Here is a 288,358-nt window from a genome sequence, read left to right on the forward strand (position 1 = left end):
ACTAAAGTATTAAAGTTTTACAAATTTTACGAACAAAAGTATATATTTGTTCATTTGAAAGATATCTATAAAGATGTAAACAGATGTAAAACGTGCATGTGATAGTAAACAAAGTCACGGAGTTCAAATGACAGCCCAAATAAAAGTACATATGCTGTGATAATATGAAAGCCTAATATTTTGTAAGAAATCATCAAGGGAACTGGCGTGGAGAAGGCGTTTGTCATAATAACGCTTACCTTTGGAAAAAAAACATATGCGCATGTCATTTTAGATAGCTGTTTCATGTATTGAACCGATTCCTATGCACTAATATTGTATACATAAATATATAAACATCGGTGTTGTACATAACCCTATCCCCTAATTGTTAAATATAGGATTACTTATAAACAAATAAACAAGACGAGGTAAAATGAATTGTGCTTTAATGAAAATGTATCACGAAAAATGGGTGTTATAGTTAAAGCTCTGGCCATCTATTGAAAGCCTATCAGTCAATAAATTTATGCATGATACAAATAACTCAAACTTTTCATTCAACTATCGGTCCTTGCAATATACGATATCTTCGGAAATATTTTTGTCAATGGAAAATTTATTAAAGTCAAACTTTCGACTTGCAAAAATGAAATCTCAGAATGGAGACTTTTGACATAAATTTCGACATTTAAGAAAAAGGTGAACACCTTCTTTTTATTTCAAAAAAACATTTGACCTTGACAAAACGTACTTTCGTACTAAAACTTCTTTTAAAAATAATCAGAATTTGCCCTTGTGCGTATCAAAAGTGAGACGTGTAAATGGAATGGATTGGATCTGACATGCTGTAATATTTCAAATTTTGAATACAGTCAAACAATATCCAAATAATTATTACGTAAGTTTTGTTTCGATTTTGTATGCTTTTACCCTTTTGTAAGAAGGTTTATTATTTTTATAATTTCATTCAATGCTGAACGTTCAAAACGTGTTATTTGTAATTATTTCCTCATTATCTATAATTGATATCAGAGAGTTAAAAAGCAAAAAGTCCATTACCTGATGATATAACGCTTGGGGATATGAAAAATATTTGATATAAGAGTACTCGCATTTCATCTATAACCTTGACAGTACACACAAAATAAATACCAGTAGTTACAACATCTTTTGTTTTTACAGAAAAAGAAAACACACTTTCTTGATCATTATAATAACATAATTATTAACATATGTTCTGATGAAATATACAAACAGGAAATATTCAAAATTACAACAAGATGAACAACTGTCGACAATTTAGAGAAATGGCAACTAGTATCTTTACTTTTTATGTTTTGATTGTATGTATGGTTAAAACCTCTTAACATACGAACTCTTCTGCCGAAAATTGTACAAACTTAACGATGCGGAGAACGGTAAAGATACAAAAGCTGCAATATAAAGGGAATATTACCATCCAATCAAAATAACCAACAGTTATGACATATTCGTAAAATTTGTAAAAACATTTCCAAACTTTCGTGTATTGTTATGATCTATTCGGCTCCCGATCATGTTGAAAAAAGGAAATTATTGAGGAAAACTTTTTTGAACTCGACATTTTACCAGCAAGAAACTATCTGAGCTATCTTTCTCCTCGGAGAAGTCTACAATTTTTCACAAAAACACACAATTGAGTTTTCCAAGCCATTATACAGGGTAAATATATAGATTCCTATCGGAATTTGAAAGGAGTGTTTGGATTTACATGGATTTCCGCAAACTGTTCAAATGCTGAATTCGCTGCCAAAAAAGACTACGATGTACTTCGTTCATTCAATTCAAAAGGGATATATAATGTGCGATAAGGTCAATCCAAATTTATATTTAATACAACGCGACGCCAATGAGAAGTGGAAGGTAAACAACGATATGTTTGCATTATCCCTATACTTCGTGTTTAGGTCTGGTAATATTCATATCTCGAGATCTGATTCCGTTTTTATACACCACTGCATTAATGTCGCCATTTTGTTTTATAGAAGATATTTATCTGTTTGGAATACTTCCCTTAAAGATTCCAGCTTCATTCACCACGGCATCACTCAGAATGTCTCATATACTTTCCAAAACACAGCAGACTGTTTTGGGAAGTAGAGAAAAGAATATGGTTTGGTAGTGGGTATGCCAAATCCTGAAGATAGTCATGCAACAGTCAAAATCTGGAACTCTTTGATAAATACAATACATTAAAAAGAACTTTAACATTCTATCTTGTGTTGGTTGTGATAATTCAATGAATATGAATCAATTAAGACATTTATTATGACGTCTATAACCTCTACTCAGATAGGATGAGAGTTGCCTTTGTGTTTTTGTCTTTCCCTTTTCTGGTTGAAAAAAAACTTTTTTTGTGTTTAAAATTGCATGTTCACTTTTCCTCATGGGATACGACAACATTTTGTTCCACTATAAATGTATTCAAACTGTCGAGACTAACAAAAAAAAAAAAGATTCTTAACGATGTTGATGCATTTGTAGTTTTTATCTGTTATTTTCGATCTAAAACAATGTAAATATCTATTTTTTCAAATACATTGTATTCAAGAGTTAAGTTCTTCCAATAATTTGATATATACGTAAAAGTCCAACATGTATGTTCGATTGTTTCGGCTCCTCCACACCACAAACTATACTTGTTTCTATCAGTCACTTTAATTTGAAGAAAATAGTACCAGGATTATAATTTAGTACGCCAGTCGCGCGTTTCGTCTACATCAGACTCATCAGGGACGCTCGTATCGAAATAAGTACATAGATGATGAGCATTACGAAGTTCATTCGTGCCTATTTCCAGTTTTTATTGCAGAAATTAGGTCTTGGTGTGTAAGGAAATTAGTTTTGACATTTCATATATTTTGTAGTTGTAATAATAATCGTACACTCTTTGTTTGGTCACACTCGTTACCATATTCTAGCTTGGTAAAAGAACGATAATGCCTTTCTTTGTAGTGAGTGCTCGCTTACGTGTTTTTTTCAATCATAAAGAAGGGACTTTTCATTTCCTGACGTGTTGTTATTAATCACACATTTCTCTTAAATCATTTATTTACTTCAACAGTACAAAAATACATTACTTCTTTACAGTATGCAAAACATGAAAAATATAATCAGGGAAACCAAATGCCGACAAGTCCATTAGACATAGTACAACAACAACATTGCAGCATGCGTACCAATTGGCATATACAGACCATTTGTCTTAAACTAAAGCCATATTCAAATTTATAATTTATAATATAATTGTTTGTTTTAAATATTAACTACTTTCCAATATCATCCAAAATTTTAACTTTACGATTATTATCTGGATCTGTAATACCCGCAAATAACTCACATTTATCTTTATACTTTGAGAAACATTTAAATGTTCTTCGATGATTGAGGGAAACATGTTCATTGATTCCATAGTGAATAACTCCGTGAATCTTTGCAGGTAAAATACCAAAAAGATAAAAGTCATCCAACCAGAATAGTGGCGATGTTAATGCCGCTTTGTATAACAATGGAACTTAGTCGATTGAAATGAACACAACAAACCCACTAAATGATGTGAATGGATAAAACTTAAATCCTTTGAAATCATTTCTGTGTACATACCATTTATCGTTTATTCCACGTTGTATGAAATTTGAATTTGCGTTGATTCTATTACAAATAATGTACTTTCGCCTTTCTTTTATAAATTTTAATCTTCCAAATATTCTATGAAAATTTATAAATACGTCATTGTCTATTGTGTGCTACAAACTCGGCGTTTCTGCAATGATCTGTAATCCATTTCAGACCCATGACTCCTTTATTGGTCAAATCATGGTAGGTGTCCATAAAATATCCTGAACAATATCTTGATGTACTTTATATCTTTATTACCAAAGTCTATATAAACTATAGGTATACAATAATTCAACATCAACAATACATATAATACATACATAAACACAGACTATGTGACAGCAGAAGGTGTTGTAGAATAAACAAATATTATTTTAACATTTCGGATCTAAGCTTAAAAGATCTAAATATAAATTTACCTAAACTACACAATTCTTTTACATTATTAGTACTCATCAGTGTAATAAATTTGTACATCGACGGTTTTTTCCAATACAATGGCTTAATATAAATTGTTCTAAAACCTTGAAAACGTGGACATTTGAGGATGAAATGAAACTCATCCTCTATATCATTTTTACAAAAAGTACATATTCTATTATTTCTTGCTATACCATAAAATCTTCCATTTTCCATAGCTAAGTTGTGGCTACTTAATCTTATTTTTGTTATACATTTTTTGTAAACATTTGGAATTGGTTTGCATAAATAAAATTGCAGACAAAAATTATCTAACATATATTAATAATTAGAACATTTTGGAGACATGTACTATTGTTTTTCTGTTTGTCTTTTTCATTTTTAGCCATGGCGTTGTCAGTTTGTTTTAGATTTACGAGTTTGACTGTCCCTTTGGTGTCTTTCGTCCCTCTTTTACAACTGAGCATCAAGTTCTTGTTTTAAACAATCGTACAAACGTTGCTTTATGACAGCAAAATATACATCAGGTAAGTCACAAATAAGGTTTTGGCTATACCTTACATCACCTAAACCAATAAGAAGAAGTTCGTTCTTTATAAAATACAGCCAGTTACACTTATTATTTGGACATCTCTCTAATTCACAATATAAGTAGTTATAACAATTTTTCAATATACAGTTTGAAGTATTTAGCAATTTAAACCAATATATGAAAATCTTACATTTTCTTGCGAAAATAAGAGGCAATCTACCTAGTTCTTGATATATCATTACATTGTTAGTAGACAACTTAACACCAAGTATATTTTTACAATAGTTCATGTGGACTCTCTCTATTGCAGGGGCTTTATGTGCACCCCACATTTCGCTTGCATAACTCAATAAGGAATTTATATAGGTATCAAACAGTGATAACAAAGTTACATAGTTTAAACACATACTTTTCACATTTCTTCTTAAAGCAAACATTGCTTTTCTACCTTGTTCTGACAATTTCTGTTGTAACATATTATATTTGCCATTAAAATTTAAAACTACACCAAGGTAAGTAAAATTATCAACAACTTCAATTTCCTTATCATCATAATACCATTTCTCATCAACAGGAACACTTCCACCTAAAGTTTCCTAAATACAACAATTTTAGTTTTTTCAATATTAACACTCAAAGACCATTTTGATGTATACTCATATAATGTATCAAGCATATTTTGTAACCCCAAAACAGATTCTGAGAAAATAACCATATCATCAGCATATATAAGTAAAAATAAATTCAATTCTTTCATCTCATATGGTATGGCATTACTATTTATGAAAGCCATTTCACAATCGTTAACATATAATGAAAAAAGTATGGGAGATAACACCTCTCACTGAATCAAGCCCAATTCATTGGTAAAGTATTCAGAATTAAAACCATCAACACATACACAAGTAGACACATTAGTATACATAGATTTAATTACAGTTAAAAGTTTACCTTGAATACCAATTTGTGATAATTAATACCATAGCATCAGCCTTTGAACAGTATCGAATGCTTTTGTATAATCAACAAAACAACAATAAAGACGTTTGTTTGCTGATAGGGACTTACAGAAATTAGGGCAACAATTGCATCTACAGTTTCATAATCTGGGCGAAAGCCGAACTGGGCGTCAGTAATGACATCAAAAGAATCGGACCAATTCATCAAACGTTGATTTAATACGGAAGTGAATAATTTTGCGAAATTACTTACAAGACTTATAGCTCTGTAGTTATTTGGATAGTCTTCGTTTCGTTTCTTGAAAATAGGCACAAGTATATCAATGGCCCAGCTAGTAGGAAATATACCGGACTGTAAAATACCATTGAAAACCTTGACTAATGTTGGCATAAACACATCTTTATACTCTATAAAATATTCATTAAATATACCGTCTACCCCATGTTTTTTTTTATTGCGCTTTAAATTGCGAATGGCTTTTAAAATCTCTTCCTCTGTAATCACTTCATCAAGTTCAGGATATTAACAATCACCATCAGTGTTATTAAATAAATCTTCGTCACATATATTGTCTATATTAACAGACGACAATTGTTTAAAGTGTTCAAAGAAAGATTGTAACGATACATTATTTTTCTTTTCGGTCCTTTTCCTAAATTAAGAATAAAACAGTTTTGGGTTACTTTATTTCAAAAAGTCCATTACATTACCTACTATACGTTGGTATTCTCGCTTAAGACGACGTTCCATAACTTTATATTCCCTCTTTGCACAAGTTAAGTTTGTATGGTTTACAATTGATTTTGAACGATTGAAAACATGTAGTTCCTTGCATCGTGTGTTGAACCAAGGTTTGTCGAAATAATTATCTGGTTTATACGGCTTATTGTTAACATACGGCATCGTTTTAAAGAAAGGCGACATAATGTCCCCTATCATACATGTAAAATTGCTCAGCGATTTATCAAAAGAATTTTGATTTTCAAAGTTTTTACGATTCTGTGAACGAATAATATTGTCCATATTGATACGAATACACTCAATACACTGTTCTTTAAATTGATTTTTTCATTTGTATTTAACACGACGTTCTGTATCTTTCATGGCATCTGAGCATTTGCCTGGGTTTCGCATGGTGTTAAATAAATTCAGTTCTAAATGTAAAAATGCACGGTCCGAATAAGTTGTAAAGTTTGACACAATTAACTGGTTTATATTCGGGAAATAAAACGAAGGTACAATGAAGTAATCCAGAACGCTCATACCAATAGGGCCACAATATGTAAAGTCATTTGAAAATCCGTTTTTGTGCCTACCATTCACTTATCCTGAGGATTTACACATACTAATTATTTTAGATCCATAACTGTTTTCGGGAGAACAATATTGGCTAAATATTCAAAAGCGCCTCAAATTTGGTTCTTTACAGTAAAATGAATATCATCCTTTTCCACAAAATCGACTAACGTCCCAGTTCGACCATTCAAATCCCAAAGAATAAAAACGTGACCAAGTTCAGAGTATAACTCAATGCTATTTTCTAACTCATTGTATAAATCACAATCATATAACTTATAGTATTTAGATTTAACAGGGGGAATATAAATACAAGCAATGTATACAGATATGTCTTTGGTTAATATACCCTGCTTAATATTCAACCATACAATAGAGTCTAAAATACAAGTTTCAATATCAATAACATAACAGCAGAAAACATTTTTTAATCAAAATAACAATACCTCCTCCCTGAATGGATTTAGCTTTCAATCGAGGGAATACATGACAATTATAATCAGGTAAATGAAATGAAAAATCTTTTTCAAACCAACATTCTGTAAGAAAAACAAGATCATATGTACATAAAAAATTTACAAATGCTTTATCATCAAGTTTTGTTTGTAAACCACCATTAATATTCCACGATATAAATCTTAAACTATCAGTACAAATGTTAGATAAAACACTAGTTGGAAGTCTTTCAACGCTATCCTAGTCTTCCTTCTCAGCCATACTGCTATCGGGGCCTGGGTCATTGTCGTTACTACCAACTGTGCTCTTTGTCTTCGAATTCCCCGAACTAGCACCACTCGGAAATGCCACGGTTGTCTCCTTTATGCATTGCTTGTGTTTTAAAGGGTCGAAAACATCATTATCAATGTAAAGCTTGTCCTTGATCAACACCGCCTTGACATTTTGACTTCGGGCTTCTTTTAAAATTGGAATAAACCTTTTCCGTTAAACAAGAATATCTGATTGGTTCTGCTCACTCAGACTGAACGGAGTTCCCTTTAATTCATAAGCTGAACGGCGCACGTTTTCCCGGTCTTTCAAACTTTCAAACGATGCAATTATGGGACGTGGTTTGAATTTGCTGTTGATGCGTGTAACATAAACAAATTCAATTTCACTTTTTATGTTAATTTCAGAACGGATAAATCCTTTTAATAGACTGTCTGTGTTTTCACCCGGTTGGTCAACGGCTCCGCAGAACACCAAGTTTTGTTTCAGAGATTCACATTGCAAATCTGTCACGGTTGATTCCAGTTCTTCGTTTTACCACCAGCGGCAATAGATACCCACATGGCATCCTTCTCTACACATAACTCGTCATGTTTTATTTTATGAGAAACGCATATACCTTGTACTTCAGTCATCTGTAAAGTTAGGGTTTCAATTCCGGTTTCAGTTTTTTTAACTCGAATATACAAGTTCTCCATATTTTTCACAAAATCTTTCCAATTTATCGATTTTTTTGTCCATATTTTCTAAATTACTAAGCCGTCTATCGATTGTTGTGATGTATTGCATAATATGACAAAGAACATTGTTATCAGCCACTGGAGGTGGCAGCCAAGTAAATGATGGATATGATCCAGAATGAGCTGGAGGGGGGGGGGGGGCAGGAAAAGGGAGCGGGTACGGGTACTGAAGCGGTGTACTGGTTTGCGTATTGTAGGCATGCTTCTGATTATCAGGTGTTTTATCGGACGACAAGCCCTCGTTAATAGAATGAACACTGATGTAGTTTTTCAAAAGTTTTTTCGACCCCTTTTTATAATGTTGTTGTTTAGAGAATCAAATGATGAGTCTGTATTATTTGACAAATCTTTTATTTTACGCTTTGCATTTGCATTAAACTTATTTCTAGTCATGTTGATAGATAAAGCTTGGAAACAATAAGTTCAATAGAAATACTGATATTGGTAACAAGTCGGCAACATTGTTGACACTGGTATAATAATGTAAACAAACGATTGTAGACTTCCGGGTTTGGGTGTACTCGAATATTTCGAACGGCGTGATCTATTACAAACTAACCTTTGCTAAACGTGATGTAACGATTGTTTTTATACAAATTTTCAATATATAGTATCGTCCTTATAGAATAAACATCTTCTACGGGTCTCGTCGTGTAAACTTAGTTATAAACAACAATAAAACAGTTTTTTGTCTCACCATAATACTACACACGACCTTCACTAACCCTGTCACATGACCACTCATTCTATGAAAATTTATAAATACGTCATTGTCTATTTTTGCTACAAACTCGGCGTTTCTGCAATGATCTGTAATCCATTTCAGACCCATGACTCCTTTCTTGGTCAAATCATGGTAGGTGTCCATAAAATATCCTGAACAATATCTTGATGTACTAAGCTTTCGATTTCAACCATAGTTTGAAGTGTTGAATTAATTTTCAGTGCAAGTAAGAAAACGACACGGATAAAATTTGGACTGTAATAAGATAAGTTAAATGTTTCCCGCATATTGCGCCTTCTTTCAAAATGGTTGAGAGATGTATAAACCATCACAATACATGCTATCTTTGGAACACGTCGACACATGTCTTCATTGTTTATCTTGTACGGTTGTGATATTACTATCGGGTATTACGTTTTTATAAAGATTTTACGTGTATAAGCCAGTTGTATGTCATTGGATATGTTGATGGTTCGTTTTGTCAATGTCAATAGTGTGTTGTCTTTTATAAATTCATTGAAGCTTTGGTGTGCTCGTGTATTCATCAATGTCAGTAGAAAACCAGATATACACCCCATATAAATACCAAGCATTAACGTTTTATGCTTTGATTCTTTTAACATCAATATGGAACTAGGTACTACAGTAATCAGTAGTTTCGACTACCCAGTAAATGAGATCTATTTACATATGTAGATCTGAAGAAAAAAAGTTATAGTTATATTTTGACAAAAGTTTTCAATTAAACAAACACGTATCACTGAACTGCATAGATCATGTTTCGCATAACGAATGACATCATCTTTATTGTCCAATGGAATAATCGTAAACCCGTTCTGACTAATATGTTTCAAACTACATGTTAATAAATATCTGCAAGAAAAATATCTTCAAAAGTGTTTTAGTCAATTTTTAAAGACGAATAAGTACATTAAAGGTCAATTAAATTGACATCTTCTCCCCTTTTTAAAAGTAACTGTTGTACTCAAATTGTTTGTTTGGAACAGTTTAATAAACAAAATCTGAAACTTTTGTCGGTTTCATGTAAAAATTGTCTATGTATACTTACTAAATCGAAATAATAGCGACATTTAGCTTTGTTAATATATATATATATAACCGTAAGTTTTAAACTCCACAAGAGTACACCAACTATCTCTTCAAGAATGACGAAACAAGTACAAGATGTTAGATCGTATCGTTCATTAAATCCCGATAACCTGGTATATGGGTTACATATGTTACAATACTTCAGACTTACGGTTACAATACTTCAGACAACATTTATGACTATTGAAATATAGTGGGTTACAGTTAAGTAGTTTGCGTGTTAAGTATATTAACATCAGTACAAATAAAGTAATTACTTAATTACTACAACATGTTGAGTTATAAAAATAAGTGACAAGAAAGTGGACATTGTAATAAAGTCATTAGTAATTTCTTAGGCGAAATCAGCTTTATCAGATATTCATTATGTCCAAAATGTTTTTTCAAGAAAACAAATGTGTGTTATATCATCACCGAAAACCTCAAGAAATCAAATACATAATCCTACCCTACCGCTTAAAGTTGATCTAGAGGACAAGTTATAGATAGTTTTCAAGTCTGCCATAAAGGAAAAGTCACTCTATTCAGATCAAGTTTTCTGACACCGAGCTTTACCTTGGATTTAAAAAAGTTAGACATAGTACATGTCCGCAGGGTTAATTGTTCTAAGCGGGTATATCATCCTGACTACGAGCCTAGTTGAACCTCGTTTATACAGGCACAAATAATAGATATTGATATATTCGGCTGTTTGATACATATCGATAACTATCAATAATAGACATGTACAAATAATAGAAAATGTATACATTACAAAATATTTATAAAAGGTAATGATTCTGCATTTGAGATACATTGATTTCGTTTTTGATAACGATAGCCTACCTAGTATATAGGATGCGACTATTTCCCTGAAACATAATATAAAACCAGAAAAATTGTAATAGTTGCAGACCATACACGCGTGCAGTTTTGTTATGCACGATTACTCACCTGTTAAAAATTGCCTGACTATACAAATTTTTAACGTTCTCTTTCTCGATATCCGTAAATATATTCAGGTACCAAAATTTCCCTTCATATAGGCAAGATGCAATTTCCAAATGTTTGTTCTTATAGAGAAAAAATAGCAAATTGTTTGAAATAAAGAAACCTAGTTGTGTGTTTATTAAGAACAGTTTTTCTCCCTCGATGTGTATGGTACCTCTTATAGAATTATAACACTTTTATGTCCTTATTTAGAAAATGTGTAATTAGCTTATCATTATTTGAGCTTTTATTAATGCAAATAAACCGTACCCAATATGTATGAATTTAAAATAAAACTAGTTTCTGAAAGTTAGAAATTTTACCATTTTGATCAAACCCATTGTTATATTTAAGATGTAAAACTGCTCTATAGTTGGGTAGGAAACAAAAACATCCTTTTAAAATATTAATGATTAGCAAAAATTAATTTTAATTTAATAGCCAAATAATGTATTATTTTTTATAACATTGATTGTGTGCATATTTATATGTAATTATATTTTTTTCATTTTGGATACACTACATGTACTTAGAGAAGGTAAGTAAAATGTATGCACAGTTATAAATTAAAGCCTTAAGTCCGTTTATATGTTGAACTGTTATACCACAGTCCCGGTGAGGGGAGGGTTTGGATCCCGCTTACATGTTAAACCCTGCCACATTCTGTATATATGTGGCTGTCCCAAGGCAGGAGCCTGTTATTCAATGATTGTCGTTTGTTTATGCGTTTTGAATGTGTTTTTCGTTAATTTTGTGTACGTCAATTAAGCCGTTAGTTTTCATTGTCATTTCGGGGCCTTTTGTATCTGACTATGTGGGAAAGGCTTTGCTGATCATGGAAGTCCGTACGGTGACCTATAGTTGTGTTACTTGGTCTTTTTTTCACTCTAGAATTTGACTTTGTTCGTTTATGTAAAATTCATTGTAGGATGATTTTTTTACGCCTGGCAACACATCTTACATTCTTAGATGTATATATTAAAAATTTAATTTCAGAAATGTTTGTAAAAAGAACACAGGTTCGTATCTAAATGACACGCTGCGCCAAATCTTGAACATGCTTGTTGACCATGTAACAGCCCACAAGAAGTTCCCGTTTCCGGGCATTTGTTTTCCTTGAGCTTAACCTCTTAAATGTCCCTTGCTTAGCACAGAAACAGAACATGTTAATTTACAGTTTTTGGTTTGACTTGGATGGTGGTCAAATCAACAGCATATGCTTTTCTGGATCTACGCGTCTAGTAAGTTTATATATATCCAACAGGAACACTGAATATGACATGAATATCAATTATATGGTCATTTTTATAAATTTTCTGTTTACAAAACTTTGAATTTTTCGAAAAACTAAGGACTTTCTTACCCAAGGAGAAGATTACCTTAGCCGTATTTGGTAAAACTTTTTATTTGTTTGGCTTTTTAACTATTTTGATCTGAGCGTCACTGATGAGTCTTATGTAGACGAAACGCGCGTCTGGCGTATAAAATCATAATCCTGGTACTTTTGATAACTAAGTGCAACAAAACCAAACCCCAACATACATGTAAAAAGAGAATATTTGATCACAACAGTCATATTCCTGATTAAGTACAAGTTTTTTTTGGAATACACAAAGGGTTGAACTTGGGTTCGTTACTAGTCAAAACTCCAATACTTGAAAAATTCCAACACTTTAACAACCGTGAATAATGACACTTATAGAAGGAAAATGTGCAAATATATCAGTTAGTTCATGTTGTATATATTTTTATAATAAACAAGGTTGTAAATGATATCGGATATGTTCTTAACGTCTTAACTACAATCCCCTTCCTTTCAATTTGACCTACCGAATTAGACTATTTACCGGATTTGTAATCACATAAGCAACACGACTGGTGCCGCATGTGGAGCAGGATCTCCTTACCCTTCCGGAGCACCTGAGATCGCCCCTAGTTTTTGGTGGGGTTCGTGTTGTTTATTCTTTAGTTTTCTATGTTGTGTCATGTGTACTATTGTTTTTCTGTTTGTCTTTTTCATTTTTATCCATGGCGTTGTCAGTTTGTTTTAGATTAACGAGTTTGACTGTCCCTTTGGTATCTTTCGTCCCTCTTTTGTAACAGAGTACCAATGATTATATACATCTAGGTCCTTATATAATAGCCAATTTTACAACTTTTGAAAGTTTCAATGGAAATAATACTCTCTGTTTTCATTGATCTAACCTTAATTAAAAGTTGGTCTTTTTAAAATGCGTGTATAAACTTAGTATAGTCTGTCAACAATGCACAATTTGACATTAACAAATACCCCTCAAGAACATGATATATCTGTTTAAAACGTCATCATTTCGTCATTTATCATTTGACGTCGTAATTGATTTGTCGGTATGATAGCGCTATGAAATTTAAGGAAAACATTTAGAGGATTGTTGTCCCTTTTCCTATATGTAAATGTAAAGTACGGTATTGCATATAAAGTTGTTAAATGTCTGTAGGAATAAGGCATTTCTTTTCTAATATCCAGTGTGTTAAATTCAGTTTAGGGCTTCGTTTATACCCTGTGTTGAGTTTTTCACAAACAGAACAATGAAGAGATTGCAACATCTCCTGTTGTGACCACGAGCTTGACAAGAACTTATTTTTTACTTTCAAATAACTTGTGTACAAACTTTCATCACTTCCCACGTGCTTTAAATGTAACGCTAGTTCTTTAGGCGATGGAAAATCTATGGAGGAGATAAATGTACCTTTTGGTAAAATGTTTCGTATATTCGGAGCTCCACGGTACACTGGGAGTATGCCAAAACCGTCCTGATAGAACCGGAATGCCTTTTCAGTAACATAGTCTTCACATAGAGTATTTTCAAATGCCAAGTAAAATTTATATACTTTACTCAAATCTTTTAGACAGGCGTCATCGTTCCAGTAAAAAGGGAAAGAACCACACTTTTTACCGCACAATCCAAATACGTCAACATCTATATATTTTTTCATCTCTTGAATGTACTCGTTCCTGTTTGATACAGCAGTACAATGGCTAACTACCCAAGCAACATTTTTCGACTTTTGAAGGAATATCCTTGTGTAGTTTTTCTTTGTTTGTATTTCTGTTCTTGCCAGTTCCCCGTATGGAAAAGATATATCAGCATCTGGTCTATAGCTGAATACCCAATCAAATTTATTTACCCATTCTTTTTTCAAAAAGTTTTTGTTTGTATATGTTTCAGATTCAATAGAGATGAATACCCATTTCTGATTGGATGACTTATTTGGAACCTTACCATCAAGGCTAGTATGATAAAATAACACAGCATCGCTATTACCAAGTGAAGTTTCATCCGATGCTATACCAATCTTGCAATTCCTGAACGCACAATTCCTAAACTTGAATGTAAGCAAATCTTTTGGTGTGTCGTTAGGGCGCTTAATCCATGTAATTGAATATACTTTCGTGTATATATTTTGATCTGAATTACCTGTTGACTTTGTTTTTACCCTCTGTCTCGGAGAAGAAATTGTATACGTTTCATGAGATATGTTAACGAGATAAGAAGAAATGAGCAGAATACACGTTGATATCAATGCAAGTTCATAAAACATAGTTGAAGACGGACAAAAGTGCATCTTGTTGGACCAGTCACCTGAAATACATCATAGATTCAACGTCTTAGATATTCGTTATACGAGAAATGCAATTAATGTTTATACAATGAAATAACATTAACACAGATAAATTCATGACAAAATTGTGTTTTGGTGACTGTGATGTATTTTTAGATCTTTATTTACTGAACATTCTTGTTGCTACAATTAGCTCTATCTATAATAAACTTGGCAAAATAATTACAGTGGAAAATATTTTTCTGAAAATTTACAAAAAATTTAAAAATTTATGAAAATTGTAAAATATTTTACTATAAAGGGCATTTACATCTTTAAGGGACAACTGACCATTTTGTTTATGTAAACTTGTTTGTAGATCTGACTTTGCTGAACATTATTGGTGTTTACAGTTTATATCTATCTATAATAATATTCAAGATAATAACCAAATTCTGCAAAATTTCCTTAACATTAGTAATTCAGGGGCAGCAACCAAACAACAGATTGTCCGATTTGTCTCAAAATTTAAGGGCAGATATATCTTCACATGATGAACAGTTTTACCCCGCCAGATTTGCTCTAAATGCTTCGGTTTCAGAGATATAAGCCAAAATCTACGGGTCACCCCTATATTCTGTTTTTAGCCATGGCGGCAATCTTGGTTGGTTTGCCTGCTCAAGTCACACATTGTTTAAACTAGGCACCCACATGAAACTAAAGTTTGGTTAAATTTGGCCCTGTAGTTTTAGTGGAGAAGAGTTTTGTTAAAGAATACTATTTTTTTTTAAAAAGGGTTAAACATTTACTATAAAGGGCAATAACTCCTTAAGAGGTCAACTGGCAATTTTTGTCATTGTGACTTATTTGTAGATCTTACTTTGCTGCACATTATTGCTGTTCACAGTTTATCTCTTTTTATAAAAATATTCAAGATAATAACCAAAATCTGAAAAAAATTCCTTCAAATGACTTATTTCGGGGCAGCAACCCAATTACGGGTTGTTTGATTTGTTTGAAAATTTCAGGCAGATAGATCTTGACCTAATAGACAATTTAATCCCCATGTCAGATTTGCTATTAATGTTTTAGTTTCAGAGTTATAAGCTTTCTTCAAAGTAAGAGAGGATTTAAACTAAAGCCTAATGTAACTGTTTCGTAGTTGAACAGTAAAATACTGCCTAGAAAATATCCTTCAGAAAAGGGATACGTTTTATACCAAAAATATTGACAGAAAATTCTGTGAAAAAATATGCTTTAAATAATAAGTGAAAGTGACACAATTTTGAATTTCAAAATCATTATTATTGCAGAATTTAACTATTAGATTGGCTTGCACAGTAGCCCTTTGTCTTATTTCTCATTATATAGATTATGAAAGTAAACTTTTTGAAAAAAAAATGAGCTTCTTCTTTTCAGGTTACTGTATCAGCTGCTGTATTGTATATATATTTTACCTAAATAACTGGATATCAATCTCAGAAATAAAATGATGGGACAAACCATGACCATTTTACTTTAATAATGTTCAATGATGATTAAATTTGACAAGAACTTGCCAAATCAATTCAATTTTGTGAGAACACATCTTTTGACTTAATAAGCTAGTTTTTGCTCTCATCATTGTAGCTTACTTGGCAAAGAGATAATAATATCAGCAAGATTTTAACTTATGAAATATAAATATAATTAACTGACCTTCATTTCCTTTTTTAGCATGTTTTTTTTAAATGCATTTTCTGACTATTGCTATATTTGTTGTGCACTTGTCCGTCTATTACCAAACAATTATTTGTTAGATTTGTAACCGATTAATTAAAAATGATATTTCAATTTAAACGTAAAAAATTATATTTTTGCACCAAAAGGAGATAAATTGGAGCTTTTTCAAAGATATCAACATTTTTAAAGTCATCTGTGGCCAAACCAAATCGATTTGTCTGGGTGATTCTTGTACAATAGTATAACATTGTATAAAAAAAAATAAAAGAGGAAGGTCTGGTAAGGACCAGTTTTGGCCTCAAATTTTAAGTTTATCTGACGAGATATGTTGACGCTTTTTAAACATTTAAGTGTCTAGTTCAATTGATTTAATTATTTTATGTGAAAGATTTGAACTGATTTTGTCATTAAAAGGCTCATATCATACATGTAGCTTAAATATGGAAAATCTATCATTTTTGTCAAAAATGAAAGTGGCCGCATCCGTGTTCATCCTAAACCTTTATATACTAGTATGTTATGTATTATCATCAAATACAACTTACATTTCAATATTATGAATGAACACAAATACGGCCACTTTCATTTAAGACGAAAACCGTCAAAAATTTAACTAAAATGCTAAAATTGTGAAGATTTCAGTAATTTAGCCTGACTTTATGATGCTAGAACCCGATATATGTGCATTGTATTGTCAAAAACAGCCCATATTTATGTAGCAGAACCATTCGTCTTTCCAATAGATAACTAGAAGTTAACATTTAAACAATTTTGTAAAACTGCTATATTTTGGGGCCAAATAAGGGTCTTACATGACCTTCTCCTTTGTAATGAAAAAACCAAAAATATTTAAATATTTCACAATCTTCTAATTCTGTACTTCCTTGCCAAACTTTTAATAAATATTTTCACTGATTATGTCGCATATCAGATATCTACCTTATACAATTCCAGGAGATGTTTTGTTTTCTCTCTCTAATTTTAATCATAAAAGGAGACTTGAGTCTAAGTAATACATTTAAGACTGTGTATTTGGATTTTAAGGGAAGATAGACCCAAGTCAGGAGCCTCTGGCCTTTGTTAGTCTTGTATTATTTTAATTTTAGTTTCTTGTGTACAATTTGGAAATTAGTATGGCGTTCATTATCACTGAACTAGTATATATTTGTTAAGGGGCCAGCTGAAGGACGCCTCCGGGTGCGGGAATTTCTCGCTACATTGAAGACCTGTTGGTGACCTTCTGCTGTTGTTTTTTTTATTTGGTCGGGTTGTTGTCTCTTTGACACATTCCTCATTTCCATTCTCAATTTTGGCATGTTACTTGGAAGTATGTGGGCTACATCCTTTAAAGTTCAAGCTGCAGCAGTTGCCTGTATGTTTTATGCGTCAGTTGAACCCTGATCAAAACATTTTCATTCTATCGAGTACTTTATCACTATATCAGGTTCACATTTTAACTTATTTAGCAATACATGTGCACACTTATGGTTATATAACATCACAGTACCAAAATTGGACTCAGTAACTAAATTGCACCTATTCAATAAAAAAAATACTGCGGAAAACTTATCTAGTTATCTAATTATCATACCAGCATCTTTTTCTTTAAAAAATAATATTTGAAGCAAGGAATAATGTCAAATGGTTCGAAATATTAGAAGAAATAAAACAAAACACCTGTTTATATTCCAGTTTTAATGATTTGATATTAACAAGGAAATAATGTATTGAATTTGGGTACTAACCTCATTACAGATCATGGATTGTTTGGAGGTCAGTTCAAACCCATTTGTCTATGACTCTACTTACATGGACTCAAAATAAAACTGGTGTAACTATATTGTAAACAAGGATAGTCTACAAAATAAGCACAGAATGGACTTTTGTCTGGTTCATAAACATAACAAAAGTTGGTGAACAAACTGACAATATAGGTACAATTTGAGTACGCTCATGTTAGCAACTTCACAACTACAAATTTATTTTCATAACCCTAAAAAAAAGTACAAACCTAAAGGCAATAAAATGATTTGCTACACACAGCCTGATGTATATTTAGCATATTAAAAACACGAAATGTTTTATGTCAGTTGGAATCAAGCATATTTTAATTTTGAACTCTTCAAACTTCAATATTGACTAATTTGAAAACAGGTATCAGGTGAACCCAAACATTTCTATTCAGCAACAGCCTCTAACTATATACATGTATATCCTTAATTTCATATGATAGTCCTACAAAAATATTGAAAATGTGTACATTTAATTTTTTTCTAGCTTCTGTCACGTGAAAGCGGTACTTTTTTGGTCACTATCTATGTGTTGCGTCTAAATAAGAATTGTAACACTTTGTACGTGACTTACCAGGTTAAACAAATACTTCTCAAGAAACAGAAAAAGACAACTTGGAACATCATCAGCCATGTCAGTATATCATATGTATGAATAAAAACTCAGATCAGAATAGAATGGACAATATGTTAGATATATGTCCTTTTGAATAGTAAGGAAAGTTATCAATAATTCTGCAGATAATGCAAATTATTTTTAAGTCAAAAATGTTTTGTTAATTTTCTAATAAAAATTTCACACAATTAGTGAAACATTCAAAAAGGCTAAACTATTTTTGATTACTGAAAGTTTCAAAACAAGTGTTTAATCTACCAAATACCTCATGTGAAATTTTGGGAATTAAAGGGAAAGGAATTTCTTCTGCAGCGCACTGGTGCATGTCAATTGTAAAGTTACTTACCAAATATATTTTGTTATCATGATGAGCATCGAAGGAAAAATGAAAAATAATTAAAACACCCTTTTCTGTGTGCACCTCCTGCCAAATCAGTATTTTTGCAATATATATATAATATATATATACTAGAGGAGTAATAATCAATGCAAATATGGTAATTTTTTGAAGAAAAACCCAAAGTTTTGTAAAAAAAACACCCCCCCCCCCCCCCAAAAAAAAAAAAAAATGTTGTACTATAACCAAAAATCCATTATAAACTTTCTTTTTAGTATCGAACCTTTTAGTACAACTTCATAGATACAGTATCCATTCACTAAAGATTTTGTCTGGAAACCAAATGTGTCTTCTTGAAAAAAACTACGACATGATTAAGCATTAGTCGACAGCAAATTTTTGATACGCTTGTATTTCCCATTTCCATTCTCAATTGTATATTGCTGTCATATAATAAAAACTTTAAAATTAAGCTTACAAAATAAATATATGCAAGAAATGACACTGAATTAGTACATGACATTGATAAATATAGAACCCACAAACTGAAGAGGATCATGATCAGGAATAAGAATGTTTTTTTGTTCGATTTTTTTTCACCGAAGCTCTTCAGCGCTATGAATTTAAATTATTTAGTCAAAATTTACCACTAGTATTAAGGTTCATGCTAACGAATTGGCAAATACGGCCAAATTTTCACCCCAAAAACTACTGTGTATAAACTTACATGTGCGGTTTGGGAAGTTTTAAATGTTTTTCAATATTATATAAAAGTTAAATTTATTTTGCATATCTGAAAGATAAAATCGTTTTGAACTTATTATTTTATTTTATACAAAACTATATGTTAATGTAGCCTAGGACTTTTGTCCTGAACATGCATGAAATATTTGCCACTGAATGTGAAGTAACCAACAACCAATCAATATATACGACTTTTTTTTTTGGTATACAGCTGGCATTTAAGGTATCGCCTGCCTCATATTAGTGATAAAACCTCTTTCCAACTATAGATAGTAAATCTAACTTGTTTCAATAATGAACTCTATAAATGGCTAGCTACTATTTTTATTTGTGTTTGAATGAACAGTTAATTAACTATTTTAAAGTCAACTTTACTCATGACTTTTTTCTCAATCTATGGTTATAATAAAATTTAAGCCTAAAAATAGAAACAAATTAGACTTACCTAAATGGCACTGATGAAAATTTATTCACATATGATTTTACAAATTTACTATATGAATATTAAGTTTAAATCAGAGAAAAAAATATTCGTTATTGGAAAATACTGTTTATAATTGTCATTAACTTCTAGATTAATATCTTGAAAAAAATCTTTGAAAAGACGAAATAATTATAGATAATAATATATATACACCATTTGGTAGAAAATTCAATATAGATTGTAAGGGATAACTAGTTTTAGTGAGATAGATACCTGCAAATTGACAATTTATTGCAGCTGGGACATACATGTCATACATGAGTAATACAGTCTAAAGGACGCAGGATGTCAATTCCTTCATTGATTTTTTAAAATATCAAAGACTGTTAGATAATTTCTTTGTCATCTTATAGTTCGTTTCTGTGTGTGTGTTGCATTGTCGTTCGTTTTTTTGTTAACTTTAGTGATTCTGTTGTTTCGTTGTTTTCCTCTTAAAGTTGATGTGTATAAAGAAAATGAATTTCGATTTCCTGTTTTTACAAAACTAAACTTTTCGAATAACTAAGGTTTTTCTTATCTCAGGAATAGACTACCTTAGCCGTATTTGGCACAACTGTTTGAATTTTTGGTCCTCATTGCTTGTCAACTTTGTACTTGTTTGGCTTTTTATACCTTTTTAGATCTGAGCTTCACTGATGAGTATTAGATAGACGAAACGGTCCGTCTGGCGTATCAAATGATAATCCTTGTACCTTTGATAACTATTATGAAGATTTTCATCGCCTCCATTCGACCTCTTATGATAAACTAGTATTGTCTGAATATCATTTACATTTTCAAAAAATAGTAAATGTATTTATTTACCTGTATTAATAAAACCGTTTTTTTTTCCAAAGTGATTATTTTCGAAGGGTTAAAAATTTCCAGTGGTGTCTTGCCATGGCTTTGTTTGGACTTGTTTGTTTGCTTTTTGGTCTTGAATGTTTGTCCCTAATATTTTATCAACTATGCATTTGCTTTCAGATATCGCAGATCAAATATATTCGTTCATAGTGTGTTAATTTACGTTTTTTGATTGAGTTAAGCCTGCCAATTGATATTTTATCGTGTGTTTTTCTAAGTTGTGATGCTATGCTATTGTTTCAGAAAAAGGGAGAAGGCTTGGTACCATTTAAACGTTTAAACCCGCTGCAAATGTTTGCACCTGTCCTAAGTCAGCTCAACAACTTTACGACGAACAAATATTTTCTGCAAGATTAACCTATAATTTTGTATTCCTAAAAAGAGAGCATGTGTTTTTTCTCCTTTTATATTGAAGATACAAATGTATCTGTCAATTTTTACCTTCATGTTCAATGTACGAAAATACAATATATGTTTTGTCAATATATATATGAAACAGGCATTTTCTAAATTTCGGCATTTTGTAAAATGACTGATTTTTCAGACATTTTATGAAATGCCTAACCTTGACAGGCATTATACAAAATGACTAAAAATACCTAGTCATTTTTTAAAATGACCGAAGTTTTGAAGCATGAATTTTTGAATATGTCATGTATTTTTTAGACGTGATCAATTTGATTATAATCCATATGGGTTATTTCTGTCGGGGATTGACCCGGATAAAGGACAAAAGTTTCAACTGCTGCTTGCATTTGAAATGAAGACATTTTGTATAGGGACAGATCATTCAACCTGCAGAACAGACATAAACAAAAAAATGTACAGTTCATAACATGAAGAAAGTATTGCATTTTACTCACTTATGACAATATTAAATATTCCAATTCAGAATAATGAGAATTTAAATTTTACACACCCACATCGAAACATATTCCCTTCTACAAAAGAGGGTCGAAAGATACCAAAGGGACAGTCAAACTCATAAATCTAAAACAAACTGACAACGCCATGGCTAAAAATAAAAAAAAAGACAAACAGAAAAACAATAGTACACATGACACAACATAGAAAACTAAAGAATAAACAACACGAACAAGATGTGTTTTGTCGTACAAAGCGGTGTTTTGATGAGATGCAAAGATATGATTGGTAGTGTCATCGAATACATTTTTAATCAAGATAGCCTTTTGAAAATTGTGGCTAGGTTTAATTTTTTTTTTTTAATGTTTTAAATTGACTATAAAAGGCAATAACTTCATAAGGGGTCAACTGACAATTGCTTATTGCGAAACACAATGCTGTCGAATGTTTAGTGTTTTGTCAGTAAAGGTAATGAAAGAGATAAATGTGCGATGATTCTGGTTTCTCTAAATAATGATGTTTATTTGTATTTACAAAAGTTCAGGACAAATGGTGTGTAACAGTTCTGTCATCCAAACATTTTGGGAAATGATAAATAATTGTCGAGTTTTTATGCCGCGTTTTTATGCCCCATTATTATGCCCCGTTTATGGGCATTTTTTTCTGGTCTGTGCTTCCGTTCGTCCGTCCTTATGTTCGTCCGTCCGTTTGTTCGTCCGTCTATTCGTCCGTTCGTCTGTCCCGCTTCAGGTTAAAGTTTTGCTCGAGGTAGTTTTTGATAACGTTTAAGTCCAATCAACATGACACTTGGTACCCATGTTCCTTATGATATGATCTTTCTTATTTCAATGCCAAATTAGAGATTTCCCCTCATTTTAACGGACCACTGAACATAGAAAATGTTAGTATAAAAAAAGAAGATGTGGTATGATTGTCAATGAGACAACTATCCACAAAAGACCAAGATGACACAAACATGAACAACTATAGGTCACCGTACGGCCTTCAACAATTGTATTTACCTTTATTAAAAAATATTTTCATTTCGTTAATTCATATAATGTTTTGATAAATTTTATCCCATTGATGAAATAACTGACCGAACATAGGTCGAAGGAAAAAGAATACCGAAAGAATGAATGTGACTACATCTTTATGCACAAAAAAATAGAAAAGGACGATATATATGTAGGGACCATATTCCAGTCGAACCCCATCCCGTACAAATTCCAATATTTCTGATTGTGTATGGGTTTGTGGTATCAGTCCATTCCATGAGTTTCTTTCCCGATTCGTCTCCTACTATAATACGTACATTGCTCCATTTAATGGTAAATGTTCTAAATTCATTTGAATTGAACACTCGTCCACGATGCACTGCCAATTGACTAGCACCCTGTTTCCTGTCACGGATGACCGACTGTGTGTTACCCCAACCACCCAATACTATCTCATAAAGAGGATCGCTTGGATTATTTGAAGACATCAAAGCAACGTGTGCATCGTTGTTGGCTTTTACTGTAAACCTAATACTTTGTCGAACTGGATTTCCCATAACAATGCCATTGTCTGTCAGGGGTATGTATTCATAAAGGTTCGGGGTTTTTATAATTGGTACCTGACAATCTGTAAATATAACATGGCAATTTAAATTTATCAAAGTAGAAGTTATGGATAGTATGCGTAGTTTTGAATTAGAAGAACTAGAAATTATTAAATAAATTTGCATAATTTAAAGTATACAGTGACAAAACGAAATTTCTTCAGCATGACAATCAATGTTATAACTCAATGTATAGAAATATCATAAATATTTTTTACTTTATTACATATTTAAAGTAAATAATCTATATTTTTTACAGTATAATGTCAGCATTAAATTTATGTGAATTCCTTATGTTTCAAAAATGGTGTTAAGCGGTCTAATACGAAAAATTTATCACATGCAACAATTTTATCACTTGGCTTTACGTATTGTTATCTATTTGCATGGCATTCCTCCGATATTCGACAAATTTCACAAAAAACACTTGAATAGTACGATTTCAGTGTAAAATATTAAAACTAAAAAAGGGTGAAAACAATTATTATGATACAATAATAACGTTATTCCGATTGGCTTACTGCACATCACGTGTTATTCCTCAAGCAATTATATCACCCAATTAAACTTCTCAATCATGATAACACGAGGTCCCACAATAAAGTCCACAGGAGATTTAAATACAAAAAATATAAAATTCGTGTTTTCATTATCCTAGCTCTAAAAAATTTAATTATAAGTATTGAATGCTTCTTTTTATAACTTCATATGCTAGTAAAAGCGTTGACCCTGCACATATTTTTATTATGAAGCGCTTCCGCGCTTCATACAAAATGTACCTCGGTCAACGATTTTACACTCCAATGAAGTTATAAAAAGAAGCATTCAATTCTTAATATAAGATCAATGTCAGAAAAATATCAACTTTTTTGTATGAGACTGAGTAACTGAGTGAGGGTGTGGTTTTACGAAGCCCTTTGGTAGTTCTGTGCCGATAACAAAAACAAATATATTTTATGGCATTGACCTATTATTGGTTTTATACTGCAACTTACATGAATACATTAATAATAATTCAAATTGTAACACAAATTTCAAATTTATTTTCACCCCTTAATGAACCCCTGATTGTGGAAACAATGTTCCATGATGAAATTGGCATTGCACAAAATAAAGCTGAGTAATTATATTAAGAATTAAAACAACTACAATGTAATTGCAATACAAAAAGTATCATGTAAAATACAAAACAATTAAAAAAATAATGATACAATAAAAACAATTTCAAAAGTTTCCAGCTTAATTTAGAAAGTTACTTTACAAAACATTAATGTTAACTTCTCCAAACAGTGTTTTTTTATGTTTTGTTCATTTTTTTTTACCTTCAAAATAAAAAAAAAATGTATCATGCTGCTCTGTTTGTATTCTGTTGCGTGCGGCATATGCTCAAAAGATTTCATATCGGATGTACTACAGTTGACGTCCGTAGACTTTTCACTTTTTAAATTTCTACGTGAGAACCACTAAAGGCTCAACACATTAAACTGTTATTTTTCTCCATTGTTGAAGCATTCGGAAAATGATCAGAACATATCATTGTTCGTATCAAATGTATAATTAGCCATCGTGACTTCGGATCTTGGCCTAATATTGAACCATGGGCTGATAATACATCTGATATGAAAATGCCATGTAATAATCTGATTTTATCGCCAAATCAATTGTACAGTACAATAGTTTTATTCGATTTAAATTTATTATAGTAACAAGGTTAAATGTCAGTCAATATGATATAAACGCATCATATTTCAATACTTTTATAAACCTTTGTGCATCTCAATAACTGCAACTAACAAATGTAACCTTGCGACGCCGAGTTAAATACTTGTTATTTTAGCCCTTGCTCTGGCAAAATAATCACGAATATAATGCCTACCCATGTTAAAACTACAATAAAGTATAGCTGGCATCAATTATTTCTTAAATATCATGAAAAGAGAATATAAATGTCTCAGAATTGACATGGATGAGGTATTGAAAAAGCAAGGTCATATAACACTTTTCTTGATTACATAACAACTTCTACTTAAAGTACGTGATCTAACATCGATATGGACTTCAATTAGATACGTTGTGTAATCAAACAGAAAAAAATAATGAAGAAAAAAGTTTCCAATAACATAAGAGGATACAATAATTCTAATATCAGCAAAATATATATTAATACGTATTTCCCTATATTTTATAAGTTATAAATTTTAAATATATGTAATGTTTTCATGTCTTTCAAATTCATATGGCATTACATCATTATATAAGATGTGGTATGATTGCTAATGAAACATCTTTCCACAAGAGACCAAAAGGCATTCATTACGTTTTGAAATATCGATATACAAAATAGCGATCATATATTTCTATATTAATTACCTATTTGTGCAAACTGATGGAATCTAATATAATCACTATTTTGAACATTTTTAGATTAAACAAATATTTCATATTTATGAAAACATAGTATTGTCACATTAAAAAGCCATGTAATCGTGTTTTATTTTGAAATTATTAATTAGGTGCTCGATATACACTTCGCCATGAAACATTAACATTAGCAGATGCTCAAAAAAATCCAATGCATATTTTTCATTGTATGCTTTTTTTAAAATCTGCATAACAACCTTTGGCTTTTACTAATCTGAAATACGTCAAGTATAAAGTCAGATCATTTTATTTATATTATATTGTATATTTATTATCTTTTCAATGTGTTTAAAGAAATGGTGCAGATCAAAATTTCAATGATGCATATATTGCAATGTGTTGTACCTTCTAAACCAAAAAACGTTTGTCAGCCAATGAATTGTACCTACCGAAACAAATAATTTTCGAAACAAATAACGTTTGTCGGCTAATGTAAATTACCTTCTGAAACACATAACTTTTGTCGGCCAATGTATTGTACCAACAGAAACAAATAACTTTTGTCTGCCAATGTATTGTACATACCGAAACAAATAACTTTTGTCGGCCAATGTATTGTACCTTCTGAAACAAATAACTTTTGTCGGCCAATGTTTTGTACCTACTGAAACAAATAACTTTTTTCGGCCAATGTATTGTACCTACTGAAACAAATAACTTTTGTCGGCCAATGTATTGTACCTACTGAAACAAATAACTTATGTCAACAAATGCATTGTACATACTGAAACAAATAACTTTTGTCGGCAAATGTATTGTACCTACCGAAACAAATAACTTTTGTCGGCCAATGTATTGTACCTTCCGAAACAAATAACTTTTGTCGGCCAATGTATTGTACCTTCCGACACAAATAACTTTTGTCGGCCAATGTTTTGTACGTACTGAAACAAATAGCGTTTGTCAGCCAATGTATAGTACCTACTGAAACACATAGCGTTTGTCAGCCAATTTATTATACCTTCTGAATCATGCTTGAAACTAAATCGACAGTTTACACTCAATAAAAAAGAGTAAAGACACTACTAGTGTAGTTGTGGAATAAAACGAAATATTAAGTATAATTAGCAATCTAGGTAAGTGTTTAACTACAGTAAATACCCACGTGATTCCCGAGCAGTCGGTCCTGACTTCTTTCGTTTTAATCATTTAAATATTTTATTTTATCTTATCACACTGAATATGATTGTGGGAGACACAATTATAACATATATCCATATATTGTTAAACAAGACAAATGAAAAAAAAAATGAGTATAATAAATTGTAGATGAAACAATAATATTCAAATAGTAATAAAGGCAGAAAAAAGAGTGAAACATTTTGCTACTAAAAGCGAAGCCAGCGCCGCGTTCTATATTGTATCTGCTACGTAGTGCTACGAACATTTTGACTATTGAACTTGTAGCTATAGACTAGCTGCTACATAGATATTGATAGCAGCTACGTAGCTGCTACGATATTAAACTCAACCCAGGATAAAAAAAAGTCAAACAGATATCGGTACCTTATTTTGTATGTATGTACTTATTACTTCTCATGTATATGTTGAAAGAATTAAAAAAAAAACAATATTAAGTAATAACTATATCCTGAATGTTCATTTCTACTACTTCATTACCAATTATTTCACTCTTCGGTTGCTCTTTTGAAAATGCCAGTCGTCTTTCCAAATGTATTGTTTTGCTACTAAAAGCCAGACCAGGATAAAAAGTCATATATACAGATTTCGGTACCTTGGTCTATGGGCGTGAACCGAATGTATATACATTTTACTACACATGTATGACATGAATCGGTTGAAATAAAATAATAATAATAATAAGTTTAAACTATATCCTGAATGTTCATGTCTTCTACCTCATTGCCAATGATTTCACTTTTGGTTTAACTTTTGAAACTGTCAGTCTCCCTTCTGAGTGCATTGTTTTGATAAAAACAACAATGTTGATAATATCCATCATAGAAGAAATGAAGAAAAATGAAAAGGCCATCAGTGCCATAAAAAATCCTGATGATAAATTATCTTCGTCTGGATAAAAGGCTTTTGGTTCATATATAGAAAGTTGGATCAAGCATAGAACGGTAATGTGTTGAATATTTGTTCATTGCAAATGTCAAACAAAATCCTGCAAGATAAAATTCGAGACAAATAACATTGACATAATCTTAGTTTTTCTAAAAGTATAAACTATAGTTAACCTTTAATTCTGAATAACTTTTTTGTTTTGGGTTTAGGTTGCATGTTTTAGTTTTCTATATTATGTTTTTGAATTTTCGTCTATCTTCTGTGTTTTACCATGACATTGTCACTTTGTTTTTTGACTTCTTGATATCTTTCGTCTTTTTTATTAAACCTTTGTTTACAGTTTATTAGTGGTTTTCGTATGTTTAATTTTACGATATCCCTACTTGCCAAAGTACTTGTGATCACCCACGATTTTGTTAGGTTTGGTTGCATTTTTTAGTTTTCTATATTATGTGTTGTTTACTTTTGTCATTGCACTATCGACTTAGGTGTTTACATGTCTTCTTGATATTTTTCGCCTCTCTTTTTGTAATCTTTGTTGAAAATTCGATATTGTTTTTCGTATAAATCTTTTTTTCATTGAATTGTCCCAAAATTATGTCATTGATGTAAAACACCGGAGTTAAATTTTGGGATAGAATTAATATAATAAGAAAACTAACAGAACAATAACTGGGTTCTAAATATATAAAATTGATAAGAAGACAAGAAATATCCTATCAAGATAATCGACCATTCTATATAAACAGTTTTGCAATATGTTACCTGCAATAGTTGCCAAAAGAGAAGAGATTATCCAGCAGAATATGACAAACATATCTTTTTTCTTCAAAACGGACATTAAAACCGCCCCTACAAGGACAGCAAATGAACCTGTCCCAGTTCCAATAGATGTCAAAACCATTGTTCGAGGCAGTCGACGCCATTCATCTAAATATAAACGGAAAAGCACAAACAGTCAATACGATATCTCATAATAATTTGACATCGCAATATAATGTAGTAAGACTGTATCAATTAGTTTTGGAAAAAAAAATAAAAATCATGGGATTTTCAATTTAATTAAACATTACTGCTATATTATTCCTAATAATATATTTCCATGTAGATTTTATCATCATTTCTATGAATGTTAAAAGAAATGTTCTGTACCTACCCCGAAAATTGATCAACCGGTAAGCTTAGTTTAAACATATTTATTTATAGTGGATTGGGAAACAAGTTTTCCAACTTATATTAATCCCTTTCCACTTTGCGGGTGCGAGTGCTGCCTTGTAGCGGCATTAGCCTACTCTTTTTCGAAATCTACAAGGGTGTCTTTAACGTGCAAGAGATGTGGCTCTCTCTTAACACGGGCCAGCCATTTATCGTTCCCGTCCGACGGACTATCATCGTTTCCTCAAGACCATACTCGCAAATGGTGTCAAGGGAGAGCCGAAAATTGAGTTCCTGAAATTTCATCCCAAACGGGAATCGAACCAGGAACCTTTGTGTTAGTAGTCCGATGCACTAACCACTACACCACGGCTCTCATAAGCTTGAGAGTAGACTGTATCCCCATTTCCTTTATAAGCATCGTATCTACCCCAGAGTGTTTGATAAGCATATAATTTGTACGTTTTACCGCCTGTCCCATAGTCTGTACCGCTGTCATACAAATTCCACTTTACTGATTTAGAATATGACCCACCAGACAATATAATCGCCAGTAATAGAAACAAGATTGAAACCAACATTAAAACATTTGCAAAAATTAAAATTTTTAGTATCCTTTTAAATTTCTTAAAATTTGTACAACACATCTTCAGTCTATTCTGAGTCAGAAAAAGTAAAGTTCTGTTGGACTAATACACTAACACTATAATTTGTGTAATCCCCGTAAATCCCTTTATTTTGTGAATGACGCTTGATTTGTTATATTAAAAACAAAATGAATTTAATAAGACACGATATATTTTATATTTTTGTGAAACGTGCATCACATAGCTCCAAAGCGGTGGAAAATTATTGTTTGTTATTATATATGACAAACTGTCAAAAAATATGAGCAAACAATAAATTACTTTAAGCAGTTGATGTAATATGATTGGTAAACATAATTTTGAAGTGTTTAGTTTCATACCTTGGTTTCCTGGCGATGAAAGTATACTTTTCAAATCTATTCTTCTTCTTTTATTTTTAACGATACAAATTTATAAATAGAACTATATGGATTTAAGTCAAATCTGATGGATTATGGACCTACACGTTGCTTTACACTTGAACGGATATTTTTTCGCGACGTCAAACTTTAACATATTTGAATAATTGCGCAATGTTGGACCGATTTTTTTTTACCATAAACTTGAATACAAGTACATGGACTCTTTTTTTTAAGACATTATAATTGTGAAATTATGTAAACCTATGTGTATAAACAAATCATAGATGCATTTATTATTAATGTAATATATAACTATACAGAAGATTACCGATTTTTTCGAACAACAAAAAAATGTTAAAAAATATTTGCAATGAATTCTTTCATTTAATTGGACTTATGTAGAGAATATATGACAAATGCCTTTACAACAATCCGGTTAAGTTTATACTTTAAACAAAAATGGAATATCTTACCAAAGGATATTATATTTCCTAAATCGATTTTTTTAATAAATGTATAAAAACACTTTCTTTTCTAGCTAACGAAAATAGTGTTCTCCATTATCATGCAAATTTCAAAGAGAATAAAAAGATAGGCCCTCAATTAATGGCTGTCGTCTTTTTTCTAATACACACTTCGTTTTGAGTTGAGTCACATTTATTTCGCAGGGGTTTAACATAAAATTTTACTCTTTTTTCAATGACTGGAATTTATCTAGAAAAATCCTATTTTACTTTCCTTGTTTTGTTAATATAGTATAAGATGGTAAGACTACTAATCTTCATGTTTAGAACTAAAAAAAACACAGTTGATCAATACAGATTTGCGCCTAGTCAGGAGCTTCTGGCCTTTGGTAGTCTTGTATTTTTTTTATTTTAGTTTCTTGTGTACAATTAAGAGTTTAGTATGGCGTTCATTATCACCGAACTAGTATATATATTTGTTTAGGTGCCAGCTGAAGGATGCCTCCAGGTGCGGGAATTCTCGCTGCATTGAATACCTGTTGGTGACCTTCTGCTGTTGTCTGCTCTATGGTCGGGTTGTTGTCTTTTTGATACATTCCCCATTTCCATTCTCAATTTAAAAAAACTTAATATGAAGAAAATTTTCAAAATTATCCTGAATGCTCTTCCATTTTGTACACAATTAGGTTTTTTTAACTATTTTTATTCGAGCGTCGCTCATGAGTTTTATGGAAAACGAAATGTTCGACTGGCAAAAAAACCCATTAAACTTAATATCTATGTTTAGTTTATATACATAGAAAGAAAAAAAGAGTGTTTTGTAATTTAGCATTCTTAACAACTTACATGTACAATAAAAAAAAACACACTGAGATTATGTTGTCGCATTTAACATACAAAAACAGTCCGAAGATGACCGTTTCTTTCGAAATCTATTTAATATTCTTTGACAGATTTTATCATTTTGATAAATTGAAGGATGTCATACATGTATAACACCTGTAGATTTCTAATAGAAAAATGTGGCCGCATTTTAATTTTCTAAAATAATTATATTGCAATGCGAGTCATTTATCGTCGGGTGTGTGATGAGATAGACATGTCAAAATTACTTTTTGAGATATTTTCATTTATATTGTGTGAGGTATCGAATAAATATACATTTGTCAAAGCTTCCGATGCATATTTTATTCCTGCACGTTAATTTAGTTAGTTACTGCTACTTGTTAAGGCGGAACATATTAATAATATTTATTAAAATATGAAAACATAAAAATGTATTTGTGAGTATGTTTTGGTTCCTTTTTTTTAATAAATAAAAGATATATTTATAAACGATTATAAAAAGTATCAATATATATCAATTATAGCGGAGGAAACATAGATATACTACACGGAGCTATGTATTAACATTTTAATATATGTCACTTTCGAGCATTCCTTTATATGGTGTAATTTATTATTGAACTTATTTGTCTGCAGTTGCCTAAGTAGCAATTTATTGATATATGCGCTTTCCTGTCTTTTGCCATGCATCTTTTTTGAAAATACACGCATGATATACATTTACAGTAACAAGATTGATTTATATAAAACTAGAAAAACATCATCATAAAACTAAGTGTTATATCTCTTTAAAATTTAAAAAAAATTAACTAGATCGATGTCTTTTCTTATGGATCCTTCCTCACCGAGTGTATCACCAGCCAAGTAGTCAGTTTTTTTCGCGTTGAATTGAATAATCATTTATATGATTATAATTTTAGATTAACTGTCTACGGACACTTTGAATTTCTTTTAAAAATAAGGATGGTTTACTCTAGAAACTATGAAGGTTTTACTATGTTTTGAAAGAAATCTTATCCTATAATTGAAAGTTCATATGCGATACAATTTTTTCAAAGGTCAAAATATAGGGCTGTGCGGCATATCATCAACATGTATATGCCCTGAACTTTTCAGAGTTTAAACTAACACAAATGTTCTTAACTGCCCCTACCTCGAATGAAGGGTTACCACATATTTTAATGTAAAGTATATGCACATGTATATATACTGGTAACATTCCCAATTTATGTCTCTCTGAGATGGAACACAGAGAGCATAACTGGGAACCAGTATGTTAACACAATTATTTTTCTAGGAATATTCTAAATCTCCCAAAAAAGAGGCGTGGTTTGAGAAACAGCTGTGTTTACAAAGTGCAACCTATAGATGAACACACATTTATTCCAATAGAAAACTCTTAAATCAATTTTTCTTACATTAAGACTCATTAATCAGAGGGTTGGGATCCCGCTAACATGTTTAACCCCGCCACATTATTTATGTATGTGCCTGTCCCAAGTCAGGAGCCTGTAATTTAGTGGTTGTCGTTTGTTAATGTGTTACATATTTGTTTTTCGTTCATTTTTTTACATAAATAAGGCCGTCAGTTTTCTCGTTTGAATTGTTTTACATTGTCTTATCGGGGCCTTTTATAGCTGACTATGCGGTATGGGCTTTGCTCATTGTTGAAGGCCGTACGGTGACCTTTAGTTGTTAATATTCGTGTCAATTTGGTCTTTTGTGGATAGTTGTCTCATTGGCAATCATACCACATCTTCTTTTTATATCATTTATCAGAATTACAGCCTTAAAGAAATCCATGTGTATACTCTTAGTCTCTTTTAATGAACATCTTTTACCCCCTCCCCTGTTTCAAATTTCAAAAGACTTTGAAAAAAAGACCTTAATAATTGCCAGATTACCCTATTTGCATATTTTCTGATATAAAATGCCTAGAACCTTTTAAAAACTGTTTTGGTAACATATTGAAAGCATAACAGAATACTATAAATGTTATGTCATTTATAGTATATTTGCAATATTGTATGTATGCAGATACCAATCTGAGATATAAATTCACTTAAAATGTTATAGAGATGACTGCTTGCTTCCGATTTTTGCATAACTTCCAAGCATAGTTATTGTTTTCTATTTCAAGAACTTAACAATTATAAACTTATAACATTTACAAGTTCAATTTTTTTATGACCCAGGGGTAAGCAATTTTCTATGTTTTTTTACCCAGGGCCTCACATTATTCTGCTGTTTCTAGCAATTTTGAACATTTAGTATATATTCAGGATAGAATACACTATTGTAAGGTCTGTTGAGATATTTTTGTATGTCTAGCTTGTATTTTTTATGCCGTGGTGACAAAAAACAGATTTATGTGGTACGGCTTACTTTTGTGTTATTAAAAGGAAACACACCCCATAAATGATATTCAGGAAGGATCGATGAGTTTCAATGACTGCGAAGAGTAAACATAAGCACGTACATATTTGCAAATATTATGAAGTAATTTTATATTCAGGATTTTAAGTAAGATATGCATACTATAAACTCTGAATTTATGCCGGGTCATCATACTTAAGGCCTAGGATTCTATCAATCTTCATGAAACATTTATAAAACTTTACATTTGAGTTAATTTCCTTCAAATCTGTGAGATGAAGCAAATTTGGTTAAATTCTGAATGTTCTCTCGTTTCACCCTATATACTGTCTTTGCCTAATTTCCATCAATATTTAACATGTTGAATGTAACAACATATCAATAATCTGAATACCAGAATCTATGACAAACGAGATTTCATTATAGAATTTATAAATAATTGGGTAATGTGACCGCCGGTTGTCTGCGATTTTTTTTAGATGGCGTTTAAAGTAACTTAAAAACGAAATTCTGATATATTTTACCGAGGACATACATTGTTTATTGCCGACTGAATGCAATTGAAGACACGTTTTAGTATATTTTATATTAAATTGAAGAATTTTTAGTAAAATCGTTGAACTTGAATTCAACTGACAGCCAATGCCCTTTCGGGAGCGTCTCGTACTTTTTTTTTAAAATTTATCGAAAGTACAAAGAATGATGAGAAAAAAATACATATATGTATTTAGTCCCTGATTCCAAAATGATGCAACGTGGTCTTGCATTATTCATTACAGGTGGTGAAGTTGGGTATTGTTTATCTTTCTTTTATGTTCCTCGTTAATTATCGTCGTGCAATTATCTATCTTTCTTAATTATCGGTGCAGGTGAGTTTTGTTTGATATGCATTTCGGACACACAGGATTTTTTTTTTTTTTAACGGGTGTTTTTACAGTGTTTTTACATTTGATTATTTTATAAATACCTTAGAGAAATAACGGATTCAGAGGAAACCAATGCAATTTTTGATATAAATGTTATTTCCAAGAAGCGTAATTCTTTCAATAGTATTTGGTCGGCACTGATTTTCGAAACATTCTGAGACGTTGATGATATAAATCTGTAACATACATTTGATAAAATCTGGCAAAATTTAAACGCGTGAGAGCGCTTACAATACAATTTTCCATATACTTGATAATTCCAATGATGAAATTTAAAACTGTTGACTGTCGCTATTTTCCAATACATTTTTATTTAAAACCTATTCCATTGGTTTTTACAATAGACCGGAATTGTACATAGGAAAACGCTAACAACGCAATTTTTCATTCAAATAAATAATGTTTCCAAGGGTCATAACTCTCTTCAACATTGTTGATTCCTGCTGAATAATGTTTCCAAGGGTCATAACTCTCTTCAACATTGTTGATTCCTGCTGCTTTTTTTTTTTTTTATCTTATCCGATAGTATAGGTTCCATAACAATCAAACACAAATTATGTATACATTTGTATAAGAGTGCTTGCTGGGAGAACTGTTAGCACAAGTGCCCTAATGATGCCATTTCTCATAACATTGATATTTTAAAGGCACATATATACCATCTGATTGGCATTAATTTTCAGAATTGTTCAACACAACGATCATATAAACATTTACTATCAATTTCATAAACATCTGGCAATGATTGTATACGTGAGAATGGACAGATGGACACATGCATTTTCGGTATGTCTATGTCCCCTGCAAAAGAGGGATGAAAGATACCAAAGGGACAGTCAAACTCATAAATCTAAACCAATATGACAACGCCATGACTTAAAATGAAAAAAAGACAAACAGACAAACACTAGTACACATGACACACCATAGAAAACTAACGAATAAACAACACAAACCCCACCAAAAACTAGGGGTGATCTCAGGTGCTCCGGACGGGTAAGCAGATCCTGGTCCACATGTTGCACCCGTCAACTCTTCATGCAGTATCAACACGACAAAAGATAAATGTGAAGGTGAGTAATGTGAGTTATTTTTTTTTATTACTGAATAATATAATAAAAAAAATGGAGATCGGAAATGGGGAATGAGTCAAAGTTACAACACAGCAAGGATCTAGTTCCATGAAAATGGACGTCACACCAAACCAAAAATATATATATAAATGAACTAAAATTAAAAAAATGTATATAAGATTTTCAAAGGCCAGAGGTTCCTGACTTAAGACAATCGCAAAAATGCGTAAGTTAAACATGTTTTGTGATAAATCAACCTTCCCTTATACATCTATAATAAATAAATACATATCAATACGCACAGTAATAGATATTAAAAATATATGATGTCTGAATGTGTCAAGAAAGCAACTGAGCAAAATGGCATAAAATCCTCCAACATTTTTTTTATTTGACCAAACCGGGTTATGCATTTTGAAATCTATGACCAAACCGGGTGGTAAGCACTGCCGAAACCGGCCAGTTCCATTCCGACATGACCCATTTCCTTCGTTCCATACACAGAAACACAAGTATTGTGATGCTCATAATGACTTACATTACTCAATTTGTCATTTGACATGCATTTTTACTTATTTCTTCGTTAGTAAAGAACTGTTGTAGAAAAACGTGTATATCACAATAGAAAATAGTTGTACATGTATATATATTCTTCGATATCATAAAAAAGATAAGAAAATAAGGAGAAACCTAGCTTTATATTGTCTATTAATGTTCCGTCATTGTGCCGGATGTTAGATACCATCGGGTCCGAACCAATTTTGCCGGTGTGGTTTAGACACAGTGGATTAGGGTCTAAATCATATGCTATTATATTATATTTAGTAGAATCTGTCAAGAATGTACTTAATCTTTAATTAATATAATGTACCTTAGTGTTATGATTTAAAGTAAGAAGAAAGTGCTATGTTTAAGAATGTACGTTAAATTGAGTTAGTGTATTGTTTTTTTATACATCTGTTTGAGTCATCAAGCTATCACGTTCAAAATGTGTCTTGTCTTGTGTTATGTTATAAGAATGTACTTATTGCTATGCAATAAGGATGTACTTAGTGCTATGCTATAAGAATGTACTTAATGCTATGCTATAAGAATGTACTTAGTGCTATGCTATAAGAATGTACTTAGTGCTATGCTATAAGAATGTATCTTCCAAAATCTTTAACGAAATAAGTAACAATACAATTTCTCATACATAAGATTGAGAAAGGATACAACATATGTGTCTGTATGGCTTAGGGTGAGCTTTCACAAACATCTGCCTGAGATCCCAAGCTTGTCTCAAATGCATCTGAATGAGTAAGGGTACAGCTTTGCAAACATATCAGAATATGGTTCCAGTCTAATCTACAGTTTATTGAGTAATTGTACAGCCTCTCATTCATCTGATTATGGTCTAAATGCTATGTTATCATAAGGTTTCTAATGGTATCTAACAAGAACGTACGTTTTATTGAGCAGGTTACAGTTTTTTATTCATCTAATTAGGTACTAAAGCTATAAAGTTCAGAATGTTTTTTATGTTATGTTATAAGAATGTACTTAGTGCTATGCTTTAAGAATATACTTAGTGATATGCTATAAGAATGTAGTAAATCCTCTGCTATAAGAATATACTTAGTTCTATGCTATAAGAATGTACTTGGTGCTATTTTATAAGAATGTATCTTGCAAAATCTTTAAGCATTAAGTAACAGTACACCTTCTCATACATAAGATTGAGAAAGGATACACCATATGTGTCAGTATGGCTTAGGGTGAAGCTTTCTTAAACATCTGCTTGGGATCCCAAGCTGGTATCAAATGCATTTGTATGAGTAAGGGCACAGCTTTGTATATCAAAATATGGTTCAAGTATAATGCACAGTTTATTTAGTAATTATACAATTCCTCATTCAACTGATTGAGGTCCAAATCCTATGTTATCATATTGTATTGTATTGTCAGTAGTATCTGACAAGATTGTACTTAATCTTATACTAATATAATGTACCTAGTGTTTTATTTTAAAGTCCGAACAAAGTGTTATGCTATAAGAATGTACGTTATATTGAGTTAGTGTATAGTGTTTTTTATACATCTGATTGAGTCCTCAAGCTATCACGTTCAAAACGTGTCTTGTGTTGTGTTATGTTATAAGAATGTACTTAGTGCTATGCCATAAGAATGTACTTTGTGCTATGCTATAAGAATGTACTTAGTGCTATGCTATATATAATAATGTACTTAGTGCTATGCTATAAGAATGTACTCAGTGCTATGCTATAAGAATGTACTTAGTGCTATGCTATAAGAATGTACTTAGTGCTATGCTATAAGAATATACTTAGTGCTATGCTATAAGAATGTACTTAGTGCTATGCTATAAGAATGTACTCAGTGCTATGCTATAAGAATGTACTTAGTGCTATGCTATAAGAATGTATCTTCCAAAATCTTTAACGAAATAAGTAACAATACAATTTCTCATACATAAGATTGAGAAAGGATACAACATATGTGTCTGTATGGCTTAGGGTGAGCTTTCACAAACATCTGCCTGAGATCCCAAGCTTGTCTCAAATGCATCTGAATGAGTAAGGGCACAGCTTTGCAAACATATCAGAATATGGTTCCAGTCTAATCTACATTTTATTGAGTAATTGTACAGCCTCTCATTCATCTGATTATGGTCTAAATGCTATGTTATCATAAGGTTTCTAATGGTATCTAACAAGAACGTACGTTTTATTGAGCAGATTACAGTTTTTTATTCATCTAATTAGGTACTAAAGCTATAAAGTTCAGAATGTTTTTTATGTTATGTTATAAGAATGTACTTAGTGCTATGCTTTAAGGATATACTTAGTGATATGCTATAAGAATGTAGTAAGTCCTCTGCTATAAGAATATACTTAGTTCTATGCTATAAGAATGTACTTGGTGCTATTTTATAAGAATGTATCTTGCAAAATATTTAAGCATTAAGTAACAGTACACCTACTCATACATAAGATTGAGAAAGGATACACCATATGTGTCAGTATGGCTTATTAGGGTGAAGCTTTCTTAAACATCTGCTTGGGATCCCAAGCTTGTATCAAATGCATTTGTATGAGTAAGGGCACAGCTTTGTATATCAAAATATGGTTCAAGTATAATGCACAGTTTATTTAGTAATTATACAATTCCTCATTCAACTGATTGAGGTCCAAATCCTATGTTATCATATTGTATTGTATTGTCAGTAGTATCTGACAAGATTGTACTTAATCTTATATTAATATAATGTACCTAGTGTTTTATTTTAAAGTCCGAACAAAGTGTTATGCTATAAGAATGTACGTTATATTGAGTAAGTGTATAGTGTTTTTTATACATCTGATTGAGTCCTCAAGCTATCACGTTCAAAACGTGTCTTGTGTTGTGTTATGTTATAAGAATGTACTTAGTGCTATGCTATAAGAATGTACTTAGTGCTATGCTATAAGAATGTACTTAGTGCTATGCTATAAGAATGTATCTTCCAAAATCTTTAACGAAATAAGTAACAATACAATTTCTCATACATAAGATTGAGAAAGGATACAACATATGTGTCTGTATGGCTTAGGGTGAGCTTTCACAAACATCTGCCTGAGATCCCAAGCTTGTCTCAAATGCATCTGAATGAGTAAGGGCACAGCTTTGCAAACATATCAGAATATGGTTCCAGTCTAATCTACAGTTTATTGAGTAATTGTACAGCTTCTCATTCATCTGATTATGGTCTAAATGCTATGTTATCATAAGGTTTCTAATGGTATCTAACAAGAACGTACGTTTTATTGAGCAGGTTACAGTTTTTTATTCATCTAATTAGGTACTAAAGCTATAAAGTTCAGAATGTTTTTTATGTTATGTTATAATAGTTATCAAAAGTACCAGGATTATAATTTTATACGCCAGACGCGCGTTTCGTCTACATAAGACTCATCAGTGACGCTCCGATCAAAATAGTTAAAAAGCCAAACAAATACAAAGTTGAAGAGCATTGAGGACCCAAAATTCCAAAAAGTTGTGCCAAATACGGCTAAGGTAATCTACTCCTGGGGTAAGAAAATCCTTAGTTTTTCGAAAAATTCAAAGTTTTGTAAACAGAAAATTTATATAAGAATGTACTTAGTGCTATGCTATAAGAATGTATCTTCCAAAATCTTTAACGAAATAAGTAACAATACAACTTCTCATACATAAGATTGAGAAAGGCTACAACATATGTGTCTGTATGGCTTAGGGTGAGCTTTCACAAACATCTGCCTGAGATCCCAAGCTTGTCTCAAATGCATCTGAATGAGTAAGGGCACAGCTTTGCAAACATATCAGAATATGGTTCCAGTCTAATCTACAGTTTATTGAGTAATTGTACAGCCTCTCATTCATCTGATTATGGTCTAAATGCTATGTTATCATAATGTTTCTAATGGTATCTAACAAGAACGTACGTTTTATTGAGCAGGTTATAGTTTTTTATTCATCTTATTAGGTACTAAAGCTATAAAGTTCAGAATGTTTTTTATGTTATGTTATAAGAATGTACTTAGTGCTATGCTTTAAGAATATACTTAGTGATATGCTATAAGAATGTAGTAAGTCCTCTGCTATAAGAATATACTTAGTTCTATGCTATAAGAATGTACTTGGTGCTATTTTATAAGAATGTATCTTGCAAAATCTTTAAAGCATTAAGTAACAGTACACCTTCTCATACATAAGATTGAGAAAGGATACACCATATGTGTCAGTATGGCTTAGGGTGAAGCTTTCTTAAACATCTGCTTGGGATCCCAAGCTTGTATCAAAAGCATCTGTTTGAGTAAGGGCACAGCTTTGTATATCAAAATATGGTTCAAGTATAATGCACAGTTTATTTAGTAATTATACAATTCCTCATTCATCTGATTGAGGTCCAAATCCTATGTTATCATATTGTATTGTATTGTCAGTAGTATCTGACAAGATTGTACTTAATTTTATTTTAATATGATGTACCTAGTGTTTTATTTTAAAGTCCGAACAAAGTGTTATGCTATAAAAATGTACGTTATATTGAGTAAGTGTATAGTGTTTTTATACATCTGATTGAGTCCTCGAGCTATCACGTTCAAAATGTGTCTTGTGTTGTGTTATGTTATAAGAATGTACTTAGTGCTATGCTGAAAGACTGTACTTAGTGCTATGATATAAGAATGTACTTAGTGCTATGCTATAAAAATGTACTTAGTGCTATGATATAAGAATGTACTTAGTGCTATGCTATAAGAATGTACTTAGTGCTATGCTATAAGAATGTACTTAGTGCTATGCTATAAGAATGTATCTTCCAAAATCTTTAAAGAAATAAGTAACAATACAACTTCTCATACATAAGATTGAGAAAGGCTACAACATATGTGTCTGTATGGCTTAGGGTGAGCTTTCACAAACATCTGCCTGAGATCCCAAGCTTGTCTCAAATGCATCTGAATGAGTAAGGGCACAGCTTTGCAAACATATCAGAATATGGTTCCAGTCTAATCTACATTTTATTGAGTAATTGTACAGCCTCTCATTCATCTGATTATGGTCTAAATGCTATGTTATCATAAGGTTTCTAATGGTATCTAACAAGAACGTACGTTTTATTGAGCAGATTACAGTTTTTTATTCATCTAATTAGGTACTAAAGCTATAAAGTTCAGAATGTTTTTTATGTTATGTTATAAGAATGTACTTAGTGCTATGCTTTAAGGATATACTTAGTGATATGCTATAAGAATGTAGTAAGTCCTCTGCTATAAGAATATACTTAGTTCTATGCTATAAGAATGTACTTGGTGCTATTTTATAAGAATGTATCTTGCAAAATATTTAAGCATTAAGTAACAGTACACCTACTCATACATAAGATTGAGAAAGGATACACCATATGTGTCAGTATGGCTTATTAGGGTGAAGCTTTCTTAAACATCTGCTTGGGATCCCAAGCTTGTATCAAATGCATTTGTATGAGTAAGGGCACAGCTTTGTATATCAAAATATGGTTCAAGTATAATGCACAGTTTATTTAGTAATTATACAATTCCTCATTCAACTGATTGAGGTCCAAATCCTATGTTATCATATTGTATTGTATTGTCAGTAGTATCTGACAAGATTGTACTTAATCTTATATTAATATAATGTACCTAGTGTTTTATTTTAAAGTCCGAACAAAGTGTTATGCTATAAGAATGTACGTTATATTGAGTAAGTGTATAGTGTTTTTTATACATCTGATTGAGTCCTCAAGCTATCACGTTCAAAACGTGTCTTGTGTTGTGTTATGTTATAAGAATGTACTTAGTGCTATGCTATAAGAATGTACTTAGTGCTATGCTATAAGAATGTACTTAGTGCTATGCTATAAGAATGTACTTAGTGCTATGCTATAAGAATGTACTTAGTGCTATGCTATAAGAATGTACTCAGTGCTATGCTATAAGAATGTACTTAGTGCTATGCTATAAGAATGTACTTAGTGCTATGCTATAAGAATGTATCTTCCAAAATCTTTAACGAAATAAGTAACAATACAATTTCTCATACATAAGATTGAGAAAGGATACAACATATGTGTCTGTATGGCTTAGGGTGAGCTTTCACAAACATCTGCCTGAGATCCCAAGCTTGTCTCAAATGCATCTGAATGAGTAAGGGCACAGCTTTGCAAACATATCAGAATATGGTTCCAGTCTAATCTACAGTTTATTGAGTAATTGTACAGCTTCTCATTCATCTGATTATGGTCTAAATGCTATGTTATCATAAGGTTTCTAATGGTATCTAACAAGAACGTACGTTTTATTGAGCAGGTTACAGTTTTTTATTCATCTAATTAGGTACTAAAGCTATAAAGTTCAGAATGTTTTTTATGTTATGTTATAATAGTTATCAAAAGTACCAGGATTATAATTTTATACGCCAGACGCGCGTTTCGTCTACATAAGACTCATCAGTGACGCTCCGATCAAAATAGTTAAAAAGCCAAACAAATACAAAGTTGAAGAGCATTGAGGACCCAAAATTCCAAAAAGTTGTGCCAAATACGGCTAAGGTAATCTACTCCTGGGGTAAGAAAATCCTAAGTTTTTCGAAAAATTCAAAGTTTTGTAAACAGAAAATTTATATAAGAATGTACTTAGTGCTATGCTATAAGAATGTATCTTCCAAAATCTTTAACGAAATAAGTAACAATACAACTTCTCATACATAAGATTGAGAAAGGCTACAACATATGTGTCTGTATGGCTTAGGGTGAGCTTTCACAAACATCTGCCTGAGATCCCAAGCTTGTCTCAAATGCATCTGAATGAGTAAGGGCACAGCTTTGCAAACATATCAGAATATGGTTCCAGTCTAATCTACAGTTTATTGAGTAATTGTACAGCCTCTCATTCATCTGATTATGGTCTAAATGCTATGTTATCATAATGTTTCTAATGGTATCTAACAAGAACGTAAGTTTTATTGAGCAGGTTATAGTTTTTTATTCATCTTATTAGGTACTAAAGCTATAAAGTTCAGAATGTTTTTTATGTTATGTTATAAGAATGTACTTAGTGCTATGCTTTAAGAATATACTTAGTGATATGCTATAAGAATGTAGTAAGTCCTCTGCTATAAGAATATACTTAGTTCTATGCTATAAGAATGTACTTGGTGCTATTTTATAAGAATGTATCTTGCAAAATCTTTAAAGCATTAAGTAACAGTACACCTTCTCATACATAAGATTGAGAAAGGATACACCATATGTGTCAGTATGGCTTAGGGTGAAGCTTTCTTAAACATCTGCTTGGGATCCCAAGCTTGTATCAAAAGCATCTGTTTGAGTAAGGGCACAGCTTTGTATATCAAAATATGGTTCAAGTATAATGCACAGTTTATTTAGTAATTATACAATTCCTCATTCATCTGATTGAGGTCCAAATCCTATGTTATCATATTGTATTGTATTGTCAGTAGTATCTGACAAGATTGTACTTAATTTTATTTTAATATAATGTACCTAGTGTTTTATTTTAAAGTCCGAACAAAGTGTTATGCTATAAAAATGTACGTTATATTGAGTAAGTGTATAGTGTTTTTATACATCTGATTGAGTCCTCGAGCTATCACGTTCAAAATGTGTCTTGTGTTGTGTTATGTTATAAGAATGTACTTAGTGCTATGCTGAAAGACTGTACTTAGTGCTATGATATAAGAATGTACTTAGTGCTATGCTATAAAAATGTACTTAGTGCTATGATATAAGAATGTACTTAGTGCTATGCTATAAGAATGTACTTAGTGCTATGCTATAAGAATGTACTTAGTGCTATGCTATAAGAATGTATCTTCCAAAATCTTTAAAGAAATAAGTAACAATACAACTTCTCATACATAAGATTGAGAAAGGCTACAACATATGTGTCTGTATGGCTTAGGGTGAGCTTTCACAAACATCTGCCTGAGATCCCAAGCTTGTCTCAAATGCATCTGAATGAGTAAGGGCACAGCTTTGCAAACATATCAGAATATGGTTCCAGTCTAATCTACAGTTTATTGAGTAATTGTACAGCCTCTCATTCATCTGATTATGGTCTAAATGCTATGTTATCATAAGGTTTCTAGTGGTATCTAACAAGAACGTACGTTTTAATGAGCATGTTACAGTTTTTTATTCATCAAATTAGGTACTTAAGCTATAAAGTTCAGAACGTGTCTTATATTATGTTATAAGAACGTGCTTAATTCTATGCTATAAGAATGTACTTAGTGCTATGCTATAAGAATATACTAAGTGATTTGCTAAAAGAATATACTTATTTCTATGCTATAAGAAGGTATCTTGCAAAATCTTTAGAGCAATAAGTAAACATACACCTTCTCATACACAAAATTGAGATTAATACACCATATATGTCAGTATAGCTTAGGTTGACGCTTTCTTAAACATCTACTTCAGATCTTAAGCTTGTATTAAATGCATCTGAATGAGTAAGGGCACAGCTTTGTATATCAAAATATGGTTCAAGTAAAATGAACAGTTTATTCAGTAATTTAACAATTCCTCATTCATCTGATTATGGTATAAATCATATGTTTATATATTGTATTCAGTAGTATCTGACAAGAATGAACTTAATCTTATGTTAATAAAATGTACCTAGTGTTATGTTTTAAAGTACGAACAAAGTGTAATGCTATAAGAATGTACGTTATATTGAGTAAGTGTATAGTTTTTTATACATCTGATTGAGTCCTCAAGCTATCACGTTCAAAATGTGTCTTGTCTTGTGTTATGTTATAAGAATGTATTTAGTGCTATGCTTTAAGAATGTTCTTAGTGCTATGCTTTAAGAAGGTTCTTAGTGCTATGCTATATGAATGTACTAAGTGCTTTTCTATAAGAATGTATCTTGCAATATCTTCAACGAAATCAGTAAGAATAGAACTAATCATACACAAGATTGAGAAAGGATACATATGTGTCTGCATGGCTTAGGGTGAAACTTTCTTAAACATCTGCTTAAGATCCAAAGCTTGTCTCAATTGCATCTGAATGAATAAGGGCACAGCTTAGCATATCAGAATGTGGTTCAAGTCTAATCTACAGTTTATTGAGTAAAAGTACAGATTTTCATTCATCTGATTAAGTTTTATATACAATGTTATTATATTGTATCTTGTGTTATCTAACGAAATGTACTAAATGTTATATTAATATAATACACATAGTGTTATGTGTTACGAAAGTATTTAGTGCTTCGCTAAAAGAATGTACATAATGTTGTGCTACAGAAGGAATACAGTTTTTCATACATGATTTGAGATCCCAAGATCACCTTAAATGCATCAGACTAAGTAAGGGCATAATTTTGTATATTAGAACATGGTTCCAGTTATATCTGTAAAATTTATTGAGTAAGTTCACAGTGTCTCAGACATAAGATTGAAAAAGGAGACATCATATGTGTCAGTATGGCTTAGGGTTAAGCTTCTCTAACATCTACTTGAAATCCTAAGCTTGTCTCAAATGCATTTGATTCAGTAAGGGCACAGCTTTGTATATCAGAACATGGTTCCAGTATTATCTGCATTTTTTTTAGTTAGGGCACTGCTTTGTATATCAGAACATGTTTCCAACATAATCTGCATTTTATTGAGTAAGGGCACTGCTTTGTATATCAGAACATGGTTCCAGTATTATCAGCATTTTATTGATTAAATTAACGGTACCAATTTTCTTGCACCAGATGCGCATTTCGACAATACATGTCTCTTCAGTGATGCTCGTGGCCAAAATATTTGAAATCCAAAGCTGATATAAAAGATGAAGAGCTAAAATCCTAAAGGTCCAAAAAGTATAGCCAAATCCGTGAAAGGAATCAGAGCTTTGCATGAGGGAGATATATTCCTTAGTTATTGAGTTAGGGCACTGCTTTGTATATCAGAACATGGTTCCAGTATTATCTGCATTTATTGAGTAAGTGCACAGCTTCTCATATGACTTAATAAATTTTGAATACTATGCTTTTAGAATGTATCTAATGGTATTTAATAAGAATGTACTTTGCGATAAGAATGTACAAATAACTGTGCTATAAGAATAGTACAGCTTCTTATACACATGAGTTGCCAAGCTGTCGCATATTCATCTGATTGAGTAAAGGTGAAGCTTTCTAAAACATCTGCTTGAGATTCAAAGCTTTTCTCAAATGCATTTAAATGAGTAAAGGCACATCTATGCTGCGTATGCATATCATTATATGGTTCCAGTCTAGTCTTAGTTTATTGAGTATTTATACAGCTTATCATTCATCTGGTGTATTGTATACTATAAACCCACTTATTTTCGCGGATACGTGATTTCGCGTTTTACCCTTTCTTGACTATTTCGCGGCTATTGAATTTCGCGATTTTCTGATTCACTTGATGAAGTTTAATAAGGAAAGATCCAAGGTTTACATGTTCGCGTTATTTTTCTGCTCGCAAATTTCGCGAAAATAAATCGCTCGCGAATATAAGTTGGTTTACAGTAAACTAATTGTTGTTGTAAATCAGCTCATTTCTGTGTTTGTAATTATAGACATGTTGAGACACAACACGACTTAACATTTCCCCTCCACAACTTTAATAAAGGCGTTATTGGCTTATAGTTAGATGGTAACGACCTATCTCACTTTGAAAAGAAAACTGTTACGATAATTGTGTAGTCTTTAAGGTGGTACCCAACACTTTCACTAAAATTAATTTGGCTCGTTTAATTTTGATAAAATTTGGACAACGTATTTACTTTGACCCTTTAACAAACAAATATAAAAATTTCAAAAATTTTGAACCAACCGTTTTGTCAGAAAAATTACACTGGTTATATAGCAGTTTGACAAATACCAATTTTGATCTTTGAGAAGCGTATTGTTCCCTTTAAAACACAAGGTAATTAAAACGTTTAGCTGACTTTACAGAGTTATCTCCCTGTAGTGTTAGGTACCACCTTAAACTAATGTAAAACTGACAGGGAATAATTATTTATCATTTTGAACGGACTTTTTATTTTTCGGGACTCATTTTCAGCATTTTATATCGTATGACGTCTCGATCTGATACCGTATTAGGCCGACCTAACATTTTATTTATGTCACCTATTTCAAATCAATAGATCGAAACGGTGTCTAAAAAATTCTTAGAAAGATTTCTATCTGTGTAGATTCAGTCGATTGAGACTTGATCAGAGCAAAATGAACTTTCAGACTGAAATCTTGTTTCTAGTGCTAAATGACCGTTACAGACTGAAATCTTTTTTCTAGTGCTTAAAAACCGTTTTAGACTAAAATCTTGTTTCTAGTGCTAAATGACCGTTGCAGACTGAAATCTTGTTTCTAGTGCTAAATGACCGTTTCAGACTGAAATCTTGTTTCTAGTGCTAAATGACCGTTACAGACTGAAATCTTGTTTCTAGTGGTAAATGACCGTTACAGACTGAAATCTTGTTACTAGTGCTTAATTACCGTTTCAGACTGAAATCTTGTTTCTAGTGGTAAATTACCGTTTCAGATTTTAACCTTGTTTTTTTGTGCTAAATTACCGTTTCAGACTAAAATCTGTTCACTATTGCTAATTTTCCGTTTCAGATTGAAATCGTGTTACTAGACTAATGATAAATTACCGTTTCAGATAGAAATATTGTTACGATTGCTAAATGACCGTTTCAGACTGAAATCGTTTTACTAGTGCTAAATTTCCGTTTCAGACTGAAATATTTTTCCTAGTGCCAAATGACCGTTACAGACTGAAATTTTGTTACTAGTGATAAATGACCGTTCCAGACTGAATCTTATTACTTGTGCTGAATCATTTAAACAATACTGGTTGTTGTTTCAGCTTCAGAAATTGATCAATGTTGAAACCTTCCTCCTCTAGGGAAGAAATCAGACTTTTTTCAACATATTACATTTCTCGTCGTCTCCTTGCCCTTCTCTTGCTATGCTTTCATTGTGAACAATACTTATTAGTGGCAAGTTTACTACTTGGCCAATATCACTACGCCTACAATAGTGGAGGCGTGCTATTACAGGCGGGCTATAGTGTAGACGTGCTATTATAGGCGGGCTATAGTGTAGACGTGCTATTATAGGTGTGCTATAGTGGATGCATGCTATTATACGCCTGCAATAGTGGAGGCGTGCTATTATAGGCGTAGCACGATGAGCAGAGTAGTTACGATTTAGATTGATTAAGTACATATTTTCGAATAGATTAAAGTCAAGTAATATATAAGACTCGTAACCGTGATAGTACACTGAACCATAATGGACATGCTGAGGTTCGATGGTTTGAGGCTTACCCGGTCAACATAATTGTTAAATGTCTAAGTTGTGTATTACCAAACAGCGAGGTATAAAGAGCCACACAATTGACTATTGTTAAACCATTGAAACAGAAAGCCAACGGTATAATGTACATAAAACAGAAACATTTATAAACCACACTAACACACAACAATCACTGAACAACATGTTCCTGACTTATGCATGACAGATGCAGACAAATATTCCTGGTTTAAACGTTTTAATATGTACCAACCTTCACCCTAGCCTGAAACAATAGTGTAACGTCACAAAAAAGAGTGACGCAATTTAAAATATCACTAATTGAAATGGCTTAACTTAATCGAAAGACATATCAACACAAACAAGTGAACATACAATGAACGAATAAAATTACATACCATTCAGCAACCAAGCAACTCGTAGTCTTGTGGTCTATTGTCATTATCGTTCATTCTGTTTATTGTAGTTCCTCTCAAAACAGTATTGTTTTTCCAAGTTCTACAAATAACAAAATATAATACAAATGTTATGCGTTTAAAATCAAGTGTCGATCATTTAATGTTTTACATGATTCTCTAACACTTTGTAGTAGTGATAGAATTTTAAATCATACAAGAATCCCGTAAATACTGAGACTCAATCATTTCTGGTACCTACCCTACACCGAATGCAACAAGAGTGCACACGCTGAAATGTCTCGCCTTCTTTACTAATCATAGGTATTATGTTGATAGACCAAATATAAAGCTTTATTACAACTGTCACATAAACTCAACATTAACCAAGAAAACATAACATTGATCAATGAACCATGAAAATGAGGTCAAGGTCAGATGAACCATGCCAGGCTGACATGTACAGCTAACAATTCTTAAATACAACAAATATAGTTGACTTATTGCTTATAAATTTAGAAAAACAGACCAAAACACAACACTTAACACTAAGGAATAAGCCGTGAAAAACGAGGTCAAGGTCAAATAACACCTGCGTAACAGACATATAGATCATAAAATATTTCCATACACCAAATATAGTTGACTTAATGCATAAAGTATTAGAAAAATAGACCAAAACTCAAAAACTTAACTTTGACCACTGAACCATGAAAATGAGGTCAAGGTCAGATGATATCTGTCTGCTAGACATGTACACCTTACAATCATTCCATACACCAAATATAGTTGACCTGTTGCATATAGTATAAGAAAAACAGACCAAAACACAAAAACTTAACTATAACCACTGAACCATGAAAATGAGGTCAAGGTCAGATAACACCTGCCAGTTGTACATGTACACCTTACATTCCTTCCATACACCGAATATACTAGACCTATTGCTTATAGTATCTGAGATATGGACTTGACCACCAAAACTGTACCTTGTTCACTGATCCATGAATTGAGGTCGAGGTCAAGTGAAAACTGTCTGACGGGCATGAGGACCTTGCAAGGTACGCACATACCAAATATTGTTATCCAATTACTTATAATAAGAGAGAATTCAACATGACAAAAAATCTTAACTATTTTTTCAAGTAGTCACTGAACCATGAAAATGAGGCCAAGGACATTAAACATGTGACTGACGGAAAGTTCGTATCATGAGGCATCTATATACAAAGTATGAATCATCCAGGTCTTCTACCTCCTAAAATATAAAGCTTTTAAGAAGTTAGCTAACGCCGCCGCCGCCGTAGCCGCCGGATCACTATCCCTATGTCGAGCTTTCTGCAACAGGCTCGACAAAAACTAACTTCATCGTTATAATAAACAACACTACATCCCTCTTGAAGTTTTAAACTTTCCCCAACCCTCTTTTGGTTTTTACGAAGAAGTAAAACCAGATTTCAAAAATATCATTCAAATTTATCATGTGAACCTTCCGCTATGACGATCCACGAAATGATTATGAAATGAGGTCGCAGTCAGATTTATCTTGCTAAAGGTACAAATGTACAAGTGACAGTTGACGATTCAGGATTTCCAAAAAGGGTGTGTGTCTTATGAATACCTTATAATCAGTCCGTATACCAATAATATTGTTTCAATTGCTCATTTGAAGTACTCAAGAAACACACCATTCCGTATGTATATGCCTGTCCCAAGTCAGGAGCCTATAATTCAGTGGTTGTCGTTTTTTATGTTGCATATTTGTTTTCATTCATTTTTTGCACATAGATAAGGCTGTTAGTTTTCTCGTTTGATTTATTTTACTTTTGCGTTTTAAAGTAGACTATGCATTATTGGCTTTGCACATTAACGAGGGACGTACGGCTACCTATATTTGTTACCTTTTTGTGTCATTTTGGTCTATTGTGGAGAGTTGTCTCATTTACAATCATACCATATCTTCATTTCTTATATATAAAAATTGCAAAATATTAAAATTGTCAATGAAGCATAAAAATTTACGGACAAACAAATGAGGCCCAAGTCATAGACACCCTACTAAATAGACATGTACACCTTACAATCAGTTCATACATCTAACATATTCTAAGTATTGCTTAAAGCACCTAGTTAACTGACAATACATTGAAACTAATCACTGTCCAATAAACCAAGAGCGTGAGGTCAAGGTCATATGAATAAATCAGACAATTATATACAAAAGAGGGACAAAACATGCCAGAGGGACGGTCAAACTCAGAAATCGACAATAAACTGACAACGCCATGGCTAAAAATGAAAGAAGACAAACAGACAAACAATAGTACACATGACACAACATATGAAACTGAAGAATAAGCAACACGAACCCCGCCAACAACTTTATACAATTTTTACCCTACACTCATTCATGACACCAAATATAATGGCTTTATTAAGCATAATAACTTATAAATAGACTAGAAACCAAAAACTTAACATTGTTTAAAATAACAAGAAAATTAGGGCAAGGTGAAAGAACACTGTCAGTCAGACATGTACACCTTACAATCATTCCATCCATCAAAATAATTTTCTTATTGCTTATAATATCTGGTATATGAGCTTGACTACAAAAACTAGTTGATCCATGGTATGAGACTAAGGTCAGATTAACCTTGTTTGCCCTTGTATTTCAGGTGGGTAGGTAGGCTCTCAGCGCCGCTATAGTGCCGTGACTGTATTATGGTGTCGCCGTTTTCGAGTCGCAAATACAGCAGAATATAAGGCAAGAAGAAAAAAAAGAAGAAAATATAAAGATTAAAAAATATTGGTAACACAAAATAAACATTAATAAATGAATGACCCTCTATCCAGACCATTATGATAAAAAAGATCCATCAATACAAAACACATAATCATCATGCATAATGAAAACTAAGAACGTTTGAAATTCCTACCATATTCAATGTAACTAAGTACCCTTCCTCTCCGACCATTATCTACATAACGAAGTTGGTGACATATACTTTTTTTTTTTCTGTTGATATGTTCAATATCTAATTGAATTCTAAATTTCAAAAAATTCTATGGATTTACTGATCTTGACCGTAAGTTCAAAAATGAAAATGCTACTCAAATCGGACAAAAAGTATGGCAAAAAAATAGCCGAAAGTGATCAGGATATGGCACAATTATGGCAGCGTATCGCCGCGATGCGGTATGTAGGGTTTAGCGTATATTTTCGGAGGAGGTGTACTTATAGACCAAGAGTAACAGCAAGTAAGCGTACAGATTCTGGAATCTGTAGTTTCCTGTCCAACAGAGGGTTGAAAATAAGAACAACGAATTTCAACTTTCAGTTTTCTCATATGACATGCATGAAAAGTCTTCTATACTATATGTATAAATAATTCATCAAACATCTTTTCATTTCATATTAGTGTTTATCCGGCTCAGCCTGTTGGGTTTTTACAAAGCAGAGTCAAAATTCATATGTTCTAGTTCTGAATATGCATAAACTTGCCACTGGACGTAAATGTGTGAAAAGCTATTTAAAATCGTTATTTATTTCACATGTGAAGACAGAAATGACCCAAGTGTCGCCTGATACGGTATAAATTTGGATTGTGGTCAAATTTTTGACATAATATAGGTTTCTGACACAAAATAGGTGTGTTCAAAGGTATTAAAAATTTATTGTGCAATACTGTGCAATTGCAAATTGGAGATTTCTTCTCGAGATATTTCGAAAAATTTGCAGGGAAAAAAAATATGAAACCCCCCCCCCCCCCCCCCCCGGAGTAATTACCCAAAAAATAATCACAGCCTTCCATTTGTGGTATGGAACCTTCTATTACAATTTTAGATAGATCCACACACTTAAACATAAGTTATTGTAAAATATTAGATTTAGTAAAATGCTTGTTTTTTTGGCACCTTAGCCCTGAACGTTTGGAGCAATTACCCTCAAACTCAATTTCAGCCTCACATTATTGATATAGAACCTTGTGGTACAATTTTAGAGAAATTCATTACTTCTCAATGTTATATTAGATTGATGAAAATCAAAAGGGAATTTACATCAAAAGATATAAACAATTTATCAAAGTTGTATGAGCGTGACAGCGTTATTGAGTTATAATTGTCCGACAACTGAAAAATTGCCCCCTTTTTTAATGAATAAAACCCTATAAATCTGAAACGTAAAAATTAAAATTCATAAAAATCGAAAGGGAGCTCACGTCAATTGGTGTAAACAATTCCTCAAATTTTATAGCAATTGGTGAAAGCACTTTTAGTTAATGTCCGACATGTTGACGACGGGCCGATGGATAGAGGTATACAATAATACGTCCCGTAACCGGATGTATAAAAGTTATATTCATAATATAAATATATAGTATATAACACATATACATTTGGCTTTACAAGTGTCCAACAAGAGAAATATTTAACACACACACACATGTATTTATGTAGAGTTTAATATATACATGTCTCACAGAGTACTGCTAAACTGTGACAAACATATAAATGGTCCGTCTGATGAAAGAATATTCAACTAATTGTTTTGTGCTGATGTTCATGTAATAGTTGCTACTGAAAGTATTGCAAAAATCAAGAAAACAATGGTGAAAAAATAGTTATAAAAGTTCAGATGTAGGTTCGAGTCAGTCAATGTGATCACTATCGACAGTGATATAGGGAGATTGTCGGATCCCGATCATATAAAAAAGAAGATGTGGTATGATTGCCTATGAGACAACTGTTCACAAGAGACCGAAATGACACAGACATTAACAACTACAGGTCACCGTACAGCCGTCAACAATGATCACAGCCCATACCGCAAAGTCCGCTATAAAGGGCCCCGATAAGACAATGTAAAACAATTTAAACGAGAAAAAAAATAACGGCCTAATTTATATAAAAAAAAATGAACGAAAAACAAATCTGTAACACCTAAACAAACGACAACAACTGAATTATATGCTCCTGACTTGGGACAGGTACATAAATAATGTGGCGGGATAAAACATGTAAGCGAGATCTTAACACTCCCCTACCCTGAAACAGTGGTATAACAGTACAACATAAGAACAAACTATAAAAATCATTTGAAAAAGGCTTAACTCATCAGATGGACAAAAATACAAGTAGACGTGGCCGGGTACTTATAAATTCCGACACAAAAAGACACAAAGAACAGACCTGAGAGTATATACAGTTATCTGACAGCTAGTTCAAAGCCACTAACAACTAAGAAAAAAAATCATGCATCTAAGACTTTTAACTATCAATCCGTAAACATCCAACACCCAATGGATTTAGAAAAAGACGTCATATAAACAGCCAGAGAAAAAACATGACCTTGTGTAATGCTAAGTTACAGGTATCGACATATTGTAGATCCATGAATATGTATGTATATAACATACTAGTAATATTTAGTTAGCTTTTAATTTACTGATAACATGACTGAAAATGACAACCATGCTACTTTACAAATATCAAGATATTTTGTATTGTAAAATTGAATTGACTTTAATTGACCTATTATGATAAAGATTGAATTGACACGTGTTTCATCAATATAAACTATTGATCTTTTCTATATAACAACCCTAGAAGGTCTTTCGTTTATTCATTCTATTGTCTTACATTAACCCGCTCTACAATTTCATCAGTCTATACATGTACTTTTAAAATTTAAATACCGATGAAAAAATAAATCAAAGATTAACATGAGAAACTTGAGTATTCAAAACTAGTTTTTCCGGGCAGTCTGGTGACATTAAATATTGCGTCTTTCAAACTTTCGAAGTCACATATCCTAGTAAAAGAGCGCATAATGTCTACAATCAAAATCATAACATCGTCGAAAATTCAATGATAGTCTTTCTCAAATCCAAGATTCAAGAGAATGAGAAAAGATTCAAAAGGTCGTGTTTTTTTTTTTTATTTTTTTTTTTTTTTTTTTTTTTTTTTTGTTATCTATATAGCATAAGTGGACGACCATTTGATATTCGGGGGGGGGGGGGGGGGGGTAGGGGCAGGTGGCTTTTGAAAATAAATAACTTCGCCTTGATAATCACAAAAATAAATGGTTTGTTCTGTGGAAGTTAAAAAATGAATTACCTGACTTGCAATGTAAAGAAAATAAATAACTCAGCAGGTATAATTGAAAGTATGAGATGGCACCAGATTCTTCATAAATTCGTCTTCTTTTTTCCCAAAAAAAAATGGGAAACACTTCCCAAATTTTTTAATAACAAAAGTATAAATATTATTTAAATATACTTGAAATATCTGAAAATTGGTTTAATTTAACTTGAGGTATTTCGTCTCAGTAAACCTTATCTCACTTTTATTCTAACAGGGCCGTAACTACATGTAAGAAATTTCGAAAACCAAACGCTTGTCTCCATATCAAATTGTGTTCACGGCCTTGTAAGAAGAAAGTTCTGTTTTCCCTCTTGAACTTGATCATGAGTTTAAAAAAACAGCAGCCACAGACTCAACTAAGTGAATTCCATTTTTGCTTTATTATGCACTTTGGTCTTTGATGTAGTCACTAGAAACTTCAGTCTTACATTGAATTTATACATTTTGCTTTGAGACCAAAATATTGTCCAAAAATTTCTAAAACAAAACTTCATTTTCAGATTATGAAAGGGTCTTTGGAACACCTAGAAAGCATGATTTTGCATCATTTGTTCTATAGCTTCTAGTATGCTTACCAATACATTTAAAAGTGCCTAGTTATAACTAAACTTTAATACTATGTATGCATGTAATACATGTATATGCAGTTGGGAATTTAAAACATTCATTTCTGCAGAGGGGGATGGTTAATTTAATTAAATGGTACATAATGACTTGACTATACTATAAGTAAGTAAGTAAGTAAGTAAATTTTTTATTATAGTGACATGTGTAATCACATTTCAGTAAAGTACAATATATTATATACACAATAAAATACACCCGACCCATTGGGTCTATAAGTCACTTTCAAAAATTAAACGTAATTCTTTATCACGGATTTCAAACAAAGTAATGAAAATTAAAATTAAGCTTAATTCAAAATAATTAATTAATAGTGAAAAATAGTGAAGAATTCAAACTTATATAAAAGAAAAGAAAAATAAGTTGTCAGAAGATCGATTTAGTAAATTTCCAGTTGAATGCATAATAAATTAATATTTACAAAAATGTATAATAAAGAAACTGAAAATATTCATATTGACCATGAAGTAACCTTTTTATAATCATCAATAAATTAAAGTTTTTGATAAATAACTAAGCTTGTCCGAATACAACTTGACGTCGTTTCCTAATTGCGTCCACCAGATATTTAGCAGTTTTTCGTGGAAAGTTGATCAAGATATGATAAAGTTTTTCGTCATTGCTCATTTGCAAGAAGTTGACATCTGAAATAATGTCTTTGAAATGTTCATTTCTGAGTTCAGTATAAAGCGAACAGTCAAGAATAAAATGTGATTCATCTTCAATATTGTTTTCGGTACAGAATTTACAGATGCGTTCCTCTCGTTGTTCGCCAATGTACCTTCCAGTCTCTATTCTTAGTGGTAGAATTCCACACCGTAATTGTGCTACGCACGATCGTTGTGATTTGCTGAGATTCAGTTTAATGTATGATTCTTGTTCAACCATTGTTTTCAGTTTAATGTACGTTCTAAGCTTGGAAACTTTAATAATGTCCCTTTTCCACATAGATAGATAGAAGTCTTGTAATCGTAAGTCCAATAACGACATATCGATGATTTCCTTACGTTCAAAATGGCTGACTAAATCAAGCTTAATAAGAATGTCTTTAAAATCAAAGCACCAATTGTTTCGGCATCGCTCATAATCAAATTCGAAAGCAAGTTTTGTAATCCGCTGATCGTCGAACGATATAAGTCTATTCCAAAGACGTGCCATGTTAATGTAATGTCGGTAGTGACAAGGTAGCCATCCGATATCACCATAAATCGCCAACAAGGGTGCAAAGCGATGTACTCCTAAGAAATAACGTATTGCTCTATTTTGAATATTCTCCAAAGCTTGGAACTTACGGCATCCCCAAATTCCTGATCCATAGTCTAATATAGGCACTACACAGGCATAAAACAGTTTTTCGTATGATTTAACTCCGAACTCTTTAAACTGGTGAATACTTGATATTATTTTCCCCAATGCTCGTCCTGATCCCTTTGATAATGCTTCAGTATGCGTTGAGAAGTTTCCATTATAAGAAAACACGACTCCTAAATACTTGTATTCGTTAACATTTTCGAGTTTATTTCGACCAACGCTGAATTCAAAGTTTGTAGGTTTAGCTCTAGATTTTCTAAAATGGACGCATTTCGATTTACTTGTGTTTATTAAAACTCTCCATCGTTTGCACCAGTCCTGAAGTTTGTCTAACATTTGTTGTAAGTCCTTTTCATCTTTCGCCAAAAGCGCAATATCGTCAGCGTAAAGCAAAATAGAGAGATAGCTGTCTTTTAATCCAATTCCAAGATTCATATCGTTTAACTCCATCACTAGGTCATTAACAAATATCGAAAACAATGTCGGCGATAAATTGTCCCCTTGTTTTACACCCGTTTCGCAACAGAACCAGTCGGTAAGTTTACCGTTTAATCTCACACATGATTCGGAACTCTGGTAAAAGTTTTTTATAGAGTTGTATACCTTTCCATTGATGTTATATCGTAGTAGTTTGTACAGCATCATCTCCCTGTCAATGAAATCAAAGCATTTTTTCAGGTCGATAAAAGCAACGAATAAGTTCTCATTATTTCGGATGGCACTATTGAGGGTGAAAATATGGTCTTCACATGAACGATTCCGCCTAAAGCCGTTTTGTTCGTCCGCTAACAAGTCATTATCTTCTAAATAATTCGTGATTCTTCTATTAATAAGTGCACTGTAAAGTTTACTTATACAAGGCAACAAGCTTATTCCTCTATAGTTCATAGGGTCTCTCGAATCAGTGTTACGATCTTTCAGAATTGGACAAATAATAGATTTCCTCCATATAGATGGTATAATACTTGTGTCGAAAATAAACTGAAACAGATGATGTAGAGTTTCTATAATCAAAGGGAATTTCAAGACAATGTTAGGAATTTGGTCGTATCCACATGCGGAACGGTTTCGTGAGTGCATTACAATCTCTGTTATTTCCTCTATAGTTATGTTGTTATTTATCTGATCATTTTGCGAGTATAATGGGTCTTCCATGTTTTGTTCAAGTAACTGTTTGTGTATTATAGCCTGGTCATAATGTTCTTTATTGAATTCGTCACTATTGCTTCCATTGTAGAGATTCTGGAAATCTAAACGCCATTTCTTAAGGACATCGGATTCCGTTCTGACTGGATTTCCGTTTTCGTTGATTATTTCCATCGGTATTGTGGTATCTTTTGTCGGACCTAGTTTTTTAATTTTCTCCCAGAACTCACTTGGATTTTTTGTTGACATTGTTTCTATATCTACAGCTTTTAATCGTCTGTATTCGCGTTCTGTTTTTCTCAAAGTTTTGTCGAATTTATCCCTTGCTTGTATAAATTCTTGTCGAATAGCCGTTTTTCTGTGTCGATTCCCTGTACACGCAAGAAAATCCTTTTCACGCATGCGCATATCATTCCATAAGTCTTTAAGAGTGTCATTCCAGTAGGGTTTCGTATGCCTATAACGTCTGTTGGATTTATTAGAACTTGTTTTAGGAATTTTTTCATCCATCTCTGCGATAATTAAGTTGCTTAAATCGTCATATATTTTGTCAACGTTTTCTTGAGTTTCTCTACTATGCTCAATTTGACCGATAAGATTCAGTAAAGTTTGTCGCATTAAATCGCTTGACATAAAATCTAACGGAATCCTGTCTAGTCTGTGTCTGGAGCGAGTATTTGATTGGTTTGATGATTCAGTATTGTTGACAAGATTACAATGCGTAATTTTAAATTCGCAGGTGATTACTGAATGGTCCGGTAGCTTTGATTTATCGCCAATTAACCCTTGTAAGTTGTTATTGTCAACAATGTCTTGAGTTGTTAGCACTTTGAAATTTCGGAAGTCATTGAAGGAATCTTGTGGTACACATATGTAGTCTACAACGGCTTTTCCCTTGCGTGATATCGAAGTGAAATTGTCGTTCAATGCAAATCGTCCATTCAAAACACAGAACTTTGCTTCATTTAAAAACTCAACGAATTCATGTCCATGCTGGTTGATACTTTTATCTAAAATATCTCGTTTCGGTACATTGTCTGTTAAGCATAATGTTTCTGATAGAGCACCAATTCTCGAGTTAAAATCCCCAAGTAGTAAGATATTATCACAGTCAGAGTATGTGTAAATTTGTGTTAATAGGTGAGCAAAAAAACTTTGTGCATCTCTTCCTCGAGATGAGTTTTCGGGTGGTAGATAACAAACAAAGATGATAAATTTGGTATCAGAAGAGAGGTTTGTAAATTTAATTCCAAAAGCTCCATCAAATGACTTGTCTATTTCCGAAACCTTGAAGTATTTAAAAATCCAATTCTTAATCAGGATTCCAACTCCACCAGATGCTTTAGGCGCCTTTCGATGAATGTTCGTTCTGTTGTGACCTAACCATGTGTATCCTGATATAGATAGTTCGTCCTGTCCTGCTAAATGAGTTTCACTTATACAAATTAAATCGCATTTAGTAGAATTTAAAATGTTTCTTCTTAATTCACAGTTTCGTAGTGTCCATCCAGTTATATTTAAGTGACCAATTTTGATAAACTCGATGGGCCGGGTTTCCTCCTATGCGTGTACACCTGGAAGAATATCGTTCGGTTCGTCTACTTGTTGCTGATTATTTCGTGATTTTATACGACCTGAAGCGTCAACTCGCAGAGCGCGACCGCCTGGGATATTTCGTAAAACGGCTCTTGCGTTAACTTCTATCAATCGCTCGATTCTTGATTTGCTGCTTTTAATATAGACATTTTTATACGTGTCTGTTTGTTTTAATTTCATTTTATTTCTCAGCACTTTTACTTTTTCATCTAAATTTCTGAAACTTATCTTGACAATAGCTGGTCTATCACTAAACCTCGACGGGAGGCGAGCTGCTGCTGTAACATTTACATTATCTGAAACGTCTTCACCTAGGGCCAGTATCAAGTCATTGGCTTTCTCTACTATATTTTCATCATCTGAAAACGGCAAACCGCTTGCTGTAATTGTGATATCGGGATTGTCTAGAGGGTTTTGTGTTTGGTAAAGTGAGTGGGATAATAACGGTACACTGTTTTTTGATGATGTGTCTTGCTCGAGGCTATCTAGTCGAGTTTGTATAGACTGAACTGTGGTTAATAATTGATCTGTTCTATTGGTTTCACGATTTATATCCATCGATATTTCATCTCTCAATGCTCTAACTTTGTTATCAACATTTGCCATTAAATCCGTTCTTAATTTATCTAATTTTGATTCGAACATACGTTTCATACTGTCTTGGCTTGTTTTTAATTCCTTTATAGAGTTTATAATAGAGTCAAGTTTATTTGATACATCAGGATCGGGATTTTTTTTGGTACTTTTAGATGCCATGTCTTTCTGTTTTTTATCACTCTTTTTATCAGTGTCTTGCTTAGAATCAACGAAAACAGAACTATCTAGCTCGTCTGAATCATATAACACAGAGTTAGTTTGGTTTAAAATGTCACTCACCGATTGAAGATCGTCTGTTTTGAAGTGTTTCGCTTTGTTTACAGAATCTCTAGAGGGGTTATTTTTGGATTCACTGCCACTGCTACTTTCCTTTTTACGCTTGGATTTTGTCGTTAAGACATTATACACTATATGTATTATTTATAATAAACAAATCATTTAACAATTGTATGTTTTCGAATATCAAAATTATAGTTGTGAAAATGAATAATCAGTCCCTTTGCTTTAATGAAAAATCTTGCTTCTGAATCAATAGTGCAAAAAATGAATAATCTATCCTCATAATTTACAAAAACAAATAACCGATCAAAAAAAAATCCTCCTGCACCCCCCCCCCCCCCTTTTCCAGAATATCAAATAATGGTCGTCGCCTTTAGTGAAAATAATCTGGGGGAAAAAAAATAAACATTTACCTTGTTTGTGTGGTTGTTCGAACATTTTCCTATTTGACATCAATCTGTTCCCTTCTAAAAACATGGCTGGCTTGTGTGGCTATTCAACAACACTGAGGATCGTAATACATCAAACCAATGAAAACCCATTGAACAAGACACACCCTCGACACTAAAACTACTCACAACATTTGACCACATACTTTTTGATCAATTTACTTTTAATCAATTTGAGAAAAAGTAGCCTACGGACATAATATATCATAAAGAACGAAAACACTCGTTATATTTCTAATTAATTAAGAAGGACTTCAACTATTTATTTATAATAGATATATGTTTAACAATATACATGTATAAATCAATTGAAGTTTCAAATACGAACTAACCGGCGAAATAAATTTTAGCTAGATTTCAATACGGCACTCGGAATTTAATACATGTATAACTTATTGTTATTCATTTCCTGACGCGAACTACTTCAGGATTCCATACATGTCAACTTACAAGTGGACATATTCAGACTTACGTCCGACAACGATATACCATAGTCCTGGCCCTACACCAAATCATAGGGGGTTTGGGGTTAGGAAGCCAAGGACTTTCCTATTTAAACTAAATATATCGTTTATGCATCGACTTCTTACGTGTCCTACTCCCTTCGTTACCTAGTTGCTGACCCCAATGACTTGTATCAAAATCATAATGACAATACGTATAGTTAAGTTCTAGCTCAGGTAATGTGTACGAAATATTTGCAACTGGACAACTAACAAATAAAATGATTAATAAATCACGTAATCCACCTCTGTGTGTGATAAATAGCAAGGTATCTGTAAGTTAAGAAAGCATTGTCGTAATCTTGTTATAGTTTCCTTCAAACTTGTCAAGTGTTCGGCCTGTATCTAACATATTTTTTTCCGCCTTGGTAAAAACAACCAGTTTCAGACGTTGTAGTTTGTAGAAGCATTATAAGCTTTTCTCACCTTCAATATGCATGAACTATTTGTCATTGGACATTTTGGAAAAATGCCATAAAATAAATAACAATTTATTATGAAATATCAATATGAATCATAAATTTAGATACACGATCATGTGGAGACTAGATAGGAAAGTCTACATTTTTAAAATTTTAATCTTTTCCCCGCGCAATTTGTCTTATATACATGAGATCTTTTTTTTTGATTTTGCCAATTATATCCTATCTTTTATAATTTAGAAACCCCGCTATTGTCTATTCTTTTTTCTATTCATTGTTACTTTATCATAATAATATTCATTTTAACGTGATTCAGGCAGCAGATTGAAAGTGAAACATGAAATATAAAAAGGTTTTTTTTCCATTGGTATCGAATAATCACAATTATCTGATAAACAAAACAAAATAGTTTACATCATTACAAAGGCTAGAACTCATTCAATTGACAAAATGTCAGCGTATCAAATGTTAATAGTTATCAAAGGTACCAGAATTATAATGTAATGCACTAGACGCGCGTTTCGTCTACATAAGACTCATTGATGTGACGCTCATATCAAAATAGTTATAAAGTTAAACACATACAAAGTTAAAGATCATTGAGGATAAAAAATAGCAAATATAAAGAAAAAAATGTCAGAGAACTTACTGAAAAAAGGAAGTAAACATACCAAACTGCAAGGGAAATAAAGAACGGAAAATATAATATGAAAAAATCAAAAGCTCAATTATATCTAACGAATGGAAAAAATGTCACATTCCTGACTTGGCATTAATTTCTGTACAAAATGATAGTTTTATAGCCAGCTTACTGGTCAGGAATAGGAAATCTTGGCCGTAATTGTATATGAAGTTTATAAATTTGTGGAAAAAAAGCAAGGGCACTTGGTCCCGGGTTCTATCTTAATTGTATCATTTGGCTTCAAGCTCCACATTATGGACCCGAGCTACTTTCCGTTATATTTTAGGATTTCGTAATACCAATGGTTACATGTATATTCTGTACATCGTTTCTCGTTTTTATATAGATTACTAGTAAAAACCCGTGATTGTGCAGTGTTATTGCCGATTGATTGTGTTAATTTGAATGAATATTTTGGATGTAGTGAAATGGATTGTTCTGAAAGAATTAAGTGTGTATATTCTCCAGGGTGTTTTAATGATTATACAATGCGCAATTTGAAATGTCTTGTCAATCCCGGAATATCAAATCTCTAAATCTGGAACTTGCTCTGAACTATTTCTATTTTTATTTGATCAGATTGTTCCATACTGTGTATGACAAAAAAGGTTATCTAATAACCCTGCAACCTACCCTACAGATCAAATGTGATAGTGCACAAACAGTTTAGATGTAAAAAAGAAAAGTATGTTGTATAAGATAGAATGGGTAGTGCGGAGTTGCAGATGTCATAAATAAGCACTGCCATAGACATCCAAGTGAGAAAAAAAAAGAAACCGTGGTGCACAACAACAAACACTACAGAGAGACAGTACATTAAATTTGTGTTAGAAATTTCACTTCAATACATAATCCTGCTAACATGTTTAACCCCGCCACATTATGTTTATATGTGCCTGTCCCAAGTCAGGAGCCTGCAATTCAGTGGTTGTCTTTTGTTGCTGTGTTATAATATATACATATTTGGTTTTCGTTCATTTTTTGTACGTGAATTAGGCCGTCAATTTTCTCGTTTGAATTGTTTTACATGTCATTTTGGGACCTTTAATAGCTTACAATGCGGTATGGGCTTTGCTTACTGTTGAAGGCCGTACGGTGACCTATTATTGTTAATTTGTGTGTAATTTGGTCTGTTGTGAAGAGTTGTCTCGTTGGCAAATACACCACATCTTCTTTATATATATATATATATATAAGAGTTGTTTAAACCTACAAATGGTACAGACGGACGGACGGATATGTAAAATATTATATATGGCCGGTTCGCTGGTGGAGGTATAAAAAGATGGCAAATATATGTTACATTATTTAAACAAAGAATAGTCTGAAGTTTAATTTAAAACTTCCTTGTACACTATATTTTGTGTTGTGTATTTCTCATTGACGAAGGAATCTTTGTTAGGAAGTATTGTTAATGAACGAAAAGAGCGGACTCTAGATAGGGCTACATATAATTGTCCATGTGAGAAAACTGGCTCTGTGAGGTCTAAACCAATATGATCTAATGTTTGTCCCTGAGACTTATTAATTGTAATTCCAAAGGCTGGTCTAATAGGAAATTGTCGGCGTTTTAGGTCAAAGGGAAGTCCAGGATCTGATGGAATGATTGTAATCCTTGGTAAAAATACAGTATTGCCAGAATGTTGTCCAGTTAGAATTTTAGCCTCTATAATTCTGGTGCCTAAGTTAAGCACACATAGTCGTGTTCCATTAAGTAATCCCTCTGTAGGATTTAAATTGCGCAAAAGTATTATGGGCGCTTTTTTCTTTAAGTACAATTTGTGTGGAGGTGTTCCAGACGGTGTTAACGAATTCAGAAATTCAGTTGGATAATGACCTTGCTGGTCTTCATCTGCAACTGCATCAGCACTGAGATAAATTTTGGTGTTTGATGGTGTAGCAGGAAATTGATCCATGACTAAGGTGTTAATTTTGTCCACATTTTCATTTTTGGTAGTTAATATTGCTCTTCCCAAATAACTATTATCAGGATCTACCCTTTTCAAATTTGGATATACACTATCTATCAATTTTTAGAGTCCATTATTATTTGGCTCAATACATATATATCTTGGTAACTCAATGGTAGATTGTCCATCATCCAAAATTTGCTGTGTTCCATTGCCTATACGAAGAAGAAATTTTTCAAATGCTTCATCAGAAAATGAATTATTTGTGCGAACACGCATATTGATAGTTAAATGCAATGTTTGTATATTCTGCCATAAGAATGACCTCTTTAGGTTACTTTCGACAATGTCGGCTTGCCTCCCATGCCTTATAACCGGAAGAATCTGTCTAAAGTCACCGCCTAACATAACAATTTTGCCTCCAAATGGATCATTACATTCCATTATATCACAGAAAGTTCTGTGAACACACTCAATAACATGTTTATGGACCATTGGAGCCTCGTCCCAAATAATAATTGATGCGGTACGGATTGATTCTGCTAATATACTTTGCTTGCTTATATTACATGTACTTGTTTCTAGTATTGGGATAGGTATTTTAAATGTGGAATGAGCTGTCCTCCCTCCACTCAATAACTCGGCTGCAATGCCAGATGATGCCACAGCCAGGGCAACCCTATGTTCCGATCGGACACGTGCTAATAAAGTATTGTATAAAAAGGTCTTCCCTGATCCTCCAGGGCCATCAACAAAGAATATTTTTTGTTTAGTTTCAGCCTGGATAGCATCCAGGATTTCTTGAAAAACTTTACGTTGATCTGTGTTAAGCATCAACACATTCATGTCAGCTATTTGTTTTTGCTCAGCAGGGCAGAAGTTTGGTTCATATGTCATATCTGAAGGATTTTCCTCGGTTGGATGTGGCATTCCTGGGAAATCAAACAATGATTTTCCATGAATACGGAGTTGACTTTCTAAAACTGTAAGTAGTCGATTAGTTACAGAATCTTCATTGTTGTTCGCGCAGATATTTGTCATTTTATATTTAATATCGTCAGACATAGGACCTTTGAAATTCTCCCAAAGTACTATGTGATTTGAAGGCTCACAGAAAATTAAAATTGTAACAAAAAGTGACCTTATGTGTGCAGGAGATGCAGATAAAGTTGCTTCTTGTAGACATTCAATCCATTCTTGGTCGTCTTGTAAAAAGCCTCGTTTGAGTGCTGCCTCTTTGAAAGAGTCACAAATAGTGCCATCATCTAAACTTCGCAGATCTTCAAACGATTTACACCCTGGTATGTGGTGTAAGAGAAGTCTTAGGTAAAAGCGTTCACCTTCAGATGGATTTGCTTGGTATACCCTACCAATCATATTTCCTGCTTTTCGAGGCTTCCATGTGGATGTACATGGGTCCCAAGTATATTGTTCTGGGAAATGATGGTACAACACTGATCTTGCATTTGGGTCCTCTGCGTTTATTTTAAACCATGCAGTAAGTGTAGTGTTTTTTGCATGTTCTAAGGTGTGCACTGCATTTCCGACCTTATAAACAACATTTTCTTGGTGTGGAAGATGAACGGCTAAACGTTGAATAGCTGGTGACCTGTCATGTAATTCGTAATGAAATATACGCCAGCTTGCTTCAGATGCAGATATGTACCTAGCATCTACAAAGTTTGTTATTTCATTGATAATATTTTTGGAATCATTTTTTGTACAGACTTGTTCAGTTCCTGCCATGACTCTATCAGGTCCCTTGTACACATATTTGTACAAATATTTTACTGCTGTAATACTTGTACATATTTCAACGTTAATGTGAGCTACAAATTTTGCTAATAGGTATGGATTATATGGTACTACCCATCGATTGTCTACAATTGCTCCATTTTTTTCAATTGTTGTTCCATTATCCCTGCGTCTATAGTTAGGATAACCGTCAGTGGTTTCGAATGTTTTTTCATAAAACTGTTTTGGAAATTGTTTAGTACATTTTCCATTCTCAATACATGGTGAATGCTTGTTCGCTTCTCCACATGGTCCATGTATCATATGGGACACAACTAATTTGTGCAAGTCTGGTAACAATTTTGGATCAGGAATTTCAGCTGATACATATTCATCATATGCATCTGGTGTGAATGGTTTGCTGTCATGATGTAATATTATAAGAATGTGGGAATGGGGTAATCCACGTTTTTGAAATTCAACTATATATACATGTGCCAATGTTTTTCCAAATATTTGTTGCTGGACAATATCATTAAGTAGGTTCTTTAACTTAAGATGGAAAACACGTGCTGTGAGATCTGGACGGTCTGCAGGTGTTTGATTACCCAAGAGAGCATTTTTAATTTCAGGCCAGTTAGGATTGCATGTGAAAGTTATGAAGAGATCTGGTTTTCCAAACTTCCTTACAATAGACATAGCGTCTTGGTAAAGCTGATGCATACAACGTGGACTGCCAGTAAATGAAGATGGCAGAATAATTTTTTTTCCAACAGTTGCACCGTCAACATCACCTGAGTTTATAGCATCACTGAGACCTTGGTAAAGTTCAGATCTTAATTCATGTTGATGATAAAGGCAATACTAGATAACTCTTTTACTAGATAACATTTTTGTTCGCTTTGGGATTCCGTATATCGTCAGATTATCGGAATTCCAATGGGGACTAACTGTGCACCACTTATTGCGGACCTCTTTTTGTATTGTTACGAGTTACAATTTATGACAAAAATAAGCAAAGACCCATCAAAACAGCATCTGATAAACAAATTTAATAATACTTTTAGATATTTGGATGATATTTTGGCTCTCAATAATGACGACTTCAGTATGTATATTAATGAAATTTATCCTGGTGAACTTACTTTAAATAAAGCTAATACTAGCAATGACCACTGCCCTTTCCTCGATCTTGATATCTATATCACTAACGGAAAGCTGAATACTAAAATTTATGATAAAAGGGATGATTTTTCATTTCCTATCGTTAATTATCCGTTTTTAGATGGTGACGTTCCCTTGTCACCATCTTACGGTGTTTATATATCTCAACTTGTACGATTCGCTCGTGTATGTAACAATGTTTTAGATTTTAACGAGAGAAATTTATGTATTACTGAAAAATTATTACACCAGGGTTTTCGATATCACAAACTAGTCAAAACATTTACTAAATTTTATCATCGGTATAAAGACATCATTCGTAAATATAGCTCAACATGCAGATTTTTTATACGTTCAGGTATTTCACATCCAATTTTTTATGGAAATATTCTTTATAAAGCACAAAGGTGTCAGTATTCACCTCATAAACTTACAAAACCTTTGAATAGACTTATTAAGAAGGGATATAATTACGATACTGTTGTCAAGTCATTAAAGATTGCATATTTTGGAGTTAATATTGAGTCACTGATAAGGTCTTTGCGTCGGAACTAAACACATTTATTCTAAAAACAGTTGTTGGCATGACACGGGTTATGTTCTTCTCATATATGTTATGATGGTATGATACTAAACCCCTTACGGGAAGGATTGTGCCTGATGTTCATATGATGAAATCATAATCTTTCAGTCAGTTTAATTGAAGTCTGGAGCTGGCATGTCAGTTAACTGCTAGTAGTCTGTTGTTATTTATGTATTATTGTCATTTTATTTATTTTCTTTGGTTACATCTTCTGACATCAGACTCGGACTTCTCTTGGACTGAATTTTAATGTGCGTATTGTTATGCTTTTACTTTTCTACACTGGTTAGAGGTATAGGGGGAGGGTTGAGATCTCACAAACATGTTTAACCCCGCCGCATTTTTGCGCCTGTCCCAAGTCAGGAGCCTCTAGCCTTTGTTAGTCTTGTATTTTTTAAATTTTAGTTTCTTGTGTACAATTTGGAAATTAGTATGGCGTTCATTATCACTGAACTAGTATATATTTGTTTAGGGGCCAGCTGAAGGACGCCTCCGGGTGCGGGAATTTCTCGCTACATTGAAGACCTGTTGGTGACCTTCTGCTGTTGTGTTTTTTTATTTTGGTCGGGTTGTTGTCTCTTTGACACATTCCCCATTTCCATTCTCAATTTTATTTAATAGTTAAGTCTTTCTTGCTCAATTTTAGCAAACTGATCAACTATGTATTGATGAAATAGCCTTCCACTTTTCAATATAATATTAAAATCTGATCTTTGCATTAAGCGGTAAGAATAGAACTCCATTGCCGAAACTTTCCTTTTATTGTCATTGTGTTTGATATCAATATGCCAACCATCTTCACCGAAAGGAAACAATAGTACATAATGTAGAGAGTCATATTTTGAGTGTGTTTCATTGATATGAATTATGTTATGCCCTTCAGGGTGATTAGTGGATCTACAGTATAAAACAATATCACGTTTCGAAGGTTCCGTAGTGTTAGTTCCAGGGAGTATAACTGAAATTTCAGAAGAAGTTGGCAAATTGTAGCGTCTTGAGTCCTTTGTGGTATCAGACGTTAAAATTAATTGAAAATTTTCATTTGTTTTCATTACATCAGCGGCATGCTTAAAGGTATGAACAAATGGGTTGCATTCATGCATCACTGTTTGAAGATCAGTAAGGATATCTTTATCTAAGTCACTATTCCAAAGCAATCTGTTTGCTAACTCATTATCAGTGTCATAAATATAAATCTGAGCAAACTTTGGAGCTTTTCCTGGTTCTGGAAACAACTGACCAATTCTGTGGTATACTGAGCCACTAATGCGGAATGTGTAAGGACCTCTTGATTTAAGTATGTCTTCTTTTACACCCAAAGAAGAAAAAGCCAAGCTGGAATTAAATGCTCGTATATTTTGTCTAAAGTACTTGGCTCGAGTTGTATTTTCAGTTAGAAGTGTTTTTAGTGTTTCAGGTGGTGTGAGTAAAGCTGGAATAGTTACTTTTCCCTGAGAACAGCAAGTAGAAAATTTTGCATTCAAATTAAGAGAACCTTTGTGTATTTCATGTTTCCACATATGAGCTGAGCAGTGACTACAAACATTATCCATTTTGCCAATGTCATCGATTGATGGCAAAGTTAGTTTTCCACAGTATAGGTCATTTAAAGATACTGATGCTATTGATTTTTTTCTCTTTTTAGATGCAGGTTGTGTAGTCGTTGTTTGGGCTGAACGTTTATTACTCATTTTTTTCAGCATGACCTGATGAGCTGCTGACTTAGGTTTTCTTGGCATTTTTCTAAAAAAAAAATGTAATAAAATAACATGTCAAAAAAATTATGTTTAGTGAAGAATTTTTAAAAAAGAAATTCATAAACTATTAGGGCTGTACAATGTCGTTCTAAGCATGTCTAAGTTTGTCAGAGTCCTGCAAAGAGACTTAAATAATATAAAGAAATGGAACAGTAGGTAATGACAGGTAATCCTGTCCCCGTTCCCAATCTAACAATATGATTTGGTGTTGATATTACAAAAGAACGAATAGTAAGATACAGTTATTTGTGGTGTTGATGTTTACTAATAAAAAGTAATGTATTAAGTACAGAAATATTTGTTTTGCTATATAATACTGATCAGTAATGAGAACCTAAACTTAAACTTTACCAAAACTGGTGAAACATGGAAAAAATAAAAGTTGAACAATTGTTGTGTGAGTGTTCATTACTTTCCAAGATGAGGTAGTATTGGTATATGATGTACAGCATCCTTGGTATTAAATAACCATAAAATGACATTGACTCGTAGAAGAGTAAATGAAGGTCAAGGTGATCCAGTTGTTCATTAGGACTGTATTACTCTTTGAGATGTATTCAATTATGGAATATGTTTGACATGTGGATAGTATCCGAGATATAGACCTAAGCCAAAATCATTCAAGCATAAAATGTAAATGAAGGTTGCCAAATTTATGATTGGACCTGCATTAATCGATGAAATTTATCAATTAGGTATATTGATAAAGTTTTATTGATATACATGTATGAAGTATAGTTGTAGCTTAAACCTTAACTGAAAAACTGGACTAAAGTTACATAAAGTTTGAAATTTGAGTTGAGGTGACCTATTTGTTGTTTGTCTGATGAGTCTTATGTAGACGAAACGTGCGTCTGGCGTATAAAATTATAATCCTGGTACTTTTGATAACTATTGTATACTCAGTCATTACTCTGTAAGATGCCCTTACTGATGACGTTTTATTGATATATGATGTATAGTATTGTAGATATTGATCTGAACCTAAAACTAAAGCAAAATGACTCAAGGATGAAATGTAGGTCAAGATGACCCAATTGTTATGTAGATATCTTTATGACTTTTGTAAAATGTTTACAAAATCTGTCATTTTATATTTTTTCTTAAAGTGAAACACTAACAGTTGACTAAAAGTAAATTGCAAAAACTGTTTATTCATCATTTTAAAAAGTATAAATAGTATATACCTTTCTTCATTTAGGTATTGTGTTATTTTGAAACACACAAAAATAAACAAAACAAAAACAGAATTGTATTATAAACATATAAAGAATACCTTTCTTAATTTAAGTATATTTTTTTTAAACACTCACACACACTAAAATGTCAAAGTATCAGAGAAGAGTCAATAACAATATGAAAATCATAATGTCATATATGAATATCATATTAATTCATTTTAATCGTGTTGTTCATTTATCTCAGGCTTTCTCTTTTTCCTTATCAGTTTCATCCATTCTTATCTCTAAGTCTGAAAAATTGAGCTCATCTACTTGTAATTTAAGTGCATCACATTGCTCTGTTTTTAACTTAAGTTCTTCAGTTAACTTGTCATTTTTACCTTTGCATTCATGCAATGTGGAAATCAGTTTAGAGGCTTCTGCTTTGCAGTTGCTGGTTAAATCTATAATCTTATTCAGATCTGATCTGATAATGCGCTGAATTTCTATGCTTTCCTCTCTTAGCTCTGCAGTTTTGTTTGTTGTCACCCACGCATCTATTGCAATTGCACTTTTGGTTGTGTTGTGCTTAAATTTGTTCATTAACAAAAGTATTTTTTGGAGCTGGCAATGTAATGGCAGATGGATATCAGTATGGTGTTGATTATCTATAAAATTGAAAAGAAATAAAAAATTTGATGTAAATAATTACATTGTTGATATATATATATTCAAGAGTCTATCCTAAATTGAGGTAAATTATATGGCCTTCAAATTATATACCATTTATATTCCGAACATCACTGAAGAGACATTAACTGTAGAAATTCGGATATGGTGTACAAATTTTTGCACCTCATGTTTGCGGTATACCATCTTTTCTGCAGGTTTATTGTTTTCTGTTTGGTAATTAAGTAATAATAAGATCCATGTTGTAACACCTAGTGTCATCGATGACAGTCAGCAGGGTTTAAGAACATCAGTTGTTCGACCTGCTGATCAAATGCGTTTTGTTAAAATATAAATTTTCACTTTTTTGATCTTTTGGAAAATGTTGTTTGTGCTGTATTTAGACCCCTCTATCAAGAAATTTGTTTAGCATGCACTCGTATAAAAATTGTGGTTTTTATCCAACGTAATCAGAGGTTTGAACATTGTTTTCACTTGGTTGCATTGATGATATTTATATATTTATGTTATTTTAATTCAGGTTATAACAGTCATTGACAGTTTATAATTAGCATAATATTAAACCTACAGGAACATTGTTTGTTAATGAATGAAGGTTGCATGAACTATCATGTTGATGTCACATGTTAAGATAGAAACAATGAGTACTTTGCTCACCTGTTACAAAGTTTATAAATGTAAGCAGTGGGAGTAAATAATTTTCATACATTTGTAGTAATTATCCTTGTTTCTGGTAAAGCTTGTGCAATCAGAGATGTTTAGAAATCAAATGTATCGTTATGTAGACTTTAATTTACATGCACCAACCCAAATATCATTGCCTATGTTATATGTGTTATCAAACTGCTGTATGCACAAACTTGAGCAAATTTTGACATGTTTGTGAACTCTGGAAAAGCAAGTTATTCCCATTTGTGAGAAAAGTTGTAGCAAGAAATTGTGTGTGCTATTTTAATGACAACATTGACAAAGTTTGCTGTTGTTAATTTGTAACTTTTTCAAGATCATGATGATTTTAAAGAAATAAATGATACCTATTGAATATTCTGGTGTGTCCAGGAAATCATCATGGTGAGTTGCCATGTCAGATCTAATAAATCTGTATAATAAAATAAAATTCTGGTATTGAAATGTTTTCATAAATGACATGAATAACAGCATAAACAGTGTTGATGCAACTGAAATATAGGAAACATAACATTTTTGCAACTTGTAGTTAGATTTTGCTAGATGCATATACATGTTATATGAAAAGAAGATGTGGTATGATTGCTAATGAGACAACTATCCACAAAAGAGCAAAATGACACAGACATAAACAACTATAGGTAGCCGTGCTGCCTTCAACAATGAGCAAAGCCCATGCCCCATAGTCAGCTATAAAAGGGCCTGATAAGACAATGTAAAACAATTAAAAAAAGAAAAATAACGGCCTTATTTATGTAAAAAAATTATCAGATTGAAGATAAAAAAATATTTTGGAGAACTGGCTGTAAACACAGACATGCATGTGGAGGTACTGAATGAATATTTAAACAGGATGTGAAGATAGATATGCTCGCATGTGATATTATGTATAGTACACATGCATAGTTGAGATAAATGTATTTACAACAAAATGAATTCTCTACTAAGAAATCAGCAATCTGCAAGATTTTTAGTCCATGAAGTGTGACTGAGGGGTGTTGCAGAGGGGATTAGGGATTTATAGATATACATCCATATCAAATGTTTATGGCCATGTACAAATGTATGAACAGTTCTTGTAAAAATTACGCACATTTAATTAGAAAACTGTGTGTGTAATATTTTCTAAGTGGCTGAAGCAAGTTCTTCTGAAAATCACCTAAATGACCTACATCATGTACATTTAATTAGAAAATTTAGTAATATTTTCAAAGTCACTGGAGCATGACCATGATGACTGAGGGAGTGCACTGATTTTTTTTATGTTAATCTATTGAAATGTACACCTGCATACCAATTATATAAATGATCTAAGTTGAACAGGGAGCTTATTCACAAAGCATCTGTTTGCTTAAGGACCCGTTAATATCTCTCTGAAATTTAAACCAATGAAAATATCTGAAGCATTAATAAAATGAAATTTGCATACCAATGGGTTTGTTAATAGTGCACCTGTTGGCATAACGTTTACGGAATGGCTTTGTGAATAAGGTCCCAGTTCTTTTTGAACTGTTTCTCATTGCTATGCTATGATTGATAGAACTTCCGATTCCTGTGGGTGATTAATTTGCATACCAACAGGTTTCTTAATAGTGCACCTGTTAGCATAACGATTACGGAATGGACATAGTCGTTAACAGGTCTGTTAGTTAACGGATGCTTTATTTCAGATAAATTTAGTATAGATTTGTTATCCTTTAGGATTTTCCATTCAGCTCAAACGGTAGCGTGTGTTGGTTATAAGTGCAACCCTTATGCCGGGATACCCAAAATCGCCCAGTGTCAGTGTACCCACATTGCCCACCCCTTTTTATGTTGTTACTGTCAAGACAGTTACCCTAGGCTAGCAGTGCAAGTGTACCCACATCGCCCACCTTTTTATTTTGTTACTGTGAATGCAGTGTACTCAAATAGTTTTTTTCAGAGCGTAGAGAAGCGAGAAGGTCTATAATAGACGTATTTACAAATTTGTCCGCCATTACATAACATCACACAGGTTCCCGTAAACTTTGACTTCATAATTCAAAACATATGACGTCACAACTAAAAAGTGATTGTTGCTTGACGTCAAAAGGTTATTTGGAGGTGATGTAAGGTCATTTGGAGGCAAGATACAGCTAAATACCAAAAGTGTAAATACGTTTATTTGATAGTCGACTTTATTATTTACAGAAAACTTCCGATTCCTGTGGGTTAACGTTGTGCACTGAAGTAAGCGAGAAGGTCTATAGTTTGATAGTCGACTTTATTATTTACAGAAAACTTCTGATTCCTGTGGGTTAACGTTGTGCACTGAAGTAAGCGAGAAGGTCTATAATTTGATAGTCGACTTTATTATTTACAGAAAACTGTTCAACTTATACATGCAATATGAACGGAAGCTATATGATACATATATATACTATTGGTATCGGTGTTATTATTCTGTTCAACTGAGTTCGACTTAAAATAGTTTTTTCAAAATGTTCAACTTACACATGCGATATGACCGGAAGCTATATGATTATTACTTGTCCTGACTTTATGTTGATTAAGAATCTTTTTAGAATTTTTTTTGATATATTTTATAAGTTATCTAAACTAGTAAACTAATTCGTCTCAACTCGTCTTTATCAATGATTAAACATATTAATACCGATGAAATAAACGCTATGTTCAACCTCCATGCTGTGTAGTATTTCTATTTATATTTGATGAGTTTAGCCTTTTCTACTGATTGGTATAGATCATTCTTATGGGATACTGATACACCACTGTCCCGGGTTAAAAAGAGAGTTAGGACCCCGCTAACATGTATTTTTGTCCATCTGATGAGTCAAGCCTTTTTCAGCTGATTTTTATTGTTCGTTCATATGTGGTACTGATACACCACTGTCCTGTGTTAGAGGGAGGGTTAGGACCCGCTAACCTGAGCATCCCCGCCACATTACATGTATTTTTGTGTCTTTCCCAAGTCATGAGCCTATAAATCAGTGGTTGTCGATCGTCTGTTGATTTGTAACTTATTTGGTTTTCGTTTATGTTTTGTAAAAAAATTAGGCCAGTAGTGTTTCGTTTGAAATGTTTTACATTTTTCATTTCACAGCCTTTTATAGCTGACTATGCGGCGTGGGATTTGTTTAGTGTTTAACGTTGTACGGTGACCTATAGTTGTTAAGTTCTGTGTCAACTGATATCTCGTGGAGAGTTGTCTCATTGGCAATCATTATCAGTATATTAAAAGCTAACTAAATATTACTTGTATGTTATATACATATACATATTCAGGGTACTACAATCTGCCGATACCTGTAACTTGACATTGCACAAGGTAATGTTTTCTCTGGCTATGACGTCTTTAAACACTAAATCCATTGGATGTTGGATGTGTATGGATTGATAGTTTAGTCTTAGATGCATGATATTTTTATTAGTTGTTAGGGGATTTGAACTATCTGTCACATAACTGCGAGTACTCTCAGATCTGTTCATTGTGTCTTTTTGTGTCGGGATGTATAGGTACCCGGCCACGTCCACTTGTATTTTTGTTCATCTGATGAGTTAAGCCTTTTTCCACTGATTTTTATAGTTCGTTCTTATGCTGTACTGTTATACCACTGTCCCAGGTTAGGGAAGGATTGAGATCCCGCTAACTTGTTTAACCCCGCAACATTATTTATGTATGTGCGTGTCCCAAGTCAGGAGCATGTAATTCAGTGGTTGTTGTTTGTTTATGTGTTACATATTTGTTTTTCGTTCATTTTTTTTACATAAATAAGGCCGTTAGTTTTCTCATTTGAATTGTTTTACATTGTCTTATCGGGGCCTTTTATAGCTGACTATGCGGTATGGGCTTTGCTCATTGTTGAAGGTCGTACGGTGACCTATAGTTTTTTGTCTGTGTCATTTTTATCTTTTGTGGATAGTTGTCTCATTTGCGATCATACCACATCTTCTTTTTTAAATCAGTATTTCAAAAACTCTAAATTTTGTTAACATGTAATTTATAAAACATATCAATTATAACTCATGTCAACACAGAAATGCTTAGTACTGGGCTTGTAATAATACCCTCGGGGAAATAAATCTTCACCTGCAGTGGCATCGACTCAGTGGTTGTAAATAAACTCATCATAGATACCAGGATAGAAATTGTTTAGATACGCCAGAAGCGTATCGTCTACAAAGACTCATTAGTGACGCTCGAATAAAAAATAATAAAAACGCCAAATAAAGTACGAAGTTAGAGAGCATTGAGGACCAAATGTTTTGTTAAATACAGCTAAGGTTATCTTTTCCTCAGGTAGAAAAAGCCATAGTGTTTAAGACAGTGGCATAAGATTCCATTATATTGACAACGATGTGAGAACAAAACAAACAGAACAAATACGTTGAAATATATAAAAAAAAAAAAGGGTACACATTTAATGTGAATACACTGTCTATAATTTGATCGATTTTCATGGACATTGAAAGACCAGGGGGTCTCACCCTCATTTAAGCGGTCTCAGGTAGGTTTTCACTATATATTTTGATGATCCAAACAGCAACAAACAACAACCCCTGAATAAGGGCTCCTGGTTTGGGACATATACATACATAATGTGACATACATTATTTTGTTGGCACCAAACCTTCCCTTAATTTCAGACTGTGGTGTAACAGTACAGCATAAGAATAAACTATAAAATCAGTTGAAAAGGGTCCAACTTATCAGATCGATACATCGCAGAAAAAAAGTTTAGCAAAAACCGAGACCAGACGTTGCAGGTTATTCATCTGAAACTAGTTCAATCTTTCTACATACTTGTCACTTCGGTATTATTCCCTTTTAACTTATGCATTAATCTCTTTTTGAAGTAAGGTGCTTGCATCCTGGATACGATATAACTTTTAAATAACAAATATCGATGACTCTTTGATAATAGGTTATTCATAAAAAAAAAAGCACCGTGAATATTGACTGTACTTTAGTCAACGTTGGGTCGTTTATTATACTCTTATCAGAGAAAAGTGACCTAAAGGATTAAAATTCTACTAATATCACAAACAAAAGTAGTTATTTGTCCATTTGAAAGATATCTATAAAGATATAAACAGATGTAAAACGTGCATGTTAAATAAAGTACCCGAAGTTCAAATGACGGCACAAATGAAAGTACACATGCTGTTATATATGACCACTACTGCTACATAGAAATTATTGTCTTACTAATTATGTTTGAGTACCGACTCTTTAAGGCATATTAAGGATGTTGATCGCGAACAGTACACATATCTATATCTTTTACTGACAGGTGTTTTATGGACATTCGATAACATTTTAGTTATAATCATTATTTGTTTCAATAAAAAATTATTATTGTTTTCTCTTTTCTTTTTTTTTAAGTGGCTAAAAGTGGTTAAATATATAAAATCCGATCATATCCGCGATAATGTATGATTTGTGTAATATATAATTTGTACTTTATTTTGTTTTTTTATACGTTCTTGGTTCGAGTGTCCCCAATAAATCTTTTGAAGACAAAGCACGCATTTGGTGTATATTATTTTAATCATGGTTTCTTTTATAGTTTTTTATAAGGCTTCTGACTTTGGACAGGCACATACAGCATGTGGATTAGTTAAAAATGTTTGAAATGCTCCAACTTGGGGCAGTGGTTTAACAACATAAGAACAAACAAATAAATATACTTAACTAATCAGATCGATACAAATCAGAAAAAAACCCACATCAAACAAAAGAACAGACCAAACATGGCAGGGTATTATATTCATAAGAATTAGACAAAGTAAGACCTGAGAGCCCATTTAGATATTACTGCTTTGAATAACTGGGACAAGTGGGTAATGGAGGTCACATGTTATAAATTGCAGTGAGCGAAGCCTTATAAAAGACTGGACTTATTCCTGTTGAGCTAGTGCTTTTCCATACAACATGTTGAGCTCTACAGCTTTCGAAAGACAAAGTGGCTCTGTTCTGCGATGCTACTGGGATGTATTTTGTTTCTTGTTTGAAAGACGAACAAAGAAGAGCTTGTGAAATGACTGAAGATTATTTGACCTAATTCATGTAGACATTGTCTTTTTGTCCCTTTTTTTACGGTGTGAACATGTCAGTCCCTTTGCTACATGTATGCCCGTATTGTAGTGACATTTTATATTTCAGAGGTTTGGTTTACTTAAATTGTTGAAATTAATATTTCGTAAATGGTGTATCATATATGTAATGGGTATACATGTAGGTCCCAATAAGTTAGATAGGATCTAGTATGTAAACTTGTCAATCCATCAAACAAACTTATTCTGGAAATTGAATAATCAAACATCGTAGTAAAATCGGTCCGTGTATTTTTTCGTCCATTCGTTTTGAAATGACAAAATCAAAAAACAAAAAATAAAAATGTTTTCGTTTTTCGTTTTTGATTTTACAAACAAAAATCGAAAAACGAAAGTGACCAAGATATTTTAATATTGACTATTTGTCATTGTACAAGGTCAGGATAATATAAGACCGTTGATGACGTCGTTTCACCAAATCAATTGCATGTGCACTGTTTGATGTTTTGTCTAGGAAAATATTTTTATGTACTAAATGGAAAATGTTTTTAATTAGCGTTGATTAACTGAGAATGCATTAATCATTGTACCGTAGGATTTTCTCAGGTTTTGTACGAGTATAGTGCCGATCTGATTAGTAAACATTTTCTAGCTGATGAGGTATGTTCATTGTTGAAGGATGTACATTATCCTATGGTTGTTACATTCTCTTCCGTGGGTCTCGGGTGGCAAAGTTGTTCCATTGGCAATCATATCAAATTTTCTAATCTACTACTAAATATGTACATAATTTAGCTTTCGTGTTATTTTTCTCTTGTTTTGTCCGTCAATTATTTATACTGGGAAGTATACAGTAGGTGAGATATTAAGTAAATCGTATAAATTGCAATGGAATTTTAATCAAATGACTTTAAAGTTGTCAGTTTAGCACGGTCGCATGGCTGTCTCCTTTTGTTGGTAATATTTTTCTAGAAGCCTGAAATAAAAATATGTTGGAAACTGTAGCGACTGTTTAATTAAAAATAGGAGGTACAACATATATATACCGACACAAGAATCCCGGTATGAGACATCTAGAAGCAAAATATCACTTTTGGCTTAAGATATGGCTAATGGTAACGTATTAGAAAAGAGCGTTCAAAATGAACTTACAAATGTATATATGAGTAGTTGCAGTAAAGCCAAAACGTTTGAGCCCTAAATAGTATGAAATAAAAAAAAATAGCTAATTAGTGTTGTGAACATCAAAGGGATGTTTTTTTTTATACATGTATATGTATATAGTTCTTTGATTTAAGAACATTTGTTTCCCAAAAATCTATGTTTTGTATCTGTTGACATCAAACAACTTAAGTTATAATGATCACGTTGACATTTTTGCTATCACGTTTTTGCTAAATCCACACTCATTCTTAGATATTATTATTATAGCTTTTCTTTTTTCATTCATCGATTTTAGTTTCGTTTTGATTAATTTAAATCATAAAAGTTTATCTCCTCTATTCAATTTACAAATTTACATTTTGAAGTTTCACCATTGTCTCATTTATTCTAATAAGATAAGTGTATTATTTGTTGGACTTTATAAAAGATTTTAAACACTTCTTTTCTCCATTATATAAGACAGTAACGCTACTTACAAAAGTTACTTTCACAAACATAATCTGTCTTATAATCACAGCTTTGATCCTGCCACTGACTATCTGTAGGATGAAACATAACACAGTTACGTTTATATCCATCTGAAGAGGCAGATTTTGGAAGGCCACTATAAAAATGTGTATAAGACGGTTTTGATTGATCGTATGTCCATCTGAAATCACCTTCATGAACATCAGTTAAACCAATCCAGAGCCAATAACCTAAAAAGAAAAACATATATAAGCAGGCAGTTCCATTCCTCATTCCTATAACTTTTTAAATACTGGTAGCAATCTGACATTAAGCCAAATTATAATTGATTCAATTTCTCTTTATCAAAAGAGTAGCCAATTAAATGTTGTAGGAAATTTTGAAAGCAATTCATTTCTGTTAATTTAATTGTATGTTTTACATTTTAGTAGTATTGCATTGATTTACAACTTATTGCTTATATAACCCCGTCACACTACACCACAATTGCGCCACGCTCACCATGATCTAAATAAATTTAGATCGTGGTGAGGTCGCGGTATGAGCGGCATGAAAATACAAATTTTCAATTGACAATTTTAGTTTTGTTGACTTATTTGTAAACGTTACTTTGCTGAACTTTTTTGCTGTTTATAGTTTTTCTATCTAATATAATAACCGAAAACTGCAAATTTTCCTTAAATACCACAAAAAACAGGGGCAGCAACCTAACAACGGGTTATTTTATTTGTCAAAAATGTGGAGGGCAGATAGACCTTATTAACATGTTTATCTAGTCAGATTTCCACTAAATACTTTGGTATTAGGAATATAAGCCACAATCTACATTTTACCCATATGTTTTATTTTTAGACATGACGGTCATCTTGATTGATGGGCGGGCTCATCGAATATATTTTTTAAACAAATTACCATAATGATAATTTAAGTCAAGGTTGGCTTAATTTAACCCAGGTGTTTCAGGAGAAAAGATTTTTGTAAAAATTACGGACGATGACGATGTTTGTCTGACCGACCGGTCTTGTAAATCAGACTTCCGCTTCCGTTATGGCGGTGAATATTTTTTTTTACTGAGAAACAAAATTACCAATGGCTAAGAAGAACACATCTTAATGATATTATATGAAGTATAAGCAATGTCCAACAAACTTTTTTATAGTGTGGCAAAAGGGGTGAGACCCGGTATTTACACATTATGGAGCAAATGTGAACTCAATGTGCACAAATTTCCCCACGCTGTTTTCAAAGGATTTCACACGATAGACCAAGCAGTGGCATTCCTTATTGCCGGTAATGCATTTCAGAATTGTCATATTATCCCCGTCTTTGACGATACAGAGACAACAAAATATCCCATAGATTATGAACACGAATGTAAAAACCCACCATGCTCTGTTGACACAATTGATGTCTCAATTATCAATGAAAATGAGGACAATGATGAAAATAATAGTGATACATGCAGTACTAAAAATACTACACCCCAAGACCAAATAGCGAAAGATAATCTCACTGATAGCACAATTCACACACAAGATATATTTATACAATCAGAGGATACTGTCCCTAAAGAATTAAAATCACAAAGTGAGTCCCTCGAAATCAATAAAATAGCATGCACAGTCGTGACACAGTTGTGCAATGAAAATCAAAACGCTTTTATGATACAATGCTGTAAATGCCAACTGTGGACTCACTACAAGTGTACTCGCCTACCAGTTTATCAAATATATCTATTAACTAGTACCTCAAGGCGGTATAATTGTGAAACATGTACAACTGTCCCACCATCTTTTTTAGAAAAATGTAAAGGCTCATGCGTACAAATACAGGGCTAGGGAGATGATAAAGAAATAAACAGGCATTCAGACATTACAGAAAATGATAGAACACTTGAAATACTAGACAGAATAGAAAACAGTGTGGTGAACGCTATTACAAAAACACCTGAAAAGAATCAAGATGATATGATTATCCAACTAAAATTAGATTTATAAAATGAGAGAAATCACAAGGAGCATATGAGTGAAATCTCCAAGAAATTTGAAGAAGTTAAAGGCACAATTTCCACCGCCTCAAGTGAAATAAAATATGAAATTAAGAGCATAAAGAAAGAGGGGTATGACAAAGTGTCAACAAAACCAATAAACCAGATAAGAGACTTTACAGAAAAACTCAACAAGAATGTAAACGAAAATATATCAAAAACTCTGCAAAATAAAATAGATCCCATTGCAGAAACTTTGCAGAAAATTAATGAAAACTCTATTACTGCTACGAAGGCCTTGGAAGCTACAGGCATAAAATTATCTGACAACACGCGCACAACATGGAAATAACAAAAACACTTGAGAACATAGCTAAAACACTCAATTCGGATAAACAGTATCCAAGTGCAAATAGTTCAAACAATCCAGTGAAAAGGAAATCTACTCATTCTGAAGGAAGCTTTCCAAATATCGAAGTTTCAAACAGATTTTCGCCAATCGCAGATGTAGATGAAAGAGGACAAACAGGAAACTCTCAATTTCAATATGAAAGTTCTTATGTACCCGAAACAAAGAAAGCACTCATTTTAGGCAATTCTCATGTTCGATATATAAGATTAGACAATTTTCTACAAGGATGTACAGTTCATAAATATACAAGTTACTCTATGTCAGAAATGGAAGAAAAATTACATGAATTGGACACAGATTATGATTGTATATTTTTTCATGTATATACAAATGATATTAGAGCTGAAACTCCAGATGTTTTCATTCAAAAACTTGAAATATTTTGTCAAAGGCTTAAAGATCATTGTTCTTTTACTAAATTAATTATCTCTCTTCCTTTTTTGTCAGTGAAGGATTCAGACCTGAATCAAAAGATAATTCAGAGTAATATTTTAATTCAAAACAAATTTTTGAAGAGTTCTGAAGTACTTATTTGTGAAAATTCTGTTTTTTCTAGTAGAGATCAAGCAATTAGAAGATTTTTTATATCTGATGGACTTCATTTGTCCAAACAGGGAACCAGTTTGTTTGTAACAAACATGAAATTCTGGCTCAGAAAAGCTTTGAATATTAAGATTGAAAAGAGTAAGCATTCTTACAGAAATTTGAATGTACAAAACCATTATGATAGTTCTCAAAATCACTATGCAGGGTCAAGGTCAAATGGTAGATATATGTATGACACACATGATAGACATAATAATAGGGAATTCACACATGACAGATACAATAGAGAATTTACTAATGCAGGACATAATGCATACTGGTAATCAATATTCAAGCTACATGTATAATGGGTCTGGGTAGAACAATCATGAATAGAACAAAAAGGTGCATTTTCGAATAGATTCAACTGTTCAAAACTTAACTTTTAAACAACAAAGCAGATAATGTAAGTATCAATATATGTTTATTCATGAATTACAGAATACTAATTCTTGAAACACAATTATTTACCATTTGAAATCAATAAAACCTCTGTTGTTAGGCTTAACATACTAGTAGCTATTTAAGTTAATCTTTTTTTTTCATAATATCCCTCAACACAAAACATTAATAGTTTCTTATCATCCAGCTTTGTTTGATGGTATAGTCCACTTTTTGACCATTCAGCACAGAACTTTGACATTATTGTGGTTTCAATATTTTTTTGTATTTAAAAGAACTTCAAATCATTGACTGATTGACGAAAATAATAACCGATCCAACTTTTGTCTTTGAATTTATTCTTGTCTTGTTTCTATGTTTTCTCCATTTATTCTAGGTGGTGAATTTCAATCCTTCTGAAAAAGAACCAATAAAATCTAAAGTAATGTATTATACAAAATTGTTTGCATACATGTAGCAATAATATGATTTTCAATAAAAATAGCTATGCAGTATGGATTTTACTGATTGTGAAAGGTTGTCCAGTGTCATCAGTTGCTAACGGCCTACATCCTTTGGTCTCTGATGGAGGGTTGTCAAATTAAGAAATAATTCTTGGGGGCTTGAATATATCGTTATTTTACCACGGGTTGGCCCTTTATGACAAATATTTTACCCTGAGCGATAGTGAGGGGTAAAATATCGGCATAAAGGGACAACCCGTGGTAAAATCTAGATATATTCAAGCCCCCCATGAATTATTTCGATTCTAATAGGACAAATACGGCAATTTTTTTGGATCGACGCGCTCTAGGTGGAGGCCATTATTTGCCGTTCCCATAAATTTACGCACTTTTAGATTGGCGTAAAAGAACGGAGAAAACAGAAAAAGTGACATGCTCAAACTATTCACAAAACTTACTTAGATAAATTTGGATAAATTTTAATGATAACTTACTTATATGTCTTCTATGTATATAAAAAAAATGGGCTTATACCACATTTTACCATCGTTTGTTAACGTTTACTTGTTGTGATGATTTTTGGTATCAAAAGCGTGTATTTTCCCGTAAAATGCTTAAATTATAACGTCATCATTCTATGACGTCGGGTACTTCATTCATAAAAAAAAAAAAAATTTCGTGGGAGTACGATCGGAACAGCCAATGCAATATATTCATATTTTACCACGGGTGTGTACTCAAAGCGTTTGAAGGACGTCATGTTAGAATTAGCAATATACCACATCTTCCTATTCTAATACCATATAACAATCAATTAATTTGTGATTCTTTATAACATTTGGGTATTTTCCCAAGTTATATACATAATATACATGATATATATATACTGTAAATTCAGAATTAATGCGAGTTTTTTTTTATTGCGAAAAATGCAACGGAGTTGTAAACGCAATAATTTAAACTCGCATTATGAAATATTTTATATACATTAAACAGGATTTTTCTCAAAATCGTAAAATTTAAAATCGCATTAAGTCTAAAATGCCAGAATCGCAATAATAAATGCACCCAATAATTTATGAATTTACAGTATAAAGATCAATGTTAAAACTTTAGACAACTATAATAACATTCCATTTTTCACAAGAATTTGCAATATATTATACAAAATGCAGACAACAGAAACAATATTTTTTTAAGCTTTTGAAGTTCTGACAGATTTCAATTTGTGTTTTATTTCAATGAAAAAATACCTTGAACTCTTTGAACATATTGGAAATTATAGCATTGATACAAAAAAATTATGTATGTTTCATCCTTATTTTTTGTGTCGTTGGCTTGCTGTCTCATTTTAATATACATTTATACATACATCAATTAAATCTTCTTCTTTATTAAAAGTAACTAGAGGCTCTAAAGAGCCTGTGTCGCTCACCTTGGTCTATGTTAATATTAAACATTGTACACAGATGGATTCATGACAAAATTGTGTTTTGGTGATGGTGATGTGTTTGTAGATCTTACTTTACTAAACATTTTTGCTGCTTACAATTATCTCTATCTATAACAGTAGTTTCTGTGGAAAATGTTAGTGAAAATCTACAAATTTTGTGAAAATTATTAAAAATTGACTTTGAAGGGCAATAACTCCTGAGGGGGGTCAATTGACTATTTTGGTCATGTTGACTTATTTTTAGTTCTTACTTTGCTGTACATTATTGCTGTTTACAGTTTATCCCTATCTATAATAATATTCAAGATAAAAACAAAAAAAACAGCAAAATTTCCTCAAAATTACCATTTAGGGGCAGCAACCTAACAACCGATGATCCAATTCATCTGAAAATTCAAGGGCAGATAGAGCTTGACCTGATCAACAATTTTACTTCGTGTCAGATTTACTCTTAATGCTTTGGTTTTTGAGTTATAAGCCAAAAACTGCATTTTACCCCTATGTTCTATTTCTAGACGTGGCGGCCATCTTGGTTTTTTGGCTGGGTCATCGGACACAATTTTTAAACTAGATACCCCAATGATGATTGTGGCCAAGTTTCAATTAATTTGGCCGCGTAGTTTCAGAGGAGAAGATTTTTCTAAAAGATTACTAAGATTTACGAAAAATGGTTAAAAATTGACTATAAAGGGCAATAACTCCTAAAGTGGTCAACTGACCATTTTGGTCACGTTGACTTATTTGTAGCTCTTACTTTGCTGAACATTATTGCTGTTTACAGTTTATCTCTGTCTGAAATAATATTCAAGATTATAACCAAAAACAACAAAATTTCCTTAAAATTACCAATTCAGGGGCAGCAACCTAACAACGGAATGTCAGATTCATCTGAAAATTTCAGGGCAGATAGATCTTAACCTGTTTAACAATTTTACCCCATGTCAGATTTGCTCTAAATGCTTTGGTTTTTGAGTATAATAATATTCAAGATAAAAACAAAAAAAACAGCAAAATTTCCTCAAAATTACCAATTCAGGGGCAGCAACCTAACAACCGATGATCCAATTCATCTGAAAATTCCAGGGCAGATAGAGCTTGACCTGATCAACAATTTTACTTCGTGTCAGATTTACTCTTAATGCTTTGGTTTTTGGGTTATAAGCCAAAAACTGCATTTTACCCCTATGTTCTATTTTTAGACGTGGCGGGCATCTTGGTTGGTTGGCCGGGTCATCGGACACAATTTTTAAACTAGATACCCCAATGATGATTGTGGCCATGTTTCAATTAATTTGGCCGCGTAGTTTCAGAGGAGAAGATTTTTCTAAAAGATTACTAAGATTTACGAAAAATGGTTAAAAATTGACTATAAAGGGCAATAACTCCTAAAGTGGTCAACTGACCATTTTGGTCACGTTGACTTATTTGTAGATCTTACTTTGCTGAACATTATTGCTGTTTACAGTTTATCTCTGTCTGAAATAATATTCAAGATAATAACCAAAAACAACAAAATTTCCTTAAAATTACCAATTCAGGGGCAGCAACCTAACAACGGAATGTCAGATTCATCTGAAAATTTCAGGGCAGATAGATCTTAACCTGTTAAACAATTTTACCCCATGTCAGATTTGCTCTAAATGCTTTGGTTTTTGAGTTATAAGCCAAAAACTGCATTTTACCCCTATGTTCTATTTTTAGCCATGGCGGCCATCTTGGTTGGTTGGCGGGGTCACCGGACACAATTTTTAAACTAGATACCCCAATGATGATTATGGCCAAGTTTGGTTAAATTTGGCCCAGTAGTTTCAGAGGAGAAGATTTTTGTAAAAGTTAACGCCGGACGCAGGACGACGACGACGACGGACGACGACGACGGACGACGGACGCCAAGTGATGAGAAAAGCTCACTTGGCCCTTCGGGCCAGGTGAGCTAAAAATGGGATATTTTTGATTTTGATATCCCAAATCATTATAGTTCTATCAAATAACTTATTACCAAAAACAACAATGTGTTTGATATTAATTTTAAGACATGTACATTTGTATAAATGTTCCAGACCATATCAGTATTTGGATCTTACGTTTACGGTCCAGAACTTACAGTCCCACCATATGTGTACAGTCAGACCATTTAAGTATACTTGTACTGTCTGTTACCAGCTCGACCAAACCTGTGTTTTTATTTTAACTGCAATTAATCTATTTGTATTAATCTATTAAAGATTTCAGTTATGTTGATCTGTACTGTACATTTGTTTCAAATAAACTTGACCAACTTCTTAAAATTGGGCAGACTGTATGCGTACAGTCCAAATACTTGTATGTTTTGGAACATAAACATGATTAGCAAGCATTTGGCAGGATGTCATGCTAAAATCTCATTAATATAAGTACTAAATTTTTAGTATATACATGTAAATCCACAAGTTACTTACTGAAATTCATGGCGAACACTCACCAAAATCTTAAAGAGGATACAATTTAGAGGAAAGACTGGACAGATGAATGCACTAACACTATCAAAACAGAGCATAAAACTTACCTAAAAACAAGATGTTTTACATTTATCCAGGAGCAGGATAATTGAAAAGTTGTTTTTTTCTTTCTCTGCCGTCCATCATATAACATTTGAATTCATTCATGCAAAATATGAAAATCTGCAAAGTTAAGACCTTGAACCTCAGCTCATCCACATTTTGAATTTTGAACTGCATACTTGTCCTTTTCATCTTGCTGCCAACCTAAACATAAAAAATGATAAAAACATAATTCTAGATTGACTTTGTTTTTATTTTTGTTGGTACAAACAATTTTCTCAACTTTAAAACGAAAACATCATCACCAAAAAGGAGGTCATACTAACCTCCGATCGAAATATTTAAACAAACAGATATTATTACTTGATTGAAGATCTTGTCGTAAATTAATGGCATAGATACTCTTATTTTTGAAAACTTGATGTCTACTGCATACTTATATTCCTTTGTACGAGAGTATGCATATTTAGATGGACTCCATGGACTTTAATGTTAAATAAGCATGATTAATTTAACAGTTTTTCAGCTCTATGTGTACATTTTGAGAGAATCTTGCAATACTGTATATTCTGATATTCAGAACTTATTGTGAGGTTTTTATTAATACAACTGAAAGCTGTATCTTATTTTCATTTCTGATACATATTTATGAGCTGAAGACCAGTGCCGAAATTTTCTCACTGCATTGAAGACCCATAGGTGACCTTCAACTGTTGTCTACTCTTTGATTGGGTTGTTGTCTCTTTGTCAAATTCCCAGTTTCCACTTCGCATTTTATAACATGTATGCTGATTTTTCTTAAATTACAATATTTAATCATGCAATTTGTCCATTATTGAAAATACGGTAAGCAAAAATAAATGCACAAAAAATTTAACATTGTTATATAATGATATATGTATTAAAAGGCTTTTTTTTAAATTCAAAACAGTTGCCTACACTCCCAACATGACTGTTAATTTCCTTGTTTGATTTCATATTTTTAAAGCCTTTATAGCTAGCTAGATGGTATGCCGGGCGGATCCCGCCATTTTAAAAAGCAGGGGTTCCCAACCCAAGACAAAGGGGATGGTCCTATATTCATTTGATTTATTTTATTGTCTCATAGTCATATTAGAATATATATGGTTTGAGGATGGGGATCAGGGATCTGGAATTTTTTTAACCTAACCACTGGGGATCTCAACCATTTTAAAGTTTCTCAAACATGTGGGGATGGGGGTGACCCCAATTGACTCTTCCTATATTTCATTTGATTTGTTTTATTGTTCTATACAAGAATATATATGTATGGTTTAGGGTTGGGGATCTTGACCGTTTACAAGTTTTCAAACTAGAGGGGGTGGACTTCCCTTTTATTTTATTTCATTAATTTTATTGTCCCCGACAAAAATATATATGGTTTAGGGGTGGGGATCTGGATCGTTCACAAGATAATAGCACATTCTCAAATTGAACAGGGTGGGGTAACCCCAAAGACCTCCTTTTTATTTCTTTTCATTTGTTTTATAGTCCCATTCAAGAATATATATGGTTTAGGGGTGGGGATCTGGACCGTTTACAAGATAATAGCATATTCTCAAATTGAAGGGGGTGTGGATTACCTCCCCTGGACTCACCCTCCCTTCTTCCTTCCCCCAAAATACCTTTTAAAAGGTCCCAATGCACATATAGTTTACATTATTTTCCCTTGATTTACACTTTAGAATGTACACTATACAGTGTAATTTTTTTTTTAAAAGATAATACAACTGAAGACCACAGTGGTGGATCCAGAATTTTTCATAAGTGGGGGCCCACCGACTGCCTAAGAAAGGCCTGCACCTGCAATGCCTCAGTCATTCCATATATAATCAACCATTTTTTTTCCCAAAAAGGGGGCCCTGAACTCCTGATCCCCCCTTTTTTCCCCTCATTTCAATCACCCTGATATAAATTTTGTTTTATCACTTACAATAGGAATGGTTTGAATTGCCCAATAATTCTTATATACCCTTAATATCAACATATTACATTTTTGATAAATGAAAGGTAGAAATGGATTGGATAGTGGGAAGCTGTGTTCAAAGTGCTGGGTTTTTATGACCCTCGTTGTTTGCGGACTAACTATTTAGGCCAGTGGTGGATTATAGTGTGCGTGCATTAATCTGCTATACCTTCTTAATCAATATATTCAAATACTGACGGCAAGTGTTGTAATGTATCAATGTCTTATTTGAAATTCCGTACGTGCTATTTACACGTGGGATCGAGAGTGCAGGGGAAGGAAACTTGTCAATTATGTTTATTTCTAAGCCGTAAAATTAACCTTTGGTAATCCTCAAATTGGTGCAAGAGGCTTTACGGGCTGACTACTTATACATGTCTTAATCTCAAAATAACTCGGCAGCGTCAAATAACAGTGCATGTAAGGCTCGTCTCGGAGGGGGGTGTCTTTTTTTCTGTCTTCTTTTTTTAGTTATATTTTTAATAGCTTACACTTTTTTCCATTATTCTCTTTCTTTCACTATTCTTTATTCCTTTTTTTCTTTGTCCTTTGTTCTCTATTCTGTTAATTCACACCCATACCCTCTTATGTGGACTTACGGTAGTTTATTTTTTAGTTCTGGCAGAGATATTAGATTCAATATATATGTCTCTGGTTCTGGTATTATCAAGTCAATTTCTTTTTCATGCAGTGTCATGAAATATAATGATTTTATGCATATCAGCCAAGATTGTGCGTAACATTTTAATAAACAATTCAACACATACACGTTATTTGAATTTTATTAAAATCGATGAAGAACATGAATTTGGCAGCTAGTGCCCCTTAAACTGGGAAAGTTCAATTAAAAAAATCTGATCTACTAGCATTCAACACCAAATTACTAGTCTTACTTGTTGTATATCGATAAATGTGATTGTGTATTGTCAATACCTCAACATCGAGAATGCGTCATGTGAGGTGTTGGTCGCTATGTTTGATACGGGGTCACCGGTTGCGGATTCGAGACAGAGAAAAAAATCCAGGTAAAAAGTGTAGAATTTTGTTTTTGAAAATTTGAGTTGTAAATTTTTCTAAAAAAGTACTTAATTCCGTTCATCTAGTTGTAAATTTTCCAAAAAAAGTACTTATTTCCGTTTATCTATAATGGGTATAAACAAAAACTGAACAAGAAAAGTATTAGTAAACAGACAGAAAGTCGTTTAATTAATTATTTTACAATTGTTTAAATATATGTGAGAATTTAGGCGAATTTTCTTTAATTACAGATAAATGTATTTTAAGTTCAGGAAATGATTTATTCTTCGGGTACGCAACCGCTCAGGACCTCCTGAGTGCACTCAGGACATACAAAGTGCACTCAGGACCCATTACCGACATCGTATCTGCACACATGATGGATGTTTATATTCGTTATACGCGTCAGTTAAATTTTGGTAGAATTTGAAAATCGTAGGGGCGGATCCAGCCATTTTAAAAAGGGGGGGCTAACCCAGGACAAAAGGGGGGTTTAACTACATGTCCCCATTCAAATTCATTGATCGGCAAAAAAAAGGGGTGTTCCAACCCCCCGGACTCCCCCCCCCCCTCTTGATCCCCGCCTGAATCGAACTTAGATAGATATGTTAAAGGGGCACTAGCTACGATATATATAAAAAAATAAAGTATGATTTTTTTTAGATCAATCATTAATTAAATTTGAATAATGAAATAATAATTTGCTTTTAGCAATCAATTTCCTTTAATTTTGTTGAAATAAGCGATTAAACACAATTTTTGACTGATTCACTTGCAAGTGAAAACGTCATCATCATTCTAACCGGTATTCATGTGAACTTCAAGTTAACCCCTAGCTAGAGATTGACAACGCATGCATTGTACGTGTACTGGTTATTTAAAGAAAAATAATGTCAACAATGAAAGTGAAACTACGGTAAATCATTTGATTACTAATTCGATGCACATAAAATCATTCTTATATGGTTAAAAAACAATGAGAAACATCTATTTTCAATCTATAGAATAAAATCAAACAGACCTATAAAAATGCAATTGCACGTGTTGGTTTAATCTATTCGTATCTTTATTTTTGTTTACATCTCTTATATGGTCATCTGAGGTCAAATCGATAGTTAATTAGATGGCGTCTGGACTAAAATACACACGAAACGAACCTATATATTATCGACCCCATGCTCTGTAAACTGTTTATTTTAGACTTTTGATAGTTTGGATAAATGTTTTACATTGTTATAAACCAAATATGAGAATTTGAGTCAAATCGGTTACCATGAATTTGACAGCTAGTGCCCCTTTAATTCTTATAAAATAATAAGGGCACGTGTCACTAATTACACAACTACTGTGACGTACTGAGCCATGAATTATCCAATCAACAAAATTGATTGGATTATATTTATTGTTTTTTTAGGAATTGTATCGTTAGTTCAGTTTTACCTTCAACATGAATTTGTATATAGAAAAAATAAAATATATCTCATTCGATGTACTTTTTTAGTTTATTTTTCATGATGACGGGTAAATTAATTTGTTGTGTTTTGCAGTTCACGAATAAAGAAAATTATTTTATAGTTTCGTTTTTTTCTGTAACAAGTTTGATTTTTGTTTTTCAGTGAGATTCTTTTCTCTCTCTCTCTCTCTCTCTCTCTCTCTCTCTCTCTCTCTCTCTCTCTCTCATTTTTTTTAAATTAAGTTTAGAATCTTACTACAAACTTATTAACATATTGTTTAGAAATAATTATACCCAAAATATCATAATTTTCAAAAAACGGAGACAAGTTCATTTTCAGAATTTATTTTCACATTGAAATTCATTTCAGGCTTGTGAAACTGGACAAAACGACTTTAATTACAGAAAAAACCCTTAATAAATGCGGATTTCTTAAAACATTCGTACAACTCAAAAATAAAATTCCTGGACAAGTTCGATAAAAATGAGAAATAACATCTAACTACATGTATATGAGTTTGATTGTTTGAAAAGTACGGCTTTTACAGTTAAGAACGGATTCCATATCCGAAACTTTAATTTATATAAATTCTTTTAAAGTATGAACATTTATTTCCCTTTTCAAAATCGTACAAAGAATTAATTACTGCATGGTCCAGGACAGGATTATAAAATTAAGAATAAAACTTAAAAATTTATGGAACGAAATTTTAATAAAATACGAAAATCTTAAAACATCGTGATATTCATTTAAAACGTCACAATATTACTTCCCGCATGGTCACACTGTACTAACAACACAATCTATAAACAACAATAAAGATAATCAAATCAACTTTGTTGATTGGATAATTCATGGCTCAGTAGTTGTGTAATCAGTGACACGTGCCCTCATTATTTTATAAGAATTAACATATCTATATAAGTTCGATTTCAAATTCTACCAAATTTAACTCTAAAATAAGAAGCGTATAACGAATATATGCATCAATCCTGTGTGCGATGACTATTAAGGGTCCTGAGTGACTGTGCACTTCGTTTATATGTCATGAGTGCAATCAGGAGGTCCTTCAAGCGGTATTTAGGCGTACCGTTATTCTTCTGGCGGCTTCATTTTTTGTTATATCAATAACTTATACACAAGGAGACATTTTTTTTTGACAGCATGAACCCAAGTTAATGAGCAAACACAAATTTAGAAAGAAAATCGTTTACAATTAAAATTTATAAAAGGAAAAAAGGGGGGATAATAAACAAATTTTATTTACGCTCACATACTTCTAAAAAAGATTTGCATATGTAAGCTCTCTATAGATAATGTTAAATTATTTCAGGAGTTTTGAAAAAAGAATATATACAGTTTAATTTCGACTAAAATAGTGATTCTTTTTATAGATTTGGTACCTCAGTCTCGACGCAACATTTCTTTTTGAATTGTTAGATGGCAACCTCTTTTAATATGAGATTATTGTATATGTTCTTAATGTAATTATGGTGATATTGGCGATAAGATTCATTATATTATAACAAGGCCTTGTACAAATCCTTGATTATAGAATGTTTGGCAATATAAAAAGACGAAAGTAGACAAACCCTAATTAAGCAGGGTTTCACAAGTTGATCTCCAAGCGGCCCACATTGTACATCGAATAAGATCTATATTTGTCAACGTTTTCAAAAGGAAATAACTTGAATTGAAAATTTACCAACTGTGAAAATTTGTTATTTCTAAACGTCTTTAATTATTATTTCGGAAAGAAAAAAATATTTAGCATATTCATATATTTTCATATTTTTTTCCAACCTTTTTTTTTTGCAAAGTTTACTTTTATATGTTTTTAACCATCACCAGCGACATATTCTCTGCAATCACCAATTAGTCCTAATTATTAAAGATCAATGAACCAAATTCAAATGATGATTGGTATATCCATGGAAGTAATATTTATCTAAATATTACTTCCATGGTATATCGTATTGAATATGACCGTCGGTCATCCGTGACGTATCCCAAATAACGGCGCATGCCGATAGATAGATAGTTTATTATTAGCGTCTCGCAATTTAAATTTCATCAAGGGGACTTAATTAATCCAGTTACTATACAAATCTGGAAAAAACGGTGTACATGTACTTTTTAATATTTTTAAAACAAATTACGAAAACGTTTAGTGTAAAAATCACCGAATATAGTATGACCAGGTTGTTGGTCACCTCTGTCATGTTCATTAGTTTCGGGGGAAACTAGCGGTAGTTTAGATAAAGTCCAAGTCGCTGGAAAGTTTACATATTTATTTCACATCCATATATTTCAAATATCAAAACATAACTGAATAACAACATAAAAACAAATATAAAATACAAATACAAAAGACCGATTGACATACGGAAAAGGAACCAATCAAATATCTTTTTATTAAATAATATTAATTCGCGTTTTGCCGAAAGCGGGGATAAAGGATTAAAAACATGCTTCGTATAAGTTTGTCAAGAATGGCTTTCGGCAGTTATCACTTAGTGTCAAATTATCTATATTCTTTGTTACAAAACCTTTTATCTTAAAGACGGATATAAATCTTTGATAATAAATCTAACTGAAAGGATTATAGTTAAGTGTAAAATACAAGTAACTTTTGAATAGCGTAAAATACAATGAACTAATAAATTATTAAAACGCATTGACGACTCGGAATAATTGATCAAAAGCAAATATTATAAAAATATACAAAATCCTAAATGTGAACTTTGAACGAACAATTGTCGGGTCATATTACCCCGTCGCTCCTTATCTGATACTCCCGTATCAGCATGTGTAAATTATGAACGAATGATATTTCAAAATGCATACAGGAAAAATGAAAAAGAGCAACATTGTATTTACATTATTTACAAGCGCGCTATTACGAACATTTGTCGTCAAAAATTTTCTCTCTCAAAATATCTTAAAACTACATGTAATTAAATATAAGTGTGTCTAAATACCAACACGAATAAATCACGAATCAATATGTATAAAACGAAGTTTGTAATATTTGTCACCACGCAAATAACAAATGAACACTGTGTCTCTTTCTTTCATAAATTCGATACTTGAATCTATATGGGAATCTATAATAAATATAAACATTGTCATTGTATTAAAAGTCATTGTTTTGTCAAATAAATCTGTTTTCATCACCAACTCTATTTCCATCTGGAATGAACACTAAGAATATCACGCAGATTCTCTTCAATCTGAACTTTGTTACTACATATTTTAAGTTTCAGGAACATTTGTCCGAACTAGTTCTGTAGCACTATATATATTTATGTACACATTTTTGTACTAATACATTGAATACTTCTATGTGAATGTAACCATTTATCAAAATGTCGCTTATACCTGATATCTCTTTTCAATAAAAACGCAAAGTGTAGATCATTTCGATACTTGAAAAGGCATTGTATGAAATATTGCAATACTGATTGTAAAGCTAAAAATATATATTTGCAGTGAATAAAATCTCAACATATTTCTCTTAAAATATTATAATAACTTGGGTACGGATATAAAATGTTGGTAAAAAAAATAGGGGGGGGGGGGTCAAACTGTTGAACTTCAAATTGAGAAAAATAGAAAATAGGATATATAAAACTCAAGTGTAAAATTCTTTCTGATTGTAAACATGCTGTGTATTTTAAAACTAAACAGGTTCTGCTGGAAATTTTAAGACACTATTTTGTCTGAATAAAGATCTGAAGTACCATTTTTATACTTTGAAATATGCAAATGAACTTGTGTTGTGATGTTGTTTGGAAAAAAAATGTAAGTTTTGAAATAATATAAAAGTTTAACAATAGTTTCTATAAATGCAAAAAGCAGTTAAAATGATTTTTCAAGGTTTGATCGTTTCAGCATAGGATCGTCACTCCTATATTGAAACTCCTTTGAACACGAATTGGGTGACGAGTCCAAGTCATGATCGAAAGGGGTCGAAATAAATGCCAAAAGTTTGGTACGACTGTACCTATTATACCATTGTTAGAACATGAAAATAACACCAATTTTGTGACAAAATTGCAGTTACTTGATGTATGAATTGTCACCGATGTTTGTCTGATAATACGACCATTAACTGGTCCAAATTTACGACAAACATACTATGACAACCCAATATAAATTTAAATGTTGTTATACTATAAACAATACCGTTTGAAGGTAAAAAATATGAAAATCTGAAGTACTTGATTATGTAAATCTATCAAATTGTGATGTAAGAAAAACACGGGATTGTACATTGTATGTAAGTTAACTTTTGCTATTTATGATTTGAAAAAATAATTTGTAATTACAATGTGTGATTCTACAGATGAATAAAAAGGGTGTGTGTCAATTCTATCTCTTTGTTTTACGTGCTTTTATACGTTTAGTCTGATCAATACGAACTTTAAATTCGTGTCTTAATTCTGGAGGAATATTTTCTTCCGGTTCCCATGTATTATCTCTGTGACTAAACCCTAACCATTTTATTTTGTAATGCATGTTTTTGTTTATACGTTTTGCGTCAACTATCCGTTCTACTTGGTACAGATCTGGATCATCGTTAGTTCGGATTTCATCGGTATTTCGTTGTACTTGGTTCTCTGGGTGTGTATCAGTTTGAACAATTTCGTCGGCATCTTGAACATTTTCCTCTTCATCTTCATCGTCCGACATTTCGTCGTCAGTTGTAACATCTACATTGTTTGTAGGCCTGTCTTGTGGATCGTGATATTGTTTTAACCTGTTTGCATTAACGGGTCCTTTGATTGGTACGTCGTCTGAACAGCGCCGTAGTTTGTACGTATTCTTTCCGGTTACCTCAGTTATGTAATATGGACCTTGCCATTTGTTACAAAGTTTTCTAGAATATCCAACTGGCGTAGTCTTTGTATCCATCCAAACTTTATCTCTTATTTTAAAAGTTGCCTCTCTCGCATTTTTATCATGCTGCGCTTTGTATTTCTTTTGTGCTTCAAGTGAATTTTCTTTAGCTATCTCTCTGGCTAATAAGACATTGCTATGTAGTCCATCAATGAACAGTCTTGCGTCTGGTCCAACATTTGTGGGTGTTGTCAAAACTGTATCAATCGGCGTTCTGCATTCTCTACTAAACACCATGTAATACGGGGTATACTGTGTAGATTCTGTACATACGCTTGTGTTCATCGCATGAGCAATACTGGACAATTTATCTGGCCAATCTAATTGGTTTGCGGCGATGTATGTACGAAGTTTCTCTGCTATTGTTTTATTGTTCCTCTCGCAAGTACTATTTGTTTGAGGTCTGTAGCTACTAGTTCTCATCTTTTTGATCTCGAATATATTGCAAACCTCTTTAAATATATTAGACATGAAGTTTTGACCTTTATCTGTAAGAATGGCATCTGGCGCGGAATAACGGCATATCCACTGGTTGTAAAATATGTGTGCTACATCTTTTGCACCTGTATTCTTCATTGGAAAGATTTCTACATATTTCGAGAACGAGTCTACGACAAGTAAGACATGTGAATATCCATCTGGACTCTTTCTAAATGGTCCTAAAATATCCATATGAACCCTTCTGAATACGTCTAGAATTGGAAGTGGCTGTAAAGGTGTCGGGCGTTTGTGCGCATCCGGCTTAGCTCTTTGACACTGTATACACGTCTGTACGTATTGTTGAATGTCACTGTACATGCCAGGCCAATAGTACTTATATCTTATGGTATGATAAGTTCTTTCAATGCCACCGTGTCCACCAAGTAAACTGTCATGGTATGATATCAGGATATCGTCTCGTAGAGTTGAGGGTACTGCTAACCGTTTGACTATTCTATCCGCCCTGTGACCTTTTCCTTTCGGATAGTATAAGTGATATAATACGTCATCGTCTATGATATAATCTTGGGATTCAATAACAGTTTTTCTCGCTTGTCTGGTTTTGTCTGGAAGTTCTTTATCTAATATGTACTTGATGACATCTTTGAAATTTTCATCTGTTCGTTGATCATTTACGACTTTTTCCTTTGAACTTGTTGTTATTTCGCAAATGGACGCATAGGGGTCTAACTCGATGAAAGAGGCTTCTGTCTGTGTTGACGATTCGACTGTAGCTGTTGTAATAGTAGCTATTTCGGTATCATATGGTCTTCTACTTAACGCATCAGCATTACCATTAGCCGTTCCCTTTTTGTAAATTATTTCATAATCGTAGCTTTGTAGAAACATAGCCCATCTTGCAAGTCGGCCTGTGATTTTCTCCTTCGTAAGTTTCTGAGTGTGTAGTAGTGCTTCATGATCTGTAAATATTGTGAATTTCCGGCTAGCCAAATAAACATGATATTGTTTAACTCCTTCAACCAAAGCTAAATATTCAAGATCCCTGATACAGTAATTCTTTTCGGCTCCTCGTAATGATCGTCCACCATAAGCAATGACTTGTTCTCTGCCTTTATGATCTTTTTGTCCAAGAATGTAACCAATAGCGATCTGTGAAGCGTCCGTGTAGAGTATAAAATCTTTTGAAAAGTCTGGAAACGCGAGTATTGGAGATGAGATTAAAAGTTTCTTTATCTCTTCGAATGACTGTTGGCAGCTCTTGTCCCAAATAAATTTAGCTCCTTTCACAAGCTGTCTGTGTAACGGGTTAGCAATTTCAGAAAAACCTTTTACGAACTTCCTGTAGTAATTTGCCAGTCCTAAAAATGCTCTGACATCTGTTGTATTTTGGGGGACAGGAAATGTCTTAACTGCGTCTGTCTTGGTTGTGTCAACAGCTATTCCATCTTTGGACAAAACATGGCCTAAAAACTTTACTTCTTTAGCAGCGAAAGTACATTTTGTAGGTTTAAGTTTTAGATTGGTTTCCCGTAGTTTTTGAAATAGAGTCGTTAGGTGTTGCAGATGCTCTTCAAATGTTCTTGAAAAAACGAGTACATCATCCATGTAGACTAGTGCACTTTTCCAGTTTATACCACGTAAGGCTTCGGACATGACTAATTGAAAAGTGTGCGGACTGTTAGAAAGGCCGAATGGTAGTCGGTTGAATTCGAAGACTCCTTCGTGACATGTGAATGCGGTTTTATGTTTCGTTGCCGGATCAAGCTTTATTTGATGAAATCCATTAAACATATCGACGGTACTATAGTATTTCGCCTTCGCCTCGCCTAACATATCAACAATATCGTCCATTTGTACAATCGGGTGCACCTTTTTAGTTGTTAAAGAATTCAGGAGACGAAAATCAACGCAAAACCTATACTGGGGTGTGCTGGGTGTTGACGATGCTGACTTTGGACTCTTCTTTTGGACTAAACAAATGGGACTGGCCCATTCACTTTGTGACGGTTCTATAATATTGTACTTTAACATCTCTTCGACATGTTTGCTGGCTTCTCCTTTGACGACTGGTGATTGCCTGTAGAACCTTTGTCTTACAGGTTGCGCATCGCCTGTTTCGATACGGTGGGGATGGAGATCTGTACAACCAAGTTCGGATAGATTTATTGCAAAAACGTCCCTATTTATACCTAACATAACCATTAGTTTTTGTTTTTGTTCTTTTGTTAAATCAGAGTCAGAAAAATTGAAATTTAAACTTTTAGCTATTTCGATGTACTTTGCTTCATTATTTTTATTGTATGTACCCTTATCTATTGAATTTATTTCTACTGTGTCATCGGTGATTTCACTTGAAATCGAGTTCTCTATAATGTCACTGAACTTGCCTATTTTTGTATGTTTTGATAACCGTACTTTTGAATTTGTAGGATTAAGGACTTGTAAAAATGTTTTATTGTTTCTTATTTGTACAAGACATGTGGCACCTACAATATTCTGTTTACCAACCAAGGCTGGGTTCGGTTCAATAATACCTAATTTAGATTTTATACTTTTGTCAACAGTTTGAACGGGGATAATGACTTCGGACCTACTTGGAATTACTTCATCGTTAACTAAAGAAATAAAGCATATACTATTGTCATTATTATCACCATTAGTAAGGGGAACTTCAGTAATACCAGACTGAAGAACAAGGGTTTTGTCATCAAAATTAAGCCTAGCTTTTTGTTTGTCTAAGAAATCTAAACCAAGAATAATTGAATGTGTAAAATTTTCAAAAATATGAAAAATCCTAAATGTGAACTTTGAACGAACAATTGTCGGGTCATAATAGCATCAACGTTTTGGAATCCTAATGCAAAAGACAGTCGATTCAAACTGAAATAACTTCTTTAAAGATGGTTTGATTTTTTTAAAGACACATGTATTATATGTCCATGTATTATATATGTCTCAATACATGTATTATATGTCTATGATTTTATCAAAACAAAAATTACAAAATTATAAAATAAGTCATCAATCGAATGTATACCCTGAACTATTATTTACAAGTATACATGTCCTAAGTTGCTTAATGTCCTGTGTGCAACCAGGAGATCCTGAACGGTTTTTAGACGTACCATTATTTTATATGCATATATTTAAAGTTGTTCTTAATTATATGCATACTAGGTATCAGTGGCGGATCTAGGGGGAGGGTAACGGGGGTTGGAACCACCCTTTTTTTTAACAGTCAATGCATTTGAGGGGGGACATATGGTTGGAACAACCCTTCACCCTTTTGTCCTGGTTTGGGATCCCCCTTTTTTAAATGAATGGATCCTCCACAGAGGTATGTTTATATATATGTGTGTATCAGTCCAAATGACTTCCCAATTAGCAGAGACGGATTTCGGTTTTTTCCAGCCTCCCCCCCCCCCCCCCCCCAAATCTTGGGAAACAAATGGTAGATTATATACGGAATCACGGATGCATGACTGGACGTGACCCCTCTAAGGCAGTCAATGAGTCCCCACTTATGAAAATTTCTGGCTCAACCATTGCTTAGTTCTAGTTATCTTAGGTCCTAGTGTGAAATAAAGCCAATGGGTCTTTTTAAACACATCTTAATTCATACATGTATTCGTTTTCTCACGGATTTGTTCATGCAATATTGAAATTATGTTTACTCAATGCGTAATTACTAAAGTTTATATTTGCTACTTTTCTTCTTAATTTCATATAAATTATTTTTTAATTTTTTTTCGTCGAAAATTTAGTGGTGTTGAAATAGGGGATGGGCAGTCACACAGATACCTATTATCACATTTAACACAAGAAATGTTGTATAATGTCATCAATCTGTATTACACGTAGACAGGATGTTCTCTAGAAAACTATACGTTATACACACCCGAGAATACATGCACGCACTGTCGTAATGGAAAATTACTGTATGTTATAGTTACCTGTAATCAGCTTTGCAACACCATGTCATAACAGTTCAAAAAGATTTTCTTCAAATCAAAATGGAATATTCATTTTTTCTTTAAAATTTAAAACTTTAAAAAGTAGACTTTGACAAAATTATGAAATAGAAAGAATTGAACAATTTAAAATCGTATTTTAACAAAGATTTAGATATAATTTTACAACGATCCTTAAAAAATAACCAAACAAACGTTGAATCAAACTATATGAAACTACGCAGTTTTATATCAAAATACTGACACACACCAGTTTGCCATCTCAGTATGCAAGGCAAGGGTGCTTGGTGTGGTGCTGGAACTTGATGAACATGTAACATTAAGTTACAGTTCTGTTAGGATTTGACTGCCTTTTTACAAAGACTTTCTATGCTAATCGATGTTCCAGTATATTTCATACTTATATTTATTTGTGAGGCCCTCGTCATCATTTATATTCACTAAAAGCATAGTCGCCTAAAGATTTAATAAATATAGCGAAAAAATTGCGAAAATTGGGGGAAATAATATATTTTTAGTAGCATCAGAGACATATATTATATGTCTCTGGTAGCATTATTATTTTAAAATCTTAAGAGGTTCCCCGGCTGTTACTTGCAAATTAAACTCTAAAAGTGTATAACGATCTGTAACGAATATATACATTCATCATGTGTGCAGATACGACGACTTTATAGGGTCTGTCATAAGTGCACTTTGTATGCCCTGCATGTGTGCACTCAGGAGATCCTCCTGAGCGGTGTTTAGACGTACCGGGAAAATCTTATCTGATTCAGGATCAATTCATCGGTTACACTCCCCTGTCACCAGTGATCCTTTTTGCTGACATTCTGAAAAAGTATTGTGTAGTCCCTGTGTAAGTGTTGACTCTCAATTTGCACATGTGATTTTTTAACATTCCCCGGACTTCTGCAAAAACAATTATTCAGTTCACTGATTAAGATGGAAGGTAAACGAACAGAAAGTCGCAGGACATTCCTACAAAAAGTCAGACACATGTCATTTCATGTCAGACTCAGACATACATGACATAAAGTAACAAAGTTGATAGGACAAAAAGTCACAAACAATTTTTTTACAATTGTTTGAATGTAAATGAAAAAAGATTTTGAAATATTTTCTTTTTATTACATATATATTCATTTTTAATTGAAGGAAATTGTTCATAATATAAAAAAGAAGATGTGGTATGAGTGCCAATGAGACAACTGTCCACAAGAGACCAAAATGACACAGACATTAACAACTATAGGTCTTTACGGCCTTCAACAATGAGCCAATATAAAAAAGATGTGGTATGATTGCCAATGAGACAACTGTCCACAAGAGACCAAAATGACACAGACATTAACAACTATAGGTCTTTACGGCCTTCAACAATGAGCCAATATAAAAAAGATGTGGTATGATTGCCAACGAGACAACTGTCCACAAGAGACCAAAATGACACAGACATTAACAACCATAGGTCACCATACAGCCTTCAACAATGAGCAAAGCAGAGGTAAAACCCATACCCCATAGTCAGCTGTAAAAGGCAATCATACCATATCTTTTTTTTTTATATTTACATGTCAAAAAATGCGTGCAAATGTAATCAAAAGCTGCACACATTGTACATGTTGAAGGTAATGATTTTTGTGTGCAAATGTAATGGTAATGTGCACAAACCTAATGCACTGATTTATTTGTTTTTAATAAATTTTAATTACAAAGTTGCTACATCATGTTCATGTATAAAACTTCAAGAAAAATACAAAAAGAGTGTTTTCTTGTTCAAAGAAAAATAATCTCAAAACTAAATTGTGACTTTTTGTCCTGTGACAGTGTGTGACTTTCTGTCCTACATTCAGATTGAATAGGGGAGTTTGGTTGACCCCGTCTCCTTCTATCTGAGACTACTATCTCAGTGATGAGCTTTATCACTGTTTATGTTTCATGTACAAATGTATTGTGCTTGTCATGTATGTATGTCGGATAAAAGCTCTACAGAGCTTATGTTGTATTGTTATATGTATAACCGACAATAAATTAATAGCCCCTAACAAGTAAGAATTAGGTTACTTCTTTTTGTTTTGACATCTTGCAAGGGTTTTTATACCCCCATATTAAAATTATACCCCCACTTTAAAAAAGGGGGTATACTGTTTTACCCCTGTCTGTCCATCCATCCTTGCGTCAGTCAGTCCGTCCAATGAATATTTTTTGTCCCATTTTCCTCAGGAACTACAATAGAAGGATTTCTGAAATTTGGTTTCAGGGTTAAATAAGTCAGCTAAACCGTGTGATGCATTTTCAGTTTCATCACTCCACAACTTCCTGTTTTCTGAACACTTGTATGATTTTACACATGATAGCCAAGTTGAAAGTTGAAAACTAACAACCTAATTTATCTACAAAAAAAATGAAAAACAGATATGTTTCACATAAACAAACGACAATCACTGAATTATAGGATCCTGATTTGGAACAGGCACATCCATAACAAATTGGCAGGGTATAAGGAACTTTGAAAATGTTTAGTTTTTGTGGTTTGGTATTTTTTCCGGATACTGTAAGCAATAAGGCCCCTTTACTTAGTGAATGAAATAATTGTAAGATACACATATCTGTCTGCCATATTTTATATGAACTTGGCCTCATTTTCATAGTTCATTGGTCAATGAAACACTGCATTGTTTTGTCAGTTTATCATATGTTTAAAGTAACAGGTAGATTATATTTGGTAGATATGAAACAATTGTAAGGTGTGCATGTCTGAATGGCAGATTCATATATAAACCATGACCGCATTTTATTGTTCTTTGGTCAATGATAAGTTTTCTTGGTTTTGTCATTTTATCAGTTTTTCTAAGAATAGGTCTACTTGTTCTTGTATGGAATGACTACAAGGTATCATATAAAAAAATGTCTGCCTGCCAATGTTAATTTTACTGTGACCTCTGATTCATAGAATAATGATAATATTCATGATATTGAACAGCAAGAATGATGAGTAAGTTGATGTTATATACAAATAAGGCAAAATTTTCAGTTGCCTACTAATTATGTAATAGTAGTTATTTTTGTCATTAAATGATGTTTACTCTTTTATGTGTAGGGCAAGAACATTAAAGATAAAGGGGAAACTATAAACAGAAGAAATTATCAACAAAATAAGATTTACAGAGGTCAACAAAGCCTAAATGGTAAGTCCACTGTTATAAAAGTTTTTGTCCTTGAATAATGATTAAATATTTATTAAAATAAGATGTGGTATGATGAATGAGAAAACTATCCATCAGAGTTCAATTAAGTGGATGTAAGCATTGTTATTACTTATTAGAGGCCAGTGATGACCTGTAACATGTGTAAGTAATGAGAAAACCCATCCCCTATACATGTTATAGTAATCTATAAAAGACAACACTAACCAAATTTGAAACAGAGCATCAATTCAAACGTCAAATATACTAGACTAATTTATAAAAACAAAAAATTAGGAAATATAAAAATGACGGATATGAACCAACATCAACCACTGAACAATGTACAAGCTCCTGATATTGGACAGGTATAATATGGCTGGGTTGATATAAAAAAAAAACCAAACACTTAGCAGTCTGATTTCCAATGAGACATTTCTCCAATAGACATGATAGAGATCAAATGACTTTTAAGGAGGCTCTTGGGTATAACAATTTCAGAAAAATATTTAATATTTTTTTTTCATAACTCATTTTATATTATAAATTTATCATATGGTACACCAAATCATTCAAATCATTCAAAACAATCAATTCGGTTTGGCCCCAGATGACTTTTAAAATGTATATATCATTGAAAAAGCTCCAAATTATCTCCCTTTGGTGCAAAAAGGCCATTGTAATGTAATATCTTTTTTAACTCATCGGTGGCCTTTATTTTTATGCCCCACCTACGATAGTAGAGCGGCATTATGTTTTCTGGTCTGTGCGTCCATTCTTCCGTCTGTCTGTCCGTTTGTTCGTCCGTCCGTCCGTTCGTCAGTCTGTCCCGCTTTAGGTTAAAGTTTTTGGTCAAGGTAGTTTTTGATGAAGTTGAAGTCCAATCAACTTGAAACTTAGTACACATGTTCCTTATGATATGATCTTTCTAATTTTTAAACCAAATTAAAATTTTGACCCCAATTTCACAGTCGACTGAACATAGAAAATGAAAGTGCATGTTTCAGGTTAAAGTTTTTGGTCAAGGTAGTTTTTGATGAAGTTGAAGTCCAATCAGCTTGAAACTTAGTACACATGTTCCTTATGATATTATCTTTCTAATTTTAATGCCTTATTATATTTTTTATCCAATTTCATGGTCCATTGAACATGGAAAATGATAGTGTGAGTAGGGCATTTGTGTACTTTGGACGAATTCTTGTTTATTATAATTTTTAAATAAGCTGTACTTTAACTAAACTATTATAAAAGTTAAGCGATTTCTGTAATTTAGTACTTGAATATTCAAAAGAAAGTTCATCATAATAATCATAAACATGATAGAATAGCCATTTTATTTATTTCTTCACCGATAATTTTTGAGTTTGTGTATTTGTAGGTCAGACATCTCGATTTTCATAGTCATCATTCACAGATCAATACTGAACGGAAAACTTAAAGCTGATATTTTTCTCTATAGTGCGACTTTTTTATTAATTTGAAATGGAATGTGTTTTTTCCTACATTTATTTGAAAGAGGAAATTTCAACATGAGGACTATAAACACAAAGGAGTCATATCATCACGATCATTGATGCACAAGAACTTGATCATAGAAATACAACAATGTAATTATCAATTGAAAGATGGAACGAATGAACAAAATATTAGAATGTTGTTGTCCAAATAAACTTGCTTTGTCTTCTTATTTGAATCTCCATTCAATAAAAATGTACAGAGGAAGATCTTTGAAGAACAGATTGAAAAAAATGTTTTGTCTAAGAATTGCAGGAATATTCTAGTGAATGAAATTATTTATTGACTTCACTCTTATATAGAGGAGCGTCTCTTTGCAACCACATCAAATGAAGGTATGGAGTCTCTACTACATGTAACAGTCTTTAAAAATTGTATCGTAAAAAAAATCACAGTGTGTTGTTTTTCGGTAGCCAAGTATCCAGCATTGATTTTTTTTTTATTATTCTAGAAACTCAAAAACAAGGCTTTATAACAATGTCAGTCTACATTGAGAACGACGTGTCGGCTGAAACGAGGAACTTTTAAAGTACTATTAGCTTAGCCTAGCTTTTTAAATAATCAACATTCAAGTGTTGAAAGTGGAGAAACATTGTATTCAGAGAAATAACAACATAAATTTTACCCTATTAGTGTTGGACAGTGTTTGTTTAATTTGCACTTTTCAAAAAATTGTACAGAATTTATCTTTTGTTTCTAATAAAGACTGAAGTACTTGGTATGAGTCAAATTTTGTCCTGTTCAGTGCTATAGAATTTTCACATTTGATTTCATTGCATCCACACTGGAAGTTATAACCTATCAAATTGACCTCTTTTGCTAACCTGTGTACAAGCTTTAGTAACCATTGTAAGTTTCCAAAATATTCAATAGAAACCCCAAATAAAAAAAATAATGGTGCTTTGAAACACTCAAGATATATGTTTATGAACCAGACATGTTTTACTGTAATGAAATTTGGGATTAATAACCTACAACTGTCAAATTCAAGGGAATATTTTGTCCACCTATTTTCAACCACATGTGACGTATTATGAATTGGTGGTATCAACCTAATAATATTACACGAGTTAAAGTGGTGCAGCCCGTGTTTCTAATGATTTAAAGGGGACGATCATTTGATATCCGGGGTAAAAAGGGGGAGGTGAAATTAAATAACTCAGCCTTGATAATCACAAAAATGAATGGTTTGTTCTGTGGGAAATTGAACAAAATAACCTGACTTATGAGATGGCATTCATCTTTTTTCAAAATAAATTTTGGGTACCACTTTGATGCCTCATGTAAAAAAATTGCAGAAAATGTCAATACCAAAAGCTTGTCTGTCTGAATTCATTTCAAATTGTTCTCATAGCGATTGCCTTGCAAAAAGCAATTTCTGTTCTTCTTTGGTAGTTATCCCTGTTTTTTCGGGATCTACATTTTGTATGTTTCTTATATTCTTTTTACTTTTCAGTAGGTTTTTTCTTATTGGTTGTCGTCTTGCATGTCTTGTGTTTTATTTGTTTCTGTGTTTGTCCCTTCTGTATTCTCTTAGTATTTAATTCCTTTTTTTATTTAGTAATTTTGTTTTAAACTTGATTATAAGTTTTAATTCATTAAGTAATTTTTCAACTTATTTTACAACTTAAATACTTTAAATTAGTGAATTATCATTGAAATGTGTTACTTACACAGTCATATCACTGATAATATGCCTCTCTTAACTTAATTTGAAGTAAAAAAAAACCACATAATTTACACACACAAAAAAAAAAGCCAGCAGCCACATACGTGTTATCCTGCATCTTATAGTCTTTTAATTTTGTACCTGAAAACTTAAGTGTTGCACTGAATGTATACATTTTGCTTTGAGACCAAAATATTGTCAAATTCACCAAAAACAGACTTGCGTTTTCATACTTAGAAAGGGCATCGAAAACGCCGAGAAAGCTCGATTTTGTATCATTTGTTCGATAGCTTCTTGTGGGCCTTCAGCGGCTTCAAAATTTTTCGTTAATTCACTCTACGGAAAAACGTTCGGCAATACTTTAAAAAAAAAGCTAGTCGCAGCCCAACTTTTACCTGTGTGTATGGAATACATGTATATGCAGTTTAGAATTCAGAGGATGATGATTAATTCTGATTTAATGGTACATAATGACGACTATACATGTATCATTTTATTATATTTAACAATAAAAAAATGAATATAAAAATTATATGTTTTCACTTATCATTTATATATAGTTGTGAAAATATATTATGATCAGCTGTCCCTTGTTTCAATGAAAAGGAAAAATCATGCTTCAAAAGTGCAGCAAATAATCTGTCCTCTAAGTATACAAAAATAGATAACCTAGCCAAAATTAATCTTCCTGCCCCCCTTCCCGAATATTGAATGGTCGTCCACTTCTCATTCAAAGATTTGCAAGCAGTTGTGCTCTCTGTATGTGAAGGCATCGGGCAATAGGAAATTCGAAATAAACCAAGAAAATTTGCCGAGAAAAGATTTTTCTATAGTGTGCACAATTTTTTTCTAAATCGGTTGGGAAGAAAAAACAAAGAACATAATTTTTTTCATCGTTCCGAAGCGTATTAGGGACATAGAAAAAAAAAATTGGCAGTGAACTTTTTTTTCAAAGTCGATATTTTCACATTTCAAATCTCGAAATGTTGACTCTTCAAATTTCGAAATTTCAACTATTTTTAACTCAAAATTTAAACTTTTTTAAAAATCGAAAAAAAAAACGTCTTTGAACTCAACATTTCATCTTTTAAAATCTCGAATTTTTTATTTCATAGTACTTTGACTTTTGAAATCTCGAAATTTTAACTTTTCTAAATATTTTTAAACTTTGAATGTTAGTATTCAAACACAGTTATTACAATCTTAGAAGGATTAGACATGGCCACAAATTTTTAAAGCGTCATCTGCACATTTTGGCAATTTATATTCAGAAATCGGTTTTGTCCTTCAATTAAGATATGTATGCATTAGCATTTAATATTGAAGAGTTTCATTCGGAAAGAACATGCATGTCAGATCTGAGGACATTTAGCATCATATGTTTTATAGTTGGTTTTATAGGCCTGATTGTTTTCCCCACTAGCAAGTCACTGACTTTGCGTTGTTTTTAAACAATGGTAAATCAATTGTCCAATATGCCATGCATATTCAGCACGACCTAATGCTCAGTTTTCCAGTTTTGGAATTTTGAAATTGTTGTTCTTTTTTTCTAGAACATTGGTTAAACTCTTCAAGTTGGCATTCTTATGACACAACTATTAACCCTTGTCTTTATATATATTAGACTGTTGAATAAAAGTATGGCGTAATATAGGTGTGTCGGAATAACGGTTTTGTCTTGATACACATATCTGAAGTCCACACTTGAAACAGCGCTATTAGTCTTGTATTATTTTGATTTTAGTGTCTTGTGTACAATTTGAAATTAGTATGGCGTTCATTATCACTGAACTATATAGTATATATTTGTTTAGGGGCCAGCTGAAGGACGCCTCCGGGTGTGGGAATTTCTCGTTACATTGAAGACCTGTTGGTGACCTTCTGCTGTTGTTTTTTCTGTGGTCGGGTTGTTGTCTCATTGATACATTCCCCATTTCCATTCTCAATTTTATTTGTACGTGAAACATATTTAGATCTAAAATGGTTTAGATTATGAAAACTTATTTATCAAGTATATGATGTATATGGATATCCGCTTGCTGTTATAAATGACTGTGAATGGGATAATCGCAAACGTATAAATACTGAGGGAAAGTCAAATTTCGTTTTAAAAACAGTCGATATTTCAAAGATAAAATTACAAGATTGAAAAAGTTAAAGTTTCCAGTAAAAGTAAAAATTTTAAGATTTGAAATGTCAAAATTTCGACTCTCAAAAAAAAGTTCACTGTTAATTTTATTTCTATTATGTCCCTTATACGCTTCCGTGTGAATATGCTTGAAATAAAAGTCAAATATTTGTAACCGTGGGACAAACCCGTAACAATCATGACAACAGTCAATAAAACATCATTCACAGTAGTATTGTGCAGTGGTTTTGCAGTTGGACAATTCAGAATGTATGATATTTGTCAAATCAATTTATTGGTGTCTCAGTCAAATTGTTATGAATTAAGCAGAACTTACCGATTTGTTGATGTCTTCGTATAAAAATGCTGTTTGAGGATTGTATGCACACTATCACAATTTTTAGCAATTAAAATGAAACTAGATAAATAATAATAAAATTGATACCCATTAAAGTGAAACCTCTATGTCATATCAATGGTTTGCAGAAATTTGATATGCAGGAAACCTGTACACACATGTTAGTTATTATTCGTAAACATTACAATAAACAAACCAATATAATCGTACAATGGGAGCTATTCTGCAGAAGGAAATCTGTCATGTACAACAATTTAAAAGATATCAGGGTGTCTGTCCGTTTTGTAATTTTGTTCTTCTTTATATCAACCCAAGGAGGTTACAAATGTTTCTCAAGTAACCTCCTTGATCAACCCAATATAAAAAGGTAGCTCTTCCTGAAATATTTTTATATATTCCCTTTTATATATCTGATAGATAAATAGCTATGAAAATATTTTCGACAGAAGATGATTTAATCAAATTAAGATAATTTTTGTTGTTAAAATGTCTCCCTATACTATGCCGTCGTTTCATGAAACATAACAAAATTATTAAAAAGCGGAGAGGACCAGATGTGGTTCATAGACTAATTCGGGATATTGGTTCTTAGACTAAGTTTGCGTTTGTCATAAGTTCTGACTACGATCGATGTTTCCGAGGTTTTTTTTCGCATTATGTATATATCGTGACGCAGACTGTTTTCTACTGATCGTTTTCGTGTGCAGTGCTGAGTTCATGCGACTCTTTTCACATAAAAATCTGATGTAAAATCTGATTGTAATTTATACTGAAATGTGTATGACTTAAAATAATTTTTACTCTCAGACTACATTTTAGGATTTTTTGGTGGGATCACTGCTGGTCGCATGATGATATAGGGTTGTGGATTAAAAGTCGAGCGCTTGGTATGTAAATTCGAGCGCAGGAAATTTATATTTACAGCGCTAGACTTTTAATTTACAGCGCTAGACTTTAATTATATATTCAGAGCAAGACTATACACCTACACTGCCAGACTTTATATCAATAGAGCTGGACTTTACATTTTTATCACGAGACTTAATTATAAGATATGCAGCGCTTAACCTTAAATATACATGTATATGGCGCTATAGTCAAACTAACATCTCTTTTTTTGAATGAAATTACACTAATTGTGTTCCGTTCTTTAAAAAAAAAACATACCGGTAGACAACATGCATCATTGGTGTAACTATGAAGGGTAATATAGTGATTCAAAAACGTTTTTGTTCTAGAATATAAAGAATAAGGCCATTTTTTATTTTTTTTACTTTTATTTAATAAGCGACAAATTAAATTTTGAATTGTTCCTTTGTTCATACTTCATAAAAGAGCATCTTTTAAGAAAAACAAAAAAAAAGATAGAATTATGGTCCAAGAACACAGTTATCGTCCTTTGGTTTTCGTACGAATATAGTCCCTAGTGTAAACAGTGTATAACTTGCATGTTTTATTAAATACACTTTCCCAATTTATTTCTTGATATCAAATGCACGAAATATTAAGTAGGGGGATGTAAATACATGTTAAAAAAAAATTGGGTGCTGAATCTTTATGTTAAGTAGTGATTTGGTCCAGTTCAAAAAGGTCAAATTTTATCACGTCTGAAGCTGTCAAACTGAATTTTACACCCCCTTAACACAGAATTGTCAATATTTTGAGTTAGAGCTGGAAGAAGTTTCTATAATTTTGATATTATTTGTCTCAATAGTAGTACACTACACTGTAAAAATCTTTTTAAGAAAGAGCAGGTTCGTTTTTTTCAATTTGAATTTATTGTCTAAAAGAAATGCACTACGAAATAACGGTATTCTTGGCCTTATGAATTAATTTCACGTACCTAAACATAGATGATGGTTTCCCAACTATCATATTGCACTTGAAATAAAGAATACAAAAGATAAATTAAATTCTACCTAGTGTTAAGTTACATCAATCAATTGACAATTAGGGTCGATGAATAACAAAACTGAACGACAAAAGAGCAGATTTCAGCTTTCAATTTTTGAACTTTCCATTTCTACGTAGCAAGATTTCCTCAACAATTTCATAAATAGTTTAATTACATCTCCCAGTTGATACGATATCATAAAGCTTGTATTTCTCGTCATGATGTACTTGCTAAAGGATTGCTGCTTACAAGGAAGCTATTAGACCAAAAGTTAAAACTTGTGAAGTTGAAATAACTTTTTTGAAAACTTAATGAACGCCATCACTAATTTGATCGATTGCTATTGAAATCTGTTTCGTAAATGGCGATTGGTATATTCAAATTGTCGTCACTAAAATCTCGTCTCTTTTCCTCAAATGTGACTTAATAAATCAGATATATTGTATTTAAGTGAACAATACGTCAGGTGACACATATGAAGCAAGAAGCACATCAGAACACCTCTGAATATTTCTTGGGTTTGGGTTGCTCAGTCTTTCACTTTTATACACTGTGTTTCTTTGAAATGTTGTTTTTCTTTTTTTTTACATGGCAATGTCAGTCAGTTTTTGATTTGATAGTTTGAATATTCCTTTGGTTTCTTCTCCTTATTATACGAGTTTACATTGTACACTGATATATCATTTCAAAAACTATTTCACTACTGTATATAACAGATTTAGGTTCTTTTTAATTTAACCAAATTATAGATTATAGGTTAGTTTATGGAATTATGGATTGATTCATGAACGTGTTTATCGTCACTGATTCTAGGTGGAAAACGCCACTTTCAGCTTTCTTAATTGACTTTAACGTTGTGGTCATTTTGATTGGGAATATAGACAAAGCACATTCAATTTAGCAAAAAAAATGCAAGACAAGAATACAAAAATTATAAATCATGGATCAATAACACAATAGCGGGATGTATAAGGACAGAGCCATGTCATATGTACCAAAGAAACAGAAAAAAGTCATATACATGTAGACAAATCACATAAGCAGAAATGAAAGATAAGAATACAAAAAAATTAAAATAATAACACAATGACGGGATGCATAAGTACAGAGTCACGTCAAATATATATCACCAATAACAGACTGAACAGTAACAGTGATTCTTATAAAGAAAAATCAATAAAAGAAATTCACCATAACACGTTATTGAGATGATAAACAACGTCAGTACGCAGAATCTATACTTCAAATTCATCGTCTATTTTCTGTGAAGTTGATATGAAATATTTATCAACAAGGTCTGAACGAGTCTACCCATTGCTAACTGTTTCTTTGGGATTGATATGAAAGGAATAGGGCCGGTAAGCACCGATTTTGGCCTCAAATTTTAGGTCATCTAACGAAAGATTTTGACCACTTTTAAAACACTTAAAAGTGTCTATTTCATTTGAATCAATTATTTTGTTTGAACGATTTTAAATGATTTAGTCAATTAAAACGATCCGATTCAAGCTCAAATATGAAAATTATACCAAATATGCCAAAAATGTCACTTTTCAAATGTTTTTTGTCAAAAATGAAAGTGGCCGCACCCGTGATCATCCTCAACCTTTATATATGTTATGTATTATCATAAAATCCAACTTATATTCCAATATTAAGGATGAACACGAATGCGGGCACTTTGTTTTACACTAAAACCGTCTAAAATTGATCTAAAATGCTAGAATTTAGCACGACTTTAATAATGGTGCTTATACCCGATATATGTGCATTGTATTGTCAGCCCAAAACCAGCCAATATATATGTAGCAGAAGCATTATACTGTCGAATAAATGACTAAACGTTTACATTTTAACAATTTTGTAAAACTCACTATTTTTATATCTTGCGCCCGTACCATTTTGAAAAGTTTAATTATAGAGCATTTTGATCTCAATGTGGACCAATTTGATAACTGACCAAAAAAGACTAATTTTTGAGGAGTTGTGTGCCCTCCCAATGTTAATTTCTATGGGAAATTGAAAATGCTAATTTTGAGTTTTCCCCAAGTTAGACAATACGTGACTTTGTTTTGTGTATAGTTGGGGCTTGATGCTATAGATTACAGCTGAAACATTTTCTGTTGCAATAAGTTTGGGGTTAAACCTTAGTTTGACTGGACTATTTTTAGGCCCTTAGTTCCTAATCGTCTGTGAGCAAACTACCCAACCTTCAATTTGTTGTTTCAAACCTTGGGTCAAAATATCATAATATCCATTCACTAAAACTAAAGTTATTGTCCGGAATATAAGTCAAGACGACGTGATACCGCCATAAATAAAGATTGTGATTGTATAGATTTGTATTTATTATATGGGAATATCTGTTTTACAGGATTTGTGTGACCTTGACCTAATTTGTATGATTCATAAGTTAATTCGAGTGTCTTGTATAACCTGACGCACCTGCACATTGAGCGAATGATATCCTTTACGATTTACAAATTCTTCTTCGTGTTCCTGTGGTTTCTTTAGTTTGACGTACGTCCCATAAATGCATAATAACACTTTAGGAAATCCTACAAAAAATATACGCAAACTGTATGAAAGAGTTATGTATAGCATGTTTAGCTATTATATATATGTAACTCAGAGATTTAAGCGTGTGTGATAAGCAATGATCTCAATACACACACCTGTTTTGTTAGTCTTGTAATATTTTTAATTTAAATTTCTTGGGTATAATTTGTGGTCTAGCCTAGTATGATGACCATTATCACTGAACTAGTATCATATATTTTTTTCGGGGCCAGCTGAAACACGTCTTCGAGTGCTGGAATTTCTCGCTGCATTGAAGACCTGTTAATGACCTTCTGCTGTTGTATGTTCTATGCTCGGGTTCTTGTCTCTTTGACACCTTCTCCTTAATGGGGTCTCCGGGATCGGGTGTATTCAAGCTCTGGATTCTGGATTGATCCTCTTTCTCGATCAGGGATATTTTTTTTCATTCGGGACCTCGGGATTTTGGGACCAGGACCCCTCCCTCCAGTTTTCTATGTTTCATAAATGTGAACTGTTGGTTGTGTTTTCGATCTAAGTCATTACATTTGTCGGTGATTGTTGTCGAGCCTCCGACTTTCGTCGCAGAAAGCTCTACATATAGGGTCTGTATGCAATAGGTCTATTTTATTTGGTGTATGGAGGTGATTGTACGGTGTGCATGTCTAGCTGGCAGGTGTATTCTGACCTTGACCTCATTTTCATGGTTCAGTGGCCAAAGTTTTTTTAGTCTTTTGTTTTGTCTGTTATCATGTATATACATGTACTTGTTACATGGAAATATTTTATGATTTATATGTCAGTTGTGCTGTTTTTATTTGACCTTGACCTTATTTTCACGGTTCAATGCTCAGCGTTTTGTTTTTGTATTTTGGTCTCTTAAACCATACGCAATAGCTAGGTCAACTTTAAATATTGTATGGAATTCGAAGAATTTTTAGCTGTACATGTATGCCTGGCATGGTTCATGAGGGTTTGGATGGGGTTAAATGATTAGAGAATAATGCCCTTAAAGAATGAAAATTAGGGAATAATGTGCAAAAAAAAATAAAAAAATAGAGAATGTGTGGTCTAAAAATATAATGAAATTTGAAAGATTAATAAAAGAAAACGTTAATAATTAACTGGTAACAGAATTTTCCCTTCATAAAATTTAAAGAAAATTAACAAAATTGTCATTGTAAAAATATGATAAAAGTGAAAAAAAATTGGCAAAACTTTTTTTGTTTCGTGATAACAGACTATAGGTTTCATTCAATGTGAACTTGGTTTCCGATACTTCTACTCGGAATGTTAATTCAGTGTTTGATCCAGAGGGGGGCGTAGAGGAAATGATTAATCAGACTAGACTTCGTGAACATGGTGAACTTTACCATTTCCCGTGTACTACTATTTAATTTTTATACGACAATTCTTGACTTATAAAGATCTTTTAAGATGGAATTGACTGATTATTAAAGTCATGTGATTCGATATGGTGGAGTTGACCAGCAGTGCGTCCAATAAAACGTCTCTCAGTCATTTTGAAATTCAAATTACAGTAACACATTGCGTAGGCTGAGGATGACAATCGTGACATCTTCAAAGCCACACAGGATTTAGCAAGAACATATTGACTTCTATTTCACAATTCCACCAAACAGAAAGTAATGCTCTATAGACTATTACACTCTCATGAAAAAAAGTTCCACAGCAATAGTATCTAAATACAGAAACCTGTTTAACCCCAAACTGATATATATGGAATACTTTTTTCAAGACCAGACTGCAACCTGCCTGCTGGTTGTGGCCTTTATGTCTTCATTTGTTGGCTGGCATTCATAAGTTCGTTGTCATTTCAGACTCATTCTTAGCCTTTGATTGATTTGGAACCCTTTACTTCCCGTTATGTTGTTGGGTGAAACATATCAACCAAAAATTTGGATACAAATTGTTTGTTTGTCTTTTTTAACTCGTGTCGGTCGTATTTCAAATTCAATCGAATAGCCCAGCGTATATCTTGTTAATAACAAGTGAGGTTATTCTAACTTAACTTACAAGAAACGTGCAAGAATTTTCCATGCCTATATGTTTTATTGACAAATCAAACATTAAATGTATCAATACATAGCTCTTGGATCAAAATTATCATTTAATGATAGAAATGAATAGCATCTAAAATGTCCAACCCTTACACCTTACCAACAACTCCAAAATATGCATGCCCCACGCCAGGAACCGTTTAAAAAGTGCATATTTCACTTATTTTATGTTTTTAGTCCTAAAAAGGGACCAAAACATTTGTTCGCCTCGCTGCGGTCGCCTATCTTTACAAACTACAGCCCCTCTTTCAAAAAACCTGAATTGGCCCCTGTTTATATCTGACTATGCGGTTGGTATTTGCTCATTGTTGAATGCCGTACAGTGACCTATAGTTGTTAATTTCTGTGTCATTTGGTCTCTTTGAAGAGTTGTCTCATTTGCAATTACACATGCCACATCTTCTTATATGTAGTCAAAATCACTGAAAAGAACTGATGAGAACTTGTTACTTCAAGGAACTGGCACTTTAATCATGCAGAACAATACACATCAACACGTCATTATTGATAAACAAATGAAAGCCTTGCTGTTGTTTGGAAATCACAGTTCTCATTCATTTAAAAGAATGTTTTTACTTTTTTTTTTAAAGATTAAAGAAAAGTTGGGAAAACAATAGAGAATAATGCGTAAAAATCACTTTTAAAGAATAGACTTATTTTTTGAAGATTAGAGAAAAAAGGGGTGAAAATTTTTAAAATGTTTACAGAATATCAGAACCCCCCCAATTCAGACCCTCGTTCATCTGACCTGTACCTTATTTTGATCGTTCATTAGTCAATTTTCAGTTTTCTTGATTACTGTTAAGTTTATTTGGCAGTTGTAATATAGCTTCATGTTTAGGACTAAAAACATAATATTAAGAATAATTAAAGAGGCGAGATATTTCAGCGTGTGATTTCTTGTTTAAATTAGGTGATATAAGTTAAACTATCCCTTTTGGTATATTTCGTCTTTCTTGCGTGTTAAGGGCCCTAATACAATCATTATCATTTTGGGGGAGATTGTGATCTCGCCAACTTGTTACCCTTCCCTTTTACCTACACACCCACACACACTGTATATTTATGACTAATTCCGTGGTTTTACAATAATTTGTCGATAGTTTTGTCGTTTAAATGCAAATTTGGGCCTTTTGTTGTTTAATATGCGGTATGTGATTTTTTTCATGGTTCGTAGTACAATGACCTGCAGTTGTTAATGGGGTTTGGGGGGGCGGGGGGGGGGGGGGGGGTGTGAGACAAATTAAAGCCGCTTACTGTTTTCAACCCACTTTGTTAACTGTTATCAGCATTTTTTGCATTTTTGTTAACCGTTTGCCAAAATCGAGGTGAGATTAACATGTTTATGTATTTGTCAATAGTTTTCTCATTGGTCCTCAGTGTCGCATCACATTTCCCTCTATTATATTAGTCTGATGTCTGTATTTTTTGTTTTAATTTCATATAAAAGAAAGTAATTATACCAGTAATTAAAACAATTGTATCTTTCACGATTGTATAAAAGTACGAGAAGAAAGCTGTATACTGAAACTAATTATCAATATTGCCATAAATATTGGTGTAAAAGAAACATTTATTTTGTTGTTTAAAAAAGGACATTTTTTTTTGCAAATATGTAATGTTAATTGGCGATAATGCAGAAGTCGTTATTAACAAATACGCATTTTGTTTCGTGCATTTTTAAGTCTTGCACATGAAAGATATTGACAGTGTAGACACCAACTGCGTATTACATTTTCGTAAAGAAAAGAAATTAGCTTAGATTTTGTTTTTTCGTCTTCAGGACTACAACTATCAGAGAATAAATAAAGTCAAAAGATTTCCATGCATCGTCTTTACAACATCTTCATTAATTTCACAGTCACCAGTTTGTCTAGACATGCATGAAATTCAAACCATTTCAGGACTGCCATGGGTTCTACGTGGTCATGTCTTCCCTTCATTACAGGACCGTGTCATAATCGGCTGACTTATAATTAAATAAACATAGTCTGCGGCGGAAGCACGAAATGAGACCGCAAAATAACATGTACTCTATGGAACTCGGTAAAAAAGCAATAAATTGATGTGTGTCTCGCCTTTGTGAAAAACATTGTGAAAAACGAGACAAAGATGGTCGAGGCGTCATCATTTGTTAAGGTTTCTTCCTTTAGTTAGTCAGTTAACAGAGACTGCTTGTGATAATCAATGATACTCATGGAATTATTGTTAACTTGCTTTAGTCCTGAGCATGCATGGCATATTTGCCAATGGACGTTAAGCAACCTACAATCAATGATTAAGTCAACCAAGGAACATTACATCTATGTTCAATTTATAGATATAATTTATAAGAATAGAGAGCATATAAATCAATTATATATGATCAAACTTAAATGAATTAGTATTCTTTTATCCATCGTTTTGTTTGAGTTTATCAATGCTTACCGTGGCTCAGTTCAGTTTTCTGTGTAAGATTATCACATAAAATAATTATTTAACGTAATGACGTATGCATGGTACTGTCATCACTGATAATGATTCAGATGTTCTTTCGAGTGAAAAATAGTTAAACGAGTAAATAAAGGCGAATAGACACGAGAAGAAACGTAAAAGAGGCGAACAAGTATATAAGGACGAATAGACATTAGGGCGAACGGACCTATTTCTTCAAGTTTCAAGTTTTTATTTCTCAAGACCCTTAACCAGGGTATGTGAACAAATACAATTGAATACAATTTAACACAATATAACAAAATAGGTTGATTAAATGAACAAGTTAACATATATACATGATATACATTTCCAAATATATGGAAGACGAACATATTATATAAACAGTAACTTCAATCATTTTACTAAAGAAAGTATGATTTTACAAAATTTTGCAGCTTTGAATATTACATTATAATTGTCTGAGTTAAACAAAGCATGAAATTTATCAACATTTGGATTTGTAGTGAATTCTTTTGGCAATAACATTTTCCTCTCGTTTTTGAAATAAGAACATTGGAATAAATAATGAAATTCATCACCTAATGAGTTACAGTCACAAATATCACAAATTCTATCATCTCTTGCTATTCCCCAAAACCTGCCCTTTTCAACTGGCAGTTTATTATTAACACATCTAAAATTACATAAAGATTTCCTTAAATCTGTAGGAAGTTCTATTAAATATTTTTCAAAACAATGCTTTCTTTTAAAAATTCTATAATTGAGACATTTAGGTGATTCATACACAGTAGCACACCATTTCTGCTTAAATTGGTCACATAACCTTTGCTTTACAATCTTAGCTAGGTTGACAGATTTAGACACATTTTGAGTTAACCAATATTCAGAACAACCACATTCATTTAGAGTATTTTCAACACAACGTATCCATTCTGAATGGTACATATTTATGTTATGCATGGTGTATAACAATCTATACAAAATAGATGAAATCTTATCTTGCTTACTACACATGAATCTTTTCCATAGACCAATCATCCTACTTTTAATAAATACATCAATAGGATATCTACCTAGTTCTCCATATACAATGTATAATACAATTTGGAGTTGACTTCTTAACATTTAAAATAATCTTATAAAATTGTAAGAATAAAGATTCAACAGTATTATTGTTACTATAACCCCACACTTCACACCCATATAACAATATAGGTGCTACCATTGTGTCAAACATTTGTAATTGCAAATCAATAGGCAATCCTAGACTTCTACATTTTCTTAACATACTGTACATGGCTTTTCTACCTTGTTCTAACAATTTATTCTGGTTATTTTTAAAGGAACCGTTATACATAAATATAATACCTAAATAAGCAAAATCATCAACAATATTCAAAACCTCCCCATTCAGTGTAAATACAGGTTTATCAGGGGATTTACGTTTCCTAAATACAACAACTTTTGTTTTTGTAGCATTAATTTCAAGTTTCCAAGTCTTACAATATAAATACATGGAGTTAAGTGCAGCTTGTAACTCAGCCTTAGATTCAGCAAGTATAACAGTGTCATCAGCATATAATAATAGATACAATCTTAAATAGACAGAAATTTCATCAGTATCAAGAGCAGTATGAACAGCATTACAAACATCTGACAACCCATCATATGCATTAGATACAAACTGGACTAAATCATTAAGAAACAGCGAAAAAAGCACAGGCGATAGGTTTTCTCCCTGTCTAACACCAACATTACTTTGAAAATAATCTGACATTTGACTACCCTGTCGTACACAAGATTTAGCATTTTCATACATAGCATGTACAATATTAAACATTTTACCATCAATACAGTTTTGCAGTAACTTATTCCATAAAGCTGTTCTATTAATGGAGTCAAAAGCCTTGCGATAATCAATAAAGGCACAATATAGTGGTTTATTCTTGTGTAAGTACAAATCAATTAAACATTTAAGATTGAATATATGATCATAAGTTCCATAATTCTTTCTAAAACCTGCCTGTTCTTCACAGAGAACATTCATATTTTCAAGATAAACATTAAGTCTGTTATTTAGTACAGCTGTAAAAAGTTTACCATAACAACTAAGTATTGTAATCCCCCTGTAATTGTCAGGGTTAGTGACATCACCTTTGTTTTTATAAATTGGACATATAACACCAATCGACCATAAGTCTGGCACAATACCAGCTTCAAAAATAATATTAAACAGCTTCACAAATATAGGAAGCATTTTATGGCTTGAATACTTTAAAAATTCATTCAAAATTAAATCTGTACCACATGATTTGTTATTTTTCAAATTCTTAATTGCATTTTCAACCTCTTTTTCGGTGATAACAGCATTTACATTAATATTCAGATTAGTAACAGTATTTCTATCAACATCTACAAAATCACAATCATTGTCCTCTTGTGCATTGCTTAACTTCTTAAAATGCTCAAAAAAACATTCATTCGACACTTTTTCAAGTACCTTATTTTTACCATTACAATTTCCTGACCTATTTAACAATGTCCAGTAAGACTTTGGATCATTCCGACTAAGATTTCGGAGTTTCTTGACAAAGTTTCGTCTATACTCATTATATTGACAATTCAATACCTTTTTATAATTTTTACTACATCTGACTAAGTTATTCATGCTATCAACAGTTTTGACACGCCAATTATAACATTTGGCTTTGTGATAATCACTCCTTTTTCTTTTACAATATGCCTTAAACCATGGTTTATTAACCTTACACTTAGGTTTTTTTTCTACATTTCTTCTCACTAACATTTATTTCTTTTAACATATTACTATCAGTAGCAGCATGAATAATAATATCATTACATTCAACAACAAAGTCATTAATCATATCTTTGGTAACATATGTAACATCAAGTGAATCAAGTCGCTCATACAAGTCATTGATATTATCAGCATTTAAAGCATCATTAAACAGTTGACAGTTATTATTATCCCATTTAGGTTTGACAATATCGTTTTTATCAAAATTTTCAATGTCACATGTAACAATTGGATTACATAGTAATTCAATGTGTAAAGCATTATGCACATCACTTATCATATGATCAAAAGGTAAAATGTGAAAATCAGAAACAAAGGAAAACAAATTAGGTGACAAAATACAATAATCAACAGTAGAACAATTTTTACATGTCAAGGCTCCTTTTTCCTTATCTGTACCTAATCTACCATTTGCTATAAGAATTTCAAAATTTTTACATAATTGTAATAGTCTATTACCATAATTATTAACATTTTTGTCAAAGTTATAGCGAGAAGTTTTTACATCAAAATTTTCCAAGTTTACAACATCAACAATGTCTTCTAACTGGACAGAATTACACACGTAACCGTCCAGCAGAGTAAAGTCAGACTTAATGCCCGTACGAGCATTGAAATCTCCCAGCAGGCAAACGTTGTAGTCTTTCTCAGCAGTATGGCGGATTAAATCGGCTTCTATTACATCGAAAATGTCAATTTTACTATAGTTACTATTTTCTGGTGGTGTATACACAGAACCGAAAAGTACATTCTTATATAACACATCATTTACAGCTAACCATAATACATTTTCACATGAACTATGCAGCACTTTAACATTTTCATATATATTTTCCCTCACAAATACAATAATCCCCCCAGATTTACATTTTGCATTTGAACGATTCAAAGGAGGCAATGCCTTAAAATTTTCAATTTCAATATCATCATACTGATCCAATTTTGATTCACAAAAGCACAATACATCATAATTTGCACACAATTCCTCTAGATCAGGTGCTTTTAATTTGGATTTGATACCGCACACATTCAAAGACAAGATTTTAATAACACTATTAATATCGGATTTTACATTATTATAGAAAGACACACTTGCATTTTCCACACTGTTTCCATCATTAATACAAGGAATACCATCCCTTCCTTCATCACAAACACTAGAATTGACTGATATTTGAATAATTTCACTACATTTTTGGGCTTTAGCTATAGGCCTTCCATGCCTGTACTAATCAAGATCTCCCATTCCAAACAGACTGTAGTCAACATGGTCTACTCCAATTTTGAAGAGGTCATCGGGTGATTCAATAACAAACTTAGAATTGTTTTTCGTCAGGCAATGAATCTTTCCGTCACGAGTAAATACAGATTTCACCGTTTCAATCTTCTTAACAAACTGGAACAACTTGAATCTCATTGAAGTTAGATCTTCATTTATAAATATCGATTAATAAACAGGGTTATCCTTCAAGAGTTTTTTGTTAGTGAACATATTTACTTTTAAGTCACGACTGGACCGTAACATAATTATACCTGGTTTACTGCTGGGCCCTTGCCCTTTAGAGCCTATGCGATGACAAATTACAATGTCAAAGTCTTTAACAGTTACTTTCATGGCTTTACATAAGTCTTTGATAATGTCAATTAAATTCTCACCTTCATTTTCATGTATGCCGAAAATTCTGATATTCTCTCGTCGACTGTACTGATTTTGGTCATCAATCGCATAACGATTAAGTCGCACAGATGCTGTTAGTTTATCAATTTTCACATTTTGCGCTTCAGAGGTCATGTTGACCATCCTCGACGATATTACACTTACGGCCGGCAAAAGAAGTTTAATAACTTTAACTGCGGTAATGTCCGACTCGTTTAAACCTTGGTTTCCTTCAGTGGTTGCGCGGAGCAAATTCAGCAAGTCCATTGTAGGGTCACCAGCTTCCATTTTATCACTAAGGTCAGAACAGGCCTCTGTAAAATTGTTACAAACTTCGTTGAACGATTTCTTCTTTGGCGGCATTTTTTTTATTTTCGTTTCAAAATTTTACGATGATAATCCTGAATTAAAGTCACTTTCCAACTAATAAGTATTGTCTTAGAACTTCATTAATCATGATTTCAATGATTCATCTTAACATATGATGGCGATGATAATCGATTTAACATGACAATATTTTCGTCTGCCATTGCCTTTCATCAACCGGAAGCATCTTCGCAAACCCCTTATAAGTTTTATCTCCCCTTGTTGACAGAACGTTTAATATCCGGCAACCTGAAAGATACATACTGTGCAAACCCCTTATAAGTTTTATCTCCCCTTGTTGACAGAACGTTTAATATCCGGCAACCTGAAAGATACATACTGTTACATGTCAATAAACCTTGCTGTTTTTTTTTGTTTTTTGAAATATGATGCATACCTGCTATATTGGAAAACACAGCTTTTGTGTGCATAGCAGTAAGACCTGTGGGAAATTTTATGAATTGTTTGTTCAAAGCAAAAATAGACCGGCACACCAGCCTCACTGCTCTTCCGATGATCCGAACGCTCACACCCATTAAATCTCAAACTTCCCTAAAGAAGCAGCCTGTTGCAAGGTATCTCAGGCAAGTTAACACTTGTAACATTGAGTTCAATGCTTGGTTTCTTCTTGATTTCAAAAGAGAATTGTAAACCAGTCCGGTAATGAAGATGATGGAATCTGGCCGAAATCTATAACGAGAAAAGACCTCCTCTGCTGACATTGATTCTAATGGGTTGGATCTGTCGGCAAAAAATCGCGGACGAGCAACCCGACGTCTCCTCTGGCGTCTCCTTATCGCTCGATGTCCTGCAGCCGGCATTTTTATCTTGAGCACGAGATTCGAGACAGGTGCTTGCCATTCTCAATTTTTTTTAGTATACTCAACAGTCTGGAGCACGAATCTCGTACTCCAAATTTTTATGACCGCATGAAATTTGGAGTACAAAATTTTCGAGCACGAATTTGAATTTGGAGAACATATTTTGTACTCCCGAGTACTGAGCAAAGTTTTATGACCGCAAGGCCTGGCCTTTGTTAGTTCTGTCTGATTTTTAAAAGTTTCTTTTATATTGATCGGAGTTAAGGTTCATGTTCATTATATGACTGAACTAGTACATATTTTTATCAAAAAGGTCAGCTGAAGCACGCCTTTATTGCGTGATTTTTTGCAGTCTTGAAGACATATTGCTGGCATTTGACTAGTAAGTGCTCTTTGGTCAGGTTGTTGTCTCTTTGCCACATTCCCAATTTCCATTTTCGATTTAATAAATGATTCCGAAGAAAAATGTGCTTTCCAGTTTTCGAGATCTATAAGGTTACCATGTTCGAAGCTTTGTTAAAGGAATGATTATTATTGTCATGCTCCACTATGCTAATTTTTACATGTGTAGGTATAGTAGTTGTAGATATATTTATACCGAGCAAAAGCGAGATGTTTAATATCAACAAACAATATGGTTTAGCATGAGCAAATGAACATATATCATTACATAGAAGAATTATATCTATGCTGAACTCATTTGGATTTCAAACGTACGGCTAATATTGTAATATAAGAAAGAGATGATTTCAGCTTTCCAATTGTGAAATTTTCATTTCTTAGTAGCAATATTGTAGCACACCTGCATACGAAGTATATATCTCCCAATTGATACAATATTCCTGTGCTTGTATTTCTTATCATGATTTCTTTCATGGTTGCTTCTCACAAGAAAGCTATTAAAAAGCTTATAAAAAGAGTTCCAAATGCTGTATTGAAATCATATCTTGCTGCAGTGATGGGATATATATTTTCATAGCTATTATATTATAGCCGGACTTGTGATTTTTATTCTCCTTTTTCAAAAATTTGCAGAAAGTTTTTATGACTTTATTCCCAATAGGAAATTCAAAAGAAATCAAGAAAATTGAACTTCGTGATCAATTTTGGCCATCATTTGCAGAGACCAGATATTTCATTATTAACACATATTGATTAAAACCTTTGCCGAAGTCTTCCAGAGATACAAATATTTGATTTGCAAGTTTGATTATATTGATAGAAAACATATTTCAAGCAGAATTTCACACTCTAGTAATGTTCGTAACCGAAACCGTGACTGTTAATGTCGTCTTATTGGAAACTGGATTGTTCTGATTTATATTTTTGTATTAGTTATTATTGACTTAGATTTAGCTGTGAGTATTTGCGAATGCTATGAGAACTATGCTTGGTGTCTATTTTTATTGCTATTGATTATAGATGTTATATCACCTGCCACATAAAGACTGGTTTTTTTTTGTGTTATACCACATCATCTTTTTTATATTGAAGTTACTATGTCAAAATGAAAACATGTTGATAAAAGTTGAAGATATAAAATCTGTATCGGTATATAAGACAACCTGAATATTTTTGTAAATTTTGTCTCGAATACAAAGTTTTAAGAAGATATGCATAAATGAATAAATATGTACACGTATATCTGAATGCATAAAATACTATAGAATTGTTTTGAAATACTATGCATATTCATTCATATACAGTACCAGTTGAAAAAACACCATATCCGAAGTCACTTATTTTTCGGTTTATGCATACCTGCAAATAAGACACTAATCCTTTTCTTGCTAGTACCAACATACTTGTGATTGAGTGTTTTTCAAAGGGGATTAACACAAACTCTTGAAATCGAGTTGTTTTTGGAAGAAAAAAACGAATCACCATACACATGTTGCGTAAATCAGTAATACAAAAATGCTTGTTTTAAATAAAATAACACACAAGACCGGTACACACCAGACTAGTTCCAGTGAAATGTGAATCGTAATAGGTTCTGATTAACAACATAACTTTTTAAACATAAGAAGATAAAAGTGCGACACAATTTTCAAGTTTGTTCAACATGTTCAATTGATCAAACTATTGACAAGAACGGTAGTTGTAAATGTTTCTGTCATTTTGGTCTTTTGTGGATAGTTTTCTCATTGGCAATCATACCACATCTTCTTTATTATATTAGTAATATAAAATATCAATATCGTGAAGTCGGTGACTGACAAATCCGAAAAGTGACTAAACATTACATCTCATGATTAACAACATATGGACCTGTAAAATAACATGACCACATTATTTTCACTTCAGAAGAAAAAAGGTGCGACACAATTTTCAAGTTTGTTCAACATGTTCAATTAATCAAAGTTTAATTATTGACAAACGTAGGTCCGGCTCTGACGGACCCAATATGTGACAAAAATAAACACAACTCGTCACTTTCGTGCTGCTGACCGAACGTGAATTCATTTTACTCAGTAGTAGTAGAGAAATGTGTGACTGACAAAACATTGTTAATTCAGCATGATGAAAGTTCAAAGTAACTATAAACAGGAAGTGAGCGTCAGACGGATCCAAATAGAACTCACACATGTATTTGTTTTGTACATTGTAAGTCCTAACCGTCAAACTGATTACTTAACATAGAAGTGAAAAGTAGAAAACAGGCATCCGATGGATAAAAAAAGTCCCTCGCTTTACAAATAGTCACTGCCAATCTGCTTAAATTAAATAAAGTAATTCAATGATTTAATAGTAGGTTAGAAAATTTTGAAGGAAATATTTGTCGTACAAACAAACGAACGAATCGACAAAAGGCTATGAAATATATCGGAGGTAGAAAAAAACATGAATATATACTGTTGCAGAAGAATTTTATTTTAACAAATTTGTACAAGCATCTAATTATCTTCGATATAGAATGATCCTTAAATTAAAGTTCTTTAACAGTAGTTGCCATTGTCGTGTCATACCGGTTCTTCTTATTAGGAATCAGAAACTACAAAAAGTAAATAAACACATGTAGAATCAGGGTTAATGCACCATAAAGATGTCGTGCAGTTTCGATCTAAACTACAAAAAATGTAGTTTTTTCAACCGTAAGAATAAACTGTGATCGAGGTGTTCTGTGATAGAACTGTCCAATATACCTGTTTTAAAAATGTGTCCTTGGATATAACTATTAGCATCACATCTAGGGTATAAAAAAATTAAAGAAACCTGATCTTGATTTTTAACAAAAGCAGTTAATAGACCACTTTCGAGTTCATCCGTCACCGGCAAAAACTCGTCAATTATGCACGCCTTTATGACGTCATTTACCAGATAGAGGGGCTCGCCTGTATCCCTGCACTATTTACGTTCATCAAGCGTCTTAGTGATCGTCTTTGTGCAGGATAAACTAGAAATAATGGTTGCTCTGTAGGTACTTACTGACATTTCCCTAATGACAGCAGTGTTGATTGTCAATTTTGAGAATTCAATTTGCCGAATAATTCGTACAATATAGAATTTTAGTTTTCCAACCACTCGCTCAACATTGGAAGGAAGTGACGACGCCCCTAAACGCACAAATGACGATGATAAAGGCGCGTATAATTGACGAGTTTTTTCCGGTGACGGATGAACTCGAAAGTGGTCTATTGGATTTTCCGTGTGTAAGTCTTAATATTGAATAATAAAGATGATAAATGTTCAGTTCTGGTATTTCACCGTGGACAAAAATACACGTCGAGGAGCACTTATATCACGGATTAAAATTCGTAATAACCTTTTGTCTAATATGGCACTTTTAATATGGTAATTTTCATAAATTTGCTGTTTTAAAACTTTAAAATTTTCGAAATACTAAGGGTTTTCTTACACCGGAAGAAGATTTCTTTAGCGGTAATTGGCACAACTTTTTCGGTCCTCAATGCTCTTCAACTTTGTATTTGTTTGGCCTTTTAACTGTTTTGATATGAGCGTCACTGGTGAGACTTATGTAGATGAAACGCACGTCTGGCGTATTAGATTATAATCCTGGTACCTTTGATAACTATTTTAAACAACAAATTTTACTCCAAGTACAGGCGAACCTGTTTACCTGAAAAGTTTTAAGCCATTGCAGGAACTATATAAAATTTCACTTATATTTTATATTTCAGAAAACTACAAGTCTTTCAGCATTTTGCTGTTCATCTATTTTAAAATACAACACTTATGGATTTTATGATAATGAATGATAAGAGTGTAGTATGTTTACTTGTCTAATACCGTTCTTTGTTAATGCAGATGGGACTTGAGAAAAATTACACAAAATATACCTCTAGAATAAATGTAGAACACAGAAAATTTGTACAATTCAAAGTATTATATTTAAAATAAATAGTTTTGATACCAATTTAGAAACTATTAAATCTGAGTTCAACCTGCGTGGCAAAATACACTTAAACTCAATTTTGATAAATATCAGAAAACAATATTTAACTTTTACCTTTTTAAATGGTATATACCTTTTTAACAAAAAAATTCACTTCGATATTTCATATAATGATTCGATACATTTTATCTTTTTGGTGAAATAACTGAACGACCATAGGTCGAATGAAAATAAACCCTGAAAGAATGAGTCTTACTACATTTGTATGAACAAAAAAATAAAAGGACTATATATATAGGTACCTTGACATGGGAATGACCATATTCCAGTCGAACCCCATCCCGTACAAATTCCAATATTTCTGATTGTGTATGGGTTTGTGGTATCAGTCCATTCCATGAGTTTCTTTCCCGATTCGTCTTCTACTCTAATACGTGCATTGCTCCATTTAATGGTAAATGTTCTAAATTCATTTGAATTGAGCACTTGTCCTCGATACACTGCCAATTGCCTACCCTGTTTCCTGTCACGGATTACCGACTGTGTGTTACCCCAACCACCTAATACTATCTCATAAAGAGGATCGTTTGGATTGTTTGAAGACATCAAAGCAACGTGTGCATCGTTGTTGGCTTTTACTTTAAACCTAATACTTTGTCGAACTGGATTTCCCATAGCAATGTCATTGTCTGTCAGGGGTATGTATCTATAAAGGTTCGGGGTTTTTATTATTGGTACCTGACAATCTGTAAACATAAAATGGCTATATAAATTTATCAAAGTAGAAGTTATGGATAGCATGCGTAGTTTTGAATGAGAAGAACTAGAAATTATTAAATATATTTGCATAATTTAAAGTATACAGTGTCAAAACAGTTTTAATAATTATTTTCTGAAAAACGTACCAAATGAAATTTCTTCAGCATGCCAATCAATGTTATAACTCAAGGTATAGAAATATCATAACTATTCTTTACTTTATCATATACTTAAAGTAGATAACATATAATTTTACAGTATGATGTTAACAATAAATGTATGTGAATTCCATATGTTTCCAAAATGGTGTTAAGCGGTCTAATATGAAAATTTGATTACATGGTACAACGTTTATCACTTGACTTTACGTATTGTAATCTATTCACATGGTATTCCGCCGATATTCGGCAAATTCCGAAAAATACCCTTGAATAGCACGTTTTCAGTATAAAATATTGCAACTAAAGAAGGGTGCAAAACAATTATTACGATACAATAATTACTTTAGATGTATATTTTGATTGGCTATCTGCACATCACGTGTTATTTCTTAAGCAATTGTATCACCCAATAAAACTTCTCATTCATAATAAAAAGAGGTCTCACAATAAAGTGCATAGGAGAATTTAATAAAATAAATATAAAATTCGTGTTTTCATTATCCTAGCTATAACAAAATGTAATTATAAGTATTGAATACTTCTTTTTGTATCTTCATAGGGTTGTAAAAGCGTTGACCGCGTGCATATTTTTATAATGAAGCGCTTCCGCTCTTTATACAAAATCTACTTCGGTCAACGCTTTTACACCCCAATGAAGTTACAAAAAGAAGCATTCAATTCTTAAATATAATAAACAATATAAGATCAATGTAAAAAAATATCAACTTTTTTGTAAGAGGCTGAGAAACTGAGGAAGTGTGAGGTTTTATCGAGCCCTTCCGAATTTTAGTGTCAAATACAAAAACAAATATATTTTTGATAGCATTGACTTATTATTGGTTTTATACTGCATATTAAATTAATAGATCAATAATTATTTAAATTGTAACTTAAATATCAAATTTATTTTCATTCCTTAATGAACCCCTGATTGTGGAAACAATGCCCCATGATGAAATTAGCATTGCACACAATAAAGCTGAGTAATTATTATTAGAAATAAAACAAAAAATTGCAATACAAAACGTATTATGTAAAATACAAAACAATTTAAAAAAAAAATGATACAATAAAAACAATTTAAAAAGTTTCCAGCTTAATTTAGAAAGTTACTTTACAAAACATTAATGTTAACTTCTCCAAACAGTGTTCTTTATGTTTTTTTAATTTTTTTTATCTTCAAATAAAAAATGTATCGTGCTGCTCTGTTTGTATTCTGTTGCGTGCGGCATATGCTAAAAAGATTTCATATCGGATGTACTACAATTGAAGTCCGTAGACTTTTCACTTTTTAAATTTCTATGTGAGAACCACTAAAGGCTCAACACATTAAACTGTTATTTTTCTCCATTGTTGAAAAATGCGAAATATGATCAGAAAATGTCATTGTTCGTATCAAATGTATAATTCTAGTATGACGTCCTTATTACGCTTTGTTAACAAAGCCGTGTTCTAATGATCACAAAAAAAAAAAGTTTGACACATGCGCACGAACTTACTGTTTATATTAACGTTATTTCCATTTAAGCAGCTAACATAAACTTTTATTATATATTTTTATCAAACAACATATATTTGCCCTGCTTATAGTTATGAAACTTATCAAATATGAAATGTAATATACAGACTCCTCGAGGAGGACGCGAGAACAGCCAAACATTATTACGGTATTTTCGTATGCTTTGATCTATAAATATATTGTATTTGTCATATTACAATCGAAATAATCCTTCATGTCATGCTCTATGCTCATTTTAACATGGGTAGGCATTATATTTGACCACATTTTACACCTCGCTTACGCTCAGTGTAATATATCGACAAATATAATGGTCCGAGACCGTCCCTTGAATATAGTCCCTAGTGTTAACAGTGGGTTACTTGCCAATAATTTTAATACCCCTTCCAAATTTATTTCTCCATGTTTAATGCCTCAAATTGTAAGTAGGGGGTGAAATTACACTGTAAAAAAATTTGGGTCCAGAATTTTACAAGAAAGTAGTGATTTGGTCCAGCTGAAAAAGGTTAAAAATTAGCACTTCGGAAGCTGTCAAAAGATTTCAAGACACCCTAAACATAAAATTGTCCATATTTTGAGTTAGATGCGATGAAGTTTTCTATAATTTTGATATAATTTGTCCCAAAAGTAGTACAACACACTGTAAAAATTTCATTGAGAAAGCGCAGGTGGGATTTTTTTAATTTTCATTTATGTTCTAAAAGAAATGCACTACGAATTAATTGTGTTCTCGGACCTAAGAGGTGAAGTCTGTAAATATAGAATCTGTACTTTGGCAACTTCCCTTAATGATTTGGTGGTGTCCATTTGTCAAATAGCATGAAACTAAAGGATTTAAACTTTTATTTTATAGAATTTCTGCAAAAGTGACCAATTCTGGCATTTTATGGTCAAAATAGGCATTTTAAGGCTTTTTCAATATTGATGCATATATGGCATCCTGACTTTCTATCAGACAGGTTTTCATGTGTCAATACTTGTGTTTCTATGCCTTTATCTAGTTCTTTTACTTGTTTATGAACTCAGAATCTACAGAAAAGAAGATTATCTCAGACAATATGTACAAAATGTGTTGTATAAATGACCCTTGTCTAACGCCCTGTTTGCATGAAGTCAAAAGTGGGGTTCTTGGTACATAAAATTTGAAGTCCACAATAAAGACCTCACTAAATTTGTATCAAAAGCACTTTACAATGTTTATTATACCTGTTCCATCTCACATAATATCTTTCTTTTCTTCTGTAGGATAGCAAGTGGTTTAAATATAAGCCTGTTGAGACTAAAATTGGATTCAAGTTTTTCATTAAAAAGGCGAAAATCTTTGTATCAGACCATACTGTATGTAAGAAAAGTGAATTGCAAGAGCCTTTTTGTGCTCAGATTTGTTTTATCATGTCAAATGAGTGTAGAAATGATAAAAAAGACACAATTTTTTATTTCTTATAGCCTCAATAAGCATTTTTTTATGTAAATATGTGACACTGCCTAAATTGACCCTTATTTTTTTCCAGTCTTACTTGGCTTAAGACCCTTTTAAACTAATATGATATGTAGTTTGTGACTTTTCTTTCCATTTAAAGTACATTCAATACATATGTAAGGATTACTTATAACCAAAAAGCTTCACAAATTTAAAATTGCTGGAAAATATTACATCTTTATGTAAGGCCCCCTTTCATTGAAAAACCTCAATTTTTATGTCAAACTACATATCATATTGTTTTTTGTCCATGGATTTATGAGTTTTGAACAGCGGTATACTACTGTTGCCTTTATTTAGGCCCAGGCTGATATAAATTTGACTTTTGAATAATTATGCTAAGTCTGATAAATCAAATGAGTACTCTATTGCTTTAAGTACATATTAAATGATATATTAGGGCATTTAAAAAGTATTTTTTTGCAATATTTTAATTTTCAAAGCCCAAAATGTTGATAGTTGAAATTATCCAATTTTAACGTAAAAAATTAACACGCAAAGATGAGAATAGAATTCAACATATTGTCTATAACATATATTCTATGGTTATGAAAATTTGCAAGCAGTGTTATAATTTATTAGGCTTTGGTCATACCAAGTTTTTTTTAGGATTTGTCAACTCTTTCTATCTTATTAGGTCCGAGACCACAATTGTCGTCCCTTGATTTTCGTTGTTCACGAATATAGTCCCTAGTGTAAACAGTGGGTAACTTGCCAATAATTTTTATACCCCTTCCAAATTTATTTCTCCATGTTTAATGCCTCATTGTAAGTAGGGGGGTGAAATTACACTGTAAAAAAATTTGGGTCCAGAATTTTACAAGAAAGTAGTGATTTGGTCCAGCTGAAAAAGGTTAAAAATTAGCACTTCGGAAGCTGTCAAAAGATTTCAAGACACCCTAAACACAAAATTGTCCATATTTTGAGTTAGAGACGATGAAGTTTTCTATAATTTTGATATAATTTGTCCCAAAAGTAGAACGACACACTGTAAAAATTTCATTGAGAAAGTGCAGGTGGGATTTTTTTAATTTTCATTTTTGTGTTCTAAAAGAAATGCACTACGAATTAATTGTGTTCTCGGACCTAAGAGGTGAAGTCTGTAAATAAAGAATCTGTACTTTGGCAACTTCCCTTAATGATTTGGTGGTGTCAATTTGTCAAATAGCATGAAACTAAAGGATTTAAACTTTTATTTTATAGAATTTCTGCAAAAGTGACCAATTCTGGCATTTTATGGTCAAAATAGGCATTTTAAGGCTTTTTCAATATTGATGCATATATGGCATCCTGACTTTCTATCAGACAGGTTTTCATGTGTCAATACTTGTGTTTCTATGCCTTTATCTAGTTCTTTTACTTGTTTATGAACTCAGAATCTACAGAAAAGAAGATTATCTCAGACAATATGTACAAAATGTGTTGTATAAATGACCCTTGTCTAACGCCCTGTTTGCATGAAGTCAAAAGTGGGGATCTTGGTACATATAATTTGAAGTCCACAATAAAGACCTCACTAAATTTGTATCAAAAGCACTTTACAATGTCTATTATACCTGTTCCATCTCACATAATATCTTTCTTTTCTTCTGTAGGATAGCAAGTGGTTTAAATATAAGTCTGTTGAGACTAAAATTGCACTCAAGTTTTTCATTAAAAAGGCGAAAATCTTTGTATCAGACCACACTGTATGTAAGAAAAGTGAATTGCAAGAGCCTTTTTGTGCTCAGATTTGTTTTATCATGTCAAATAAGTGTAGAAATGATAAAAAAAAAAGACACAATTTTTTATTTCTTATAGCCTCAATATGCATTTTTTTTATGTAAATATGTGGCACTGCCTAAATTGACCCTTATTTTTTTCCAGTCTTACTTGGCTTAAGACCCTTTTAAACTAATATGATATGTAGTTTGTGACTTTTCTTTCCATTTAAAGTACATTCAATACATATGTAAGGATTAATTATAACCAAAAAGCTTCACAAATTTAAAATTGCTGGAAAATATTACATCTTTATGTAAGGCCCCCTTTCATTGAAAAACCTCAATTTTTAGGCCCAGGCTGATATAAATTTGACTTTTGAATAATTATGCTAAGTCTGATAAATCAAATGAGTACTCTATTGCTTTTAGTACATATTAAATGATATATTAGGGCATTTAAAAAGTATTTTTTTGCAATATTTTAATTTTCAAAGCCCAAAATGTTGATAGTTGAAATTATCCAATTTAAACGTCAAAAATTAACACGCAAAGATGAGTATAGAATTCAACATATTGTCTATAACATATATTCTATGGTTATGAAAATTTGCAAGCAGTGTTATAATTTATTAAGCTTTGGTCATACCAAGTTTTTTTAGGATTTGTCAACTCTTTCTATCTTATTAGGTCCGAGACCACAATTGTCGTCCCTTGATTTTCGTTGTTCACGAATATAGTCCCTAACTAGTGTTAACAGTTGGTTACTTGCCAATAATTTTTATACCCCTTCCAAATTTATTTCTCCATGTTTAATGCCTCAAATTGTAAGTAGGGGGGTGAAATTACACTGTAAAAAAATTTGGGTCCAGAATTTTACAAGAAAGTAGTGATTTGGTCCAGCTGAAAAAGGTTAAAAATTAGCACTTCGGAAGCTGTCAAAAGATTTCAAGACACCCTAAACACAAAATTGTCCATATTTTGAGTTAGAGGCGATGAAGTTTTCTATAATTTTGATATAATTTGTCCCAAAAGTAGTACAACACACTGTAAAAATTTCATTTAGAAAGCGCAGGTGGGATTTTTTTAATTTCCATTTATGTTCTTAAAGAAATGCACTACGAATTAATTGTGTTCTCGGACCTAATGCCTACCCATGTTAAAATAAGCATAGAGCATGACATGAAGGAATTATTTCTTGATTAGCCATGGTCCCTTCGGCTCTTGGCCTAATATTGAACCTTAGGCTGGTAATACATCTGATATGAAAATGCTATGTAATAATCTGATTTAATCTCTAATTCAATTGTACAGTACAATAGTTTTATTCGATTTAAATTTATTATAGTACTTTGATTTCCGTTTTAAGAAGACGAAAAATAGTGGCTGACTTACAGAAATATGACAATGAATACATACACAACGAATACATACACAATGACAATGGCACAATTTTTATCTATCTAAAATATGAAACAAAAGAATGTACATGTACCTTGACATGGGAATGACCATATTCCAATCGAACCCCATCCCGTACAAATTCCAATATTTCTGATTGTGTATGGGTTTGTTGTATCAGTCCATTCCATTAGTTTCTTTCCCGATTCGTCTTCTACTCTAATACGTGCATTGCTCCATTTAATGGTAAATGTTCTAAATTCATTTGCATTGAGCACTTGTCCAGGATATACTGCCAATTGCCTAGCACCCTGTTTCCTGTCACGGATGACCGAATGTGTGTTACCCCAACCACCCAATACTATCTCATAAAGAGGATCGTTTGGATTATTTGAAGACATCAAAGCAATGTGTGCATCGTTGTTGGCTTTTACTTTAAAACTAATACTTTGTCGAACTGGATTTCCCATAGCAATGCCATTGTCTGTCAGTGGTATGTATTTATAAAGGTTCGGGGTTTTTATTATTGGTACCTGACAATCTGTTAATATAAAATGACAATATAAATTTATCAAAGTAGAAGTTAAGGATAGCATGGGTAGTTTTGATAAGCTGAACTATAAATTATTAAATATATTTGCCTAATTTAATGTATACAGTGACAGAACAGTTTTAATAATTATTTTCTGTAAAAACGTACCAAACGAAATTTCATCAGCATGCCAAACAATGTTATAACTCAATGTATAGAAATATCATAACTGTTTTTTACTTTATCATATACTTAAAGTAAATAACATAATTTAATTTTTACAGTATGCTGTTCTGTTTTTCTTCTGGTGCGTGCGGCATATGCTCGAAAGATTTCATATCGGATGTACTATAATTGAAGTCCGTAGACTTTCACTTTTTTAATTTCTACGTGAGAACAACTAAAGGCTCAATATATTAAACTGTTATTTTTCTCCATTGTTGAAGCATACGAAAAATTATCAGAACATGTCATTTTTCGTATCAGATGTATAATAAGCCCTCTTGCTTTTAACTTTTGGCCTAATATTGAACCTTGTGCTGATAATACATCTAATATGAAGAAGCCATGAAATAATCTGATTTTATCGCCAATTCAATTGTACCGTACAATAGTTTAATTCGATTTAAATTTATAATAGTACTTTGATTTCCGTTTCACGAAGAAGAAAAAAATGACTGACTTACAGACACAAGACAATGAATACATACGCAATGACAATAACACAATTTTTCTCTATCTGAAATATAAAACAAAAGTATGTACCTTGACATGGAAATGACCATATTCCAGTGGAACCCCATCCCGTACAAATTCCAATATTTCTGATTGTGTATGGGTTTGTTGTATCAGTCCATTCCATGAGTTTCTTTCCCGATTCGTCTTCTACTCTTATACGTGCATTGCTCCATTTTATAGTAAATGTTCTAAACTCATTTGAATCGAGCACTCTTCCACGATACACTGCCAATTGACTAGCACCCTGTTTCCTGTCACGGATGACCGACTGTGTGTTACCCCAACCGCCCAATACTATCTCATAAAGAGGATCGTTTGGATTATTTGAAGACATCAAAGCAACGTGTGCATCGTTGTTGGCTTTTACTTTAAACCTAATACTTTGTCGAACTGGATTTCCAATAGCAATGCCATTGTCTGTCAGTGGTATGTATTTATAAAGGTTCGGGGTCTTTATAATTGGTCCCTGGTAATCTGTAAATATGAAATAAAAGGTTATTAAGATAGGAGTTGTTGATCGTATGAGAAGTTTTGAATTTGATGAATAATTTTGTATGTTCCAATATTCCCTTAGAATTCATTAAAGAATTTATAAATATGTGTAACCTTCTTTAAATGAATGATAAGAAATCACCCATCATTGGAATTCCTTATGATGACACTATCGTAATTCGTTTATATAAATATTGCTGTTATCTTCTGGTTTTATTGACTTGTTTTTCCTTTTTGTAGTTTTTTTTTCGTCATGTTGTCCATATGTCTTTTCTTCTCCTCTTCGGTGTGTAACTGTACCAAGTTTTAACTATTTTACAAGCTATGCTGTGCTTTGTTGTATCATACTTTAAGTAAAATGTGGTTTATTTAAAAAAAAAATTGGTATGGGAAATGTGTTATTAATCTCCTTTCAGCATATACTTTTAGTAAAGTATTGTAAACCCGTCTATACATGGTTTACCCATTAATAATTCCTATAAAACAAATTTGTTTAACAAACCTCGGAAAACATTTTTCTCAAAATCTTTCTTAGAGATGTTGGTAGGAAAGAGACCAAGCACAGCACCGAACAGACCGAGCAGAGAGATCAGCAATAGTATACTCATTATGCCCTGGAATATTATAAATCAATAAAAAGCACATGAAACATGTAAAAAGACTGTCTTTATTATTTTGTTTTCTAGAAATTACAAACATACGACGTTATTAAGGTGAAAATTAAGTGTCCCAGTGCTCACAATGCATTGTTTTAATACAAATATATAATTATAATATACAAAAGGACATGAATTATTCGAAATTGATTAACTCATCCAAAACGTTGTTGATATAACATTTAATGTAAATTCACAAAAATATAGACAGGACGAATGGACGGAAGAATTTACAATGCAATGATTATTATACATTAACTTGAAAACTGGCGAAACAATAGTGACATTGCAACACTGTTAAGAATATGAAGATTTATTTACTCTCCAAAATTATCAGACTAAAACAATACAATAGTAATATTTTTGAAATAACGATTTCAATAATAGGCAATATAGGAAAGGTATACTGACATAAGTAGTCTCTAAACACATTAGCTCCATGGAGCTTTCGTTAGTAGAAGCCATATTAACTATGTGTATCAGTGAGAAAAATGTAAAAGCATAAAAATATAGTATATACCAATACACATAATTAACAGCGCCTGGTGATGTTTGATAGGCTATCAAACATCACCAGGCGCTGTTAATTATGTGTATTGGTATATACTATATTTTAACGATTTCAATAATAGTCTGGCCATTTTGTTAAATAAACTATAGATAAAAAGACAAAGATTTTCTGAAACAATGTAGAACGGTATATGCTGAAAATTAAAATATTTAGAAATGTTAAATAAACAAGAGGCTCTCAAGAGCCTGAATCGCTCACCTTAATTATTTTGGTTAAATCTCTCATCAATGGTTATTTTGGCTTTTCAATTTATTTAAATGTTCTTTGAATCATCCTATTTTCTTCAAAAGCAAAAAAAAAAACATTTTCTCCTATGTTCTATTTTAGCCATAGGAGCTATGTTTCTTGACATACAAGGAAATAAAATATAAAATTTATACTAGATACTCTGAAACTCATTTAGCCTAAGATTGGCTGAAATTGATACAGCAGTTTCAAAGGAGAAGATTTTTAAAAGTAAGTCAACATGATGAACAAATTGTGAAAAAAGTCTTTAAAGGGCAATAACTCCTTAAGGGGTCAATTGACAATTTTGGTCAAATTGACTTATTTGTAGATCTTACTTTGCTTAACATTTTTGCTATTAACAGTTTATCTGTTTCTATAATAATATTCAAGATAATAACCAACCAGATGCTCCGCAGAGCGTAGCTTCATACGACCGCAGAGGTTGAACCCTGAACGGTTGGGGCAAGTATGGACACAGCATTCAAGCTGGATTCAGCTCTAAATTTGGATTGTGATTAAATAGTTGACACAGCATAGGTTTCTGACACAGAATGAATGTGTTCTAATGAACTTAATTATTTTGTTTTCTCTTAGAGCAATTCACTATGCTGTTGAATATTAATCCTCTCAAAAAAATGTTTGAAGAAATTTTCTTTTTTAAATGAGAAAAATTGAACCCAATTTTTTAATCACATCCCCCTTTCCCTTATTTCAAAACTAATCTCAATTAAAATATTCTAATGGAGTTTGCAACAATAACTACTCATTTAAATACATCATAAAATATTTTAAAAGATGTAAAAAAACAGCTTGTTATCACTGAATAGTAAAGATTATTTAAATTTATCAGTGGGTAGTAAAAAGTGAATATACATTGTATATTGTATATAACAAAGATTTAAGTTGATTCTGGACAAAGAAAGATAACTCTTATTTAAAAAAAATTGCTATTTCACAATATTGTGCAATTAGATATTTCTTGCCATTGCGCAATACTGTGCAATTGAAAAGACTTGCTATTGCACAAGACTTAATATAATAATTTTAGATCCTGATTTGGACTAACTTGAAAACTGGGCCCATAATCAAAAATCTAAGTACATGTTTAGATTCAACATATCAAAGAGGCCCAAGAATTCAATTTTTGTTAAAATCAAACTTAGTTTAATTTTGGACCCTTTGGACTTTAATGTAGACCAATTTGAAAACAGAACCAAACATGAAGAATCTACATACACAGTTATATTTGGCATATCAAAAAACCCCATTTATTCAATTGTTGATGAAATCAAACAAAGTTTAATTTTGGACCCCGATTTGGACCAACTTGAAAACTGGGCCAAAAATCAAGAATCTAAGTAAATTTTTAGATTCAACATATCAAAGAACCAAACCGATTCATTTTTTGTCAAAATCAAACTAAGTTTAATTTTGGACCCTTTGGACCTTAATGTAGACCAATTTGAAAACGGGACCAAAAGTTAAGAATCTACATACACAGTTAGATTCGGCATATCAAAGAACCCCAATTATTCAATTTTGATGAAATCAAACAAAGTTAAATTTTGGACCTTTGGGCCCCTTTTTCCTAAACTGTTGGGACCAAAACTCCCAAAATCAATACCAATCTTCCTTTTATGTTCATAAACCTTGTGTTTTAATTTCATAGATTTCTATTTACTTATACTAACGTTATGGTGCGAAAACCAAGAAAAATGCTTATTTGGGTCCCTTTTTGGCCCCTAATTCCTGAACAATTGGGACCTAAACTCCCAAAATCAATACCAACCTTCCTTTTGTGGTTATAAACATTGTGTTTAAATTTCATTGATTTCCATTTACTTATACTAAAGTTATTGTGCGAAAAACCAAGAATAATGCTTATTTGGGCCCTTTTTTGGTCCCTAATTCCTAAACTGTTGAAACCAAAACTTCCAAAATCAATCCCAACCTTTCTTTTGTGGTCATAAACCTTGTGTCAAAATGTCATAGATTTCTATTAACTTAAACTAAAGTTATAGTGCGAAAACCAAGAAAATGCTTATTTGGGCCCTTTTTGGCCCTCAATTCCTAAAATGTTGGGACCAAAACTCCCAAAATCAATACCAACCTTCCTTTTCTGGTCATAAACCTTGTGTTAAAATTTCATAGATTTCTATTCACTTTTACTAAAGTTAGAGTGCGAAAACTAAAAGTATTCGGACGACGACGACGCAGACGACGACGCCAACGTGATAGCAATATACGACGAAATTTTTTTCAAAATTTGCGGTCGTATAAAAACTGCAAAATTTCTTAAAAATCAGCAATTCAGGCGCATTATACCTGAAAAAACAGTTACCTAATAAGGCAAAAAATTTCAGGACAGGTAGACCTTGACCTAATAAATACTTTAACTTCTTGACTGTCTTATTTGCTCTAAATGCTGGAGTTTTTGAGATATAAGCCAAAAACTGCATTTACCCTGTGTTCTAATTTTAGCCATGACGGCCATGTTTTTTGACGAAATAGAAAATAAAACACAAACTTTATTCTATACACCCCACTGATCATTCATTTGAAGTTTGGTTGAATTTGGTTGAGTAGTTTTAGAGTAGAAGATTTTTTAAAGTTAGCAAATATGATGAACAAATTGTCAAAAAATGTCGTTAAAGGACAATAACCCCTTAAGGAGGCTCGCGGGTATAAAATTTTAAGAAAAAATCAAACATTTATTTTTCATTAAAAATCTTATTAATTACCTTTAGTAGTTACTTTATCATATGGTACAAAAATCGTTCCAAAAAATCAATACATGTTGGCCCCAGGTGACTTTTAAAATGTAGATATCATGGAAAAAGATCCAAATTATCTCCCTTTGGTGCAAAAATGCCATTTTTTAGCATAAAAATTGAAATATCTTTTTTAATTCATCGGTGACCTATATTTTTTATTGTTGTTTTCTAATAAGCTGTACATAAACTAAATAATTGTAAAATTTAAGCGATTTCTGTAATTTAGATATTTTTTTATTTCGATAATACCGCTATTTCTCCTATTAGTTCAACAGAAATAATGGACATTAACAAAAATGTGTGCTTCTTTCGAAGGCATATTGTGAGCTTAAATGACCGGTGACCCCATTTTTTTATTTCATTTTTCTATTAGGTATAGGATAAAGGTCATTTAGAGAAAAAATATGACAAAATCCTATATTAAATAAAAAAAATGATTTAGACCCGCGAGCCCCCTTAAGGGGTCAATTGACAATTTTGGTCATATTAACTTATTTGTAGATCTTACTTTGCTGATCATTTTTGCTGTTTACAGTTTATCTTTATCTATAATATAGTATTCAAGATAATGACCAAAAACTGCAAAATTTTCTTAAAATTACCAATTAAGTGGCAGCAACCAAACAATGGGTTGTTTGATTCATCTGAAAATTATAGGGCTGATAGATCTTCACCTAATGAACATTTTTACTCCTTGTCAGATTTGCTCTAAATGCTTTCGTTTTTGAGATATAAGCCAAAAACTGCATTTGACCCCTATGTTCTATTTTTAGCAATGGCGACCTAGTTTGTTGATAGATCAAAACTTTGAATACAATTTATAAACTGGATACCCTAAGGAACATTCAGTTAAATTTTGGAAGTATTTGGCCTAGTAGTTTCAGAGGAGAAGAGACTTGAAATAGTTTAAGACGACAGACGAAGGACGATGACGGACGCCAAGTGATGGCATAAGCTCACTTGGCCCTTCAGGCCAGGTGAGCTTAAAGTCCTGGCTAACTTTGCCCCAGGCACTAAAAAAATAACAATTTATTGTTAAATCAGCTGCAAAATGAATAATAATTACAATATTTGAATAATAATAGAAAGTTATCCCCCTCACCTCACTCAGTTGCGAAAATTAATGGTTTTGAAGTTCCTCCAAACAAACTTCAAACATCAGGCAATGTTTTAACATAATAATTAGCTTTCCAAAACAGAATTTTGAAAAATAAGAAAAAAGGGGGCCAAAAACAGGCCTTATCGTACCTTGTCCTTTATCATTGAACTTTTACATTTACATATAGCATTGTAATCTTCTATCCTATTCTAGGTGCAAGCATTTTGCAAATGAAAGCATCTGGTTTCCATGGTTTTGTCTTTTTGTTATAATATCAATTCATATTCATCATAATTGTCATTTCAATGTAGTATACTTATATGGTGAACATGGTGATATATATCATCTTTTCAGAAAATGGTGTTTTATTAACTATCTTTGAAGTGCAGATCAAGAAGGTTTGAAAAGGTGGGGGGATCAACCTATTTGTTTTTCTTTTATTAAGAGAATTAAAAACATGAAAATACTGGGCTCTAAGCTCTTGCTTTAAATTTGACTTTCATGTTAATCTTTGTTAGAAAATTTTAGCCTCCATCAATATTTTACACTGTCTAGAGAGTTTTTTTTTATCAGGATACCAATGCTTAGAAATTGAACTTAAACTCACCCATTTCAGTCTTTGATGAACTTGTGCAGGTTCTATTTGTTTTCCTTTTTCAGGGCATTTGTCTTTCTTGTGTCCATTCTTCTTACAATAAAAACCTAAAATTATATTTTCTTTTTAATAGAATAACAATAATCACAGCATTAACAAGTATTGGAAACCTATAAACAGTGATAGTGCTTCTTAGAGTTCTTTTGTGCAAAATCTAATTAAAATTAAATCTTTTTGTTGTTCCTGTTCTGTTATTTCCATCATCAGGTTGTGCAACACATCAGAACAGTGGCTTTCTATATTTTTAGCTGCATTATACATGGAACTTATTGCCAAATGATATCAATGTGTCGACAGTTATCTCCCCTTTCTGTTTAAATAATTTCTTATGAAACTCACACATCAAACGATTAAATAAGAAAACAAAATGTAAATATGGATTTTATTCTTACACTGCATTGAATCTCTATCCTTTTCTCTTTCCATTTATGTAAACTCTTTTGATTAAATCATTTCATCTTCTGTTAGAGATCAATCTGCAATGGGAAATGTCCTTTCAAACAACTCACAAGCAATAAAAGAACAGCGTTCCTGCATCCTCCATGTTGCATATATATCATGTATACTATCTTCAAGTTCAACAACTCCAAAATAATTTTTGTTACCCATCTTTTAAACTTGTTGATAAATATCTTATAACAGGGGGTTATACATAATATAATTAGAGTCCCAGTTTACAAGAAATGTAGATATATGTCCTGATTAGATTGCAAAACATGTTTAAGCCCACCATATGTTTGGCCCTGTCCCAAGTCAGGAGCCTCTGGCCTTTGTTAGTCATGTATTATTTTAATTTTAGATTCTTGTGTACAATTTGGAGTTTAGTATGGCATTCATTATCACTGAACTAGTATATATTTGTTTAGGGGCCAGCTGAAGGACGTCTCCTGGTGCGGGAATTTCTCGCTACATTAAAGACCTGTTGGTGACCTTCTGCTGTTGTTTTTGTATGGTCAGGGGGTGTCTCTTTGACACATTCCCCATTTTCATTCTCAATTTTACTCTATTCAGACTCTGAGCTGATCAATCTTGGCTCTTACTCTAAATGCAGTTTAAAAATTGGAAGTAAATAGGTACAGATAAAGAAGTACACTTCTAAGACATACTGAATATGAGGTTGTCTGCATGTTGATATTGTAAAATATCAGCTAAGAAACACAATATAAAGCTTTTTATTGAATGAGCGCAGCAAATGAGATAAAAAGCCTTCATATTGTGTCAAGCAGCTTATATTTGACAATATCAAAATGCTGATAACCTGATACATTGTAAAAGACAACTTTCGAGTTCGATATCTGTCAAAATCTCTGGTTTTGGTGAATGTCATTTGTGCATTTAGGGGCGTCATCACTTCCATTCCAATGTTGAGTGAGGGGTTGGAATATTGTATGAATTATTCGGCAAATTGAATTCTCAAAATGGACAATCAATACTGCTGTCATGAGGGAATATACAACTTTCGAGTTCGATGCATTTCCGTCAAAAACTCTGGTTTTAGTGAACGTCATTTGTGCGTTTAGGGGCATTGTCACTTCCATTCCAATGTTGAATGAGTGGTTGGAAAACTATAATTCTATCTTGTACGAATTATTCGGCAAATTGAATTCTTAAAATTGACAATCAGCATTGCTGTCATTAGGGAATTGTCAGTAAGTGCCTACAGAACAACCATTACTTCTAGTTTATCCTGCACCATGACGATTACTAAGACGCTTGATGAACGTAAATAGTGCAGGAATCTATCTGGTAAATGACGTCATAAAGGCGCGTATAATTGAATTTAATTACCTGTAACTCTAATAAACAAACTGTCATACCTGGTCCGAGACCACCATTGTCGTTCGTTGTTCACAAATATAGTCCCTAGTGTTGACAGTGGGTTACTTGCCATTAATTTTTATACCCCTTCCAAATTTATTTCTCCATGTTCACTGCCTCAAATTACAAGAAGGGGGATGAAATTACACTGTAAAAAAATTTGGGTCCAGAATTTTAAAGGAAAGTAGTGATTTGGTCCAGCTGAAAAAGGTTGAAAATGAGCACTTCGGAAGCTGTCAAAAGATTTCAAGACGCCCTAAACATAAAATTGTCCATATTTTGAGTTAGAGACGATGAAGTTTTCTATAAATTTGATATAATTTGTCCCAAAAGTAGTACAACACACTGTAAAAGTTTCTTTGAGAAAGCGCAGGTGGGATTTTTTTTATTTTCATTTATGTTCTAAAAGAAATGCACTACGAATTAATTGTGTTCTCGGACCTAAGAGGTGAAATCTGTAAATATAGAATTTGTACTCTGGCAACTTCCCTAAATGATTTGATGGTGTCAACTTGTCAAATAGCATGAAACTAAAGGATTTAAACTTTTATTTTATAGAATTTCTGCAAAAATGACCAATTTTGGCATTTTATGGTCAAAATAGGCATTTTATAACTTTTTCAATATTGATGCATAAATGGCATCCTGACTTTCTATCTGACAGGTTTTTATGGGTCAATATTTGTGTTTCTATGCCTTTACCTGCTTCTTTTACTTATTTATGAACTCTGAATCTACAGAAAAGAAGTTTATCTCAGATAAAATGTGCAAAATGTGTTGTATAAATGACCCTTGTCTTAAACGCCTTGTTTGGATGAAGGCAATAGTGGGGAGCTTGGTATATAAAATTTGATGTCCATATTACAGACCTCACTAAATTTGTATCAAATGCACTTTACAATGTCTATTGTACCTGTTCCATTTCACATAATAAATTTCTTTTCTTCTGTAGGATAGCAAGTGGTTTAAATATAAGCCTGTTGAGAATAAATTGCATGCAAGTTTTTCCCTAAAAAGGCAAAAATCTTTGTTTCAGCCCATACTGCTTGTAAGAAAAGTTAATTGCAAGAGTCTTTTTGTGCTCAGATTTGTTGTATCATGTCACATTAGTATAGAAATGATAAAAAAGACACAAATTTTTATTTCTTATAGCCTCAATATGCATTTTTTAATGTAAATATGTAGCACAGCCTTAATTGACCCTAAATTTTTTCCAGTCTTACTTGGCCTAAGACCCTTTTAAACTAATATGATATGTTATTTGTAACTTTTCTTTCCATTTAAAGTACTTTAAATACATATGTAAGGATTATTTATAACTAAAAAGCTTCACAAATTAAAAATTGCTGGAAAATATTACATCTTCATGTAAGGCTCCCCTTCATTGAAAAACCTGAATTTTTAGACACAGGCTCATATAAATTTGACTTTTGAATAATTATGCCAAGTCTGATAAATCAAATGAGTACTCTATTGCTTTTAGTACATGATAAGTTATATGTTAAGGCATTTAAAAAGTATTTTTTTGCAATATTTTAATTTTAAAAGCCCCAAATGTTGATAGTTGAAATTTTTCAATTTTAACGTCAAAATTTTACATGCAAAGATGAGTATAGAACTTAACTTAATGTCTATAATGTACATCCTATTGTCATGAAACTTTGTAAGCAGTGTTATAATACATTAAGCTTTGTTCATACCAAGTTTTTTTAAGATTTGTCAACTCTTTCTACCCTATTAGGTCCGAGACCACCATTGTCGTCCCTTGATTTTCGTTGTTCACAAATATCAATGAATATAGTCCCTAGTGTTGACAGTGGGTTACTTGCCATTAATTTTTATACCCCTTCCAAATTTATTTCTCCATGTTCACTGCCTCAAATTGCAAGAAGGGGGATGAAATTACACTGTAAAAAAATTTGGGTCCAGAATTTTAAAGGAAAGTAGTGATTTGGTCCAGCTGAAAAAGGTTGAAAATGAGCACTTCGGAAGCTGTCAAAAGATTTCAAGACGCCCTAAACATAAAATTGTCCATATTTTGAGTAAGAGACGATGAAGTTTTCTATAAATTTGATATAATTTGTCCCAAAAGTAGTACAACACACTGTAACAGTTTCTTTGAGAAAGCGCAGGTGGGATTTTTTTTATTTTCATTTATGTTCTAAAAGAAATGCACTACGAATTAATTGTGTTCTCGGACCACCAGAGAAAAATATTTTTTAACTCTAGACGTATTTTCCAACAATTCTATTAAGCAAAATTACATTCTACGGTGCAATTATTGAGAAAATCAAAGTCAAAGTTGAACAATTTATAACAGATTTTCCCACAGATCTCAGCAAAACCTAGAGAAGGATATTATCGGAAACTGGTGAGAAATGTTTTACTTTTGCACTTTTTTAACATTTTTTCAGCATGTCCTCCATTTTGAAATTAATCACAAGGCCCATCAACCATTTAAGTTTCTTATTGCATTTACGGAATAAAAAATATTCATTTAGAAAGCTCGTACATTGTAAAGCAGACATTGGTCTATTTTCACCTGCTTATCAGCTAATTGTGACCAGATCATGGCAGATGATAGTCCAAATAATTATGACGTCTTGAAAGGCTATTATAATTTTTTTCTTTGACGCCTTACATCAACATGATCAACGTCGAAGTAAGACGTCAAAGAAAAAAATTATAATAGCCTTTCAAGACGTCATAATTATTTGGACTAGGCAGATGATAGATTAGTTACTGGTGGTTTGATGTGTTTATGGGTTACTGTTTACACTAGTAATTTTTGGGGCCTTTTACAGCTTGCTTTCTGGTGTGAGTTAAGGCTCAATGTTGAAGACGTACAATTCAACAATTAATAAACAGATCTAATTCCTGTAAATAGGTAAAATTTTGGATTTTCTTTTCATAGTTTGTTCAACTGTTCAACTATCATGGCATTATGATGATGCATGTCATGTTTGGGAATCTGAACTTGAGAATTTTTCTAATTTTCATTTCATTAGTGATAATTTACAAACTAGGAATGATACAGAAGGTCCATGATAGATTTAAAATTCCTAATTTAGATTTAAAATTCCTTACCTCAAGCTTCTCTAACAAAGTCAAATCGGATACCAGTCCGTCCCCGTTTCGAGTTTAAGTATACAATTGCTAAAAGAAAGAACATTTTGGTACACAAAAATATTAAATGAAAAATAAAGAAATCACAATAAATTTGCACACATTAGATTGACTATTGATTTACAAAATTTCAGAAAAATCTTCGTTCTATATCAAAATTGATAAATAATATTCTAGCCATTTTAATTAGGTTCATAATAGTTAAAGGGATCAAACTCCAGTTACTATAAAATACAAAGCGAAAGTACAAACTGAAAGTAGAATTTCTCAGCAGCACTCAACCTCAGGGAGATATAATATGAACCAGAGACATATTCCCAATAAACACTATAGTTGTATTATATGTCTGATTGAATTCAATCTCTTTTTTACATTTAGAATTTTATCCAATTTGCTCACTAGCTGACAGATGCATTGAAATTTTTTTGTTTAGACCATGCAGTTTTAACTTGGCAGATTTCTACACTGGTGAATACCATAGAACCATATACCTGTCAACCTCTGAAAATGAAAAGTCAGGTTATGACCTGCATTGAGAAAAAAATCTCAGGTCATAACGCATACGACATTTTGCGGGCTCAATTGAAGAACAAAAATATGTTTACATATAATTTATATAGTCAATATGTATACGAAACAGTTAGAACATGTATACAAGTTTATTTCAGACTATTGTTATATTCCATAGTAGCAGACTTGGCATTCTTGGTATCAGGTCCGTTCGCGCCCAGTATAGTTTTTTGATTTTTACAATTTTCAAATACCACTTTGTTATTTTCAACTGAAAGGGCCCTCTACTATTTGGGTGGTTTTAGTTTTTCCACAGGAATAACCTGAAGCTATTTCACTGTCAGAGAACATTAATTTACACAATTTTGTGAAATGGTCAGTTACTGCAAAGGAAAGGTTGTGCTCAGCCACAAAGTACGAAAATAAAGTTTCTGCATTAGTCACTTTATCAGTCAAAACACTTTTGGTCTTTGTGAAGAAAGATGCCACGCCCTTAGATTCTGCCTGAGATTTTTTCCAACTTTGAATGAGTCATTGTTTTAGAATGTCTGACAAGATCATTTCTTGCCCCTGCGCTAAATTGATATGTGAATTACAAAGTGTGCAAAAAGCATCATTCTGGCTCCTTTCACTTGGTTTAACCCATTTAAATTTCGATTCCCAACATTTACTGTATGAACATGAATACTTTTTCCTTTTACTTGGTGTGGAACAAGCTGGTCCAGACAGGGACCGCTTTCTTTCCGACATAATTTTGAAATGACAAACTATTTTTTTAATTTAATTAACTGAATAATACTCACTAAAAAACTAATTTTACCTTGAAAATATCGTTACGTAGCTCAGGTAAACAGTCCTACATTTTGACTTTTGGTTGGGTTACACTAAAGACCTGAAAGTGGACCTGAAAAGACCTGAAAGTATACGACTAAAATTATTCAAATTGCAACAACTTTTTTATTATTGGATGGAATTTCTTCAAGTTGGAATTTTATTAATTGTCAATATCCACATTTCATTAAAATTTATTTTTTTTAAATTAAAAACAAAATTTTGATGCCAAAACAAAAGTTGGACCTGAAGGGAGAAATGAAAAGACTTGAAGGGACCTGATAATATATGTTCGGACTAATTCTAACTTCAATAGCTTTTTAATATTGAATGGTTATCTTTCAACTTTAGATTTTGTGAAACTAAAAATTCAGTATAATGATAAAATAAAAAAAAAAGATATGAAAAATATCTTTGAAAACTCGGACCTGAACGGAAAATTAAATAACATAAATTTGCTTGAAAAGACTGTGGTCAAATTTATTCAAAATCTTTAACTGTTTTCAATCAATCTCCTTCAAGTATGAATTTTGTTATAGGAAAGGTATAATTAATCATTAAAATGATAAAGAATTTTATCGAAAATATAATGGTTGAGCTACAAAATTCGGACCTTGTCGGGGAAATAAAAGACATGAATAACAGGATCATAGGGGTAGATGTATTTAAACTCGCACAGCATTGTCTTTTCTATTTGTTTTAATTTTAGACAAATGTCCATTGAAGAGAAAGAATGACTTTATATTTATACAGGAACATATTTGAATACAAAATACCTTGTTGATGATGAAGACCAAACCTAAACAGAAAAAGAAGATTGCCCGGTGAAATTATTCAAACTAATTCAACTTGCTTATACTGCATTAATATATATATCTTAAACTGTTTTATTTATAAAATAAAAATAATAGTATTGCTACCCCATGAACCAAATATGTAATTTAAAGACATGTGTTCGTCCATTGGAATTTTTAATTACATAACGTGTGCCAGTTGTAATTTACAACTTGTATTGATATTAGATGATAATTGGAATATTAATCTAAATAAACATTTCACTTTAATCTTTTAATTGGATTATCGTTAAAATTAAATATTTTTATCACAATTTAAGTTGCTTTTGACTCTTCTTGAATGAAAATGCAAATGTTTTATAAGCTATGTCGAATTAACTATATATACACAGGTTCATTCAGGACTTTATTTTTCATTCAGCAGGTCCGACATTTGTCACAAAGTGCAGGTTCCAGACTTGGGACACACACACAACGATTGTGATGGGGTTATCATAGTTTAAAGACACCAAATCTTTTTCTTAATTATTTATTTCTATGGTATATCATGTCTCTTTGACTTATGAGTTTTGACATGTGAGTTTTGATTATTCTTTGGTATCTCCCGTCTTTTTTGTGTCAGTTTTGCGTATCATATTAGTATCTTCCGTCAATAAAAATTAGAAAGAAGGGTGACCGAAAGAAAGTGTGATCCAAATGAGACAGTTTTCCAAAAGAGAACAAATGACACCGAACATGAATTGTTAACAACCATATTTTTCGTTTCTGTTTATTATTTTCTTTTAAAAAAAAATAGCGGAATTTTAGGCACATTTAGATTTTTGAATTTACGTTCAGGTCCGAGTTTTGACACCCAAACGATATTTTTCATGTATTTTTTTGAAAGATATCCACTGTATATTAAAAAAGTTATTGAAGTTAGAATTATTCCGACCATTGAAATCATGATACTTGGTTATAGGAACATATTATGATAAAGTGTTCATTTGCTATAGTGATTAGTTATGATGATAACTCACGACAAACTGTCAATTTGGTGCAGATTATATAATCATGTGACAATGTGATGATCTGATCTTGAAATTATGTTGCTATTATGGTAAGAAACTGTACATTTTTGTATTATTGCTATTCTCTAAACAGTAATGTGAATAATTTACACTTTACACTGCGTATTGTTCTCTGTTTAGTTTATTCAATGGGACCTTTAAATAAGATTGAAACAACAGCAGGGGTCCAGTTAATTGGAATTATTGATTAGAAAATATTAATATCACGGAATTTACCGAAGATGTAATTTCGTTTCCAGCACGTTCATCCACAGGCACTTGTCTCAGAAAAAAAAATTGCCATATACCTTATTATAACGTGTTATAATAAGGTATATAGGAAAAAAAAATTCTGAGACAAGTGCCTGTGCGTTCATCGCTTCATTGATTTCTTGTCAAGTTGTGTAAATAAACAAACCCGACGATACTGATAATGATTAGAAGAAGACAAAAATTACAAGGTGAGTAATATGTGCAAAGAAGCCTACACCAAGAATCACGGTATTGTAATTGGCAAGGGTTTTAGTGCATTATAGGATACTATAGTGTCAGCTGTTGCAAAGTATAAAATTTAGCGTTTTACAAATTATGTACAGCTCTATATTTGACAATGACCCCCAAGCTTAAGGCAATCATTTATACGATCCTTTGAACCCAAAAAACTTGTAACACAGCGAACTCCCAAAAAGATGTTTGCATGTTGGGTTAGACAGTTTGATGATCTTAGATGTACTCAAACATGATGATTTATTCTTTGGAGTTGTCAGGAGGCTGATTTAGAAGGGGGCCAGGGGGCATGCCATACTTTTTGGGAAATTTGGTGGGCCTGCACTTATGAAAATTTCTGGATCCGCCACTGGTTGTTGGACCATAATAGTCCCAGTATGGACACAGTGGTGATCAGGAGTCATTATAAAAAAGAAGATGTGGTATGATTGCCAATGAGACAACTGTCTACAAGAGACCAAAATGACACAGACATTAACAACTATAGGTCACCGTACGGCCTTCAACTATCATCAAAGCCTATACAACATAGTCAGCTATAAAAGGCCCTGATATGACATGTAAAATAATTCAAACCAGAAAACCAACAGCCTTACATGTATTTATATGAAAAAAATGAACGAAAAACAAATATGTAACACATTAACAAACAACAATCACTGAATTATAGGCTCCTGACTTTGGACAGACACATACATAAATAATGTGGCGAGGTAAAACATGTTAGCGGGATTCTGATCCTCCCCCTAATCTTGGACAGTGGTACATGTACATGTATAACAGTACATCATAAGAGCGAACTATAAAAATCAGTCAAAAAAGGCTTAACTCGTCAGATTGACCATTGATATATCAATAGCATTGAAAATTTCATTTGATATGTCTGATTTCAATTTATTCACATCATCAGATCTTGCACTTGGTATATTTTTTCATGATGCACATTACTATTTGGTTGATTATGTAGGGAATCACTGAAGCATGACTGGAGAAGTCGCCCAACTCCCCCACCCCCACTTATTGTCCCAGCTGACCTGAGAATCTGTCCCTCTATAACCATTAACGTCATACAACAATTACTTTTCCATTGTGGCATCATATATTTTGTATTATTGCGAAACCTATCATAGTTTTCCACATATTCACCTGCAAGTTACCTGTCCATTTAAACTTTTGTAAGTTCTATTGTCCCATCTAACACATACAACAGGTATTGTTCTCTGTTTAGTTTATTCAATGGGACCTTTAAATTTCTTGCAAGAGAAATCTATCAGTCACTGATTAATTTACCTGAACAAAAAATTGAACTGTCAATGAGGGAAATACATGTACAAATAAGTAATTATAAAACTGCATGTGATGTTGTATTTATTCAATCAATAACACATACATTTTCAATTTGTTTGATATAAACACTGATTTAAAAATTAAAAGTTGATTTCTGATCAAATTTCAACAGTTTACCTATTAAAATTTGCTATTTGTTAGTCTGTTCACAAATAAAAACTTAAAATGATAATGTTTACATAAAGGTCTTCATAAATGTATTCTTTATAACTGAAAAACCATGAAAAACATGCAGCTTCTTTGAAACATAATTGCATGCAGTACTTAAAAAATCAGAAATAAACTTTTTATAATTAAATCAGTGCTTATATTGAACAGATCGAATATATATTATTGATATTGAATAAAAACTGTATCACATGCAGTTTATGTGAGTTTATACATGTATTTCAATCAACAAAGAAGATATTTTTTTGGTCAGGCAAATTAATCAATGAGTGATAGATTTCTCCTAGAAGAAATTTAAATGTCCAAGTGAATAAACTAAACAGAGAACAATAGCTATTGTATTGATTCAATGGGACAGGTAAACTTGCAAAAGTTTAAATACCTTGGTAAAGAGCAGACGACTCTGTGGAAAACTTTCACTTGGTTTGCTATAAAACATCAAATTTTTACATGGAATATTTGTGATGTACATGTTCAGTACTAGCTTGTAATGGCGGACATACACATATATACATATTGTAGCAATAAGGTATATTCAAAGCAAAATAATTAATATTAAATCAACTCAATGGATAGAAGCATACTGGTAAGTCTTTTTTTTTTCACACAGCATCTGCATAGAGTGATGAGATGTAAATCAGGAGATCAATCACTGGTTTTAGAAGTCAAGAATTTTTATATTTTACTCATTTGGGTAGATACATGTCAGTCAGGGGTACTACTTATACAAATGTATTTTATTTACTTGAAGAAGATAAAAAAAATATACACATATAAGTAAATTTGTAGGATACTTATACAAGTGAATTTTATTTACTTGTATAGGTAAAAAAAAATGGCTCAGTTATGTCCCTTAGGCATTCAGAATTTTTTACTTGTATAAGTAAAAAAATCATCCTTTCTTCTTTTCTTGAATTCTTAAGATTTCTTTGCTCTAATAGAATTTTAAATTGTGTACCCTTTACAGATGCCTTTAATAATCATTTAAGTGTAATTTCATGGACAATGAAAGTCCCATTTGTTTGTTATCTTTTTAACACTGCTCATTTACAAGCCCCAAAGGAGCAATTTTTGAAGGCCTTGCGCAAATATACAAGATCTTTGCTCAATCAGTTTCTTTGATGAATTAATGAGATGAAACATTGATCTTTAATGAAAAAATTTGAGCAAACCTGGGAAAAATTTTTAAAGGCATGATTTTACATCTCAAAACTTGAGGATTTTTGTTGGATTCAGTGGCGTAGCTGGGCCATTTTTACGTGTATGCCCGAACCTTGGCGAGGGATATGAGGGGTGCCAACCGCTCAATGTTAAAGCACCTGCTTGAAGTGGGTTCGAGAGGGAAAGCTATCGAGAATGAGATACCGTAATGATTCTTATCAGTAAAAATTCATTGATAGCAACATACTTTTGAATCTAAATGGTTCATTTGTTTTTGTTAAATTTTGTTATATGTTAACTTATTCATCGTGTTAAACTGGAAGCTAGTCCAATGGTCATTGGTTTTAGAGAAAACGTCCAAACCAATATTACTTTTAAATAAGTTTAAAGGGTGCCGTGAGTGAGCATACAATCGCCAAAGCACCTTTTAATGGACACGAAAACAAATTCTAAGAGATGCAATATAAAAAAAATTGAAACACCTAGGATTTCTTCCCGCAAAAAGTGAATCAATTTATCATTCCTTTAAAGGGATTTAAAAAAAATCTAAAATTTTCTTTTGATATTTTTTTCTTGATCTGGAATATTTCACTACAATCTATGGAGGTTTATAAATTGAACATGTAAAACAATTAATTGCGTAAAGAAGAGTCCGGCTATCTGTCTATCAGAAAAGAACAGAAAAATGAACGAAAACAAAAGCTTTCAAAATTTTAGCTTTAGACATTAGTCAAAGAAAAAGCTTCTTCCGCATTTTCATAAAATTCGATGAAGGTTCGACAAGTAGTTCATGTAATTGAGAAATAACAAAATGTAAGCCCAAACTGCGACCACTTATTAATTGCAGAAAGAAAAACATTTTGTCCTTAAAATGCGGGAAAATTAAAGGTATAATTGCATTATTATATTGCTCTGAATATACTCTTTTGATCATAAACTGTTTCTGTTCAACTTTCGTAAAATTTCACGTAGAGTCATTCAAAAGACTTTATCCACATTCGGTACCTAAATATTGACATTGCTTTGTCTCGCTTTTGAGACATAAATGACAGGCTCGACAAAACTACAAACAGCATATCGAATCTGAGCAGATAGTAAATTGCTTTAAAATATAAGAAAAGTACATAGAATTCATAGTAGATTCAGACTTTTACAAAATTTCGAACAAATATATGAAATGATCTGTTTGAGTAAATTTTGTCCCTTCTTATTCAAAATTACAATCCATTGAAAAAAGAAGCACAAGGTCGATGTGTTTTTGACCAGTTTTTCATATTCTATGTCGATTATTTTTTTTCATTTTCAAAATTCAAGTGTATGCCCGGGTGTTTTGACGTAAACGTAGCTACGCGCATGGGATTGTAAGAAAAAAATTACTTATACAAGTAAATGTTTCAGAAAATTAAGGGGAGATTATTCAAACATTATTTATTTACTTATATGTGTATATTTTTTTTCACTTCTTTAAGTAAATAAAATTCACTTGTACAAGTAGTACCCCTGACTGCATGTAACACAACATTTATCTTGTCATAATACCTGTGCCCTCAGTGTTCTTCATGAAAACTATCACACTGATTTTAAATCATCATAAGAAAGCACAGTGTATAAGCAAATATTACAGAAGGCAGAGTCTTTTATAGGCTGACTTCAATAGTCTGTATATTATCTGAAAAAGCTTAGTTCTTGTCAACTTCCTTATTTTTTCAAACATTTTAATAGATGCCTCCCAAATTTGGTGTATTTCTATGAGATTTTTTCAAAGTCATTTTTCATTTATTTTTCAACCCGGCCCAGAAATATGTGTAATATAGCTGATTTAGAGAAAGGCCACCTGGGTCACCTCTAACAAAGGCTATATTTATTGTCAATGCAAACATTTTAACCTGTTCAACACTAAATGCTGTCAAGCTTAGGGCCCCTGGCCATGGTTCTTTTTTTCATAAATCATCTTACATGTTCATCTGCTTTGAATTTGTTTGCTTATTTGTTCTATGGTCTATCTATATACCACATTTTCATGGTCCCACAAAAATGTTTAAAATATATACATTTTACTTTTTTCTAGATTCTCATGTGATAGCCGTACCTTTTTGGTCACTATTTATGAGTTGCGTTTAAATATGAATTGTAACACTTTACAGTGACTGAACAGGTAAAACAAATACTTCTCAAGAAACAGAAAAAAGAAGACTACTTGGAACAGCACCAGATTACATGTATGTATGAATAAAAACTCAGATCAGAATACCATGACGGGTATTATATGTCCTTGTGAATAAGCAAGGACAGATTTTAATAATACATGTACATGTAGGGCCCATTTTTTAATATACTAGATTTTTCATTCATTATCTGTGTAAATTTTAACATTATTTGTCATAAATTAAATTGTTATCTAACTGTACTCAAACTTTCAGTGGTGGATCCAGAAATTTTCATAATCAGATCCCACTGACTGCCTAAGAAGGGGCCAACTCCAGTCATGCCTCAGTGATTCCCTATAAAAACATCAAAAATTTTCCTACAAAAGGGGTGGCCCAGGCCCCCAGAAAAACCCTCTAACTCAACCTTTGACTTTAATTTAATATGACAAGTGTTTCATTCACCAAAATACTGATGCGTTTCTGTGATAAATATCATGCACAATTTTATAAATGAGAGGGGATTAAAAAAGATCAACATGTGGTGTACCTGCACATGACAACTGTCCAATTTTTTTTTATCACAACCAATCAACTAATATTGCTGAAACTGACATTACCAGAGAGTACCGGTACACATCAAATGAAAAATCACAAATACCTGATACATAGTATCAGATATTACAGAATAAAATATGTTTTAAATTTATTACAAAAAAATGTGTTCTCAATCTTGAAGATAGACATTACTGGATCTCAAATACATGTAAGTACCAAAGACAACTGTCTATCCAAGTCACAATTTATAAAAGTAAACTATTAAAGGTTGTAGTTTGGTCTTCAACGCAAAGCTTGGTTCACACCAAACAACAATTTTATATAGTCCATATCAATCATGACAATGGCGTTTGGGGTTAAACATGTTTTCGTAGGTAAATAATATTGCCATTTTTCATGAGAGTGTTATAGTCTATAGAGTATATTACTTCCTGTTTGGTGGAATAGTGAAATGGAAATCAATATGTTCTTGCTCAATCCTATGTTGCTTTGAAGGTGTCATGATTGTCATCCTCAGCTTAAGCAATGTGTTACTGTAATTTGAATTTCAAAATTACTGAATTACTGAGCGACGTTTTTCAAAGCACTGGTCAACTCCACCATAGCGAATCACATGACTTTGACAATCAGTAAATTATGATTAAAAAAATCTTTTTAAGTAAAGAATTTGTTGAATAAAAATTAAATAATAGAGTACACAGGAAATGGCGAAGTTCACATAGTCTAGTATGGTTCATCATTTTAAAAGAAAAACAAGCAAAAGCGGGGATGGGGCGTACGCCTCCCTCTGGATCTGCCACTGCCTTCTGTTGTTGTCCATTTTGTCAAGTAGTAATCCTCAAAAGAACATTTACGTTATATGCTATTTTTATCAAGTAGATTATAGACATATAATACATTTTATTATAATATCATTCCCCATTTCCATTTTCACTTTTATAAAGTCTCCTTCCATTATAACACAGGTCCACCAATAATACAACAAAAATGACATATTAGTTCAAAAAGGCGCTATGTTTTCATATTGCTTGAAGTGCAATATTCCAATAAAAATAAACTACTCACAAACCACTGATCTCAATATAATCAGCTAAAATACGGCAAGCTTTTTAATAAAGCTATTACTTGTAATATTATATATTGTATTTGTTAATTTTAGAAAGATGACATTTTGATGACGTCGCTCACTTTGCTTTTTTAGTAAACAGTCCACCTGTTGATAAATACTGTGAACGTTTTGTGTATATCTAAATATGTTTACCTATGTTGAAAGTCGTGCATAGTATTAAATCATAAAAATACAAATTGTTTAGTCTCTAGGAAATCTTGTAAGATTACCGTTGCTATTTTTTTCTAAATAGGTGCAATTTGGGTACTCGGTGCAATTTGTGTACCCTTACGTTAAGTACTTTTAAATACCTAAAAATTGTACAAGTTGTCCTCTTTTAAGGTAAATTTATGATTTTAAATAAGATGAAGTGAAATTTTTTAGACATTTACCCCAAAATTGAGACAGATCTGCAGTTTTTCACTATGATCCATCATTTATTTTTATATCATTTTTTGTCGCGTTTCAACATCAACTGCTAACCTTCATAAAATCTTTACTACTTAACCAATTTTAAAAACTAAGGTACCATTTTCATCGTAACAGCTAGAAGAACACATAAAATATAATAAAAATTAAGGCAGAAGGGGGAAAATTTCACCTTAAGGTAGCACTCCACAGTTAGATGTGTAGTATCGCATTTTGGCCCCTGTGAATTTTTCAAATATGAGAGCTAGTGTGCAATAAAATTCATTTTTGGATAGCTGAGTATTAAAATAGCCTTTGTATTGGGTTTATATGAACATCAAGGTTATGTTATGTATGTAATATAGACACTTTTCTGTGTGACAGTCCGTATTTGCATGTCCCTACCATACATTGGTCCGGCAATTATTGTTATGTTTTTTTCCTACTTTTTATCGCACGATCTTTGTGATTGGATTTTACGAAAAAATGAGGCGAAAGACACCCATTTTTTATTTGATCATTAGGAAGATTTAAGGAAACAGTTTCTGAAAAGGTATCACTCAAAGGCATTGAAATTCTAGTTTGATCCAAATTTTGGGGGGAAATGTGACATGTTCACCCCCCTTTTTGCAATATTTTACGGGAAATAAATACAAAGGATTTATCGACCAACATCACAATAAATCATAGCTTATAAAGTGACAAGATAGGAAAACGGTAACCTATAATAATAATAATAATAATAATAATAATAATAATAATAATAACTAGAATTGCCATTGCAAGCAATAGCGGATGTCACCCTTCCCCCATTGCCACTAAGCGGCAGCCATTTGAAAACAATTTAACAGTGAATGCAGATCAACGCATTGCGATATATCTTTCTGTAAATTATCAGGACATTCAGAGCATTATAGAAGATTTCACATTTTTGCTGTTTCCATGGCAACGGCAGCCATTTTGAAAATTCCAACTTCAAAAGTCTGATGCAGACTTGACAGTTAACAAATATATTAAGTTTCATCAATTTTGGAGCATTTTGAAATTTTTGACATTTTGGCTGGTTACTATGGTAACAGATACCATTCCAAATATCTAATGGCAGATACCACATTGGTATATGGGAAGGAACATACTATCAAAGTTTCAATGGATTTGACCTACCATTTTATGAAACTAAATGCCACTTTAAGGTTTTTGAAGCATTTTGACCATTTTTGACTTGTTTCCATGGTAACGGCAGACATTTTCAAAATTCCAACGCCGAATTCCACATCTACCAATGTTGCTCATCGTTACTGTGGAGTTTTATTAAATTTGGAGCATTTTGATAATTTGGAAATTTTTGGTGTAGTTTCCATGGCAACATGATAGTTCCAATGATTGCCAAAATCATCCAAAACCAGTATATGCCCGCCACCTACATTGTATCAAAATATTATGATTGTAAGTTAAAGCAACTCCAAATAATTCCTTAAAACCAAAATCTGGAATTTTTCACAATTGTTCCGTTTCCATGGTAACGGCAGCCATTTTTCATGGTCTTAGACCCTACTGCAACCCGAAATTTGGTGTTCCTCAATATAGTTAACTATCATTAAGATTGGTTCCATTGGCTCCGAGAAAACTGCCGGACAAAATAGGGGGAAGTATAATAATAATAATACAGAAAAAGAAACAGAGGAAAAGCAATATGTCACCCGACATTGTCGATCGGGTGACATAATAATAATAATAATAATAATAAGAGTAACTCATTTGGATTACACCAATTTTCCATAAGGCTCTCTTAATACAATAATAATTACATTAAAAATAAACAATTCATCAACAATAATGATATATAAAAAGTATATACAATTTAAAATACATTAAACAATTATGATATAGCATTACAGTACACATATGATGTTAAAGTTAAAAGTACATAGATTTGTATTTATGTTTAAATTCAGATTCTGTATTTGATTTCTTTATTGAATTATGAAGAGCATTCCACACTTTTGGTCCAGAGTACGAGAAACTAGACTTATACAACTGTGTATTTGGTTTTGGAAGAATAAAATTATCAGAGGATGAAAATCTTGTATTATATTTTTGATTTTCAGAAGCTGATACAATAAGACTGGACATATAGGTTAAAATAAACAATTAATTTCCCCATAGGCGACAATGGTAGCCTTTTTCGAGATACAGACTTTAGAAAGTTGATTTTCTTAACGAAACCTTGCTAGAATCAAAGAAAAGTTATTAGGACAGTATTTTTTGGTCCAAAAAATATAGGTTCGCGTTGCTTTTCTTAGCGTATTTTGTACTTATCTCCCATGCCTATCAATTTTACCCTTAAAAATACGTGTCTTGTCGTAGCGTTGAAAAGTCATCTCAGTGCCTTTAGGGCTACGGAATAATTTTTATTTTGCCTTTTGTATAAAGCAGAGTGCACGAAGTCTCTAATAATAAAAAATAACGGGCGCACATATCGACCAATCAGGATTCGCCATACTCTTAATTCTGAATACCATGTTATGCTCATAAAATGGCTGCGCCCATAAAATCTAATGGTGTATTGTTACCTATATTCTGGAGCTAAGCCATGTTTTGTCTTATACATGTTTTGTCCTATGGAACGCCGTAACTGCCTTCTGGTACTTCATTCTTTATCATGATGAGGGTTTTCTCTATTATGGTGAGCTTTTTCTCTATTATGATGAACTTTTTCTTTATTATGATGAGCTTTAAATTTTCTCTATTATGATGAGCTTTTTCCCTATTATGATGAGCTTTTTCTCTATTATGATGAGCTTTTTCTTTATTATGATGCGTTTTTTCTTTATTATGATGAGCTTTTTCTTTATTATGATGAGCTTTTTCCCTATTATGATGAGCTTTTCTTTATTATTATGAGCTTTTTCTCTATCATGATGAGGTTTTTCACTGTATAACCTGACTCAAGGACTTACTGAGGAACATCTATCAAATAGACAGCAGAATCCTGGACAACGACAAAGAATACGGAAGGTAACGGAAAGGAAAGAAAAAGACTACTCGAAGGGACTGCACAAGTTATATGTTCATAGACACGAATGTTAATAATGGAATTATGACTATCTTAAAATTGTTTGTGAATTATGATAAAAAATATTTTTGTAAAAACATAAATGTATTAAAAGTTGTATTTTTATTTTCTAATTACAAGGTTTTGTCTTTCTTTAACTTATGAAACGACCATTTGAAACACGGAGGAAGGAGAGCATGTTTTTTTTTCGGAAATAAATAATTTGATTCTACACTTGAATAAAATAAAAATCTGGCATTTAAGGGAAGAAAACAAGCTAAAAGGGAATGTTTAACATAAACTATAATGCCAAACTATATGGAAAATGTTGCATCACGTAAAAAAAAAAAGAAGAGATTTTGTTTAAGCTAAAAGATCGATCCCTTTGAGGCGGACAATTTAACTGGCAAAAAGGGGGCATGGATTTTTCGTAGAAAAACAAGACAAAAATATTTGAAAGAGAAATTTTTGCGATAAAATATAATTTGTTGCTTCGTCTTTCAAACATAAATAATTTTGACACAAGAAAAAACACCCTTTTTTATACGACCGCAAATTTTGAAAAAATTTTCGTCGTATATTGCTATCACGTTGGCGTCGTCGTCGTCGTCGTCCGAATACTTTTAGTTTTCGCACTCTAACTTTAGTAAAAGTGAATAGAAATCTATGAAATTTTAACACAAGGTTTATGACCATAAAAGGAAGGCTGGTATTGATTTTGGGAGTTTTGGTCCCAACATTTTAGGAATTAGGGGCCAAAAAGGGCCCAAATAAGCATTTTCTTGGTTTTCGCACTATAACTTTAGTTTAAGTTAATAGAAATCTATGAAATTTTGACACAAGGTTTATAACCACAAAATAAAGGTTGGGATTGATTTTGGGAGTTTTATTTTCAACAGTTTAGGAATTAGGGGCCAAAAAAAGGGCCAAAATAAGCATTATTCTTGGTTTTCGCACAATAACTTTAGTTAAAGTAAATAGAAATCAATGAAATTTAAACACAATGTTTATGACCACAAAAGGAAGGTTGGTATTGATTTTGGGAGTTTAGGTCCCAACAGTTTAGGAATTAGGGGCCAAAAAGGGACCCAAATAAGCATTTTTCTTGGTTTTCGCACCATAGCGTTAGTATAAGTAAATAGAAATCTATGAAATTTAAACACAAGGTTTATGACTATAAAAGGAAGGTTGGTATTGATTTTGGAAGTTTTGGTCCCAACAGTTAAGGACAAAGGGGCCCAAAGGGTCCAAAATTAAACTTTGTTTGATTTCATCAAAATTGAATAATTGGGGTTCTTTAATATGCCGAATCTAACTGTGTATGTAGATTCTTAATTTTTGGTCCCGTTTTCAAATTGGTCTACATTAAGGTCCAAAGGGTCCAAAATTAAACTTAGTTTGATTTTAACAAAAATTGAAACCTTGGGGTTCTTTGATATGCTGAATCTAAAAATGTACTTAGATTTTTGATTATTGGCCCAGTTTTCAAGTTGGCCTAAATCGGGGTCCAAAATTAAACATTGTTTGATTTCATCAAAAATTGAATAATTGGGGTTCTTTGATATGCCAAATCTAACTGTGTATGTAGATTCTTAATTTTTGGTCCAGTTTTAAAATTGGTCTAAATTAAAGTGCAAAGGGTCCAAAATTACACTAAGTTTGATTTTAACAAAAATTAAATTCTTGGGCCTCTTTGATCTGCTGAATCTAAACATGTACTTAGATTTTTGATTATGGGCCCAGTTTTCAAGTTGGTCCAAATCAGGATCTAAAGTTATTATATTAAGTATTGTGCAATAGCAAGTCTTTTCAATTGCACAGTATTGTGCAATGGCAAGAAATATCTAATTTCACAATATTGTGAAATAGCAAATTTTTTTTTAATTAAGAGTTATCTTTCTTTGTCCAGTATAGTAAGCAAGAAATATCTGCAAGAATTTTTTTTAATTGGAGTTATCTTTCTTTGTCCAGAATCAACTTAAATCTTTGTTATATACAATATACAATGTATATTCACTTTTTACTACCAACTGATAAATTTAAATAATCTTTACCATTCAGTGATAACAAGCAGTTTTTTTACATCATGTATTTAAATGAGTAGTAATTGTTGCAAACTCCATTAGAATATTTTAATTGAAATTAGTTTTGGAATAAGGGAAAGGGGGATGTGAATAAAAAATTGGGTTAAATTTTTCTCATTTGAAATTTCATAAAAAAAAAGAAATTTCTTCAAACATTTTTTTGAGAGGATTAATATTCAACAGCATAGTGAATTGCTCTAAGAGAAAACAAAAATTTTAAGTTCATTTGAATACATTCATTCTGTGTCAGAAACCTATGCTGTGTCAACTATTTAATCACAATCCAAATTTAGAGCGGAATCCAGCTTGAATGTTGTGTCCATACTTGCCCCAACCGTTCAGGGTTCAACACCTGCGGTCGTATAAAGCTACGCCCTGCGGAGCATCTGGTTATAAGTTAAATTGTTCATCTCTTTCGAACTCAAAAGGATGAAGAAGTACACAATCTAAAACGAAGAAAGTACAAAAACAAACAAATGCAGTTTTCGAACTATCAGACATCGGTTTGCATGTTTAAATCGTCAACAAGTCAGCTCTATCTATCCGTCTTCTTGTCTGAAAAATGCCTCTCCGCAGAAAAAAATAATTCCATTGACGTTGATGACGTTGTATAATAATTACGTCTATGACGTTCTGTCGGAAAAACAACAGCATCTACATCAAATGTAATGCTGGAAGCATATAAAATAAAACACACATCATACGTACTATAAACAGTCGGAAAGCTGACCCCGGTTTGACCCCATTTCTTAAAGCAACAATGGACGTCATGTGATTACCATATATGGGCATTTTTTTACCCAAAAAAGGGAAGCCCGTTTTTTTTTTAATTTGTAGCTGTTACAATGAATTAAAACTAATTTGCTTTTAAGTGAACATTCTTGAGTATATAAGGAATATTTTCATAAACTCAATTATGGATTTAACTCATTTTTTTCTTTCATAATATGTCTTCAAAGTGTAGGTGTTGACCAAAAAATGTGGTCAAAAAAAATTTAAATCGTAATTTTCTTTTTTAACTTCTCGGGAAGCTATGCTGAATTTAAATTAATATGTTATGTTACATAACTTTGACTATGATATGCCAAATTTGTGCCAGTTGATATGCACAGATACGCAAATGTGCCAGTTAGAAGTGTCGATATTTCTGACGAAGCGGGGCCGACGGTAATTCACGAGTTACGTCCCTTTGTTTGACACTATCATGAAAAACTATTGTTATATCAAACACCATATGCTGTTATTTACAAGTGGATATTATTAAAAATTAATCTCTTATATACATTTTGATACTATAAACATGTGCCAAAATTAGAGAAACACATTTTATCACTTTTCAGTCTTTAGTCCCAGTGAAATAGGCCCTAGATGTGTCCCTATATGCCTTAATAGAGTTAATAATTTAATATTCATTTAATATTCCAAGAGTTAATTTAATATTCATGTTTTGGTAGGTATTTTTACTGCTGCAACCAAATTATTTTAACACAGAAATAAATGTCTACTCAATTTATACAAGGGGTAGTCTAAATATTCATGAATAATGGATCAAGCCAGTATGAAGATGATAAAAAAACAGGAGTTTTAAACTTAAAAGAGATCATAATGAAAGTATTCTGAATGTAAAATCTCCATTGTTTTAAATAAAAGTAAAATTAGTTTGCAATCCTTGTATGAACAAACTAAATATAACAATAAATGTTGTCTCATTGATTTCATGCAAGATATAGTTTTAATGAATAAATGTGGTGCTAAGGGGAAATTCATTTGATATTCTGGGGGGGGGGACAGGAGGATTTGTTTTTGATCGGTTATTTATTTTTGTAAACTGAGAGGACAGATTATTTATTTTCTGCACTATTGAAGCAAGATTTTTCATTTTCATTAAAGCAAGGGACTGATTATTCATTTTCACAACTATATTCATGATATTCGAAAACATACAATTTTTTAAATATTTGTTAATTATGAATAATACATGTAAAGTCAAGTCATAATGTACCATGTAATCAGAAAAGATCATTATCCCCTGCAGAAATTTTAAGATTCAAGATTTCATTCATAACCTCAGACACATACTTGTGTACAAGGGGACAGTATAATATACAAACATTTTAAGATAATACATAGCGATACAGGACAAACAAAACACAAATACATAGTAATAATTATATTATAAAAGACAATTGGTATAATTACTATTAGATTAAGTATTTTTTAATTTTCTTCACGAAATAATAAATCATTTATATTCCCAAGCAATATACATGTATTGCATTCATACATAGTATTAAAGTTAATTTAGTTTGGTTTTAGCCTCTTTGAAAAGTATTGTGAAAGATATTTTGCCGAGCGGAGCGAGGCAAACATTTTTTTGAAGGGTTTTGGAACCGCTAAAGGCCCAAGAAGCTATAGACCTGCTGAGTTATTTATTTTCAATACAATGCAAGTCAGGTTATTTATTTTCAAACTACCACAGAACAAACCATTTATTTTTGTGATTATCAAGGCTGAGTTATTTATTTTCAAAATAATCCAGTCAGATATTCACAGCTGATCTCGCCATTACTTTTTCAAACAAACATACTAAATATATGTGTACATTGACTGTGTTTAGATGCAAGGTGACATCAAGGTGTAAGAACGAAAAACTACAATGTCAAAAAATGTCTTTATTTTGGAATTTAGTTAAAACGGGGTTTCCCAAGGGGTGATAGAACGTTATACTTGATGCTTTTTTTTTAATTTTGAAATACGTGTTATTAATTTTTTGTATAGTACATATAGTCTTTGTTATTAAATCTATGAAAAAAAAGAAGAAAATAATTTTAAACGACGATCAACGGCATTACGGGATCGTTAAAAGACGGCCAATTTGACATGTATGAAATTTTTTTTCCTGTTGATAATATAATCCATGCTTAACAAATCGAAATAAATATATTTCAGACCCTCAGGGCAGATAGATCTTGACCTCATCAACAATTTAACCCCATGTCAGATTTGCTCTAAATGTTTTGGTTTTTGAGTTATAAGCCAGAAACTGCATTTTACCCCTATGTTCTATTTTTAGCCATGGCGGCCATCTTGGTTGGTTGGCCGGGTCACGTCACACATTTTTTAAACTAGATACCCCAAGGATGATTGTGGCCAAGTTTGGTAGAATTTGGCCAAGTAGTTTCAGAGGAGAAGATTTTTGTAAAAGTTTACTGACGACGGAAGCAGGACGACGGACGCAGGACGACAGACGACGGACGCCAAGTGATGAGAAAAGCTCACTTTACCTTTCAGGTCAGGTGAGCTAAAAAGAACCTGCCTTCCTGCATGGTCAGTTTACAAAGGGTAGACCCGGGGGAGGGAAAACAGACATTCTTTTAAATGTGGCCTGATAAAATTAATGACAAAACCAAGAAAACTTATCATTGACCAAAGAACAATAAAATGCGGTCAGGCCACCCTTAAAAAATTGTTTGTTTGGCATTGCCGACTCACACCATCAGCAGTTGGGTAGGTAGGTAGGGATTATTTTTTTTTATTACATTTAAAAACTATATATTGCAAGCATAATCATTTAGACTCTAGATTACAGCCAAAAGCAGTGCAGCATTTTGCAGTTGTGTGTACAAACTGATAGTTTCTTTGATAGGGGTTAATGTCACATTCTACAGCATATGGGTAATTTCATGTCAGACGTTCAGTGTTTTGGAGGAGTAAACCAAAGTACCCAGCAAACAGATCTGTGGTAGGGAACTGACATTAACCATAAAACATGTTAGACATGACAATTAAATCTTAATTGTGGGACTGTCTATTGAACAGAGGCTTAATGTCACATCTTGAATTTGCCTTCAGTTTGGTAAACTTGTCATATTTTAATCAGTTCAACCACTACAGCTCCCTGTACAAATAGATAATTTAAGCTTTGATTCATTGTTTGCTTGTTTGATGGGATTTAAAATTAACTTTCTACACCATATGGGCAAGTTCATGACAATCAGTTTATTAGTGGATGAAAGCATAGTGCAGAGGAACCTTATCATAAATTTCTTAACAATCTAACCTTAATTTTGTGGTTTCAAACTTATACCTATATGTAGAGGTGATAGACGATCATTGAAACATGTAAGTTTTGTCGAACTAGAAAACAATCAAAGCCTCTGCAGCCCCTGATCAGCTTTTGAAGATAGCAAAATATTACAAATTTAGAAGGTTGGCACAAGAACAGACATGAATGCCAGACAATATTTATAAATATGTTGCTGTCAGATATCTTTTCTGTTTTAAGAATTATCTTATTCAAGTTAAGAAAAGAGGGGTTGGGTTTAAAGTTTGTGATACACACAAGAGGCTAGTCTTTAAAATATGTATGTTTTATACCAGGCTAACCTCTACAGGTACAAAACTACTATAAACCTGTAAATCTGGGACCATACATGTATTGGACTTTTAGCTTTGGTGCTTTCATGCAGCACAGTCACCTGAAGATTTCATAATTAGAGCAAAAATGGGGGAAATAGAATATTTTTAGTAGTATTTTTTTAATATTATTATACGCCCGGAACGGGACGTATTATGGTATACCGTTGTCCGTCCGTCCGTCCGTCCGTCGTCCACACTTCGGACAATTACTTAAAAACGCCTTAACCAAATTCCATGAAACTTTAGTGAATTGTTTATATCTATTGAAGTAAGCTCCCTTTCGTTTTTTTTTAATTTCAGATTTTAAGTTTTGGATTTATGGGGCTTTATTCATAAAAAAAGGGGGAATTTTCAACACTTCGGACAATAACTCAAAAAGGCTTTCACCAATGTCCATGAAACTTTGGTGAATTGTTTATATCTATTGATGTAAGCTCCCTTTCAATTTTTATAAATTTCAGATTTTAAGTTTTGGATTTATGGGGCTTTATTCATAAAAAAAAGGGGGATTTTTAACACTTCGGACAATTACTTAAAAAGGCTTTCACCAATGTCCATGAAACTTTGGTGAATTGTTTATATCTATTGATGTAAGCTCCCTTTCAATTTTTATAAATTTCAGATTTTAAGTTTGGGATTTATGGGGCTCTATTCATAAAAAAGGGTGATTTTTAACACTTCGGACAATAACTCAATAAGGCTTTCACCAATGTCCATGAAACTTTGGTGAATTGTTTATATCTATTAATGTAAGCTCCCTTTCAATATTTATAAATTTCAGATTTTACATTTCCGTGTTATGAATTTTTATGCTTAAAAAAGGGGGGATTTTTCCAATTTTGGGACAATAACTAACACTTTCACAAAATTTTATGTATGGATGAAAAATTAAGAAAACAAACTTAGTTAAAATTGAGGTAGCCTTTTAAATAGTGCCAATTTTTTTTGTGCATTTTTATTTATTATTGGGGGGGGGGGGTATTTGACAGGGCGCACACTAATTCTAGTTGATCATATAAGACAAGTTAAAAGAGCAACGGGCGTATCATGCGCCTAAGCGCAGCCCTTTATTTATTATACTCTCCATTAAAGGTTAAAGCTACAGATGTTTGTTCGGTGACATCCCATTAGTCCGACAACCATAATTCCGACAGCCTATTACTCCGACAGCCCACTATTCCGACAGCCCATTACTCCGACAGCCCATTATTCCGACAACCCATTACTCCGACAGCCCATTATTCCGACAATGCGTTTTTCTTATGATATGTGTGGTACTCCGTCTTGATTACAATCTTCTTTCCATGTGGGATATTTGTCTCAGTATATTGGAGTTAATACACATGCTAATGGCAACTGCTCAGTATTTACCCTAGTCCCATATTCGTTCTTTACCTATCTTAATATTTAGTTGTTTGTGTGTCCACTAACAGTCTGTGCTGTTCTAGTTCGTCATTTTTTTCGCATGCGTGTCTCGATCTACCTTCTTTATAAAAAAGACGATGTGGTATGATTGCCAATGACACAACCATCCACAAGAGACCAACATGACACAGACATTAACAACTATAGGTCACCGTACGGACTTCAACAATGAGCAAAGCCCATACCGCATAGTCAACTATAAAAGGCCCCGATATGACAATGTAAAACAATTCAAACGAGAAAACTTACGGTCTAATTTGTATAAAAAAATGAACGAAAAACAAATATGTAACACATAAACAAACACCACTGAATTACAGGCTCCTGACTTGGGAAAGGCACATACATAAATAATGTGGCGGGGTTAAACATGTTAGCGGGATTCAAACCCTTCCCCTAACATTGGACAGTGGTATAACAGTTCAACATGAGAACGAACTATAAAAATCTGCTGAACTCATCAGATGGACAAAAATACAAGTGAATGTGGCCGGGAACTTGTACATCCCGACAACAAAAAGACACTAGGAACATTCCTGAGAGTATTCGCAGTTATCTGAAAGCACTGTAGTTCAAAGCCACTTACAACTAATTTAAAAAAAATCATGCATCTAAGAATTAACTAGATTTTCGGTGATGTTTCTCCCACTATTAACTACATAAATAAATATCACTGCATGAAATGATACGTTTACAAAATTTATTCATATATTAAATTTCTAGTTTTGAATTTAAGGTCTGATTTATGAAGAATTATTTTAGTAGTTTATTAAAGTTTCATAATTTTGTTAAATTTCTTATTTTCTCAAGTTTAATTTCGATTTATGGGTTATTAAATTTGTTATTTATTTGAAAAATAATACCAGTTTAAATTTGTTATTTAAAAGGTTTAAATCTAGTTTATCACCGTTAAAGTTTTCGTTTAAACATACGTTTATTTTTTAACAAACTACTAATATAAGACAATTTAACCGAAATTTAATTTGGAGTAAATAACAAGTTTAAACTAATAAACTTTCGTTCGGTAAATTTGTAATTTAATGCCAGTTTTCATAACGTGTTTAAGTATCTTGTTTTATTTCAATGATTACTTCTTTTTCTCAAGGGTCAACAAATTAAGGCTTCAATACTGTCAGATGAATACATGTTGTACAAAATAAAATGGAGAGTTAGTAAGAAAAAAAAAGACAAAAGTTACAATCGGGCTTATTATAATTGTCCAAAAAGAAAAAAAATCTTTCGTTGCAAAAATATCAACAACTTACGTAAATAATTATTCAAATTTTGAAAATCCCCAAATCTTTAGAGATTGTCAACCATGTATATGTCTTCGTTAGATTTCCATGGACATTCTGGTTATCTTTCTATCTTTCTCAATAACAGAAAATACAAAACACAACAAATAACAAGAGCTCTATAAATAATGGCTAAATTTCATCGTTTGTTTTTATTGTTTTATAAGGAATAACTAAGAAATAAATAGTTTAAACAACATGTATTTATCGAAGTTCATAAACACAAATAGAAGACAGTTGGAAGGCAAACGCCTGAATCTGACAGCTAGAGGTCAATTTGTCGACAAAAAAAGAACCCGTATGTAAAATGTTTACGCCCACAAACAGCGCCACCTATAATTTTTTCTACGGCATCTTTGAGAACGATGTCGCATTCTGTAGTAAATTAAAACATTAAATTAACTAAAACATATAAAAGTAAGTGTAAAACACAAATTGAAAGATATATTTGCAGATGACTGTTTATGCATGATACGCTGGCAATGTGCGCAATGTCCTTTAATCCAAGACTGAAAATTAGTTTGTTTCCTACGTCAAAATGGCGGATTTCAATGTTTACATTTTTTCACCTATTTATAATCTGACAGAATCTCGTATCCAATCATTTATTAGCAATTTTATTATTGATCTTTGAAGATCATCCAATTGCATTTGCCGTTAGAAAGTGGCTACACGTTACCAGCCGTCGTTACAAAGTAGCCATGTGTTTTGTGGGGATACCTTGGGAATGTTGTGTATTCAAAAGTTACGGTAAAAATCAATGTTATCTTCCTTATATTTCCATGCATACACAATTTATAACAGCAAATACATTCTTAACAGACCCCATAAGGTAAACGGACATATTTAACTGTCTGCTTGAGCAAAAATTCGTGTAAATAAGCCTGAAGGATCGTTTTGAATTCAAGCACAGCAGACAAACACGTGGTAGATTGTTTATGTTTGACAGTTTGTTTACTTGAATTGCACGTTGATGTTACTATATTCTTACCAATAACCTTTATGGTGTTATACTTTCAATAGTTATATAATAAATCTTACCCAAGAAAAACGTCTAGGTAGGTGCAGGGACTTCTTTTACTTGGTACTTAACTAATGAGGGTGTAATGATTTTTTTGCATTTGATATATTTCATGGACATGTACATTTTGTGTACACAAAGAACAATAAAAGTAAATGAACGTACATGGGTTTAATTCCCACCCTAGGTATACATTTTGACTCTCATGACAGGTTGGAACAAATAGAGCAGATAGCATTTGACACTAATGTAATGCTAAAATGCTAATTGATGGGGTCAAATCATCAACATATTTTTTTCTAGTATACAGCAGCTCCTCTAAGGGTTAGTAAGTGTACTTTACTAAAAGTCCAGTGGCTAAGTCCTGTCTTTTTTGCCTCTGATATTTACTAATTTATATTATAATTTCTAATATTCTCTTGTGCATGTAGTAAGGCAAAAGCTATTGTTACTCTTATTTTCCTCATTTGCCTTAAAACAATGGAATGTATTGATTGTTGATGTATGTCAAGTGACTTGTAATTTAACTGTCACTGCTAACAGAGACTTGGACTCTGGGTGATAAGTTTCCAGGCTGTTATGTCATTGGCAACTATACCATAAATGTCAGTTCCCCCTTTATAAGTTTTTAAGAAAAGAATTTAATGATAAAAAAATTGAAAAGTTAAGCACAAGTGACAAATCTAATTGGCTTTTTATTCAAGAAAACCTAGAGGCATTGAAAAGTGACTGTGTTGCAATTTAAAATAAATGTTTTGAACTCAGAAAGTTATCAATATATATATAGAGAGTACAGATAATGTTTTAATTGGGCATTTGGGAATGTTTGCCTGTTAATTGAAGATATAATTATTATATGCCTTTTCAAATATATGTGTGGCTCTGAACTAGCTGTGGTTTAAAATCTAAGAATTTAGTTGGTTATCTCCATATTTATCTGATTTATTTCAACATCATTGATCCATTATATATGCACATATATAAATCATTGTAATACATGTACATTACTTTGCTCTTCATATGCCCTTTAATTGGAATAAAATATCTTGTCTTATACCACATTTCTTTATTTTAGTACTGACAGGTTAACTTTTAAAAGCATTTGTAAAGTAAGTGAGTTGATGACAAGCTTAGTCAATGATTGTAAATCCAGATAATGTCATGAGTTTTTGTTTTTATAAAAGTAAATAATGTGATTAAACTGGTTATCTCAATTAAAAGAACTGATATTCTGCTTTGATTCTATGAGATTATTTCTGATATCAGAATAATAAATTTCTTAAAGAACTTTGTCCTTTTTCAAAAAAGTTCTGAACATACTGTATTTAAGTGAAGACAGTTTTGTTTTTGTTTAAGACTACTATAATATGGGAGGTGACCACAATCTCTATGTTATACATTGAAGTAGTCTCAGGTTTTTGTAGTCCAATTGACTATGCATTTTAGAGCAGGTAAATGTGAATTTGGATTAAATTTGAAGTTGATTCAGTATATCTAATGACATAATACCACTATTTTATTTCAACAAAGCATTTTCAAATTTTATTTACTGGTCAGCTGATGTTATTATCCAATCAATAATTGATTATCAAGGACTTAACAGTTGGTTGCAGGACTTTTGAATTCAAATATAAGAAAGAAGAAAAAATATAAAGCAAAACTTCAAATATTACATATAACAGGATTTATGACAACTGCAGGATATATCAAATTACAATACAGCTTTTGTTCAGTGATCTTTGTGTTGATTGTTATGTTTTAAATCCCTTTCTGGTTCTTTGAATGTTCAGATTTTTTCTCTTGATTAAGGCAAGCAACAGAACTTGTACAACTTATGTAGTTTCTTATCTCAGGGTGAATCCAGAAAATTTTAAACATAAGTGGTGGTATTCTCAACCAAGGATAAAAAGGAGGGTTCCAACTATATGCATGATCCCATTCAAATGCATTAATCTTCCATAAAAAGAGGAGGTTCCAATCATCAGACTCCCTGAGATCTGCAACTGTATCTTAAAGCAGCTATAATAAAACAAAAATTGTACATGTACTTCTGGCTACTTCAGATTGATTTTATTTTCAATCTATGGTAATGGTCACAATTTTGAAGACTTTATATTTCCTTTTTTTCCATATTTTTGTTTGTTTAAATGTTATCTTCTGCTTCTGCCTCTATTGTTACACAGGTTCTTCTGACAAATGACTGATAAACCCATCTTGTATCCTTCTATATACTAAAAGGGTGTTTGAGAATATATATACATTAAATTCAAGTTTCAGAGAGTCAGTCTGATATAAAATGTTGGTAATTGTCTTCTTTAGAAGTGTTCAAAAACCTGTAAGAACTTGAAAAAAATGTCATATTCAACATTTCCGTGACTATTTTAATGTTACAACAGTAGGGGAACATGGAATATTGAAAGGTATTCAAGAACTCGTCGAAATAGATCTGCAATCATTAATTTTACTCATATTTACTGTTGTGAACTTGCAATTTCCTACGATGCGCGTACCGAGTTATCTCCCTTTGATCTCCGCTTCGCCACGAATAATCTGACAGAATTGCGTATCCGGGGTTTTTGTGATCTGATATTGTAATTTTAGGAGCAAAAAATGGTTTTACTTCATATTTTATACCTCTCAACACGTTACCAAACCTATTTAAGGATTTATTAAGGATTTTCCGTGGACCTACGCAAATTTTCAGAAAAAAAGTTTCACTTCGCTCGTGAATTTATAACATTTTAACAATACTTTTTTATTATAATTATATAAAATAAGAAAGCTTATTCAATCTAGAATTGAACACTTTGGTTTTTATTAATTTACGAGTACAAATAAGACGATACGAGTCCGAAAACCACGAGGCATGCACGTTTACAAAAAAATCGTAAACTCTGACCTTTTATCACGTGACCAATGTCTTGAACTTAGAAGCCATTAAATCGTTTGCCGTTCAACTGAGATATTTTTAGAAACAAGCAGTTTTGGTTATCTCCCTTATTATAGACTAAATATATTTTGCATTTTGACATTCTTCTTCCATTCGATAATAGTTATTATAATCATATGTATACATACGAATATACAGTGCACTTTGTCAGATATTTCTTAAAGATCGTATTACTTTTTTAATAGTATTTATAATGGGATGTAACTCATTTTGTCATCAGTCATAACTGTATCAGAGGAAAATATTTATTTTTAAAATAAGTTATCTCCCATTACATTTGAAAAACGTAAATATTAAGATAACATTTTATAAAAAAAATCCTTTTCTTCTTTTTTTTATATTCAACACTGTTTTACGGATGGATGGGTAATCCTTAAAAAAAAGTGCCGCATACTAGTATAAAAGGGCCCAATAAGAAAAAGTAAGAGCTGTTTTAGCGCAAATTTCAAAATATTCACGAAGTAAACAGTTTTTTTTTCTTTTTTCCAACTTCAAGTTGTCGTAATTTGCTACTGACTCTTTCGCAAATAATGTTACCCGTTTGTACAACATAATTCGCTTTTCCGTAAGTGGGAGTTACGCGGGCGCATTTTATTTGTGCGCATTTTGTGATTACATTGGCGCGAACTAGTTTTTTCAGAAACACTGTGACAGGTAAATTAAGATAATTCATATTTAAAATGACTGTAGTAATATTGAACTTGAACATGTTCAAAACTTGAATTATATATTTTTTTCCTAATTCTGTATTTATTTGTTTATTTAAAGAAAACGAAAAGACTTAAAAGCAGACCGCAATAAGGACCTCAAGTTGGATGTATTATTCATTTTATCTAATTTTTTTTATCGTAAACACAATCTTACGTTTTGGGCAGGTTACATGTGCCTTCCTCTTTCTCTTATTTCCTATGAGTTAAAAAACGATGAACATTTAAAAAAAAATGTGCATTATGACGACCTGATTTGAAAAAAATCAGTGAATATCACTTCTAATCTCCCGATAGAACTGTAAAAATAATCTGTCCTAGGACAGTTCTAGATAGAACTGACCAAATCAGTTCTAGCAGGTAGAATTATCTGGATCAGTCTTAGGATTGAAACGTTCAAACCTATATATAATATATATATATATATATGCATATATAAACCAGTCTAAATTAAATATATTATTCTTTAGACTTATTTATATTTAAGACAAAGAGTTCTTAAAATTGTTCTATGGACAGAACTGACTAAATCAAATCTAGCAAAATCAGTTCTAATCGTAGAACTGTTCTAGTCGTAGAACTATTTAAAACTGTTCTAGGATAGAACTGTCAAGAGCAGTTCTAGGTAGAACTATCTAAATCAGTGATTATAGGTTCGAACTGTTCTAGCTAGATATAGAACTGTCTAAAAGGTGTCAGGATGACAGTTCTACATAATATCCTAGAACAGTTCTTCTGACAGCTTCTGACAGTTTTGGTGAAATGTTTGAAGTTATCTCCACTGCAGATGTCTACTGAAGCCAATAATCAATGGCCCGATTCCTTACCTTATATGAAATTCACAGGTTAAACGTTTAAAAAAGAAAGAGCCATTTTTGCCCCTCCCCCTCTCCCCCCAAAATTCCTTAAGAATAGAAAAAAAATCTGAAAAAAATGTATACTCCGTATACTAGTATATGCGCAATGCAAGGCGGTGTTGTCATAGAAGTTAGAAATACAGCGGGGGGGAAGTTAAAACCGAGGAAGTCACGAATCAGATCTACTCTAACATAGTAATTAGGTTGATTATGTAGGCACTTATATATATATCGACCTTATAGATCTACCAATATATTTCCAATGACGTCACATAATCTGTATATATCTGTGTGCACCTTATCTACTTTTGTCCCTATTTGATCAGGTGACAAACAATCCACTTTATATCCCAGTTGTAGGTTCGAGAATGCATTCTAGTAAAGTAACTTTATAAATTTAGGTTAAAGTTAAAGATATCAATATACTAATAAATTCAGCAATTTTAAGGAAACCATTAATGAAATCCCCCTTTTTTTTCCTCCTAACTCCTAATTAAACGGTTTAAGCAATAACCAACAGAGTCAATCCAATGTGGTATGCAAATTTGTAGTACTATTTCATAAAATTATAGTCAATACACTCAGTATACACAAGTTATTGTCCGGATACCAGAAAAAAACTTGTTTCCACTCCCTCTTTTTTGCCCTAATTCCAACATTGAACCTTTATCACAAAAGTCAATCACAACCTTTCTTGTATGGTATGGAAACTTGTGGTACAAATTCAGAGAGGTTCATTCACTTATATTTTCGAACTAGTCCTAGACATTGCTCATATCAATCTTTGATTTATGCTTCATAAATATCTGTCATTTTTTTGTACATGCGTATAAAAGAGCGCTTACAATGCAACATTCCCATAAAACTATTATTTCTGAAGTCTAACACATTTTAAAAACTAGATGTGTCAAAGCGACACAATTGGCCCCTTCTCAAAAAAGTTGAAAAATCAGCAATTTCAATGTGGACATTATGGACACATGTGGACATGTTCCGGACCATATGAGTATTTGGACCGTCATGACCATATGCGTATACTCATATGGTCCGACCATACGCGTATGGTCCGACCGTACGTATGAGTATAATACTCGTTTGGTTATTAACGGGCCGGACCATAGGAGAATTTGGACCATACAGGTATTTTTTTTGTAAATCACACAATAAAAGTTTCAATAATACAAAAACTTTATCTAAAAAACAATGTATTATTTTTTATAATTCAAATACTACGTAAAAAAGAATATTTATGCCATAGTAAGTTTTCATCGCTAATTACATTCTTGCATGTAGGCTTGGGGTGACATTTACTTCCACATTGATATTTATGTATTGCAAGTAGTGAGACTTTAATAAAATATTGAATCTGAATCTTGATAATAATTCTTGATTCCGTTAGCAAATATACAGCTCATAGGATTAAATACATAGTACACAAATTATACAGTTTACATAAACATTTCACAGCATTAATATATAGTGGAGTTTGGCATACCATTTACATTTGTAATAAAGGTACAAAACAAAAATCAAGTGTTACGAATTTTCTCTGCCTCGTACAGATATTTACCCAGATTATTTAATTAATTAATATTTCTTACAGATAGTAATTGAACTAATTTGAAGGTAGATGGGTTTCTGTAATAATATATCTTTATACTATAATATGAAGATAAGATTAACTATATGATAGCGTCTTTTTAAAGAACGGTCATACCATATGAAGAGTTAAGAAGTATTTAAAGTAACCTGCAACACATTGTTAATTACCCCGACCATAAGCGTACGGTTGGACCATACGCGTATGGTCGGACCATATGCGGATATACCCATATGGTCATGACCATACGCGTATGGTCCAAATACTCATATGGTCTGGAACAGACACAAACATAATAGTAGTCCTACATATAAAAAAATCAGCTCAAAATTTAGAGACATATAGAAAAAAAGTCTGTATAACTGATTTCTAACAATTTCCAAAGTTGTAAAACCTTCATTTTGGCAAAAATAAGCGGAGCAAAACAATTTAAACAGGATCTGTAACTCATTGTGGTTAACTTACATACCAAGAATCAGCCCAATAAAGCATTGACAGCATTTAGAAAAAAAGTCGATATAAGTGAGATTTTCAAAAAATTATCAAATTCCTAAGCCCGAAATTAAACTAAGCAAAAATTAGCCGAATTGAACAAAACTTATTTTTGATCATGGGTAACTCGAGCTCGCATACCAAAAATCAGCCCAATATCTGAAAGCGTGTACAAAAAAGTAGTGTTGTCAAATCGTACACTTTTGCCTAACCGGTTACTCGGATAATTGTTCGACCGATTACCCGGTTAACCGGTAATTTAAGTTGGTGTTTGAAAGCCTTATCAAAAGAACCCTACACATAGATATAAGATGTGGTATGAGTGTCAATTTGACAACCTTTCATCCAAGTCGTAAATACGCTTTTAGAATTGAAGTTTTTCCTTTAGCATTATAAGGCTTGTCTGTGAGGATTCCTTGCGAAGTTTGACTTTTGATAATCAAATACACCGTATCGTCTATGGCGTTATTACCAACTTCAGATTAAAAAATACAAAAAAAAATCTTAATCTCGTAGAATTGAATATATATCATTTGTCTGAAACCGATTATTCTTTCATTTCTCTTGTTGTCTCCGAAAATAATGGGGTGTGTTTCAATTTGAAATGATTAATTATAAAACAAGAAGATGTGGTATGCTTGCCAATGAGACAATTTCTCACAAGAGACCAAAATGACACAGAAATTAACAACAATAGGTCATTGTACATGCTGTACAACCTGTTTCTTCACTGTGTTTGCTTTTTTCTTTAAGCATGTTATTCGTACTTTCACGTATACATTGAGTGCATTCACATTGGTTAACATTTCCCATTTTTTTAATTTAAAGTAAGACTAACCCTTGCACTACGGAGGTTGCACATTTAAATGTGAGGTTTACACAATGTTAGATCGAAAACGAAATAATGAAGTAATTGGTAGACAATGGTAAAATAAAATCTCATTACTGATTTAAAGTTACTGTTACACAAACACGTTTACTAATTAAACTGAAAGATCCTGCCCCGAACTCTAATTAATTGTATGTGTTTAGGATTAACAATATCAATCAATAAATATACTGGACAATTATTGATCTGTCAAACTAATTACCACGACGACAATTTTTAAATAAAACATAACTAATTACTGATTTAATTTTCAACACAAATTTATATTAAATCCATCGAAATCGAAAAAAGTCCGGTTAACCGGTTAAGCTAGCGTTTTTGGTATTCGGTATTCGGTCGATCGACCGATTAACCGGTTAACCGTTGACAACACTACAAAAAAGGTATGTATAATTGTGCTTTTCAACAAATATCGAAGTCCAAAGACCGTAATTTCGGTAACAATTAGTAGAGCGGAACCAAACTTAAACTCGATCTGTAACTCATCATGGTTTACTCACATATATACAAAAAGCAGTCAAATGTCTGAAGACGTTTAGAAAAAAAAATCCGTTAAATAGTTTGTTGCGGAATTACGGAATTACGGAATTACGGACAAGGGCAAAACTATATGGCACCGACATCCTCGTACGAACCTTTGTTGATGATGTATCTCTGATATACATGTAAGTTTGATAAACATTTGGAAAGAATTATACATATGAGAGGACTTTTAAACTGGGTGGCCGGACATATACACGGACACAACCGGACTCCTGGTAATTTTGTGTTGCCCATAATGCGGGATTCACACAGCTGAACATTGCTCCCGTTTGAGACCAGACACCGTTAGGACACGAAAGGTAAACAAAGTCGGCCTACTATCCGCAATGTCCTTTAATGTCCTATTATTGCCCGATCACTGTAGTATACATTCGTAACATATTCCTACGGCTTAAAGAGGTCCAAGTGAGGTGACTTTTAGTAGCAATTGGGCTAACTCGATTTTGTCTAGTAGGATTTCAATCGTGATTATGTCGTGACAGATTCTGCTGTAACAGTTACGTATATCGGAGTTGGATAGCACTACCCGCCCTCTTTGGTCGCAACACTTTCTCTCCTAGTACCACTCATCTGAGTTATATTTAAATTAATTTTGTTGCAGAAATTTACAGTCAACGCATTTTGACTGCTCAAATAGAATGAGTGCAGTATGAAAGCCAATAACAAACTAGTAAAAAATCTAAGACAATGTGTGACATTCTGGTCCTCCTTGTGTCTTTGTCATATTGTCTTATTTTAAAAACTAATTACATTATGTGTTTTGTTGGAAACTAGAAATTTATTTTTCATTTAAAGAATGTTTTCGAGAAGAAAAATATTAAGATATTATTGATAAAAGTAAAAGAAATGTGAGAAGAAAAATAGTCGGACCGATGGGCTGTCGGACTAATGGCGTGTAACCGTTTGTTCTGTCATGCCTTGGTGAAAAGCTTCTATCCCATGAAATGAAGATGCAATGAAAAGCTTCTATCCCATGAAGTGAAGATGGAAAGCAGACACCAACAAAAGTGTCACTGTCTGCTTTACCAAAGACGACATTTGAGTTCTCTACAAGGCCTTTCAAATTAAAATTCAGAACATCAATCCATGTTCCATGTAAAGATTAGGTGGAAATCTTATGTTTTAATAAAACACTCCTCTCCCTTGAATGGAGCATTAGGAGATGCTATCACTGCCCGTCTTTTTGACATTTTTGGCAGACTTTTTTTAATCTATGTCATTCAAGCGCTTGCTCTGAGTACAGTGTATAACAAGCACAAATGAAGCACTTTAAAGATCATGAATTGAAATAAGTAAAGCCTGGAAACAAACTCCGCGGATATGATCAAAATTCCGGAAAGGCTTTATATCAAATCCCTAATCTGTATGACGTCCTTTTAAACCTCCTTATATCTTTATGAGGTCATGTTACATAATAAAGACATCTACTTGAATAATAATAAAGTGTATATGATAAGGATTTTTCAATATCACACACCATATCAACCCTCAACCAATACAATTCCTCGAGCAAAGCTCTTGGGATTATATTGGTGTCTCGGGTTGATACGGATGCGATATTGAAAAAGCCATATGATATTCTCTATATATATAATTTATATATAATTATACAAGGGAATTTTAGCTTCTTTGACCTACTTTATCTTTTTATTCGGATACTTAGCTTGCTATTATCTTCTCCGAGTTTAACAGGAACATAAGAATGATCTAGAATAGAACCCAGATTGAACCAAGAAGTTAGGTTGATATAACCAAACAACCCGGATGTTGAACAAGTTACCAAGGTTTAGAACCAGAGTGCCCGGATAGAACCTTATTCCATTCGGAATTCTCATGACTTTTTATACCTTCAACATATTTATATATAATTATATATAATTTATATATAATTATATATAATTTATATATAATATATTTAATTTATATATAATATATATAATTTATATTTAATATATATAATTTATATATAATATATATAATTATATATAACTTATATATAATGCATAATATATATAATCAATTATAATTTGTTCGTGTGCAGTTCGACTCTATTCACATAAAAATCTTACGTAAACTTTGATTGTAATTTATAGTGAAATTTGTATGATTTACAACACTAGTGGTCTTATGATGAGATAGGGTTGTTGATTTAAAGTCAAGGGATGTAAATTCGAGCGCTGGAGATTTAAAATTTATAGCGTTGGACTTTGCTTTTGCAGCGCTGGACACACTTCTATTCACCTACACGGCTGTACTTGATATCGACAGCGATTTACTTTACATTTGTAACCGGATTTTTGTGACAAAAATGTCGGTTATTGATTTTGGGATATACGGCGGTGGTTGGGCGGTCGGGCGGCCAGGCCGGCGACAGCCAATAGTTGTCCGTGCATTAACTCATGAACAATTCAACCAAGGCTTTTAAAATTTAAATATATTGTTATTGACAAAAAAGGAGGTCAAGTGCAATAATGACAATTTGGACTTTTACCGTTCAGCAGTTAGGTTCTTTAAAGATTGAAAAACAGTCCTATCCGTGTATTTACTCATGAACTGTTCTACCAAAGCTTTTGAAATTTTAACATGTTGCTTTTACCAATGTTATTTCAACTGATCGGGCGGAGCTAGGTTTTAATTTGCATAAGGACAGTCTATTGGAAGATGTGTGTGATAAGGATGATTGCCGTTATAATTATTACTAATTTCTAATCACCTATCAGTGTCATCAAAGAAATTTACAAAAGAATTACTGGACACTTTATTGATGAGTTTATCCTTATACACCTATCTATAGATGGCCTGGTTTATTATGAGCGAACCGGTAAAACTCCGCCCAGTCAAGTGAAATAAATCGAGTAATATTGATGACAAAATTGAGGTCAAGTTCAATAATGACGATGTACCGTTCAGGAGTTATGGTATTTGAAAGATTGAAAATGGCGTTTCCATCGTGAGCGTGCATTAACTCATGAGCTTTTCAACCAACTTTTTTAAAATTTTAAGATGTTGTAACTGATGACAAAATTAAGATCAATTTCAATCAAAGCGATTTTCACTTATTCTGTTAAGGAGTTATGGTTCTTGAAAGATTGAAAAATTGTGTTTTCAGTCATGTTGTTGCATTTACTTATGAACCATTCAACCAATTTCAATATGTTGTTACTGATGACAAAATGGTGGTCAAAGGAGTGGTAAGGGCCGATTTTGGCCTCAATTTTCAATTTCATCTGACGAAATATTTTAGACACTTTTTAAACACTTAAGTGTCTCTTTCAATTGATAAAATTAGATTTTGTGAAAGATTTTAACTGATTAAGTCATTAAAAACGCTCTGATTCAAGCTTAAATATGAAAAATCTATCAAATTTGCCAAAAATCGTCACTTTTCAGATGGTTTTTGTCAAAAATGAAAGTGGCCGCATCCGTGTTCATCCTCAACCTTTATATATATTATGTATTATAATCAAATACAACTTACATTTCAATATTATGAATGAACACGAATGCGGCCACTTTCATTTTGGACAGAAACCGTCTAAAATTTAACTAAAATGCTAAAATTGGATTTCAGTAATTTAGCATGACTTTGTGATGCTAGTATCCGGTATATGTGCATTGTATTGTCAAAAACAGCCCATATTTGTGTAGCAGAATCATTCTACTTTCCAATAAAGAGCTTAACGATTGCATTTTCATAACTTGGTAAAACTGCTATATTTTGAGGCCAAAAAGAGGTCTTACTGAACCTACTCCTTTGATATTGACGATTTTCACTTTCACCGTTCATCAGTTATGGTTCTTGAGATATTGAAAATACCAGGACACAAATAAATGTTAATAAATCTGGTTTGCTGTCGCTCTGACAGCCTCTTGTTATCACAAGACTTTAGATATGCTGCGCTTAACCTTACATGTATGGTCTTTGAACTACATCCACTTCATTTGATCTTTGGTGGTGGCTAGTTGTCTAATTGACAATCATACATTTTTTGTACCACATCTCCATATCTTATTAAGATAGTGTACGTCAAGTTTCTGCAAAATGCTTTAACAAAACATCCTGTGGTATTTCACACGTAATTATATGACTTCTGCCATTACATTTGTAAACCATATCGAGCTTCGGCATCATGTTGCACCATTTTTATTTCTTGTACTGTATGTATACAATCACAATAATCTATTATAGATTTTACAACTGCAGGGATAAGTAGTATGCACAAAATAAGATGTATAGGGGATACAAAGCGGGGCATACGTCAAAGAGTCGATGACCTCAACTGTTTCTTTTATTTTCATAAATATTTAAAAAAAAAAAAAAAAAAAAAAAAAAATGATGTCTCTTTTTTCAGCTTTCAGCTCATGTTATTGTATGTTTCTAGTTAATGCAAATTTTTACGAAATAGGAGAAGTGTGCAAGACATGTAGCTTGAAAACAGGCTCGGTGACATGCTATGTTCTCAAAGTTCTGTATTTTCTATTTTGTATACCACCGAACTAATTTAATATACATAAAATGAACATGAATGATTAATGCTTAATCAAATCATTCAATATTATTTGTACATTATTTTAAGATTTCCTAATTAATATTATGCGATATTTTGATATGCGATAAAATGATAAACTTTAATTTATATCAAACTGGTTATCTCTTTAAGTTCAAAGTAATTAGATATGATATACTATGGTCGGTATATAAACTTTCACAATCCAAACGTGTATGTATTTACATTACACGAATATCAATACACGATAAATTTACTCTTAAAAGAAATATTTCAAATGGTTCAATACAGCTATTGAAAATATACTATTAATTCTATTTAAACTTTTCACTTGATAAAAGTTTAAAGGAAACGCTGTTCCGATCAATTATTTTCTATGGTTAATGTATTTAAATGATAGTTGTCCCGTCGTTTTGTCTATATATGCATACAAAACATTAAAATATATGCCAAACTAAAACATAACTTGATTTTCTTAAAGAGCGAATGCACTTTCGTTGTAAAATTTCATCTATCTTTTAAATGTATTCGAAGTCGTATCTGTAGGATATTATGAATTTGATATATTGAAAAGATGGGTGTAAAACTTAAACGACGGGATATAGTAAAATTAGTGACTTGTAAGATATGTGAACGCTCAATGACTAAACCGAAATGTTTGAATTGTATGCATTCATTTTGTGAGCCGTGTTTATCCGCATATATCATAAAGCTAGTAGAGAGCGAGGGTAAATCTTTACAATGTTTTAAATGTCCGTCTTGCCAAGCAGATAATAAAATTCCTGATACGTCATTGCCAATCGAATCTTGGGTACGTTTATTTTCACCAAGTGCAATCGTTACTTTTCTCTTGGAGAAAATGTCTTTGGAAAATTCTCAGAAGTGTGATCCTTGTAAGCGAGGTGACATCATGCTGGATGCTACGTCATGGTGCAAAGATTGCGGTGAAGCTCTGTGTGAGAACTGTGCAAGTTATCACACTAAAGTCAAAATGCTGATGGATCATACAATTGTTACATTAGACGAAATGCGAAAGCAACCTAAACAGATTACCGACACTGGCGAGTTGTGCTCCCAACATGGAGGAAAATACGTGGAAGCGTTTTGTGACGACCATGATGCTATATGCTGCGTCGAGTGCATTACAGAAAATCACAGGCAGTGCAAAACGGTCCGTACTTTAGAACAAGCTTCTCTTGGTATCAAAACAAAATTGGACCCGTTAGTTTTTAGAATGAATGAATTAGAAAAACAAGCTGTTTCCGTTGTTGAAGACAGAAAAACCAACATGGACGACATTTTGAAACAAAAGGAAGACATTCTTACTGAAGTAAATAAAACAAGGACAGACATGCAAAGTTACTTTGAAACACTAGAAACAAAACTGAAAGAAGAAATAACACAAACACACGAGTCGTTGTCCGAAGAACTTCAATTACAGGCTCAAAATTTCGAACATATATTTAACAATTGCGATAATGGAAAAAGAGTTCTTACTGCCTCCGTAGATTATGGATCTGACAGAGATATCTTCCTAACTGCTTTTAAACTCAGAAAACAATGTGAACGTCATGAAATTTACATCAGATCACAAAGTGAGAACATTTTACGCCATGACTATAGCTTACATATGAATGAAATCATCAAAACCTTCACGGATCAAATTAAAAGCATGGGAAACGTATCAATAGAACAAAAACCAACCAACATAGTACCTTCATTCTACAAAGATATGCATGTTTCAGTTGTAGCAAACATGTCGGGTAAATCTTGGTCTGATACTGGCCATTGTTGGTTTACCGGTGGAATATTCTTACAAGGTGGTTTAATCGTAATGGCGGATTACCGCAACCGGAAGTTAAAGTGCTTCAATACGACTTATACGATGACAAATGAGTTAGTTCTAGAGGACAATCCATGGGACGTGTGTTTTCTAGAAAGTGATGATTTAGAAGGTGACACTATGCTGGTAACATTTCCAAATGATTCAAATGCAAAAGTCGTGAAGATAGATAGTGGAGGGAAGATGGTTCTACAAGATGACGAGTATGAAATTGGCAGTGGTGGACATGGCTTACACAGAAATGGGGATCGGATATATATAGCTTGTTCAAATGAGATTAGGATGCTAAGTTTGAAAACAAAATCTATTTCGACTATGCCTGTGGGAAATCGAGGAGCGAGATATGTGCTTAGTACAAAGGCATCAAGCATTTGTTATTCTACAAAGGCATCCGTCACATGTCATGATAAGAAAGGACAAGAAATATTTCGATATAAAGACCCGGAACTTCGTTCTCCACGTGGTATAGCAGAAGACGCAGAGGGAAATATTTATGTTTGTGGAATTGATTCAAATAATGTGCACCAGCTACTTCCAGACGGTACATTTGTCAAAATTGCCCTGTCTGGCAAGGATGATATAAACAATCCGTATGCCATTCTATTCCAACAAGACAGCACACGATTTATTGTTACTCAAATGGACTCCGATATAGTCAAAGTTTACGAACTTATCACTATGTGGTAGACATACTTCAGTATATGATACGATTGTGCGTAAATCGTTTTTCGATGGTAATCCACGTTTTCCTTTGTTGTCGTTTCAAGAGAATAATGAATGTTTTTTGGTGTAAAGATTTACTGAAACATTTCAAAATGTATAATAAATAATCGTATTCATATCATCAACCATGTGACAACTTATTTTTGTTAACGTGAATGAGAAACCTTCATTCTCACAAGATGAAAAATTTACATATTGATACAAATTTTTAAAATAGAATAGCTAATAACAAAATTCAAATATAGAAAAATATTCAACGTGAAACCGAATAACACAATAATTCAAGAATGTGCGAAGTGCAGGAGTTAATTGTCAGTGTTGTTCGGTTACGAAATTTTTAAAAAGAGATTCCTGTAACAATATACATATAAGTATTATACCACAATTACAATTCAATTCATCAGCAATATTATACTATAGCATGATTTTAGAGGCGTATAAAACACTTAACAATATTATTCATACAAGCATATAAACATATAAAGAAATATAAACTATGAATTTGAAATTACTGAAATCTGAGATATTTATTATTTATGCTTTACTGGGATATCATTTTAAACAGGAGTTGTTTATCCTAGTCCATAGCATGAATAATTAAGCAAAAGTTAAAATATATATAAAAATATGCTTGGTACAACATGTAGATTATGCCTGCATAGATTGTTCAATAGATTAATAACAAGCATAATTTAAAACTTTGTATACTTCATTTAATATGATTCTTTTGATGACTAATAGGCAAACGTTACTTTCCTTATTGTTTACCACAGATTGAGGTCAATTTAACAACAACTTTTTTTCTTCTTCAAAAGTGTCTGGAAATACTAAAAGAAGGTATAAACTTTGATAAACGAAATGTTTACCTTTCTTAGATATGACAGTTTTGAAATATATGTACAATGTAACACCCCTTATGTCCAACCTGTGTATCAAGATTATGTCACAATAGTAATATATCAATGTATCAATGATCGACAGGATGTTGTAGTTCCTTAATGTATCAACGAGTCAATAGTCGACTGGATGCTGATAGTTCTTTAGTCTATCAATATGTGAATGGTCGACAGGAAACTGTAAGTCCTTCAATCTATCAATGTGTTATTGGTCGACGGGGTGCTGTAAGTCCTTTAGTCTATCAATGTGTCAATGATCAACAGGGTGCTGTACGTCCTTTAGTCTATCAATGCGTCAATGGCGGCCAAGATGCTGTAAGTCTTTACGTCTATCAATGTGTCAATGATCGACAAAGACGCTGTAAGTAATTTAGTGTATCAATGAATCAACGGTCGACAGGGTGCTGCAAGTCCTACAGTCTATCAATGTGTCGATGGTCGACAGAGTACTGCAAGTTCGTCAGTCAAGCAATGTGTCCATTGTCAACAGGGTGATGTAAGTCCTTAATGTATCAATGTGTCAGTGGTCGACAAGGTGTTGTAAGTCCTTCAGTCTATAAATGTGTCACTGATTGACAGGATGTTGTACGTCCTAAAGTCTATAAATGTTTCAATGATCGACAGACCGGGTGCTGTACGTCCTTAAGTCTATCAATGTGTCAATGATCGACAGGGTGATGTACGTCCTTTAGTCTATAATTGTGTCAATGATCGACAGGGTGATGTAATTTCCTTAAGTCTATCAATGTGTCAATGGTCGAAATAAAGGGTGCTGTACGTCCTTAAGCCTATCAATGCGTCAATGATCGACAGGGTGCTGTACGACCTTTAGTCTATCAATGTGTCAAGTATCGACAAGGTGCTGTAAGTTTTTCAGTCTATAAATGTGTCAGTGATCGACAGGGTGATGTAATTTCCTTAAGTCTATCAATGTGTCTATGATCGACTGGGTGATGTAAGTCCTTCAGTCTATCAATGTGTCATTGATCGACAGACAGTTTGTTGTACGTCCTTAAGTCTATCAATGCGTAATTGATCGAGGCAGGGTGCTGTACTTCCTTTAGTCTATCAAATTGTCAATTATCGACAGTGTGCTGTAAGTCCTTTAGTCTATCAATTTGTCAATGATCGACAGACAGGGTGCTGTAAGTCCTTACGTCTATCAATGCGTCATTGATCGAGACAGGGTGATGTACGTCCTTTAGTCTATCAAATTGTCAATTATCGACAGGGTGCTGTAAGTCCTTAAGTTTATCAATGTGTCAATGATCGACAGGACGCTGTAAGTCATTAAGTCTATCAATGTATCAATGATCGACAGGATGCTGTAAGTCATTTAGTCTATGAATTATCGACAGGGTGCTGTAAGTCATTTAGTCTATCAATGTGTCAATGATCGACAGGGTGTTGTAAGTCCTTAATGGATCAATGTGTTAACGATCGACAGGGTGCTGTAAGTCATTTAGTCTATCAATGTGTCAATGATCAACAGGACGCTGTACGTTATTCAGTCTATCAATGTTTCAATGGTCGACAGGGTGCTGTAAGTCCTTTCGTCGATCAATGTGTCAATGGTTGACAGGGTGCTGTAAGTCGTTTAGTGTGTCAATGTGTCAATGGTCTACAGGACGCTGTAATTCCTTTACTCGATCAATATGTAAATGATATACAGGACACTATTAGTCCTTTAGTCTATCAATGTGTTAATAATCGACAGGACGCTGTAATTTCTTTAGTTGATCAATCTGTAAATGATCGGCAGGACACTATAAATCCTTTAGTCTATCAATGTGTCAATGATCTACAGGACGTTGTAATTCCTTTACTCGATCAATATGTAAATGATCGGCAGGACGATGTAATTCCTTTAGTTGATCAATGTGTAAATGATCGACAGGACACTATAAATCCTTTAGTCTATCAATGTGTCAATGATGGACAGGATGCTGTAAGTCCTTCAGTCGATCAATGTGTCAATGATGGACAGGATGCTGTAAGTCCTTCAGTCGATCAATGTGTCAATGATCGACAGGACGATGTAATTCCTTTAGTTGATCAATGTGTAAATGATCGACAGGACACTATAAATCCTTTAGTCTATCAATTTGTCAATGATGGACAGGACGCTGTAAGTCCTTAAGTCGATCAATGTGTCAATAATCGACAGGACACAATAAAGTCCTTTAGTCTATCAATGTGTCAATGATGGACAAGATGCTGTAAGTCATTTAGTTGATCAATGTGTCAATGATCGAAAGGACACTGTTAGCCCTTTACTCTCAACGTGCAAATGTTCGACATGATCTTGTAAGCCCTTTAGTTACTTAAGGTGTCAATGATCGACAAGCCGCGGTAGGTCCTTTAGTCTATCAATGTGTTAATGATTGACATGACACTGTAAGTCATTTTGTCTATTAATGTGTCAATTATCGACATGACACTGTAAGTCCTTTATTCTATCCATGTGTCAAATATCGACAGAACGTTGAAAGACACTGATTCTATCAATGATTCAATGGTCGACAGAGTGATGTAAGTCCTTTAGTCTATCAATGTGTCAATGGTCGACGGGACGTTGTAAGTCTTTAAGTCTATTGATGTGTCAACGGGCGACAGGACCTTGTAAGTTCTTTAGTCTATCAATGTGTCAACTATCGACAGGACGTTGTAAGTCCTTTAGTTTATTAATGAGTCAATGGTCGACAGGAAGTTGTAAGTCCTTTAGTCTATCAATGTGTCAATGATCGACAAGACGCTGTAAGTCCTTTAGTTTATTAATGAGTCAATGGTCGACAGGACGTTGTAAGTCCTTTAGTCTATCAATGTGTCAAAAATCGACAGTACGCTGTAAGTCCTAGAGTCTATTTATATGTAAGTGATAGCAATGTATTTCCAAGTGAATTGATAACAATGATGTTGCTAGAGGGAAATCATGGTTGTTGGGGTTTTTTTTTTTGGGGGGGGGGGGAAATCATGTTTATATTGACATTGATATATATAGCTATTACTTCTGCTGCATGTGTTGGAATATTTGGTAATACCCTTCTCAAATCATTTGGTTAAAATGGCTATTTGAGCCGTCTGTCATTGTAATCAACTTAGAAATATCCTTTCTGAAACAACTGAGCCAAATGAAACCAAATGAACAATCCCAAGGGAATCGAGGACAAAAAATAACCCCGTCAGATTTCCCATTACAGAGTAAAACTAACCTACAAAGTTAGCTTTTACATATAGATTAACATATCCAAAATTGAAAGAAGACTCCTTGTACGAGGTTTGCACTTGACTTACGATTTTTACATTTTTTTGTTTGATTGGTTCGGAAACCATTTTATAGTAGTAGAAAGATCGAAATAGCGAGAAAAAGCTTGTCAGCAAAAAATGACCTAAAAATAAGTTAAATGGCAGAAATTGTCAGTTGACACCTTTATGTGTTATCGCCATGTCTGATTATTTTAACCTTTTACGTTTTTTGTCTATAATCATGAAAAGTACTTAGATAAAGATATACATTGAACAGCAAAACATAATCAGTGAGAAAAGATTAATAAATAAGTCAACATAGACAAAATCATAAGTCAACTCTTTAGATAAATTGAGAATGGAGATGGGGAATGTGTCAAAGAGACAACAACCCGACAATAGAACAGGCAACAGCAGAAGCTCACCAACAGGTCTTCAATGCAGCGAGAAATTCCCGCAACCAGAGGCGACCGTCAGCTGGCCCCAAACAAATATATATAGTAGATCAGTGATAATGAATGCCATACTAAACTCCAGATTGTACACAAGAAACCAAAATTAAAAATAATACAAGACTAACAACTCTTTAAAGTCACTCTGTTACTCTCCTACTAACCTCGCCTCATAATACGAATTAGCACGTTGCTGAATTACGTTTTAAACTTAAGCAAAACTTGTTGTATGTGTACCGATCGACATTCTTATCATAGAACACATGGTTAAACTTTAAGTTTAAAATAAGCTTGGTCAATTTCTGTGTTATTTGGGTTCTTGTGGAGAGTTTCCCATTGGCAACATACCACATCTTCTTTTTTATATTTGATCTATGTTTCAGTTAATGCGAGTAATCTAAGGCACTGAACGATCTGAAATGTTCTTCTAACTCAGTTTTGACAATGGTGAGAGAGAGAGAATACAGTCTCACGTCTTCAAACTTTTCTCAAATGAATCAAAATACTGGTTGTCATTTGTTAATGTATTTCATGTTTGTTTTCTTTTATCCATTGATGATCTTCATTTGAACTACTAGTATTTTTCATATTATTTATAATTGTCTCATTGGCAAGCATATCATATTCAGCAGAAATTCATAGTATTCTTCGGCAATCAGGAAGTTCCGCAGTATAAATTTCAAGTCCCATTGAAAACATATTTTTTCATCACACAGAACTGTCAACCATACCGGATTGCGTTAGGTTTTTTTACTCGCTCTGGATATCTTTTGTTTTACTCTTACTTAAACAGCGTAAAGGGTCAATGTGTTGATTACTGAACTTTGAACCTGTACGAAACAAAGTTAGATAGTATTTCTATTCATCTTCCACATTTTTACATCCACAATCACCGATCGGAAGCGAATCACCAGCACTTAACAATTCCTCTCAAAATAACCGTACCCGTCCGGTCGGGATGTTGCATTCGTTCAAATGTATAAATGTTGAAATTTCAAGTTGTTAAAACAATTCAGAAAGAAAGATTTACAGAAATATGTGATGGTTAAAATGCCTTGTATATCTTAGTGCTGTAGTGGTTGTCTTTCCTTGATGACTAAATGAGATACTGGCATCACATTCCAGGTACTTACAGATTGCACCTGCTAACCGAAAGCTCTGTTGAAATTAAGTCAAAACGAGTCACGAACTAAAATGAGTTTTATCTTATAATTCATACTCAATAAGATTATCAAAAAGCTCAGAAATCTAAACAAGATTAGAAGAAGAAACTTTTTCTGCAATTATGTGATCATCAATATTGTAGAAGGGATACATATCAAGAGACCATAATATTAGTACAGGTACAGGATAACTATCTTATATACTGGATCCTTGAAATGTTTATCAAATACCTGACCATAACTGAGTGTACATTTTGTAGTCAAGTCCATATATTAGATACATTGTACTATAAGCAATGTTTTAACTGCATTTGGTGTATGATATACTCGAAATGTTTACATGTGTCTCATGGATAACTGTTAGTACTCTCAGATAAACAATCAACCGGCCACCTCCACTCTGTGTAACTGTTAGTACTCTCAGATAAACAAGCACCCGGCCACCTCCACTCTGTGTTTTTGTTACTTGTCTAGTATATGTATTTATAGCTGTCTCCATCTGATAAGTTAAGCCTTTTTCAACTGATGGTTGTAGTTCGTTCTTATGCTGTACTGTTTCCCTACTGTCCCATTTTAGGGGAGGGTTGAAATTCTGCTAACATGTTTAACCTCAACACATTATGTATGTATAAATGTGCATGTTACAAGTCAGGAGCCTAAAATTCAGTGGTTGTTATTCGTTGATGTGTTACATATTTGTTTTTCTTTTATTTATTGTACAAAGATTGGAAAATAAGTTTTCTCGTTTGAATTATTTTACATTTGTCATTTCGGTGCCTTTTATAGTGAACTATGCGGTATGAGCTTTGCTCATTGTTGAAGGTAGTACGATGACCTACAAATGTATTGTTGTTAATTTCTGTGTGGCATTTGGTCTCTTGTTGAGAGTTGTCTAATTGGCACTCATACCATATCTTTTTTTTTCTTCGTTTGTCATATATTCTGGTATTGAGTTGACCAATTATATCAAATTCGATGTATACTTCTGAAAATGAGGCAGAGGTAGCCGTGTCTGTTGTTTCTTTAATTTTAAATTAAAATAATAATAATGGTAACATTTTTGTCATACATGATTTATGTGATTTATGTGACCTCATCTTCATGGTTCATATGTTAATTAATGATTAAGTGTTTGGTCGAATTCTCAGATGCTATAGACTACATATATTTAAATTATGCAGTTAAGTTACTTTGTACTGACTGATAATAGAATACAGGCTGAATTGCATTTTAATGGAACGTATTGTTGCTAGTATGCTCCTTAAGTCTACCAATGTATTTAGATGTATTTAGATCGACAGGGTGATGTAAGTCCTTCAATCTATCAATGCGTCAATGATCGACAGGGTGATGTAGTTTCCTTAAGTCTATCAATGTGTTTAGATCGACACGGTGATGTAAGTCCTTCAGTCTATCAATGTGTCAATGATCGACAGACAGGGTTCTGTACGTCCTTAAGTCTATAAATGTGTCAATGATCGACAGGGTGATGTAAGTCCTTCAGTCTATAACTATGTCAATGATCGACAGGGTGATGTAATTTACTTAAGTCTATCAATGTGTCGATAATCGACAGACAAGGTGCTGTACGTCCTTAAGTCTATCAATGTGTTAATGATCGACAGGGTGATGTTAGTCCTTAAGTCTATCAATTTGTCAATGATCGACAGACAGGGTGATGTACGTCCTTAAGTCTATCAATGCGTCAATGATCGACAGAGTGCTGTACGTCCTTTAGTCTATCAATGTGTCAATTATCGACAGGGTGCTGTAAGTCCTTTAGCCTATCAATTTGTCAATAATCGACAGACAGGGTACTGTACGTCCATAAGTCTAATAATGTGTCGATGATCGACAGGACGCTGTGAGTCCTTAAGTCTATCAATGTGTCAATGATCGAAAGGATGCTGTAAGTCATTTAGTCTATCAATGTGTCAATGATCGACAGGGTGCTGTAAGTCATTTAGTCGATCAATGTGTCAATAATCGACAGGGTGCTTTAAGTCCTTAATGGATTAATTTGTCAACGATCGACAGGGTGCTGTAAGTCATTTATTCTATCAATGTGTCAATGGTCGACAGGTTGCTGTAAAGTCCTTTCTTCGATCAATGTGTCAATGTTCGACAGGGTGCTGTATGGGTACTGAATGGACTACGACACCATAAAGACATTGATGTAGCATACTATTACAATGGATCTGTATTTGGGAAGACAAAAGACGGTCTCCAAATTATTTTTGACATTTTTGATGATATAAGCTACAGAATTGAATATGAAAGAACCAAAGATGTGAACAATGCAAATGGTGAAAGTTAGATATAGCTTCAACTTTAACCGTAAAACTATTGATATAAACATTTCAATAGTACACTTTTGTCTTAAATATGTCATATCATTATCATATGGGTCTTTTGGTTGTTTATTTCTATTATATCATGTCTATATACTAACAAAGATATTTTGTGTTTAATTTGAAACCAATATTTTATCTAAAACGCTAGATTGATTTAAAATAGACTATTTTCACATAAAATATGCAATATGTGTATATAACAATATCACTGTGTCTAAACCACACCGGCAAAATTTGCTCGGACTCGATGCTATCTAATATCCGGCACAATGACGGAACACCAATAGACAAAAGAAAGGTAGGTTTCTCCTTATTTTTTTTAATTCTTTTTATGATATCGAAGAATATATATACATATACAACTATTTTTTATTGTGAGATGCAATATTTTCTACAACCGTTCTCTATTAACGGAGAAATCAGTCAAAATGCATGTCAAAATGACGAATTGAGTGAACCTTGCCTCAAAATTGTTTAATTTCTCGTTAAATTGTTCACATTGTACGGAAAGAAAGGTACGGGAAGATAGATATTGACACGGAGATTGCAAATTAAGTTATTATGAGCATCTCATTAATTGTATCTCTGTGTATGGAACGAAAGAAAAGGGTCATGTCAAATTAAAATAAACCGGTTTCGTCAATGTTGTTACTACACAATCACCCGGTTTCGTCTATATATATCACCCGGTTTGGTTTTTTTTTTTAACAAACAATTTATGAAAAGCATCTTTGGCACGGATCTGAACATTGTATTTCGAGAATTTAAATATATATTTATTGTAAGGTAAACTTGGCGTGTTAAAATCTATTTTTAACAGGCACTTTTGGACATAGTTAATTATGATAATACACATTTTCTAATGAAAGGCGTATCCCTTATTTCACTTAACTTCAAACTAATTTTAAATGGAATATAAATTCTCAATAGCAAACACTGGTATCTAATTATTTTGTAACATTATTATATTTTCTTTGTTTATAATAGTAGTATGTAAAGATGAAAAAATAAAAGTATGTGTTTTGATTGTGCCATAATTTTAATTTACTATACTAAATTATATACACTATGCATTCAATCATTGACGAACATTCCCAAACCGACTATAGTCTATACTGTTCTGCACAAGTTTATCATACATGCAGTCCTGCCAGATTTTCTGGTACTATATATACTGTGTTCCTTGCGCACTAAAGCAAGTTTTCACACTTAAGCATCTATTACATAGCAATGAGATTTGTAACTTTCTCCCCGTTTCTGGTAGGCACATTTATTTTCCTATAGGCATGTTTTTCACATTATTTTTACAGTTCAAATTCCTTTTTTTTTTACATTTCAAATTCATCTTTTTTACAGTTCGAATTCAATTGAAACTTCAAGATAACTTTCGAAAACAATATCTGACAGTATTGTATTTTCAGTGTGAATAAAGTTGGTTTGCAAAACATGACCGTCATTCATATCTAGGTCTTATTTAGAAGAAGTGACGGTAACCACTTATCCCATACACATTGACAATGAGACAACTTTCTTTTAGACACAAAAATGATGTTGAATTAATCAAGTTTAGGTCACCGTATGCCTTAAACAATGAGAAAAAACACAAACCGCATGAAAGCAAGCTATAACAGGGCCCTAAATTATAAATGTAAAACAATTCAAACAAAAAAACTACCTGCCTATTTTATGTTCAAAATACATATGGTATAAAGCAACCAAAGAACACCATGGAATTACAAGCCTGTGACTCGGGAAATGGACTGAGTCAAAGTGTTGTCGCTGACACAAACAGTACAACAAAAGTACAAATCATAAAAAATGATGAATAAACCTTAACTCGTCCTATGACAGAGGCTTTATAGTTAATTCGCGATTTGTGCCAAAACTTGTATCATAGTTAAAATTATCCATTAAATATGATAAATATACATGTATTCGCAGTTTACTATGAAATCCACTATCACTGAACTAGTATACAAATTTATTAAGGGGCCAGCTAAAGGACACCACCGGATGCGGGAGTTTCTCGCTTCATTGAAGACCCATTGTGGCCTTCGGCTGTTTTCTGCTCTATGGTCGGGTTGTTGTCGCTTTGAATTTGTATGAATTTTTCATGTTTAAATGCCCCCCTCCCTTTTTGTTTTTGTTTTACAAAAAAAAATTCAATCCCTCTAAACCAAAATTTAAAACATCACCAAAAAGTAAACAGAAGTTTATAGTATTTATATAACTAAGAAGTGTATAAAGTTTGATGCAGTTATAATACTTCGTTTTTGAGATATGGCGCGACATGTTAATAAAAAACCCCACATTCCTGTTTCACTTACATGTTCTGTAACTCAAAAAGATTCAATTTGATTTTCACTAAAAGGTTTACAGATCATGTTAAATTTTAAGAAAATAAGATAAGCTGTTCTGAAGTTACGGTGCGACATGTTTATGGTGGACAGACGGATATATAGACGGACTGACGGACGGACAGAATGACTGATAGATGGAGGAACGGACGGATGGAAGGACGGACGGTTAGACGGGTGTATACAATAATACGGCCTGCCAAAATTGGGACGGGCGTGTAAAAACGCGAAGAAATGGAGAAAAAAATTGTAATTAAAGGTCAATAATTTTTATAAGAATATCGGCCAAGTCGATTTATTTGTATATTTGTCTGCCTTATCATTTTCCTATATAACTTTTATATATATTTGGGGAAAAAAATGTATAGAAATCGATAAAAAGAACTTAATATTCGGCATTTATTATGAGAAACAATAATCCAACTGACAAAATCCGATTTCCCGGGTGTCCCTGTTTTTTCATTTCTTACAATATTTAAATTCGGTATACACTTTATAAGATAAGTGGCGAATCTAGATGACGTATATGTTGCACGCCCCGACCCCACCTTTAGTTGCCAAAACTTTATTGATTCCTGTATTTAAAGATTTTGTAAAGCAAAAAAAAAATCAACAAATTGTTCGACTCGCTACGCTCGGCGGTATGTAAAAGTTGTTCGAAATACGCCCACTTTGAAATAAACTGAATTCGTCTGTCCGTATATATTGTCCAAATATATTGACCAACATCAGTGTACGATCATCATAACACAATGGCGTCAGTGCAGACTCGGTTTTTTTTAATAATGTTAACAAAATAAATATTATTGATTTGTATCCATGACCTGAGACTATTATACTAATTTGTACATAGCAGTATAGTAATAAATACATTTTATTTTAATGCATGGTAATTCATTTTCTATGCCGATTATGCATGCATATACATTTGTCTTATTATCAACGTTTATCCTTAAGAAGATTTATTTTTAACGATGGTAGAAAAGATTACATACATGAAATGATTAGATACTTATAAAGGTGGCCATTATTTTGTGCGAGAAAATCACATATCAATTGTATGTTTCGAATTTTAAAACCGTAAACTTTGATTTCAAGTTTAAAAATGTTTCCCATAACTCATATAGAAAAACATATTTAGAGAGCTTTAATCTCAATATGCTGTTAAAATTTCGGAATGCAAAGTAAAATTAAAATATATGTTTCGGCTATAAGAGTATGAATTTGCTTAATATTATTTATTTGAATCTATAAATAATAAGCCGCTGTCCGGTGAACGAACTTGTTTTCGAACGACCCACAAAACTCCTTTTGAACGCTGAAGTTAAATAATCAATTCTAATGTAATGCGATTATGATTTTTTTTATTTGACCAAACCGGGTTATGCATTTTGAAATCTATGACGAAACCGGGTTGTATACATTGACGAAACCGGCCAGTTCGATTTTGACATGACCCATTTCTTTCGTTCCATACACAGAGTTACAATTATTGAGATGCTCTTAATAACTAATTTTGCAATCTCCGTGTCAATATCTATCTTCCCGTACCTTTCTTTCCGTACAATGTGAACAATTTAACGAGAAATTAAACAATTTCGAGGCAAGGTTCACTCAATTTGTCATTTTGACATGCATTTTGACTGATTTCTCCGTTAATAGAGAACGGTTGTAGAAAATATTGCATCTCACATTAGAAAAAAGTTGTATATGTATATATATTCTTCGATATCATAAAAAGAATAAAACAATAAGGAGAAACCTACCTTTCTTTTGTCTATTGGTGTTCCGTCATTGTGCCGGATGTTAGATAGCATCGAGTCCGAGCAAGTTTTGCCGGTGTGGTTTAGACACAGTGAATATTGTGGTTATATCCTTTAGGTAACCAAAGGGAAAGACTGTTTAAGATATGGTAAAAAAAAATCATGCCAATTATTTTATAACAAAACTGTGTACTACACAATTTAAAACAAAGACTTATTACACAGCCTTAAAATCTTTGTATATAATTAGTGAAAAAGGTTCAAAACACCAAATGTGTAACAATACAGTGGTGACCATGTTGGACAATTTTTTTGTTTTTAATTCTGGTTGCACAAGATACTGTGTATCTTGTCTTACTTTTCAGCCTTTAGTCTCAATTTTTATATTTTCATATATTTGGTCTCTATGTTTGCTCTATATTATATATTTGACAATGTATAAGAATTATGGAAGGTATTAAAATTTTGTCAGTAAATTGCCAGGGTTTAGGCGATATTGGTAAAAGAAGAGATATTTTTGATTACTTGCGAGATAAAAATTGTAATATATATTGTTTAGAAGATACTCATTTTACTCCATCACAAGAAAATGATATTGAAAACCTATGGGGATACAAATGCTATTTTAGCTCTTTTTCATCAAACTCTAGAGGAGTAGCAATTTTTTTCAAAAATAATTTTGAGTTTCAAGTTCATAGAGAAAGAAGAGATTTATATGGAAATTATCTTGCATTAGACGTAACAATTGAAAATCATAAGATAACCTTAATTGCTATTTATGGTCCAAATATGGACGATCCAGGTTTTTATGAAAAAATATCAGATATCATTGAAGATTTTGAGAATCAGTATTTTGTAATCTGTGGTGATTTTAATCTTGTGCTTAATCCTGAAATAGATTATTACAATTACTTACATGTAAACAATCCAAAAGCCAGGTTAAAATTATTGGAAATTATAGATAATCAAAGTATGGTTGACCCATACAGAGAACTATATCCAGATAAAAGACGTTATACTTGGAGAAAAAAGTCACCATTGAAACAGTCAAGGCTAGACTTCTTTCTCATATCTGATGTGTTATTACCTTCTTTAAAAGATTCATATATAGAATCAAGCTATCGATCAGATCACTCCATCATAGTTTTGCATTTAGTATTTAATGATTTCAAAAGGGGAAAAGGACTCTGGAAGTTTAATAACTCATTGCTATCTGACCAAGAATATTTAGACACAATAAATGTAAAAATTGAAGATATAAAAAATCAGTATTCTGCAATACCACTTTCAGAAAAGCAGAACATTATGAATTCAGATTTTTTATTAAATATTGATGATCAATTATTTTTGGAAACCTTATTAATGGAAATAAGAGGTAAAACTATAGCATTTAGTAGCTACAAGAAAAGAAAAGAGAGGGACAAAGAAGAAAATCTTACAAAAGAGATTCAAAGGGCAGAAGAAAATATTAACAGCAATACTGACTTTCAGAGTCTTGAGGAAAAAAACAAGAGCTTAAAGACATTAGAGGGAAAAAATTAAGAGGGAGTGTACTAAGATCCAAGGCAATATGGATCTCAGAAGGTGAAAAACCTAGTAAATATTTTTGTAATTTGGAATCTAGAAATTTTACAAAATTAAAATTATCCCTAAAGTACAAAAAGATGATGGAGAAATGATTAATAATCAAAAAGATATTCTCAAAGAGGTTAAAATTTTTTATCAAGAGTTGTACTAAAAAAAAATATTGTTACAGATAAGATTAAGAATTTTGATACTGTTTTTGATAAATACAATGTTATCAAATTAACAAATGAGGAGTCAGATGATCTAGAGGGTCCAATCTGTCTACATGAGGCATCAAATGTTTTAAAAGCAATGAAAAAGGATAAAAGTCCAGGATCATCCGGTTTTACAGCTGAATTTTTCAAAGTTTTTTGGGGAAAAATTGGTCCATTTGTAGTAAGATCCATAAATTATGGTTTTGAAAAAGGTCAACTCTCTGTTACACAGAGACAAGGCATAATTACATGTATACCTAAAGGAGACAAACCACGACAGTTTCTTAAAAACTGGAGACCAATTACGCTCCTAAATACTTCTTACAAAATTGCATCAGGGCTTATTGCTAATAGATTTAAAAAAGTATTGGGAAATTTGATTGATCCTGATCAAACTGGCTTTGTACTAGGTCGATTTATAGGAGAAAACACAAGATTGTTATATGACTTGATGCAAATTGCAGAAGACAAAAACCTACCAGGACTTCTCCTATTTGTCGACTTCGAAAAAGCGTTCGACTCATTATCATGGGATTTTCTACAAGAAGTATTAAAAATTTTCAATTTTGGACAATCTATTTGTAATTGGGTGAAAATTTTCTACTCTAATATTAATTCAGCTGTAAACCAAGGGGGTAATTTATCAGATTTTTTTAACATTGAACGTGGTTGTAGACAAGGCCATCCGCTTTCTCCTTATTTGTTTATATTGTGTGCTGAAATACTAGCTATTAAGCTTCGCAATAATAAGAAAATAAAAGGGTTAAAATCTGTTAGTATTGAAAATAAATTGTCTCAATTTGCTGATGATACTGCTATTATTTTAGATGGATCTGAAGAATCTCTAATGGAAAGCATGAAAGACCTTAATTATTTTTGGGAAATCTCAGGTTTAAAAATTAACTACAGTAAAACCCAGGTTGTATGGATTGGCAGTATGAAATACAGTCAGAATGAACTTTGTACTAGCTTAAACTTATCATGGGGTAAACATAATTTTTCGTACCTTGGAATAGACTTTGATGTAGATTTATCAAAGATGATACGATTAAATTATGATAAAAAAATATTGGAGATTGAATCTCTTTTAAAGCAATGGAGCAAGAGAAACTTAACTCCAATAGGGCGTATTACAGTGGTTAAAACATTGGCATTACCAAAGCTAATCCATCTGTGTTCATCATTGCCAAATCCAGACTCTAGATTTATTCAAAAACTTGATAACTTGTTTTATAGTTTTGTTTGGCAAAAACCAGTTGGTAAAGTTAAGAGAGAAACATTAGTTAAAGATTATTTTGAAGGGGGTCTAAAAATGATTTGTTTGAAACCTTTCATAAAATCAAAAAAATGTACATGGGTTAGAAGATTGATCAATAATAAAAAATTACAGGACACTCTTGCTTTCTATGGGATTGATTCTGACTTATTAAAAAATACAGGTGTCAAAAACATAGAAAAAAGTATGAATGTATGCACAAATCCATTTTGGAAAGATGTTTTGAGTGCCTGGAAAGAAATTGTTTCATTAAATACTGAATATACATGGGAATATTTTTTGAATATGCCTTTATGGTTTAATGAGAAAATTGAAATAGAAAATGATGTTGTTTTCTACAAAGACTGGTATGATAAAGGTGTACACATTGTAAATGATTTATTAGATGAAGCCGGAGAATTTTTTTCTCTGACTGAATTCCAGAAGGTGTATCAAATACGTACAGATTTTCTGAAATATTATGGCTTAATAAATTGTGTTAAACAGTATTCACAACAGTTTGTTAAAAATGCTACATCGCCAATTAAGAATTGTTACCCAAGCATTCCTAATAATATCAAGATTTTTTTTAAACATAAAAAAGGTTCCAAAGATATGTACCTCATATTGAGAAAAAATCTTACGGAACCAACAAATAAAATGAAAATTATGGAAAAGTTTGGTGTCACTAATGATGAAATGAAACTCATTTATACACTTCCATTTAAAACTACTACAAATAGTAGAGCACAGTGGTTTCAATACAGGATAAACCACTTAGTTTTGACTACTAATTATTTTCTGGAAAAGATAAAACTTGTACAAAGCCCTCTTTGTACTTTTTGTAATATACAACCAGAAACCATTATACACTTATTGTGGGAATGTGAAGAAGTACAAATTTTGTTAGAAAATTTTGATACATGGACTTCATCTACAGCACATGTAACACTTAACTATAATTGTAAGACTTTTGTATTTGGTATTTTTGATGTTAGAAATTGTATTGTACAAAATAAGATATTGCTCTGTATTAAGTATTATATTTACTCAAGTCGATGTTTGAAAAAAGTTCTATCACTTCAGGCACTCAAGCATAAGTTAAATGATCTGTACTGTACTGAAAAAACTGTAGCTATTTACAAACAAAACCAAGAACAGTTTGAGAGAGAATGGAATAGCTGGCACTTTCTGAGTTTATACTGAGAACAATCACACAAATACATGAGACCTTTGTTTTTTAATTTGCTAATGAAAACCTACAAATCCGGCTCTTTACTTTCCACCTTTCTTGAATCAGAAACCATATAAGGACAGTAATATATAGAGCAAACCACAGATTACCAATTCTTCTTTATTTTTTTTTATTTTTTTTTCTAAAAATTATTTTTGTTACTTTTTTGACAAACTTTTGATTTTTTTCTTTTATTTTTCTCTATCCATTTTTTTTTCTTATTCAAAATTTTACTATAGAAATAAAACAAAACATAGATAAATTAGTTTGCAGCAGAAAACTCAAACTGTTCTTTAGAATTAGTAATTGTAAGAAGTATTAAAATTAACTTAATTATAATTATCTGTAATTGTATTACCTGCATTGTAAAGAATAATTTATATACTTTTGTATATTATCATGATCATGTATTGTGTTTTGATAAAATAAAATAAATATAAAAAAAAAAAAACTTGAAAGCGGATTGCGTTAGGTTTTTTTACTCGCTCTGGATATCTTTTGTTTTACTCTTACTTAAACAGCGTAAAGGGTCAATGTGTTGATTACTGAACTCTGAACCTGTACGAAACAAAGTTAGATAGTATTTCTATTCATCTTCCACATTTTTACATCCGCAATCACCGATCGGATGCGAATCACCAGCACTGAACAATTCCTCTCTCAGAATAACCGTACCCGTCCGGTCGTGATGTTGCATTCGTTCAAATGTATAAACGTTGAAATTTCAAGTTGTTAAAACAATTCAGAAAGAAAGATTTACAGAAATGTGTGATGGTTAAAATGCCTTGTATATATTAGTGCTGTGGTAGTTGTCTTTCCTTGATGACTAAATGAGATACTGGCATCAAATTCCAGGTACAAACAAATTGCACCTGCTAACCGAAAGCTCTGTTGAAATCAAGTCAAAACGAGTCACGAACTAAAATGAGTTTTATCTTATAATTCATACCCAATAAGATTATCAAAAAGCTAAGAAATCTAAACAAGATTAGAAGAAGAAACTTTTTCTGCAATTATGTGATTAATATTATAGAAGGGATACATATCAAGAGACCATAATATTAGTACAGGTACAGGATAACTATCTTATATACTGGATCCTTGAAATGTTTATCAAATACCTGACCATAACTGAGTGTACATTTTGTAGTCAAGTCCATATCTTAGATACATTGTACTATAAGCAATGTTTTAACTGCATTTGGTGTATGATATATTCGAAATGTTTACATGTCCCTCATGGATAACTGTTAGTACTCTCAGATAAACAATCACCCGGCCACCTCCACTCTGTGTTTTTGTTACTTGTCTGATAAGTTAAGCCTTTTTCAACTTTTTTTTTGGTTGTAGTTCGTTCTTATGCTGTACTGTTTCCCTACTGTCCCATTTTAGGGGAGGATTGAAATCCTGCTAACATGTTTAACCTCAGCACATTATGTATGTATAAATGTGCATGTTCCAAGTCAGGAGCCTAAAATTCAGTGGTTGTTATTCGTTGATGTGTTACATATTTGTTTTTCTTTTATTTTTTGTACAAAGATTAGAAAATACGTTTTCTCGTTTGAATTATTTTACATTTGTCATTTCGGTGCCTTTTATAGTGAACTATGCGGTATGAGCTTTGCTCATTGTTGAAGGTAGTACGATGACCTACAAATGTATTGTTGTTAATTTCTGTGTGGCATTTGGTCTCTTGTTGAGAGTTGTCTAATTGGCAATCATACCATATCTTTTTTTTTCTTCGTTTGTCAGATATTCTGGTATTGAGTTGACCAATTATATCAAATTCGATGTATTCTTCTGAAAATGAGGCAGAGGTAGCCGTGTCTGTTGTTTCTTTAATTTTAAATTAAAATAATAATAATGGTAACATTTTTGTCATACATGATTTATGTGACCTCATCTTCATGGTTCATATGTTAATTAATGATTTAGTGTTTGGTCGAATTCTCAGATGCTATAGACTACATATATTTAAATTATGCAGTTAAGTTACTTTGTTGTACTGACTGATAATAGAATACAGGCTGAATTGCATTTTAATGGAACGTATTGTTGCTAGTATGCGTTACTTTTCTACATTTGCTAGAGGAATAGGCGGAGGGTTGAAATCTCATAAACATGTTTAACCCCGCCGCATTTTAGCGCCTGTCCCAAGTCAGGAGCCTCTGGTCTTTGTTAGTCTTGTATTATTTTGATTTTAGTTTCTTGAGTACAATTTGGAAATTAGTATGGTGTTCATTATCACTGAACTAGTTTATATGTGTTTAGGGGCCAGCCGAAGGAAGCCTCCGGGTTCGGGAATTTCTCGTTACATTGAAGACCTGTTGGTGACCTTCTGCTGTTGTATTTTCTATGGTCGGGTTGTTGTCTCTTTGATACATTCCCCATTTCCATTCTCAATTTTATGAAGATATTAAAGGGACCTTTAAATATAGATAGTTGCAGAGAAACAGAGAATACAATGGCAAATTACGAAAGACAAGAACAGGCGAACATGTCATCAAAACATTTATAGTACGCAAAAATAAAAACAATTATAGACTGAACCCCATCATACCATTGGATTCATAACTGGTACTCCGGAAAGGAAACCAGATCCTGTTTTACAAAATTAATGTTCGACAAATGCAATCTCATTCGATTATTTCCCAAAGAATCGAAGGCGGGATTGCGGGGGCATCAATGAAAACATATATGTGGTCATCTATAGCGCATATTTATTTCATTTTACCAGCTTGTGTAGGCGTACGTAGGATTTCCACAGGGAAATGTTTCAATTTTACCACTTTACACCGTTGCTTCTATAGTATCATAGTTGACAGAAACTTATTAGTGAAACCATGGTAGAAAACACTCGCCGTAGACTATCGTATCAAACCAGAGATTTATACAGCTCATGTAGGCGCTGCTGCAATATCCTACATTTAAATTAAACGTTCACGTGAGGGCAGCTTTACAATTTTGTTGTTAAGTTTTTTTTCTCAACCGATCCTTATTGTTAATTTCTTAGGGAATTGCTTTATTTTTTCTTTTAAAAAAATCTGTAAATTAACTGACAGATATATTCTAACTGTAAAACAAGTGCCGTTAATTTACAAGACATTTACTCCCTAGCTGTGAGTATAAAAATCATGTTAAAATTGAGAATGGAAATGGGGAATGTGTCAAAGAGACAACAATCCGACCATAGAACAGACAACAGCAGAAGGTCACCAACAGGTCGTCAATGCAGCGAGAAATTCCCGCACCTGGAGGCGTCCTTCAGCTGGCCCCTAAATAAAGAGTTTAGTGATAACGAACGCCATACTAAACTCCAAATTGTACACAAGAAATTAAAATTAAAAATAAGATCTTTTTTATAAAACAGCTACATTTTCAAGGAAACACATCAGTTGTCTGAAAACCGACAATGCTGTTGCCTTGATGTTTACTGCACATGTTATTTCATATACAATAGGAAAAAAAAAAAAACTTATCCAGTATGTCTGCCCTGCGATCAGAAGTTCTTAGACTGAGATTTTACAATAAAGCAAATAATATTTTCTTCTTTTTTTTTAAATAATTAGAAAAATACTTATAATAGGAAATGGTATTCCAACAATATGCAACATCAAAACTAGACAAGTATATCGAGGGTATTAATGGGGGTTCCTACATGACGTATAACATTTAAAACTCTTGCCAAATATGACGTTAACGATATTTGTTTGTGCATCACGTTTATATGTACACTTTCTTTTAGCAGATTGAAAAAATCGACTGAATTTGACGACTTACCCTTAATTGTTTCCAAAAATAACGGAACGATAATTATTTTAATTTGAGTTCTCTGACGAATCACTAATAGGATATATGACGAATCACGGTAACATTGTAACCAATTTGACACTAAAGGTAGTCGAAAATGAACGTTTGACGACTGACGGTACATGGAATTACAACCCTCTATAATGCTTCCTACATATGCATGAATATACTTCAGCAAAATTGAGATTAAGAAAATAGTGATGTTGAAATCAAATGTATTTGGTCGTTTTTAAAGCGAAGGAAAATATATAAGTGATGGTGTTTATAAACCATGATATTTTAGATTTATTTAATGTATGTGAAGTTAGCAGCCGGTTCGTTATTCGTTATTCGATATTGAAAATTTTGTTGAAAAATCATAAAAACAAAAAGAAATACTTAATAACATTAAAGCAAGATTTTCATAGTTAAGAGGACTGATAAGATATGTAGAAAATCGTTTCATGACCTCTTCCAAATGCCGTAAATTATCGTTGTTCTCCAATATAAACCCTTTTCTAGCTAGCATACAATTTATTTGTCTTTATGTAATATGGATTTTTTTTCAATAAAAGAAATTCGAAGGTGTACTTTTATATTTGAGTTTCTTAAAACAAAAAGTAAAACCGATCACGCAAGACACATTTTGGAATATAAATAGAAATCTTTATGGAAAGCCCAAAAGAGAAATATATAGTGAAAATCTACGTGAGACCGCTTATATGAGGATGAGACCCCCCTGGTGTTACAATGTCCAAAAAATTCTACTAAATCATAGACACTGTATATATAAAGGCTGTATCAGAAGGATTTCCTAGAATAATGTCATCTTCGATATCTACGGAGGGTTGACATTGTCACTTTTTAGCTGAAAAAATGTCAAAATTTAAGGACAAAGAGCACAGGGAAATAATGAGAGCCCTCTGCTCTCTCAATATTTCTCATAGTATGCAGACATTTAGTTAATAAGTAGATACAAACGTGACTCAAAGGAATTTGGGTACACTTTTTGTCTTCCGTGTATACGGAGCGCCCAATGTGCCAGTTGGATATTTAAAATTTAAAGTGAAAATCTACCTGAGACCGCTTTAATGAGGTTGATACCCCCTGGTCTTTCAATGTACACATATTCAACTAAATCATAAACTGTATACATAAAGGTTGTATCAGAAGGATTTCCCAGAATAATGTCATCTTTGATATCTACGGAGGCTCATGATACAACTTTTATATATACAGTGTCTATGATCTAGTTGAATTGTATGGACATTGAAAGACTAGGAGAGTCTCACCCTCATTTAAGCTGTCTCAGGTAGGTTTTCTTTATAATTTAGTCACGTTTGTATCTAACTATTATTTAAATGTCTGCATAATATTAGAAAGATTGAGAGGTCATGGGGCTCTCACAAGTGCCCTGTGCCCTTTGTCCTGAAATTTTGACAATTGTTAGCTGAAAAGTGACCATCAAAGCCTTCCGTAGATATTGAAGATGACATTATTTTCGGAAATCCTTTTGATACAACCTTTATATATACTCGAATTTTATGGACTTATAAAGACCAGGTGGCTTTCAACCTCATTTAAGCGGTCTCAGGTAGGGTTTCACTATATATTTCTGTTTTTTAGGCTTTCCATATTTATTTCTATTTATATTTCCATATGTAGGAGGGTCTCATTGGGGGTTCAGTTCTGGATCCCCTTTACTGTTTTGTCAGATTCCCGTATCCCGCTTATACTATGTACCAAAGCATTTTTTGCAATTTCCCGTGTCTCGCTAGACCTCAATTCCCGTTTTCACGGCACAATAATTTGACTTTCCCGTGTCACGCTTACGAAAAATCGGCATTCCCACGTCACGCTTAGACCCCGATGAGACCCACTATGTATTAGAGTGATCGGTTGTGTGTTTTTGTTTTAAGAAATTTTAGATATAAAATAACATTTTTGGCGTGGTTTTATTGAGAAAAAAAAACAATATATCATCATGCATCGTTGACACCTTAATGGAATTTGATGCGACTGTCATACAAGTGGGAGGTTTAGCTAGCAATAAAACCAGGTTCAATCATGCATATTTTCTACATTAGAAAATGCCTGTACCAAGTCAGGAATATGACAGTTGTTATCCATTCGTTTGATGTGTTTGGACTTTTGATTTTTGATTTTCCTTTTTGAATTTTCCTTTGAGTTCAGTATTTTTGTGTTTTTTTCTTTCATAAAGACAAATATGCAAGTTACTTAAGCATTAATTATTAAGGGTTTATATTCGAGGACAACGAGAGTTTAAGACAACTTGATTGGGTAATAAGACGATTTCCTATGCATCTTTTCGCTCCTTTCAACTATAAAAATCATGCCTTTAATGTTATCAAATATTATTTTTAATTTGATGATTTTAAAATTTGAATAACCAACCGACTACTAGCAGCCTGTTGGATATTGAATATCAAATAACGAACCGGCTTCTAACTTCACACCCATCCTTATGATATTGAACACTTTATTAATTGTAATGTTTCAATGAAGTTCGTGTTGCTTAGTCTTCTAAGTTTGACTTCTGTACTATTATTTGTCTGTTAATCTTTTCAATTTACGAGTTTGTCTGGCTCTCTGGTATCTTTAGTCCCTCTTTTCAAACTTCATAGCTCTAATTGTTGAGAAATGTAGTGGTCAGGTTTAATAAAATAGAACAATTTTAAGCTCATGCCATTCAAAAACAATATTTAAGGAATGTCACACCTACGACATAACGATATAGTCTACATGGACAATTTTAGAAAAACATGAAAAAAATCATCATCTTTTTATATCTCCTAGGGTCTTTTTTATGTAGTGACATGAATCAAGTGACATGTCATATTACTATGTCATATTACTAAAAAAAATCCCGCGCGGGTTGAAGAATACTTCAAACTGTTTTTATTAACTGGTGCGTTATGGTGATAGATTTGTTTAGTTTGTCAGTAAATCTTCCATAGGAGTTTGAATGTCCAATTAGTAGCTTCTGTCTCGGTTTTACAACGGAGGAAATAACTCAGAAAAGAAAAAGACAGCATGGAACACTGATCAATAAAATATTTTTCAGTGGTATAGAAACCTCTGTCAACTGATATTCTTTTCGGGGAAGAGTTAACATATATCGGATGACTTCAAATGTTTTAGGTATTTCAATCGTCGGGAATCGTTCACATTCCAATCCATCCAGGGTAGAAAAAATCAGAATAATCCTTGCTGTACTGTGTTCGTAAGAAAGATCCTTCTTTTGCGGGCCATTTGAAATATGTGACTTCTCCTCCCGTGAGCCATCCTATCCACCAGCCAAACGACCCGACTGTTGTTATTGTATGATTACATAATGCTAAAGTAGCTACAACTATCTCCCTTTTCGGATAAGATGTATATATAATATTTGTGTTGTTAGGTATATTAGCTTTAGTCCATGGTACGTCTAAAGATGATATAATAAATTTTACATTTTGATATTTGGAATTGAAATAGTGCATGGCCTTCGTCAAATATTGTGATGTTGCTACATTAAAACCTAATCCATGATTTACCATGTCTCCACGGCGTATATGAACACCGACAAGAGTTATATTCCTTGCGGATCTTATATCGAGTCGTTTGATTATTTGATTTATATTATTTTCTGCTTCTTGACGAATGCGATCTCTAAATGTGAATTGTTTCTTCAGTTCAATTCTAGAATCATAAAAATATTTCCAAGATTGTAGACATGGAAAAATTCTTGAATTGTTAGAATTGGGAAAGTTAATCAGATTTGGTTCATATGCACAAGCCTGTTTTTCTCTTCGTACAGTAAATTTGTTACATATGTTTATGTTATCCCAAATATCGATGTCATGGAGTTTGAATACAAGATTGACCTCTGAATGTTTCGAGACAATTATCCGCATACCTTTATACATCGCAATACCAAAGTTTGAAGCAAATTGAAACATCTGGTTTCCGAAGCCATTCATAAAGATCGGACATAAACAATGACTGAGATTGCCAAGTGTCGGATTCATAGTCGATGTTTGCAACCTTGTAGTAGTAGACGAATAATTCACTTGCTTCATAAACGCTTTGGTTGATCCTGGAATGTTTTTTCCTATTTTGTTTGATGAGTACTTGCTCGTCGAGTTGCTGTCTTTAAGTACGTAAAACTGATAATTAAAAATTTCGAAATAATTGGACGTGTTTGTAGCCGTGTAAAACAAAAAAAATATCAGCACAACGATACAGACTATACACGGGATTACTAACCCTGAAACAAAAAAAGAAACAAATATTAACCAATGGCTTAAAATGCATTATAAATTGTCCGGTTAATACAGTCTTTATATTATGTATATTCCATTTGAACTGGTCATTAACACAGGTCTTAAATATCGAAACATATCAACACAAAGACATAAGATACACATGAGATTACTATACATAAAACACAAAGACATAAGATACACATGAGATTACTATACATAAAACACAAAGACATAAGATACACATGAGATTACTATACATGAAACACACACAAAACCAAACTAATCATCGTCATCTGAATATAATATTATTCATATAACAAAAACTAGAGGCCCCAAGGAACATGTGACTCTTACCTGATATTTTGTTTTGATAGTTGATGCATAAAAAATGCCACCATTATACTTTTGCTTTAGTTCCAGAGATATAACTGAAGCCCAAAAACTGCATTTACCCCTACATGTGAATGTTCTTTTTTTTAGCCATGTTGGTTGGCAGGCGCATCGGACACTTTTGATAAACTAGATACTTGATAATGAGTGTGGCATATTTAACTCTGTCATAGTAGATTCAGAGGAGATGATTGTCGTAAAAAATACCAACATTTACAAAACATTGTTGAAAATTGACTTTAAAGGGCAACAAATTCTTAAAGAGTCCGTACACAATTAGTAGTAACTTGTATGATGGCATCATGATAGCAATTCCTTTTACAAAAATATTGTACCAGTAATAAATTGTACAAGCTTATAAAATGTAGATGACACAAATATGTATATGGTTTATTTGATTTAGTTTAAAGAGAGAAAGGGATGGATGGATGGATGGATGGTTGTTTAACGTCCAGTGGCAAGTCAGATGCATATTCAGGACGAGAACATGATAATGATAAATGAATATTAACCCCGCTTTGTACTAGACCGACACGCTAAGCCGGATTTTTAACGTGCTAGCTCACAAGGTAACAGTTCGCAGGAAGACATGTCACCTTACCCCGACACATTATTCTGACTCCGGGCCTACCAGTCTTTGCTCTAACTCCTTAATGCCGCGTGCTTGGCGGAGAAGCAGCAAATACCAATTTTCAAGTCTTTGGTGTGACCCGGCCGAGGGTCGAACCCACGACCTACCGCACTCGAGGCGAGCACGCTAACCATTACACCACCGAGGCGGTAAGAGAGAAAGGGAGGGAGGATCGGAGGAGTCCTGGTCGTGAAATCCCGGGCTTAAAATCATTAAAGCCCTTGTTCCCGAATTTGAAGAAATTTAAATCCCGACATTCCAAAATTCGAAAAAAGAATTTCCGGATCCCGATAGGATTAATCCCGATTTCCAGAGCTTAAAAACACCCGATCCCGACATCTCGTAAAAGGTCATGATCCCTCTTTAAAGTATATACATGTACCTATACTCTGCATATAAAAAATAATCAACATTATCTTTATCGTTTAGCTGTTCATTTCTGCACCGTAAATTACAATGCCAAACTTATGTAGTTCGCGCTCATATCAGTCAAATGTATATCAACTTAAGATCGCTGTTTAGATTAAAGGAGGAAATCATGAAATGTATAAAGACTTACATTTTTCTTTTTTTTTCATCCAACTCATTTTGCTCAATTTGACACATGTGCCCTCCTTCAACCCGATAATAACGTTTATGAACCTGATCATAAATTAAAAATAATATATATGTTTTATTTTCATTATTTCAGGAATGACTGTAATATTTTTCTGTCTATGAAGAAATAACATAGAAAAATGTGGTGCACACTGAATAACGCGCGTAGCGTTGATGACATCATGGTCACGTGACAAAATTATGTATATGATATGATAAACAAAACGACGTCAGCCAATCAGAAAACGCGTTGCATCCAAAATTTAATTATTAATTGATATTATTGAATAACCTCTTATAAAAACGAAAAATGTTGGATAAATATCTAATATTTACAGGTGATAAAATAGTGGCATGTTCTGTACTTCAATAAACTTCTCATTTGAATAAACTGGTGCGCAAAGTCATGAAGTCATCTATTTGCTATTTGATCAAGTTTCAAGCCTACATGTATCATATAATAAATTCAGAAATTATTGCGAGGTTTTTCTTATTGCGAACAATGCGACAGAGTTGTGAACACATTAATTTAAACATTTTGAAATATTTTTAATCAATAACACAGGAATGTATCAAAATTGTAAAACATAAAATCGCATTTAAGTTTAAAATGACCGAATCGTAACTATAAATGCACGCAGTAATTTCTGAATTTAAAGCACTAGGTTTATCCTGCTATCATCATCGGAAAATACCTTCAGCAATTCAAATAAATAAAAATTAGCTAAAAAGACAATGTTTTAATTGGTAAAAAAAAATGGAAGATATTGTTTTCTTTCTACAGAATATATTTAGTTAAACAAAAGGTGAAAACATGTCAACACGATTTATTAGTTAACATGATCAATGCAAATCAGATGAGTTATTAGTAAGGTTGATATTTAATTCAAAACGAAATCAAAACTAAAAGAAATAAAAATCTCACCTTCAACGTCGTTTACATCATTCGTTATGTATAGCATTTGACACATAAGGAAGTTAGTACTTGATCCGGTTCACCAATGTCACTTGTAGTTTAGCAGCCTATGGTATAAAAATATCCAAAGGGTTCTTCATCATGTGTTAATTAAATCTGCATGTAATTTTCGTAGAATGGGAATGGAACCTAAATCAGAGTTTCAAAGCTCCATAAATCTCCCTTTTGTGACTGTACAAGTTCGTTTTACAAATGTATCAACAAAATCGTGTTGTCAATGTAGGTTTGGCTCTAACACAATAACATCATGACAAACATTGTAAGCAAATGAGCGCATTGATATCATTATAAAGTTTCCATTGAAATATTACTAATGCGGACCTGACAGTAAGCAATGGACATCGAAAATGAAAATCTAACAACTGATTAGAAATTACATTTGACAAACAAGGAAGTCAGTACGGATACAATTCGCTTACATCATCGAAAGATCAAAATCACATGTTATGTAAAATATCCAAAGGGTTCTTAAACATGTGTAAATCAAATCATTATGTACCTTCAGCCAAAATTTCATAGGGTTCATTGCATAAAATGTCTTAGCAAATTCAAGTTTCGATGAGACTGCTTTTAACTCGCGTTTGGACTAGGACATGTCAGTTTATATATTTTATGATTGTTCGATCTTCCTATTTATAATGATTAATCGGTAAAAAATTGATTACCAGTGGCCAACATGTCATGTATACTCAATGTTAAAATTAATGCTGGATCTTTGAAAAAAACATACTATCAAAATGTAGAGGGAATTCTGCAACGCACACTTTTGTTGCCAGTGCAGGTTTGTCGATTTATGCTTGTGTGTTTCGTTATTGTTATCGCGATTTTTCCTGTCTTTGGATGACATATATTTGAACAATTCATGGAGAAAACTATCGGCCTAAATAATGTACAAAAAAAAATAACGAAACATAAATATGCAACACAGCAATAAACGATTATCATAATCACTGAATAACAGACTCCAAACTTGGGACAGGCACATAGACACATAATGTGGCGGGGCTTAACATGTTAGCAGGATCCCAACCATCCCCATAACCGTGGACAGTGATTGAACAGTACTAGAACAACAGAAGCGGTAACTATAACATCACTTGAAAAAGGATTAACTTTCTAAGATGGAAACATATATTATTACAATTAACAAAACACAGAGTGGACGTGCCCGTGCTTTATTCTAGCATCAGAAAATCAGAAGGACTTTAATTTTATGATGTGTTTGAGTGACTTGGTCCAGGTCATACAGTTTTAAATTTCACTAAAAAGGCGTTTAATCCTTACAATTCTTAAAAAATGGAATTCAATTTCCATTCTATCACATGTAAATTTGCACATGCCGTATTTGGCACAACGTTTTGGAATTTTAGATCCTCAATGCTCCTTAACTTTGTACTTGTTTGGCTTTATAAGTATTTTTATATAAGCGTCACTGATGAGTCTTATGTAGACGAAACGCGCGTCTGGCGTATTGAATTATTATCCTGGTACTTTTGATAATTATTGCATATTTTTATCGTTGAAATTAAAATATATACTTCATGTTTGCTTTCTTATAAAAAAATAAAACTAAAACAATAAAGGAATCTTGACCAGGTATGATCACACTTCAAGGACAATTCAATAAAGAAATTTAAACTCAGGTCAATCATACTTCATGGACAACTCAATAATAATAGCCTGACCCGGTATGATCACACTTCATATACAATTCAATAAAGAAAGTTTGACCCGGTATGATCACACTTCATGGACAATGCAATTAAGAAAGTTTGACCCGGTATGATCATACTTCATGGAGAATGCAATAAAGAAAGTTTGACCCGGTATGATCACACTTCATGGATAATTCAATAAAGAAAGTTTGACCCGGTATGATCATACTTCATGGACAATTAAATAAAGAAAGTTTGACCTGGTATGATCACACTTCATAGACAATTCAATAAAGAAAGTTTGACCCGGTATGATCACACTTCATGGAAAATTCAATAAAGAAAGTTTGACCCGGTATGATCACACTTCATGGACAATTCAATGAAGAAAGTTTGACCCGGTATGATCATGATACTTCATTAACAATTCAATAAAGAAAGTTTGACCCGGTATGATCACACTTCATGGACAATTCAATAAAGAAAGTTTGACCCGGTATGATCACACTTCATGGACAATTCAATCAAGAAAGTTTGACCCGGTATATGATCACACGTCATGGACAATTCAATAAAGAAAGTTTGACCTGGTATGACCACACTCCATGGACAATTCAATAAAGAAAGTTTGACCCGGTATGATCACACTTCATGGACAATTCAATAAAGAAAGTTTGACCTGGTATGATCTCACTTCATGGACAATTCAATAAAGAAAGAAAGATCCGGTATGATCACGCTTCATCGACAATTCAATAAAGAAAGTTTGACCCGGTATGATCACACTTCATGCACAATTCAATAAAGAAAAGTTGACCCGGTATGATCACACTTCATGGACAATTCAATAAAGAAATAAAGACCCGGTATGATACACTTTATGCACAATTCAATACAGAAAGTTTGATCCGGTATGATCACACTTAATCGACAATTCAATAGAGAAAGTTTGACTCGGTATTACAACAGTCCATGGACAATTTAATAAAGAAAGTTTGACACGGTATGACCACACTCCATTGACAAATTAATAAAGATAGTTTGACCCGGTATGACCACACTTCATGGACAATTCAATAAAGAAAGATTGACCCGGTATAATCACACTCCATGGACAATTTAATAAAGAAAGTTTGACCCGGTATGATCATACTTCATGGACAATTCAATAAAGAAAGTTTGACCCGGTATGATCACACTTCATGGACAATTCAATAAAGAAAGTTTGACCCGGTATGATCACACTCCATGGACAATTTAATAAAGAAAGTTTGACCCGGTATGACCACACTCCAGTGACAAATTAATAAAGAAAGTTTGACCCGGTATGACAACACTTCATGGACAATTCAATAAAGAAAGTTTGACCCGGTATGATCACACTCCATTGACAAATTAATAAAGCAAGTTTGACCCGGTATGACCACACTTCATTGACAATTCAATTAAGCAAGTTTGACCCGGTATGATCATACTTCATGGACAATTTAATAAAGAAAGTTTGACCCGGTATGATCACACTCCATGGACAATTCAATAAAGAAAGTTTGACCTGGTATGATCATACTTCATGGACAATTCAATAAAGAAAGTTTGACCTGGTATGATCATACTTCATTGACAATTCAATAAAGAAAGTTTGACCCGGTATGACAACACTCCATGGAGAATTCAATAAAGAAAGTTTGACCCGGTATGATCATACTTCATGGACAATTCAATAAAGAAAGTTTGACCCGGTATGATCACACTTCATGGACAATTCAATAAAGAAAGTTTGACCCGGTATGATCACACTCCATGGACAATTTAATAAAGAAAGTTTGACCCGGTATGACCACACTCCAGTGACAAATTAATAAAGAAAGTTTGACCCGGTATGACAACACTTCATGGACAATTCAATAAAGAAAGTTTGACCCGGTATGATCACACTCCATTGACAAATTAATAAAGAAAGTTTGACCCGGTATGACCACACTCCATTGACAATTCAATTAAGCAAGTTTGACCCGGTATGATCATACTTCATGGACAATTTAATAAAGAAAGTTTGACCCGGTATGATCACACTCCATGGACAATTCAATAAAGAAAGTTTGACCTGGTATGATCATACTTCATGGACAATTCAATAAAGAAAATTTGACCTGGTATGATCATACTTCATTGACAATTCAATAAAGAAAGTTTGACCCGGTATGACCACACTCCATGGAGAATTCAATAAAGAAAGTTTGACCCGGTATGACCACACTCCATGGACAATTCAATAAAGAAAGTTTGACCCGGTATGATCACACTCCATGGACAATTCAATAAAGAAAGTTTGACCCGGTATGACCACACTCCATGGAGAATTCAATAAAGAAAGTTTGACCCGGTATGATCACACTCCATGGACAATTCAATAAAGAAAGTTTGACCCGGTATGATCACACTCCAGTGACAATTCAATAAAGAAAGTTTGACCCGGTATGATCATACTTCATGGACAATTCAATAAAGCAAGTTTGACCCGGTATGATCATACTTCATGGACAATTTAATAAAGAAAGTTTGACCCGGTATGATCACACTCCATGGACAATTCAATAAAGAAAGTTTGACCCGGTATGATCACACTCCAGTGACAATTCAATAAAGAAAGTTTGACCCGGTATGACCACACTCCATTGACAATTCAATTAAGCAAGTTTGACCCGGTATGATCATACTTCATGGACAATTTAATAAAGAAAGTTTGACCCGGTATGATCACACTCCATGGACAATTCAATAAAGAAAGTTTGACCTGGTATGATCATACTTCATGGACAATTCAATAAAGAAAGTTTGACCTGGTATGATCATACTTCATTGACAATTCAATAAAGAAAGTTTGACCCGGTATGACCACACTCCATGGAGAATTCAATAAAGAAAGTTTGACCCGGTATGATCATACTTCATGGACAATTCAATAAAGAAAGTTTGACCCGGTATGATCACACTTCATGGACAATTCAATAAAGAAAGTTTGACCCGGTATGATCACACTCCATGGACAATTTAATAAAGAAAGTTTGACCCGGTATGACCACACTCCAGTGACAAATTAATAAAGAAAGTTTGACCCGGTATGACAACACTTCATGGACAATTCAATAAAGAAAGTTTGACCCGGTATGATCACACTCCATTGACAAATTAATAAAGAAAGTTTGACCCGGTATGACCACACTCCATTGACAATTCAATTAAGCAAGTTTGACCCGGTATGATCATACTTCATGGACAATTTAATAAAGAAAGTTTGACCCGGTATGATCACACTCCATGGACAATTCAATAAAGAAAGTTTGACCTGGTATGATCATACTTCATGGACAATTCAATAAAGAAAGTTTGACCTGGTATGATCATACTTCATTGACAATTCAATAAAGAAAGTTTGACCCGGTATGACCACACTCCATGGAGAATTCAATAAAGAAAGTTTGACCCGGTATGATCATACTTCATGGACAATTCAATAAAGAAAGTTTGACCCGGTATGATCACACTTCATGGACAATTCAATAAAGAAAGTTTGACCCGGTATGATCACACTCCATGGACAATTTAATAAAGAAAATTTGACCCGGTATGACCACACTCCAGTGACAAATTAATAAAGAAAGTTTGACCCGGTATGACAACACTTCATGGACAATTCAATAAAGAAAGTTTGACCCGGTATGATCACACTCCATTGACAAATTAATAAAGAAAGTTTGACCCGGTATGACCACACTCCATTGACAATTCAATTAAGCAAGTTTGACCCGGTATGATCATACTTCATGGACAATTTAATAAAGAAAGTTTGACCCGGTATGATCACACTCCATGGACAATTCAATAAAGAAAGTTTGACCTGGTATGATCATACTTCATGGACAATTCAATAAAGAAAGTTTGACCTGGTATGATCATACTTCATTGACAATTCAATAAAGAAAGTTTGACCCGGTATGACCACACTCCATGGAGAATTCAATAAAGAAAGTTTGACCCGGTATGACCACACTCCATGGACAATTCAATAAAGAAAGTTTGACCCGGTATGATCACACTCCATGGACAATTCAATAAAGAAAGTTTGACCCGGTATGACCACACTCCATGGAGAATTCAATAAAGAAAGTTTGACCCGGTATGATCACACTCCATGGACAATTCAATAAAGAAAGTTTGACCCGGTATGATCACACTCCAGTGACAATTCAATAAAGAAAGTTTGACCCGGTATGATCATACTTCATGGACAATTCAATAAAGCAAGTTTGACCCGGTATGATCATACTTCATGGACAATTTAATAAAGAAAGTTTGACCCGGTATGATCACACTCCATGGACAATTCAATAAAGAAAGTTTGACCCGGTATGATCACACTCCAGTGACAATTCAATAAAGAAAGTTTGACCCGGTATGACCACACTCCATTGACAATTCAATTAAGCAAGTTTGACCCTGTATGATCATACTTCATGGACAATTTAATAAAGAAAGTTTGACCCGGTATGATCACACTCCATGGACAATTCAATAAAGAAAGTTTGACCTGGTATGATCATACTTCATGGACAATTCAATAAAGAAAGTTTGACCTAGTATGATCATACTTCATTGACAATTCAATAAAGAAAGTTTGACCCGGTATGACCACACTCGATGGAGAATTCAATAAAGAAAGTTTGACCCGGTATGATCATACTTCATGGACAATTCAATAAAGAAAGTTTGACCCGGTATGATCACACTTCATGGACAATTCAATAAAGAAAGTTTGACCCGGTATGATCACACTCCATGGACAATTTAATAAAGAAAGTTTGACCCGGTATGACCACACTCCAGTGACAAATTAATAAAGAAAGTTTGACCCGGTATGACAACACTTCATGGACAATTCAATAAAGAAAGTTTGACCCGGTATGATCACACTCCATTGACAAATTAATAAAGAAAGTTTGACCCGGTATGACCACACTCCATTGACAATTCAATTAAGCAAGTTTGACCCGGTATGATCATACTTCATGGACAATTTAATAAAGAAAGTTTGACCCGGTATGATCACACTCCATGGACAATTCAATAAAGAAAGTTTGACCTGGTATGATCATACTTCATGGACAATTCAATAAAGAAAGTTTGACCTGGTATGATCATACTTCATTGACAATTCAATAAAGAAAGTTTGACCCGGTATGACCACACTCCATGGAGAATTCAATAAAGAAAGTTTGACCCGGTATGACCACACTCCATGGACAATTCAATAAAGAAAGTTTGACCCGGTATGATCACACTCCATGGACAATTCAATAAAGAAAGTTTGACCCGGTATGACCACACTCCATGGAGAATTCAATAAAGAAAGTTTGACCCGGTATGATCACACTCCATGGACAATTCAATAAAGAAAGTTTGACCCGGTATGATCACACTCCAGTGACAATTCAATAAAGAAAGTTTGACCCGGTATGATCATACTTCATGGACAATTCAATAAAGCAAGTTTGACCCGGTATGATCATACTTCATGGACAATTTAATAAAGAAAGTTTGACCCGGTATGATCACACTCCATGGACAATTCAATAAAGAAAGTTTGACCCGGTATGATCACACTCCAGTGACAATTCAATAAAGAAAGTTTGACCCGGTATGACCACACTCCATTGACAATTCAATTAAGCAAGTTTGACCCGGTATGATCATACTTCATGGACAATTTAATAAAGAAAGTTTGACCCGGTATGATCACACTCCATGGACAATTCAATAAAGAAAGTTTGACCTGGTATGATCATACTTCATGGACAATTCAATAAAGAAAGTTTGACCTGGTATGATCATACTTCATTGACAATTCAATAAAGAAAGTTTGACCCGGTATGACCACACTCCATGGACAATTCAATAAAGAAAGTTTGACCTGGTATGATCATACTTCATGGACAATTCAATAAAGAAAGTTTGACCTGGTATGATCATACTTCATGGACAATTCAATAAAGAAAGTTTGACCCTGTATGATCATACTTCATGGACAATTCAATAAAGAAAGTTTGACCCGGTATGATCACACTCCAGTGACAATTCAATAAAGAAAGTTTGACCCGGTATGACCACACTCCATTGACAATTCAATTAAGCAAGTTTGACCCGGTATGATCATACTTCATGGACAATTTAATAAAGAAAGTTTGACCCGGTATGATCACACTCCATGGACAATTCAATAAAGAAAGTTTGACCTGGTATGATCATACTTCATGGACAATTCAATAAAGAAAGTTTGACCTGGTATGATCATACTTCATTGACAATTCAATAAAGAAAGTTTGACCCGGTATGACCACACTCCATGGAGAATTCAATAAAGAAAGTTTGACCCGGTATGACCACACTCCATGGACAATTCAATAAAGAAAGTTTGACCCGGTATGATCACACTCCATGGACAATTCAATAAAGAAAGTTTGACCCGGTATGACCACACTCCATGGAGAATTCAATAAAGAAAGTTTGACCCGGTATGATTACACTCCATGGACAATTCAATAAAGAAAGTTTGACCCGGTATGATCATACTTCATGGACAATTCAATAAAGAAAGTTTGACCCGGTATGATCATACTTCATGGACAATTCAATAAAGAAAGTTTGACCCGGTATGATCATACTTCATGGACAATTCAATAAAGAAAGTTTGACCCTGTATGATCATACTTCATGGACAATTCAATAAAGAAAGTTTGACCCTGTATGATCATACTTCATGGACAATTTAATAAAGAAAGTTTGACCCGGTATGATCATACTTCATGGCGAGTCAATAAAGAAAGTTTGACCCGGTATGATCATACTTCATGGACAATTCAATAAAGAAAGTTTGACCCGGTATGATCATACTTCATGGACAATTCAATAAGCCAATCAATGTCTCTTAAAGTCGTATTCTGTCTTTGATTGAAGAAAACTAACATGGTGGCAATCTGTCTATCATTTTTCGAAACAATTATGTAGTGATAAATATTTAAAACTGTTATAGGTAACATTTATATATATATATATTTGATGGATATCTAAAGCGTTTTATATAATTTGATAAACAAGTTACATGCATGTGCACAAACTTTATTATCTTTTTTACTTAGAAACGTCAGAATTTCAGAATGAACTGATTTATTTCTGATTGAAAGTAGATGATATTCTTTAAAACATCTTTAGCGAAGAATAAAAGACCATGGTGTTACTTGTATTACATTGATATTGTTCATTGCAAGTAAAACATAGTGAGCGCTAGTAAACGAAATGCATTCTCGACGTCTGCTCGAGATATCAGGGTCTTATCTCTTTGGTTACTTAGAATATACTTTTTGACGTTTTATATATTTTTATTAGATAACGAAGTATATTTATGTAATATTGATTGACAAAATGACATAATTGCCTAAGGACATAAAGCATCATGTATACCATGATGTTGAAATACTTCCTTCTGTGATACAAGATCAAATGGGGTACAAGTAACATTATGAATTAAACAAGCAATGATACCAGGATGAAAAATTAGTATACCAGACCTTTGTTTCTTCTATAAAAAGAAACAACGATGACGCTCAAATAAAAAAATGGAATAGATCAAATAAAGTACGAAATTGAAGAGCATTGCTGATCCTAAATTTCGAAAGATTTGTCCAATGCTACTAATAACATAATATTCCTGGGTTAAAATATTCCAAGTGTTACAAACAATTCTTAAATTTGTAATTAACAAATGATTTATGATTACAACCAAGATAACAAATGTTAACGTCGGGTGCCACATGTGGAGCAGGATCTACTTACCCTTCCTAAGCACCTGAAACCATCCCATGTATTGGTAGGGGTCGTGTTGCTTAGTCTTTTTTTTTCTATGTTGTGTCTTATATACTATTATTTGTCTGTTTGTCTTTCTATATTTAGCCATGTCGTTGTCAGTTTGTTTTCTATCTATGAGTTTGACTCTCCCTCTGATATTTTTTTTGGCCCTCTTTTAACACTGTAGTACTGGCTAATTGGATACCCTCGATGAGATAAATCTCCATCAGTAATACTGACCAAGTTATTGTAAATAAACTCCTGATAAATACCAGGATTAAAATTCTGTATGCCACATTCTAGACAACCATTAAATATTTCCCACTTAGAAACAAGTTATAAACTTAAACCAATATATAATATTTGCATTTCTGGCATTGTTTGATTTTTGCTTAAATGTGACTTAATTTAATTTGATTTCATTTAACTTATTTAACAAAAAAATACAAAAAACTAAATTTATCGGCAACTTTTTTAGGGGATACTTATACATTTGTTTAAATGATGTGCAGGTCAGTCGATTCAATTTAAAATTCATATAGTAAGAATACAAGGACATATACAACTAAATTAGATGAGGTATTTATAATGAGGACATGCATACCGTTTTAATCTCAACTGGCCTAATGAACCAATTATTATTACGTGACCAGTAATTTAGAAACAATCTTGGTGAAGTTATCAATGTTTATAAAAAAAATTCTTTAAGGCTTCAACACTTTAATTAAATCTTTGAATATTTATTATCAGTTTCATTATTGATTTTGTTTTCAGTAAATTAAAATCTAACTTTATATTATTATGTATTGTAATAAATATACAATTTGTCGATACCTCTATCTTGGCATTGCACAAGGTCATGTTTTTCTCTTGGCTGTTTACGACGTTTTAACACTAAATTCAGGCGATGTTGGATGTGTACAGATTGATAATTTTGTCTTAAATGCATGATTGGTTTTATATGTTGTTAGTGGCTTTTAACTAGTTGTCATTTATTGCAAGTACTCTCAGATAATTATGTACTTAGTGTCTTTTATATCATTGATATGTTCATGATTATAAATTAACTGTTAACTAAATCTAGAATTTTTGAAAAAATAAGGCTTTTCTACATATTCAGGAATAGATTATCTTAGCTGTATTTGGCAAAACTTTAAGGAATTTGTGGTCCTAAATGCTCTTCAACATCGTATTTTATTTGGTCTTTTAACATTTTTAGATTCGAGCGTCACTGATGAGTCTTTTGAAGACAAAACGCGCGTCTGGCGTATATATAACATTTCAATCCTGGTATCTATGATGAGTTTATTCTAATGATAGGATGTACAAGTACTCGGACACGTCCACTCTGGGTTTTGTAAGATGTAATTCAATATATGTATCCATCTAAGTTAAGCCTTTTAAGTTATTCTATAGTTCGTTCTTATGTTGTAATAGTACTGTTACACTACTATCCCAGGTTATGTGGAGAGCAACATTTTTAACCCAAACACATTATGTACCTATCCAAACTTTAATACTTTTTTTTTTTTAAAGAACCAGCATTAATTTTAACACCGCATTTGCATGAAATCTTGGTCACTGGCACTCAATATTTAACCAATCAATCAGTATGAATTGGAAGATCGAACAATCGTGAAATATAAAACCTGACATGTCTTAGTCCAAACGACAGTTTGATGTAGCCTCAGTGAAACTAAAATTTGCGTGAACAGGTTATATAACAAACCCTAAGAAATTGTGGCTTTCAAGACGTAACCATTAGACACATAAACGCTTAAAGGTGATTTTATTTAACAAAGGCATATACATACGAACTTAAGGTACATAACGATTTGATTTTAACATGTTAAAGAACCCTTTGGGTATTTTACATAACATGTTATTTTGATCTTTTGATGATGTAAGCGAACCGTATCCGTACTGACTTCCAAATTTTTCAAATGTCTATTTTAATCAGTTGTTAGTCTTTTTCATATTGTGATGTCCTTTGCTACCTTTTAGGTCGGCATTAGTTAAATTCAATTTAAACTTTAAATTGGTATGTCATCATTTTCTTAGTCTGTCTGTCCGTCAGTGTTAGGGATTATAATATCACTGCGCTCATTTGATTACTCTGTGTTTTCAATGTTTGTCATGGTGTTATTGTGTTAAAGCCAAATCTACATTGATAACACGATTTGTTGATAAAACGGACTTGTACAGTCACAAAAGAAATAATTCTGTATCTTTGAAACTCTGGTTTAGGTTCCATTCCCATGTTAACGTACATACAACATACAACAGACGAAGAACCCTTGGGATATTTTTAATAACATGTCACGTTAAACTACAAGTGACATTGGTGAACCGGATCAAGTACTAACTTCCTTATGTGTCAAATGCTATACATAACGAATTATGTAAACGATGTTGAAGATAAGATTTTAATTTCTGTATGTTTTGATTTAATTTGGAATTAAATATCAACCTTACAAAGATTTTTTCTGATTTGTATTTATCATGTTAACGCTTGAATCGTTATGACATGTTTTCACCTTTTGGTCAATTAACTTATATTCAGATAATAAAAGAAAATATGTTCCATAATTTTTGACCATTCTAAACTATTTTTCATATCAGCTATACTTTTTTTTTTATTAATTTAATATGCCGTCCGATAAGAAGTCCCTGTCGGTTCGTAAGTCTGCCAAATCAGTTGCTGCTTAAACTTATTGGTTTGATATTTGGTATATTAGTCTAACCATGACAAGTTATAGATCAAGTGCGAAGTTTGTTCGGAACGGCTGAATTGCGGAGTGATGGTGTATATCAAATATATATTTGTTTTGATGTTAATGAATTAAATCCAAATATACTTTCTGTCACGTTAATCAGTTGTGTCCGTTTCGGTTGCACACGCTTTAATAGTTACATTTGATGTAGGTTTCATAATAATACGTTCTTCTGATTGGCTAACTGCACATCACATGTTATTCCGTAAGAAATTGCACTACACAATAAAACTTATCATTCACGATGACACGAGGTCCCATAATAAAGTGCACAGGTAACTAAACAAAAAAGTTGATGTAAATCGTGTTGTGATTATCCTAGTTAGAAATTGTAATTTTAAGTATTGAATGCTTCTTTTTGTAACTTCATAGGGTTGTAAAAGCGTTAACCGTGCGCACATTTTTTGTTTCCTATCGCTATCAATCACGAAAGCTAAATCTAGTAAACTTCGAAGTACTCGATCGTCTTTCTGTAAAATAGCTCCTTTGACTCTGATGGCATAAGCTTGCTTCTGTAATTCCTCGGTGCGGTCCTGATCGTCATCAGCGAGAACAGACGCCTCCTCCTCAGCCGATGCTATTGCATCATCTGCTTGGATAACATCATCTGGCTGAATATCGTGTTGAACTTCTTGTTGAGGCTATTCAACCACCACATACACCATAGATGCATCCTCACTCTCTGTGCTGGAGTCTGTTAAAACTTCTACTGGAGCAGGTTTCTTCTTTGGTGATGCAGGTTTTGTGTACTTCTTCTTGGCAATGGCACTGACATCTGGTGAGTTGTGTTCTATTCCACAAATTCCTCGTCGTTGATTCCGATGGGTAATATATGGTTCCTGTGATGAGTTCTCTTTCTGCAATGCTCATTCTCTTTTCTAACTACATAGAGAGGCAGTTATATATTAGGCTGACCGAGTATAACATAAGGTTTTTCTTCCCATTTATCCTGTAACTTGTGGGTTCCATCGAAAGCAAGAAGTACTCGATCGTCTTTATGTAAAATCGCTCCTCTGACTCTGATGTCATAAGCTTGCTTCTGTTTTCCCTGTGATTTTACTGCAGCTGATGATGCAAGTTCATTAGACTTTTTAATTGCTGTCTCAGATCTTCAACAAACTTTGTCATATTTTTTTGTTTTCTACCGCTATTAACCACGAAAGCTAAATCTACTGGTAGCTTCGGCTGTCGACCAAACATCAGCTCGAACGGTGTGAAACCTGTAGTATTATGCTTGGTCGAAATGTAGGCATGGACAATAGGACCGATGTAAGACTTCCTGTCAGCATTCTTGTCTTTCTCCAGAGTTCAAAACATGTTTATGAGGATCCGAATAAATCTCTCGCATTGTCCGTTGCGTTATGGATGGTATGGCGTTGTACGAGACTTCTTGATGCCAGTAATATCGCATAAATCTTTGACTAGACGACTCTCAAAGTTAGCACCTTGGTCGCTGTGTATTCTTTCTGAAAGTCCATAATGTACTACGTAGTTCTTGAAGAAAGCTACGGCAGTAGTCCGGGCTGTCATGTTCCTCGTTGGAATGGCCTGTGTGTATCGAGTAAAATGATCTGTGATCATCAATACGTACTGGTATCCGCCCCTGGAAATTGCTAACTTCAGAACGTCCATACAGACTATCTCCATTGGTTGCGTAGTTCTTATACTGGTCAATGGAGCTCTGTCGTTGGTTGGAGTCTTACGTCATATACATCTTGGACAGCTCTGGATCCACTGCTCAATATCTTTAGTCATACCATACCAGAAGAAGCGATCTTTGCCTAATGATTTTGTCCTGGCTCTTCCTTGGTGTCCCATATTGTTGTGCAGTGATCTTAGTACTGGTGAGATCTGAAAGGTTGGTAGTACAAGTTGATCTTTCATAGTGTCGTTGTCAGTAGTTGTTCTGTATAATATACCACGCTTGATATTCAACTAGTCAAAATCATTATACAGCATGTTGTTGAATGGCAACGACCTTTCTTATTGTAGAGTCGTTCATCTGCTCATCTCTGATGTTGATTTGATGTTCCTTGAGCATATCAGGTATGTTTTCTAAGGCATCTGGTTTGTGTGATAAAGACTCTACGTATGCAACAGGTTGTATTAAGCTGCAAATGGCCTTGGCAGATTCCTCTGAGATATTATCTGGTTTAGTGTGAATACCAGGAAGACGTGACAATCCATCAGCATTTGCGTTGTTTTAACTGGTCGATACACAATGTTTAAATCCTTCCTGTGTCTGATAAAGAACAGCTCAAATTCCATTAATACAAGCGTCGAAATGCAGCTGAAATGGACGTTTGAAGTCGGGAAAGGTTAATATCGGAGGTGACACAAGGTGACTTTTCAACTGTTGAAAGGCTTTCTCTTGTTTTTTATTTCATTGCCATGGTTGTTGCTTATTGTCTCTCTTCGGTTTCTTTACCCTTATATTTTTCCCTGTTGTAGGCATCAATTCCGTCAAAGGACGAGCAATCTTTGAGAAATCTTTGATGAACTTTATGTAGTAGCCAAAGAATCCTAGGAATTGTCGTTCTTCTTCAGGTGTTGTTGGTCTTAGTCAATTAGTGACTTTGCTGATCTTATCTGGGTGTGGCTCGACTCCTTTTTCTGATACGATGTGACCAATGTACTTCACCTCTCGTTGAAAGAAAGAACACTTCTTTGGAGATAACTTTAAGCCAACTTCTCGGAGACGCTGGAAAACTCTCTCGAGGTGATCTAGATGTTCGTCGAAGGTTTTTGAAAAGATGATTAGATCGTCTAAGTAGATGAAGCAAACTCTTGCATGAAAATTACAAAGGCATTCTTCCATCAATCGCTGATATGTTGCTGGTGAATTTGCTAACCGAAATGGCAATCGGTTAAATTCGAAAAATCAAAGTGGTCCTACAGTGAAAGCTGTTCGTTTCTTGTAAACTCCCTCTAACTCCGCTTGATGGTAACCTGACTTCATATGAAGCACTGTAAATATCTTTTTTCCACCCAGCAAGTCAAGGTTTTTTCAATTTTTGGAAGTGCGTAGGCATCTTTGATGGACAGACTGTTCAGTTCTCGATAACCAACGCACATGCGAGTTTCCCATCTTTTTTCTTTACTAAGACGACGTTTTACGACAATGGTGAATGTGAACTCCTAATGATGCCTGCTGATAATAATTGTTGAAGATGATCTCTGACTTCTTGTAGCATTGACGGTGGAATTCGTGGGTGTCGTTGCTTAAATGAAGTGTTATCTGTTAAATCTATCCGATGTTTCACTAACGACGTATAACCAATGTCTGTATCACTCTTTGAGAATATGTCGTTGTATCGGTTTATCAAGTTCTTTCCTCGTTGAAGTTCATCGGATTTCATATCGTCAGGTTAGTGTATATCCTTGAAGATCTGCATCTGATTGTTGTCATCTGGCTTTACTTGTTCTGATATGGTTACTGGTTGAAGTTCACATAAAAGAGCTCTAGGGGCAACGGTAACGGTTCTTGTAGAAATGTTCGAAATGTGAACTGGAATATCATCTAGTTGATTTTGGTCGTATGAGATTATAGCTTTTACAATATCTAGGTCGTAAGGTATTATCGAGTTTTAAGTTGCATACAGTATGGAAACGGTGGAGGGATACGGTAACATCTTGTCCATATGTATGATAATCGGCTTTGTTACTGCTGATTTCTTTCTCTCTGATCTTAAGGTCATACATCTGAAGGCTAAGTAGCATGGTGTTATCAGACTAGCATCTTGTAGAAAACGTGTACCATGTTCTTTTTTGATGTCCTTCATAATTTCAGATAAGATGTTTGTTCCAATAGTACCATTTGATGATATTTACTATCTGGCATGATGAGAAATAAACCAGGTTGTATCTTGTTGTCATTTGCTCCTTGAAGTTGTAAATTAGCTTCAATGTATCCCTTGTAAGATAAACGGTGTCCTTTCTATTTTCAAAAGAAAACTGAGTGACTGTAGTGGAGTTGAATATAGATGCTGATTCTAAAAACTCTCGCTAATTGTTAATACAGTTGAACCTGTGTCGAGAAGTGCTGTTGTGTTAATTCCGTTGACAGTAATATGAACTTCATTTGATGAACGAAGTTATCCTTATATTGGTAATTTCTGTTCAGTTTGTTGTGTTGATTGTTTTATGATGAACGATTGTTGGAGGTTCAGAGCCCGTTGTGTCTTTCTTGAATGATCAAGTCGTACATTGCAGTCTATAGCGTAGTGTCCTGGCTGTCTGCATCGCCAACATGTGAAATCATTCTGTTTGTGTCTTCTATGTTGCTCTTCTGGTCTGTTTATAGTTGTTTCATCTGGGTGATATTGTGTCCATGATGTATCTCTTCTTGACCATTGCATGTAAGTAGATGGTTGGTCACAATTTATATCTTCCTTCAAAGCCTTGTTTCATCGATGCTGAATTTGTCTGTTTTCTACTGTTGTTGTCGTTGATTTAGTAGTAGCATGTGTAGGTGGTTTCTTTTCCAAAGATAGTTTGAGGTTATGCAAATTCTCTATTTCTCTTGTAGCTTTCAGTAAGGAGTGGAAATCGGTGATGGTATCTTTCTGGTAGCGGACAATATTCTTCATCTCCGGTCTTAATCCATCAATGAACTTTGACTTAAGCATGTCGTTGATGTTTTTCGCTGTTTAATTATTCTGTTCTTGGCTTTGCTTAGTATCTCTTCTTATCGACAAGCCCATGTTGCAACGTCTTCATCATCTTGCTGTCTAGCCGTGTAGATTTGGCCAAGGAAGCTTCATGCTAATCAACAGCCTCGTATATACTGTCCATCTTATCAATGATGTCGTCAATGGCTGCTTCCAGACCAAGTCTCATGGGAACCTTGCTAGCATCTCCACGAAGAGAAAGTCTAATAGCCATCGTGATGGTTTCATGTGTATGTCCTGTCTTGATGAGACACTATACCTCATATCTCCATAGGTCATTTGGTGTACCAGCTTTGCATCTCCTATACTACCTATTGACACATATGTGTCATCTCTGCTATGGTTAACTAACATATCGTCATTTGAGTTTTATGGACCAGTTATAAGTTGTAATTTAAGTTGGATTGCTCGGTCCGACATATCTGCTTGATTATGATTCGTTACTATGTTCCTTCTGCCTCTACGTCAACTCCTACCACCACGCCCACGTGTTATAGTATATTTTGGTGGCATGACAGTAGTGTTTCCGAAAAATCTACGTATTAGTCAGAAATAGAAGGAATGGAACTGTATTGATAAGGAACACGATGTTGACGTAATTGCTGAGAACGTAGTAAGATCGCGATATAAACGTACATGTAGTATAATCGTGGTAGGAACGGACTATAATCGCAGTAGAAGCGTGGTAAGATCGTGTTAAAATCGGATAAATCGTGGTATGGTCGTACTGAGAACGTGAACAGCGTAGAAAGATCTTGATAAGCGTAGTGCAGTCGCAGAATATAAGCCCGTAGAGAACGTGGTATAATCGTAGCGGGATCGTTGTAGAAGCGTTATGAGGACGTGGTAGCATCGTGAAAGCAACGAAAATGTACATTTTCATGACGCTTATGCCGCGACCTTACCACGATCGGAATTGATTGTAGATCGCGGTGAGCGTAGTACGATCGTGATCTAGTGGGACTGGGGCTTAAAGTAGAAACCGGTATTGCTTCTGCTGTAAATAATATCAATGTATCATCAATGAAAACGCTGAAAATCCTGAAACTTAAAATGTATTAAAGAATCAGTCGGTCAACATCAAGAACCGACACAACAGATCTACCTATACGACACAATGTATACACCTATCAAGTACCCTTAATAACCACAACCTATCAATCAAACAACACCTATACTTACTTAACTATATATATGTATACTTCTAGTGCTTAAATGAGCTTGATACCAACTGCGTCAAATGTACAAGGTGCTCCAGTCGGTTTCTGTCTATACTTATACTCCTCTTATCCTCAAATTTGAAAGGTTAATATCTGCGACAGCAAAATTCTGTGGGACTTTACGAGTAAAAGAGTATTTGTCGTGTCTCTAGTCTTTGCAACAATCCTAACGTTAAGGAGTGGGGATTAGGCAGTTATGAATCTATTTATTTTGTACAGAATAAAATAAAATTTATTTGAATATCCAAGTATCAACAAAATATATGTATTAACAAAGTCAATATAATATATCAATTACAAACAGTAGCAATTGTTTATTCTTCTACCGATGTGTCAAACTTTTTTAAATTCTAATTTAAATTAACTAACTGTAAACGAGTTTAAACGCTTATTACATAATCAAATTCTGAATGAAAATTAAAAGTAATTTCAACAACAAACTTAAATCCAAATACAGCTAATATGTATAAAATAATTTCAAATAATTTCCGAAAAAAATAAATCAAAGAAATTTATTTAAAAGAATTAAGTGACACAATAAAAAAGTGTATTACATTCAAGTACAAATAAACAAATACATTCAATGTCAATCACCTAATGAGTATATATCAAAAGATTTACTAAGTGATGTTTATTTTATTAAGTCAAAACACACACGTACGGTGTATAAATACAACTCAGTTTAAAAAGTAACATCTATGGTCAATTGGTAATCACTGAGGTGTGCCCTAAATCCCTTCATAACACCTACATATTTTATGATAATTCGGAATTTACCCTAGTTTGGATTTTAATATTTAAAAAAAAATCAGAGCCAGTAAAAACCAATTTTGTTTAACAAGGGGGTAATGTTATGAAAGAATTTAGGACACTTTTAGAAATAATAAGAAATTAAAATAAAATAGAGCTTATTAAAACAAAATTTATATATTTCTAATTGAAATTCTTCGAAAGGATATTATTTTATATACTTCAAGAAATAAAAGTCAAAATGCTTTTCAAAAATAACAAGTATTGTGGCATCAAATTACCTTATTTGCAGCGAGGATCGGTTTTGATGGGGGGGAGGGTGATGTCAGGTATTAACGGGGACCTATAAAAGAAAATAACTGGGTTTGCGCTAACATCATTTTCCTACCAGCAAAACTGAGTTCTCGTTGTTTATTCTTTTAAAAAGGTAAGCTAGTTTTGTTTATTTAAATATACGCAATTAAGATTAAAATGACATAATATATAAGTAATAATAAAAGAAAAAATATTTATTTATATAATTCATGAAATATAATATATCAATTTGATTCTTTATCTAATAATTAATTAAATTAGATATTTTGAAATAAGTTAAAAAGCAGATGTTTCATACGTAATGCATATATGCATATAAAGGACATAGTTAATTGACTTGAAATTCACCAGTTAATTTCATCAATTTACGAAACAGGAATACTTGTAATTTGTCAAGAAATCATATTATTTGTTGTTATTGTGTATAATTAATGTATTGTGAATTATTTTGTTCAAAAGGAAAAGAAAAGAAAGCATAATTAAAAACATCATTTTCATTCCAGCAAAACTGAGATCTCGTTGTTTATTCTTTTAAAAAGGGTCGTTAGGCAGATTCGAACATAGCCCTACCGAGCTTTTCCCCAAGAACATCAAAGAGGTATGCTGCAGCATTAGTGGTATTTGTCAATGACAGTCTGAAGGGTTGTTTGGTTGAAGGGCATTAAGTGCCATTGATTATTGGTATTGGTCAAATGTATAGGTTGGAGAGATGTTGTTGGGACGAGGGACACTAAGTTCCGTCACAACATAGGCCTTATCTTAAATTCCCGGTATGAAAATAAAATATATGTACAGTATTCAGTTATTGTAAACATGATGTCGTTCACGTAATGCATGACATATTTGACATTGGACATTCTTTGGATTATGTCTCTTTTTTGTGTGTCTTCGGTGATACTCGAAACCTATTAAAATGTATTAAAAAAAACTGATAAACACTGTATGATTTGAAGAGGGTGTTATTATCAGAACTGTTAAAACAGGGAAGTAAATTCTGCTAAAAGGCCGCCGTCGGATTTATATAAAAGGCATCATCGGAGTTGTTTAGTAACAAACAATTTACTGAGTAAACGATTTATTCAGCTGCAGTAGATTTTGTTGTATATTGGCTCTAAATAATCATGAAATACTTGCAACTGCAAAATAAGTAATTTTATTGAAAAGTCTTTTTATATGTTACAGATTAAATTTGCAGTATTTTTTTATGCTAATTATTAACAACCGGCATTGAACAAGCTAATGATAATTATAAATGACCACTTCATCATCTGTGCCCCCATCATCTGTGTCCCCCGTCAGAGAATTGCCGTAAACGTTATTGATTTGGGACATACATGTATTAGCGCTAAAAGACGCGAGACGTGTTGACATGTAATAATGGACACGTTTTGGTGAGTAACAATATTCGGACACGTTTGGGGTTTTGGAATCGGACGCGTTTGGGCAAATTTGAATATTACGGACACGTTTAGCGTGAATGGACACGTTTTGGGGGGGAGGACACTTCTGGGAGTGTTACATATATATAAATCATATAAGTAACATTGTATTGTATAATACTGTTGCCTTTATTTACATATTTGCATAACTCTATGCATACACATGGATATATATATATATATATTTCTTTTAATTGTGTCTTAGTTAAACAGGAAGAAGCTACAATGTTTTAAATGTTGTCAAGTTTTCTTTTATTGATGTATTATACGTTCGAAACAAAATTTGTCAAGAAACAAAGACCTGGTATATGTTTGTATCTTTTATGTTACTTTCAAATGAAATATGTATATTAATGTGAAAACCAAAAGAGCGCATACATGTTTTGTGACATGCACAGAGCAAACTATTTACCATATGCATATATTTCAAAACATGAAGTCTAAAATCTAAAGTTTAAATCAAATAATGCAGGATAAATCTATCTTATTCAACCAAGCACGCACCCGTAAATTGTTAAATAGTTGCAGTCATCGCTACAATTCTTATCCAGTTTTTGATCTCTCGTCTGTTGTATTTCTTCACAGTCATAAATATTCAAAAGAATGTCAACCTTATATTCAGGTTCATACACCAACGATAAACTTTTATCAAATATACTGTTGAGCAATACTCTTATCGTTCCGTTCTCATCTTAACAATATGTTTGTTTTTCTTTTTCAACGTTTCCATATCCATAATTGTTTCACCGATGTAGAACACAATCTTAGTGCAATCTTCGTGTAATTATTAGTAGCCGATAAACACGTGTCAGATCCTTTCAGTTGAATTCTGTTATCCTATAAAGTAAAATTAAAAAAATATTGTCGAAATGCTCATCTGGTACAAAAAAAATATGTTATTACTACGACTGGGCGATGTCTTTTCTGGTGGACTGTTAGTCCTGATGGTGTCACAGGCTGAAGCCCAGTTGCCAGTACTACGACACTGGCAATAACATACGGATATTTGTTTTGTAATTCAATGTTTCTTTAAAAAGATGTTAGACATTATTTTAAATGAAGGAATGTATCTCTCTCATGCAAAGCTCTGATTACTTGACCTATTTTGGCTATACTTTTTGGACCTTTTTTGGTTTACAGTTCTTTATCTTTTTAATAAGCTTTGGATCATCAAATATTTTGGCCTCGAGCATCACTAAAGAGATGTTTATTGTCAAAATGCACTTCTGGTGAAAAAAAAATGGTTTAACCTTGATGAAAGCTGATATTTGTGGTTTATGTGTTAGATTGTGTTTTACAACTTCACTGATCATGAAATTCAACTGTATACAGAAATTATCAATCTAATAGAATCTTAAGCGACTGAACAAGAAAACATTGCATTATATCCAGGCTTTATTAAACTTCAATACTTCTGGTAAAGTCAGTACTATCCAGACAATTCGCTTGAGGGCAACTAAGATTATCTTAATCTATTTGTAAAGTTTTCGGTAGATGTCAATTTAATTGAAATGAAGTCAATACGAGCAAAATGTCTTGTACTGTACACCAACAAAATCTTTAAAACTAACTGAATATTTTTAAGAGGCAAACTTTTATTCTCTAGATAAAAAAAATGAAGTTTTAATTCATTGTTGTGTAAATATTATCTAGTACATCAAACAACCTTTAAATTTCTTATTCATCGCCGATATCCGACAATAGGAACCTATTTATGGTGATAATATTGTAAAAAATGTATATAAAGGTCAAACATAAAATATAATATAATAAGCTATGTATCCTTTCATGTCTGTTTGTGTTTTTGCTTTCAGTTCATTAAAAAATTTCAAAATCCGCATGGACAAAATTGATAAACAAAATACAAAAACAATGTACTGATCATTACATATATTTCATAATCACCGACAACATGTTACTCGAACTGTTGAAAGACCACCCAAGCCGGTTGATAAATAGTACAACTACATTTGTGAAATATTCTTACTTTTAAATAATCCCATTGGACACGTTTCCTAGGGTTGCAATCTTTGAACTTTGCTCCCTTCACAACACACACATAGTTGTGACGTAGCTCGTAATCCTTTGTTAATTCCCAATACTACAATTGTGAGCAAATATTTATTAAACTAACAAAGTGAATTTTTTAATTATTTTTTTTTCAGAATAAAAAAGGACACTAACGGGGCGCGGCCATTATTGTTTAGCAGAGGGGTAAACTCTCCTTTTCAAATTTCAATGGACTCCTTATATGTTTGTAAAAGCTTTCGATAACCTGTCATTACTTATGTTTTGTATTGAACAACTACATGTTTCCTAAGACTGTGAACGACAGCTGGGACCACATATTTGCTGATGTGCATGTATAATACTAGACAGTTGAATAAATAATATTTCGAACAAACTGTAACAGCAGCTCTTGCGTCGGTACTTTTTGTGTGTTTTTTTTATTTTTTGATATGATGTATGATGAGTCAAACACTGTCTGGCTAAATCAATTGTTCTAAACTAAATGCTCTTATGTTTTGTTTTAGCGTTGTTCAAGGTTAGTAATAAGAGTTAATCGCTTGTGAAAATGCTTGTTCTTATTGGGTTGTTTAAGTTTTGCATTTAATTACAAAACTAATATACTATAAGAAAACAATCTTAAGTGTGATTGTAAAGACGTTTTACTTTTAGATAAGCAAACATATCATTTTCAGTATGAATGACAATACGTAATTTCGTAGTATAATTAAGTTGAACCTGATTTCCTCCGTTAGAATGACAACGATATAGACCACCCTTACCACCATTATCAAGACACACGTCTGGCGCATTCATTAACCTGATCTAAAATTAAGATACGATCAATTAAACATTGACAAGTTTATCAGTTCACAGAATTATTGTTTATTTCAGTGATTCAAATAGACTATAAGAATACATCGTAAATGTTAAACTCCAAAATAAATCAAATATTCATAATTAATTTTATCCGTCGTCGAATTGTAATGAACGCATGCATTACAGAAGAATCTTATCCTGTTATTTCAAGCAGCCTCTTTTTTGGTTTGTTGCGTTTATTCGATGTTTCGAATTTGAGTATGTGTAAACTATTGTTGCCCAATTGATTAATCACTCCAAATATGTGAATTTTCTAGCAGACGAAACAATATCACACCCCTTCTCCTCTCAAAATAAACATTTAAGCGTTACATATTCTTAAGCTTACAAATGTGTATTGTTATATAAGAGTTGTCTGACAATGTACCGAAAGTAACGTATGCTAGACGAATCATGCATAAGATTTTTTGAAGGATCCCCTTTTTTCTTTGAAAACTGGTATATATATAAACTATGACATTTTAGTCTAGTCAAACTAAGATTTAACCTAAAACTAATTGCAACAGAAAATGTTTTAGTTCAAATCTATAGCAATATGCCCTATATATTCAAGAAAAAAGTCCCATAAAATCTAACTCGAGAAAAACTCAAAATCAGCATTTTTAATTTGCTATGGAAATTAACATTGGAAGGGGAGGTAACTCTTACAAAAAATAGTCTTTTTGTCAGTTTTTTGGTTGTTTTTCTTTAAATTTATGTAAAGTATGACACTTTGATGGGGTTACAAGTTGGGGTATTTGACTAAATTATATAATAGTCTGCTCATGAAATGTACAAAACCGAAGTGTTATGGGTAGTTATTTTTTCATACATTTTTCATTATTAAGAAATTGCAGCCTTGTGGCCATTTTTAAAAAAAAATGTGAAAATTTGGTATTGTTTATATCTGTATATTATATTTTCAGGACCTTACTTATCTTAAGAAACTGTAAACCACAAAAAGAAGAATACATGCTTAATTATTTTTACTAAATTTTAGATTCTTTACCTGACATGTTAAAAAATTCAATAAATGGTCCACCAAAAAATCTAGGTTATAGCTTAATAAAAGATATGAAAACACCTTTAGACTTGTTTGTTTACTCTAAAGACCGCTAAAAAATCAAGAATCAATACATTCTGATGTAGAGAAGCGGTAAGTCATTGATATTTCTTCTTTTTTTTGCAAGAGTTATCTCCCTTTTCAATGCAAATCTCCATAGAAATTTTAAATGGTGATTATTTTCATCTTCCTCAAGTTAGATCTTATGGGACTTTTTAATGTGTATATTTGGAGTATAATGCTAGAGATGAAAACTTAAAAATCTTCTGTTGCAATTACTTTTGGGTTAAGGTCAAATTTATGCTAGATTGACTGGACTATTTCTGTAATCTTATTCAATGCTGAAACAGGACAGAGATGGATTTTGGTCTAAATGCTTGTCTAACAAAGACTTTTACATTGCATGAAAAAAACACACATCAACTTTGTAAAAGCTAAAAAAAATACTACTACCAGAAAGAAAGGGGGATTTTACAAGTAATGCTAATGCAAGGTCGTCTGCAGAATTTTTTTAAAATGCACCCTTTCCCTTGGTTCGATCCTTCTGTCAAAATCTAAGAAATCTTTATCAAAACAGTGATGTTCATAAATATATTCTACATGATATCATGTGTAAGCTTAAAAATGATAAAAAGAAATAGAAACATTTAAAGTTCTGTTAATTTTAACTAAATCCTTACCATTCCACGTACTCTATTGTCACCAGGAATATAGTAACCATCTATCAATGCATTGGCTATCTTGTTATAATATTTAAACGGTCTACAGTTATTAACGTCCCTAATACGTTTCCTAGCAGCTACATCTCCTGTCTTCAGCTTTAAAAAATCAAGTTAAAGACACATAAACCATCATGATCAGATATGTTTTCAAAATATGAGCTCGTACAATTAGCATTATCAATCCACTAGAAACTAAAGATAATGCAGGAAACACTAAAAAAAATGATACGATATACCCTTGTGAAGAACATTATTTTCGAAGAGAGACACTTAAACAAAGTCGGGACTGCAACCACAAAAGGATGAGCAATGGAAGAGATTTTAAGTAAGATTCTCAGATAGAGTCATACACTTCTAATGACGGATACATAAAACATGCAGACACAAAAACATAGGCTAAGAGGACGAATGAGCAAACGTACGATCTTTGCCATTTTTACAAACTACAGGTAAGACTTGTTGATTAACAATTGGTTGTCATTAAACACAATTAATATTTCAATTCACTGTGCATTTTATCTCTATATTTGTTAAGCGGTATTACAAATTTACCTACAATCAATCAGCATATATATATATTTGGCAATCGCCAATGGCAGTCAGCAGGGTTAAAGAACATCAGTTGTTCGACCTGTTAGTCAAATGCGTTTTGTTTAAATATACTTTTTCACTGTTTTGGTCTTTTGGAAAATGTTGTTTGTGCAGTATTTAGACCCTTCTACAACGAAATTTGTTTTACATGCACACGTATAAAAATTGCGGTTTTTATCCAACGCAATCATAGGTTTGAACGTAGTTTTCAATTTAGACTTGTTTATATTTTATCGTTTGGGCTTGTATCATATTTTCCGTCCAGTTTATATGATCCGTTCATCCTATATTGACTCTTAAAATTCAAGAGTCAATCTTAAATTGAGGGTAAATTATATGGCCTTCCAAATACCGTTTCGATCTCTAACATCACTGAAGAGACATATATTGTCGAAATCTAGATCTGGTGTACAAAAAAATATTGACGCCTTGTGTTTGTGGCATAACATCTTGTTCACAAGTTCATTGTTTTCTGTTTAGTATCAAATTTATATTAAGATCCATTTTGTAACATCTCGTGATCAATTTTATTTGGCAATCGCCAATGTCAGTCAGCAGGGTTAAAGAACATCAGTTGTTCGACCTGTTAGTCAAATGCGTTTTGTTTAAATATACTTTTTCACTGTTTTGGTCTTTTGGAAAATGTTGTTTGTGCAGTATTTAGACCCTTCTACAACGAAATTTGTTTTACATGCACACGTATAAAAATTGCGTTTTTTATCCAACGCAATCATAGGTTTGAACGTAGTTTTCAATTTAGACTTGTTTATATTTTATCGTTTGGGCTTGTATCATATTTTCCGTCCAGTTTATATGATCCGTTCATCCTATATTGACTCTTAAAATTCAAGAGTCAATCTTAAATTGAGGGTAAATTATATGGCCTTCCAAATACCGTTTCGATCCCTAACATCACTGAAGAGACATATATTGTCGAAATCTAGATCTGGTGTACAAAAAAATATTGACGCCTTGTGTTTGTGGCATAACATCTTGTTCACAAGTTCATTGTTTTCTGTTTAGTATCAAATTTATATTAAGATCCATTTTGTAACATCTCTTGATCAATTTTATTTGGCAATCTCCAATGGCAGTCAGCAGGGTTAAAGAACATCAGTTGTTCGACCTGTTAGTCAAATGCGTTTTGTTTAAATATACTTTTTCACTGTTTTGGTCTTTTGGAAAATGTTGTTTGTGCAGTATTTAGACCCTTCTACAACGAAATTTGTTTTACATGCACACGTATAAAAATTGCGGTTTTTATCCAACGCAATCATAGGTTTGAACGTAGTTTTCAATTTAGACTTGTTTATATTTTATCGTTTGGGCTTGTATCATATTTTCCGTCCAGTTTATATGATCCGTTCATCCTATATTGACTCTTAAAATTCAAGAGTCAATCTTAAATTGAGGGTAAATTATATGGCCTTCCAAATACCGTTTCGATCCCTAACATCACTGAAGAGACATATATTGTCGAAATCTAGATCTGGTGTACAAAAAATATTGACGCCTTGTGTTTGTGGCATAACATCTTGTTCACAAGTTCATTGTTTTCTGTTTAGTATCAAATTTATATTAAGATCCATTTTGTAACATCTCGTGATCAATTTTATTTGGCAATCGCCAATGGCAGTCAGCAGGGTTAAAGAACATCAGTTGTTCGACCTGTTAGTCAAATGCGTTTTGTTTAAATATACTTTTTCACTGTTTTGGTCTTTTGGAAAATGTTGTTTGTGCAGTATTTAGACCCTTCTACAACGAAATTTGTTTTACATGCACACGTATAAAAATTGCGTTTTTTATCCAACGCAATCATAGGTTTGAACGTAGTTTTCAATTTAGACTTGTTTATATTTTATCGTTTGGGCTTGTATCATATTTTCCGTCCAGTTTATATGATCCGTTCATCCTATATTGACTCTTAAAATTCAAGAGTCAATCTTAAATTGAGGGTAAATTATATGGCCTTCCAAATACCGTTTCGATCCCTAACATCACTGAAGAGACATATATTGTCGAAATCTAGATCTGGTGTACAAAAAATATTGACGCCTTGTGTTTGTGGCATAACATCTTGTTCACAAGTTCATTGTTTTCTGTTTAGTATCAAATTTATATTAAGATCCATTTTGTAACATCTCGTGATCAATTTTATTTGGCAATCGCCAATGGCAGTCAGCAGGGTTAAAGAACATCAGTTGTTCGACCTGTTAGTCAAATGCGTTTTGTTTAAATATACTTTTTCACTGTTTTGGTCTTTTGGAAAATGTTGTTTGTGCAGTATTTAGACCCTTCTACAACGAAATTTGTTTTACATGCACACGTATAAAAATTGCGTTTTTTATCCAACGCAATCATAGGTTTGAACGTAGTTTTCAATTTAGACTTGTTTATATTTTATCGTTTGGGCTTGTATCATATTTTCCGTCCAGTTTATATGATCCGTTCATCCTAAATTGACTCTTAAAATTCAAGAGTCAATCTTAAATTGAGGGTAAATTATATGGCCTTCCAAATACCGTTTCGATCCCTAACATCACTGAAGAGACATATATTGTCGAAATCTAGATCTGGTGTACAAAAAAATATTGACGCCTTGTGTTTGTGGCATAACATCTTGTTCACAAGTTCATTGTTTTCTGTTTAGTATCAAATTTATATTAAGATCCATTTTGTAACATCTCGTGATCAATTTTATTTGGCAATCGCCAATGTCAGTCAGCAGGGTTAAAGAACATCAGTTGTTCGACCTGTTAGTCAAATGCGTTTTGTTTAAATATACTTTTTCACTGTTTTGGTCTTTTGGAAAATGTTGTTTGTGCAGTATTTAGACCCTTCTACAACGAAATTTGTTTTACATGCACACGTATAAAAATTGCGGTTTTTATCCAACGCAATCATAGGTTTGAACGTAGTTTTCAATTTAGACTTGTTTATATTTTATCGTTTGGGCTTGTATCATATTTTCCGTCCAGTTTATATGATCCGTTCATCCTATATTGACTCTTAAAATTCAAGAGTCAATCTTAAATTGAGGGTAAATTATATGGCCTTCCAAATACCGTTTCGATCCCTAACATCACTGAAGAGACATATATTGTCGAAATCTAGATCTGGTGTACAAAAAAATATTGACGCCTTGTGTTTGTGGCATAACATCTTGTTCACAAGTTCATTGTTTTCTGTTTAGTATCAAATTTATATTAAGATCCATTTTGTAACATCTCGTGATCAATTTTATTTGGCAATCGCCAATGGCAGTCAGCAGGGTTAAAGAACATCAGTTGTTCAACCTGTTAGTCAAATGCGTTTTGTTTAAATATACTTTTTCACTGTTTTGGTCTTTTGGAAAATGTTGTTTGTGCAGTATTTAGACCCTTCTACAACGAAATTTGTTTTACATGCACACGTATAAAAATTGCGTTTTTTATCCAACGCAATCATAGGTTTGAACGTAGTTTTCAATTTAGACTTGTTTATATTTTATCGTTTGGGCTTGTATCATATTTTCCGTCCAGTTTATATGATCCGTTCATCCTATATTGACTCTTAAAATTCAAGAGTCAATCTTAAATTGAGGGTAAATTATATGGCCTTCCAAATACCGTTTCGATCCCTAACATCACTGAAGAGACATATATTGTCGAAATCTAGATCTGGTGTACAAAAAATATTGACGCCTTGTGTTTGTGGCATAACATCTTGTTCACAAGTTCATTGTTTTCTGTTTAGTATCAAATTTATATTAAGATCCATTTTGTAACATCTCGTGATCAATTTTATTTGGCAATCGCCAATGGCAGTCAGCAGGGTTAAAGAACATCAGTTGTTCGACCTGTTAGTCAAATGCGTTTTGTTTAAATATACTTTTTCACTGTTTTGGTCTTTTGGAAAATGTTGTTTGTGCAGTATTTAGACCCTTCTACAACGAAATTTGTTTTACATGCACACGTATAAAAATTGCGGTTTTTATCCAACGCAATCATAGGTTTGAACGTAGTTTTCAATTTAGACTTGTATATATATATATATATATATATATATCAACATCAACCCAACAATGTTAGATCTGTAAATTTGCTTTCACAATTTTTGTTCTTTCCTCGCCGGGATTCGAACCCATGCTACTGAGATATCGTGACACCAAATCGCCTATATATATATGAAAGGAAAAAGCATACATTTTTACCTTAATGTTATAAAAATCTTCGATCTTTCGTACTTTTCAATTTTTCGCAATAAACATTTGCGGAAACTATGTATATTAGTCCAGTCAATCTAGCATAAATTTGACCCTAACCCGAAAGTAATTGCAACAGAAGATTTTGAAGTTTTAATTTTTAGAATCATACCCCAAATATACACAAAAAAAAGTCCCGTAAAATCTAACTTGAGGAAGACAGAAAAAAAATCACCATTTAAAATTCCTATGGAGATTTGCATTGAAAAGGGTAATAACTCTTGCAAAAAAGGCAGAAATATCAATAAAAATTGATTCAAAATTATCATTTAATCGCTTCTATTCATCAGAATGTATTGATTCTTGATTTTTTTAGCAGTCCTTAGAGTATAAAAAACAACTCCAAAGGTGTCTTCATGTTTTTTATCAAGCTATAATCTAGATTTCGTATTTCATTAATTGACCATTTATTGAATTTTTCAACATGTCAAGGTAAAGAATCTCCAATTAAATCAAAATAATTAAGCATGTATTCTCTTTTATGGTTTAAAGTTTCTTTAGATAAGTAAGTTTCTGAAAAGATATAATATCCAGATATAAACAATACCAAATTTTCACATTATTTTTTTCAAAATAACCACATAGCTTCAAATTTAAAATTTCCTGAATGAAAAATACAGAAAAAAATTTAAACTACCCATAACACTTCGGTTTTGTACATTTCATTAGCAGAACATTATATAATTTAGTCAATTACAAACTTATAACTCCATCAAAGTATCATACTTTACATAAATTTCAAGAAAAACAACCAAAAACTTACCAAAAAAGCCTCATTTTTGCAAGAGTTATCTCCCCTTCCAATGTTAATTTCGATAGGAATTTAAAAATCCTGATTTTGAGTTTTCATCAAGTTAGACTTTATAAGACTTTTTTCTGTGTATATAAAGGGCATATTGCTATAGATTAGAACTAAAAAAAAATCTGTGGCAATTAGTTTGAGGTTAAATCTAAGTTTGACATGGCTAATATACCTAGGATTACACTTTAGACTTACGATTACAGGTGACAAAAAACAAGGGGTCATCTCAAAATACAAAAAAACAAGCCTACAATACAGATACAACATAGCAAATTGTGTCCTGTATGTATATATATAAAAAAAATGTAAGCAACATGTTAACATTTCATGTGTCCGAAGCGCTTTTCTGGATTTACCATCAGGAATGCCGATTATTTTAAGACAAGGATTTTTAAGGACCGAAGGAGTAAATAGATGTATGATATATAAATTATCAGTAGGAGCAATAGACTTTCCCGGCGAAACATTTTTTTTAATGCAATGAATAGTATACGAAAACCAGAAAATAAATTATTCAGAGGAATCCGATACTCTACAAACTGTTGCATTTGAAATAGTAATGTTGGTGTCGTTTTCGTTTTACACGATTACAACGATGTATACGCAACTGTTGCCTTGCCGACTTAAATAGATTGTGATTTTGTTTAATTTCTTCTCGCCTGCTACACTTTTGCTTTTTTTTTTATCCCTAACAATCAATTAAATTGATTTGCTTATAAATTTTGTGTTTAAATGAACAACGTCGCAGTGAGAGAAAATGGGCTGTTCAGGGGGTTGAAACACCCCTTTCTTGTCGATTAATGCTTTTGAATAGAGACATATGGTCGGACCCTCCTCTTTTATCTTGTGTTTCAATGCCCTTTTGAAAACTGCTGGATCTTCCCCTGCTTCGTCTGTGCACTCTATATTACAATTCCATTAAAGTAATACTAGTGTCGGAACAGGGGTTAAAGTTCGACCATACCAGTCCCGCGCATGTTCATCGGGGTTTACTATCAAAACTGTGGAAAAAAACGTTCATACTTAATGATTCCAAAGATCTCTATTATAATAATTGAATAAGAGAAAAACAAATTGCAACTAATTTGTCGTTTTTTTTTGTTGCGGTTGAAAACATAGATAGCAACATTTTAATTATTTGAGTACACATATTCTAACATTTCAACTGAGTCTGTTGAATAGTCTAAAACATATTTCCGCCCAAGGTAAGCTCGTTGATAATTTTTCTTGTTCTTTTTTCTCCCGAGAAATCGTAATTTTTTCTTTTGAAACCAAAAAAGTAGACGAAATTGTTTGTCCTATTCAGAAAAAATAAAATTTATATTGAATGACATGTGAGATTTCATGAAGAATAAATAGCTCCAGAACACACGTCCGCTGTATTTTCTCATACTCTTTAAAACAAAACAAAAGGTAGGAAGTATGTCTTAGAATAAACATGTTAACATGCTCCATGGTTGATGGCATATGCCCTAAAAAGAAGGATTCCTGACCTTTTCAGCAATTGTCCCTATCAGGCTACTGAAAAGACAATTGCTATATTGTGTATGTCGCGTGTTATTATTTTTAGAATTAATGTTAGCTCATTCTATCATAATCCGTTCAATTACAGCATTTTTAACCTGGATAACACCATATGCAATAATGAATGCTGCTGCAAATTCTTTAGAAAAAAAATCTTTGCTCAACTACAGACAAACATAAATATCGTTACATTGTTTTAGATCGACGGTTTTTTTTTTTCACTTTGTTAAAGACCAGGATTTAAATGTAAGTGTAATTATACTGAGTGCCAATGAAAACGCAACACTTGGTTTTTCATAAATAAAATTTATATTAGAAATGATAATCTTTAAAAATAAATTGTTCTTGAAAATTAATAATTCTAACAATAGATCGATATTAAACAAAAATGTTTCATTGTCATCTTTCAGACGCTATAGGTAAACGAAACATCCAATGTCGAATCATCATCTCACAGTCCTAACAAACAGTGTTACAACCCCGTGGTGCAGCGCAATCTCGACAACGCCGTGAAATAATCATCCCGGACGTTTAATGTGATCTCGAGGAATGTTGTTCCACCTGTCCCTCATATCAAACTTAAGCTGACTTTATGATATTGGTGGTGTTGTCATCGTCTAAACCATGTTCTAAAAACGTACGAAACACATGACTTTTGGCCAAGATGGGTGCCAAATGTCTATGTTACCGCCACTGACGGTTTTTGGTACACAATGAATGATTTTTGGTCTATAGAATTCGATATTTACGCCTTACAGCCGTTTAGATGTCACTTAGGAAATTTCTTTGTGCTCTTTAACAATTTCTGCGCAAATGTTGCTTTACTGAAATTGCTCCAAAGGATCTACCGTGACCACCATTGAACTCTCGTGACCTTTGTACACCCATCAAGGTCAATATCGAATATGCTTAAGACCAAATGAATCGGTCTGGCTGAGCGTTTCATGCTTTTTGTACCCCGGGATGTTGCTTATCATTAAATGATCCATTTTGGTTGAATTTGTGGATGATTTGGGTTATTGTAGAGGCTACAACTTCAGTCTTCTCGTAATTGTTTGCAGTGAAAGGCTTCATTGGATCATGTCCAAACCTTCATGTCGCTGGTTGTCAGAAAGTCCTGGCATTTACTCAGATGTTTATTGCAGTTTGCTTACAATAAGAGCGGGAAAATTCATGACATTAGCCAAGCTTTAAATGACAAAATCGTGAAAATGGTGCGTATGTTGAAAAGCGGTGACCTCGGTTTTTGTCCGTTCAAAATAACCCTTACTTCGCATTTGTTCCAAAAATCACTCAAGCGTGAGGTTGTCATCAATTGTCTTAAAAGTTATTTTAAACCAACTGTACAAAGTTCTAATATAGATAAAATAAAAATTATAAGATTTTTTGGAAAATCAAAAGTGTTGCGTTTTCATTGGCACTCAGTATATTATAATTCTAATCGTATGTGTATGACAGTTTCCGCAAATGTCTAATAGTAACTCAATGATAATTAAATACCGGAATATCGATGAAATTGAAATAGTATTATGCTTTTATTATGTTTGTTTTAAGGCAATATGCAAGTTTATACAACAGAGGTTTGTTGAAATATCAAAACACTTTCGCATAAATAAAAAAATGTGACCTTAATACATGTTTACATTTAGAAAAATGTTTGATGTTTGGATACTCCTAGCAACAAACAACCGTATTCATATAAAGAGATCATAATCTTTCAATCAGTTTAATTGAAGTCTGGAGCTGGCGTGTCAGTTGAATACTAGTAGTCTATTGTTATTTATGTATAATTGTCATTTTGTTTATTTTCTTTGGTTACATCTTCTTACATCAGACTCGGACTTTTCATGAATTGAATTTTAAATGTACATATTGTTATGCGTTTACTTTTCTACATTGGTTAGAGGTATAGGAGGAGGGTTGAGATCTCATAAACATGTTTAACCCCGCCGCATGTTTGCTCCTGTTCTTAGTCAGGAGCCTCTGGTCTTTGTTAGTCTTGTATTATTTTAATTTTAGTTTCTTGTGTACAATTTTGAAATTAGTATGGCGTTCATTATAACTGAACTAGTATATATTTGTTTAGGGGCCAGCTGAAGGACGCCTCCGGGTGTGGGAATTTCTCGTTACATTGAAGACCTATTGGTGATCTACTGCTGTTGTTTTTTCTATGATCGGGTTGTTGTTTCTTTGATACATTCCCCATTTCCATTCTCAATTTTATTTATATCTATTTTTTTCAAAACACAGTTTATTAATATTTGAAAACAAAACGTTTGTCTATGCAATCAGAGAATATCAATCCCTGAGTGTCCTATCTCCCCGTACACACGACAACTTTCAATACGATATGGCGTGTTCAATGTCGTTCAACAAGTATGTACTAGTGTTTAGTGTTATTTACTCTATTTAGGATGAACACCCGCTTCCGTGTTTAATCCAGTCACATTCTGTATTTAGATGCTATCGTTTGTTTTTGTGTTTTTTAAAACATTTTCTGATCCCATGCCTATACTTCATGTATCTGAGCCATTTTTGGCTGATATTTTCTGAATTTTGGGCTCTCAATGCTCTCTATCTTTGTATTTGTTTGGCTTTATAACTGTGTTGATTTTGAGCGTCACTAATGAGTATTACATACACGGAACGCGCACCTGGCTGATCATGTTATAAGCCTGGTACCTTTGATAACTAATTATCTTTGTTTCATCGTTCATATTTATTTTGATATAGTAAATTAAGACCGATAATTTTACAGTTTTAAAGTTTTACATTTGAATTTTATTTTGGGACATTTACAGCATGTTATGCGTTGAGGGTTTTGTACATTGTTTAAGACCGTGCGGTGACCTAAAGCTGTTAATTTCATGAACATTTTGGTTTCTTGTGGAAAGTTTACATTTATCTGATACTTAACAAATGGCCTTGCGCTATACACATTTTCATTTCAATAAATTCATCCAATTCAATTTTCAGGTACTATATTTTGATGATTTTGAAATATCTGATATTAAAATGTCCCATTGAACTTGATATGAAACATCACGTGTCAAAGTAAAGACAAATATTATCCTTGTTTGGCATAGATACAAAATGTATCAATATGCTGTGGATTCATATAATTTGGTGAATATCAACTTTCTTGAATTTTAGTATAGTTTTGGAAGTATGGGGCATTTACATGTGAGAGGTATGCCGCACAGCCGTATTAAAGTAATATTTCATGACGGTTGAGAAAATTCTGGGCCTTTACTATGATGACTCAATCAGCATAAATACACATGGTTTTACCTGAAGCAAAGTAAACTCTTAATTCATGCATACCTAAACTATTAGCAAGTGCTTGTCTTTATTTTTCGCAGCCATTGAAACTGATAGATCTTTGATAAATTGAATATTGTTGTTGAACATCAGAATTGATTAGCAAATGGGATGCCCCAGTTGCATAAAAACTAAAGCAAACAAGAAAATGTTTAAGTACATGGATGCCCCATCCGCACTATCATTTTCTATGTTATTGGACTGTAAAAATGGAATAAAATCTCTAACTTTCATCTTTAAACATTAAAATTAGAAAGATCATATCATAGGGAGCATGTTTACTAAGTTCTTAGTTGATTAGACTTCAACTTCATCAAAAACTACTTCGACCAAAAACTTTAACCTGAGGCGGAACAGACGGACTAATGAACCGACGGAAAAAAGTTTGAACCGACGGACAAACGGTTGAACAAACGGACGAACGAACAAATAGACAGACGCACAGACCAGACGAGAAAACATAATTCCCATAAATGGGTCATAAAAATATATATCTTACCCCTGGGTCATAAAAAAGATATTTAAAGTCTATGATTTTAATAGCATATTTGTCTTTTGTATAGGATACAATCATTGTGCTTTAAAATATGCCAACCGACTACAGCAGTCAGTTCTTTAATTCTTAGTGAGTTCAAATATTCACTGGTTTATAATTGAATACAACTTTTGAATTATGGCATTGATTAAAGATTTATGGTTCACATACAGTTTTAGCAAACTGGATGTCTAACTTAGCGATTCGAGGCCGACATTGTGATTTTTTATAGATAAATAAGCATACAAACAGACGAGGTCTTGAGACAGAGGCAGGTTCGGATACTCAATACAATCTTAAATATTGGAATGATTAACTACGTTAATTTACATTTATGATATTTTGAAAAAACTTTCAATTTTCATCAGAATAATTTCATACAAGTTCTATGCATTTCATGTAGTAAAAAACAGCATGGGTACAGACTGACATATGATATCTTAATTTGAAAATTAAAAATAATTGATGCAGTGGGGGTGTTTTTTATAATGAAATATAAAAGATAAAGTATATGTGCAATAATTTGTTTAAAGTATGATTCTTAAACGTAAGTGCTGTTGTGATAAATAGTGTTTGCATATGTTCATTATTTTAATAAATGGTTGTATAGGTTGCACTTTGTAAATACGGTTATTTCACCAACCACGCCTCTTTTCGGGAGATATAAAATAATCATAGATATTTTGCATTGTTATCCATCTGGCTCCAAAATTTAATATCTATATTTAAATTGATAACAGAATAACTTGGAAAAGTCACCAGTATATATACACAAACATGAGTAAACGGCTAAATTGAACTATGAAAAACCTTATTCAAAAGTAGGCCATAATACCTACATTTGTTTTTGTGACCGCGGCATCAACATACAATAAGCCAGAGAAAACCAATAAACTAAATATATAAATGGTTTGTTCTATTTTTTAAATGTACTTACTAATATTCACATAAACAACATAATTATTTAGCAAATGTGAAGCCCTTATGGCAAAAAGTAAGACAACATCGTTATCCGTAAAAATATAAATGTTTATTTCAAAGCTATCAACATTAAATATAGTGAAGCAACCTTTAGTATTGCAAACTTCAGATCACATTTAGATATTCAAAATCTATACAAAGAGTTTGTATTTTAACACTCATAGCTTATCATGACTTGGTGATTCTTACGAAGTTCAAATGATGATGAAAATAAACTTCTATAAAATCATTTCCCCTCCGTTGAATAATTTGTTCACTACATCAACTCGACAAGCAATACAAATTCCTCTACCCACGTAAATTCAATATGCTATTTAGGGTTTATCGAATGCTAAGCTTACCTTGCTATCCCCCTTCTGCTCCAAAAAAATATGCTTATATTCATCAAGCCATACTTCAGCAACACGATACTCGTTTGACACGTTTTTATCGTTGAGATGCCATGGAATTACTCTAAAAAGATGTACGACTTTTGAACATGGTAAGGCATATATACCATCCCCGCATAAAATATACTGCAAACAAAACATATTTTTGTTAAGAAAATGATGATGTACAAGAAGTTTCTACAGAAAGAATTTTGGCATGTGCATTATTTTATAAGTCTATTGTTTTAAATGATAATACTTATTATGCAGTCACATCCGTATTATACTACTAAACGTCATATCAAGTGACACCTTCACAACACTGTCAAGGATATACACACCTGACATCAAACATTAGCAATGCATTGGTTTTGCTCGGGTCGATCTACATATAAAATCTGTATGTGCTCCGTTAGATATTTTGATAAAGTCGCCAAGGAAAGGATTTAGAAGACTAAAGAAAGCTCCATACTGGTTTTCTAATTGTCTGAACTAGTTTTAAAAGGTACATGAGACAAACATTGTACATGTAATAGTCAACAATCTAAATGAACATTTTATAATAAATACCAATTAAATTATTAAAATTACACCGTACGGTATTTTGATTTTTTAAACAGAATAGATATGAATGTATGGCTATCAATATTGTATTGTATACCGATTATAATCTTTGTGAGAGGTCTTTACAAGGATATATAACATTTGTTTTCATTTGATAAAACGTACATGTGTTTCAAAAGATATTTTACATGTCCGAAGCCTTGTTTCTGTTTTGAAGTATATTGACGCGATGTTTCTATGTATATGACGGTCATTAAAAAAAATCTTGCTAGATTTTGATTTATGACGTTTTGACGTAGACAACGACAATACAGAAAGCGCAACAGCAGACGAGAAGAAATAAAATTTAACAAGTTTATAAGGAGATTTCAAGAATTTTATGTGAAAAGTTATATTTATCCTTTTATACAGGTCATGACTGGTACATTTTTATTCAAATTGGTTTGCCGTTCATTCATATTTTTTGACATCGGACTCGGATTTCTCTTAAACTGAATTTTAATGTGCGTATTGTTATGTGTTTACTTTTCTACATTGGATAGAGGTTTAGGGGGAGGGTTGAGATCTCATAAACATGTTTAACCCCACCGCAATTTTTCGCCTGTCCCAAGTCAGGAGCCTCTGGCCTTTGTTAGTCTTGTATGATGTTTAATTTTAGTTTCTTGTGTATAATTCGGAGTTGAGTATGACGTCCATTATCACTGCACTAGTATGCATATTTTTAGGGGCCGGCTGAAGGACACCTACGAGTGCGGGAATTCTCGCTACATTGAAGACCCTTTGGTTGCCTTCGGCTGTTGTCTGCTCTGTTGTCGGGTGGTTGTCGCTTTGACACATTCACCTTTTCCTTTCTTAATTTTATATGTATAGGGGACATGTTATCTATTGACGTTTTGGTTTTTAATCCTTTTCTTTTTCAGCAGTATGTGATGAGCATTGGTAAATAAATGTTGCTGATTAACAAGGCTAGGTAAATCCAAAGAGGAATAACTTCTCTTCAATAAAAAAATATCTACGTTGGTCAATTGTTGATGTCATTTGTACATATGTGTATACATGTTTTTATTATCAATATCAATAATATTTATTTAAAGAATTAAAGCTTATCAAAATGTGTACCTTAATGGATAACTCCATCTGTTCAGCTCCCCAAATTTCCATTCCTGTATCAAATCCTCCCAATTTCTGGAAGAAAGTCTTGTTGGCAGCAAATATATTACCTATTATACTGGGTATTCTACAATATGATATGTCAGTGTTAAGTTATTATTCATTATTACGTGATCAAATAACACTGTAGAAGGGTAAAGTACATCTTATGCATGTCTGAATAATGTCTAGTAAAATGCACAATATAGATTAACGAATTTCACTAATACATAAAATCTCCTTTAATGATAGATTCACTTTAAACACAGTTCTCGATCAATTTGTTATTACCTTACCTATATTAGTTTGATATTTGAGATCAAGTCGGAATATCAATTGCAAATGACATGCATTTTAATGGGTATTGCGTAAATTTCATTACTACGTCGGTAACATTTCTAGCGTTTCTCGTCTAAATGCATAATATGAATTATTCGTTGAATGATTCGTTAATAGCAAATGGATAACAACGAAGATCAAATATATTCATAATCCGAACATGTTAAATATTTTTTTTATAATACTACTTTTAAACAATCTTCACAATGAAAAATGTTGAATTCCATTTTTATTAGAGTAGGCGTGATTTTGCTTATACACAACCTGTTGACTTATTTGATGTCATCAACTACATAAAACACAATTCCAAAAAGAACACAATTATTATTATGTTTATTTATTTTCAATAAGCAATAGATATCCTTCATTTTTTTCGAATTAATTTTTCGTCCCAATTCAATGCTATCTTTGACATTAATGTTGAGACGTTTGACAGTAGACGATAGCTTCCTGTAGATCTGGTTATTAGATATAGGAAGATGTGGTGTGAGTGCAAATGAGACAACTCTCTATCCAAATAACAATTTACAAAAGCAAACCATTATAGGTCAATGTACCGCCTTCAACACGTTACCTTGGCACACACAGAACAATAAGCTATAAACAGCCCCAAAATTACAAGTGTAAACCCATTGAAACTGGAAAACCCACTGCATAATCTATATATAAAAAAAAACAACTACTGTACATCAGATTTCTGACAGGTGCACACATTTGAAGCGGGATCAAACGTTTTAATGGTACCAAATTTTCTATGTCCTGAAATATTTTTGCTGCTCTTTCATTGTAATTATAGGCATTTGAGATTAGAAATTAAAAAAAACCATCTACAAAATAGTTTTCTACCTCTATTTCATTTGATGACTAAAAATATATATTTTTACCTTATTGGAGAAGCCCAAAATTTTTCTCTGCTTTCTAGATATTCTCTTCTAAGCGGTATGACTTTTTGATCCAAATTGAAGTCAAACGCAAACACCTTAAAGTTTGTCTTATTAAAATCGGAAATATGGATATTGAAACGCTCACGATCAATTATACCAACATCTGGAACTACGAGTGTTCGTGGATTCTTCTTTAGGTGGTCAATTAGAGGTTCCAACCATACTACAAATACAATTTGTTTTTGTTATATTCGACTGTAACGCAGAATACTTATTGTAAAAATATTAAAAAAAACACATAATATAATAAACATTAAAAAACAGGATTGCAACAGATAAGAAATACTTTTTTATGGAAAAGTTTACTACAACTATGTAATTACAAAATAAACGTAAAAACAGTTAAAAATAATTTCTTAAAATAACATTTAACAAAAAAATGTAAACCATAGAGAAAATATAAATTGTTAAGATTCCTTCGGTTAGAGAAATGTGTTTGCTGTTGTCACTTGTCATATACTAGTCAACAAAAGAAACGATACACGACTTTGAAATATAATTGATCAAAAAGTATTCAATATAAAACAAAATGAAATTTTAAAAAACTTTCATTTACAATGTATGAACATGTGAAAATAAAAATCAAAACTGGTCGAAAAGTATCTAAATTCCGTGTAAATCATCAAAGGGTGCAAATTAGTTTTTCGGAAAGTTGAAAAAAAATCGACACATTATTTTCTTAGCACTAAATTAAATTTCAAATTTGTTTAAAAATATTCAATATGATAATCAAGTTATGTTTCATAGTGTAACTGATGGGTTGAAATATTGATTTTTCAAATTTTTTGAAATCTTTTTTTTTTATTTTCGTCTCAAATCAATGCATTAGCTTTTGGTCATGAATGTTTGTCTCTTATATTTAATTAATTGTGCATTTGTATTCAGATATCGCAGATCAAATTTATTCGTTCATTGTATAATCATACGTTTTTTGATTGAGTTAAGTCTGTCAATTAATATTTTATCGTGTTTTTTTCTATGTTGTGATGTTATGCTTTTGTTTCAGAAAAAGGGAGAAGGTTTGGATATATTAAAACGTTTAATCCCGCTGCAAATGTTTGCACCTGTCCTTAGTCAGAAATCTGATGTACAGTAGTTGTCGTTTGTTTATGTGATATGTACGTGTTTCTCGTTTCTCGTTTTTCGTTTTGTTTATATAGATTAGACCGTTGGTTTTCCCGTTTGAATGGTTTTACACTAGTAATTGTGGGGCCCTTTATAGCTTGTTGGTCGGTGTGAGCCAAGGCTCCGTTTTGAAGGCCGTACTTTAACCTATAATGGTTTACTTTTTAAATTGTTATTTGGATGGAGAGTTGTCTCATTGGCACTCACACCACATCTTCCTATATCTATTAGATATGAAAACAACACACAGTAAATTTTGAACCTTTCGGATTAATTTTGAGAGATTGCTACCGCTTTTTAATATCACTTTACACATACTGTCTATGGTAAATCAGTTACTAATGTATTCATTTAAACGATTTCTCGTAGACCAGACTTTGCTTAACAAATAAACGAAGAAACTAAATGATTTTTAAAAACAAATTGATGGCAAACACTGTCTTTACCTTTAAATGAGAGGTTGACTCGTTTGTCGGAACTTCTGTTTTTTAAATTGTCGTTCTATATAAATTTTGTAAAAAAAAAAATTGCGAAAAAACGTCATAAAAGCAACAAAAAAACTTTTTTTAACGGATTTATATTTCCATAATGATTAAGTATTGCTACCTTCAATATTGGTCCAATGAACGGAAAACTCTATCTTTAATTCGAAAAAAAAGTCTTGTATCGTTTCTTTTGTTGACTAGTATATTATAATGTCACTTAAACTTTCAAGGATGAATTTCGCTTTGAAAATATTTAATATTATCATTAACAAATAATAGTTAGATCGAAATTGTGTGTAACAATTAAATTTTTAAAGAATACTGAACTTCAATGAAAATTTAAAACGGAAATTCCATAAATAGTTGTCAAAGGTACCAGGATTATAATTTGATACGCCATACGCGTGTTTCGTCTACATACGACTCATCAGTGACGGTCAAACCAAAATAGTTATAAAGATAAACAAGTAGAAAGTTGAAAATAATTGGAGACTTGAAATTCCCAAAAGTTGTGTCATATTCGGCTAAGATAATCTACGCCTAGCATAAGAAAATACTTTGTTTTTCGAAAAAAAAATTCAAAGTTTCGTAAGCAGAAAACTGACAAAAACTAACGTTATCAATCATCGGATCATGTTGAACATCGGAAAAGAACTTTTATATTCCTGACTATGTACAGACATTTTCTTAAAGACAATGGTTGGTTTTATAAAAGGCTTTGAATTTTTGGAATATTTTGCCTATATATTCCATTTTACCACTACAAGTGACTCTTTCCACGGAATTCACCTTTTTTCATTTAATTTAGGATCAAACACATGTTTTGGAGAGGTTATTGATGTATAAACCGGAACGATTAACTCATAAACTGAATAAAAGTTACTCCTTTGTTAAGTTTGTGAGAAAGAGCCCAGGTTAACACATCAACAACCTTCAGAAAAAAAGTGTTTTATACTTATAATTCTAAATTTTTGATAGAGAGCTTTAATTAATCAAAAAATATAAGTCAAACTTATAAGTCGAAACAAACTGACAATGTGATGGCAAATAACGGAAACCGATCAGAGGACAACTTGTAATATCATATGCTCCGGAGTGGGAAGTCAGTCCTGTTCAATATGTTGCACTCATCGTGCTTATCATGCAAGTAGAAACCCGGTGATAAGTCTTATTCGGCAGGCCACCTTCGTTTTGAAAATTTATTGTTTTATCGACAATTGGAACATAGAGTGGAGATCACTTCTAACCTCTCATTAAATCTGTCAGGGGAACTGTTCTAGAACAGTACGTAGAACTGTCAGCCTGACACCTTTTAGTCAGTTCTAGGTTAAAACTGTTCTATCTAGAACTGATTTGGTCAGTTCTGTCTAGAATTGATTTGGATAGTTCTACCTAGAAATGATCCTGACAGTTCTACCCTAGAACAGTTTTAGACAGTTCTAGCTAGAACTGACCAAATATTTGGTAGGTTTTATTTCTTGTATTAGTTCCACGGTTAGAAATGATTTCTAATTTCTACGGCCAGAATTGATTTATAAATTTTACGGCTAAAATTGATTTATAAATTCTACGGCTAAAATTGATTTATAAATTCTACGGCTAGAGTTGATTTATAAGTTTGAGGAACTCTTTGTCTTAATATTAAGGCTTGGGTGAAAAAGCGATTAAAATCATAGTGTTTTGCTATTTTGCCGGATTTATTTCAGATTTATAATCGGCGAGAGAACATGTTTAACCTGTTAACTCCGCCATATTCTGCATGTATGTGCCTGTTCCTAGTCAGGAGCATGTAATTCAGTGATTTTCTTTTGTTGGTGTGTTACATCAATTGTTTGTTTTTCTTTCATTTTTTTGTACATAAATTAGGCCGTTAGTATTAGGGGGGGGGGTTATTATTTGAATTGTTTATTCCGTGAGTCAGGATGGCTCGTTATCACATCACAAAAATATCGGACCACATTAAACAATATAATATCAGTTTACGAGTATTTTTTATACCTCGGACGACCTGTTTAACAAAAATGTTTTGACCGCATCAATCTAAACTGCCATTATTTGCTGTTTCTTCCTGCTAATCTATATAGCTGCACCAAACTTCAGTTTTAACTTTAGGTCTAGAGGGACTGTAATATACAAGTTACAGCAATTTTGGAAAAAAAATTGTTCGCATCAATTTAAATTGCCAGCATACAGGGGCAGATCTAGCTATTTTTAAAAGGCTATATGCTCCCATTCAAATGCATTGATGTTAAAAAAAAAAGGTGGGGTTTCAACCCTTGGCCCCCTTCCCATGATTTTCCAATGAGCAATGTCCTTGTTTTATTCAAAATATTGAATCATAAACAAATATCAGTAGTTTTTATACTTCAGACTGAATCGTGTAATACAATCTTTTGACTGCATGAACCAAAACTTACCATATTTGCTTTTTATTATGTAAATCTATATAGCTGCACATTAATTCAGTTATAATTTTAGGCCGAGAGGGACTGAAGTATAAAAATAATTGCAATATTGGAAATTAATTACCACAATTTTTTTTCCGCTTCAATTGAGGGTGCCAGCATTTCCTATCTTTATTCAAAATATCGCATCAGAAACAAATATCAGTACTAGTAGTTTTCATACCTCAGACTGACTTACGAAACAACATTATTTGTCTGGATCAAACAAAACTGACCATATTTGACAGCATCAACCAAAACTGACCATATTTGAGCACATCAACCAAAACTTACCATATTTGCTCTTTTTTTATGTAACTCTTATAGTCGCATAGTAAATCTGTAATATTTTTATGTAAGGATGAAGTGTATAATCATGATAATATACATGATCTATATTAAAGGGTTACTGCATGAATATCGGGGAATATTGTTCCGAGTAGAATTTTATATTGCACGAGCTTATATTTTTATAGCAGGATGGATTGTTGAATATAAATGAAAGCAATATTGGAAAACAAAATTATGCCCGCATCAGTTTATAGTGCCAGCAGGTCCTCTTTTTAATCCAAATTTTGAATCTTTAACTAATTTCAGTAGTTTTGATATCTCAGACTGACTCATGGATATACCAAAATTATTTGTCCGCATCAACCAAAACCATGAAAACTGATCATATTTGACAGCATCAATCAAAACTGAACATATGTGACAGCATCAACCAAAACTGATAATATGTGACAGCATCAACCAAAACTGACCATATTTACACTTTATAATGTAAATTTTAATATATATTTATGCCGCATAGTAAATCACTTATAGTTACATATCACGATGGATTCAAATGACAGCAATATTGTAGCACATTGGCTACAAAAAAAATTTCCACATCAATTTAGAGTACCAGCAATTTTCTGCAAGTCCTCTTTTTATTCAGAATAGTGAATTGTAAACAAATTTCAGTAGTTTTGATATACATGTATCAGACTGAGTCGTTTTAACAAAATTATTTGACCACATCAACCAAAAAACCAAAGCTGAAGTTATTTACACTTATCATGTAAATATATATGGCTTCAGTCATTGTAAACCAATAATATTTCTATTTTAGGACGGATCGTATGATAAAAATGACACCAAGTTTGGAACACAATTCACCTAATTACTAATCCTGGCTGACCCGGCCTCTTGAGCTTTTGAAGCATACAACAATCACTTTGGCATTGTGGCGTCAGATATTTTGTTTTATGACGTCAAATTTTTACGGGAACCTGTGTGATATCCAGTAATGGCAGACAAATAGCGATAAGGTGTATTTATACCATATCTAAGAATTTAGTGCGCCGTTATTTCCGCTCTGTATCCATAATAATGAACCGTCACTTAAGTGACTTTTTAAGTCCGTTAGTTTGTGCTGAGACTACTCTATAGTAGTCTCAGGTTTGTAATGGTGTTTTTTTTTAAACCAAACTATTTTACGGCATTATCCAACACTCACACACATGACTGATTCTTCTACTTTATTTTAAAATAAAAAGTACATGTATAGGAAGTTATCTTCTTGGAATAGTATACTATTAATATAATTTGAAGAATGCAAAGAAAAATGCATGATTTTGTTTGTAGCTGAACGTCCAGGTGCAAATATTTCATTCATTTTCAGATGAGTATATTTTTCTGAGTTTCAGACTCCCAGATATCATTTATAATCGTTATGGATAAGTCTGGCTAAATTGACGAGATGGTGCAAATGTATATAGTTTTTTTACGTTATAATACAACACTTTTGTCATTAATATCCCATAATTCATCCAGGGTAGAACTGTTCTAGGACAGGTTAGAACAGTTCTATGACAGATATTATGACAGTTCTAATGAGAGGTTAGATGTGATCTCCCCTGTATCAGTCGTGACTTGTAAAATAATTATCTACGTCAGCATATTTTTCTCGAAGGGATGATTTCAACTTTAAATTAAAATCCTGGTACTTTAATAACAATTCACAACAAAGAGAGAGAGAGAGAGAGAGAGAGAGAGAGAGATAAAGCAACATGTTCATATATAAATACCATCTGCTACTTCATGATGAGAATCCATGACAACTATGATATCAGTATGTGATTGGTCAATCCCATGCTGCTTTGCTGACATTAGTCCGGTTGAATTTTTCCTTCGCAAAATACGTACGTTTCTGAGATAAGAAACATAAATGTCAAGTTTTCCTTTTAATGCATCTGGAATAGAAAAAGTGACCAAAATGGAAAATGTAGATAAATATGGAAAATGTAGACCAATATCAATATCTTGAAATTAAAACAATTTCAGAAATGATATTAAGTCCTTAATCAAAAAGGGATGCCATTAAGATAAATCAATGTTTGGATTATAGTTACTCATGAATCTTTCCAAGAATCATCGCCAATTCGAATGGAGGTTCCCTCAAGAACAACAAATAATTGCACTAGTAAATTAATACAAGAGTATCAAAATCAGTCAATGAATACCTATTGCAGTTTGTTAAACAAATACTTGTAATTGGATATGTTACATACAAACACCTACGGCATGAAGGGCTACTCAATCATATATTATGTTCATAGAGAAAACAACTATTTGTATGAGATAGCCCTAAACTAAATGAATATAAATGATCTAAAGAAAACATGAAAGTTACAGTGAATACAGTGTGAAAGACATAACGATTGCAGTTGCTTGAACATAAACACTTTCCATCAGTATATATGGTAAAATTATTGTTTTTCTAGCTGACGCACAATTGTCAAGCGTTATCTAAAAAGAACAGATTTATTTTCAATAAGAAGTTTAAGTTAAAACAGTTTACTAGTACTTTAGAAGTCGAATAAAAAAGCATCAAGCATTTTAGTGAATGGATAGTTCTAGCACAGATCTGGATTATTGTCGTTCAAAATATTGAGAAAAAATTCCAAAGAATAATGTTCAATGTGTCAGCCCCAGGCATAGTTTTTTTTATCTTGATGATCTTTACTTTATAGTTATCTATCTGGTTTTTTTTTTTAGTTTTTTCTTGTTTCTTGTTCACATATTTATGTAAATGATCTACATCCACTTTCTTTTTTATTAGTATTTTCTATTAGAAAATAATTCATACCATACCATGCTTCATAACATGGCATAGTAATTTGTTCCTAACCATCATACCATACCATGGTACCATTTATGCATACCATGGAATGTTGCTATTGGTACCATACCATCATACCATAACACATATAATACATGTACCATCGTACAATACCATGTTTTCAAGTTTACCACATGAATATTACTGTCAACATTTATTCATTACTTGATATGTGTCAGTTATATATTATTGGTGTTATCTTTAAAACAAAACAGACACGATCAGACTTATACTTTATTAAACAAAAAAATACTTTTAGTTTACTCGTTTGATACTGATAATACATACATGTATATAAATAAGGCCGTTATTTTTTTTTTATTGTTTTACAATGTCATTTTACATTGAAGGCGGTAGAGTGACCTATAGTTGTCATTTTGGCCTCTTGTTGAGAGTTTTCTCATTGGCAATCATCCCACATCTTCTTTTTTTATATTTTAGAAATGCAAGGAAAAAGTAAACAAGAAAGCCAACGGCTTATTTATAGACAAAACAATAAACCAAAACTAAGTTAATCAAGCAAATAGCTATCGATGACATTTACTGAAGTACTGGCTATAAACCTAGAATGACACATGCAAAATATGGTCGTGTTTAATAATTTTGTCTATAGGTCTACGTCGCCGTCCTTCGTCGGTTAAATCTATATCAATATCTAATTACCATCATCAGATCCATCATCAACCAAAATTATCTCCCTTAAAAGATGTGGCGGAGTTCTGTTCAAAATACTATGGATAGTTCGGAGAAGTACGCTCCAATATTCATTTCTGAAGGCAATGATAACACTAACTTGATCGGACACGGTGTATGTCAGTTGTCTACATCTGAATGATAAAGTAAAGAAATTATGTTTTATATATCATTTCACTCTGTGGAGGTGAATATAAATAACAATAATTGCCTTTATAATTACTCGCATATGTTTTTCTTTTATCTAGATTTCGTAGATATATGATTTCTTTTGAAAAGTAAAGTTTTACCGTTTGTGTGCATAGTTTACAGAGGCAACCGTTTTTTTCAACCGAAATATATATATATATACATTACCAAACGAAATTATCTGGTTAGTAGCATAATATTTGACCAAATGTCTATTTTACGTAGGCCTTTAATAGTGAGTTGATAGAAAATATGGACCTAACATTGTTCATCAAACATTGTGAATCAAGGATCACAATTTCGAACAACTATTTATTACATTTATTATGTCATTGACAGAAATATACAAGTCACTTTTACATCTATATATTGATTAACATATAATATTGTATAGCCTATGACATAATGTTAATTTGTTATCACTATAAAGGTTCAAACACTCAATATATCTAAGCACACCTTCAATCCACATGTATTTTACTTAATATGACTACAAAACGTATGTATAGCTTTGCTTGATTTGAAAACAAGCGAGATATAAATTACAATCGCTCCTTGTTTTTCATAGTCATCTTATAATAAAGTGTATCAAACTTTTGGATGTATCTTTTTTCGAGGGAAAAGAAGTAAAACATTATTACGGGATTAAATATTGAATAAATTAGTTACTTAACTGTTCGTGAAGAAGAATTCCTGGTGATCTGTGTGGAGATATCAGATCACTGACAAATGTATTGAAACCATATTTTTCCCTTAAGCTTTTGTATAAAATTCTTTCGTCATACGATAACTGATCTGGGTTGATAACAACTGCTGTTCCATGATCGCCTTGTAGAATAAACAAAAATTTGGAAAATGTAGTAGAAACATATTTGTGTTGTCTAATTGGAAATGAGCTTTTCTGATAAAACTCTTATTTCAACGATCTTTTCTTGAGATCGAAATTGTGTATATCGTATGAAATTGATGATTAAACAGGAATGTTCGTAGTTTAGGTGACTGAATACAGCAAAGATTGAAACATATGAGAATATTGTGTACCATTAATGTTCAAATCTAACAATGTATCAGATTTAAGACGAAAAAAAAGTAATGTATGATTTGAGATCAGTATACTTCAAGGTTTTAAGATGTAGAACGTTTGTCTTTGCGTGTGTAAATAAGTTCATCAACACACATTAACTCGCTGTTTTTAAGCGTATATAAGCGTCGAAATAATTTTACGTTAATAGAAAATAGACCAAAAGGATGTAGAAACAATAAAAAGGTGGCATACATGTAGCTAATTTACAGGATTAGCCAACTCGTCCTGAGTACCTGTCGTTACACTTGCTTTATCAATTGGAAAGGTCGGATGGACTAGTCTTTGAATTTTCGTGTATTGTTTTGAAGACGGTTGTCTTTTTCCCCTTTGCAATGCATGATCGTTTTTTTCATCGACTTATTGATTTTGAATGTCCCTTTGGTATCTTTACTCACTTTCTGTATTTCTTACCTGGTCCCATGGATATGTTGATTTTAAATCCCTGATCCTTTGTCTTATCGAATGGCCAATATATATTAACTGTATATATCAAAATGATCAATATAACATAAAATGAAACCATGGCATACTTCATTGCAAGTTTCATTGTAGACGAGAATAACTTTTTCTTCTTCAAAAATATATTTTTCAACACACAATCATCAAGGTATTCATTTACATTACCATCCGAAACTAATCATTTTAAGTCAGTACAAAATTATCTCGCCCATGACTCTCTCGTGTAAATGTAAAAATATGAAAAAACTAAAATAACATTATACATATATGTATGTTAGTACATTTTAAGGTCAGAATATTTCCGTAGGAAGTTTTGCAACATGTTAAATATTCGTGTATAACAAGAGGCCCATAAAAGTGTGTTCATATGCATTTTCTATCTATTTCTGATTAATTTCAGAACGATTAAACACAAGCTAATCTTACGTCGAAATGTCGTTTTGAAAATAAATCGTATTAATTTCAATACGGCATTTCTGCGTAGATAATATAAATAAATAAAAATAACTAGATTCAGTTCATGTTTACACTACAATTAGTGTTAAATGCACTTTTGAAACAGAGAGAGGCATTTTGCTTTCAATTATGCTGAATATTGCTTTTTGTCTTTTAAATTTTGCAATCCCTAAAAGCGTTTCTCACAATTGTATGTACATATAGTAAGTGACAATTTTTGTGGCATATTAAAATGAAAAATTGTCGTGAAGTTTCAAAGACGAAGTTTCTTTTTAAAACAAAAGTGTTCCACTTCATCAGCTCAAATTATAAAGTAAATGAAAATCTGGTTATAAACATGCGCACATAATATACTGACTTATTTGGGGATTTCAACTTTAATTTGTGTAGGTTTAAATATTGTTGCTTGAATTAAAATTTATTTCAAATTGAGGAATTATATGATGTTCCTTCGTTATCCGAAATATTTTAACACATTTCCAGCATTTCCTTTTAGATAAATATGGTTAATATAATACCTCAAACCCCTTTACAGATTCTTTTTCCGTGTTTGTCTTTTTCTTTTATTTATCATCATAACAAAACATCTAAGATTTTTCTTCATTTAGGAAATACTATGTATTTATGTTATCAAACACCAAGCTACCTTTGATCTGTAATGATGTTTTTATTTTTAACTTTGCTTATTCCTGGTTTTAGATGTTATGCAATTATTAGGTCTAGATCAAAGTATAGCCTTCTTGATTCTTAATATGATGTTTTGGATTGCGGGATTTTACCAGTAGATATGCTTGATTTTCATCAACAATAGTAACTGGTTGATTGCCTCTCTTGCGATATCAGCCAATCTAAATATAACAACATCCTTATACTTTCACATCGTTACACATCTTATAAAAACTTGCTTCTTTAAAAACATTTTTTTTTGTTCTTGCAAAAGGTGGAAGCAAAAAACACTAGAAGCACACCCAAAATCATAGATTAAAAATAAATTGAGAACGGCATGGGTAAAAAATGAAATGACAAACAGACAAATGATATTACTAATACAGAACACTGAAAACTAAAGACTAAGCAACAAAAATTCCATCAACAGTTTGGGTGATCGTAGGTGCTCCGGAAGAGTAAGCAGAGCCTGCTCTGTGGCACACGTCGTGTATATCATGTTATTGCAAACCCAGTAGATAATCTTATTTCGTAGGTCGTTTTCGTGAAAAGGGAACGGGGTTGAAGTAAAAACAAAAGGAACATATCCGATATTATCTTTATCTTTGAAACGGATATTCCATAATGCTGGCGTCCGTAAAAAAATACCTAATGCAAAATTTAAGAAAGGAAGGAATGATTTCAACTTCACCATTTGGAACTCTTGGTTCAATAGCTCCCTTTTCAGCAGCAAGCCGCTATCAAGGAAATCATGATACGATATACAACCCCGGGAATATTGTATTACTCGGGGGATGCATATTTCGTATGCCGGCGCTGCTGGAATGTTGCAACGTACAATGTAGAAATGGAAAGTTCACAATTTGAAAGCAGAAATCACCTCTCTTGTCTTAAAATTTGGTTTTCAGCTGGCCCAATTGTCAATTTCCAGATTGTATACATGTAGATGTGTCCAAGATATAGTAACTAAATTTTGAATTATTTAAAGAAAGAATTTGCACTGTTTGATTGAGATAATTGCTATAAACGTAATTCCTTAAATGTGTGTTCTCAGTTGAAAGTAGCTAGCAATCTGGCATGTTTATGAAACCAAAGTTGTATTACTGCTTGAGAAGTTAGGATCAAACCCAAGTGTCACTTATCAAGCCCATATAAACCTTCTTTGCATTAATTTAAAAAATATGGAAATGAACACTTTAGTGCAAGGCCATGGGCTCTACAGAAAGTCAAATAGTAGAAAATCATACCCTTGCAACAAAGTCTTATCAGTTTACCTCCTGTCCTGAAAATTGGAACGTTTCTTGTTTTGGCTACAAAAACTAAAACACGCCACACATAGTCTCATATCGTTTTCTTGGACGTTTTATATAATTGTTTTGTTCACAAGTTTCTTGTCTACAATTAAGAGACTGTATTCACTAATATGTAGTTAAACATTTATATTTTGGAGGGTATTTAAAAACATCTTTTGTTGTTTCAGTGGGAAACCGCTTGTCAGAATATGTCTAACCCTGTAAACATTGCAAAGTTGATATTTTCAATATCGTTTTGTTGATACAGGGACGCTATTAACAAAATATGCACCACAAAACGTTGTGCGAAATAATTCATTTCCATCCTTAAATAACAAACCAGAGGTCAGCAACTATAGTGAGTCATATTATGAGTTTTGTCTTAAATTTGCTCCAATATTTCTATGAGAATAAATTCCTAAATTTCAAACTAGAATTTGTTTTCTTTTTGCCGTATCTCTTTTTTGAACCAGCCAATTATCCGTAGACGTATCCAGCTAGACTAGAGCAGTTCATAGGGTAAGGTTCCATACACGTAGTAATCGATTAAACGGCAAAGGGATTAACACTTATTAAATTAGGTTTCTATACATGTCCAAACAGTTGAAATGTATACATAGAAAGACCGTTTTAAATTAACTGAAAGAAATCAGGACGACCTTTTTGTAGATTATACAACGATAAATATGAATCTTAAAATTTCAATGGAAATTGGGAATTCGTCATAGAGACAATTAATATGGAAAACCTATTTAAAAATAATCTTTTCATATAGAACTGTTTCTCTGTAAAATTCACATACATACATTAGTTCTATATATAAGGTTAATTCATTAGAAACTTAGACGTGGTAAAAAGGTTCACTTTGGACTATATGTAGAACACTCCGAAAATTAAAATCTTAAGATTTTGTATAAACATTTTCTTTTTCAATTTTTAATTATAAATATTCATAACTAGCAGAGATTAACGCTTTGTAAGTTTAATTTTCACACGTTTCTTATGCAAAAGAGGGCGAAAGATACCAGAGTGACAGATAAATCTAATGATCGAAAATAAACTGACAACTCCATGACTATAAATTAAAAAGACAAACAGACAAATACTAGTACACATGACACAACGTAAAAAACTAAAGTTTGCGAACACGAACCTAACCAAAAGCTTGGAGTGATCTCATGTGCTTCAGAAGGGTAATCAAATCCTGCTCCACATATGGCATCCATCGTGTTGCTCGTGTTATTACAAACCGTTAAAAAGTCTAATTAGGTAGGTTACATTCATGAAACAACAAACGATGAACATAAAACATTTGGCTTCTGAATGTATATTGTTTTAAATTGTGTGTTGGACCAGAGCAAAGTAATACAATATTGATGTATACTCACGTCTAAATCAATTACCTAGATCAATTTAGCATTTGTGTTACATTTGTCATCATTTATGTTAGGGTAAAAAAACAGTATTCACAACAACGAAATTGATCAAAATATGTGTTGTAACAACTGCCGCACAGATACATGCGAATAAGTTCATCCCAAAACACTACTTTTGTGACTGTTCAATACATTTCTCTTCGAACATGTGTATGAAAATCAAAATCATTCCTTGCATGAAAGCAATGTAAACGCATTCACTGTTGTAAACATGTTTAAATGCATATTTACATGAACGAATAGGCATGTGAATAAACTTAAATTAGTTTGATTAATTGTTATTGTAAGTGACGTTTTATTGCCTTGCACATGATACATGATGAAAACAATTGTTTTCTGTATGTTAATAAACATGATAAACTGATAATAATGAAATCAAATTACACTGAGTTGAATCTGGTTTAATTAATAGATTGACAATACTAACATATATCACATGTATGTTTTCTACATTTTTAACACGTCTTTAGTCAAAAACTGACAACACCATGACTAAAACAGTAACCAACACTAGTACAAAAGTATGTACACAAAACACAAAATAGAAAACTTAAGATTGAGCAATATGAACCTCACAAGAAACTGGGGGTGATTTCATGTACTTTCATATAACGTGGAAGGGATTGTATGAACGTATCTGTTATTAAACAATGAGTATTATGTAACGGTCAACCAACTCGTGATGACGTTTGTAAAATTTACGAAGGCATGATTTCAACTTAACCACTCTTGATATAATAGCTTCCACCTGAGCAGCCACCCTCTAAAAAATAAATCATGAAACGAAATACCCGCGAGAAACTGTTATGCCTTATAAAGGTTGTGATATTTACATATGTGATGTTTAGCTATACATAAAATATCCGTATCTAAAATATATGTCTAGTAAAAAAGTTGGTTAAAGCTATACATATTTTTCAAAATGAAAAAGAAAAAAGTGTGTCATGCATGCATGCCAATGGCCAACTATCATACGAATATATAAGAAATAAGATATAATTCACATGTATGTCTTGAGGCAATAAACTGTTTTTACTATTTTATACTTAATATTTGTGTTCAAATCGTATACCCACATATCTTAATCGTCTTACGATTTTATTGCATGAATGTATGCATTTAAATTTTATTGTTTGAATCAATCGTAATAAATATGTGTAGGAATGCCATATTTGCAAAAACGACTTTTTTTTCAAAATTTGTATTACGTTTTCTTTTCCACTAATTTGTTTTGATAGTAACTTTTTTTTTTGTTTGTTTAAAACATTGAATTACATTTAACCATTTTTATCACTTCTTTTAACCGGGGACCAAAGTATTCATTTATTAATTCAAGTTTAATCTAATTAAATGTTCACTTTGAATAAAGATACGAAATCAATAGAATAGAATTGAGAATGGAAATGGGGAATGTGTCAAAGAGACAACAACCCGACCAAATAACAAACAACAGCAGAAGGTCACCAACAGGTCTTCAATGTAGCGAGAAATTCCCGCACCCGGAGGCGTCCTTCAGCTGGCCCCTAAACAAATATATACTAGTCTAGTGATAATGAACGCCATACTAATTTTCAAATTGTACACAAGAAACTAAAATTAAAATAATACCAGTCTTACAAAGACCAGAGGCTCCTGACTTGGGACAGGCGCAAAAATGTGGCGGGGTTAAACATGACATGTTTGTGAGACCTCAACCCTTCCCCTATACCTCTAACCAATAGACACGTTTATGCTGTTATCACTTACCTTGTTGAAATATAAACAGTCGGCTACCGAGGATTTGTATATGCACATTGATTAAATGTTCTGTTGCTCATCTTTGTATTATGTATGTTTGACCTATAGATCCTTTAGTTTTTTAAATTACACTTTTAATCAACAAAACAAAGATGTTTTCAAAGTAACAGTATTCAAAAAGAAAAATGGAAAACGTTTATATTCCAGGGACGATTGCTCCAAAACTAAGCATTTTTTCAAATGCTCAGGCTAACAAGATTCTAAGGATTAATCTAGAACCTTTTAGTTTTTATTTTGAATATTTATAAGACATACTAATACATGTACCTGTATCAGGGACAATTACTCCCGTTTTAAGGGTGGATTAAAGTTGCTGTTTTGTGGTAATTCTTTCAATTTACCCTTTTTACCATTAATACTTCAGATTCATTATGTATATCTCTTTTATATTCATTTGATAAAATTTACTGTTTGCAATAGCATTAATTGTTCTAAATAATAAGGATGTTCTTATCCCAAGCATAAAAACATAGCCGTATTTGACACAACCTTTTTCAACTTGTGATCTTCAGTGATGTACACCTTTGTACGTTTTTTCACTTTCAAACTTTTATATATGGGCGCCACTGGTGAGTCTTGTATGGACGCGGCGCGTTTTTGGCGTACTGAATTTGAAACCTGATGCTTTTTGTTATCTATTAATCATGTGTTTCTTTGTCTAATATGTTCTCCTATTTATTTGTATTGTAGTCCTGTAATATTTAACGTTTTGCAAGGATATATGTTGCTTAGTTTAAAAAAAAGGGTTGTTGCCTTCATCTGTATTCACTTGGTTTTTCAGCCATAACTTGGCATCAGCCGATTTGTGTGTATGCTATTTTGACACAAAGATTCTGGCTTCTTATGACACGTTGGCACTGATTTTAGTATTCGTTGTCCTACCTGTTCAGTGATAAATGGTTAAAAGTTGTAAAAACATTTTTTTATAAAACTTAGATTGCATATTCCATAACCAATTATAATAGATTATATTTTTTAAAGTCTTCAGTATAAATCTGTAAATGTAAATTGTCTTCTATTATCATGATGTAGATAGATGGACAAATTAGAGGAGAGATTTAAACATTTGTGTCAATGCCTGGCCGTTAGGGGAATTGAGCATGACCGAATCTTTATATTTGTTCCTAATCCGCCCATTTGTTTTCGGCACTATAACTTAAGTTTTCCCTTTCTAAATTTGATGAAGCCCATACACAAAAGTAAAAACCAAAATACATAGACAGAGTTCAAATTTTGGCTGTGAGTCACTTATCTTCCTAAAGTTATGCCCCTTTTTAACATGAAATTTGAATTTATTTTGGTTTCTGCACTTTGTCGGTATATTTTTTTTTGTTACAATTTAATGAAACTCACACACAATGGTTAAGAGTAACAACAGACAGAGTTCGAAATTGAACAGTAATTCGCTTCCTATAAGTTTGCCCCTTTATCATTTGGAATCCTGAGCGGAAGCATTTGCGTCCTCAGACACATTCTTCTTTGATTGTAATATTATGTTTTTTTGTTAAATACTAGTTACAGCAGTATGCAATTCGTATCTGTTGGAATGACACAGTGAATGGACAATGATTTACTAAGTACTTTGCTTCTGTATCGCCTGAAGTTAAAGTGGTCACGTGAGATTAAGGTATTAATATCCAGCCACGGTGTAAAGTATTTGTTTAACGCTTTCTATGTCCGAAGACGGAAGACATGGGTATTACTACTTTGAATGTAGATACCTTTTGTTTCGAATTTTCTGTCTGTCATATTTATATTGGCGTTGACTTCAGTTATGCGACTGCTTGAATAAAACTACAGTTCTTTTGTCATGTAAATTTCTCAATTATTATGATTATATGATCAAAACTACATTTGGTATAAAAGTTCCCTGTAATGTCCTTCAGACTGTGTTTACCTGAATTTGACCTCATTTAATGGACCAAGGTTAAAATAATGTGATTATTTCCGTTTATCAGATTTTATAAGCCAATACGTCAAATGTGTGTTGTAGATGTCAGTCCGGCTGCTTTTTTTCTGACCAAGACCACATATACATGGTTCATTTGTCAATCTTAAGTTTTCATGGTATAGTTTTTATCTTTGGTGTTATAAACAAAAGGTCAACTACTATAGGTCTACTCTTGTGTAAAGCGTATACATGTTTGTCTAGAATGATTAGGATGAAAAGAAGAAATTGGCCATTTATCACACTCAAACTGAAAATGTCCCATTAGAATATACTTTTCTATAAAGAGTATGAAAATATTCCATTGAATTTAACATTGCCTATTTAAACTTTAAAATTGTTTGTATGCACAATGAACGACAAATTTATGTGACGTATAAAATTTTCTGACGTCAGACACTTATATCAATAAATGTGTTCGTAGATAGATGTTTTTGTGTACTGTTAAATTGTTCCATTTATGTTATATGTTGAATGTTATACGATGATGACTGGTGTACCCATATTTTGACTATTTTATTTATTGTGTCTGTTTATTTAACGCATCAATGTAAATATAACGGAATTTGATGAGACTGTCATTAAAGTGAGAGGGTTGGCGCTATAGAACCTGGTTTGATCCACTATTTTCTATATTTGAAATGCCTGTACCAAGTCAGGAATATGACAGTTCTTGTCCATTCGTTTTTGATGCGTTTTGTTGTTTGATTTTGCCATGTGATAAAGGACTTTCCGAATTGATTTTCCTCTAAGTTCAGTTTTTTTTGTGATTTTTTACTTTTTTCTTAATGTCGTTAAGTTACCTATTTTTAAAATTGAAATCAACATTTAAATGAAGATATGTCACACGTATTTAAAGGGGTCATACTCTTACTGAACTTCTCATGATTCTTTATGTGCAGTCATATTAAGATGGACCCTTTGTGGCATTTTAACAATTTGGTAGGCAACTTGTTGTTATCTTAAAGAGACTAAAATATTGGTAATATAAAGAAAGAGACGTGTCCCCCTATCCCCAGTTTTCAAAAGCTTTCAATATTTTTGTCTCTTTCGGGTGATATACAAATTGCATCTTGCTGCCACAGACATTTAATTAAATATATATAATACTATTACTAGAACACAGAATATGCAAGCACATCCTTAAACATCTTAATAAGCACAGAGTCTTAACATCACTCAACCATGGAATTTCAATCTTGATATTCATGTGAAACACAACTGCAAGTCACATTGCATGACTGCATGTACGCTTTCGACGTCGGGCTTCACACTGATATTGCAATTGTGGATTTTTCAAAAGATTTTGATACTGAACCGCATAACAAATTATTGTCATAAATTTGAGAAAATGGACTTCGAGGACAAGTAAATAACTGACTAAATATGTTGCTGACACGGAGGAAGATGAAAGTAGTAGTAGAGGGAGAGGGAGAACAGTCGTATAGAGAAAAAATGGACACAGGAGTTCAACAAGGAACAGTTCTTGGATTATTAATCTTCTTATGTCAGATAAATGACCTCTCGGACACTGACAAATCATCAGTTTTGCTGTTCGCTTACTATATAGAACCATCAAAATAGAGAAAGACCACAATCTGCTCCAAGAAGACATAGCAAACTAAGTAGAATGAGCTTATAAATGGGGTATGCGATTTAACGCTAAAAAATGCTACATACTAAGCATCAAAGTATAGCAAAAGCTTCTACACATTCAGCGGCCACATACTAAAACAAGTTTAGAACAACCCATACCTAGGAATTATGTTAGACCTGAAGTGGCGCACGCACATTACAAACGTTGCAAAAAAGGTGTATTCAACCAAAGGAATCCTCAGGTGTAATTTACGATACTGTCCGCATGAATGTATGAAACCCGCTCACAATTCTCTAGTTCGATCAACAACGGGATTATGCAGGAAGAGTATGGAACCCCTACAGTATACCAGATTCAAAAATACTGGAACAAACACAACGACAAGCTACTTTCCTTATAACAGGCGAGTACAGAACAAGAAAAGATGACTGAGTAACAAACATGCTCACCAAAATAAGAACCTAAAGAATTACGACATTGCCGCACAAGCAAAAAACTTATATTTTTGTTGGTTGAGGGGCTGGTTCCCGCTTTTGATCCATACGACTTCTTAAAATCAGCAATACCTAGACGAAAACGTTTGACAATTATCAAGCAACAACTAACATGATAGAAAACCAAGCGAGAAATAATACAAGGTGTTTTAACATTCCCATTAGTAAAACACCGCAACATTCAAAGTCATTCCTTGAGTCCGCAGTAATTTACTGGAACCACATAACAGACACTATTGTGCGCGCAACAAGTGTCGACAGTTTTAAATCTGTACTTGCAAAACGTCATTAAAACGACAGCGCATTCATCCCTGTTGTAAAAACGCCTGAAATAGATTCTACGACGTACCAATACAGTTACAGCTACAATAAAATAATGTGCCTGAAAAACGCGAATGCCCCCGCTCAAGTTTTCAAGTTATAAAGGTTCATAATAATAGAACATGGCATGTTTTAATTCTTAAGATAGTGAGTGAGTTTCATTAAATTTGGATGAAGCAAACTAACAGCAGAGTGTGGTAACCAAAATAAATACAATTTCCAAATTAAAAACTCTCGTACGATTAGCGAATCACGCACACATTCGAAATCAGTCTGCGTGTTTAGTTCTTACTTTTGGGTATGAAACTTAATCAAATTAGGAAAAGGCAAACCTAAGTGAAGGTGGTACCTAACAATTTCACTAAAATTAATTTGGCTCGTTTAATCGTGATAAAATTTGGTCAAAGTATTTACTTTAACAAAAATATAAAAATTTCAAACATTTGAAACCAACCGTTTTGTCAGACAAAATTACACTGGTTATATAGCAATTTGACAATCACCAATTTTGATCCTTGAGAAGTTTTATATTTATCTTACATTACAACGTAATTATACGTTAAAATGACCTCACAGTGTTGTCTCGCTGTAGTGTTAGGTACCACTTCAAAGTTTCATACAAAAACTGACAGAAGAAATGACACACGGAAAGCCGTACTGTCAAGGGTAATACTTTATACCCAATTTACCTAGTGGCTAGTTTTAAACATTTCCCCCTTTTTAATTTGTTTCTCCTACTACACATCATAATAGAATATAATAATTTACATTTACAGAACTATTTATCAGACTTTGAAAACACTTTAGAATTGGTTAAGAAAAGGGCAGTTTAAACAAAATTCTTTTTTACAACTTTTGAACCTTTATCACTGAATCAGTTGGGACAACAGCTACTAAAATCAGTTTGATCGTGCAATTAGTGCTTAGAATCATTGTGTTAAAATTTAAAGTAAACAAATCGGTTTATACAAAGTTAAGGCTCGATAAAACAAGTGACTCCAGAAGAAGGCAACAGCGCTATACCATTACACAAACCAAAAAAAGAATTGCAGTAATATAGAAAGTTGGGTCTTTTTCGACTGAGCAACATTTATCCTTAAGAAATACTTAACAAACTTTTCTCGCATGAATGGGGCACCGATTTTCAGTGATAAAAAAACAACAGAAAAGCATTCTCAAATTGATAAACTATGTTTATATTTAGAAAAGAATGCACATTAAGAAGTGCGTTCATATGTAGAATAAGTATGTGTATATGTAGAAAAATTAAGTGCATATATAAAGTAATTGTTGTGTATATATAGCAAAAGTATCCGCATATAGAGTAGACGATGTGCATATGATGGAAAAGTATGTGCATCATTATGAAGGAAAAGTATGTGCAAAGAAAATTTATGTGCATATATAAACATATGTTCGCGTTACGCAGTTACGGCGTTCCATAAATAAACTTTCTTAGCAACATGTTAATGAGAACTGGGGTGCGCAAAAGTTGTAATTTAATTTTTGTTCGTAACTCGAGGGCTTCTGATTGAAGAAAATAATTTAAATAACTTTTAAAAGTAAGTATAATTTATATTCATTAACATTTTCTTTTATTTTCTGTTTTTTTTCTTTTTCTTTTCTTTTCAAATACCTTGTATGAATAATCAAATTAATAAAGACAGTCAAGACTAAACTTAAAACGTCAAAAAACAGCAGTTACTGTAGTAAATGATGCCAATGATGTGGTATGACCAGAAAAAAGAAATCAGCATTACAAAGATACATATATTATTTTATCAAAATGACATTTGCAAACGAAAACAAAACGAAATTGTCAGTTTTAAAAGAGGTTGATTTTTACTGTCAAAAGTCACATAACTGCTACGCCACTATAGTGATTCATCAATTTACCTAATTGAGTATTGTTGCAATAACTGTTGTTATATGAATGCAAGTCACAATTATAAAGATACCAATATAGTTATTTGCATGTTACATGACTTTTTTTGTTGTTGTACACATACATGGTTTTTATTGTGTTGTTGTATGCACATGGGCAAACATACCACACCTTTAAATAAGTGTGTTCTTGTCAATTTTGAACGACATAGTATCTTGAAAGTGTATTTGATACTGTACTAAGGGAAATAATCCTTAAATTATTAATTTATTTTCTCCTCTATTTACATATCTGCTATATCCATGCATTGAGTATATTCATCAAGGTAGGACATCGTTAAGTGAACACTGGAATGATGGACGGTAAGATGTAATCAGGAGGTATAGAATTCATGGAGAGGGAAGACGAAGTAAGTGGTGGGAAGGGTTCAAAAGCGGAGTTAAAAAATAGATATTCTTGGAAATTTTGTTTGCCAGATTTTTGTTTAGAATTAAAAGGAATGTAAGTGGTGTTTATTGCTGAGGGAAGTGGGATCGAAGGACAAATCATTGTTCTGTAGTAATTTACTTTCTTATTTTATTATCAAGAAAAACAGAAATTTAATCATTGTACATTTGTATGTAAAAAAAATTACAATTATTTCTACTATTTTTTCTATATCATTATATCCTACATTTACTAACAGATTTGAAACACATGTTTTCTGCAATACAATATAATGTGTTGTGTAATCTACCAAATGAATATTTTTTATTTTGACAGTAATAATACACCAAGATGCATAAACAAGTTACTAATAGGATATACCTATCTTTATCAATCACTTCAGTTTTCTACAGAAATTTGCATCAATCAATTAATCAATAGTCATCGTCATCATCATTTTCTTCTTTATTCTAATGAATCATAATTACATTGGATTTAAATATAAACACTCATTCTTATATCTGTCAAAACAACTGACTGTAGTATGAATGTTCAATATGTATTAACTGGTTGGTTGTTTAGACTTTTATATAAAATTTCATATTCCTATATACTTGTGAATGCGCGGTTTTCATTATTTTTTTCTAAACACGTGTACCATACTGAAGAAAGCGAACAATAATCAAGCAAACAATAAGAAAACACCGTCACGCCAACTTGGTCATGCCTTAAAACCGAAGACTTATGATGACATGAAACGTCATCTGAAATCTGATGACAATCATTTCCAGTAGCAAGTCGATTTGAAATTTATTTTCACAAAGACTAAATAGATTACTACATGTAGTAGATTTTGTTTATATGTTTATAACACTGTTAAAGCCGGACATCTCTTTTTTCATACATCCTTTTAACTAATACTTTTTCTTTTCAGTGTTCATTGGATTAGAAATGGGTGTGTCGTCTTCATGATAATTTAAAAAAAATAATGTTATTAATTCATACTAAACTAGTATAAATTATGGTGACCCTAACCCCTTCCTCTATCTTTATTTCGTACAAAAAGTCCCTACATCGAAGTTTTTGTCCACGTTACATGTAAATGATAGGCAATTATCTAAGGTTGCCTAGACTCAAAGACACAGATGCTTAAAATTATAGAATTTCTATGACTGATGTCCAAAAGAAGGACGAAAGATACCAAAGGGACAGTCAATTTAGGATATGACGACCTTTAACAAGCTCAACTTTAATTCGGTAAGACGTACATTGGGCAAGGTGATACTGATATGTCATGGCATAAGGTTGACTGGACCGAAAGACCGTAGTTGGTCAATTTGTAGAATTTCTAAAACTAAGGTCCAACGTTAGGGTATGGCGACCCTAAACAATCCCTACTTTAATTCGTAAAAAGTGCCTTATGTTTTTACCTGATATGGGCAAAGTTTGCCAAAAAGTTTTTTTTTACAAATAATAGTTGGGAGGGGAAGGAATTAGAAGGTTGTTATAAAATTATATATTCTCACTGGGATTCGACCACTTTAACTTAACAGTGGTATCAGGTGTTTCAAGAGAACGAAATTCATTCAGAAAAGAAAAAAATATCTTGACCTTTCCAAAAGTAGAAAAGCGACAATATAAAACACACTAATACAATAAAAACAATGCCTAATGTTCCACACAGTAACATTGATATTATTACAGCAACAACTACTGCCGATCCAGGCTTCCAATATCTGTTCACATGGCCTCTTACGATATCTAGACGATCGCGCTCGGGTTCTATGTCATCATTTTGCTCCCGTGGTAAAACCTGAAAATAATTGTCGTAAGTTTTTTGTATTCTAGACATACAAAACACTATCATGTTTAATATAAATGAAAATAAACAACACATGGTCCTTTTTCTAATTTTAGAATTATTTCGAATGAAGTGACTTGCAGTACTTAGACTATAAATAAGTGTTTTCGTTTGAATTTTTATCATTACAGGGGATTTGCCATGCTAAGCTTGCTATACGGTATACGTTTTGCTCATGAATTAGTGACATTTAGTTTTTAGCTCACCTGGCCTAAAAGGCCAAGTGAGCTTTTCTAATCACTTGGCGTCCGTCGTCCGTCGTCCGGCGTTAATTTTTACAAAATTCTTCTTCTCTGAAACTACTGGGCAAAGTTTAACCAAACTTGGCCACAATCATCATGGATGTATCTAGTTTATAATTTGTGTTTTTTTACCCCGCCAACCAACCAAGATGGCCGCCATGGCTAAAAATAGAACGTAGGGGTAAAATGCAGTTTTTGGCTTATAACTCAAAATCCGAAGCATTTAGAGCCAATCTGACATGAGTAAAATTGTTCATCAGGTCAAGATCTATCTGCCCTGAAATTTTCATATGAATCAAACAACCCATTGTTGGGTTGCTGCCCCTAAATTGGTAATTTTAAGGAAATTTTACTGTTTTTGGTTATTATCTTAAATATTATTATAGATGGAGATAAACTGTAAACAGCAACAATGTTCAGCAAAGTAAGATTTACAAATAAGTCAACATGACCAAAATGGTGAGTTGGCCCCTTTAGGAGTTATTGCCCTTTATAGTCAATTTTTAACCATTTTTCGTAAATCTCCATGACCTTTTACAAAAATCTTCTCCTCTGAAACTACCGGGCCAAACTAATCCATACTTTGCCACAATCATCTTTGGGGTATTAAATTTAAAAAATGTGTCCGGTGACCCAGCATCAAACAAAGATGGCCGCCACGGCTAAAAATAGAACACGGAGGTTAAATGCAGTTTTTGGTTATTACTCAAAAACCAAAGCATTTAGAGCAAATCAGACTGGAGTAAAATTGTTTATAAGGTCAAGATCTATCTGCCCTGAAATTTTAAGATGAATGGGTCAACCCGTTGTTGGGTTGCTGCCCCTGAATTGGTCATTTTAAAGAAATTTTGCTGTTTTTAGATATTATCTTGAATATTATTATGGATAGAGATAAACTGTAAACAGCAAAAATGTTCAACAAAGTAAGATTTACAAATAAGTCAACAAGACCAAAATGGTCAGTTGACCCCTTTAGGAGTTATTGCTCTTTATAGTCAATTTTTAACCATTTTTCGTAAATCTTAGTTAACTTTTACAAAAATCTTCTCCTCTGAAACTACTTGGCCAAATTTTACCAAACATAGCCAGAATCATTATTCGGCTATCTAGTTTAAAAATTGTGTTTTGTGACTGGGCAAATCAACCAAGATGGCCTCTATGGCTAAAAATAGAACATAGGGGTAAAATGCAGTTTTTGGCTTATAACTCAAAAACCAAAGCATTTAAAGGAAATCTGACTAGGTTCAAATTGTTTATCTGTTTTCAAGATCTATCTGCCCTGAAATATTTAGATGAATCGGACAACTCGTTGTTAGGTTGCTGCCCCTAAATTGGTAATTTTAAGGAATTTTTGCTGTTTTGGGTAATTATCTTGAATATTATTATAGATAGAGCTAAACTGTAAACAGCAATAATGTACAGCAGTTTAAGACTAAAAAATAAGTCAAAATGACCAAAATGGTTAATTGACCCCCTAAGAAGTTATTGTCCTTTATAATCAATTTTTAACAATTTTCATAAAATTTGTAAATTTTTACTAACATTTTCCACTGAAACTACACGGACAAGTTCATTATAGATAGAGATAATTGCAAGCAGCAAGAATGTTCAGTAAAGTAAGATGTACAAACACATCACAATCACCTAAACACAATTTTGTCATGAACTGTCTGCTTCCTTTGTTCACATATACCAAGGTGAGCGACACAGGCTCTTTAGAGCCTCTAGTTTTTGATTTTAAACATCATTTGTTCTCGTGTTGAGAGTTATCTCGTTGGAAAGCATTCCACATCTTCTTATTTGTACATAAGAACACAAAATACGCACTATTTACATGTATTAAACAATCCAAGGATATAATTGATTTCTACCAAGTGTTCAATTACTATACATAACAATTTTGGGTTAATATACCTGTGTCATAAGCTGAAGGACAGGAACATCCAACGATGGGATTACAGTTCTAAGGTATGCATTTGAAGGATCCACTTCGGAACAATAGTTATTAATCTGAACAAACCTTGTAACTGGGATACCCAGTAAAAGTCTAAATTTTGTTTCTTTTTCTGTTACATCCTCCATTGTTGCGAATGTACCTGAATGTGTCATAACACCATACACGGTTATGTCTAAAAGTTAATGTAACATAGAAAAGTATAATAAACACATATTTGTAAGCTTTACAAAATCCAGGAAAATATTGCATGTTTTATGCAGTAAGTTTACAATTAGGCGTTTCCTTTCCGTATTGCGTTGCTGTTCGAAATTACCTCATTCGATTAAACAAATAATTTTGAGTACGTTTAGCGATATCTTTACAATTTTACTTTTATTAAACAAACACTTATATTAATATCTATAAACTTATATTTGTAAATTCCATATTTGTGCACATGATTTGAATAACGAGAAAGGATGATTATGAAATATTGATAGGAAAGATAGATTACAGATATAGGAAGATGTGGTATGAGTGTCAATGAGACAACTCGCCATCTAAATAACAATTTAGAAAGGTAAACCATTATGGGTAATGGTGCGGCCTTAAACACGGAGCCTTGGCTCATTACGAACAGCAAGCTATAAAGGGTCCCAAAAATTACCAGTGTAAAACAATTCCAACGGGAAAATCATCATTATAATGCAAGTTTCATTGACGACGAATTTAATGTTTGATTGGAATTTCATAAATATGGTGAGATTAGTTTCATAAATATGGTGAGATTAGAAAAATAAATCAAACAATATAATTGGAGACACCCCTCTTCCTATAAAGTATTTCAATAGTTATCTGTACAATATATATATTTATATATATATATATATATCAATCGACAACATGGCAGGGACAGTGTCTGTCGAATATCGTGGTTTTCTATTGAATTGGTCCATTTTTATTTCGAGTGATAAAACATGTAATCAGGTCAATAAACTGCTATTTCAGAATTGAAAGACTTAGTGTTATCCATGACAGTTCATTTAAATTTGAACAATTAATAGAAACAAGAAGATATGGTATGAGTACCAATGAGAGACCTCTTCATCCAAGTCACAATTGGTAAAAGTAAACCATTATATGTCAAAGTACGGTCTTCTACACGAAGACTTAGCTCACATCGAACAGTAAGTTATAAAGGGCTCTAAAAATGACTTGTGTAAAACTATTCAAACGAGAAAACCAACGGACTGTGAGAAATCAGCAACACTTGTGAACCACATCAACAAAACAAAACTTCCATTTTTAGGCAACATCACTTCCGTTCCAATGTGCAGGTGGGAAAAAAGTCCGCTGATGTAGGCCCTCAGGTATTCGGGGTATTTGTCATCGATTAATTCGCACGAAAATATAGTTCCCCATTTGGATCAATCTTAATGCATAATTTTAATGTGACTTAATACAAAGGAGAAAAATAGACACAATGCTTGGACAATAATCCTGTAATAAATGAATTTCTTCATTCTAATATAAATGTAGAACTGCATGGACGTTATAATGTTTATGTAATGTATTTGTTGTTGTAAATTGAGTTAATTTGAGTTAAATTGGTTATGTTTTTCGGGTGACGTCATGTACCCCTGTAATGAAAGAATGGTATATACAATGCTAGGTTATATAACTATGCTGTAATAAACTTCTTTCTTTAACAAACATAGATAAAGGAAACAGTAGTATACCGCTGTTCAAAACTCATAAATCCATGTACAAAAAATTAAATCGGGGTAACAAACTAAAACCGAGGGAAACGTATTAAATATAAGAGGAGAACAACGACACAACACTGAAATGTAACAAACACAGAAACGGACCAAGCATCAGACAAAATCCCACGAGAATAACAAATATAACATTAAAACCAAATACATGAATTTGGGATAGACAAGTACCGTGACACGTCTTGTTAAGAGACATGTATTGTCGAAATGCGCATCTGGTGCAAGAAAATTGGTACAGTTAATTTTATTACTACCAATGGGTCGATGCCTCTGCTGGTGGACTGTTAGTCCCCGAGGGTATCACCAGCCCAGTAGCCAGTACTTTGGTACTGGCATGAAAATACGGATTTTTGGTGTTATTAAAAGTTATAAATTATTATAAATTAAGGAATGTATCTCCCTCATGCAAAGCTCTGATTCCTTTCACGAATTTGGCTTTACTTTTTGGATTTTAAATATTGTGGCCACGATCACCACTGAAGAGGCATGTATTGTCAAAATGCGCATCTTGTGCAAGAACATTGGTACCGTTAATTTTATTATCGCAATGTGAATTTACACTAAAAAATAAGAGAAAACAAACGACGCAACGTTAAAATGTAACACACACAGCCCAGGTAACCTCCGTAATTAAAGAATAGAAATACTATGCTTTGGTTGAATAAACGAATTTCTTTATTCTAAATGTAGAACTTCATAGGTATTACGTAGTGGTATTGTTTATCTTATGTATTTGTTAAGGTGAACTGAGTTTTTTTTAGATGAATTGGTCGTATTTTATGGGTTTTGGGGTGACCTTAGGTAACCCTATTAATTAAGGAAAAGCACATACTATGCGAAGGTTTATAATTATGCTGCAATAAATAAATATTTCCATTCTAAATGTAAGAAATCATGGGCATAATGGAAATTGCATATTTCATGTCATTTATTTGTTAAGGTGGCCTGGGTTAAATTACATTGGGTTTTTTTCCGGGATGACCTCAGGTATCCTTGTAATGAAAAAATAATAGATAAAGTGCTAGGATATAGAATTATGCTGAGGTAAACTAATTTCATCTTTCTAAATGTTGGAATTTATGGACGTTTTAATATTTATGTTATGTAATTTTTAAGGTGTACTGAGTTTAATTTGAGTTAAATCAGTTATATATGTTGGTTTTGTTGAGGTGACCCCAGGTACCCCTGTAATGAAATATAATAGATTCAATCCTAGGATGTACAACTAATAAACTAATTTATTGATTTATTGATTCCATTAAAGGGGTACTTGAGGTCATTCCAAAACAAATAACATACATGAACCATTTTACACTCGTTTACTCGTGTCAACTTAGCAAACACAATACATAAAAAATACAACGTCCATGACGTCCAAAATTTAAAATGAAGACATAAGTTTATTACAGCATAATCCAATACCATAGCATTGTATCTATTATTCATTCATTACAGGTGGTATCTGAGGTCTCCCCCCCCCCCCCAAAAAAAAAGACCCCGAATAAAACCAATATAACTCAAATTAACTCAGTCCACATAAAAAATACATTACACAAACAATACAACGTCCATGAAGTCCAACATTTTAAAATAAAGAAATTAATTTATTACAGAACAATTATATAGTACCCTATCCTTGTATCTATTATTCATTCATTACAGGGGCACCCCTAAAAAAGGATTCAACCTTATTAACTCAAATTAACTCAGTCTACCTAAACAATACCTTACACAAACAATACAACGTCCATAAGGTCCGACATTGTAAAATGAAGAAATTAATTTATTACAGAATAATTATATACCCTAGCATTGTATCTATTATTATTTCATTACAATGATACCTGAGGTAACCCAAAAAAAACCAATAAATATAACCCATTTAACTCATGTTATCTTAACAAGTATTTGATATAAACTATTCAATGTCCATCATGTCAATGAAGTCCTACATTCGAAATAAAGAAACTTTTTTATTGCAGCATAATTATATACCATAGCATAGTATTTACTTTAATTTAACAACAGGGTTGCCTGAGGTCACCCATAAAACCCACAAAAAAATACCAACCAATCATCTCCAATAAACTCAGTTTACCTTAACAAACACATATCATAACCAATACGCCGTACATGATGTCCTAAATTTGAAATGAAGAAATAAGTTAATTACAGCATTATAATTAACTTAGGCTAGCATTCATGCATTACAAATGTTACAGAGATAACAAAAAAATAAAGGTCATAGGCCATTTAACTTAAATGAACTCAGTTCACCATTACAAATACATTACATAAACAACGTCCATGAAGAACCTTTTTAATGACAGCATTATCATATACCCAAGCATTGTATCTATTGTGCTCTTTGGTTTTAAGTCACATTAAAATTTGGTATTAAGTTTGATCCAAATAGGGAACTATACTTTCGTACTCATTAGTCGATGACCAATTCCCCAGAATACCGGAGGCCACCTGATACCTCATAGCCTACATCAGCGGACCATTCGTCTACCTGCTGCCAATGTTGAGCAAGTGGTTTGAAAGACATCATGCTATATTGCACGAATAAATCGCCAAATACTATTCATATAATTGACAATTAGCACTCCTGTCATTAGGAAATTGTGATGAAGAACCTGCAGAACAAACATTAATTCTAGTTTATCTTGCACTTAGGCGATTGGGGAACGTTAATAGTGCAGTCTTCATGCGATCCACTATATCTGGTAAAAGATTTTTCCGGTGAAGGACATAACTCGAAAATGGTCTATTTAAGGTGGTATGGGAGTCCTTAAAAATAAAAATGATGGAGTTTGTTCAAATTTTTCTAAAACGTAGTATCTATTAATATATATATATGTTCAAAAATATAATAAAAAAGATAGGTCACCGTGCATTTTTTTTTCAAGCTACAGGTTGTGACAATATGACGCATTGTGTATGCTATACACAGAATAAAACACCATTTTATGATTAGAAACTAAACAAAATGATAGACATGTAAAATAAATGAGGGAAAGGTAGCTTTCAGACAATGCTTTCAGAATATCAAAAAAAAGATAGGGTCACCGTACGTTATACAAAATAGGAAAATTCCATGTAGATTCATTCGAAAAAATGCACTGTTTTAGAGGTACCTCTTCTTAAAATGCCAATTTAAAAACATTTAAAAACAACCAAAAATAATCTACACCTGTAAAGATATTAATATATTAAGAAATTGTTCTTGATTTCCATTTTAGAACCGTGAAATACTTTCATTTCTTATGAATCAAGCATCTTGCAATCTGATTGCCAATAAGACAGCTATTCACCAAGACTAGTTCCAGTAGATGCAAACAATCATAGGCAACCATATGGCCTTCAACAATAAGAAAACCAAGACCGTATAAAGTCGGCTTTAAATGGCCCCGAAATGAAAATTATGAAACATTGCAACGGCTTAATTTAAAACAATACAATTTATTAAAAACAAATATGACAGACCTGCACAAACGACAACCACCGAACTACAGGCTCCTGACACGTGACAGACACATAAAGATTGTTCCTGTGCTACAGTGGCGGATCCAGAATTTTTCATAAGTTGGGGCCCACTGACTGACCTAAGAAGGGGCCCGCTCCAGTCACGCTTCAGTGATTCCCTATATAAGCAACCAAATTGTTTTCCAAAAAGCCCCCCCCCCCCCTAAATCCGCCTCTGGGCTACACTTATTATAATAAAAAAGACAATATAGTATCATGTATAAGATAATTGATATTTCATTTTTATATAGTTTATGCTTCAAGATCATTATAAGTATATATGTATGTTAATGAGACATGGTGATTTTGCAATTGTACATTTGTACTTGTCACTTGCTCTATTTGGAATAAAGTATTATTTAAACTTACCTTTATCACTGGCGATTTCAGCTATCATCTCAAACAAATAGACTGGTAAAACAGACAAGGGGTTACACGAACAGACAGCTATAATACGGTCTACCCGTTTGTAAACAGGTCTGCTATTGTATTTTATTCTTAAGACTTTTTCTCCATATTTCTTTCCGAATTGGACGACATCTGAAAGATGCTCATTCTCTTCCAATTTTCCTTTCAAAACTATGTTTAGAAGTTCTCTGTTAAGTTTGGAATAGTCGTTTTCAAATCCGGTCATATCTATGAACGTAGGGAACAACAAGTTATCCGTTTCTCTGTAATATACTTCCTTTTTAAAGCTGGAATAT

General features: G+C 32.6%; 6 protein-coding genes and 2 long non-coding RNA genes across 8 annotated transcripts; 2 read left to right on the forward strand and 6 right to left on the reverse strand.

The window, feature by feature from the left end:
- Nucleotides 1–13,579: 13,579 nt before the first annotated feature.
- On the reverse strand, nucleotides 13,580–14,729 carry LOC134722761 (glycoprotein 3-alpha-L-fucosyltransferase A-like). Its single transcript, XM_063586386.1, has one exon. The coding sequence runs from the start codon at nucleotides 14,720–14,722 to the stop codon at nucleotides 13,580–13,582; it is 1,143 nt and encodes a 380-aa protein (XP_063442456.1). The 5' UTR covers nucleotides 14,723–14,729.
- Nucleotides 14,730–23,251: 8,522 nt separating this feature from the next.
- On the reverse strand, nucleotides 23,252–150,896 carry LOC134722762 (uncharacterized). Its single transcript, XM_063586388.1, has 9 exons — nucleotides 150,796–150,896; nucleotides 149,427–149,495; nucleotides 144,914–144,997; nucleotides 144,474–144,568; nucleotides 139,041–139,152; nucleotides 138,074–138,520; nucleotides 136,871–137,317; nucleotides 130,059–130,502; nucleotides 23,252–23,724 (listed from the first exon to the last, which is right to left on the reverse strand). Exons 3-9 carry the CDS (start codon nucleotides 144,945–144,947, stop codon nucleotides 23,252–23,254), a joined length of 2,052 nt encoding a protein of 683 aa, XP_063442458.1. The 5' UTR covers nucleotides 144,948–144,997; nucleotides 149,427–149,495; nucleotides 150,796–150,896.
- On the reverse strand, nucleotides 71,446–75,170 carry LOC134723478 (uncharacterized). Its single transcript, XM_063587079.1, has 3 exons — nucleotides 75,144–75,170; nucleotides 73,016–73,080; nucleotides 71,446–71,959 (listed from the first exon to the last, which is right to left on the reverse strand). The coding sequence occupies exons 2-3, from the start codon at nucleotides 73,062–73,064 to the stop codon at nucleotides 71,553–71,555; spliced, it is 456 nt and encodes a 151-aa protein (XP_063443149.1). The 5' UTR covers nucleotides 73,065–73,080; nucleotides 75,144–75,170; the 3' UTR covers nucleotides 71,446–71,552.
- On the reverse strand, nucleotides 84,050–90,490 carry LOC134723479 (uncharacterized). Its single transcript, XR_010108085.1, has 3 exons — nucleotides 90,318–90,490; nucleotides 88,167–88,365; nucleotides 84,050–84,120 (listed from the first exon to the last, which is right to left on the reverse strand). It is a non-coding gene; the product is annotated as an uncharacterized LOC134723479 (long non-coding RNA).
- Nucleotides 102,682–106,787, forward strand: LOC134723480 (uncharacterized). Its single transcript, XR_010108086.1, has 3 exons — nucleotides 102,682–102,789; nucleotides 105,034–105,121; nucleotides 106,497–106,787. It is a non-coding gene; the product is annotated as an uncharacterized LOC134723480 (long non-coding RNA).
- Nucleotides 150,897–186,407: 35,511 nt separating the features above from the next.
- On the forward strand, nucleotides 186,408–188,472 carry LOC134723481 (tripartite motif-containing protein 59-like). The gene has a single exon (XM_063587081.1). It carries the CDS (start codon nucleotides 186,470–186,472, stop codon nucleotides 188,423–188,425), a length of 1,956 nt encoding a protein of 651 aa, XP_063443151.1. The 5' UTR covers nucleotides 186,408–186,469; the 3' UTR covers nucleotides 188,426–188,472.
- A 23,172-nt stretch (nucleotides 188,473–211,644) lies between these two features.
- Nucleotides 211,645–215,962, reverse strand: LOC134723482 (galactoside alpha-(1,2)-fucosyltransferase 1-like). Its single transcript, XM_063587082.1, has 3 exons — nucleotides 215,563–215,962; nucleotides 214,600–214,682; nucleotides 211,645–213,021 (listed from the first exon to the last, which is right to left on the reverse strand). Exons 2-3 carry the CDS (start codon nucleotides 214,625–214,627, stop codon nucleotides 211,937–211,939), a joined length of 1,113 nt encoding a protein of 370 aa, XP_063443152.1. The 5' UTR covers nucleotides 214,628–214,682; nucleotides 215,563–215,962; the 3' UTR covers nucleotides 211,645–211,936.
- Nucleotides 215,963–232,705: 16,743 nt separating this feature from the next.
- Nucleotides 232,706–265,224, reverse strand: LOC134722763 (polypeptide N-acetylgalactosaminyltransferase 5-like). Its single transcript, XM_063586389.1, has 10 exons — nucleotides 265,123–265,224; nucleotides 264,230–264,393; nucleotides 262,473–262,637; nucleotides 256,287–256,509; nucleotides 255,034–255,151; nucleotides 253,324–253,497; nucleotides 240,944–241,081; nucleotides 239,009–239,167; nucleotides 238,323–238,436; nucleotides 232,706–232,864 (listed from the first exon to the last, which is right to left on the reverse strand). The coding sequence occupies exons 3-10, from the start codon at nucleotides 262,552–262,554 to the stop codon at nucleotides 232,706–232,708; spliced, it is 1,167 nt and encodes a 388-aa protein (XP_063442459.1). The 5' UTR covers nucleotides 262,555–262,637; nucleotides 264,230–264,393; nucleotides 265,123–265,224.
- Nucleotides 265,225–288,358: the final 23,134 nt, after the last annotated feature.

Source organism: Mytilus trossulus, chromosome 6, assembly GCF_036588685.1.
Source record: "Mytilus trossulus isolate FHL-02 chromosome 6, PNRI_Mtr1.1.1.hap1, whole genome shotgun sequence".
In the NCBI taxonomy this organism is placed as follows: domain Eukaryota; kingdom Metazoa; phylum Mollusca; class Bivalvia; order Mytilida; family Mytilidae; genus Mytilus; species Mytilus trossulus.

Excerpts from the sequence above, each read along its gene's own strand:
- LOC134722761 (XM_063586386.1), bottom strand. The coding sequence starts at position 14,722 with ATGCACTTTTGTCCGTCTTCAACTATGTTTTATGAACTTGCATTGATA.
- LOC134722763 (XM_063586389.1), bottom strand. The coding sequence starts at position 262,554 with ATGTCAGCAAAGCAGCATGGGATTGACCAATCACATACTGATATCATA. Across the intron at positions 238,437-239,008 it reads ATATGTTTGCTTATCTAAAA|TATTGGGAATTAACAAAGGA; the intron begins GTAAAACGTCTT and ends TCACAATTGTAG. Across the intron at positions 232,865-238,322 it reads TCCAATGGGATTATTTAAAA|TGTCTCATCAAGACAGGACA; the intron begins GTAAGAATATTT and ends TATGAGGTATAG.
- LOC134723478 (XM_063587079.1), bottom strand. The coding sequence starts at position 73,064 with ATGGCAACTCACCATGATGATTTCCTGGACACACCAGAATATTCAATA. Across the intron at positions 71,960-73,015 it reads CACACCAGAATATTCAATAG|ATAATCAACACCATACTGAT; the intron begins GTATCATTTATT and ends TCAATTTTATAG.
- LOC134723482 (XM_063587082.1), bottom strand. The coding sequence starts at position 214,627 with ATGAGTTGGATGAAAAAAAAAGAAAAAT. Across the intron at positions 213,022-214,599 it reads GATGAAAAAAAAAGAAAAAT|GGTTAGTAATCCCGTGTATA; the intron begins GTAAGTCTTTAT and ends TTTTTGTTTCAG.
- LOC134723481 (XM_063587081.1), top strand. The coding sequence starts at position 186,470 with ATGGGTGTAAAACTTAAACGACGGGATATAGTAAAATTAGTGACTTGT.
- LOC134722762 (XM_063586388.1), bottom strand. The coding sequence starts at position 144,947 with ATGGAAAGAGAAAAGGATAGAGATTCAATGCAGT. Across the intron at positions 144,569-144,913 it reads GGATAGAGATTCAATGCAGT|GTTTTTATTGTAAGAAGAAT; the intron begins GTAAGAATAAAA and ends ATATAATTTTAG. Across the intron at positions 137,318-138,073 it reads ATGGTCATTTCCATGTCAAG|ATTGTCAGGTACCAATAATA; the intron begins GTACATACTTTT and ends TTATATTAACAG.